We start from the raw sequence: 288,358 nt of genomic DNA on the forward strand, positions 1-288,358 counted from the left end.
ATAAATGCTTCTTTTATCATAAAAGAAAGAATTTGACTGGAAAATCATTTATTGCTACTATTGAATGTTTTTTGAGTTATGAGCCTGTGTTCACCCCAGTGCTTAATTTGAGCCGGTGCTTTCCGGTGCTCAGCACCGGCACTTAATTGGTTTCCAGTGCTCGGCACCCACACCTAACTATTCTAAGTATGGTGTTCACAGTCTACCACATGGTGGCGCTGCTCATCTAATTTAGAGATGAGCAGAACAACGGTTGTATAGGAATACAAAATACATTAAAATAGTGCTAATACCTGCCTCCCCAGCCATTCCTTTAGCTTTGGGGACCTGGAATAATCTGAACTGTCGCATTTACATGCGAGAGAGGTGGTTAGTAGTTGTTTTGGCAGCGATGACAAGGGTAATGTGTGGTGCAAGCTGCAGTGGCCTCCGGGTCAGAGCCCTGGCACTTAATATTTTACAAACTAAGCACTGGTTCACCCCCTTGTATTTATCCCCTCACCCACGAGAAGCCTTGGACTCCTTGTCCACCGCTACCAATGAGTCAAGTGCAGAAGGGGTACTTGGCCCAGTTGCCCAGGACCCATAGTAGACCGGGCCCCAGGACATGAGGAGAGAAAGACCTCAACCCCCATTGTTGGGCCCAGTAGCTCCTGCTTCCATAGTAGCCCTCTGAAAGGGGTTATGGCACACCCTATCAGCGACAGCTAAAGAGCCTTTTCACAGAAGCATTACGTTATCAACTTCCCCCACTGCGTAATGCTGAGCAGGATTTTAGGTGAAAGCAAAAGCTTTGAGAAAGGGACACAGGAACAAATTCCCAGGTAAAGCTGGAGGCTATTTGAAACGTCATTTATAGTTAGGTATTGATGTAGCTGCAAGGTATTTATTTGCCTTTGCTGATTGTTAATCTGTTATCCTATCCACTGTTCATCTTAGTTTACCGTAATGTGATGCCCATAATCTCAGCATCATTTCATACCAACCACAGCCAGGACCATCGTCATTTTGAAATCACCAGCGAGCACAGCGGCCACAAACTGATATCAAGTTCTGCTCCGCCTTTTAGCTAAATGCCTCACTTCCGTATTATTTTCCCCAACACCATCAATACTGTCACACCAGGTGGGCCATCACTAGCCCACCCTGGCCGATTTCAGCTCCGTTCAAGTATTGGGAAATGCATTACACAATTTTGAGACATAATAAAGCATGGCTTTTTAACAGCACTTTTGTCATTAAGGTTTATTATTTATAACTGAAAACAAAGAAAATGTATAGCACACTGAAACTTATGATGTTGGAGCTAAATTGGACTATAGCTAGAACTCTGGGCTAGGATTGGCTGTGCTCCAGGTCAGGTGTCCTGTCTCCTGTCCCTCCCCTCCACATCCCACACCAGGGGGCACATTTACAAGAAAGTGACGTATCTGTATGGATGCGTCACTTTCCCTGCGCCACCCTTAGAAACCCTTGCGCCACCATAGATGCGCCGTATTTACAATATGGCGCACTATTGAGCAAGGATTGACAGATGCGTCAGAAATTCTGATGCATCTGTTGGCGGAAAAGTCGCAAGCACGACGCAACTCCAGCAATGCTTGTTGAGGCCTATTCCCACTACACTGCATCACTACTTACGCCTGCTTGAAGCAGGCGTAAGGTTTTGATGCAGTGGCGTCCTAAAAGTGGCGCAGTGAAATCTTGTACATTTCACTGAGTCACTTTTATGAGGCCTTTCTGCCTGGGAACGCCCACCCTGCCTACATTATACCTGACGCAGGTATAATGTGACGCAGAGCTTTACAACGTGACGCATCTCCCTAGATGCGTCACGTTGTAAATAGGCCACGTTGTTTGCGCCGCTGTTACGTCAAAAAAGTGACGCAACTGCAGCGCAAAAGTCACGCAAGGGGCTTGTAAATCTGCCCCCTGGTGTTTTGCCCAAGCTCTAAAGCACGCTCCATACCTTGATCCACATCTGATGGAATCTGGCTGACGTCACCCGCGTGTTGAGAATTCCATCCGGTCACTCTCCTGCAGTCCCATGGAAAACAACCCGTTGAAACACAGGAAACACCTTAAAAAAACAATCACACGATATTGGTGTAAGCATCATCGTCCTCAAGACTGGATGGACCATGACATCCTGTTGCCTAAATAAAAAAAGGCCATCATATATCCAAATGAAAAATTCTGGAAGCTACAAATCATCAAACCTAAAATCAGACAAGTTCTTGTTTAATTTGGCCTCCTTCACTCCAGGTCGTCATTATACAACACAAGCTGTCGTGATCGCAAACAGCAGTGGTTGTCAAATGCGCTTCTAATTCATGTTCGACCATTGATCAAGGTACAAGGTCACTTTTCCCCAGGCCCTTTAAGCTACACTGTTCCCTTCGAGGATGATCTGGCGCTGAGCTCTTTAGTCCAGGCTTTCGAAGCCTTATTTAAAAATAGTTTTCGGATCACTGGTGCCTGAAAGATGGGTCAGTCATCCCGCTCAATCGAAGACATGGTCTGGATCCCTCAATCCTGTTTAGGTTTTTGTTTTATTTCAACCCTCCCCTGGACATCAATAATAGGATATACATTTTAATCCCTATCTCAGCAGTTTCTTTAGGCCTGTTTCGGCACTGAGACATCTTGTCTCGGATTTTGATATGAATCAAACAGATGGGCTGATGAAGGCCGTGGTGTTGTTAGTTTTGAATGAACTGATTGCCACTTCCGACACCATACATTCCTGGATCCTTCTGGACTGATTGTTCACAGCATTAATTGCAACACTCAACAGTTGATGGTTTTTTCCAATAGGGCAACTGGGTCTTTTATTTTCTCACAGAATTTCTCTGTACATTTGGGTCCAGCACGGATCACCTTTACTGCCAGTATTATTTAATGTTTACTTGGTTCTGCTGCTTACCTTACTGGATTCTGAAGCTGGCATGCATCTGTTTACAAATGACACTAGAGATCGGTAAATATTGTCTTCCCACCTGCCAAGGCATGGATCTTGCCCCCTAGAGATCTTCAGAAGTCCTCTTCAGTCTCACCCTTCAATCTGGATTTCAAGGCCATTCTCTTCTAAACCAGAGGTTACACATGACCAGTGCTTAGAAACCAACTATTAACATAAAGCGCTTTACAAATCTAGAAGTGATAGAACTGTATCTTTGTTGCCACTATTTGTAGCTACTGCAAACAGAATTTTGCTCTTACCAGTTTTCCTACTTAGGAGTGTAATTGATCATTATCCTTCGTTCGTTGCTGCCACCTTTTTAGTACGTGAGAGTGATTTCTACACACTTGTAATACACTAATACAAATTAGTTGTGACATCAAAGTGTCAACCTGTGGTTGCCTTCCGATGTTGGGATAGAGCTGGCATGGATCGCCTCTCCCCTCACACTCAACCCCTCCCCCTTCCCCCCCAGCCCCTGACCCCCCAGATGAGAGCTGCACAGGCAAGAATCAGACTGACCGCCAACAACAATCTAAAGGCTTGGCATGCTTTTCGCCTGCTGAGGTGAGATTGGTACAGGCAGGGATAAGAGCTCAAGTTGACAGGGGGAGTGTGAACAGCATGATGTAGGGGTACACTGGTCCATCAGCATACCTGAAAATGTAAATGTTGTATACTTGTAAAGCGCACAGCTGCACCAGCAACGGGGCGTCCCGGCGCTGTATACCGCTGGGGAACCCATCATGGCTTTCCCTGTGAGATGGTCCCTACTGGGCATCTCCAAGGTGAAGACAAGCATCCCCGGCGCTAATGGGGCCGTAAGTGGAGATTAAGCAAGCTATTGCCCAGAGTTGCTGAGTGGGATCCATGGTTAGAGTAGGCACCGAGGCGAGAATTATCGAGTCCGCTGACCTTGGCCCAAGACCCTGCCGCGTTGGGAATTGAACCCTGGTCCCGGGCCGACCTCTGCTTCCGGGTCTGCCGCCTCTAACCAGTGAGCCACACTACCTCCACTCTCTGACTTATCCCAAACCTCTCATACTACCATGGATCACCAAATAACCCTTTCCAAACTCTTCCCCCTTATTCCTTTTCATCCAACAGGCACACATGCCCATCACTTTCATTACCGAGTTACATTTTCCCTCGACTAACCCACCCTAATCTACATTGGGTTCCGGAGTACCATGCTACTGGCAGAAAAGAGCTTCAACGCCTGGTCAGGGGTAGTAAGCGCTATAAAAGTACAATTACAATTAAAGCTGGAAGGCAGGCAGAGTAGGGCCTATCAATAGTCCTCAGCACACCTCTCCTGGCATGTATGAGTGAATATATCAACTGCAGTTTTTTCCAAAGGTAAGCTTGCAGGAGAAACCCCCTTCCCTCTTTTTTACCCATGCAGGATTTTAATAAAGAACGAGTTGCAAAAGGTGTGACATCTGGTGACACCAGTAAAGAGTCCAGACTTTTAGTTCAACGCCCTTTGCATACTGGGACTTACAGTTTGGGGTTATCCATTAATGTTCTGGGTCTAGAATTCCAAGAATGCAAAGTCCCGTTCTCTGAAGAGTCGAGACTGATTAAACGTCACACGAAACATGAGATAATGTGTCCGCTTTACACGCCATGAACAAGAAAGGACAAAATAAGGCAGTGTACTTTTAATATTTCAAGTCACTTGAGAGTACTGTGCACTTTAATAATATTTCATGTCGCCTCAGTGGAGAGGACAGTATAACGGCACGTGGCCTGCAGGCTCATGCCTATATATGGTCATGACTAACATTCGGAGGACTTAAACTCAAACAAATACATTTGGCTGGGTTTAAAAGAATACGCAACTTTTGTGTTATTTATCACTGCATATCACTGTGAAAAATCTAAATTAGTCAGAAAACTAAGAGATATTTTAAGAACAAAGCAGGTTCGGTGCCGCATTATAAATTCAGTATAAGCCAGCAGGCGCAGTGCGTCCATTGGGGCGTTGGGGCGTTGCCCCCTCACCCCCGCACCCGCCCGCACCCGCAACTCCCTCCTCGGTGTCTCTGAACTTAGTTTACTTAAGTTCAGAGACGCCGAGGGTGGGGAGAACTGACAATGCATGTCAGTCAGCATGACGTCGGACCGTGGGCGGTCCGACGTCATGTTGACTGACATGCATTGTCAGACAAGCCATGGAAAGGCAGCACAAGTGCGCATGAGTGGGCATGGAGAGTGATTTTTAGCCCGTGCCCAGTCATGCGTACTTGTGTTTTTACTGCCTTGCGCATGCCCATTAGGAGCCCCTCAGTCTCCTAATGGGCAGGCGGCGGGCGTAGCGTAAGCTGTGCGCTCAGCCAATCCTGGCGCTGCAGCAGCGCCAGGATTGGCTGAGGGGTTGCCACACCAGTGCTGACGTCGTGACGTGGTGTTCCAGTTTGAAGGTGGCAGAGGCGCCAACGCGGACAGCGGACCAGGAGCAGAGGCGGTCAGGTAAGTTTTTCTTTTCATTTTAGTCACTTCTCCCGCTGCTGGTGGTAGGTTTGGGGTGGTGTTTAGGGTTAGGTGGTAGGGTTGGGGTGGTGTTTAGGGTTGAAATTTTCTAGGGTTCCCGGAGTCTAGGGCTCAGGGCCCGATTCAAGTTCGTGCATAATGGTGGTGTTTTTGTGGGTTTGCGGGGGGCTTGTGTTTGGGTGAAAAGTCGTACCCCTTCCAGTGGATGGATTTGTGTAATTCTTGCTGAGATTCTTTGGAATGGCTGGAACTAGTGTCCCAGTGAGTTTGAAGATGATCGAAGTAGTGGAAGTGCGATGTTATCCAATGGGCGGTGTTGGGGTGGTGGAGAAGTGGTTTTTAGGGGGTTCCAGTTGATCGACAGGAACGGGGCTGCTGTGAGTGGTGGGGAGGGGGGAATTCATGGGTGTGCAGGAAGTTTGGGAGGAATCGATCGATGGGAAGGGTGTTTTTTGGCAAAGTCGAGGAAGGGAAAGAGCTGCCATAGGAGCCCATGTTAAACATGAGTTTTGCATGTTTTTGGGGTTCGATTGTAGGGTGTTGCAGGTGGTTCCGAGTGGATTTGCTTAGCTGGAATCAGAGTTGGGAAGGTCTAATTTTGATTGCAAGTGTTTTGAAGAAAATCCATGGAGGGGAAGGTGTGTTTTGGGCCTAGTTTCAGAGTGCGTTTTGACGCGACTTTAGGCCTTTGGGAGCTGGCAGGAATGCACATGTTTGGGATGTTAATTTAGGGTGTTCTAGCTCGGCAGCTTTATCTCCCACCTTTGCGCCGAAGTGGTAAGCTAGCGTCCAGGTTATGTTACGGGGCACTCCTCCAGCACTTTTACGCTTCGCCATTTTCAAATGTCACCAGCCGCCCTGTAAGCCAGGTTTCTCTCTCTCGAATCCGGTAACCACTCTACCTGACCGCCCCAAAGGCAGCACCGCAACCACTGACATAACTTACTCTCAAATTATAAGTTTGGGTAAAATGAACAAATGCGTTCTCAAATCCTTCACACCATGATTACTACCTGGCAAAACTAAAGGATGGATTGTGGTTCTGACCTTGCAAAAGCGACCAGGTGTTAGGGTGTAATTATAGTCACTACATATCCGTAAGGAACCACATTATTGCAAAGAAAGCCACGTATGGAAGGCACAATTGTTTGCTTCTTAAGAATATATTGTAATGACAGACACATGTACATGACTAACACATTTATATATGTTTATATTTTAATGCACTTTACATACATTTCCACACTAATCCAGGGGACCCACGGGAGTCCTGGACTGTTGTACAGCATTCATCTTACTTCTGTTTGCATAATCGCTCCATCGTGAGTGGGAGTGGCAGGTGCATCCTTCAAGGAGCTCTGTGTTGGGGGTCTCCCTATAGTGTTTAGTGTTTACTTAATAATAAAGTCAGTAGCCTGGGATTGCTCAAGCATGTTATTTTATTGATTGATAGAGGCGTCTTTGGCAGAATGCTCCTTCCATTCCCAGCATACATGATATTTAACAAATCAGGTCAGTTCTAGGCTATTTGTGAAATCTTACTTTCAGACAAAACTCTTTCATGGACCCATAGTCATCTCAGCTACATTCTAGGTCTGCATTGTACACATATGGGTATGTTACCTTTACCCTGCAATCTGAAATGCTATATATATAATAAATACATAAATGAATACATTAAAAAAAAAAAATATATATATATATATATATATATACATATATATATATATATATATATATATATATATATATATATATATATATATACTTTTTTTCAAAAAATTCACTCCTGCAGACTCGGCCATACGGGGGTAAAGCGGCTGACTGATGGAGCAGATCGGTATAATAATATTTGAAAACAAAAAAGTATACCACTCACTCAGCTCACAATGAAAGCCGCAGTTTATTGCGACATAAACACACAACGCATTTCAGCCTCAGGGGGCCTTGATCACGTGAGCACCATGGTGAAGACATCGTTCTTAACAAGGAAGTGATAACATAGGGAAAAGACTCAATATTATGTGACAGCAACATACAAATACAGCGCCATATTGTAATGTGTTAGCAACATGACATATGAATAGAATGATATCAACGGGGCATTGCAGTGTGCTGTAAACCAATGCCCCTTTTAACAAACACAACAAAAAATCCTCATAATTATAATGGGTAACATTATGGGGTACTTATAAAACAACCAATGTTATCGCAAATTGCATGTTATCTCAACTTGTTGAGTACATCTTAGTTAAACAGTCTAAATTTTCATAGTGGAAAATTTACATAATTATCCTCAAACAAGCAAACATGGTAGCACAATGACACAAGAACATCCAAAAGTCGCATATATAGTGGAAAATATATTAATAATAATGGATCTGGTCTCTAGGAGGCTAATTGTTCAGGCGTTGATTCTTTCTCACCTGGACTACTCAAACTCCATCTACTTAGGAGCTCCCAAAGCAGTGATGGCACACTTTAGGTGGTACAGAAAGCGGTTGGCAAGGACGCTGCTAAATATCTCCAGACATCATTCGGCACATTTGGCCTTGGCCGACCTTCATTGGCTTCCGGCCAACCAAGCAATCAATTTCAAGGCATTGTGCATGGCACATAGAGCCTTTCAAGATCTAGGTTCCTCTATTACCCGACAGTTAATTACACCTTACAAACCTGGAAGATCTCTTATATCCTGTCATACCATGTGGACTCACCATAGCACCAATCTAAAAGTCAATAAATCCCTAGTGGGAAAGTCCATATTAATACCAATAATGCAATATAGAGGACGTTGTCAAAATACAAACAAATACATATGGATATATATAGATAGATCGATAGTTAGATTGATAGATTTATGTGAAATAACTTATTGTTTTACATTACTTTTAAAAAAAGGGGGTTAGGTGGAGGTAGACATAAAGAAGGGTAAGGGCGATTTTAGAGCTAAAGGGTGGGCAGAGGTAAATGGGCATGGATGACCAAGACCCTGAGATCTGTAATGCCTTTTGCAACATTTCTGTTCATGTTGCGGCTAGCCAAACAGAGTGCTTGGTCCAAAAAAGCCCCCTCAGCAATCAGAAAGCTTGATTTTTTTAAGTTCAGCTGAATTCTCAATTTACCTATACATTTTGATCAATAATTTCTCCACTCTACTTAATGGACTCACACCAAATCACAAAAAGCACACTTTCTGAGTAACAAACTAGCTTTCTGCCAAATCTGGTGCAATTCAGTTCAGTCATTTTGGCTGTTGCACTGTCCAAAAGTCCCTATGTGTACTGCATAAGGCCATTGCATTTTAGCAACCCCCAGTCACCCACTTTCCAGCAAGGAGTTGACGTTGATGAACTTTCTTAAACACGTTTTGTGATGAACAAAACAAAAATGCTCTTCTTATGTAAAGTCTTACCTAACTATAACTACACAGCGGTGACTGCCACTGAATCAATCTATCTATCTATCTATCTATCTATCTATCTATCTATCTATCTATCTATCTATCTATCTATCTATCTATCTATCTATCTATCTATCTATCTATCTATCTATCTATCTATCTATCTATCTATCTATCTATCTATCTATCTATCTATCTATCTATCTATCTATCTATCTATCTAGCTATCTATCTATCTAGCTATCTATCTCACTTGAAAAACAAAGGTTAAAGTGGTAATATAGCTTTGTCTTGTAATAATTTAAAAACTAGTGTTTTAAAACAAAAAACACTGAAATTTACCAGTTAGAGTTTACTGAGCTAACTCAGCAGAATGTTGTGTACAATGTGGGGTTGGGCTCAAGGCCAAGTTTCTTTTTCATGTTTTTTCCAGTCCAGCAAGGCTCTTGAGATACTCCTGCAGTACTCCCACAAGGGTACACTGGAGGGTGGGGATGGTACTTGGTCCCACAGAACTCTCGCTGGTATGCCCTGCAAGACTATCGCAGGACAGGTGGGCTGAAGAACAACATTATTGTGGGTCTCTCTGGCACCTCCCTAAACGGCCAGTGGGTCTGGGGACCCTTACTCTGTTCTTTACCTCCTATTTTTTACTCAAATTCAGGACAGGGAGACCGAGTCCCTGTGTCCAGTAATGGTGGCAGCAACATTTCTCTCAATGTTGCGGCCAGCCAATCAGATCACTCAGTACCATGGGACTGACATGGTCTTGTGGTACCAAGACACACAACGGTAAAACAACCCTCTCTGCCAATCAGAATTCAATTTTTTTTATTTAGGGCGCCATTGGACTCACTGAACCAACCATCCAGTTATCTTTTCTTTTGAGCCTTCATTTCTGGAAAACGGGTAAACAGATTTATACCAAATTATCAAGAGCACATGTTCTGGTTAAAGATCTAGCTTTCTGCTAAATTTGGTTCAATTCTGTTCAGCCATTGTTTAGTGCTTTCTGAGACAGCGTGTGTGCGCTTTCAGCGAAATCTATTGTTAACAAAAAAAAACGTTAAAAATTTAGCATAGAACCCATCCATTACTTACCATTGGTTGGCTTCCAAGTCACTCTTGCCTCCTTCCTTCTTATTGGTCAGTGCCTTCTGCTCCTTCCTGCTTCCTCCGGCGCTTCTAGTGTAGGTCCCTGTCGTGGAGCATGGACCTAGTACAGCCTCCAGTTTGTGGTCAGTATCCTTCAACTGGCCGCACGCTCCAGCAGGTCCTTTTTTTGGACACAGTACTCTTGAAGAGTACATATCTACAGTCCATCTCCCGCCCCTCCCTCGTATTGCTTGTTCACCCCGCCGTCATCCAGCTGTACCTTTTGTTGCTGCTCCCTTCCTTCTCCCCCTCACCTCCTTCATTTCACTTTCTCCCCCTCCCGCTGTCCACTGATGCTGGGCCCACCCTCCTCCCCCATGCATCTCTCATGTTGCTTTGGTTTTGTTTTGTTTTTTGCAATTTTGTGTAGGGCAACCTGGACCCAAAGGTATTGGAGTGCTTACACGAGCACCAGTTACATTGCACAAGGACACTTTCATTTTTTTGGCATGGGGAGATAAAGTAAGCACCCCCCCTCCTGTTGTTGCTGCTCCCACCCTCATTCCCCTGCATCACCCTCATGTTGCTTCCCCCACTGTCAATTGTTGTTACTAACTCCCTCCTCCCACACACCACCCTTCTGTGGCTTGCCCCCCCAACCTTGGTTTAACAAAAAAGCTCTACGACGCAGTCAAAGTTGCCCCTGTCATAGCACTGTTTTTTCTTTACTATAAGCCAATCTGACTATTGAGTCAGACTAATTATTTTTTGGAAAGCTTTGTGAAAATTCATCAAATGGCGCCAAAGTTATTAGCAAAATAAGAAAATATCTTCCAGTGGAAGCTCTGGCATAACTATAACTACACATTGCCACTTTGTAAGATATATATATATATATTTATATGTTATGTGTTTTTGTAAAGTGCACTATCACACACAGGGTTATGGCAAGCATGTTAAAGATCCGTGTTGTAACGTCTGATATTCACATATAGGCCTCAATAATTCGTTTGTCATAGGTGCAATGTTATTACGTCCAATAAATACCCTTACCTTGTGGTCCAATATTTATCAATGCAATAAATATATTTATTAGGAGTTTTAAATGGGGCAGCATGTTGGATTATTTAGCGGGTCCTTTCACACAGTGAAATTTGGCGGCAGGTTTGACTTGCCGAAATTTATTGGCCAAAAAATCCAATTGTCAGATCTTTACGACATACTCATAATTCAGATAGCCGTGCTAACAGTGGTTTGCACAGGTGTGAGAATTTCAAAAAGCACACATAGTTGAGACCATGTTAGGTGCGTTGCCTGCAAACACCCATGGTTATTAAGGCCATGAAACATCCTGTAAGGCTTAAAGATTCTGCCTATGTCAGCCATCCCATCCCACCATGTTTCATTTGTCTCTGGGGTCCTCATGCATTTTTTCCATTTTGGCAGAGTTTGAGAAATGCCTAATCTAGAGCTGGCTCAACCTCAAGCTACAATTCCAATGCTTCCTGGACACACCATTGGAATTGGATAGACAATGGCCTCAACTGGCCTCCCCCTTCTTTAGACTTAGACTACTTGTCCCCTATACCGAGGTTGTGCTGGTAGCAGCATTTATGTAGTTTTGGGGTGCTATATCTGCACCCTGGGATGATGCTTAGTGACCTTCCTGCATAAGTTAAGTGCAACGACCTCTTAAAAAAACAAGCATTGGCATAGCCAATAGGTCTCGCTTTTTGGACCTTATAAGTATTTAGTTATGCAGAACAATATCCTTTGTGCACCAGGATGCGACTTAATTCAAATTATGCATTTGATAAGAGTAATATGCTGCCTGGAAAAAAAGTAAAAGCAATCACTCATACAGAGTGCAAGATTAAGTAAAGCATGTGAAATGTAAGCAGAAACAACATGGTTACCTTAATGATCTCTCACTCACTATTCAGAAATCAGCGAGTGGTTTCACCTGAAAAGTTAAGGACATGACTACAGGGCCCTGAAGGGAACCGTTTCAATGTCCATTGCTTATATCCTTAATAAACCTAAACAGTATGGTTTAAAAAGACCACATCCATAAACACAGAGGTACACATTTTGTTTTCCAATCCACCCATCAACCAGGTATTGCAATACATCCAGGAATGGTGCACTTCCCCACCTGCGGACAACAATGTTGTTCAAAGAAAGACGAGAAAAGAAAAGTAGCGCTTCACTGCAAAGTCTGTAAAGTGAGGCTGATGTGTTTGGATGTTAATAAAAACCAATCTGGCCACTTTGCAACCTCTGTCTTGCTTTATTTATTTATGTATTTATTTTTCATATTTAAAACCTTTTATTTCTCTCCATCCCGAGGCTGCACTTTGGAATAGAAAAATGTCAGAAAAAAGGCTTTTCCCGCAAGAGTGTTGTTCTTTTTTGGATCCATTTCACAGGGAAGCAACTAAATGAAAGAAGGAAAGAGAGGTTGTGAACCGTTTCTTCAAGTAACGGTTTTCAGTAAGTGAGGAGCAAGACAGAAAGAGAGGTTATAATAGGAAGAGGGGGGGTCTGCTGCCAGCACAGAAAAGAAGAGGACATTGTCCGTGTCTTCTCTGGGCAGTAAGGAAGAGACAGAGTCCTTTTCCTTCTCTGCCCGTCCCCGATCGTCCACAAAAGCAAACACACTCACACATGTTGCCCCCTGCCCCCCTCAGAAGTATTCTCGAGTCTCATTGTGTTGCAGCCTTAAGAAAAAAGGAAGAAGGAGAGGCATAGCGAGCATTGGAGAGGCGGAGCGAGGCGCGCCCGCTTGTGGCGTCCAGCAGGCAGAACTCGAGTCCAGCCTCACAGGTCTTATTCCTACACAGCAGCACCAAGGCAGGCCCCCCTTCACGCACACACAGCAGCGTTTATTTGAAACAACAAGCCGCAAATTAAACCAGCGGGAACAGGGAGCGTTAAACGTGACAGCAGGATAAACAGGTTGTATTGACACAATGTAGCATAAATGTTTTTGCTACGTGTGCACGTGTGCCAACAGTTAGCGAGACACAATTAATCCGGCTCCTAAATATTTATCACCAGAAAAAACACCCTTCGTGCCCGTGTTAATGCTCCACTGCACATCCCAGGTTGGAGTCTCCTGACATTCTCACATGTCATTGTTCGACGCGCAGCAAATCACAGGGACTCCGACAAACACAGACATCGCTGCCAGGCCAGGATGCGATTACACTGCTTGTTTGCAAGGAAGTTCAAGTCAGGAGAGAGACAGGCTGATTCCATGTCACTGCTTGCTTTAAGTCTCACGCCGTCCTTGTACCGGTTCCTTACACAGTTTACTTTACAGCCGACTGCTGGACCCGAGGAAGTTCTGGGAGATCTGTGGATGAGTGAGCTAGTATTCACACAACCTAACCAGTGCCTAAATTGTAAAAATTAACTAGTTCTGGGGCCAAACGTTTTTATACTGAAGCGGCCCAGTGCTTAAGTTGTAAAAAAAAAAGCCAAGCCTGGCTTCAAAAGTGGTGCGCGGGCGAGCGAAAGTGAAAGCAGCGCGTTTGCACATCGGCGGGGGAGAGGGGGAGGAGCGTTGAGAAAGCAATCAAGTGAGAGGAAAGCCAGATGGCCTGATCGGGCGCTAAAAGCTGGCGGTTGCGCGTGTGCACACGTGCGTGAACGCAAGCGCTAGGCTAGCCAAAGCTTGTGGTAGCACTATGAAAAGCCACTAACTAAATGTCTTGCAGAGCCATGCATTCGCTGGCTCAGGCGAGACATAAAAAGACCCCTTTTGTATTTTTTGGGGTGAATATTAATGTTTGCAAGCATTTTCTGGATCGCTTTTGCAATAATGATTGCAAACATCAGAAAAAATGCAAAATTTAATAAAGGAAAAGAATGATTATCTTTGGTGCACGTGTCAAAGTCAAAGTCAAAAATTACTTTATTCGATTCAAACACTGAAAATCATAAAAGTACATAAAACGTAAAACTCATCATAGAAATTGTCCTAAAATATCACAACACTTGTCTCCTCTCAGAATGAAAAACCCCAGCTTAAAACCTTGATACATAAAAGCAATCCTTGACATTAGATAAAAATTGCTAATATAACAAAGCTGGCCGAAATTGTTTAAAATCCTTTTTTATAAACAGAGGACGGATATACTTGTGCTATAGAGATACACACTTTTGGCATATAAAAATGACATGGAAAGTGTCAATTGTACTGGCCCTATCAGGAGTTTAGATTGGTAGTTCAGAGGGTCTATGCCATCCTACTAACAATTGGAGAAACATATTCAAGTGAAAGTAAGATAGCAGGCGTCTGTGCAAAATTGGCATATCTAAAGTCAGATACATTTCCATATTACTCATAGTATTGATCATAACATAGTGAGCCCCAGATTTTATAGCCATCATACTATTATATCTTGATTCCTGTGCTTTAATTCAACACCCCTCCCTAACCAGCCCCATATCTAGCCTAGAGATTTGCTCAGGGTTAGAGAACAATTGTGGAATACCCAGTTCATCCAGTGGATGTTTTACATAATTAATCTACAGAATATAAAGACCATATTGCAATGTCAAACAATCTTTCAGGATCAATCTGTTTAGATGTAGCTATTTTTTAGCCAAACATTCATCCATAATAGTATGGGGCCACCTTTAATAATAAGATCCGAAATCAAATCTGCCCCTAATTCTGCATAAGCTATCTTCATTGGTACATTCTGCAGCAGCCTCAGGAGCCCTCCCAAAATATATTTTCAGCTACCTGGATAGAGTGACACGTGTCATTAATGTTACCCTAGAAGAACGTCTTTTCATATGAAAGCTGAACTAATATGGAGGATGATTTGTGTCCTGAGAGAAACAACAGGAGCAGCACACACCTTAGCTTTCTTATGTCTCCCTCTAAAGTTTTCGTGTAATCAACCATAGGTATCTACTAAAAACCCCTCAAGAATCACTAGAAAATAAAACACAGGAACATACATCAAACTATAGACCCGCTCAGGTAAACACGGTACTGGATTGGATTGATGGGTTTTGGTGGCTAGCGATGTCGTTTTTTGCATTGTATAGTGCTTTGAGTTTGTACTGAAATCCAATACTGTCACCCGGTGGCACTCCAAATACCATAAAGCCTGTACATTGTACACTGAACCACACAATGTAAGTACTGGAAAAAGATAGAATCAGCAGTGCTACCGACTCATCTATAATTCTACTTTGAAACTGGCTACCTGACTACATATACAGTGTTTTACTGCACCAATAAGAATTCTGTGACTAAAGCTATAAAAAGAGAATGATTATTGCATAGGGCGTGATTGGAAACTGGCATAGCTTGCCGACTCCACTTGCTCCAACTGGAGAAGCTCTTTCCAAGAAGTGTTGGACAGCAAGCTGAAACAGAGAGCGAGTCCAGGCTTATCAAGTTAAGAAAGAGTTGAAGTGGAGGTGTGTGGCTCAATGGTTAGAGCGGCAGACCCTGAAGCAGAGTTCTGGCCAGGGACCAGGGTTCTATTCCCGCCTTGGCGGGTCTTGGGCTCAATTTCCTCGGACCTGTCTATTCTCGCCTCGGTGCCTATTCTAATCACGGGCTCCATGCTGCAACTCTGGGCAATAGCTTCCTTAGCCTCCACACCAGCCCCAACAGCGCTAAGGATGCCTGGCTTCACCCTGGGGGTGCCCAGGAGTGGACACTTCACAGGGAAAGCCAGGAGGGGTTCCACAGCGGTATGAGTATCAACGCCAGGAAACCGCAAAGGCGACACCGCAAGGTGGCCGTCTGGTGACAGTGCGCTCTATAAGTACCTTGACATTTGAAGTGAGTGCTATGAAGCAGGTTGTGAAGAGGCTTCAGTTGGGGGCCAAGAAATGGTGGCTAAGGTAGGTATATATGGGGAAGTATACTATTCATAACTCCACACCTATGTACATTGACAATATGGGTGGGGTAGTCGATATTGTGGGTTTGCTATTTTTGTAGGTCGATATACTGACCACTATGTAGTAAATTCTTACCTTTATAACACACGCAATAACGTAATAAAATACTAATGTATCATATACCAAAGCATTGAATGGAAAATTCTACTCAGACATTCTGCGACAAGTGCCCAAGAAATAGATCTGCTGAACTGCTTATGTGGGAAAGGCTGTGTTAGTCAAACAGCCAGAATACTGAGAATCTGAACAAATAAACATAAGCTGGGCTTTCATTAAGCACAAAACTATGCATATCTCATATAAATGAAACATAGGTGTACACGGACATTACATAACAGAGCAGTTCCTTACTGTCGTATTTTGTGCAGCATTTATATGAGTTTTCATAATGCCTGCTCTGGACATGAAAAGTTTGTGCCATGCCCTGGTGACTGTTTATCAAACTTAAGACCAAATTACAAAACGTTCGAGCGATCGAAAATGGAGTGTTTGAAACTGCAAAACATTTACAGTGGATATACTTAATCTATTTGAGCAATCTGTTAGGTTTTACTGACTCCCAAAGTGAGTTTACAAGTGGATTCCGAAATGTAGTTTGGAAGGAGTGTAATACGGGTGTCACCAGAATTCCAGTCCCAAACCAATGAAAGTCTACCGACTCCCTTCGAATTGTGGTGGCAGCTTCGGGGGAGTAGGCAGTAGTCCAACTTTGAATGAAGTTTTCCAAAATTGAACTTTTCATTGTAAAAGCAGGCCTGTTTTCTTTGAGGGAATTGGACTGCGTTAAAATAAATGTTTTTTTTTTTTTAAAGGAAATCACAGGGAGATCTGCCAACCCTTGCAGGCCGTCATTACGGTGATTTTAGCCAATAATAGTGAGTCGCAAATTGTGACCTGCTTAATATTCATTGGGCAGCTCAGTCTGTGACCCACCATGATTCAGTATTTTGCGAACTGACCTATTAGTACATAGGTTGGTTTGCAAAAAGATACTGGTCGCAAACAGAAGAGTTTGGTACTCCTTTCACAGTCGGCAGTACTAGTTTCTATAAAGGTACTTGAAGTATCACTCTGCTAGTCTTTACGTGCTGAAGGTACTCATTGTAGAATCAAGTTGCAGTTTGTTTCCTCTTATTGAACTCTACAGGCTCGATCATGTATTTTAATTTATTGTGGCCACAAAACACCACTCTGTAAGTACATCAACATCCTTGGGCAGGTGGAGAGGTTGTCATCATCTTTAGCTCTACTCAGACTTTCATGTATAATTGTCCTCACTATTTTTCTTCTTTTCTTCTTATGGTTTTCTTGATTACAGCACCTATCAAAGTGTTCACTTTCTCCTCAGAGTACCATTCTCTAGGTAATACCTGAGTGGTTCAATCACTGACCAGCACTTTCTTGGGACATTTCATCATTGATTTGTCCACACAGCCTGATTCTTGCCTCCTTTCATTAAGTTCTTTATCCACAAAGTCTATCTCAACTCTATCAAGTGCCCACCCGTTCAGAGGGTGCTAGATTTATTTCAATCAACCATAGCCGCGTATATTTTGGTTTACTCAAAACCATTGGCTTGGTCCGGCCAACACTAACTACTATTGTCAATCCTTTTTAAGGCAAACACTCAGGGTCAACCCAAACTGGCAAAATTAAATTTTTGTTCACTCAAGGACCTCTTCCTTGTTCTTTTCTGGATGCATTCCAAGCTCAGCTTCTAGGTGTAGCCCTAAGTGGATACAGCGTCTGATCGCCTTTAGTCCCAGAACTGCATTGAACAGGATACACAGTTTCTATGATGGGCTGTGAGCTCAGAGACACGCTGGGCACAAATTCGAACCCAAATAGAGAATCAGGTCTCTTTCTTGTGCTAATCTTGATCAGTTGCACAATCATTGCCATTCCTATTAGAAAAATGTGTACATATTAAAATTCAACAACATCCATTCACAGATAATCAAAGTAATTAGTCGGATAGAAAAATTATTCCAGGTGTTTCAGAACTGTATTTATCCACTGAATACTGCAGCTATTCCTTAGGTCCTCAAAAATGTCAAGCTATTGTCGATTATTTTTTCCTATGTAAAATTTTAGAAAATACAGCTGTAAAATGGTGCACACTGTCTTTCTAGTCCTCTCTTCAGCTTGTATCCTAAAAGTGATCAACCATAGCCGTTGCTAATTTTTTCAAGGAGGTTGCCCAAATTGTTTCCACCGTGAAGTTTAATCACTACTTCGCCAGCATACTTGCTGCCTTGGTAAAATCTCAGCTTCAGATTTCATTGGCCTAGGTTACTCATCTAATAAATGTATCTCTGTAAACATGTTTTTTTTCCAGGCTCTTTTTAAATTGCACATTCATCTCCATTCCAGTAAAAAAGGCATCTTTTGTCTCTTAGGTATTAGTCAACGTTTGTCGTAGAATGAAGATTCTTTACTGGGTAAGACGTTTTTACACTTCCACCAAAGAGCAAGATCTTTTGGGTTCACACCAGCCTGGCTTTTGGCAGCTGGCATCACTTAGACAACCAACTTAAAGTTGAAAATTATATTGCCTGCTTACCTGCGACCTTCAGTACCGTTGAATATAGCACTCTTTTTACCATCTTGCATATTTAATAGGGATTCAAGTGTAAAATACAGAGCTGAATTGCTTGTTTCAGTGCTTCTAGATCTCAATGAGTCAGGGTCAGTATTTCCACCTCTGCACCTTTTTTCTCCCTGTCGATGTCTCAGTGCTCCATTTTGTCTCCCTCACTTTTAAATTTTTATATGGAATTACTCTTTGGATGTCAGGGCCCCACACTGGATGCCAGGACTCCAAACTGCACTGGTGGAACACCTGGTTGTATCTTCAAACCTTATCTTTGGCCAATTTTTGTGGGTTGTGCGTCTGACTCAGGAATGTTAGAGACTGGTTAGGCAGAGATCCACCTTAGGTTTAACCCAAGTGAGACCACATTACATTATTTATTCCATGTCTCAGTTTCCAGCCTGCTTTGCATTCAGAGGTTGCTACAACCGTGCAGATTGTCTTTCAAGTCCAATCTCTTGAATTTGCCCATGATCCCAAGCTGAACATGCATCTCCTGAAGGCAGTAAATATTTATCCCCAGAAATTACTTAAGTTGTGTGGTCTTGACCCATGTCCTCTCAGGGATCAACATAGGGGAAACTCAGTCTACCTTTCTCCCTTCACAGATATTCTTTATTCGGTTGGCATCTTGTGACCATGTCATGAGTTGTCCTTGACGCTAGGATCCTTTATAAGACTGACTGTCTAGCTTTTACAGCAATTCTTATGAAGTTTTCCTCAACAGTTGGCTAAACGTTCCTGGGGTCCTCCCATTGGCAATCTAACCCTAGGGTTGAAGGACCCACATTTCAACCAATACAATTCTGACACATATTTTTCCAGTACAGCATCTTCCTTCTGGAATACTTTCCCACCTTTTTTGCTGACACTCCCTCAGTAGTAACATTTCAAGAAAATCTCAAAGTTAATTGCTTTGCATCATTTCTTAACCAAGTGTTACCTTGCTTTATTTAATGCATTTTTGCCATTATTGGTTGATTTTCTTTTCACCGCAGGCCATGTTTTTAAAGTATGTTTTCTTGTTTTTTCATTGTATGTGCCACAAACATTTTATAGAGCGTTGATACCTTTGCCTGGGTTAACAGGTAATAAATATGCTAAAATAAACAAAACTCATAGAAGTCTAAATAGCACTAATTAAATTACACTTTGTCCTAACACACTTTACTGTATGTCAGAATATTATAGCCACAAGTATTGTCTAACATAAATGTTGTGTCCCCAATATTTTTAAAAATCTCATCCCATTTGGTGTAGATTTTCTATTATTAACAACATTAGGGCTATTTTTATAATATTTAGGACAAAATAATGTATGTCCAGTGATATTCTGGTACCACACTCACTGGTTACTTTTCATGTAAAAGATTACCCCCACTAAGTCTGAATTTGTGTTTTGCCATAGGCCTTGAATCAATCAAAATGTAGTCCTGGGGGAAACACACTCCATGAACCTCTTGAAAAATTCCATCAATATTTGCTGGCAAGCTCATGCGGCCAACAGCAGGACACATTCCATCTCTTTAAATTAAAACAATGGGTAGACTTGTGGTAAATATTCTTTTACCTGGACTGAATTTCATACGGAGTCTTAAATAAAAATAGCTCAGAATAATAAGAGGCAGAATCCGTGGTATAAGAGGTTTCTAAATGGGCTTTATTCCAAAATGGCCGACTCGAGTCGCGGCCTTCAGGTTCCGTCACCACGAGGGTTCAGGAAGTGAAGTACGATATTTTATTGACAGGAAATTGCTTTTATAGATCATACATTACAATGAAACCAATGTAGAAGGCGTAACAATTGATAAGAGAAACGATACTGTAAGTGCGTAACCGAAAATGGGCGTAATAAGGAGTAAAAAGAAACATGATTGGTCATGATGTTGTGCATAGGTGGATCTATAAGATAATGCTTGGCATAGATGCGCGCGCAGCAGCATGACGTGTAATTGACGTGCAACTAGGGGGTGAAGGGGACTTGACATTTAGCTCTACATGTGGAGACAAAAAGTCTAGGGGGTCAAGTCAACCTAATCCCAAATCATATCTAACATCCTATGTTTAAAGAACTATGTTATCCACAAAGAAGGACTCTCGGACAGAATCTATTCTATACTGACTGTGTGTGCGTGCACAAGCGTCTAAGTGTCTATATGAGATGCGAGAGGCAGAAACTTTCCATGGCAACAGGGCTATGAATTACTTGCATGAGGACAGAAAGGCCGAGCCCTTTGCTTGGGAGCTAAAGGAAATGTTTACCCAAACTACTAGACAGGAATGCATCGGCTGAGGAGCAAAGTAGATAATTCGAAGGTGAAATACAGCTTCTTGGCAGGCAGGCGAAACTGGTCGAGGCAGGCACCGTTAGCTGCACAGGAAGTAGGACAAAGTTCATGGATACAGATGCGGGCTCAAACTGATGCTGTCAGAGGCAGAGAGCAGGGAAAGGCTTTGAGGACAGAATCGGGCCTACTCTGCCTGAACTGTAAAAATGGAGTAACTTAGCCATAAAAAGTCGGTGGCCTTTCATACTTAGGAATCGAATATCCAGCCCATTGATGGCGGATCTGACAGAGGACATGTTGATGGTGGACGCACATGTGTTTGCGTCTTCGAAACTGGAACTGGAGGGAACATACATGTGCTTGTAACATGCACATAGAACCGTTGGGGTCCAAGATAGGGGACATAACTGATCAGGAAAATCCACATTTCCACATTCCCTCCTTGTCCCCTACTTGCCCGTCAAGAAACATCAATCTTCATTAATCCATCGATTTGCTCATGGAGCATCATTTCTTCTTCTTTCTTCTTCCGGGATTTTGAACGAAAACCTTGATGCGGAATACACGATGTGGCACACAGACCACAAATCGCTGGTCCACATTGCAGGCATAAGCAGCAACTGAATAGTATAAGAAGGCCAATACCTAGGAAGGTTAGAACTCTCCAACCCCAGGCTGATATCACACTCCAAAACCACCCGGACCACGTCCAAGTGCCTGGATTCTCGTGTATCTGGCTCACAATCTTATGAAGGCGTGTTATAGCTTTATATACAGATGGCGAATTTTCTGGTATGAATACGCAGCAGCTGGATCCGATGACCCTACAAGCTCCGCCCCTATCGGCCAGGATGACGTCAAGGACAAGACGATTTTGAAGAACAACAATTCTCATCACTGATTGCTCCTCTGTCAGATTGCCTAGGGCGGCTATAGTCTCATTCACTACAGCTTCAAGAGTCTTGGTTAGTCTACGTATCAGCTTACTATTTGAAATTGTACCTATATAGGGAAAGATACCTTTATTGAAATCAACATACTTGTCCCATGCCGTCTCGGTATAATCGACAACTGGGAGATCTCTTCGCTCTCTATTGTGTACTAAATGAACATTTCGATAATAATCAGGAGGGGCTAGGAAAACAGGTGGCAAAAGGAATGCTATGTAACAGGTACCATCCCAATCTAGAGGCAGACGCATATATGCGGTCTGACCACATATAAAGTAGGAATGGCGAGAAGCTCTAAATGAAGATTTGCCCTGATCACTATATTCTACTGTAGTAACGCATTTGCTATGGCCTATATGTATGGAACCAACTTTTCTTACACATAAGTCACCCTTAACTGGAAATACTGACATAGTGGGCAGAATTAGTTCAACTTCGGATTCGACATTCAGAATCATAAGATTAGGTGTAAAATTACCTAATCCATACACTTCATTTTCTAGATCAGTTCCTATTCTACTGGGGTGACCCTCCTTATCAGGGTAACAGACTTTGAATAAAACTAGATTCAGATTTCCCCATATCCAATGGTGTTGATAAACTGCTGTGTCTGAGTCTATGGAATTTAGTAAACTAAACCATGCTCCACAGGAGCCATTATGTGTGAACGGATGGGGGAAGAAAGGCAGAACTCCTTTGTTATTCTGATAGGGAGGGAGTCGGCCACACACCCAACAATTAGTGGCATTACTAGTCTGATGGGAATGATGTAACATACTAATGAAAGTGTTATTACGCAGCGCAAGTCTATAGGATAATTCATGTGGGGGTAGGTCACTAAAAGAATGTTCATCAGTTATATTGAAAATATGTTTAGAAACAGGATAATACATATGCAACAATATACTTGCAGTAATTATTATAAAACTCAAGAAAAACAAAATTAATAATGTCACTATACAGTGGCTACGCAGTGCTTTACAGTATGTATGTCGTTTCAACATTGTTCTTGATTGTTCATGATTCAGACCTAAGGGATACATGTCGGGACAGATTCAACCGCTTCACCTAGGAGAGGACTTAAACAATCAAATCGTCCGACGGCCTGGGTCTAAGTTTCAGTTTGTAGAGGTCTGTGCTACTGGCCTCAGCCAGAGGTAGCTTTGAGTCAATGGGTGAAGACACACGAGGAGGACTGTTTATATCTGAAGGAAGTCCATGAAATTTCTTGATGTGGCTTGAATGGATCCAACCTTTTCTTCCTTCGATCTTCACGGCTGTCCTTGTGGTCAACAGGACTAGCTTAGGTGTCTTCCACCTGGGCTCCAGTTGAGTCTTTCTGTCAAAGTTCCTCACAAGGACATAATCGCCCGGGATTACGTCATGGGGTTTCACCTCAGTGTTGTCAGGAAAGGCTGCAGCTACCTGTGAACGACAAGATTGTAGTGCAGACATCAAGGAAGCCAGGTAATCTGTCAGCATATTACAATCAACATCAGTTATTTTACGGGGTATAGGCGTCCCCCACATATTCGGTGGTCTGCCGAAGATCACCTCATACGGGGATAGCCCTGTTCGAGAGTGCGCTACCATTCTTATGTAAAATAGTGCAACTGGTAAGGCTACTATCCAGTCAACACCTTTCTCCTTACATATTTTAGACAATCTGATTTTCAAAATTTGATTATGTCGTTCCACGAGACCTGCTGCCTCGGGGTGTCGGACACAATGAAACTTCCACTGATATCCCAACAAAAGTGAAACATGTTTCATTAATTCGGATGAGAAAGGCTGGCCGTTATCTGAATATACAACACGTGGTAAACCGTACCGTGGGAAGAATTCTCGAACTAGCTGCTTGGCAGTGGTCGGGGCAGTGTAATCTGATACTGGGTATGCCTCAGTCCATCGGGAAAGAGCGCAGACAACTACAAGAACATATTTGAATCCTCGACATCGTTCCATCTGGATATAATCCATCTGGAGAGCTTCGAAAGGATGATCAGGAGGCTGAAATCCACCCTGCTCTACGGGAACACTTTTTCCTGGGTTGAACTGACAACATATCATACAGGTACGGACTTTTTGTTTACCTGCTGTTCGTAAATGTTTATTAAACCAAATGTGTTGGATGCTGTCTAGCATAGCTTTCTCTCCTAAATGCGCCGGACTGTGAATTGTAGCTATAATGGCTTGGACCATAGAGTCAGGAAGAAACCATACAGATTTCTCCTTTGTCACCCATCCCTGATCTGTCTGGATCCCTCCTAGTTCAGTCCATTTCTTTATTTCTTCTGTTGTGGCATGTGACTGTATGTCAATTATGTCAAGTGCGGGATCCTTAATCGTCATACACTGTATGGGTGTCTGAACTATTGGCTTTGTCATGTCGGATGTGCGAGTCTGAGCAGTCTGTTTAGCTGTTCTGTCAGCTAAATCATTGCCTTGAGAAATGATATCAGTAACCTTCGTGTGTGCTTTACATTTCATAATCGATATAGCTGTGGGCAGATGGATTGCGTCTAACAAAGCATGAATGAGAGACCCATGCTGAATATGGGTCCCATGAGAAGTTAAATAACCCCTCTCTCGCCAAAGCACCCCGAAGTCATGTACGACTCCAAATGCATAACGTGAATCAGTGTATATGTTAACTTTCTTATTTGTGGCTTGAATACAGGCTTGTGTTAGAGCAATAAGTTCTGCTGCTTGGGCTGACAAAGTATCTATACAGTTTGTTTCAATAACTTCAGTGTCTGTTGTGACTGCATACGCGGCCACTAAATCTCCTGTACTTGTTCTCATGCACGATCCATCTACATACAACGTCAGATCTGGATCTAACAATGGAACGTCTGTTAAGTCTTGTCTGGGTTTCGTCTTTATTTCAATAACTTCAACACAATCTTGAGCTAGTGGGTCTGTTCCAATTACAGGTAAAAGTGTAGCAGGATTCAATGTATTACAACGTCGGATCTCTATGTGTGGCTGAAACAATGTCAGTTCATAACCGGTAAGTCTTGCTATGGTCAAGTGTTGTGTTTGCGTTCGGTTCACAAGAACTTCTACTGCATGTGGTACTTGTACTGTCAATGGATGTCCTAACACTATGGCATCGCTTTGTCTGATTGCTAAAGCTGTTGCTGCCACTGATTTCAGGCACGCAGGCAAAGCCTGAGCTACGGGATCTAATGTACTGGAAAAATAAGCACATGGCTTGCGTGATCCTGCTTGTTCCTGAGTGAGTACTGACAAGGCAGTACCTTTGCGTTCTGTAACAAAGAGTATAAAATGTTTGCTGTAACATGGTGTCGCTAAAACAGGTGCTTGACATAGAGCTTTCTTTAAGCTTTCAAAAGCTTGTGTGTGTTCCTGAGTCCAAGGGAGGACAGTCGATGTGGCTGCCTCCTGTGTTGTCAACTGAATGAGTGGTTTTGCTAGGAATGCATATTGAGGGATCCACTGCCTACAATATGAAGTGAGGCCTATGAAAGCCCGCACCTCCTTTTGTGTCTTGGGTATTGACATGTTAGCAATTAACTGAATGCGATCTGGTGTAAGCTGCCTTCCCTCCTTGGACAGCGAGTGACCAAGATAAATAACTCGCTGGACACAGAATTGCAGCTTAGAAGGAGACACCTTGTGCCCCTTGTCGGCTAGAAAATGTAAAACTGTCAGAGAAGCCTTTTCACATTCGGGTTCGCTTCGGGCGGTGATCAGCAGATCATCGACGTATTGAAGCAGTGCAGTATTAACTGGCATGTGTATACTGTCAAGTTCTCGTTTCAGTGCTTGGCTATAGATGCTGGGGCTTTCTGTGAATCCTTGAGGAGCGCGTGAGAATTTAAAACTGCGCCCATTTAAACTGAATCCGAACAAATATTGGCTTTCCGGATCTATGGGGACGCTGAAAAAGGCATTCTTGAGATCAATTACAGTAAAGAATGTTGCTTCGGAATCAATGGCTGTCAATAATGATGAGATATCGGGGACCACAGGAAATTGTGGCACAATGCATTTGTTTAATTCGCGTAAATCAATAACCAATCGATACACTGGCGAGGCTGTAGGATCTGTTCGTTTAAGAATCGGAATTATCGGTGAATTACATACATTGGAGTCTGTTTCTACAACTACTCCTTGGGCAATTAGCTCGTCAATGATTTTCAGTAAAGCCACTACGGCATCTTGCGGTAACTTGTATTGTCGCATTCGTGGTGGTACCACTCCTGCCTTTAATGTGACTCGGTACGGTGTAATGTTCATGCAACCAACATCAGTGGGGCCTTGTGCCCATAGATGTGCAGGTAAAGTCTGTAATCGGGGATCCATGTCTCTGGATACATAATGACCTTTAAAATCACGTAAAAACAATCTTACTCCTTCCGGAGAACAACAGATAATAGCCCCTAGGGCTTTCAATGTCTTTATACCTAACAAGTTTTCTGGACAAGATTTGGTAAGCAATAAATCAGTAGTTCGCGTCAAGGGACCAATCGTAAGTGGAAGTGGCTGTGATACCTCATTAACAATAGGCTTTCCTGAAAAACCAAGGGAAACATTTTGAGAGCCTGAGAGGGGTGCCCCTGGAACTTCACTACGCTTTATTGTTGTTCGACTTGCCCCTGTATCGAGTAAGAATTTTCTATCTTGACCTAATAATTCACTATGTACATAAGGTCCTTCTTGATCTACAGGAATCTCAATAAGGGGTAAGTCAACTTCCCTCTCTAGGCTAGTTCATGCGTAACGCTGATACTCAGGATATTCATACTGTGCAGTCTGATACATTTGTCGTGTTGTGGTTTGTGTGGCAGTAGCAGGCAACGGTGGTGCAGCTGGCACAAACTGTATGGGTTGTTGTGAGGCTGGCATAGACTGTTGCTGAGCTGGCATGGACTGTCCATGCTGCGTAGCTCCTTGTTCACTCTGATCCTGTCTGAGTGGTCGTGGTCTTTCTTTTGCAATACCTATAGCTATATTACGCTTCAGGACTTGACAATCGTGTACATAATGGCCTAGTTGTTTACAGTAATTGCACGTTCCTTTTACAGGAACTGCTGACTCTCCGGAATGCGTCACACCCTTTTTGTGACCATCCGCTGGTACTGTCTGAGAAACTAGCATTTTCATTTTAGTATCCTTCATGCGTCTTTGTTCGTGTTCTTGTTCATCCCTAATTCTATTGTGATGATACTGTAACATTTGTAGCATTTGTGACGGAGTGTTACTTTGCCAGGTACTCTCGAATTTCAATATTCTATTCTTCACTGGAGGCAATGCATTTTCCACTAATTTTGTCACAAATAAATGTGGATACGACTCACTACTTGCTTTTATACCACTATTTACACCAAAACATTTTTCAAATCGGGCATAATAATCACTTGTGTCTTCATCATGCTTTTGTTTACAGGCTGAGATTGCACCCCAATCTTCCTTTTTCGTAGTTAATAAACGTGGCAGTACTTGTACTAGTAAACCTGGTAATGCTTTAACTTTATCCCCGAGCCCTGAACCTGCAGTTCGGGCCCTTTCCTCTGCTTCTAATGCTGTCCAATCTATTTTTTGGTCTCCCACTTCCCACTCTTTTTCTTTCAGCTTTTCATAAATGCCAGCAGGCATTAGCACCTTTAATATCGTCATAATATCAGGATAGGTATACTCTCCCATCAGTAACATGTCTTTAATTTCTCGGTGAAAACCCGCTGGGTCTTTGTCATGACTGGGTACTACTTTCTTCATTTCTAACAATTCAATTTTTGTTATGGGTGTGTATACAAATACACGGTGAAACTGATTGTCTTCGCCTTTTATTGGGTGCACTTCTCGTAAGGGATTTTGTCTATCCATGTAATACGGCATTCTTTCCTTGCTGGGCAGCGAGAAAGGATCTGGGCTTACAAAAAGGACGTACTGTTTACGTGACACTAATATTTCTTTAATTAACTTGTTACTAGAACCTCTCCATCTATTCGTGAGTAGTTCAGTTAATATATCAGGTAAGGGACCAGGATCAGCATGTTGGCTCTTATATAATATAAGGAGTTGCTGAATCATATAGATTCCAGCTAAACGTTGTTCATCCGGACTGAGGTTAAAAAACGTGTGTGCTACGGTCTCATCACCGTATTTTCCAGGACTGTCAATCCAGTGGACGGCTGATCTGGCTAATTCTTGCTCATCCATGGAATCGAGGAGGTGGTAACCCCTTCGTTCTCGGAGTATTTTATCTGCGGCTTGAAACAAATGTTCAGGAGACTTCAGATTTATTATTGGCGTCGGATACGTTCTGCTATTATTTGGACATACAGAGTGTATTGGATCAGAAAAACATCTAGTATTATTACAGGATCTTCCTCTACCTACATAGGCTATGGTGTCTGACTGTCTTACGGAATCCCCTGATTCGGACACTTCATCTTGCTCGAACTCGTCTGTTTCCAATCTTTCTTCATGAATACGTTCTATTTCTTTACGGATCTTTCGGCACATGGCTATTATACAATTTTGCTTATCGTGTCTCCCTTCTGATATATTCTGGCTCCATCTTGTAAGAATAAGCATTGCATTCGGGTCTACCCCCGGTCGGTCTTGATTTCTGATCACACAGTTTATGAGGAAACGTAACAGTTCCCCCTGTATCTCTACTTTCTGGAATTCCATAGCTCTATTAATACATTCTGGATCTCGCCCTGTTTGAACAAAATGATATATTTTATCTAGATGCGCAGTCATTCCTGGTAACTTCGCTAAGTACCCTGCGGCTCGTCTGATACGTAATGATGCCAGGACCATTTCGTCCTCTTTACCGACCACCGGGTCATATCTACAATCTATAAGAAGTTCCTTAAGCGCACGTTCACTTACGAATTTGGGTGTACGTGAATGCGCTGACTCTTGGAAAACAAGTTTATTTATTCTAGGTGGCGTAAAAGTATTGCCAGCACCTCCCGTGGCCCCATCTGGGGCGTCGGGTGTGAATGGATTCGTCGAACGTGACACAGCAACTATAGGTGTGGACACCACTGTAGAATCGGTTGCGGAGACAGATGCGGAAACAGATGTGCTTGCCGAAGCTTGTGTCGGGACTTGCTGTTGCACAGGGACAGATACCTGATCCTGACGTTGAACCCCCCCGGCAGACGGTCTATGTGGTGCGGGGTTAGCATACTCGGGAGCTGCGTCATCTAGATATGAGGAAAGAAAAACATCTTCTGCGGTTCTGGGATGTCCTTTAGGATGTACCTTAATTGGAAATAATGGGGGTGGCAAGTCTTTCGGTATCTCTGGAGCAGCCTTAGGTAATCCTTCGGCTAGAAGGGGATACATACCATTCATAAGGGCATTTCTTTGTCTATCTACTTGTTCTGATTTCACTCGGATACCTTCCTCAATTAATAGATTTTCTTGAACTTTATTTGAACTTTCTTTACTCCTCTCTTCTTGTCTACGTGCTTTTTCTGTACGTCTATGAGATTCTTTACGCCATAACTCAACAGCGTCTTTCTGTGACTGTCTGACTTTTCTTTTCCATAATTCTTCCTCGACTTTCATGATGCACTCTGCATCCCAGGTTCCCGCTGCGGGCCACCTTTGACTTTCTGGCAATCCCTTGGTGTAATCTACCCATAAATCAAGAAATAATATGGCATCTAAGCCATGCTTGTGATACATAAAGTGCCCTGGAGTGTCCCTAGGAGGAATAGGAACTGCTTCTTCAAGCACCCCTTTTCTAGTAGTAATCTGTCTTAACTTCGAAAAGAGCGGCATATTGACAACTGATCTGATACCTGGTCTTGAACACACTTAATACGAAAAACACAATAATGAACAATCACTCATACCACAATATGCAGGACATTTTAACACATTAAATATTGAACATAAAACATTATTAAAAATGACCAACAATGATGACAGTCTGCATAACTAATCACCAAGCAGAATTCTTGACAATAACTAGATACCTCGGAATACTTGATATACTGCTAAACAGTACATATACACTGCTAAACAGTGCAGACCGGATTTGTGTACCCAAATCCGTCTTGACCGGCACAACCTATGTGCGCGTCAACACGCCTCCCCGACGATGGTACTCACCGGGTAGCTCCTTGAAACGGAAGGCCTCGGAGAATGGACTGGACTCGATGACTGCGGACATCGGACCCTCTGGGCATCGGGACTTCGAAAACCTGGTGGGCCTCTATATACCTCGGATCTTGCTCTCTCAGCTAGGCTCTGGTCGGGATACTTCGCACTTCTCACCGCCTCGTCTGGGTTGATCGCAGCCTCAGTCGCCCCCGCTTGACCGGAGGGAGCTACAGGAAATCCTGCTGGTACGCGTTATGGTCCGTCCAGCTGTGGCAGGAGACCGGGCCTGCAACGCACCGCCGGCGCGTGAGATGAGAAAGTGTCCCTATTCGGGCGCCATTATGTGGTAAATATTCTTTTACCTGGACTGAATTTCATACGGAGTCTTAAATAAAAATAGCTCAGAATAATAAGAGGCAGAATCCGTGGTATAAGAGGTTTCTAAATGGGCTTTATTCCAAAATGGCCGACTCGAGTCGCGGCCTTCAGGTTCCGTCACCACGAGGGTTCAGGAAGTGAAGTACGATATTTTATTGACAGGAAATTGCTTTTATAGATCATACATTACAATGAAACCAATGTAGAAGGCGTAACAATTGATAAGAGAAACGATACTGTAAGTGCGTAACCGAAAATGGGCGTAATAAGGAGTAAAAAGAAACATGATTGGTCATGATGTTGTGCATAGGTGGATCTATAAGATAATGCTTGGCATAGATGCGCGCGCAGCAGCATGACGTGTAATTGACGTGCAACTAGGGGGTGAAGGGGACTTGACATTTAGCTCTACATGTGGAGACAAAAAGTCTAGGGGGTCAAGTCAACCTAATCCCAAATCATATCTAACATCCTATGTTTAAAGAACTATGTTATCCACAAAGAAGGACTCTCGGACAGAATCTATTCTATACTGACTGTGTGTGCGTGCACAAGCGTCTAAGTGTCTATATGAGATGCGAGAGGCAGAAACTTTCCATGGCAACAGGGCTATGAATTACTTGCATGAGGACAGAAAGGCCGAGCCCTTTGCTTGGGAGCTAAAGGAAATGTTTACCCAAACTACTAGACAGGAATGCATCGGCTGAGGAGCAAAGTAGATAATTCGAAGGTGAAATACAGCTTCTTGGCAGGCAGGCGAAACTGGTCGAGGCAGGCACCGTTAGCTGCACAGGAAGTAGGACAAAGTTCATGGATACAGATGCGGGCTCAAACTGATGCTGTCAGAGGCAGAGAGCAGGGAAAGGCTTTGAGGACAGAATCGGGCCTACTCTGCCTGAACTGTAAAAATGGAGTAACTTAGCCATAAAAAGTCGGTGGCCTTTCATACTTAGGAATCGAATATCCAGCCCATTGATGGCGGATCTGACAGAGGACATGTTGATGGTGGACGCACATGTGTTTGCGTCTTCGAAACTGGAACTGGAGGGAACATACATGTGCTTGTAACATGCACATAGAACCGTTGGGGTCCAAGATAGGGGACATAACTGATCAGGAAAATCCACATTTCCACAGACTGATGACAGCCTCCAAACTGAATGATTTAAGATCCAGTATTAACTGATAATAAGCTACTGACCGATCCTAAACAAACAAACCAACTTGCAGCACCCAGTACTGTGGTTACGTTCCTGAGAAATGAAAGTGGAAACTGGTCAATCATAAACCCGTTGACGAATATGCTGTCGGCCTAAACGACCTTTTGCATTACAAATGGTGCCACCCACACCTCTTTCACACAGACTTTTAAAATCTGACAAAACTGCCATTTTTACATTAATGGGCGCCCTCTGCTATTTAAAAACTGTTGGTCTGGAGGTGCAGACTGGCCCGCCCTATGGCCGCTCTCGGCACCGACGCTTGGAGTGCCCTGCTGTCGCCACACCGGAGACCCCTGCAAACCTACGTACCCATTAATTATGGGGAGAAGCTCTGGAGACAAAGATGTATTCCATAGGGGCGGATCTCAACCTGCTGAAGGACGACCATCGTAAGCTCAAGGAACAAGTGAAACTTAACAAAAAAAGCCCTGGAGGAGGCCCCGGAGGCAGTTACCGTACTGCAACGTGCTTCCTTCCTGACTCTCAAGCGGAGGCTGCGCCAGTTGCAAATTCCCTATGCCATGTTGTTCGCGGCCCGCCTCCGGGTGATCGATGGCGCCAAAACTCACTTCTTTACTGCTCCGCAGGAAGCTTGGCACTGGCTGGAGGCACAGCAGACACAGGCAGCAGGTACCTCACCGACGAGCAGTGCAAGGCGGACATCGGTCACTCCCCCGCGATCTCCGAGGGCTCCTACACCAATGGGGTGCCAATTGGAAAGACACAGGGCTGTGCAGGCCGTGGCTGAGATTAGCCATGGAGAGGCTAATCCGAACTCGACTAACAGCGACCATGGCAAGGGCAGATCTGAAAGCTTGCGTCCCAGTAGCACGAACTGACACTCTGAGATTGAACTGCTCGATGTCACACCCCAAACAGCGGATGGCATAATCTGAAGATTGCACGCCAAGATACATGAGGAGTGGCTGTCGTAACGGTGGGAGCTGCTTGTTGAAGAGGCCGCCATGGGGTGTTAATAGACTGCTGCTGGCACCAGAGAAACTGATGGGACTACCCCCCATGTTATGGGGTGGGAAAGATGGCCGGGGGTTCTGGGTCCGAAAGGGCCAGTCTACGCCTCACCACTTTTCATGTCTTGTAGTTCACATTACTAGTTTGGATGAGGATTTGTTGGTTTGTACCTGTCCTGGGGAGAGGGAGCTGGGGGGTTTGGTTGTTGAGGGGTTTTTGTTTTGGGCCAGGCATGTCGCTGTGGGGAGACGGGAATGAGGACTGGCACGGTTCGTGCAATGGGACCCCCCATAGGAATCAAATGCATCTCATGGTATGTTATGGGATGCACACTATGATGTGTTGTCATAAAATACACGTGTATCTAGTGAAGAGAGGGGTACAGATTGCCCTATTACAGGAAACTCACTTAACGCAGAAGGAAGGGGTCGCACTGCAGAAACGCTGGAGGGGGCAGGTGTTTTGCACTACGTATTCGGCCTATGCCAGGGGTACATTGATCTGGGTGTGGGCGGGAGTCCCTTTTAAGAGTACCAGACAACAGATAGACCTGGATGGCCGGTATTACGTGGTCTCAGGGCGGTTAGACGGCAGGGACACAGTGATAGGGACCCTTTATGCCCCAAACATCGATCTGCCTGCATTCTTCGCACACCTCTCCAGGACGCTGGTGACCATGTTAACGGGGTCGGTGCTGCTGGGGGGGACTTTAACTGTATTACTGACATAGGCCTGGACCGTTCTCACCCTCCACTCCCGGATGCTCCCATGCACAGACTGGCAACGATCAGACGTGGCTGGCAACAACACTGGGGGTTGACGGACACTTGGAGGGCCCACCACCCGGATAAGAGGGATTATTCCTATTTCTCTGCGTTACACGAACTGCATGTTTGGTTGTACTCGATTCTTTGTTCCCCAGACGTGCATGGTGGGGTCACACTCAGCGAATATTTAGCTAGAACGATATCTGATCATAACCCGCTGCTGGTGCCCTTAGATTGGCTATGGGTTAGACCTACCATACCTAGCTGGTGCCTGCGACCAGAGGCACTGGAAGATCCAGTGTTTCGGGCCACAATAGGGTCCGTTATTGATGATTATTTTCTGGATAACACGGAGACAGTGACGAGTCCACCTATTGAATGGGACGCCTTTAAAACTGTTGTTAGGGAAAGCTGCATTGGAGAAAGGGTTGGAGTGCGGAGGGTGCTGCTGCGGGACGTGCAAACTGCGGAATGCAGGCTCCGGGAATTGGAGAAAGAGAGGCCAGAGCGAATAGATAGGGAGGCGGAACTCCTCGCGGCTCGAGAAATCCTAATGACTCATGTAGAAAAGCTGCGCTGCTTCGATTAAAAGGCATACATCACCCGGGCTCATGCGGAACGGGATAAATCTGGGGCACTGTTGGCCTGACTGGCCAACCCAGTGCATACAGGGAGGACGATCCTGGAGTAGAGGGGGCAGGGGGATGAAGTATACTATGGCCAAAAAGAAATCAACGGTTAGTTTTTGGAGTACTACGCTTCTCTCTTCCAGAGCAGGCTTGACCCTGGGGCTGAAGATGAGGGGGGTTTTCTGGCCGACATGGAGCTTCCCACGGTTGATGCTGGGGTGGCGGAGGACTTAGGTAGAGACTTTGAGGTTGGGGAAGTTCGTAGCGCAATCCAGCATATGGCTAGGAATAAACCCCGGGGACCGATGGGCTCCCGGTGAAGTTTTACTCTACATACATCGATGTCTTGGCCCCACAGCTAGTGGCACTGTATAACAGGGAGAAGCAGGAGGGCTGTCTTCCTGCTTCCATGAGGGAAGAGGTAATCGTCCCACTCTTAAAACCTGGGAAACCGGCTGGGGACCGGACAGCGTATCGGCCCCTCGCCATGCTTAATTTAGACTACAAAATATTAAGCCGTATATTGGCCAGTCGGCTGTTAGCCCATATGCCAACACTTATTCATGTGGATCAGGCAGGATTTATCTCAGCCAGGAACACGGAGATGAATGTCCATAGGCTCCTGTGCATATTAGGGGCGGACACTTACTGCAAGGAAGAAGCATGCATTTTTATGGTCGACATTGACAGCCTAGAATGGCTATATCTATTTAGGGTACTCAGAGCATTTGGCTTGGGGGACCGCTTTGTGGAATGGACGGCGATACTGTATAAGAATTCCACTGCCAGAGTTCGAACGGGGGGTTGATTTCTGAGGCCTGCATGGTGGGCATTGGTACGAGACAGGGCTGCTCGCTGTCACCCTTGTTGTTCGCACTGGCGAAGGAATACTTGGCTGTGCATGCCAGGTTGGTTCACTATTATCAGGGGCTGGTGGTGGAGGGACAGCTACAGCACATAGCATTATATGCGGATGACCTCCTACTGTTCCTGGCCAACTCAGAGGGGGCCTTACGGGGAGCCAAGAAACTGCTGGGTCTCCTGGGGAGAGTTATGGGGCTTAGAGTAAATTGGGCAAAATCGTGTCTTTTTCCTGCATGCTCGGGTAGAGGGCGTGCCTTGGGAAACCAGATGCTTTCCCTACCTGGACACTCAGACATACCATGACCCTGTAGATCTTCTAGAGGGTAACATAGGAAGCGCCGTGCGCAGCACCAAAAGCAACTTTGAATTCTGGGGGACCCTTCCATTATCTGTGGTGGGAAGGATGGCATTGGTGAAAATGGTTACGTTATTCAGATTTCTCTATTTCTTTGGGATGCTCCCAATCTGGATCCCACCTAAGATCTTTGCTCAACTCAATACCATGCTCAAGGGGTTCCTGTGGGGTACCGGGAGGCGGAGAGTAGCTCTTACCACTATGATGAGACCCAGGGCAGAGGGGGGTTTTGAAGTGCCAAATTTCGAGGCCTACTATCATGCTGCACAGCTACAGTGGTACACGAAATGGATGGCAGGAAGACTCAAAAATACAGAAGACCTTGGTGGTTCGGACCCGAGCCTAAGACTCCTATCCCGGGTGCTACTGCGTCTGCCCATGAGGGAGGGAATGGTTCACTTGGACTTACAAATGGTCCGCCACTGTTGGAATCGATTAGCTAGACAAGCGCAGTTACGGACCCCATATGCGCCCGAGATCCCGTTGGTCGTTTGTGAGGCACTACTGCATGGTGGGGATTGGAGCAAGTTGCGGTTATGGAGTGAGGCTGGGATCTCTATAGGGGATTTACTTGAAGACAATACCTTGCTCCCTTTTAATGATCTTCTGGAGCGCCATGACCTCCCAAGAGGTGATTTCCTGCTACATGCCGCTCTGACGGCAGCCATCCGAAAGCATTGGTGGGAGGGGATGGTGGAATCCCAGACCTTCCTGGCCGTTCAATATGTGGTCATGGTGGCTGCTACTTTCAAAGCAGTCACTTGCCTCTACAGGCGTATCACTCAGGGAATGCGACAACCCCTAACAACATTACGTCTCAAATGGGAGGAGGACCTGGGTGAGGTTATTGATGAGAAACCCTGGGGGAAACATGTGGAAAGGGCCTGGAGGATCTCTAGGAATGCGCGCTTCCAGTTAATTTACTTCTATGTTTTGCACAGAGCGTACCTTACCCCTGGCAAGATTAATGAGTACTTCGAAGACTGGACTGTGTGCCCGAGATGTAATTTGGAGGGTGCAGGGTTTCTCCACATGTTCTGGGATTGTCCACATCTGGGAGAGTTCTGGAGGGGTGTGAAAACTGGATTGGCGGCCACGACGGAGAGGGAAATAGCGTTGATCCCAGGTTGTTGTTTGCTGCACTGGTTTCCCCACAATGCCAGTAATAAAGTCACTAGTAAGTTAATAGAGCTGGGGTTAGTGTTGGCTAAAAGGGAACTCACTAGTCATTGGAAAACGAAAAACGGTCCAAGTGTGACACGATGGACAAGGGAGCTAGTGAAGTGGGCGGATTGCGAGGGGGCCTTCCAATTGCAGAAGGCCCACTGCACGGGGAACAAAAAAAAGTTGGAGATGGCAAGGGTATGGGTGGCGCTGGTGGACCTGTTGAAACACCCGACTGATGACGCTGTTGACAACCATGAGGGGGTGGACCCTCTAGCGGGAGAATGATCTTGGGGTTACCTTGTTGCCCTGCGGGAGTTCACTTGCTGGGAAAGGCTGACGCGGTAAACATTTCCTCAAATTGCACTACTAACCGGAGATCAGGGGCATGGAGCCCCAATACACTGTTGGACCGACCAATGCCCAACTACAGATGCTTTGACGAATCAGCGGCATGCCTGGGGGGTAGGGAGGGGGTTTGGAGGGGGTTGGCAGGGGGTTGGGCGGGCGGGAGGGGGTTTGTTGGGTGTTCTTTGCACAGGGACATCAGGTGGGATTTAGGGCTGGCAGAGTGCACTGGCGCACACTGCAGTATACAGAGATGAGGGTGGGCACTGGGTTCGGGAGTGCAGTCCCTTATTTCCTCAACAGGTGGACTGACAATAGATACTAAAGGATCACCCTGTATTTATTGTGTTCAAATGCGTTGAATATTGAAATGGACATTATATCTTGCCACAACGCCCTATGGGCTGTTTTCTCTGTCCTATTGTGATTTAATAAAATGTGTTTACAGAACAAAATGGTGGAAGCGGACCATGTGAGCGGGAGCTTGTATTTTAAAAATGTTGTCAACGCAATAACGTTTGTTTGTGTGAACAAGCCTGCGGAAGCAGGCGGAACGCGTTACAGAGTGAATAAAAGTCTTAAAGTCTTTTAAAAAAAAATGAGTGATGAAATATGTGAGGTCATAAGCAGTGCATTGCGGGGACACGAGTTATAGTTAGCTCAACTTTCTCTGATTTTGTACGAGCAAAATTTGAGCTTAACTATAACGTCTCTGCAACCTTTGGTTTTTTCAGTGCATTTCTCAGATTTTTTTATTCCATTTCCTAACTATAAGGTCCCTGTAACCTTTGGTTTTTTCAGTGAATATATATATATATATATTTCCAACCATGGAAAATAACCAATTGTCAGTAATCAATCTAACTGACATGAAATTGAATGACAATGAACGGAATATCCTACCATTAGGTCTGTCTCATAGCCCTGCCAGCGATTTTAACTATGTGCAGACGCGCATTGACATCTATAAATTTACAAGGAAATTAAAATTACGCAAATTTCATCTTTTGCAAAAGAAGGGTCAACCAAATAAACAAACTACGATGGCCTTTGAAGCAATTAGCCCATCAATGCTCACAGTCAAGGATATGGAGCTCTTACGAGACTTGCACGAACTACGTGAAGAAGGCAGCAGATCACAGTGTTCCCAAGCCAGTGGCAACCCCATGACATCAAATACTGGTATTGCAGGTTTAACACACTTTAAGGCCAAGTCGACATTCAATCCAATTATGTTACATGATAATTTAGATGTCTTTAATGAATTATTGACCAATCAATTAAAAAAACTGCATATCTCTACGCTGAAATCACGACACACAATATCAAGAGGCAATAATTGCTATGGTCAATTGGTAAGAAAATTACAATCTAAAGACAACATAATTGTCAGACAGGCTGATAAAGGAGGCAATGTGGTCCTATGGCCACGCGAGATGTACATGGAGGAAGCCTATTGCCAACTAAGAGACAGAGACTGCTACAGAATCAGTGACATGAAAACAGTTAAGCTGGCTTGGAGTGAATTTTATATCAAACTGGTAGGATGGAAAAGTGCTGGTCTACTCAGTGGGGATGAATTTAAGTTCTTAAAAAATGATTATCCAGTGATCCCGGTCATCTACTTCATCCCCAAGATACACAAGGATGCCAACAAACCACCTGGGCGGCCGATAATTTCAGCCCGTAACAGCATCCTAGAGAACACATCCAGATATGTCGATTTTTTCCTGCAAGAGCATGTCAAACATTTGGCATCATATGTACAAGATACAAGTGATTTCTTGCGTAAGGTTCATGACATTGTATGGCAGGACAACTATCTTCTTATCACTCTGGATGTCAGCTCGTTGTATACCAGTATCCACCACCGTGATGGCATTAAGGCAGTTGACTTTTTCCTAAGCAAGAGACCATTATGCATTCTTAATCACAACAAGATGTTATTGAACATGATTTTATTTTGTCTGACTAACAATTATTTCTTATTCAATAATCAGCTTTACCAACAAATGAGAGGAGTTGCGATGGGGGCTTGCTTCTCCCCAAGCTATGCCTGCTTGCATATGGGCCTCTGGGAGGAGCAAGTCCTCGGCAACAAATTTGCAAATGTTATGGCCAACAATGTAATTAGATGGTTCCGTTACATTGATGATTTGTTCCTTGTTTGGAATGGCAACACACAAGATGCCTTGACCTTTATAGATGGTATCAATGACAACGAGCTTAATCTGCATTTTGTTGCACATGTGAGCAAGGAAAGAGTCAACTTCCTTGACGTAGAGGTATATATCAAACATGGTAATTTGGAGACTACTCTACATCGCAAGCCAACAGCAGGCAACACAATACTACATGCATCCAGTCATCACCCTGAACATTTGATTCGCAGCATTCCATATGGGGAAATGCTGCGAATCAGAAGGATTTGTAGTGTTGAATCAGAATGTACACTGGCTCAAATAGAGAGCAGGAAAAGATTCCTGATCAGGGGATATTCTAGAAATATTCTTGATAGGGCAATGAACAAGACAAAAGCAATTTCCAGAACAGAAGCCCTTGCGCCCAAAATACCTAATCAACCCAATGACAGTTGCAAGACCAACAATGATTCACCTAGGTTGATTTTGACCTACAATAGGCAACATTTGGCCTTGCGTAGGTTAATCAACAAGAACTGGGGTGTTGTACGCAATGACCCAATTATAGGTGAATTATGTCCTAAAAAACCGGCCATCACATTTAGCAAGGCACGCTCTATGAGCAACATGTTGGTTAAGAGTAGCCCTGAAATAATAACTTCTAAAACATGGCTACAGGATATAAAAGGCTTTCGTAAGTGTGCCTCATGCAAAGCTTGTAAATATGGCCAAAACAAGACTACTTTTTCTAACCCATTTAGTGAGACACTTACCACCATTTTGAAGAGATTAACCTGTAAAACAGAATATGCCGTCTATGTGCTGGAGTGTCCATGTGGCCTGCAATATGTGGGTAGTACCAAGTTGCAGGTTCACAAACGGATACTCCAGCACATAAGGGCTATTAACAACAATGACGCGGCATATCCTGTTGCGCGCCATTTCAAAGAATGCCACAATAACTGTCTTGATCACCTCAGTTATTATGTGATTGATACGGTGCCACCACTCAGACGAGGGGGCAACCGAGAAGCATTACTTAGAAAACTGGAGACCAAATACATCCTGGAGTTGGATTCTAAAGTGCCCAATGGGCTCAATTCCAGTGATGATCTCTACACTTGCTTATAAAGGAAACACACATGCTTTCTGTGTAATTTGGTTGTTGGATTGAACAATAATAATTTTCTAGCTGAGTTTCAACCACCTCCTCTGCAATTCAAATTTTTAACAGTATGTTTTCCATGTAGAAAATGAGCTATCGCATAAAAAATTCTCTTTTTAAAAAAATCTGCATTATTAGACATTTTGCACATTTTTTCTTTTTTGAAATTATGGGTCCATCGACAACGAGCTATTAAATGAAGAACTTAATTTTAAATCACAATTTCTGAATAATATGAAAACACATATTCTATTCAGTAGCACTGTATAGAGTATACGGGTACCACATATATGTTGCATTAGAATAGGGACGTCCAGGTGAAAGGCATTTCCGAATACATGGATATTGGGCACGTGCGATTTGTATGACAGCCCACATGGGCCAAATGTAGTAATATCAAATTCAGGCATCTTCACAAATTTGGAGGTGTCCAGTTCACCGGATTGTCCACAAAGATTAACGTACCTATCAGCCATGGTGATACAATACAGTATGAATCGACATGATTGATATATTTTTTGTATGGTATTATGCATTTAAGGTTTTATGTGCATCCCATGGATGATTGATTTAGCAATGTGGACGTAATCTTAACTTTCAATGACGACAAAGAACTGAGTTTAACGTGTTTATGAATTTTAATAGACATTGTTTTAATTAATTTTTTGCAACTTTGCACATTACTCGCAGTCATTTTGCACGTATATCTAGCTTATTCAGGACAAATAACAGCAATATGTATAAGATTAGGCTTCTGAAGTTCTGGTTTTAACGTGTTTATGATGTTAATAGACATGTATTTTTAACCATTGCGAATTTGCACATAAAAAAGAGCAGCATTTTGCACATTTACAAAACAATATATGCACTAGCAATTTATATTGTTTATGTCTATAGACGTATAATTTAGATCTGTAGGCATCCTATGACAATGTATGCAATTTTGCACAAAGAACATTAGTATTTTGCACATGTGTTAAACTGTGAAGTACTTTGTCGATTTCCATGGACCCATAATCACATGGTTGTTGCACTGGCACTTTAAATTCTATGGTCACTCCTCTGGGCGTCATGTGATCAAGGCTTCTTTGAAGCCGAAACGCGTCATGGCGTCAGTGCCGGTTTACAGAAAATAAAATAACGAGCACTTAAATCTGGGTCCGTACCGTCTTTTATGCAGCGCCTGGGAAGTGAAGTGCTGCGACGGATTGCCTGCGCATATATATATAAATATATATATATATATCCACATACAGACCTGTTTGTAGAGAAGTAAGAGGCCACTCAGGGGAGTCCTTTGAAAGCCTTTATTGTGGACATCGGGCATAATGCATTTCGGCACTCCCTCGCCTTCATCAGATGCCTCAGTAATCACGGCACAATTCCACCCACACCTTTAGATGTCCTGCCTCGCTCTCATTGGTTAAGAACACTCCACCCCGTGGTCGTCGATTTGCATGCCCCCTGTGGTTTGTGATTCAAACCACAGGGCAGTGCTTGGGGGAGGCAAAGGAATGTCTAGCCCGAATGGGCATATACTAGCCAGGGCAAAGGTGTGATCGACTTTGATGGATGACCCTGAATTTGGATTGATGTCCGTTGGCTTCCTCGGGTCCCCCTTTATGTTCAATCCCCTCATGCAGATGTCGGGCAGGCTGTGAGACGGAGTACATGATCCCCGGCTCCTCATAGAATCCCGCGCTGCTCCTGGCAGCAGCCCTTTCCTTTCATCTGCACTCCGAGGCGGGCCGGAGCTACCAATCACTTGGTGAACAGAAATAGCAGCAGCTAACCAGCAATGTTCCGGCCACTAAAGAAAATGGGGCCTCTTCAACACGCCGCTGGCAGGCGTGTAAAACATCCACATACAGACCCCTCCATTGTAGAGAAGTAAGAGGCCACTCAGGGAGTCCTTTGAAAGCCTTTATTGTGGACATCGGGCATAATGCATTTCAGCACTTCCTTGCCTTCATCAGATGCCTCAGTAATCATGGCACAATTCCACCCGCACCTTTAGATGTCCTGCCTCGCTCTCATTGGTTAAGAACACTCCACCCCGTGGTCGTCGATTTGCATGCCCTCTGTAGTTTGCGATTCAAACCACAGTTCCCAGAGTTCACCAGTCGGGATGGGCAGTGCTTGGGGAAGGCAAAGGAATGTCTAGCCCGAATGGGCATATACTAACCAGGGCAAAGGTGTGATCGACTCTGATGGATGGCCCTGAATTTGGATTGATGTCGTTGGCTTCCTCGGGTCCCCCTTTACGTTCAAGCCCCTCATGCAGATGTCGGGCAGACTGTGAGAGGGAGTACATGATCCCCGGCTCCATGTAGAATCCCCAGCTGCTCCTGGCAGCAGCCCTTTCCTTTCGTCTGCATTCTGAGGCGGGCCGGAGCTACCAATCACTTGGTGAACAGAAATAGCAGTAAATATATATATATATATATATGTATTACCTACTGGCGGTCGCCAGTAGGTAGTTATAGTTAGGACCACGTTTCCATAGGAAATCCGCAACATTCTATTTTGAATAACTTTGGCGCCGGTCGACGAATCCTCGCGAATTTTTCAAAATAGGTGGGGCGCTAGGCTCCGCTCCTACCCTGAAAGTCTCGGGGGGATTCGTCAAGCGGGGGCTGAGATAAATGGGGGGTCCCAAAACGCGTTTTTCCCATGCATTTTTCCATAGGACCTTTAGACAGGGCTACAGCCCGAACGGCTGAACAGAATTACTAGAAATTTGGCAGAGAGGTAGTCCTCAGGTCAAGGAAGTGCCTTTTGTAGGTTTGGTGTAAATCTGTTCAGTAGATTCTGAGAAAATAGCCTTTAAATCAATATATATATCTGAGCCAGCTTACGGTGCGCTTACGGTACGCTTACCGTACGCGTACGTTGGCGTGCGCGAGCGCGATTCTGATTGGCTCTTAGATCTTAGTAAACATTCGAATCGGCCGAAACCAGGAAGCGGCGGCCACCATTTTCTCTCTCGCACTGAGAGTGATGTTTAAAATATAAAGCACAAAAACATGTAAAGGGGCTGTTTAGACATCTCCCACACACATAGCAATGTTGAGGGAGTCCCCAAAGATCCCCCAAGGCCAAAAACGGAATTTTAATTTTTTCGCTAATTTCGCCGATTACGCTTACCGTACGCGTACGGTAAAAAATTATAAAAAAAAAAAATTATCCACACTCTCCCCACCCCGTGTGCAATTGGTGCCCAACGTGCATCAATTGTGCATGGCTTATTAAAGATGAGTTAAACTAAAATATTAAAAAAAATACTAATAAAAAAAAAAATTATCCACACTCTCTCCACCCCGTGTGCAAATGGTGCCCGAAGGGCACCATTTGTGCATGGCTTATAACATATACGAAAAATTAAAATATTACCTTTCAAAACGAAGTGCATCATATGTCCTCCATGTGCGCACGGTGCGCGAAGCGCATCGTGCGTACATGGCCCATCTAGCGTAACGTGGGCACGCGGTGCGCATAGCGCACCGCGTGCCCACCGTGCGTGCACGGCACTAACTGCGCAACTATAACTCACGCGACCGCAATCTTCTGCTGATGACATATGTGTCTTTATGAAAAAAAAAATTTGTAATATATGTATAGCTAAAAATGTATGGAAGAAGACATGGGCAAATAAGTGTCTAAATACAGTATTAGCATCAGCAGAGGATTGCGGTCGCGTGAGTTATAGTTGCCTGCACTAACTATAACGGGGGAATTTCATTGGTTTTTTATCAGTAAAATTTCCGCTAACTATAACATGTGTGAAACCTATGGTTTTTTCAGTGAATATATATATATATATTCAAACCACTTCCAATTTCACTTCCGAAATCAGACTCCGACACTTGGGTGAGTTTTACCAATCAGCTTCAGTTTATTTTCTCTGCTTGACGCGTTTCGCCACACTTGCCTTTTTCACACTGGTATATATATAAATAAATATATATATATATATATTATCTACTGGCGGTCGCCAGTAGATAGTTATAGTTAGGACCGTGTTTCCATACGAAATCCGCAACATTCTATTTGGAATAACTTTGGCGCCGATTGATGAATCCTCGCGAAATTTTCAAAATAGGTGGGGCGCTCCGCTCCGCTCCTACCGTGAAAGTCTCGGGGGATTCGTCAAGCGGGGGCTGAGAAAAAAGGAGGGTCCCAAAACGCGTTTTTCCCATGCAATTTTCCATAGGGACCTTTAGTCCAAGGTACAGCCCAAACGGCTGAACAGAATTACTTTAAATTTGGCAAAGAGGTAGTCCTCAGGTCAGGGATGTGCCTTTTGCATATCTGGAGTCAATCTGTTCAGTAGTTCCTGAGAAAATTGCAGTTAAAAGCACATACATATCTATAGGCGCGCGCACCGCATCGTAAAAAAACAATGAAATTCCCCCGTTATAGTTAGTGCAGGCAACTATAACTCACGCGACCGCAATCCTCTGCTGATGACGTCAGATATTACATCACTGATTACATATGTGTCTTTCTGAAAAATAAATATTTGTAATATATGTATAGCTAAAGATTAATGGAAGAAGACATGGGTAAATAGGTGTCTAAATACAGTGATGTAATATCTGACGTCATCAGCAGAGGATTGCGGTCGCGTGAGTTATAGTTGCCTGCACTAACTATAATGGGGGAATTTCATTGGTTTTTTACCAGGGAAATGTCCAGCTAACTATAACATGTGTGAAACCTATGGTTTTTTAAGTGAATGTGCAAGGTTTTTTAAATGCTAATTCCTAACTATAATGTGTGTGAAACCTATGGTTTTTTAAGTGAATATATATATATATATATACATATATGTTGTGTAATTCGTCACCATCTTCCACGTCGCTCAGGAAAAGACGAACACAGACCCAGGTATCAGTGCAAGAATTTTATTTTTATTTTTCACCCAGCACTGCCGCCATTACGCGTTTCGGCCTCACAGAGGCCTTGATCACATGACATGTGAGGAAAACAGCCACATTCTTAAAGTGCCAGTGCATAATCACGTGATGAATACTAAATGAAGAATCATAGAGATAGAAACACATTCTCAATATTCACTCATTGTCGGTGTATTTTTTGAGCATTGAATTATTTTTTTTTTTTTAAATCTTCAATAGTAAATAAACATAATGAACAATCTTTAAAAAAAAAAAAAATTTGTGCCTGACTGTAGAAGTAATGTTGCAAATACAGGGCGATGACGTTACTCGGTTGTTAAAAGAACTACATTTAAATATACAAATAAATATAAGTATATAAATAAATATTCCTATTGGTGTCATAAAAATGATAAAAGAATAAAACCCCAGTGGGTGTATTCAAAAATGTCATTCCCATAGATATTATTCAAATTTAAAGTCTAAAGAGAATAATAAATAGTTCACAAACCTTATTTACATAACTCCCTGCCTTCTTATAATGCTTTTAAACACACTTAAGACTTTATATGTTGAATCATCAGTAACAATGGTAAAATACCAAAACAACCTCATATGATGTTATTTCTAAAGTGCTGGTGCTTTCAACCTATATGCCTTAATAGATTATGATTGAGCTGCTTCTAAAAAAAGGTGCTTGTGCAAATTTAAAGTGCTACCCAATGTTGCAATAATCATAAGAAAAATAGTATTCATTAAAAGGAGGAGGCTGAAAATGACACTACTTAGTACCGTCTGTCATTTTTCTTCTTAAATTTTAATTTTATCAATAGCAGTTCCCAGCATCAATTTCATAAACAATTATAGAAATCCTCATTAGCGTTCAGACCATTTGGTGACTTGATATCTAATTCAAGGATATATCGGGTTTCAAGTTTGCGCAGCAAGGCTTCACAATTGCCACCTCTTCTGAGTGGCAATACACAGTCTATCGCAAAATATTTCAAATGTTCAATAGCATTGCCATGACTCTCTTTGAAATGTCTGGCGACTGGATATGCGGGATCGCTGTTGGAAATCGCTCTAATGTGCGGGAGTATCCTCTTGTGAACCTGCAACTTGGTGCTGCCAACGTATTGCAGGCCACAGGGACACTTCAGCACATAGACAGCGAACTCCGTTTTGCACGTTAGTAATTTTGTGATACTCCTCTCTTTCATATGGAAGGGAGTCCTGTATGATGTTGTGCTAACACCTTGTTTGCATGCTTTGCAGTCAGTACAACGAATGAAACCCTTCCTAGAATTTAGCCATGTTTTAGTAGAAATTATCTCTGGGCTGCTTTTGACCAAGTCGCTCGACATGGATCTTGCTTTTCTGAATGTGATATTGGGGACCAATGTAGTTTGCTCTCGAATAACAGGGTCATTACGAATGAGATTCCAATTATGTCTGATCATTTTTCGGATTGTGCGATGTTGTCGATTATAAATTAATATCAATCTGGTTGGTTCTACAGATTGATTGATAACGATGGTTGAGGCAACCTGAGTATTTTTTAGGCCATCCATCATAGAAATATGATTGGCTCTCATGGTTGCCCGATCAATATCATTTGCTGCATAGCCTCTAGCTAGAAATCTTTTTCTGCTTTCATTTTGTGCCAACAGACATTCCTCATGCTGGCTACAGATCCGTCTGATGCGCAGCATTTCCCCATAGGGAATACAGCGAATCAGATGGCCTGGGTGATGGCTAGAAGCATGAAGTATAGAGTTCCCAGCAGGGGGCTTTCTGTGAAGCCTGGTTTGTAATTGACCCTCACAGATATATACCTCTACGTCAAGGAATGTAATGATTTCCTTACTTATGTTGGCTGTGAATTCCAAATTGAGGGTATTGACATTGATCTGATCTATAAAATGCATGGCCTGTACTTCAGTACCTTTCCAAATTATAAAAAGGTCATCAATGAATCGGTACCAACAAATTACATGAGTATCCAGTATTTCAGAGAAAGTTGATCTGAGGGCCTGCTCCTCCCACAGTCCCATATGCAAACACGCATAACTGGGAGAGAAGCAAGCCCCCATCGCAACACCTCTGACCTGCTGATATATTTGATTTTGAAACATAAAGAAGTTATTGTGCAAGCAGGTATGGATCATAGTTACCAGCATTTTGTTATGATTACTCATGTGGATGGATTTAGTGCCAAGGTAATGTTCCACTGCCTTTATACCATCTAGATGGTGAATACTGGTATAAAGGCTAGTGACATCAAGTGTGATCAATAGACATTCCAGGTCCCATTTGATGTCTTTGATTTTGTTCAGGAAATCACTAGTATCACGGATATATGATGGGAGCTGTTTGACATGCTCCTGTAGAAAAAACTCTACATATCTAGAAGTATTCTCAGTGATACTATTCCTAGCAGAGATAATGGGTCTGCCTAAAAGTCTTTCTAGACTCTTGTGCACTTTGGGGATGAAGTACATGGCCGGATGATCATTTTTAAGCAATTTAAGTTCGTCAATACTTATAAGACCCACACTTCTCCAAGCAGTCAATTTTAAATAGAAATCACACCACATTTGTTTGACTTTGCCAATCTTACTTCTCCTATAGCAGCTGTGATCATTAAGCTGACTCAATGCCTCTTCCAGATACAATTCTCTAGACCATAAAACAATGTTACCCCCCTTGTGTGCCTGGCGTACAATAATACTGCCATTGGATTGAAGCTTCTTAATAAGTTGGGAATAATACTTGTTCTGGTGTGTATATCTGCGTCTAGAGTAACCAATGGATTTATACAATCGCTTCAATTCAATTGTAATCAATTCAGAAAATGTATCAATATTGTCATGAAGCATGATGGGAGTAAAAGTAGATTTTGCCTTAAAATGCTGCCAGTCATATTCAATGTAATTCGTTCTTTATTGATATCACCATTACTTTCTTCTGCCAGATCATAAAGGCTTTGTAACGCTCCCAGATCATTGGCACTCAAATCAGATGTTACTTGTAAAGTCGTCTTAGGTTGCCTATCTCGCTGATATTTGTTGAGCGCATGATATTTGCATAATTTCATTTTTCGAGTGAATTTGTAAATATCAATCCGCGTCTGGGCATAATTGAAGTCGCTGGCTGCACTATAAGTCAAACCTAGTGATAAAATCTCAGTTTCAATGGTACTTAATGGTGTTGATGTAAGGTTAATGACTGTTTGGGGATCGTTCGATCCTATACCGTAATCCTTTATTTGCGGTTCCATCGTTAGTTCTTCTTGTATGCCATTTTTTTGTTGCTGCTTTGCTTGCCGCCATTTATTGCTGAGTCGTCGTTCACGGCGTTTCGCATTTGCTCGCTGGGCTTGTTTACATTTCCCATGCGTGGCCGTAGAGTTGACCGTTGATCCTGGCGTAAATAATCTACTTCTTGTGCCAGGGATGGTCGTGGAAAACCCAACCTCGATGCTAGACGTTGTTGTTCGTTATCCGACTCACTGTCTACTGCTGAACTGAGATCGGATACCGAAGATGTTGGTTCCAAAGCATCTCTTTCACAAGCTTGAGAAATTGTGACTGAATGTTGATTTGGGGTCCTTAAAGAGTCAAACTTTTTAGCAAAAGTGAAAATTTGCCCATTTTGATAGTCTAGTTTGTCCCTTTGAAATTTGAACGCTTTTAGTTTTTTAATTATTTCCTCCTCTTTCTTTAGGCGACTGAGCATTTCTTCACGATATCTTTTGGCATTGTCAGATGGTTCCATTTTGTCGATCTCAGCATTCGTTTCCTCAATTTTTATCTGTAACGCTGCCCAATCGCTCTCAGCATATTTGATTAAGATTCTCACAAGTCGACCAGATGAATCCAGGCTGCTTTCCGCCCATTCGCTGAGCATATTAGGGTCAGGATGTTCGTAACTCGGTACTAACATTATACGCAGTCCTCTAGGTATCCGTCCTACTTCTAAATACCTACATAATGATCGGTGCTCCCACCACTTTGCCTGCTCTGTACGCATAAGTTTCTCCAATTTTTTAAATAGCACCTTTAGTGGGGGGGTGCCAGTTGCTGTTACTGTTGCCAGCGATGTTTGCGGAAGTTCACCAGCCGGTGAATCTTCAAACATTACATTCGCCGCCTCCTCACGGCTTCTCAACATGTCAGCGGCCATTGTGCTTAATTTAGGGTGTAATATCGAATTGCGAGCAATCACCTCCGATAAAATATCACGGGCTTCGCTCATGCACACTCCTTCACCAGACCATACGTTTATCCCTCTTTTACCTCAGCGAGTTCCTATGAAGCACTAAATTGGCCGTCGACAAGCGAATCCTGCAGGACATTCGGGCTATAACTAACAATGATCAAAATTACCCGGTGGCCAGGCATTTTTAAACCACGCATAACAGCAATCCAAGACATTTTTAAAATATTATCTCATTGAAGCTATCGCCATCACGAAAAGAAGTGGTGATAGGGAAGCAAAGTTGGGACGCCTGGAAACCAGTTTCATACTGGAGTTCGATTCTAAGCATACAGGTGGCCTCAACACCACAGAAGACCTTCATACCTTTCTATAATATGGATAATATTTTTTATCTTTGTTGGATAGGGTCACTTGTAATCTGCAGTAGTCAATGAATTGGTCACTCTGGTCTTTTTGTATGTTAGGATAGCACATTTTATGGGGCATTTATTAATATTTATGTGCATGTTTATTTATTGACGTTGTCTTAAGGATTGGCCTAGGACATATGGTTTTATCTTGTGTCATTTTTCTAATCATTGAAACAAGGTTTTATGGTCAAATCAAATTATGAATATATTTATCGAGGATTTTTCTGAATCACACTGTTACATATTATGAAATCTGTTGCTTAGAAATGTTGGCAGTAGAACAACGGACACATGATATTTGAATATATGGTCTCTAAATATTTGCACATCCAAAGCCCTTAGATCCCCAGCATTTATGCACTTTATGATATTTAGGCACTCTTGTAAATATGTACTGTAGCACTATAGCACTGATTCACTTTATATAAAAGGAAATCAGTGGGCTTTATGTACTGTAGGGTCAGCAAATAATGAAACCCGCAGAATATATCAGGAAGTTCCTATCGAATGGAATTAGGCATTATATATAATTTTTTGTAATACTGTATATATCCTTGACTTTATGGAAATCCGGCGACTCTTTGGTGCTCCCCCCCCTGTCAGGACGCTACGCTGTTGAACGGGGGCAGGCTGCAGACACCTATTTCCACGGGACTGCGAGGACCACGGAGCACTGCGCTCCCTTGATTGTGCTCACCTGGCTCCTCTTCCCACCCTGGACTCCACCTCAAACGCTGCGCCTCGTGGCCCCCGCTGCGCGGGAGCCGCTCGCTGGCTTGAACCTTTAAAACCCGGCTGGAGCTCATCGTGTGTGCGACTCTTTGGTGCTCCCCCCCCTGTCAGGACGCCACGCTGTTGAACGGGGGCAGGCTGCAGACACCTATTTCCACGGGACTGCGAGGACCACGGAGCACTGCGCTCCCTTGATTGTGCTCACCTGGCTCCTCTTCCCACCCTGGACTCCACCTCAAACGCTGCGCCTCGCTGCCCCCGCTGCGCGGGAGCCGCTCGCTGGCTTGAACCTTTAAAACCCGGCTGGAGCTCATCGTGTGTGCGACTCTTTGGTGCTCCCCCCCCTGTCAGGACGCTACGCTGTTGAACGGGGGCAGGCTGCAGACACCTATTTCCACGGGACTGCGAGGACCACGGAGCACTGCGCTCCCTTGATTGTGCTCACCTGGCTCCTCTTCCCGCTCACGCCCCAGTCTCCGCCCCTAGCTTATAACCACACTGGGTCCAGCGCGCGGTACGAGGCCCGGGGCGAAGACCGGGCTAAGAGCGGGCCGTTTGTGGCCGTTCGTGGACGGAAGTAGACGGGACGGGCCAGTACCCTTTATTGTGGCTCCTGTTTATATTCTTTACCATTTTGTCTATAATTCTAGCTTACCTGTTTTAGATCCTATACCCACTTTCCACCTGTTGTATACAGTGATGTCGTCCCTGAGGTCAGGTAGGAAGTTAGCACAGAGTAGTGCTGGGGGTTGTGTCTCGGGGACCTTAGATAATTTTATCACTAGAGCTGCCCGGATTCTTGAACGTGAAATAGATCTAACAGAAAAAAGACTGTCCCTTGATTTGTCTTCTAAAAGATCATCTCTGGGCAGCCTTATGACAGTTTCTTCTCCTGTCTCTAGGCCCCCACAACCCATTTCTGACCTTTCCGATCATATTGAGCTTGGTTCAGATACCTGCCCAGTAACAGGTCTATTGGTTAATCCCCTAGTTACAACATCTGGCTCTTCCCCCCCTGGTTCGCTCTCTACTGCTTTAGATATTCATTTACAGCCCCCTACTGATTTGCCTGGTTCCACAATCTCGACTGTGGGTGTCCTGCCACAGTCAACCCAGGGGACGAATACACGCAGGGAAGTGCATTCTAAGGGCAATCCTGTCAGCAATATTAAAGTGCCTACAATCCCTAATCCCTGTCCCGCCTCCAACTCCCTGGCGCAACACGTCACTTTTGCCGCTGACGTGAGTCCCGTGCCTATTTCTCGTCCTGTATCCTCGTCCACTATACCTTTATCGTCAGTTGACAATGCTGAGCTCCTGGAGCAGTTGTTTAAGTCTTTCTTCACACCATTATATGAGAAAGTTATTCGACTCTCTCATTCTGTTGAAAAACTAGAGACTATGATGTATGCCAACCTGGTAATAACTGAGAAGCTCTCAGCTTCTCTACCGTCATCTGGGCCCGTAATACCTCCTGATTTAACCGCTGTGGTCGAGGTCGCCCCCAATGATGCCACCCCATTGATTGGAGCTCCCTCTGACCCCTCAGTCCCCAACGTTCCTCCCATAATCACTTCTCATCAGCCAGTTTGTATCACTTCCCATCACGCTTCAGATAGTAATACAAACACTAATCGAAACCATCTTACCATTAGGCACTCTCTAGTCGAGGGTGCTTGTTCATTACCCGAACTTCCTCGTATCAACCTCCCGCCTGAGTCTCATCCTTATACTGCCATTCTGGTGGGCGTTCCAAGTCTTTCGCAGGATAAGGCTGAGTCCCACAGCGAGTTAAAAAATAAGGTTATCCACTGGTTAAATCGTAACAGGCCACTGCCCGCTCCATCTTGCGCAGAAATTTTGATTGTTCGCAGGGTGTGTTGGCTGGGCAGTGGGGCCAAGAGAGTAGAGGGGGATTGTGTGCTTGTTAATTTCCGAGACCCTAGGGTGGTGAGTTATCTATGTTCCCATCCTAACATCTCGGGTGCCTCTGGAATCTTTGTTACAGATCTGTCATATTTTTATCCCCCGCACTTTTTCCACAGCCCAATGCTGGGTCACTCGGTTGGGAGAGGGTTACCAGGGGTCCTCGTAGAGTGCAGGGCTTGGACTTCCATCTCCCCCTATCTAACCCATATGCCCCGCTGAGTGATTTGGAGGGGGTTGATTGACCATTTTGTAACCAACGCCCCGTGTCTCATAGGTCCAGTGGCCGGGGCATGCCTGGACGATCTTACACGGTTCAGAGACCCTCACTCCCTGGTTTTTCCCGTGTCCCCCAGCATGTTCATGTTTATAACCCCCGCGTTCCATCTGTAGATCTGGAGTGTCCCAATTCACCTCTCTCATGTGCTCCCAATACCACTACCCTTATATGCACAGATGTGGCCTCCGATGTTGGTGGGTTGCTCTTAGTTACTTCTCCTCCCGCACATACTGCTTCTTGTATCCCTGTGATCAAGACAACGGTCTCTGACAGTGCTGAATTCCCTCCCGTGTCCCCAATTCCGTCATGCACTCCAATTCCCTTGGCTTCCTTCAGTTCCCCTGACCTCACTTTGGCTTCATGGAACATTGCGGGACTTCGTAGCAAACTAATTAACGAGGATTGGTCCGCCTGGGTCTCTACCCATGACATCCTGGCTTTCCAGGAAACATGGGCTGTTGACCCTATTTGTTATCTTGGGTACGTGAACTTTTTCAAGGGGGCAATTAGTAACCCTACGGGCCGTCCCTCCGGTGGTCTCTGTTTCTGGGTTAGGCAAACCCTGAAGTACAGCCTAACCGAACTGACTATTGACAATCCTGACCTTTTGATCATCTCTCTACAGAGTACCGATGAACCCCTAACATTGTTAATAAATGTTTACAATCGGGGCCTTCCAGGAGGTCGTGGAACCAACACATTCCTACAACTGGATGAGTTCCTGGAGACAGTTGACCCTAGTACCAACATTATAATTTTAGGTGATCTCAACTGCTGTTTCGAGCCACTGTACTCCGAATGCGACTCTTTGACCACGGAAGTTGATATTATCTGGAATATACCTCTCCTCGCCCTCACTCCTATCAAGCGATGGAGTGAATTCGCTGTTCAGTGGACGAGTTTATGCTTGGAACGCGGTTTCAGGGCAGCCAATGGACGAACCCCCTCGGATTCGTCTGGCAAAGTGACCTTCTCCGATGGTCGAGGCCGTAGTAGCCGAATTGACTATGCCCTAATAAAAGTGGAGTACTGGCACACCCTGGGTGACATGATGATCTGTGAGCGAATTGAGAGTGACCATAACCCCTTGGTTCTGACACTCTTGCTCAGTCCCCAGTTTAGAAACACCCAAACTGAGATATCGACTGCTAATGCCCTTTTAACTAACAATCAACGTACAGTGCGATGGGAAAAGGTTGCTCTTGATAGTGCTATACTCTCTGAGATTGGCGATAAAGTCTCCTCAGCGACGGCAGCTTTACAGTCCCTCAGGCTCGACAATGGTGACATTGTCGATGCTACAAATATACACATCAATCTGTTCTTGGACCTAAAATCCATCTTTTCAAAACCCTGCAAGGCCATGTCTTCTAAGATCCCCAAACAGAGCTCCTGGTATAATAAGAACTGCCGAGATTCATATAATGCTTTGAAAGCAGCTATTGCTACTATGGACCAGGCCACTATTAGATCTGCGAGAAAATTCTACACCAGGGCCAAAGTTCAGGCGAAGCGTGACTGGGATAACGATCACTGGAGTGACCTACTGGCAGCCAGTAAACTAAGGAACCTAACTCTGTTCTGGCATACCTTGAAGTGGGGCAACACATCAAACTCACAGGTTCCCTCTAATAATGTCTCTCCGGACAACTGGGTATCCCATTATGAATCCCAGTTTTCTGATGTTGATATGGCTGTTATACCCTCCGATCTAACAAGCCGGGACTCGATTACACCTTCTAACCTTGAGTTTGATGTCGAAGAGGTCTAGATGGCATTATCGAGGGTTCCTAGTGGTAAGGCTCCAGGTATCGATTGTGTCCCTGCGGACCTTTTTAAATCCGATCCTGCTAACTGGGCCCCTTACATCGCCCTTCTGGCCAACGCACTAGTTAAGGGGGCCCCCATTCCCGACTCATGGAAGGGTGCAGAGATCTTGCCCATCTTTAAAAAAGGTGACCGCTCATGCCCGAGCAACTATCGCCCCGTTTGTCTTATTGACTCTGTCCAAAAAATTGTAGCAAGAATGATTTTGGTAAGGATCCAGCTCTGGGCTGAGCAGTACGACATCATCTCGCCCTTACAGGCAGGTTTCAGATCGTGCATTAGTACCATTGACCAGGCTTTTAAATTCCAACTAATTGTCTGGAAAACGGTTTATCTTTGCAATGGTACAATCTATGCAGCCTTTGTAGACCTTCGGTCCGCTTTTGATTTGGTCAATAGGACTAAACTTTGGGGTGAATTAACGGAGCTTGGGCTCTCCCCGGACCTTTTAAACATCATAATCCGGTTACATGATAACAACTTCGCCCAAGTTCGCTGGGGTAACCAAGGGCAGGTCACTGACAAATTCAATGTCAACAGAGGCGTCCGACAAGGGTGTGTCCTTGCACCTACATTATTTTTACTATTCATCAATAGAGTTGTCCAATATTTTTCCAACAAATCCACGGATGCCCCCATGTTAGGAGGGTCCAAGGTACCGCTGCTCATGTTTGCGGACGACACCCTACTCCTCTCGCAAACCTTGTCCGGGCTGCAGTCGGCTCTGAATTTATTTTCTTCTTTCTGCTCCGACTGCGACCTGTCAGTTAACATCTCAAAAACCAAATATATGGTTTTTAACAAAGGGAAACCTGTGAGGGGTCAGGTGTCCATGGATAGCGGTGTTCTGGAACGTACAAATGTTATGACCTACTTGGGCGTAATGTTTGAAAATAAGTTGAACTGGGGACCTCAAATCGACGTTCTTTCTCTTAAATTTGCCCAACTATCGGGCTGTCTGATCAAGGAACAAAAACAATCCCAGTCAAAAATGATAGGTCCTCCTATCAAAATATTCGAAGCTAGGATCAATTCAGCAATTTTATATGGTGCTGAATTATGGGGTTATACTGATCTTTCTTCCCTGGTTAGAGCCCAAAGCAAATTTTTTAGAAAGTTAACGGGACTCCTGAGCTCAACTCCAGTGAAACCACTTTTATTGGACCTTGGATGTTACTCGTTTGATGATATTGCCAGGTTTAAACCCCTGGCTTACTGGAGGAGGCTATGGACAGTCCCCGAATTGGGCCCCTTTGCTAAAGCTTTTTTGGATGTTCGCTGTATTTTGGGGGCGGGCGACCTCCCCTGGTGTAAGCATGTTAGTTCCTTATTGAACTCCATGGGTTTAGGTACTCTGTGGTCTGACCCAGCCAACTACTCCTTCCCCCCGAAAAAAAGCTTTAAGACCCTTTATTGGTCTATGATTTCCCAAAAGCACATTTTATCTGCTTCCCCAGAGTCCCTGACTGGCAAGTTCTTTGTATTCAAACAAACCCCTGTCCCTGAAGAATATTGGGATACCATCACCAGGCCTAGAGATAGGAAACTATATCACCAATTCAAGGTAGGTTCCTTACCCACCAATTCATTCACTAAAAAATGGAAGGGTGGCTTACGTGATACCTGTAGGTGGTGCTCGGATTGTGTCGATTCTGTCGGTCACATATTTTTTGCCTGCCCGGCATACCCTGCGCCTCGGGCTAAATGGCTTAAACCTCTATGCCAAAATATGGGCACCCGGCAGGATTTTGTAGCCCTTAACATTCTGCGTTTCGACACGAGTGAATGTGTTGTAATCGCTGTGGCTAAATTCCTTGGCTGGGTATGGATTATCCGTAACAGGTCTCAATAGTCGACTGGTGTGATGTTGTGTTTTCCCTCTCCCTTTCTAGTGTTTTAAGGTATATGTCCTTTTCCTGTTTTTTATGATACTGTATTTTTAAATTTTATGATTGTAAATGTCTTTCCTGATGAAATTTTATCGAAATAAAGACTATATGAAATGAAATGAAATGGAAATCCTGAAGATTGTGATTCCGAAGTTCTAAGTGAGAGAGCAAAACATGTACCTATGGTTGTATTTTAAAAATCTATTTCTTTATTCGTTTTCATTTCCACATTTATGAGGGGGCACCTTTTAAGTTCACTTTTATTCAGAATTTAGGACTAGGAATTGATTCATCTGAATGGGCATTCAAGCATTGATAACAAATACGTGGGACAGCAGGGAATGATATTTATGTCTGGTATATTGCTTTGAAATGCCATGGTATTTGATGCATATTTTGTACGGTATCTGCAATGTCATGTCTTTCCTAACTTAAAAGCATTTAAGCATGAAATGTACCTAAGTGACAAAATCTACTTTCTATATCCATGATTTATGTTAAGCACTGGCACTTTAAAAAGTGGTGATAAAACCTAAGTATTGTTATGTGATCAAGGCCGCTTTTTTGGCGGACACTCGTTATGAGAGACAATGGCAAAATAAAATAATTGCAGCACTTACCTGGGTCCATGCTCGTTCTTCCGAGGAGTTGGAATTGGTGAAGAGGTGTTAGGATATATATATGTATATATTACCTACTGGCGGTCGCCAGTAGGTAGTTGTAGTTAGGACCTAGTTACCATAGGAAAATCGCAACATTCTATTCCCAATAACTTTGGTGCATATTGATGAATCTTCGCAAAATTTTCAAAACTCGTGGGACACCCCGGGCCGCTCCTATCTTAAAAGGTTTGGGGTGATTCAGCAAGCGGGGACTGAGAAAAAAGGGGGGTCCCAAAACGTGTTTTCCCCACGCAATTTTCCATAGGAACCTTTAGTCGCAGCTACAGCCCGAACTGCTGAACGGAATTACACCAAATTTGGCAAAAAGGTAGCCTTGGTTCAGAGTCGTGCCTTTTAGTTAAATGGTGTAAATCCGTTCAGTAGTTTTTCAAATATTAATGGAAAAAGAAATATACATATTTGGGCAGAGCCGAACCACACACCTCATCGTTAGATCTGATTGTCTGTCAGCACTTCATCCAAGAAGTGTTGGCAGCCATCTTGGGACCAATATACATGATAGCACCTCATTAAAAAGAATTGCAGTTAATAGAAGGTTTTAAGACTTTAGTTACATTATAAATCATTTGTTGATGGTACCATACTCCTTTTAGGAATTTTGGTGTGTTCTAAGGTGATTTTACCATGTGAAACAGCCTTCTGCTGGGATATCATGAATCATGTTTGAGAAAAAAATATTTTCTCAAGCTTTTGCCACAGAGGTTTGGAAGGTGATCTATAAGCTAAACTGAGAGCCTATTTTCTGTAAATTCACATTATCTTTCTCAGTCATGTGAGAATGAAGTTTGACATTCTCAGTAAAAAATGTACATCCAACAAGGGCAGAGACTGTCAGTTGATTCCTTTGTGTTCTACTGCAGCTTCCCATAGTGTTCTAAAGAACAACTAGAGTGCTAACAGTCTTACTTATGACAAACGTATTGCACACCTGAAGCCATCTTGATTGGAATAAAGTGGTAACTCTTAAAACATTTAATTTAAAAAGGAACAAAATGAGGGGGTTCATTTTGCCATAGAAAGTATGATTAGTGCTGCAGAAAGAAACATTAGGGCACATTTTGAGTGACTTCTCAAATCCTCAATTCCCTGGTGAGCAGTAGCTTTACTACAGTGATCTAATGAGCAACTAGAGTGCTAACATTCAGAATTTATGGCAAATGTGTGACACATCTGAATGCCTTCTTGATGGAACCAAAGTAAAAAACTGAAAGTATTTCCTACTAAGGAGACTGCAGTAAATGAGGAAATTAGGAAACTTCATAACAAATAAGTCTTCCAAGATGGCCACCAGAGACAAAAGAGCCCAAATGTAGCACAAATATCATCCAGATGTAGCCCACGTATAGCTCAATGACAGGATGTCTCAGAGTGTTCTTAAGAACAACTAGAGCGCTTACTGTCTTACATATGACAAAAGTATGGCACACCTGAAGCCATCTTGATTGGAATAAACTGGTAACACTTTAAACATTTAATTTAAAAAGGAACACAATGAGGGGGTTTATTTTGCCATAGAAATTATGATTAGTGCTGAAGAAAGAAAAATTAGGGCATATTTTGAGTGACTTCTCAAATCCTCTTCTATTTCATGAAAAAATTCTGACATGCAGACTGAAACATGCACTTTTAATACCAGCAGCAGACGTCTGTGGTGAGCAGTAGCTTTACTGCAGTGATCTAATGAGCAAATAGAGTGCTAACATTCTGAATTTATGGCAAATGTGTGACATATCTGAATACCTCCTTGATGGAATCCAAGTAAACAACTGAAAGCATTTCCTACTGAGGAGACTGCAGTAAATGAGGAAATTAGGAAACTTCATAACAAATAAATCTCCCAAGATGGCCACCAGAGACAAAAGAGCCCAAATGTAGCACAAATATCACCCAGATGTAGCCCACATGTAGCCCAATGACAGAAGTGTGCAAAACACTTTTTATTTTTTGTGTTTTTGCAGTTTTATATAGTGCAGACTTGTCAGGTATTGGAGTGCTTTACATGAGCATTGGTTACATCACACAAAAACAAATTCATTTTGGTAGTAGACATGGGGAGATTAAGTGATTTGACCAGAATCACAGAATGTCGAGCTGAAGCAGAAACTCCAACCTGGTTCCCCAGTTGCAAAGTCTGCAGCTTTGGAAGTAACACCACATCCTCTCCCCTAAGTGCAACATTTAATCAAGTGGTCAACTGGATAAAAAAACATAAAGATAACAAATAATTTAAAAGTGCTTTGTCGCTATTTAAAAACTCAGAAAATATGTCCTCATTTTAGTTTTTTAGAGCACTAACCATAATGTTGATGCAAATAAGACCCTCTCATACATGTAGTTTCTAAAGGAAATGCTCTAGGTATTACAGTTTTGATTACATCAAGATGACGTCAGGCGTTCCACACTTTTGTAATAAGTATAGAATGTTAGCAATCTAGTTGTTCATTAGGATACTGTTGAGAGGCAGAGGCCAGCGGCACGGACTCTGAAAATTGAAGGCAGGTAGGAGGGTCAGAGGCAACAATTTGACCACACTGGGCAGGCAGGAAGGGCAGTGGCAGCACAACAGACTATGGAGGGCAGTGGAAAGGGGGGCAGGGGCAACAAACCAACAATACAGGACTGGCAAGAGAGGCTGTGGCAATATAATAGACCTCCTGTCTACAATCTCCTCTTTTTCAATGTAAGTCAAAAGGGAAAATCAATACCCCAGTTCTTTTTCAAAATCTCCCTCTTACCAAGTTCAAAATGTTAGCAAGTATGGTACATTGGATCATGGAAGGCAGGAGGAATTGGGGTAGGGACATGGACTCGGATAACAGAGGACAGGACAGGACAGGACAGGAGGGACATGGAGAGGTGCACCAAACTCACCTAACAGGGCAGGCATCAGGGTTTGCAGCAGCACAACACACCACACAGGGCATGCGGGACGGGAGTGCAGCACAACAATCCACAGAAAGCAATAGGGAGGGGACAGGACCATGCACATGGACAACAGAGAACAGAGGGGAAAGAGGCAATGGTAGCTAGCTGACCATAATGGACAAACAGGAGAGAAAGCTGCAGCATAACAGACCATAAAGGGCAGGAGGGACAGATCAGGGGCATTACAATGGAACAGACAAGCCAGGAGGGAGGGAATAGGGGTCTGCACATGGAAACAGAGGGCTGGGGGCAAGGGGGCAGGGCAGGGCAGGAGCAGCAAGATGACCATGGAGGTCAGGCAGGATGGGCACTAGAAGCAAGACACACCATGGAGAGCAACAGTGAGACTATGATGGCATACACACAGACCATGGAGGGAAGGTGGGAGGGGGTCAGGGGCTTCTAGCTGACCACACAGGGAAGGTGGGAGGGGCCATGGCAGCACAGAAGACCATGCATGGCAAGCGGGAAGGTTAGTGGCAGCACAATGGCTATGGTGGGCAAGAAGGAAGGTGCAGGACCATGCACAGAGGACCATGGAGGATAAAAGGGAGGGTCAGGACCTGGGCACAGACAAGAGAGTTCAGGGGAAGGGGCTTCACAACAGACCATGCGGGGCAGGCAGGAGGAGCAGTTGCAGCACAACAGACCAGGGAGGGCAGAAGGGTGTGGCAGTAAAATGGACCATGGAGGACAGGGGGAAGGAGATAGGGGCATAGAATGTGGACAGGCAGGGTGGAGGTGGCAGGGACAGGTTACAGTCATCTGACAATGCTAGGCAGGTGGGAGGGGAGTGGCAGCTCAACAGACCACTCAGAGTAGATAGGAGTGGCAGGTCCATGGAACATGGTGGGCAAAAAGGATGGAGCAGGGGCATGCACAAAGACATCAGAGGGCAGGGGGAAGGAGAATAGGGGCAGCAAGCTAAGCACAGAGGCTAAGCAGGAGGTCGATGATGGGGAATAGAATTGGGCAATGGAGGGCAGGAGGAGTGGAGTGGTACATCATGCTCATTTGCGGGCAGTGGCAGCACATCAGACCATGCATAGCAGGAGGGAGGAGGCTAGTCCATGGATTCAGACAACAGAGGATAGGGAGGAGGTGGATGGGGCAGCAAGCTAACTGTTCAGAGAAGGCGGGAAGGCCAGTGGCAGAACAACGGACACACAGGGCTGTAATAATGGAGCAGGGACATGGACTTGGACAATGGATGGCTAGGAGGAGGGAAGGCAGGAGCAGCAACCTTGGGTGGGGGCAGCACAATGCCAGGCCCTGCTTCCAACCCCCCATCATCCATTGTGATATGCATCTTACTTTACATTAAAAAAAACTAGAAATGTGCTGAAAAAAACAAAGATTACAGGGACGGTATAGTTAGACTCAGATTTCACTCATACACAACCAGTGAAATTCAGTAGTTATAGTTACCTGAGCTAACTATAACTTACGCCCACGCAATGTACTGCTAATGACCTCAGACATTACATAATTCATGACATGGTCAGTTACATCACTCATGACATCACTCATGACATCTCAAATGAGCTGTGAATAGAATGGAACTATAATCGCTAGAACTTTATTTAGGGATAGTGTGTGTATATTAATACCCCTTTTTTCCCTTTTCTTACGTGTAAGAACCATTAATACGCAACGTGTCCAGATTAATATGGCCGATAGCCTTTTACTTTAAAGTAATGTGTAGTCCATTGTTTATGTTGATGTTTGCAATTCTAAGTATGTTTATTATGAATAAGTCACGTTGACGAACATACAGGTATGGGGGTCACGGGGCAAGATATGCCGAAATGACATTGTGTGCATATTAACACTTGTTTTCTTTTCTTTATTGTATCAATTCCTGAATTTTCACATCGTGACCAGGCCAATATGGCCACCAGCTTTTTCGATTAAAGTAATATGTAGTCCTTTGTTCATGTTGGCAACTGGAGGCTTTTGTACATTTAAATAAGGATGCTACAATGACGTCTTGTATCGTTATCAAGGTTCGGACGAGCCAAAACGCGTGGATCACGTCCTTTGCAGAATAAATACTTCCAAACTACAACCTGAGTGCTGATTCCTTCCTTGTAAGAGTGAGAGGAGATTAAATACATATATATAAAATTCACTGAAAAAAACACAAGTTTCAGGGACATTATAGTTAGAAATTAGCATTTAAAAAACCTCAGAAATTCACTGACAAAAACACCGGTTTCATGGACGTCATAGTTAGTTGGACATTTCACTCGTACAAAACAAGAGAAATTCGGCCGTTATAGTTAGTTGTGCTAACTATAACTCGCGCCCCCGCAATGCACTGCTGATGACGTCACATATTACATCACTCATGATATGGTCAGTGACATCACTCATGACATCACTGATGACATCATCTACATGATCATCTGATGCACCTCCTCATACCCTAAAATACAGACTACCATTCTCGAAACCATAGACACACCAATACTAGTACAGCTACAATATTCTGTGCACTATGCATGCAGACCTCTAATCAGCTATATAGCATTGATACAGTCTTTTAAATACTCAGTTAGTACCTATGCAGTCGAGGAATCCTTCTGTCTGTCCCATGCACTTGCCCATTCACCCATCCAGCACTATGTATGTATCCTAGCACTCTGCCAATACCTAAGCACTCATAAATTTAGCATGCACTCTCTTTGCATCACTGAAATTACTCCAGTTATTAGTCCTATACTTAAGGAATGGCCTAGCCACTAACCCAAGTGCAGGCACAATGTTTTGTACACTATGCATGCAGATCTCTAACAAGCTACATACTACTAATACGCTCTTCTAAATACCCAGTTAATACCTATGCATTGTTGGAATCCTTCTTTCTGTGCCATGTATTTCTCCAATCACCCATCTAGCACTATCTACGTATCCTATCACTCCGCCAATACCTACGCACTTATAAATTCAACATGTACTCTGTTTGCAGCACTGAAATTATTCTAGTTACTAGTCATGTACCTAAGGAATGGCCTAGCCAGAAAAACTAGTACAGCTACAACATTCTGTGCACTGTGCATGCAGACCTCTAATCAGCTACATAGCATTGATACAATCTTTTAAATACTCAGTTAGTACCTATACAGTCTAGGAATCCTTCTGTCTGTCCCATGCAGTTCTCCCTTCATCCATACAGCACTATCTACGTATCCTATCACTTCACCAATACCTAAGCACTTATAAATTGAGCATGCACTCTCTTTGCAGCACTGAAATTGCTCCAGTTATATATACTTAAAGAATGGCCTAGCCACTAATACAAGTGCAGGTACAATATTTTGTACACGATGCATGCACACCTTTAACCAGCTACATACTATTGATACGCTCTTCTAAATATCCAGTTAGTACCTCTGCAGTGTAGGAATCCTCCTGTCTGTCCCATACATTTCTCCAATCACCCATCCAGCACTAGCTACTTATCCTATTACTCCACCAATACCTAAGCACTTATAATAACTGAATTTTTTTTAAATCATTTTTTGATATGTACTACTGTCAAGGTAAGATGAAGTAATCCAAACACTATCAATGCACAACTACATTCAGCTGTGCACTATATATATAAACCTCTAACCAGCTACTTAGTAAAGTCCTACCCATGCAACCTAGGAATCCTCCTGTCTGTCCCATGCACTTCTCCAATCACCCATCCAGCACTATCTACGTATCCTATCACTCCGCCAATACCTAAGTACTTATAAATTCAAAATGTACTCTCTTTGCAGCACTGACATTATTCTAGTTACTAGTCATGTACCTAAGGAATGGCCTAGCCAGAAAAACTAGTACAGCTACAACAATTCTGTGCACTATGCATGCAGACCTCTAATCAGCTACATAGCATTGATACAATCTTTTAAATACTCAGTTAGTACCTATACAGTCTAGGAATCCTTCTGTCTGTCCCATGCAGTTCTCCATTCATCCATCCAGCACTATCTATGTATCCTATCACTTCACCAATACCTAAGCACTTATAAATTGAGCATGCACTCTCTTTGCAGCACTTACTCCAGTTATTAGTCATATAGTTAAAGAATGGCCTAGCCACTAATACAAGTGCAGGTACAATATTTTGTACACGATGCATGCAGACCTTTAACCAGCTACATACTATTGATCCGCTCTTCTAAATATCCAGTTAGTACCTCTGCAGTGTAGGAATCCTCCTGTCTGTCCCATACATTTCTCCAATCACCCATCCAGCACTAGCTACTTATCCTATTACTCCACCCATACCTAAGCACTTATAATAACTGAAAAAAATGTTTATCATTTTTTGATATGTACTACTGTCAAGGTAAGATTAAGTAATCCAAACACTATCAATGCACAACTACATTCAGCTGTGCACTATATATATAAACCTCTAACCAGCTACTTAGTAAAGTCCTACCCATGCAACCTAGGAATCCTCCTGTCTGTCCCATGCACTTCTCCAATCACCCATCCAGCACTATCTACGTATCCTATCACTCCACAATACCTAAGCACTTATAAATTCAACATGTACTCTCTGTGCAGCACTGAAATTATTCTAGTTACTAGTCATGTACCTAAGGAATGGCCTAACCAGTAAAACTAGTACAGCTACAATATTCTGTGCACTATGCATGCAGACCTCTAATCTACACCCCTTTTTTTCCTTTTCTTTCGTGTAAGAACCATTATAATACGCAACGTGCCCAGATTAATATGGCCGATAGCCTTTCACTTTAAAGTAATGTGTTGTCCATTGTTATGTAGATGTTTGCAATTCTAAGTATGTTTATTATGAATAAGTCACGTTGATGAACATACAGGTATGGGGGTCACAGGGCAAGATATGCTGAAATGACATTGTGTGTATATTAACACTTGTTTTCTTTTCTTTATTGTATCAATTCCTGAATTTTCACATCGTGACCAGGCCAATATGGCCGCCAGCTTTTTGGATTAAAGTAATAGGTAGTCCTTTGTTAATGTTGGCAACTGGAGGCATTTGTACATTTAAATAAGGATGCTACAATGACGTCTTGTATCGTTATCAAGGTTCGGACGAGCCAAAACGCGTGGATCAAGGCCATTGCAGATTAAATACTTCCAAACTACAACCTGAGTGCTTATTCCTTCCTTGTAAGAGTGAGAGGAGATTAAATACATATATATAAAATTCACTGAAAAAAACACAAGTTTCAGGGACATTATAGTTAGAAATCACTCCGCCAATACCTAAGAACTTAAAAATTCAACATAAACTCTCTTTGCAGCACTGAAATTATTCTAGTTACTAGTCATGTACCTGAGGAATGGCCTAGCCAGAAAAACTAGTACAACTACAATATTCTGTGCACTATACATGCAGACCTCTAATCAGCTACATAGCATTGATAAAGTCTTTTAAATACTCAGTTAGTACCTATACAGTCTAGGAATCCTTCTGTCTGTCCCATGCAGATCTCCATTCATCCATCCAGCACTATCGATGTATCCTATCACTTCACAAATACCTCAGCACTTATAAATTGAGCATGCACTCTTTTTGCAGCACTGAAATTACTCCAGTTAATAGTCATATAATTAAAGAATGGCCTAGCCACTAATACAAGTGCAATATTTTGTACACTATGCATGCAGACCTTTAACCAGCTACATACTATTGATACGCTCTTCTAAATATCCAGTTAGTACCTCTGCAGTGTAGGAATCCTCCTGTCTGTCCCATACATTTCTCCAATCACCCGTCCAGCACTAGCTGCTTATCCTATTACTCCACCAATACCTAAGCACTTATAATAACTGAAAAAAATGTTTATCATTTTTTGATATGTACTACTGTCAAGGTAAGATTAAGTAATCCAAACACTATCAATGCACAACTACATTCAGCTGTGCACTATATATATAAACCTCTAACCAGCTACTTAGTAAAGTCCTACCCATGCAACCTACTAATCCTCCTGTCTGTCCCATGCACTTCTCCAATCACCCATCCAGCACTATCTACGCATCCTATCACTCCGCAATACCTAAGCACTTATAAACTCAACATGTGCTCTCTTTGCAGCACTGAAATTATTCTAGTTACTAGTCATGTACCTGAGGAATGGCCTAGCCAGTAAAACTAGTACAGCTACAATATTCTGTGCACTATGCATGCAGACCTCTAATCAGCTATGTAGCTTTGATACAGTCTTTTAAATACTCCGTACCTATGCAGTCTAGGAATCCTTCTGTCTGTCCCATGCACTTCTCCATTCAACCATCCAGCACTATCTACTTATCCTATCACTCTTCCAATACCTAAGCTCTAATAAATTTAGCATACACTCTCTTTCCAGCACTGAAATTACTCCAGTTATTAGTCATATACTTAAGGAATGGCCTAGCCACTAACACAAGTGCAGGTACAATATTTTGTACACTATGCATGCAGACCTCTACCCAGCTACATACTATTGATACGCTCTTCTAAATACCCAGTTAGTACCTATGCAGTCTAGGAATCCTTCTGTCTGTCCCATGCACTTCTCCATTCACCCATCCAGCACTATCTACGTATCCTATCACTCCACCAATACCTAAGCACTTATAAATTCAGCACGCACTTTCTTTGCAACTCTGAAATTATTCCAGTTATTAGTCGTATACTTAAGGAATGGCGTAGTCAAAAACACAAGTGCAGGTACAATATTTTGTACACTATGCATGCACACCTCTAACCAGCTACAAACTATTGATACGCTCTTCTAAATACCCAGTTAGTACCTATGCAGTGCAGGAATCCTCCTGTCTGTCCCATGCATTTCTACAATCACCTATCCAGCACTATCTACTTATCCTATTACTCCACCAATACCTAAGCACTTATATTCACTATACACTCTGTTTGTAATACTGTAATTATTCTAGTTACTAGTCATGAACTTATGGAATGGCCTAGCTACTAACACAAGTACATCTATAATATTTTGTGCACTATCCAAGCAGACCTCTAACTAGCTACATACTATTGATACACGCTTCTAAATACCCAGTTAGTACTCATGCAGTGTAGGAATTGTCCAGTCTGTCCCTATGGTTTTTTCAGTGAATTTCAAAGGTTTTTTAAATGCTAATTTTTAAGTGTAATAGTAGTTATACCTATTTTTTTGTATTGATTTTCTACACTATTTTAGCTGTTTATTTATAAATATTGTATTCATTAAATAACATTATATATTTTTCTGAAAATTGCAACAATTTTTTTAAAAAAAATGTAAACTGAAATATTGTTTAATTTTTTTTTCTTTTAATATATTTATATTATTTTCTTTTGTAATTTTTTTTTTCCAATTTTTTTTCGGAGTCGCGCACCCAAAGCTTACAGATCACGGTGGGTGCGCGGATTCTAGCCGCCATTTTAGAAACATCGTGAAGGATCCACGTACGGTGTGCGATGGCTGCATGTTTTTCAGTTACATCATATACATTTAATATTACGTGATGTGCGCGATTGGTATGCGACCAGTCCGCGACTCCTGCTCCCGCGCATTCGTGACACACATGCATTACGGTATGCGACGCTTGCACAGTGGTGGGTCCCGCGTGACATCATATACGTGCTCGGGCGCGCTGGGTGCGCGACTCCCGTGAATTTTTTTTCTGTTCTAAAATGATATGTATGTGTGTTTAATATACATATTAGGGCAAGAGACTATCTAAGATATTCATAAAAATAATATATTTGTACTTATAATAAATTTATATTATTTTTAAATATATTTTCACGAAGTCGCGTTGGGTGCGTGCTTCGTAAGCGCAGAGTGCGCGGATCCCATGTGACCTCAAAAAAAAGATTTCATTGGTTCATAACATTTCCCATTGTAACTATTGAAGGACCCCACCCATTTTAATCATTCTTGTTGGAGCATCTTTAGAGAGACATCTCTTTTCCTACAAGAACCCTTTTTGCTTGTTTTCTTCGGTGTTTTTCAAAAAATATCAAACAAAATGGCATCTGGAGAGCAGCAGCAGCAGGAGGAAGTATGTTCTGAAGAAGAATTCTTGCAGGAGGCATGGATGCTGCATGGATGAATGGAGATCTGCATGGGACAGACAGAAGGATTCCTAGACTGTATAGGTACTAACTGAGTATTTAAAAGATTGTATCAATGCTATGTAGCTGATTAGAGGTCTACATGCATAGTGCACAGAATATTGTAGCTGTACTAGTTTTTCTGGCTAGGCCATTCCTTAGGTACATGACTAGTAACTAGAATAATTTCAGTGCTGCAAAGAGAGTACATGTTGAATTTATAAGTGCTTAGGTATTGGCGGAGTGATTTCTAACTATAATGTCCCTGAAACTTGTGTTTATTTCTGTGAATTATATAAATATGTATTTAATCTCCTCTCATTCTTACAAGGAAGGAATCAGCACTCAGGTTGTAGTTTGGAAGTATTTCATCTGCAATGGACGTGATCCACGCATTTTGGCTCGTCCGAACCTTGATAACGATACAAGACGTCATTGTAGCATCCTTATTTAAATGTACAAATGCCTCAAGTTGCCAACATTAACAAAGGACTACCTATTACTTTAATCCAAAAAGCTGGCGGCCATATTGGCCTGGTCACGACGTGAAAATTCAGGAATTGATACAATAAAGAAAAGAAAACAAGTGTTAATATGCACACAATGTCATTTCAGCATATCTTGCCCCGTGACCCCCATACCTGTATGTTCATCAACGTGACTTATTCATAATAAACATACTTAGAATTGTAAACATCAACATTAACAACGGACTACACATTACTTTAACGTGAAAGGCTATTGGCTATATTAATCTGGGCACGTTGCGTATTATAATGCTTCTTACACGAAAGAAAAGGAAAAAAGGGATGTTAATATGCACACACTATCCCTAAATAAAGTTCTAGCGATTATAGTTCCATTCCATTCACAGCTCATTTGAGATGTCATGAGTGATGTCATGAGTGATGTCATGAGTGATGTAACTGAGCATGTCATGAATGATGTAATGTCTGAGGTCTTAGCAGTACATTGCGGGGGCGTAAGTTATAGTTAGCTCAGGTAACTATAACTGCTGAATTTCACTGGTTGTGTATGAGTGAAATCTGAGTCTAAGTATACCGTCCCTGTAATCTTTGCTTTTTTCAGCAAATTTCTAGTTATTTTTTAACCTTAAGTAAGATGCATATCACAATGGATGGCGTGGGGTTGGAAGCAGGGCCTGGCATTGTGCTGCTGCCACCCAAGCTTGCTGCTCCTGCCTTCCCTCCTCCTAGCCATCCATTGTCCAAGTCCATGTCCCTGCTCCCTTATTACAGCCCTGTGTGGCCGTTGTTCTGCCACTGGCCTTCCCGCCTTCTCTGAACAGTTAGCTTGCTGCCCCATCCACCTCCTCCCTATCCTCTGTTGTCTAAATCCATGGACTAGCCTCCTCCCTCCTGCCATGCATTGTCTGATGTGCTGCTACTGCCCTCCATTTAGCATGATGTACCACTCCACTCCTCCTGCCCTCAATTGCCCAGTTCTGTGCCCCATCATTGACCTCCTGCTTAGCCTCTGTGCTTAGCTTGCTGCCCCTATTCTGCCTCCCCCTGCCCTCCGATGTCTTGCATGCCCCTGCTCAGGCCCGGACTGGCCGTAGCGGGCACCGGGCAATCCCCCGGTGCGCCGCATGGGTGGGGGCTGGTTTTGGGCCCCTGGGGGCCGTTTTTGTTACAGCATAGCTGCAAAATCGGCCCTGTAACAAAATCGGCCAAAAACCGGACCTGGCAAAGAGCTCGGCGGCACCCCCAAGCCCCGGGGGGCCGGCCGAGCACTTTGCCAGGGCAGGTTTTGGTTCCCAGTCCGGCCCTGCCCCTGCTCCATCCTTTTTGCCCACCATGTTCCATGGACCTGCCACTCCTATCTACTCTGAGTGCTCTGTTGGGCTGCCACTCCCCTCCCACCTGCCTAGCATTGTCAGATGACTGTAACCTGTCCCTGCCACCTCCACCCTGCCTGTCCACATTCCATGCTCCTATCCCCTTCCTCCTGTCCTCCATGGTCCATTTTACTGCCACACCCTTCTGCCTTCCCTGGTCTGTTGTGCTGCAACTGCTCCTCCTGCCTACCCCTCGTGGTCTGTTGTGAGAGCCCCTTCCCCTGAACCCTCTTGTCTGTGCCCAGGTCCTGACCCTCCCTTCTATCCTCCATGGTCCTTTGTGCATGCCCCTGCACCCTCCTTCTTGCCCATCCTAGCCATTGTGCTGCCACTAACCCTCCCGCTTGCCATGCATGGTCTTTTGTGCTGCCACGGCCCCTCCCACCTTCCCTGTGTGGTCAGCTAGCTGCCCCTGACCCCCTCCCACCTTCCCTCCATGGTCTGTGTGTATGCCATCATAGTCTCACTGTTGCTCTTCATGGTGTGTCTTGCTTCTAGTGTCCATCCTGCCTGACCCACATGGTCATCTTGCTGCTCCTGCCCTGCCCCCTTGCCCCCAGCCCTCTGTTTCCATGTGCAGACCCATATTCCCTCCCTCCTGGCTTGTCTGTTCCATTTTAATGTTCCTGATCTGTCCCTCCTGCCCTTTATGGTCTGTTATGCTGCAGCTTTCTCTCCTGTTTGTCCATTATGGTCAGCTAGCTACCATTGCCTCTTTCCCCTCTGTTCTCTGTTGTCCATGTGCATGGTCCTGTCCCCTCCCTATTGCTTTCTGTGGATTGTTGTGCTGCACTCCCGTCCCGCATGCCCTGTGTGGTGTATTGTGCTGCTGCAAACCCTGATGCCTGCCCTGTTAGGTGAGTTTGGTGCACCTCTCCATGTCCCTCCTGTCCTGTCCTGTCCTGTCCTCTGTTATCCGAGTCCATGTCCCTACCCCAATTCCTCCTGCCTTCCATGATCCAATGTACCACACTTGCTAACATTTTGAACTTGGTAAGAGGGAGATTTTGAAAAAGAACTGGGGTATTGATTTTCCCTTTTGACTTACATTGAAAAAGAGGAGATTGTAGACAGGAGACAGATCAAATAATGCCCATTTGGGCTTAAAAACATTGGACGTTTCCCGGGTCTGTTGGCATGTATGGTTGTACTACCACTGCCTCTTCCTTCTGCCCACAATGGTCTATTATAATGCCACAGCCTCTCTTGCCAGTCCTGTATTGTTGGTTTGTTGCCCCTGCCCCCCATTCCACTGCCCTCCATAGTCTGTTGAGCTGCCACTGCCCTTCCTGCCTGCCCAGTGTGGTCAAATTGTAGCCTCTGCACCCTCCTACCTGCCTTCAATTTTCAGAGTCCGTGCCCCTGGCCTCTGCCTCTCAACAGTATCCTAATGAACAACTAGATTGCTAACATTCTAGATTTATTACAAAAGTGTGGCACGCCTGACGTCATCTTGATGTAATCAAGACTGTAATACCTAGAGCATTTCCTTTAGAAATTACATATATGAGACGGTCTTATTTGCATCAAAATTATGGTTAGTGCTCTACAAAACTAAAATGAGGACATATTTTCTGAGTTTTCAAATAGCGACAAAGCACTTTTAAATTATTTGTTATCTTTATGTTTTTTTATCTAGTTGACCACTTGATTAAATGTTGCACTTAGGGGAGAGGATGTGGTGGTACTTCCAGAGCTGCAGACTTTGCAACTGGGGAACCAGGTTGGAGTTTCTGCTTCAGCTTGACATTCTGTGATTCTGGTCAAATCACTTAATCTCCCCATGTCTACAACCAAAATGAATTTGTGTGTGATGTAACCAATGCTCATGTAAAGCACTCCAATACCTGACAAGTCTGCACTATATAAAACTGCAAAAACACAAAAAATAAAACGTGTTTTGCACACTTCTGTCATTGGGCTACATGTGGGCTACATGTGGGTGATATTTGTGCTACATTTGGGCTCTTTTGTCTCTGGTGGCCATCTTGGGAGATTTATTTATTATGAAGTTTCCTAATTTCCTCATTTACTGCAGTCTCCTCAGTAGGAAATGCTTTCAGTTTTTTACTTTGATTCCATCAAGAAGGTATTCAGATATGTCACACATTTGCCATAAATTCTGAATGTTAGCACTCTAGTTGCTCATTAGATCACTGTAGTAAAGCTACTGCTCACCACGGAAGTCTGCTGCTTGTATTAAAAGTGCATGTTTCAGTCTGCATGTCAACATTTTTTAATGAAATAGAAGAGGATTTGAGAAGTCAAAATGTGCCCTAATTATTCTTTCTTCAGCACTAATCATACTTTCTATGGAAAAATGAACCCCCTCATTTTGTTCCTTTTTAAATTAAATTTTTCAAGAGTTACCACTTTATTCCAATTAAGATGGCTTCAGGTGTGCAATACGTTTGTCATAAGTAGGACTGTTAGCGCTCTAGTTGTTCTTTAGAACACTCTGGGAAGCTGCAGTAGAACACAAAGGAATCAACTGACAGTCTCTGCTCTTGTTGGATGTACATGCTTTACTGAGAATGTCAGACGTCATTCTCACATGACTGAGAAAGATAATGTGAATTTACAGAAAATATGCTCTCAGTTTAGCTTATAGATCACCTTCCAAACCTCTGTGGGAAAAGCATGAGAAAATAGTTTTCTTTCAAACATGATTCATGATATCCCAGCAGAATGCTTTTTCACATGGTAAAATCACCTTAGAACACACCACAATTCCTAAAATGAGTATGGTACCATCAACAAATGATTTATAATGTAACTAAAGTCTTAAAACCTTCTATTAACTGCAATGCTTTTTAATGAGGTGCTATCATGTATATTGGTCCCAAGATGGCTGCCAACACTTCTTGGATGAAGTGCTGACAGACAATCAGATCTCATGATGAGATGTGTGGTTAGGCTCCGCCCAGATATATATATTTCTTTTTCCATTAATATTGTAAAAACTACTGAATGGATTTACACCATTTAACTAAAAGGCATGACTCTGAAACAAGGGCTACCTTTTTGCCAAATTTGGTGTAATTCCGTTCAGCTGTTCGGGCTGTAGCTGCGACTAAAGGTTCCTATGGAAAATTGCATGGAGAAAACATGTCTTGGGACCCCCCTTTTTTCTCAGTCCCTGCTTGCCGAATCACCCCAAAACTTTCAAGCTAGGAGCGGACCAGAGCGCCCCACGAGTTATGAAAATTTCGCAAAGATTCGTCAATCGGCGCCAAAGTTATTGGGAATAGAATGTTGTGATTTTTCTATGGTAACTAGATCCTAACTATAACTACCTACTGGCAACCGCCAGTAGGTAATATTTAGATATATATTATATATTGGTTAGCTAGGTCATGTGACCACATGGCTGCGATACATTGATGACCTGTTCATCGTTTGGAACGGCAGTGAATATGAAGCAACTAAATTCATCGATGATTTGAATAAGAACAATTACAACATTGTCTTATCGGGTAACATTAGTAAAAACATGGCAGAATACCTAGATGTCAGACTTGACATCAAGGACAATCTAGTAAATACCACCCTCTTCAGAAAGACCACGGCGGGCAACAGCATCCTACATGCCCTCAGCAGCCATCCTGAAACTCTCAAGTGGAGTATTCCTTACGGAGAACTGCTGAGGGCAAAAAGGAACTGCAACACAGAGGCTGCTTATCAACTATAATGTAAAGAGATACTAGGCCATTTTAAGATCAGGGGATATCCCGACTGGGTACTTCGGAGAGCCAAAGAAAGAGCTGATGGTGTGTTAAGATCATTCACCATCTCTGACAAACGGGTTGAATCCACGGATGACAGTGAAAACAACACTAGAATGATTATGACTTTTAACTCAGATTTTAAGGATGTCAAAAAGATGATTGCCAAAAATTGGGATATTCTCAGGTGTGATAACATCATAGGTGACAAAATCCCTACGAGACCTAGCATAACATATAGGAAAGGCAGGAGTATAAGGGATATGATAGTACATAGCGACATCACCACGTACCCTACCAAACATGACCTTGGCCTCAGTGGATTTTTCCCCTGCGGACACTGCAAAGCATGTAGAAGTAGTGTTTTTCGCAGCAAGATTACATACAATGCTGTCGACAGGGAAATCAAACAATTCCTTACCTGCAGTTCGACCTTCATCATTTATGTTATGGAATGCCCGTGCAAACTCTGGTACATCGGGAGCACCACTCACATGGCTAAAAAGCGGGTACTACAGCATTGTAGAGCAATCGCACACAATGATGTGAAATATCCAGTAGCTCGTCACTTCAGGGACAAGCATTACTCAAATCCTGCTCTTTTGACATTTTTTGTATTGGAACAAGTGTGGCAAAATCCTAGGGGTGGGAAAAGAGTTTTGAAATTGAGGCAGAAAGAGTCAAGAAGTATTGTGGTCTTTCACACAAAACAACCTGGAGGCCTCAACCAGGACGAAGAACTGGCAATACATCTTAGGGAGTAATAGAGACCTAATCCTGAAATTACTATCTTCAGCCCTCCATGAGACTAGAGTATGGTCCTCTTTTCACCTCGCAATCTCCATTTGTTTACTTCTGTGCATTAGAAAAAGAAATACTGCATTGGTTTTAAATCTTATATATTTGTATTTTAAAATTAATACTTTCGTTTTCTTTCTTTGTCTACAGGAAGAAAGGACGGGGCCCAGACACCTGCACTCACTTTCACAGGCAACCTACCCTTTTCCCCCTTTTCATCACTTATCACGATTGACTGGTGGGCAGGGTATGTATGAGACCTGTGACGTGCATTTGGATTTTAGCCAAGTTATTTTCCATTGATTACAATATCTTAATCATGAGACTTGTAATTTATGACAGAACGTGGTGATAATAGCCTTTACTATTTCTAATTTTCTGCAAATCTGTTAATATGTTTTTATATGAAAAAATATACATAGAATTGAATGTATCAGGGCCACACAAACCGTGTTACACCATACTTTGAACCATTACAAGATGCCTGCTACATTTAAAGTATGTCCCACAACAACACAAGTCAGCGCGTCAGTCCTATGTTTATGTCTATTTTTGTTACTCAAATGCTTTATCAGTCGCTTTTGAATGCACATACTTTCACGTGAACAAGGCTTCGCAGTAAGCCGAAATGCGTTGTGAATAAACACCCTTGGAACTTATATTGTCGTTGAATCTGTACATGCTGAGAGCGCACTACATTGGAACGTTTTATGGATATATATATATATATTCACTGAAAAAACCATAGGTTTCACACATGTTATAGTTAGCTGTACATTTCACTCGTAAAAAACCAATGAAATTCCCCCGTTATAGTTAGTGCAGGCAACTATAACTCACGCGACCGCAATCCTCTGCTGATGCTAATACTGTATTTAGACACTTATTTGCCCATGTCTTCTTCCATTAAATTTTAGCTATACATATATTACAAATATTTTTTTTTCATAAAGACACATATGTCATCAGCAGAAGATTGCGGTCGCGTGAGTTATAGTTGCCTGCACTAACTATAACGGGGGAATTTCATTGGTTTTTTATGAGTGAAATGTACAGCTAACTATAACGTGTGAAACCTATGGTTTTTTCAGTGAATTTGCAAGGTTTTTTAAATGCTAATTCCTAACTATAACGTGTGTGAAACCTATGGTTTTTTCAGTGAATTTGTACGTTTTTTTAAATGCTAACTTACTTTACGCCATTCGTGGCGTGCACGCCCAGTTAACGCAGTTCGTTCCGTGCGTGCACGGTGCGCTTCGCGCACCGTGCGCGCACAGTGAGCACGCGGTGCGCTTCGCGCACCGCGCGCCCACTTTACGCAGTTAGTGCCGTGCACGCACGGTAGTCACGCGGTGCGCTGCGCGCACCGCGTGCCCACGTTATGCGGGATGGGCCATGTACGCACAATGCGCTTCGCGCACCGTGCGCACATGGGGGACATATTATGCGCATCGTTGTGAAATGTATTCTTTATTATTTTCAGATCTTACTTATGCCATGCACAAATGGTGTACTTCGGGCACCATTTGCACACGGGGTGGGGAGAGTGTGGATAATTTTTTTTTTTTTTTAAATTTTTACCGTACGCGTACGGTAAGCGTAATCGGCGGTTTTTCGAAAAAAAATTAAAAAAAAATGTTGGCCTTGGGGGTTGTTTGGGGACCCGTATATCACTGCTGGGTGATTATGATCTCAATATACTGCCCCTTTAGACATTTTTTGGCCTCATTTATGCTGCCCCACTCAGAGTGCGAGAGAGAAAATGGCGGCCGCCGCTTCCTGGTTTCGGCCGATTCGAATGTTTACTAAGATCTAAGAGCCAATCAGAATCGCGCTCGCGCACGTCACCGTACGCGTACGGTAAGCGCACCGTAAGCGCACCGTAAGCTGGCTCAGATATATATATTGATTTAAAGGCTATTTTCTCAGAATCTACTGAACAGATTTACACCAAACCTACAAAAGGCACTTCCTTGACCTGAGGACTACCTCTCTGCCAAATTTCAAGTAACTCTGTTCAGCCGTTCGGGCTGTAGCTGTGTCTAAAGGTCCTATGGAAAAATGCATGGGAAAAAGGCGTTTTGGGACCCCCCTTTTATCTCAGCCCCCGCTTGACAAATCCCCCCGAGACTTTCAGGGTAGGAGCGGAGCGTAGCGCCCCACCTATTTTGAAAATTTCGCGAGGATTCGTCGACCGGCGCCAAAGTTATTCAAAATAGAATGTTGCGGTTTTCCTATGGAAACAGGGTCCTAACTATAACTACCTACTGGCGACCGCCAGTAGGTAATATATTCACTGAAAAAACCATAGGTTTCACACAAGTTATAGTTAGCGGACATTTTACTGATAAAAAACCATTGAAATTCCCCCGTTATAGTTAGTGCAGGCAACTATAACTCACGCGACCGCAATCCTCTGCTGATGCTAATACTGTATTTAGACACTTATTTACCCATGTCTTCTTCCATAAATTTTTAGCTAACATATATTACAAATATTTTTTTTTCATAAAGACACATATGTCATCAGCAGAGGATTGCGGTCGCGTGAGTTATAGTTGCCTGCACTAACTATAACGGGGGAATTTCAATGGTTTTTTATCAGAAAAATGTACGCTAACTATAACTTGTGTGAAACCTATGGTTTTTTCAGTGAATTTGCAAGGTTTTTTAAATGCTAATTCCTAACTATAACGTGTGTGAAACCTATGGTTTTTTCAGTGAATTTGTATGTTTTTTTAAATGCTAAGTTACTTTACGCCGTTCGTGGCGTGCGCGCCCACTTTACGCAGTTTGTTCCGTGCGCGCACTGTGAGCACACTATGCGCTTCGCGCACCGCGCGCCCACTTTACGCAGTTAGTGCCGTGCACGCACGGTGGGCACGCGGTGCACTACGCACACCGCGTGCCCACGTTACGCTACATGGGCCATGTACGCAGGATGCGCTTCGCGCATCGTGCGCACACGTAGGCCATATTGGGCGCATCGTTGTTAAATGTTAATTATTGAATATTATGTATATAAGTAGATATGCCATGCACAAAAGGTGGCCTACGGACACCTTTGGCACACGGGGTGTGGAAAACGTGGACATTGGTTTTTTTTGTATTTTTTTTTTACCGTACGCGTACGGTAAGCGTAATGGCGATTTTTCGAAAATTCTAAAAATTTAATTTTTGGCCTTGTGGGTTCTTTGGGGACTCCATAATCATGACTGGGTGGTTGGGAGCTCTCTAGGAAGCCTCTTTTGTTGTTTTCCGACTTTGAATTTCCTCCACTCCCCTCAGAGTGCGATAGAGAAAATGGCGGCCGACACTTCCTGGTTTCGACGGATTCAAATGTTTACTAAGATCTAACAGCCAATCAGAATCGCGCTCGCGCACGGCACCGTACGCGTACGGTAAGCTTACCGTAAGCGCACGGTAAGCTTACCGTAAGCGCACGGTAAGCGCACCGTAAGCTGCCACAGATATATATATTGATTTAAAGGCTATTTTCTCAGGAACTACTGAACAGATTTACACCAGACCTACAAAAGGCACTTCCTTGACCTGAGGACTACCTCTCTGCCAAATTTCAAGTAACTCTGTTCAGCCGTTCGGGCTGTAGCTGTGTCTAAAGGTCCTATGGAAAAATGCATGGGAAAAACGTGTTTTGGGATCCCCCTTCTTTCTCAGCCCCCGCTTGACGAATCCCCCCGAGACTTTCAGGGTAGGAGCGGAGCGTAGCGCCCCATTAGTTTTGAAAATTTCGCGAGGATTCGTCGACCGGCGCCAAAGTTATTCCAAATAGAATGTTGCGGATTTCCTATGGTAAGAGGGTCCTAACTATAACTACCTACTGGCGACCGCCAGTAGGTAATATATATATATATATATATATATATATATATATATATATATATATATATATATATATATATATATATATATATATATATATAACTCCAAAACAGCGCTCCTTCTGAATTGCTGGGACCCAAGGGAGCTGGCGCACACGCCGGCGGAGCACGCCGGAAATAAGATATGTCCAAATGTCAGATATCGTGCGCTCTCAGGAACAAAGTAGATCGACACAGATAGCGGAGAAACGGGTGTTTATTCACAACGCGTTTCGACTATACAAGCCTTGATCACGTGAATAACAGTGCTGCGGTGGCAATGAACTTAAAAGAGTGAAGGGCTGTCAAAACAAACAAAGGACCAAGTACATGGTAATCAGTATCCTACTGTGGCGGCCATCTTAGAGTGGTCAAATACCAACAAAACATGGAAATGTTCATTCCCAAGTTGTCCTGCTGTTGCATTGTCAACAAATAAACAACATTAATGATAAACACATAAATAATATCCAAACTGCATTATATTATGGAACCTGGCAAGTGCCTAATGTTAAGTTCACCCTATGTGACTCCAAGTGGAGAGATAAATTTGCAAGGCACAGAATGTAGCCAGTGTATGCGGGATGTCAGGACGAGCATAGCAGTATATAAAACATAGCGACAGAGGGAGAATAGTATGTGTTCCCCAAGTGGGGCTAACCGTGTTGACCAAGAGATGGACCAAAGTCTTTTCACACGCCCATGTGTCCAGAACTGGTGATGACCTCAGTGAGATGGAGGGGAGAGAGGGTAGGCTGCCCGTGCAGAGTGAGTGTCAGTGTTGGGGCCCCTTCCTCTCCTCCTGAAAAGAAAATAAGAATACATAATTAAAAACAGATGCAAATGGGTCTGCATCAAACACAATTCTAGTGCAAGTTCTAACGTAGGAAGAAGGGAAGAAAGTGCACACTAGTTGCAGCGACAAGACATAATCCAACCATATGTACATCATACATAAACATATTGACACATAGTCCAAATACATCATTCTCTAAGATGTATGGCCAATTCTTCGTCCTGATTGAGACCACCAGGGTTTTTGCTTTGAAAGTCAACAATGTATTTGGATTCCCTTTGTCTCAACCTCAGTACCCTGTCGCCTCCCCTGGGAATGCTGGGGATTTGTTCAAGAATAAAGTATCTGAGTAATGTGGCATCAGAGAAATGATGGTCCCTGTAGTGCCGTGCAACAGGATATTTTTCGTCCATATGCGTTATGGCCCTGCTGTGTTCCAGTACCCGTTTTTTGGCCTGGAGGGTGGTGCTCCCTATGTACCATTTGTTGCAAGGACATGCAATCACATAGATGGCAAATGTGGTGCTGCAAGTGAGAAATTGTTCTATCTTTTTGTACACTCCATCGTATGTAATCGTATTGAGGAATGTACTTTGTTTGCATGCCTTGCAATGGCCGCAGGGAAAAAATCCCTGCAACCCGTGTGTGTGTCTGTCAGGGTACATGGTAATATCGCTGCGTACCAGCATGTCCCTGATGTTCTTCCCCTTCCTGTATGTGATACTGGGTCTCTTGGGAATGCTGGTGCCAATGATGTTATCGGTAGTAAGAACATCCCAATTTTTGGTCAGGATACGTTTGATGTTGTCTGAATTGGTGTTATATGTCATGATGATGCGCGTGGTATCGTCATCATCCTGAGATGTCAGTGTCTGTTCGTTGGTCAGTGTTGAAGTTCTAGAAATCCCGCTGGCCCTGTCTCTAGCTCTGTTAAGTACCCAATTGGGATAGCCTCTCTCTCTGAAACGTTCAAACATCCCCTCACTCACTTGTACATAGGCTTCCTCTGAGTTGCAGTTTCTTTTGGCCCTCATGAGCTCGCCAAAAGGGATGCTCCATTTAAGTGTCTCTGGGTGGCTGCTCAACGCATGCAAGATGCTGTTGCCAGCTGTTGCCTTTCTAAAGAGAGTGGTGTGTAATTGGTTGTCAAGGATGTCAATTCTGACATCCAGATATTCTGCCCTTGTACTGCTGACATTCCCCGTAAGAACAATATTGCTGGAGTTTTGATTCAGGCACTCGATGAAAGCCAGAGCTGCCTCCTCGTCACCATCCCAGACAATAAAAAGGTCATCGATGTAACGCAGCCATTTAATGACATGCGCGAAATGATGGGCAAGGTCTTGCTTTGCCCGTATGGTCTCCTCCCAGTGACCCATAAAAAGGTTGGCAAAACTGGGGGCAAAGCAAGATCCCATCGCGGTACCTGTTGTTTGCCTGTAAAGTGTACCATCAAACAGAAAAATGTTGTTGGCGAGACAGAATTCCATCATCCCCAACAACATCCTGCTGTGTTCCCTGAGTCTGAGAGGTCTTGCGTTGAGAAAATGTTCACAGGCCCTCAAACCTTGTCTATGTTCAATGATCGTATAGAGGGATTGTACATCCAGTGTGATGAGAAAGAATTTCTCATCCCACTGGATGTCTTGGATCTTGGTGAGGAAATCTTTCGTGTCCCTCACATAGCTGGGAAGTTCCATGACAAACTCTCTAAGGAAATGGTCCACGTATTTGGAGACATGTTCCGTGACACTCCCTCTCGATGACACAATGGGGCGTCCTGGGGGATCTATGGGGTTTTTGTGTAGCTTGGGCAAAAGGTATAGTACAGGGAGCACCGGATGATCGTTTTTGAGGTATCTGTACTCCTCCCATTCTAATATCCCTTTATCTTTCCAAACAAGAAGTTTGTCCCAAAGATCTATAATGCTGAGATTATATATCTCCATAGAGACAGAGATGTAGCTCTGGGAATCACCAAGCTGTCTGAGAGCTTCTGCTACATACTTATCACGACTGAGAATAACAACATTGCCGCCCTTGTCAGCAGGGCGTACTACCACATTGGAGTCATTGGCAAGCTCAAGAAGAGCCTGCCTCTGATCAAAGGATAGATTGTTATATTTGGAGTTGTTTTTCTTTTTGTTTGTTCTGTAAGTACATAGGGCTTTGGCCACACAGTCATGGAACGTGTCTATGTTGTCATGTGGAAGGGAAGGGAGAAATGTGGATTTTGGTTTAAAACCTGATGATGCACTGTCATCCATGACGACCCCACAATCAATAAGGGTCTGAGTATTGCTGGTCGACACAGAAATGTCATCCCCATTGGTCACATTGTGGATGTTCACATCAGTGGCACTCGTTGCTTCTCGTTCTAGTTCAATGAGATTGATCAAAGCATCCATATCTCCTGTGGACATCTCATTCTGGCGTTTTGGGATGAATGGTTTCGTACCAACAGTATTGCCCAATCTTTTGAGGGCATGCCATTTTTTCAGTTTTAATTTGCGAGTGAACTTAAACAGATCAATCCTGGTCTCAGTGAAGTTAAAAGATCTGGAAGGGCAGAAGGACAGACCCAGGCAGAGAGTTTTTTTCTCTAAATCACTCATGACCCTGTTAGACAGATTGATTACAGTTTTGTTTACCATAGTCATGTCCATTATCGCATCCTTCTGGAGCGGGTTCTGTAGCTTCCCATGCCGCCCCTTCCTCTGCCTCTCCTCCCATCGTTGGTGGATTCTCTTTCTTCTATTCCTTCGTTTCCTCGTCCCCTTCCACGTCCTCGACCTCGTCCCCTCCATCCTGGTGTTGTCTTCGCCGGAGCTTCCTTTGTCGTCCGTCTGCTCCGGCGCAGGTGACGATACTCCTCTAAAAAATTCACTTGCCGTGTTGATGTCTCCAGGCTGTTAGTTTCTTCCGTAGAGATGTCAGATTCAATGTCACTGGCTGTGGACGTAGATGGTGTTGGTTCCGTGTCTCTGTCCTCACTCGTGGATGGTGGTTTATCTTTATGCTCGTACAGATGGTCATACTTGCGGCTAAAAGTGAGAATTCTGCCAGACTCATAATCATTGTAGTCCCTGTTCATCTTTCTCTCCTTCCGTGCTTTAATCTCCTCTTCATGTTTTTTCAGCCGTTCTTTCATGCTCTGTAGAGATTTCTCTATGGTCTCTTTGTCTACGATATTTCTCAATTCTGCAGTGATTTCCTGTATTTGTTTCAGAATTGTCTCTCTGTCAATCCAAGCGTATTTTACTAAAATCTCAAGCATGCGCCTGGAGCTTGTGGCTGAGTTCTCAGACCATTCTTTGAGCATGGCTGGATTGGGTGCTTCATAGGTCGGTGTTGTAAAAATTCTTAGACCCCTGGGCACCATTTCCTGGTCAATGTAGTTCTGGAGTGAAATGGCCTCCCACCATTTTGAGATTTCTGTTCTTTTGAGTTTCTCAAGTTTATTCATTTTGTCGTCTGTGGATACCATCGTGGTTGTTCCTGGTTTGTTGATTGTCAAGCTTTTGGGTTTCTTGGCAAATATCGCCAGGGCAGCCGCCCTGCGTTCCTCCTCTTCTTCCATGTGCACTACACCCGAGTGCAATATCCGCTAAATGCGTGAGTACTGTTCCCCTTGTGAAATACAAGTTGCTCCTGCCAGTCCAAGGTTTGATTAATGTAAAAGGGTGCCTGGGAAAGCTCCACCTCGATGTGATCACTGCTACAATGACCCCCTTAATGGCTGTAGATGACAATATGCCACATGATGTAAACAGTCCTTATAACGAAATTGATCGCGCCACAGCACGGAAGTGTGTGCTACGGACGGGGTCTGTATTGCAAGTGCCGCGCTATCATAGATCCTCCGATAGTCGCGTGTGGCTGCAAATGCAAGTTATAGTCAAATGGTGCTAATACATTGTCCGGGTACCCTGCGCAGAGAGATAGTGCTAATCCGCCGCAAACCCAGAGGACACAAGCCGTGATGGCAGCTACGTGTAGATGTGAGAGATTAAAGCGCGACCCCCCCGCCGCTTCCCCGGGAGAGGAGAGACGAGCGCCACCAAAGACCCCCACCCTCGCCTCCCCAGGGGCGGACAGACAGGGTCAAGCACTTACCCTCGATACTACGAGCTCCTCGAAGTGTCGGGTTGCCGGAAATCACGGTTTCTCTGTACGCTTGGTGGACGGCCGGTCCGGTGCAATCCTCAATAATACAACTCCAAAACAGCGCTCCTTCTGAATTGCTGGGACCCAAGGGAGCTGGCGCACACGCCGGCGGAGCACGCCGGAAATAAGATATGGGAATGAACATTTCCATGTTTTGTTGGTATTTGACCACTCTAAGATGGCCGCCACAGTAGGATACTGATTACCATGTACTTGGTCCTTTGTTTGTTTTGACAGCCCTTCACTCTTTTAAGTTCATTGCCACCGCAGCACTGTTATTCACGTGATCAAGGCTTGTATAGTCGAAACGCGTTGTGAATAAACACCCGTTTCTCCGCTATCTGTGTCGATCTACTTTGTTCCTGAGAGCGCACGATATCTGACATTTGGACATATATATATATATATATATATATATATATATATATATATATATATATATATGGCCCACATGGACGTCCTTGTGGGTCAACTACCCTCATGTTACCTTCAGTAAGTTCCACACTGCGAGAATGCTGAGAGGTCTTCGTGGCCCACCCCCACCCCCTTTCTCTACCACCCTGCAAACATGCCTCCTGGTGCACTATTAGTTGGGGGGTGAAGTCTCCTTGGCTGCTGAGGGTCCTTGGGGGCGAACAATCCCTCCTATTACCTCCAGTAAGTCCCAAACAGCAGGACTGCTAACAGGGCCTTTGGAGGCTACGCCTCCCTCTCTTCACCACTATGCAAACACGTCTCCTGGTGCACTACTGGTTGGGGAATGAGGTCTGAGGGACCTTGGAGGACAAGAAGCCCTCCTGGTTCTTTCTGTAAGTCCTACACAGCGGGATTCCTGTGGTCCTGACCCCTTTCTCCACCACTCTGCAAACACCATTACTACTTAAAAAACCATAGAAATTCACTGAAAAAAACAAAGGTTACAGGGACGTCATAGCTAGGAAAGACGTACGTTAGTGATTTTGTGGATGATATCATCAGTGATGTCATTTGAGATGTCATCAGTGATGTCACTGAATATGTAATGAGTGATGTAATATGTGAGGTTATAACCAGTGCATTGCATGGGACACGAGTTGTAGTTAGCTCAGCTATACTATAACTGCTGAATTTCACTGATTTTGTAAGAATGAAACCTGAGTCTAGCTATAAGGTCCCTGTAACCTTTGCTTTTTTCAGTGAAGTTTTAAGTATTTTTGTAATACCATTCTCTAACTATAACGTCCCTGTAAGCTTTGTTTTTTTCAGTGAAAATATACATATCTATGTATGTAGATAATTATATAGATATATATATACTCGTGTGAACAAGGGAACTTTGTTTCCGAAATGCGTTGAGTCGTGCATTTGCTGAATAAAAGTCTGCTTACAGCATCTGGGTGCCGTGGATCATTGTTTTTGGTATGGAAATGATGGAATGTGGATGTTATGGGTTTCGCTAACCCACTACGGCTCACCGCCGCTTGAGGCTTGAGTTGAAGCGAAGAAATGGTGTGGATATATATATATATATATATATATATATATATATATATATATATATATATATATATATATTATCTACTGGCGGTCGCCAGTAGATAGTTATAGTTAGGACCGTGTTTCCATAGGAAATCTGCAACATTCTATTTGGAATAACGTTGGCGCCGATTGACGAATCCTCGCGAAATTTTCAAAATAGGTGGGGCGCTCCGCCCCGCTCCTTCCCTGAAAGTCTCGGGGGGATTCGTCAAGCGGGGGCTGAGAAAAAAGGGGGGTCCCAAAACGCGTTTTCCCCATGCCTTTTTCCATAGGACCTTTAGTCCAAGCTACAGCTCGAACGGCGGAACAGAATTACTTGAAATTTGGCAGAGAGGTAGTCCTCAGGTCCATGAAGTGCCTTTTGCAGGTTTGGTGTAAATCTGTTCAGTATTTCCTGAGAAAATAGCATTTAAATCAATATATATATCTGTACGCGCGCAGGGTGTGCGCACCGTGCGAGCACACTAACGTGCGCGAGCGTAATTCTGATTGGTGGTTACATGTTAGTCAACGTTCGAATCGGTCGAAATCAGGAAGTGTCGGCCGCCATTTTGTTTGTTTTCAGTGCGAGAGTGAAAAAGGAAGGTGGCGAACGTGAAAAGGGGGCAGGGTAGAGAGTTCCTGACCCCCTAGCCTTTGTCAGGGGGTCTCTGAAGGACCCCGAAGGCAAAAAAAAAATGTTTTTTTTTTTAAAAATCGCGGGGGTGCGCGTACAGTGCGCGCACCCTGAATAACCCAACAAAAAAAAATTTTAAAAAAAAAAAATCGCAGGGTGAAAACCCCAAAAAAATAATAATAATTTTTAATACGTAGTTTATTGTAAAATAAATATATAAAAAAATAATAATAAATAAATAAATTAGCATTTAAAAAACCGTACAAATTCACTGAAAAAACCATAGGTTTCACACACGTTATAGTTAGGAATTAGCATTTAAAAAACCTTGCAAATTCACTTAAAAAACCATAGGTTTCACACATGTTATAGTTAGGTGGATATTTCACTCGTAAAAAAACAATGAAATTCCCCCGTTATAGTTAGTTCAGATAACTATAACTCGCGCGACCGCCACTCTATCACAAGGATGATGTAATCAGTGATGTCATGAGTGATGTCACTGACCATGTCATGAGTGATGTAATATGTGACGTCATCAGCAGTGCATTGCGGGCGCGCGAGTTATAGTTATCTGAACTAACTATAACGGGGGAATTTCATTGTTTTTTTACGAGTGAAATATCCACCTAACTATAACATGTGTGAAACCTATGGTTTTTTAAGTGAATATATATATATATATATATACTGAAATGCACCAATGAAAGAGTGACTATACTTTTAAAGATCAAGCGTATTGATGTGTCCATTACATTTTGAATAAGGAAGCACTGAGAAAGGCACATGAGCTGAAACGCATCTGCTTGGATTAAAATTAAGCATCAACTTACCTCGAGAGTGCTCTGTAACCTTTGGAGCTGCATATATATATATATATATATATACCACAAAACCCTCCTTGTGAAAAGAGGCACACCGACTCTGGCTGGGTTACTGCATTTCATTTATTCGTGGAAAAGCACGAAGGCAATAGGCATCCTTTTCCCAACGTTTCAGCTTCTGCAAGCCTTGATCACGGGAGGAGTCTCTGACTTTTGAATGACCCACGTGGTTCCTTTTAAACACTGCAGGCCGTATTCTTTTGCAGAGCGCGCAGGGGGATGATTATTTCCAATTTTAAACGGAGCGCTTTGATATGCGTGTTCCTCATTGCTTGTCAATCCCCAGCGCTAAAATACAGTCAGCCAAAATGCACAGTTCGTTTTTTCAAGTTTCCACTTACTAGAAAACAGCATCAGCTCGCAGCCTCAGGTAATTATTCCTTAAGCTCCCAACTCGCCACACACTGGAAACATTTCCACCGAGGGCAAGCAGGTCCGGTTCCAACAATAATTGTCCCACAAAAGATTGCCTCGCAAATGAACCAAGACCTTGAAGGGCGGCCAGTGTTGCTGGTACGAGGCTTCCAGTCATAAATACCACAAAACCCTCGTTGTGAAAAGAGGCACACCGACTCTGGCTGGGTTACTGCATTTCATTTATTCGTGGAAAAGCACGAAGGCAATAGGCATCCTTTTCCCAACGTTTCAGCTTCTGCAAGCCTTGATCACGGGAGGAGTCTCTGACTTTTGAATGACCCACGTGGTTCCTTTTAAACACAGCGCTTTGATATGCGTGTTCCTCATTGAGGAACACGCATATCAAAGCGCTCCGTTTAAAATTGGAAATAATCATCCCCCTGCGCGCTCTGCAAAAGAATACGGCCTGCAGTGTTTAAAAGGAACCACGTGGGTCATTCAAAAGTCAGAGACTCCTCCCGTGATCAAGGCTTGCAGAAGCTGAAACGTTGGGAAAAGGATGCCTATTGCCTTCGTGCTTTTCCACGAATAAATGAAATGCAGTAACCCAGCCAGAGTCGGTGTGCCTCTTTTCACAAGGAGCGTTTTGTGGTATTTATGACTGGAAGCCTCGTACCAGCAACACTGGCCGCCCTTCAAGGTCTTGGTTCATTTGCGAGGCAATCTTTTGTGGGATATATATATATATATATATATATATATATATATATATATATATATATATATATATATATATATATATATATATATATATATATATATATATATATATAAGTCCAACAAAGGCCCTAAAGCATTGAGAGGTCTCTCGACGCTGTTCTGCCACTCTTTGGGTTTTGTTCTTATTATTTGGAACACCATTGTGACATAAGTGACATTTTTCATCGCTCGAATTGATTTTGAATGCAACTCAATGAATTACTTTATTTTCACTTGCTTTGTTGGTGGTTTAATAAAAACAGGTGTTTTTTTAAATTCACAACACTGCGTTGACCATAATGTAAATCGGCACAGCACAGGAAGTGTTGCAAAAATGTCGTGGGTGTTATTTAAACAATGAAATGCCGCTTTATGCCTTACCTGTGAACAAGGCCTTGGATAGACTGAAACGCGTTGAGTGTTGCTGGCTTGTTTCCAGCAGAACTGTTAACTGCAAATAAACAACAGGATTTTCATGATATCCATGAGTGCGAGTGAAATTTTTCGCTTTGGAAAGAAGTGTGTAATTTGAATCGGCTTGGCTCCGCCGATCCACTATCGCACCGCCCAAGAGCGCCCGAAGTGTCAGGAAGTTGAGCTACGATGAAGGATATATATATAATTTAAAAGTTAAAATAATGTAATTATTTTAATATTAATTTTCTGTGAGAGTGTACTGCAGTACCTGTGCGTTGCTTTGAGTGTACTAGACTTCCTCCAAGGCTGGGATGGAGTACATTTACTTTTGTTTTGTCATCTTTGGCGCAGTAGTAACCTTAGAAGTGTAGTTTGTGGAAAACAATGATCTTACTCTTTTTGGGTGGGTGTTTGTATTAGAATGCCTCTCCCTAAACTCCTCCTTACCTCTCCCTTCGTAAAGCCCTCTCATTTAGGAGTAGATATCCCAAATTCTCCATTTCCCCACCAGTCCCAGAGTTTTCCTTTATTTACTGAGTAGTAAATGACATGTGAAAACAAGGTAGTTACCTTCGTTTGTGAAAGATGTGTAGATTGCCCAGTAGAGATATAAGAGGTGGAGATGGGGATTTCCACCCATAGGTTTGATAATTGCATTTTAAAGTAAGTTGTAGTAGTGCAGTATTACTTTACATACTACAAAGTGCAGATTGTGGGTCAGGCCCAAGGTTGGCAATGGGAAAATGTTGGTTGGATGTAGGCACTCAGGGCCACACAGTTCTACCAAGTTAACATTTACTGAGAGGGAATCAAAAGACCCCAGAGTGGCTCCACAGCGATCCTTCATGTTGACACTAGAGCTGCACCTCTGAGGTTTTAGGGCAGTGCGGCCGGTGCCACCGCACCGGGTGTTGGCTTCCTGGGGGCGCCCTGTTTGAAAGTTTATTATGCTTTTGAAGCACCTGCTGCAGCGTTTCTTTCCGCCGGCAATTACCAGGCCTCACAAAAATGTCAAGAATAATTATCTTCCTGGAGTGAGATCAGCATTTTGTATAGTTGAGGTTTTGACTTAGGTGAAGTTAGTGCAGAGGGTTAATATGCCTGCTGCAAAGAACGTGTACCAAGTAGATTACAGAGTGCGTATGATGTAAACAGATCAGCAGGTTACTGCTTTTAGTTTAAGAGAATTTTATTAAAACAAATACAGGTGTCGATACAGCAGAAAATCAAAAACATATCAGTAGCAAGAAATATGAAATAAAATATGACTGTGAAAATAAACATGAGACATAAGAAATAACAAATGATTGAGGCTATATAACAGAAAACAGTATTGGGTAAATATGCAATAAAATGAAACACAATAAATGCAAAGGAACATAAAGGTCAATCAAGGAGGTTTAGAGACTTCTTGTTGAGAGGGGAGCAAATGAAACGAAGGAGACGGGCGTTTAGCACACTTATCAAGGTATAAGGTTACAGGTAGCCAGAGATCATGTCGTTTTTTAGCCAAATTGAGGGGGTAAATAAAAACAGTATCTAGTCTGTGATTATGACATACATTGTACCACCATGCTCTGAAAGATATATTAGCAAAGTTTTTCCAATTAACCGTAATTTGCTGAAATGCGACAGCCAGCAATAAATCAACAATTTGCACATTAAAATCAGTATCAGTCCAACAAGGGGATAGACTTCCTAAAAAAATATTAACAAGGGAGAAAGGAATTGTAGTGTGAAATATGGCATTTATTTGGATCCAGACTTGTTTCCAAAAATTATGTGTGGCGGTGCAGGAAAAAAGCATATGAAAAAGAGTAGCCTTAGAGGCCGGGCAAGACCAGCAAAGGTCAGGGATTAGAGGAAATCTCTTATTTAACATGTGAGGTGAAAAGAGAAGTCTATTATAAATAAAAAAGAGGGTTTGTGTGAGGGAAGCAGCCCTGGACGATTTGCGAAGCTTGGTCCACAATTTATCCCACAAAGAGGTGGGCCAAGAAATGCCAAAATCAGATTCCCATTGTTCCTCTACTTTGGATTTTGGCCTAGGTATGAGAGTCACGCGAAGTGAGTGATAAATGGAGGAAGCTGTGGGCTGGGTGCGTAACAAAGAGTGAAGGTGCGAAGAAGGACTGGGGGGATTAGGCTGGATGGGGGAGTTAGAGATTTTGGCATATGTGGACATGATTGCATTCTTAAGTATAGTGTACTTACAAGTGAAGGAGTGAGGGAGATTAAACTTTTGGCTGAGAACAGGAAAAGGTAAGAAATCGGAACCAGAGAAGAGATGGAACACCCAGATCAAACCCTTTTGTCTCCAAGATTTCCAATAATGAGAATACTATTATTATGCCAAATGGTGGTATTGAGAAATTCAGCTACAGAAGAAGGGGGACTGGGGGAAGTGGAAAGGAGAAGCTTGGTGGTGAATTTATGTATGGGGGTGGAAAGGACCTGAGGTTTACAAGAAAACGAGAGATACTCCACGAAGGAAAAGGGGGATAAAGAAAGACGTTCAAGAACAAGCCATAAGGGGTAAGATTCAGCAGGATCACTCAACCAAAGGGAGGCTGCTTGTTGCAAAAGAAAGGCTTTGTGATAAGCGGGAAAATCTGGAAAGTTGACTCCGCCCTCCGTTTTAGGAAGACGTAGTCTGCATAAGGACATACGCGCTTTTTTGCCGGACCAGAGGAAAGAAGAAAAAACATTATTTATTTTCTTGAAAAACTTAGCTGGAATAGGTACTGGAATGTTGGATATAGTGTATAGAACTATTGGAGAAAGCATCAGTTTAATCGTGTCAAGGCGGCCCCACCAGGAAAGGTAAAGTGGATGCCACCTAGAGGTGAGGTCGGACAATTTCTGGGTGCATTTAGTAAGGCACAATGAGATAGTATCAGGGAGAGAAGGGGCAATATACAAACCCAGGTATTTAATATGTGAGGGACTCCAAGTAAAATTGGACGCGTCAAAATCAGGTTTAAAGGTAAATTTAGTAAGGGGTAAGATTTCACATTTGTCATTGTTTAACTTATAACCAGAAATTTGGGAGTACTCGCGCACTTCGTTGAGAAATGTAGGAATAGAAATGATAGGGTTGGACATAAAGAGTAGGATATCGTCGGCGTAAGCAGCAAGTTTAATGTTTGTTTGGGAGGTCTGGAAACCATGTAGATTAGGATTTTGGCGAAGCTTTGAAAGAAAGGGTTCTAATGCTAGATTAAAAAGAAAAGGGGAAAGGGGACAACCCTGACGAACTCCTCTTCCTAAGCTGAAAAAAGAAGAGACTAGACCATTAGCACAGACCGCTGCTCTGGGACTGGAATAAAGAAAAGAAACAAAAGAAATAAAATTAGGACCAAACCCAAACCATCCAAGGGCGGAGAAAAGGAAAGTCCACTCTACTCTGTCAAACGCTTTCTCTGCGTCCAAGGCAATTGCCGCTAGCGAGTCTTGGAACTTTGAGGATTTGGACAGGACATTAAACAGGAGTCTAGTATTGTCTGTAATAAAATGACCCTTAACAAATCCAGATTGTTCCGGGCCTAACAATTCAGGGAGAAAAAGATCTAATCTTAAAGCAAGAGATTTAGCATACAATTTATAGTCAATGTTAACCAAAGAGATTGGTCTGTAATTCTTGCAGTGTTGGGTGTCTTTACCTTCTTTAGGTATGATACAAATATGGGCGTCTGAGAAAGTGCCAGAGGAAGTGCCACTAAGTATGAAAGAATCAATAAGAGAATGCAATCTAGGTAATAGTGATTTAGAGAAGTGCAAATAAAATTCAACTGTAAATCCGTCCGTACCTGGAGCTTTATCTTTCTTAAGTGACTGAAGTGCAGCGTGTAATTCAGATTCAGAGATGGGCAGTTCAAGGATGGATAAGTCAAAAGGAAAGTGAGGAGGAGCCTTAATGCTGGAAAAAAAGGTAGCTAAGGATTGAGTTTCAGAAGAGTAAAGCGTGGAGTAAAAACGGGAAAATTCCTCTAAAATGTCCACATCTGTGTGCTTTAAAACTGAGTTAACATCGAAAACAGATTCAATATTCAATTTGTTTTGCTTGACTTTTAAATAATTGGCTAAAACCTTACCCGCCTTGTTCTTTCCCCCATAAAATTTTGAGCTAGATTTCAACAAATAAAGTGAAGCATCATCAGTGGATTGTTTGTTAAATTGCATCTTAGCTTCAATAAGAGTAGTCAAACTTTCCTGCGAATGGGAAGTATAAAAAGAGTGCTCCAGGTTTTTAATCTTGAGGAGGAGATCATTCGCTACTTTGCGAGCGGTCTTACGCTTTCTGGACACATAATCAATGATGAAACCTCTGGCTGCAGCCTTATAAGCATCCCAGATAACATGTTTGGGCAAAGTGGGCGCATCATTAATGACAAAAAATTCTGTGGTGAATTCAATAAAGGAAGCGGTAAACTTGGGATCAAGAAGTAAAGTGTTATTAAAGCGCCAACGTTTCGGTCCATTGGACTTGGGTAGGACATCAATGTTGACCAGCACTGGGGCATGATCGGAGAACAAGATGGGGCCAATGTCAGCGTGAGTGAGGGACTGAGAGATATGATGGGAGAGGAAGATGTAATCAATACGGGACTGTGAATGATGGGAAGGGGAGTAGAAGGTGAACTCTTTAGTAGTAGGGTTACAAAGACGCCAGGCAGCAATGAGTTTGTGCTGGGATATTGCTTGGACAAACAATTTGTGAGACTTATTAGGGATATAAGGTGCTTTAGAATGTCTGGCCAAAAAGGGGTCAAGGGGCAAATTACAGTCTCCCGCCATAATGAAATTGTCATCAATGTATTCAGAAAGACGGGAAGCCATTGTGCGCCAAAAGGCGGGGTCACCGCCAGTAGGTGCGTAAATGCTGAGAAGAGAAATGGGAATACCCTTCGAGGAAAGTTTGACGTACAACCATCTACCTTCGGGATCTGATTCAGAAATCAAGAGCGAGTGAGAAAGAGATTTGCGAATTAACACAACTACACCATTTCTTTTACCATCACCAGGAGCAGAAAATACATCACCCACCCAACCTCTTTTAAGCTTGGCAGCTTCAATGTCAGACAAATGAGTTTCTTGCAAAAAGGCAATATCGACATTCAACTTGGCTAAATGTGAAAGAATTTTCTGTCTTTTAATAGGAGAATGGAGACCTTTGACGTTCCAGGAAACGATACGTACTGCCATTAAAGAATATTAAAGAAGTAATGCAAAGAAAAGATAAAACACCAAGAAAAAGCCTCATGAGAAATAAAAACGTAAGGAAAGGAGGAAAGAAAAAAAGAGATAGAAATGGAGAAGGGATGAAGCATACGAAAGAAGGAAGAAGAAAAGAGGGTGAAGAGTTGTCATGAAGATAGAAAAAAGCCAAGGTGATGCTAAGATCCAAGAAAAGAAAAAATGAATTCCAGAGAAATCGGTAAGTAAGGATAAATGAGAGAGAAAAAAGAAAAATCGCAACAAGATCAGTAAACCAACAAAACAAGAAAAAAGAAGATCAAGAGAAGAAAAATATACAAAGAAGTCAAAGGAAAGATGAGGTAGCAGGGTAAAAAGATAATGAAACCGAAGGGAATAAGACCAAGGGGGGCAATAAGCGGTAAAGATAAAGAAGAAGAGAATGAGGAGAGAAGAAAAAGAGCGCGTAAAAAGTACTGACACCAATAAACCTGGAGGTGTGAAGAAAGGAATCAAGGTAAGGGAAAACAAAACAAGTACAAACATGACATAAAAAGAATGAGGAATACTCACAAGGGGTAATTCAGGAAAGGTACGATCAGGAACAGGAACAAACAAGGGCGTACGGGATGCAGGGAGAGGGAGGTAGGGCCAACTGGAGAAGGCAGGGCACTCGGGGTCAGGGGGACGTCCAACCAGAGAAACAGGACGGAGCGCATAACATTGGTCTGTGGAGGAAGAAAGGGAACAAGGTTAAATATCAACACATAATAAGAGCATAAGACAGGTAACGAATAGGACAAACCAAAGAATCATAACATCAATAATAAATACTACCATGGAGAACAAGCACTCATCAAGAGAATAAACATGTTGAAACAACGGAATTAGAAAAAATAAAACAACAAATATAAGAAACTGGAGCATCAATATAAGACTTCAGAAAAAAGTCACGTTGGAGGGGAAGAGGAAGGACCAGAAAGCTCCATATCAGCTTGACCGCAGGAATTCAGGAAACTTCGAAGTCGCGCAGGCTCTTCATAGGTCGTAGTCTTATTATTATGGGTCACTTTGAATAAGCAAGGATGGAAAAGGCCATATCTAGCACCGATGGAACGAAGGTCAGGTCTCATGTCCAAGAAGGCCTTACGACGATTTGCAGTTGCTCTGGCGGAATCCTGCGCAAAGAACAAGTTGGAACCCGACCAAGTGATACGAGGAGAGGCTCTGGCCGTAGAGAGAACTTTAAGCAGATCAGTGTATTCCAAAAAATACATTATTACACCTCTGGGCTTCACTGACGTGGAAAGAGAGGAGGGAGCTCGTCCAAGCCTGTGAGCCCGCTGGATATTGAGTGGGGTATCCTCAGGTAAATGCAAAAGCTTCGGAAGAAAAGACTTGAAAAAAGTAATGGGATCACTTCCCTCGCAGCCCTCCACAAGGCCATAAAGGCGAAGATTATTGCGCCTATTTCGGTTTTCCAAGTCCTCCACCTGCTTCTGAAGAGAAGAAATTTGCGCATACATATGTGTGACCTTGGCTGCAGAATCTTGAAGAGAGGAGACGTCACGCTCCACCGATGACACTCGTTCATTCATCCGGGTCCAATTGTCAGTGGGAACCTGCAACTTAGCGTTGGTTTCTTCCATGAAAAGGCGTAAGGCCCGTATCTCTTCAAGAAGTAACTCCATCGAAATGGTCGCATAGGACTTGGGAGGCGAAGGTGGATCTTTTTTTAAGCGCTTAGGCGTCATCTTTACTGAAGGCTGTGAGGAGGGTTCCATGTTCAGCGACATCTCGTTGCTAGGGGAAGGCTGAGAAGCTTCCAGATGAGCCAATTCCGTGAAAAGCTTATAGTTTTTTATGTAATTGCGCTTTTGGGTCTTGCTGGAACCTTCGGCCATAGATGCGACTACAAAATGTAGGTACAACCTGCCAAACTGAGTATAGAAGCAAATAAAGTACAAGGTCCAAAGCACATGAGATTTAAACAAGAGCAAGCAGGGAAATTTGATATGGAAAAGTGCCAATCCAGAGAAGCAATAATATCAGAAAGCCAGGAAACGCAGATTAAGAGCACAAAATGGCCGCCAGATATGAGGAAAGCAAAAAAGAAAAATTGAGTCCAAGAGACAGTTGTGTCAAATATTGATTAAAATAGTCACCCAACAGCATAAAATCACGGCATCCGATTTACTCGAGGTGCTGAAGGCATGCTAAATTGAATGCATCAACCAGGAGTGGAATGCGTGGTAAACGCGCTGCTGAAGAGAGAAACTCGCATAGGAAACAAAATGGCGGTCACGGCCGATGCAAAGCCGCGACCGGGAGTAAAATGCGGATAAAACACGGTGCAGGTATACCCCAACGTTGAAGAGGGTCTCAAAGCACTCCGGGGACCTTCCGAAAGAGTAGGCTTCCCTCCATGGCTCACAATATGCGTGCGGACTGCCCGTAATCTCCGGCTCGGACGGAGCCCTCACGCCGCCGCCGCCATCTACTCGGGCGCCTAGCCACGCCCCAGGTTACTGCTTTCAAAAGAGGCATCCTTTTGTTACTTGCAATTTATAACAAAGTCCTAATATAGAATAGTGAGCTATTAACTTTCATCCTAGAACGTCATACACACTGCAAAGTATACATTATTAGAACATTGATTAATGTTGCAAAAAGGGTTCATTTGACTAGAAATCGATTCTTATTATTAAAACTCCCAACTATGCTGTTTCTTTTTCGACTCTGAGTTTGTGCTTCTCCACACCAAGCACTCTTAAACTATACTGCCTACCAGTATGGATGACATGTGACTCCTAAACTTTTAGTCCTTTGGCTTCTGTAACAATTCCTATACACTGATTCACACACGTATGATTGATTGTCTCTGTGTAATGTGTGTGTGATGCAAAGTGCTCGGACACCCTACACTGGTATGAGTGGCGCTATATAACTAATTCAATGCATCTGAGAGAGTGTGGTTATGGAGACTTGGTCACTGTTAAAGGGTGCTAGTGAGAGAATCCGTGGTAGAGGTGGTCATTGGGGGGGGCGCCAACAAACTTTGTCGCACAGGGCGCCACCAGCACTAAAGCCGGCCCTGATGGACAGAGATAAACAAGTCAGGCCGCTCTCATTCAGGAACCAAGAACCCTGGAATGCCGTGCCAGGACACGTTTTACAACTACACAAGGAATAGGAAATATACTCCTGAAATGTGTAAAGACCCCCAGCCCTAACCCTGGAAGGGAAATTACGACTTAAGCGGTTTGAAGTTAACCCTTCCCTTAAATGAAGTGAAGGTTGGGGGTCACTCAAAGGTGCCCTTAAGGTCACAGCGAAAGGTGCTGAGGGGTAATGGGACATAGGTGCAGGCTGCACTCTGTCAGTATGGAGGCAGAATGGTGACTCTAGCGCGCGCCATTGGTCGAAGGAACAGGAACAGGAAGTACCAGGAAATTAAAATGGCAAAATGCAGTTGCCAAGGGCTGCACCTAAGAGCCAGGTCATGCCAGGACACTGACACGAGAGCCAAATGTATTGCTAATGATAGGATTCTCGTTTAATAAAGAGGGCATTCCCCTGTGATTACTTTCCGCATTAGGGAAGGATGCATGCAAGTAGGTCAGGAGCAGGGATGGGTGAAACAACGCTATTGGTTTCTCCCGCCCAAACTTGCAAAGCATATTTATAACATGGCACAATATTGAATGCAAAACACAAGTCATCGTAGGACAAAGTGGATGGTCTCTGAAGCAACGAATCTTTGATGACTTGCCAGGACATCACAGAAGGTTTTGATGTGTAGAGGTATCTTGGCTGAGGCTAAAATGTGACATTATGAAGCTTACGGCAAGTAGCTACAGGTCCCTGAGCCTAGAGGATGTGGGGCCACATGTAATAAACTATTTATAGTCAAATATACTTTGGTTTGCAAAACCTAGAGTGTTTGCGGCCGCAAAGCAGGCACTTCTCACCTATGAAAGCCATTTTGGGAGTTAGTAAACTTCTACTGACTCCAGAAATGGATTTGCCGCATGGTTACCAATTCGCAATTTGGAAGGTGTGTATTGTGCACATACCTTCCAAATCGAGACTCGGTACCATGTGTATCAATGATTTAAAAAAATACAGACTGCCAAGGTGCCGTGATAAAACTTTCATAAAAAAGAGGGGTCCCCTGGGTTCCCTTCTTTGCAAGTTAGGGAAAAGAATGAGGGGGTGTAGGCAGTGGTCCAGGGGAACATTGCCAACACTGACAAAAACATTTTTGGATTGATGATGCAAAGAATCTGGTAAGAGAGGCAAGTATGGACTGACATCTTCTGGCATGATCGAGATGAAACAAAGGCATTTTCTTTATCGTGCCTGCTGGCTTCTTGTATGTGAGACTGATTTTTATAAACGAAGGTAATTAGCTTATTTTCACATTGACACTATCTACTCCCTATTGAGACGAGTTGGCGTCACAATTTGTGCAAAAGAGAAGTACAGCGATCCCCTGTTATTCGTCAATCCTCTACTGGCTGCCCAGGGGATATGAGCACATCTGTAATTAGCTCATTCATATAGTACTTGTGCAGAATGACTAATGGAGCTTTGAGTAGCACAACATTAAATATGGGTGGCTCCTGTATGGAATTGAGGTTAACACTGTGGTTGCCATACTTAAGGTGTGTGCAAAAGTACTTAAGAGTGGGGTCAGATTAGGAACTTCTCATGTGCCTTTGTGACATGTTTCATCTCTGGAATAGAACATTTCCGTCATAACAATGAATAACAAGCAAATACGCAAAGTGCAATGTGTCAAAATACACTCTCATGGCTGTAATCATATTACATATTAAAAACATCTATAGGTAGGATTGAAACATGCAAACAACGTTACCAAGCACACACCCATTTCACACATTTTTCCAGTGCCTGCTGAGGATGAAAGCCCCCTGCTCGGTGGACCAGCTGACATGCCCCATCAATTTTGCCTTTATCTCCCCTGTCACTTTGGCTTTTTAAATGAGGCTGAGGTGCTCCTACTCCAAGGAAGACCCTTGTCTAAAGGACCCCTCAAACCTTAAATCTAGTTCTCCCGAGAGCCAACATTGGTGGTGCTGGGGACAGCGGAGACGCCCAACTGGTCTTCGTGCCCTCCAGTCTCGAGTATGCACCTTACACAAATCTTTCCCTAAGGGAGTGGCTGGTAGCTGCATAATCATATTGTATGATATAACTAAACCAAGGGGCAATTCCTATCAGCCTATCGGAAATTAAGTTCACTGACCCCTGGGAACAGGGATACATTTGTTGTTTATTTATATATTTTAAGTAAATAACAATTTTTGCAATCATATTATGTCTGTTAATGGTCACAAACTGTGCAAAATTCATGTGAATATCTGTAGTGCCCCTGTGGCTAAGGGTAGCTACAGCTGATTATAAATATAGAATGCACGTTGAGATGGAGGATGGACCTGGCCCTCAGACACAACCAACCCATCTCACCACCCATGTCTTCTTCCCCAGCAAGTGTCTGCTGGTAAAATAAAGTGCTTAATGCCAAAGTAGGACGCCTGGACCATTCCTAAGCTTGGAGGCACACAGCGGTGCTAACAGTGTGAAAACCAGGTTCAAACTGAATGGTTGGGTCTCAAAGTGCAAGGATGAATTGCTGGTTCATAGTGGCTGTTGCACAACTGCTCAGAACTGGGCAGAAAACCCCGACCTGCCTACTAGCTCTTTGAAGACGCTCACCTTGATTAGACTAAAGTATGCCTTGCCCTGGTGCCTTCATGAATGTGGAGCTGACACTGTCCATGATCCATACGGGAACGGTCTGCCCTGCTGCTGACTTCACATGTGCGTGAGCTTCTCGCGAGACACTGACCCGGAGCACCAAGGTGCCCTCTCGCCCCTTCACCAGAGAGTGAAGCAAGGATGCCTAAGATCAACCCTTCGAGTGCAGTTATGCTGCCTAATAATTCAGCACTTCAAGCGCACTTTGTCTTTGCTAACTTATGTGTGTTTATATTGAAGGGACCCTCTGTACTATCCACTACCACATGGGCCTTGGCTCTGGAAGTGTGTCCAAGCGAAACTTGAAGGTCCCCGGGCCCTTCAGGGCCATACCGTGGTCCAGCATCCAGCGCCTTTCTGGCTTGCATTCACCTAGATCCATCTCGCAGAGGAGGTCCAGAGCGGTCCTTGTGTGCGCGTTGTCTCTGTGGGCTCATACTCCCAGTTTCCCCCAACATTCAGAACCTTTTTCTGATCCCCATCTTTGGCAAGGACAGCCCTCCCTAGACACAGAGCAATTCACCCTAGCAACCTTTGGGCCAAGAAATATTCAAATATTTAAGAATGTACTGTGAATCCCAAACCCTAAACCAGAAGACAGAACCAGATTTCCAGGGCAAAACACTTGACAGTAAACAATATAAATGTTGATGTCAATGTCTTAATGTGGCATTGAATTTCTGCACTGAGCGCATTGAATGCATTGATTGCATTGATTGCATTGCGTTTTATAGTAATTTCAATACTAACTGCGATCAGTTAGTGCTCACGAACCTCATAGTAAGAGTCAGAGGAGTTTCAGATCCCCTTGCATAAGATAAGGCTAAATCTGTTTCCCCGGAGAGAAGACAGAGGTCCATGCATCATGAGTGGTGTTTCTCAATCATGATGCACTGCGGAGATCACAAATAGTACAGTGGGAGCCTCACCTATTGGTGGACAATCAGTCGTCTGGCCACATGCCATAGGGTCACATTAGTCTTTGGGCCTCATTACGAGTTTTCCAGACGGATGTCGCTGGGAAAAATACTAGAAACACACCAGAGCTGTTTCCCCCAGTTGTGGATCCACATTTGCAGGTGCGGTGGAGCAGCAGGGCCAGTGGGGGCCGTGGGCACCGGCACGGCCCGGCTCCCACTTGCCTCCTCCAGCACCATGGGGAATCAGGCAACGCTTCCCAACAGGGCGCAGCCTCCCCTCACCCAGGCGCCCTCCTACCTTCCCTTGGACCAACACCCCCTCACCTGCACAGGTACCCCTCTGATATGTATCACCTACTCAGAGCTGGTGGTAAACAGATTAAAATAAGAAGATTTAGATGCGGGGAGACTGTCCAGAATCAGAGAGTCTGGCCCCCAATATCCAGCAGCTGAATAGGATGAAACCAGAATGAGGGCTTTTGTGTCCTGTGACCCCTCCTGTTCTGAAAATCCACTGGTTTGGTTGCAAACAGTATATTTATGGAAATTAGGGTAAACTTTGTTGTTATTTCGTATTTAATGTTGCTACCTTGTATGCTAATGCTTTGAGTGATTGCTGCTGTTTGACTGTAATGTTCCCTGTGTAGACACCTAGCTAAGATGTTATTAAAGTGTTGTCCTTTTAACTAACAGTTCTGGTTGGACATGTTTTCTATATTGAGATTGTAATACTTGTGTCACCTTGTACCTCACCCCACCTCCAGTCAGCTACACCTTGACTGCTCGACCAGGCTACCCTTGATAATATGCTACACTCTCAGAAAATCATTTGTATTTTAACAATTTTTAATTCTCTTTGTGTGACTGTGATCCCATGTGTTTGGCTGTGGGCTTCGTCTTCAGATGTGTGTATGGCCATTGAAATGCGTCGTTGCCCAGTCTATTTGGTGATCAGTTGCTTATCAACTACTAATCGCATACATTGTTTGCTTTTCTCAGTGTTCCATTTAGTAATTCCATAGTTCTTTTTCTCACTTGTCCCTTAGCTTAGCCAGGCCCCATTTGTTTGCTGTCCTGGTCATATTTTCTTATTTCAGGCAACAGTGTGGCCCGATTCACAATTTTTCGCCAAAAGTAAATTTGACATGCTTCTGAAAAGCAAGCATTAAACTACTTCTAAATCTGGAGTAAGACACAACTACTCACAGAAGGGTTTTGTGAACCATAAGCTGAGTGACCTTGTTGTAACAATGTTCACACACACCTCGCTCCATTTCAACACACCCTCGTACCTACTATCAATCATTGGCAAAAAAAATACCCATTTTATCCAGCTCATATTCCAAACTGAAATTTCACACTAAAATAAACTAACAAACAACTGGACCACATTGAGCATTCTTTGTAGTCCTTCCTTAGTTTCTACTCCGTAGACCCATGAAGGGTTAACCAGATTGTCGTATGGAATCCATGCCCAGGGACATGCAAATTATAATGAATACAAAACTCAGTTTTTCTCAGTTATATTTTCCATCGAAATGTTCATGTAAAAAACATATCACACACATGAAGTTATCACGTCACAGAACATAAATAAAATACATTACTTTCAAGATTCGTTCACTCCTCTGATAGTAAAACGAGATACAGATTGAGAGCCTGTGATAGCAAACTAATGCAGATAGAATCATGGGGGCAGATTTACAAGAAAGTGACGCATCTGTACAGATGCGTCACTGTCCCTGCCCCACCCTTAGAAACCCTTGCGCCACCATAGATGCGCCGTATTTACAATACGGCGCACTATGGCACAAGGATTGACAGATGCGTCAGAAATTCTGACGCATCTGCGGAAAAGTCACACATTGCTGGAGTCCTGTCGCAAGCACGATGCAACTCCAGCAATGCGTGTTGAGGCCTATTCCCACTACACTGCGTCACTACTTACGCCTGCTTCAAGCAGGCGTAAGGTTTTGGCGCAGTAGCGTCATAAAAGTGGCGCAGTGAAATCTTGTAGATTTCGCTGCGTCACTTTTACGAGGCCTTCCTGCGTGGGAACGCCCACCCTGCATACATTATTTCTGACACAGGTATAATGTGACGCAGGGCTTTACAACGTGACGCATCTCCCTAGATGCGTCACGTTGTAAATAGGATGCATTTTTTGCGCCGCCGTTGCGTCAAAAAAAGTGACACAATGGTGGCGCAGGAAGGCGCAAGGGGCTTGTAAATCTGCCCCATGGAGTTCATCACAACCACATGCTCTAATGGTTCTTAGTAGCATGATGCCAGAGCTCCCCTAAGTTAACCGCACATATTTACCGCATATGTTACGATAGTGAATAAGAGAGTCTCCTTTCTCGTCACAGAGACTGCTGTCGCCTATGATATCTCTCGGTCATACAAATTTCCGTTGACTTGACATGCCCAAGATACCTTGATTGGGCCCGTTGGCTTGCTTGAGATTGGACGGGTCTGGTCCTAAGCATTTCAAAACAGAACCCTAAACTTCTCTTGATACACTACCATCCCACACACATCACCACAGATGGGCGACAAACAGGGCACACCACCAAGGACAAAGGAAGTCGCTCACACCATTTAGGCATTCAAAGGGTATGCCGACAATAACAAGGAGGGATGCCTCTAGAATTCTTCAGCCAAAGTCCATTCTTTTTGGGAATCAGACAAGCAGAGGTGAGTCTTCAAGGGACCTGCAAGGATGTGGCTTTAGCTGAGACATTCTGGAGGCTTCCTTCTTACCTTAGGTTGCCTGAGAGGTTGGAAATATTACCTAACCGGTGCTGGATTATTCATTGTACAGTCCCTATTGAAATCAAAGGCAGCATTTATAGTACATGTCCAGGAGACTGTCACTCTTAATACCATTACTGGGAGGTTTCTGTCTAAACTCGCTTTTGGAGAAGATAGATTCAAACCCACAAATTTGTGTTGACGGAAGTCGTGTGCTCGATTGGGGTAGAAAAGACCAAACATGTTTTCTATATTGAGGTTGTTACACTTGTGTCACCTTGTATCTAGTCTCAACCTCACACCGGTGGTCCATGTGTATTTTGGTGTAGATGTAAGAGTTGCTAATACGTATAACCGAGCGCTTCAAGGTATCTTCTCTTGGTATGGAGTATTGTATCCTTCGTGGGTTTTAGACGTTATAGTGTCGCCACAAACCATCTTATACTGTGGCTTAGTGCTCTAAATGACTAATTAGACTAATTTCAAAATACCTGAATTACAATCTGGGGTAACGAGTATGAAAAAGAGTGACCAAGAGTGGATTAATTATTATATTAAGAGCAAATTGCTATGGGAGCCGCGTTGTTCGTTGTAATTTTATTGGTTTGCACCTTGAAGATCAGCACTTTGAAACTATCATTGTTTGTCTTGGTATTCCGCTATTTTGTAGATATCTTGCCATGTTTTATCTCAGTTTTCACAGATAGCAGCGTTTTCATCATTCGTCATGCCATTAACACTCAAATAATATGAAGCTTATATTTGGATCTAAATAGCTCATTCCCTTGAAGACATCATCCGAGAAACTTATCCTATGATAATAGTTGTATTTTATTTCAATTAACCTCTTGCTATCAAACAATAATAAAGGATAATCCGAATATGTTAGCTGCAGTGGCGAGTAGTTAAAGATAAAAAAACAACAGTTGATGGACAGAATGCATAACAATGTCATACATTCACCCCAGTACAGAGATCTGGGCCTAAATCCATCGTTTTTTTGCTCACCATGCTGTTCCAGTTTAAACCCAGCCATATGCAAATCAGTCTTGACCCTGTGCCTCATGGGAACAGTCCAGCCCGAACTGCAAAGCCAGGTCCTCCCTGGACTGGAAACAAGCATCCTAGGACCGGTTTCGGGGTTTCAACCCTCTTCAGCCAGGATAGCTTGATTCCAGTGGCATGGAGAGCACGGGACCCACTTATGGGCATACCCTTCCCACTCGGGTGACAAATGCAAAAACAACAGTTGATGGACAGAATGTAGAACAATGTCATACATTCACCCCAGTACAGAGATCTGGGCCTAAATCCATCGTTTTTTTGCTCACCATGCTGTTCCAGTTTGAACCCAGCCATATGCAAATCAGTTTTGACCCTGTGCCTCATGGGAACAGTCCAGCCCGTACTGCCAAGCCAGGTCCTCCCTGGACTGGAAACAAGCATCCTAGGACCGGTTTCGGAGTTTCAACCCTCTTCAGCCAGGATAGCTTGATTCCAGTGGCATGGAGAGCACGGGACCCACATCTGGGCATACCCTTCCCACTCGGGTGACAAATGCAAAAACAACAGTTGATGGACAGAATGCAGAACAATGTCATACATTCACCCCAGTACAGAGATCTGGGCCTAAATCCATCGTTTTTTGCTCACCATGCCGTTCCAGTTTGAACCCAGCGATATGCAAATCTGTCTTGACCCTGTGCCTCATGGGAACAGTCCAGCCCGAACTGCCAAGCCAGGTCCTCCCTGGACTGGAAACAAGCATCCTAGGACCGGTTTCGGGGTCTCACTCCTCTTCAGCCAGGATAGTTTGATTCCAGTGGCATGGAGAGCACGGGACCCACGTCTGGGCATACCCTTCCCACTCGGGGTGACACATGCAAAAAAACAGTTGATGGACAGAATGCAGAACAATGTCATACATTCACCCCAGTACAGAGATCTGGGCCCAAATTCATTGTTTTTTTACTCACCATGCCGTTCCAGTTTGAACCCAGCCATATGTAAATCAGTCTTGACCCTGTGCCTCATGGGAACAGTCCAGCCCGAACTGCCAAGCCAGGTCCTCCCTGGACTGGAAACAAGCATCCTAAGACCGGGTTCGGGGTTTCACCCCTCTTCAGCCAGGATAGCTTGATTCCAGTGGCATGGAGAGCACGGGACCCACATATGGGCATACCCTTCCCACTCGGGGTGACAAATGCAAAAACAACAGTTGATGGACAGAATGCAGAACAATGTCATACATTCACCCCAGTACAGAGATCTGGGCCTAAATCCATCGTTTTTTTGCTCACCATGCCGTTCCAGTTTGAACCCAGCCATATGCAAATCAGTCTTGACCCTGTGCCTAAGAGTAGTTAAAGATGGCGGATGTATTTTCACAGAGAGGGACAATAGCTGTTTGTCTGCTGGAAAAGTTTGACCAGGTTGGCAGACGGAAACTATTGCTGGGAGTGGCTCAAGAAAGAAGTACGCTTCCATACCGTGGATGACTAGGTGTTTTCCCTAATTGCAGCTGCATTGCAAAATCAACAAAACACATAGCAAGGTTGCGAAACATGAGAGCCAAATTCCGGAAATTGCTTGCACACGTTCATGAGAATCCACTAATCATTATGTTTTTCAGGTCATGAATCACTTTTCTGCCTTGGCACATCAGGTCAGCCTGTCAGCACGTCAATGGCGCTGATGAAAGGCATCTAAGAGAAAGAGCTGGGTGTCTGCCAGGATTACACAAGTAAAAAATGATTTAGGCAATATATATGTGCACAATGGCAGCGAATTTGTAAAGGACTCCGTACTGTCAGAGGACAGAAAGAAATCTCTACACAGTTGAATCAATACTGTATTTTATACACAGCAATAAATGGTATATACATTTCTTTTGAATCATAAACATACAAAATGTTTTAACCGTAAAAAGGTTTTTTGGTGCTCAGTGTCCCCAAGTGAAAATTGGAACCCAAAAGTGACTGTACAAGATAATAATGTTTTTTAGAAAAATAGGTTTCCATAAATAAGAAAAAGAAACAGAACGACCATATCAATACAAATTCTTGAACAGTTTATGTATGCAATGATACAGGCTGAATTGTGTGCTGGAACCATTGTTCTTCCATATCTAATCATTACCCTGGTTCCGTTGTGAGTAGGGTTCCCCTGTTGTTACAAGTGAGGATTACACAAGTGGCATGAATAAGGTTACTGGCAGAGAAGGATACACTGGTGAATACTGAATATGAATAAAGGGTTCTGGAAGCGTCATGCCACTCAAAGCCTTCCTCAGCAACTCACTAGCGGAAGGAGTGGTGCTGGTGTTGGGTTGAGAGTATCGCTGTACACATTCAACATAAATGAGAAAGAAATCAAGCATCCACCCGAACCCAGTAGTAGAAAAAATGAGCGTTAACTTAGTGGAAAGCCTGCAAACCAATGAGTTCCATTGATCAGTTCCATTGGCTCTATTGATCCAGGACTCTGGTTAAAATGAATGTATGACGTTACAACGCAAACATTTACAACGCATGCCTTTACAACACCGTTTTTACATCGCAACATCCTTTACAACGCATGTTTTTACAACACATTTTTAGAATCTACATTTACAACGCATTCCATTACAACGTATACCATTACAACGTATACCATTACAACGCATATTACTTTAAGGGCCACAATAGGGTAAATGTTAGATAGTGTAGGGGTAAAAATTACTATTCCCACTCCAGTGAGTGCAACAGTAGGGTAACTGTTGGAGAATGTAGAGGTCAAAATTACTATTCCCCATTACTTACCTTATAATGCTTATAATGCTTTGTAACGACATGCGTTGTAGTGACATGCGATGTAATGGCTGCATTGTAATGGCATGCGATGTAAAGGATGTTGCGTTGTACTGACTGCGTTGTAAAGGTAGTGCGTTGTAATGACTGTGTTGTAAAGGTTGTGTCCCGGCTAAAATATATACATAAAGCCTATCTTTAGCTTTTTATCACTGCTTTTTATTACATTTTCTCCTCTTTCTGTCCCAGCCTATGAGAATAAAGAGTTGCAAATGAAGCACAATCTGAACAAATATATTAACCCCAAGAATAACTACAGTTTCCACACCACAGTAAGCCTTGAGAATATAATCTATCTAACCAAAGAATGAAAGAAATTCTGATGTAGCAGATGGACTGCAAAACCCATAACTAAAAGTAAATGGGAGACCATTGATAGAGGAGCGACTAATAATGAACCTGACATAGAGTTCAGCACACCGGGTTATTCCATCACAAACGTGACGTATATCCCGTCCACAATATTACAAGTCCATTATATCCTATGGTACTTGTAATTCGGCTGACAGGATATCCGTCATGTTTGTGACACAGTAACCCGTCCGCCAAACTCTAAATCAGGCCCTAACAGCCATTAATGCTGGTTTGCTGGAGTGCACTCTTACTATTGATATTAAACTTGAATTGCAGCATCATGGGGGTTGCTGGCTTTGTTCAATATAAGAGGTTCCCTTCACGAAAGGGTGCTAGAGGATAGGTACTAAGGCATGTTGCTCTGAAAATGTATTTGCTTTTCAAGTGGCCTTGCTACACTTCTCAGATATGCTCCAAATGCAGTAACATCTGTATTAGGAGTTGATCTGAATTAACATATGAGGAGACATTAACAGACGAATACCCACAAAAACCATGGTGCACTAGGACTTGATAATGTGTGCTCTAACGCCTATGGCTAGATGCAGTTGTGATGTACAATGAATGGTATAGCAGAGATAGATATGCATAGGTGTACTTACTCGTCGCATACCAGTCTCATGTGCAGATGCGCTATATTAGCAACGTGTGGTAATGGCCACATTGTAATGGCTGTTTACTGTCACGAACCCCAGACTGGCTAGTAGCCTGGTCTAAATTCTAGACCAGCAGCCACTTCAGCAATGCCACATAACCATAGCCTTCAGAGAGGAGGCCAAGAATTATTAAGGGGGGAAATGAAGCCAAGAGCAAAAGAGTAATAAAAGCTCTAACCTCGGGGAATCAGATAGGGAAAACAAAAAAAGGTGAGCCACTGCAAAGCCCTGTGCAAGGTTCAGTTTATAGGAAAGCCAAAACAACTCACAACTCATTGCCAGGCATTTGCTCCAAACCCTCTTGCTCATAAACCACTGTTCTGCCTAAGTTAACCTGGAAGTGATTCAGCTAACCTGGAAGTGAATGTCTAAGGCAAGAACTGCATGTGATCTAGTCATTTGTGGATCCCTACTCTCCTCTGTCCTGACTTCCACAGTTTCCACTAACTTCCACACTTGTGAGAATTCCTGCAAGCTCTGTCTAATGTACTATTTAATGAGAAATGTGAATTGAATTAGCCTCTGACTGTAGTGCTGATCATAACAGTTCTTAAACTGATTGTTAGACCTGTCAGCCCTTTGGGTGGTCCCTCCTCATCATTATTTATTTTGTCCCACTTTTGCCTCAAACCCTGTTTGAATTTTTCCTTTTTGGGAACCACCAGACTTTTTAGTGTTGCTGCAGATTCAGGGAGCCATTTTAGCTACCCCTGAAACTTCTGTCTGAGGGCCTGGAGCACAAAATGGTGGCCACCTGTGACATCACCAGCATCCACTGGAACCTACTAGCACCTTCCAGAACATTCCAGAACCCTGTGACCGTTGGAGGCGGTTTAGAATGTTGGGAAGCTAAGACAGAGAGTTGGCAGTTGGAGCTGGCAGTTGGCACCTGACTGGTGAAGAGAGAGCATCACAACAGTGAAGGAGGAAGGAGTGAAGCAGCAGGGGTGGAAACTTGTGCCTGGAGTGGGGTCCATAAACCCACCCTTGATACTAGTCCCTACTGATGGATCCCAGCCTGTAGCCCTGTGTGGGAAGAAGCCAGAAAAACTCATCCTAAGGACCTGGACAGCAGGAACAGGCCTTAGAAGCAGAAAGCAGCAAGATCCTGACCTGGAAACTGGTTTCCCTGGAGTCCGGCGTCGAGTAGCCTAAGACCTGGAGCCCGAGGTGGAGAAGCGGCGCTGACTGAAGAAGCAGACGTCGTACCCGGAGCCGCCTGAGGTCGTGAGAGGGCGCCGACGGAGGTCGTGAGGAATACCAAAGGTCGAGGAGGAAGTTAACCGAGGTCGAGTGAGCGGCGTCATCGGAGGAGTGAAGTCCGCCCTCCGGAGTCGTCGGAGACCGAGGTGAAGTGTACCGGAGGTCGGGAGTGAGGATCGCACTCCGGAGTCGCCCGGAACCTGAGAGGAGGAGCACCGGAGGTCGGGGGTGAGGATCGCACCCCGGAGTCGCCATCGAGGCCAGGCCGGCCGACGTCATCGAAGCCGAGAGCGCCATCGGACCGGAGCCGCCCGAGGTCGACATCGAGTAGAGACTGCCCGACGCCGTCGAATCGGAGGTCGAGATCGAACCGAGGCCGCCGACATCGGACCGGAACCGCCTACCGGCGTCGTCTAGAACTGACATTGTGCCAAGGCCGCCGAGACCGAACCGGAACCGCCTCACGGCATCGACACGACTCCAGCGGCGTCGGAACATCAGAAAAAGGGCAGTAAGTGGAGTAGAGGGCGCCTAAGGCCCTGTGGAGACCTGAGAGACTGCTCTAAGGGGCTAGGGAGGTGCTGGAACCAACCTGACTGTGCCAGGGGTGAATTGGGACTAACCTAGAGAGGTTGTGTGGAGAGAGAAAGCCAGGGCACTGGTATTCCCCCCTTGATCTACCTCAGTTTAGGCCTCAGCCTTGTCCCAGTCAGGGAGTAGAACCCCTCAAGCCTTCCACAACCCTACAAGCTGTGCCTGGGCCAAATCAGCCCTTAGGAATTGAAAAGTGATCTGATTACATGAGTGCTGCTGTATACTTTTAATTATTTATTGGGGGCACTGTATTTATTGTGTTAACCTATTTATTGCTTCACTATTTTTATTGGTCTACCGGACTTGTTGGTGTACAATATTTATTGGTTCAGTATTTATTGCCTCAGAATATTTAATTGCCTGTATTACCTGCACTTATATTTATGTCCCTTGTATTTATGATCATCCCTATTTATTGAATCTCCAGACAGTATTTATTTGACCTGCACTATTTAAATTTGTATATTGTGATTGTCTTATTTATTTTTCCAATCAGCAACTAAGAGAAAAAGATAAAGAAAGATATTTTCATAATTTTTACGGTGTAGAGTCGTTTTTGGAACGGATGCACGCATGGTTATTGTATGGGTATATTGTATGCTTAGCACGGTGCCTGTTTCCTGACCACTCGAGCCAAGCTACCACAGTGTGTTCGGGGAGTCCACCACCACCCTGCGGAGTGGGAGTGGGCTGTTTCCAACATAAATTGGTGTTCAGTGGTGGGATCGAGCTGTGCCTACGTATACTCAACAATAACTGTGGGTAGTCCATAGGCCTACACCGGGAGTTTTCTCAAAGCGGCCTTCCTAATTGTGGGTTTTTGTTTTTTCCAAATTTACTCTGGTGGTGGGAGGAGGTATTATTAAAGGTACCCCCCTGCATTGTTACTGCACAAAACCTGTCCTCTAACCTGAGTGGGCAAGATGGAGTTTGTACTAGAAAATCTAGAAACGTACACTGTGGCCCAACTCAGGGAGTTTTGCCAGCGGGAGGGGGTGTACTGTCCCCCAGGAGCAAAGAAGGGTGCACTCCAAACCAGCTTAAGGGCTTGGGGGGAGGCACGCAGGGAAAGCAAGGCTGAGGAGGAAGACAGGGATGGAGAGCCTGACCCCGAGGGGGCTGAGATGTACCAACCTGAGGTGGGGAACCTGTCAGCAGGGCCCAGAACCATTTCTAGGAAGGGCAGCAGTGCCTCTAGCGGTGGCTTGTCTGAAGTGGAGCTAACGGACCGGAGGGAGAAAAGACAGCTCACATGGGACTTAGCAAGGCTGGAGAAGGAGAAGGAGGAGCAGAGGATGGCCCATGAATTGCGACTGAAAGAAATAGATCTTCAGATCTTGAGAATCGGGGCACAACCTGTTCCTAATGGTGGCAGCCAAACCCAAGAGATCACCAGGGAACCTAAACCATACCTGCCAAAGGACATAGTAGCTAGCTATGGAGTGGGCGACGATATCGCCAAGTGGCTAGCGGCCTATGAGGTCTCATTGAGGGCCCATGGGGTTCCAGAGAAGTACTGGGGAGGGGGATTGTACAAGTACATGCCTCCAGCGGGTAGGGATGCTTTATTGGCCCTCGAGGAGGATGAGCAGACCCACTACCCCACCATGAAACTGGCGCTCATCAGAAAGTTTGGACTAACACCTGAAAAGTACAGACAGAAGTTCAGGGGTAGTCACAAACTGGGCACGCAGAATTGGGTGGACTTCCTGGACTATGCAAAGAAGGCAATGGAAGGTTGGATTCAGGGCAGTGAAGTGAGGAACTACGAGGGGTTGTTTGACCTGGTACTGAAGGAACACCTGCTCGAGAAATGTTTCCCTGAACTGCGGCAACACCTGGTGGATAGCAAGCTGACCAGTCCCCGGAAGCTTGCTGAGGAGGCGGACATTTGGGCTAGTACCCGGGTGTCCACAAGGGGGACTGGAAGGGATACTCAAAAGGCCGGACAGGGCGCCCCCCAGAAGAAAGAGGGAGGGGAAAAGAAAAAGGAGTTCTCCAAAGGCCCCCAAAATAACTTCCAAGGGAAGGGAACAGGATTCACCCCTAAGGCTAACCCACCCAGAAACCCTAATCCTGGCCAGAGTCAGCAGCCAAGGGTTGTCCATTGCTACGAGTGCGGTGGCGTTGGACACTATAAAGGAGATCCGAAGTGCCAGAAACGACCACCCCCTCCCACTGGAGGAAAGACCCCCGGAGTAGCTAGTGCAGTGCTCGGGGAGGAGATGCCCTTAACTAAGGGAAGGGAGTGGGCGGGTGTCACTTTAGTGTCCCTGGGAGAACGGGAGATGGTTCCTAAGATCCAGGTGCCCGCAAATACCGCAAAGTATGGGCAGTGGGTCACCATCAACGGCCAAAGAGGGGAGGCTCTGAGAGACACAGGAGCCAGTATGACTATGGTGCGTAGTCAACTGGTGTCTCCAGAGCAGGTAATTCCCGATGTACTCCACCCAGCCGCGATGGCTGACGGCAGAACAGGTCACTATCCCGTGGCCGAGGTTCCCTTTGAATGGGGGGGGGTTGCAGGTTCACTTCGAGTTGCCGTAAGCCCTGCCGTGCCCGTCGATTGTCTGCTGGGGAATGACATGGAGCACAACGCTTGGAAGGAGGTGGAATACCGGACTCACACCGAGATGCTGGGTACACCTGACTGGGCCTGTGTTAGCACAAGGTCCGCGACTACCCGAAGAGGGAGTTCATTTCGGCTGGAGCCTGGAACAAAGGCCCAGCCAGCTGCCAGTCAAGGGAAGAACCGAGGACAGGAGGAGCCTGCCTCGGCGTCTCCACCCCGTAGGACGGATAGGCCACCGGAGGTGGTGGACCAGGAGTCTGCGGAGGGGGACGTTACCAACCTGGAGGACCTACCCATCCCGGCCGAGTGGCACGTGGAGGGAGGCCCGTCCAGGGAGGAATTCTGCCAGGGCCAGAGGGAGTGCCCTACCCTTGAGGGGCTGAGGCGACAGGCCGAAGCCCAGGCAGCAGGGAACGTTGAAGGGAACTACAGTGTTTACTGGGAGGATGGCCTCCTCTACAGTGAACCCAAGGCACCCCTACATGGATCGTCACGAGCCTTGGTAGTTCCTCAACGTTATCGAGCCTTCCTTCTGGAGTTGGCTCACGAGATACCATTGGCAGGACACCTGGGGCAAGACAAGACCTTCGCCCGTCTTGTCCCACACTTTTATTGGCCTCAGATGAAAGTGTCGTCCGATACCTACTGCCGGACATGTGTGTCTTGCCAAGCCAGTGGGAAAACAGGGGTGAAGCTGAAAGCTCCCCTGGAACCACTTCCTGTCGTTAGCACCCCCTTTGAAAGGGTGGGCATCGACATTGTGGGTCCGTTAGATCCGCCAACATCAGCTGGTCACAGGTTTATCCTGGTCCTGGTGGATCATGCCACACGGTACCCAGAGGCAATACCTCTGAGGACCATAACAGCACCTGTTGTGGCTAGGGCCCTGATGGGAATCTTTACCCGAGTGGGTTTTCCCAAGGAAGTTGTGTCCGACAGGGGGACCAACTTCATGTCAGCGTATATGCGGGCGATGTGGAAGGAGTGTGGAGTGACCTACCGGTTCACAACTCCTTACCACCCCCAGACCAATGGTCTGGTGGAGAGGTTTAACAAAACCTTGAAAGGCATGATCAGAAGTCTGCCTGAAAGCCTGCGGAGGAAATGGGACGTCCTCCTACCCTGTTTACTTTTTTCTTACAGGGAAGTGCCACAGAAGGGAGTGGGCTTCAGCCCCTTCGAGCTTCTGTATGGGCACCCTGTACGTGGACCTCTCAACCTGGTGAGAGACGGATGGGAAAGAACTCCCAGAAAGCTTCCCCAGGATGTGGTGAGCTACATGCTGGCCTTCCGGAGCCAAATGGCTAAGTTGTGGAAGCAAGCTTCTGACAACTTGGAAGCCAGCCAAGCAGTAATGAAGGCGTGGTATGACCACAATGCTCACCCGGTGGAGTTGGAGCCTGGCCAGAAGGTGTGGGTGATCGAACCGGGAGAGCTTAGTGCCCTCCAGGATCGCTGGTCAGGACCCTTTGAGGTGTTGGAGAAGAAGGGTAAGGCTACCTACTTGGTGGACCTGAAGACCCCTCGTCAGCCCCTGCGGGTGCTGCATGCCAACCGCCTCAAACCCCACCACGAGAGGCCCGAAGTCATCTTGATGATGGTGCCTGACGGAGGAGAGGACGTGGAAAGCGAGCCTCTCCCTGATCTGTTTGCGTCTCAAGAGAAGGATGGGTCGGTGGAGGGAGTGATTCTCTCCCCATCTCTAACTCCTGAACAGCAGGAGGACTGTCGCCAGGTCCTGGGGCAGTACTCTTCGTTGTTCTCCCTTGTCCCGGGTAGGACTCACCTGTGCGCCCATGACGTGGACACAGGAGACAGCCCACCTGTGAAGTCCAAGATCTACCGGATGTCAGACAAGGTGAAGGCCAGCATTCATAGTGAAGTCACTAAGATGCTGGAGCTAGGAGTGATTGAACCTTCTAGCAGCCCCTGGTCTAGTCCGGTGGTGTTAGTACCGAAAGCTGCACCACCGGGTGCCCAACCAGAACTGAGGTTCTGTGTGGACTACCGGGGACTGAATTCAGTGACAAAAACTGATGCTCATCCGATCCCTAGGGCGGATGAATTGATTGACCGGCTGGGAGCTGCCCAATATCTAAGTACCTTTGACCTTACTTCTGGGTACTGGCAGATCTCTTTGACTGATGGAGCAAGGGAAAGGTCAGCCTTCTCCACGCCCAATGGCCACTACCAGTTCTGTGTGATGCCCTTTGGGCTCAAGAACGCACCTGCCACGTTTCAGCGCCTGGTAAACCAGATCCTCACCGGAATGGAGAGTTTCTCTGCTGCTTATCTGGATGACATAGCCGTCTTCAGTAACAGCTGGGAGGATCACTTGCGTCACCTGCAAGCTGTTCTCCAGGCCCTGAGACAAGCTGGATTGACGATCAAGGCCAGCAAATGCCAGATCGGGCAGGGGTCGGTAGTGTACCTTGGACACTTGGTGGGTAGGGGAGCGGTGCAACCCCTCCAGGCGAAGATCGAGGCCATCATGGCCTGGGAACCCCCCAAGACACAGACTGAGGTCCGAGCATTTTTGGGCCTCACGGGATACTACCGCCGCTTCGTGAAGGGGTACGGTACCATCGTAGCCCCCCTCACGGAGCTCACGTCCAAGAAACAACCTCGACGGGTAGTCTGGACGGAGGCTTGTCAGCAAGCCTTTGAGAGATTGAAGAAAGCCATGTGCGAGGCCCCGGTCTTAAGGGCCCCAGACTTTTCCAAGGAGTTCATTGTCCAGACAGATGCATCAGAACATGGCATTGGGGCAGTGTTATCGCAACTCAACGAAGAGGGTCTGGATCAACCCGTGGTCTTCCTATCCCGGAGACTACTTCCCAGGGAACAGAAGTGGAGTGCAATAGAGCGTGAAGCCTTTGCAGTGGTATGGGCTCTGAAGAAGTTGCGGCCATACCTGTTTGGCTCGCACTTCCTAGTTCAGACCGACCACAGACCCCTTCGTTGGCTGATGCAAATGAAGGGGGAGAATCCCAAGTTGTTGAGGTGGTCTATTTCCCTACAGGGGATGGACTTTCAGGTGGAACATCGGCCTGGAGTGGACCACGCCAATGCAGACGGTCTCTCAAGGTATTTCCGCCTTAGTGATGAGAACTCCCAAGGGGTTGGGTAGCTCTCCCCACTTTCAGCTGGGGGGGACGCGTGTTAGACCTGTCAGCCCTTTGGGTGGTCCCTCCTCATCATTATTTATTTTGTCCCACTTTTGCCTCAAACCCTGTTTGAATTTTTCCTTTTTGGGAACCACCAGACTTTTTAGTGTTGCTGCAGATTCAGGGAGCCATTTTAGCTACCCCTGAAACTTCTGTCTGAGGGCCTGGAGCACAAAATGGTGGCCACCTGTGACATCACCAGCATCCACTGGAACCTACTAGCACCTTCCAGAACATTCCAGAACCCTGTGACCGTTGGAGGCGGTTTAGAATGTTGGGAAGCTAAGACAGAGAGTTGGCAGTTGGAGCTGGCAGTTGGCACCTGACTGGTGAAGAGAGAGCATCACAACAGTGAAGGAGGAAGGAGTGAAGCAGCAGGGGTGGAAACTTGTGCCTGGAGTGGGGTCCATAAACCCACCCTTGATACTAGTCCCTACTGATGGATCCCAGCCTGTAGCCCTGTGTGGGAAGAAGCCAGAAAAACTCATCCTAAGGACCTGGACAGCAGGAACAGGCCTTAGAAGCAGAAAGCAGCAAGATCCTGACCTGGAAACTGGTTTCCCTGGAGTCCGGCGTCGAGTAGCCTAAGACCTGGAGCCCGAGGTGGAGAAGCGGCGCTGACTGAAGAAGCAGACGTCGTACCCGGAGCCGCCTGAGGTCGTGAGAGGGCGCCGACGGAGGTCGTGAGGAATACCAAAGGTCGAGGAGGAAGTTAACCGAGGTCGAGTGAGCGGCGTCATCGGAGGAGTGAAGTCCGCCCTCCGGAGTCGTCGGAGACCGAGGTGAAGTGTACCGGAGGTGGGGAGTGAGGATCGCACTCCGGAGTCGCCCGGAACCTGAGAGGAGGAGCACCGGAGGTCGGGGGTGAGGATCGCACCCCGGAGTCGCCGGAAGTCGACATCGAGGCCAGGCCGGCCGACGTCATCGAAGCCGAGAGCGCCATCGGACCGGAGCCGCCCGAGGTCGACATCGAGTAGAGACTGCCCGACGCCGTCGAATCGGAGGTCGAGATCGAACCGAGGCCGCCGACATCGGACCGGAACCGCCTACCGGCGTCGTCTAGAACTGACATTGTGCCGAGGCCGCCGAGACCGAACCGGAACCGCCTCACGGCATCGACACGACTCCAGCGGCGTCGGAACATCAGAAAAAGGGCAGTAAGTGGAGTAGAGGGCGCCTAAGGCCCTGTGGAGACCTGAGAGACTGCTCTAAGGGGCTAGGGAGGTGCTGGAACCAACCTGACTGTGCCAGGGGTGAATTGGGACTAACCTAGAGAGGTTGTGTGGAGAGAGAAAGCCAGGGCACTGGTATTCCCCCCTTGATCTACCTCAGTTTAGGCCTCAGCCTTGTCCCAGTCAGGGAGTAGAACCCCTCAAGCCTTCCACAACCCTACAAGCTGTGCCTGGGCCAAATCAGCCCTTAGGAATTGAAAAGTGATCTGATTACATGAGTGCTGCTGTATAATTTTAATTATTTATTGGGGGCACTGTATTTATTGTGTTAACCTATTTATTGCTTCACTATATTTATTGGTCTACCGGACTTGTTGGTGTACAATATTTATTGGTTCAGTATTTATTGCCTCAGAATATTTAATTGCCTGTATTACCTGCACTTATATTTATGTCCCTTGTATTTATGATCATCCCTATTTATTGAATCTCCAGACAGTATTTATTTGACCTGCACTATTTAAATTTGTATATTGTGATTGTCTTATTTATTTTTCCAATCAGCAACTAAGAGAAAAAGATAAAGAAAGATATTTTCATAATTTTTACAGTGTAGAGTCGTTTTTGGAACGGATGCACGCATGGTTATTGTATGGGTATATTGTATGCTTAGCACGGTGCCTGTTTCCTGACCACTCGAGCCAAGCTACCACAGTGTGTTCGGGGAGTCCACCACCACCCTGCGGAGTGGGAGTGGGCTGTTTCCAACACTGATTAACAAGTGCAAACTCAGGTTCAAAATGTGAATTTGCACTGATAAGTCTATTAGAACTTAAACTTGCAAATGGCCTTGTAAATTGGCCCCTCTGTGCTTTTGACAATAACGTGAAAGCAGGGAAACGTAAAAAGTCATTCTAACGAAAAATATATGGAAATGAAGAATGAACTGCTACATATGTGAAGTAAGTTTGATGGAGAATACCATAGCAGCAACTTTATTGCACACCCCTGAGTGAGCAGCTGTGTTTAGCAATGAACCTGTGTTTTTCTTTCGTTATAAAATGTTCTCTCTCTTTCATCAACTCTTACCGTCTGGAATGCAACCTACCAGTTACACATTTTAAAGCCGCCAAGCACTAAATGCTCCTTTCCCATTGGTCACTCTGATGTGATATATGATATACTAAAGCACTTGATATGTACATGTAATTAATGTAAGAAAGAACCACATGTGGCAAACATATTACATGCCAAAGGTAGATCAGGGGTTTTTCCTGTACATCTGCACTTAATTCCTTTGTTGTCTTCAAGATGAAAGCCATGTTATGCCAGAAATACTTCTGTGCATTTTTTAGGTCTTGTCTAAAACAGGCTATGCACTACCTGTTGCGAGACCTTTTGTTAGATTACACTGGGCCTAGACCCGTCCATTGCTTACCATTGGTTGGCTTCACAGTCACTCTCAAAAAGGCTTTAATGTGATAAATAGCATTTGTGTATGCAACACATTTAAACAACATTGGTGAAATATGGTATAATGAACATGTCTGATAAGCAAGATCAATCATAAACACATTCAGTGATAAATTAATGACTAGTTTCGAAATTATTCCAGGAATGTCATAAATCTTACGACTATCTTCCTCCATCATTCTATTCTTTTATCTATTTAATCAATTGATTTTAGGCTTCTTTATTTTAGTTGTAAGAACAGGCATTTCACCAATGTTGTTTAAATATGTTGCATACACAAATGCTATTCATCACATTAAATCTTTTTGTCGTCCATTGCAGAGACAGCTTTTTCATTTCACTTTAAAGACGTCTTATTGAACATGTAAGAAGTGATGAATTGCTATTCCATCAAATGCACAATTCTGGCATGTGCTTTTATTCTGTATATGTATAAGGAACATGTCTGATAAGCAAAATCAATCATAAACACATTCAGTGATAATTTAATGACTATTTAGTTTCGAAATTATTCCAGGAATGTCATAAATCTTACGACTATTTTCCTCCATCATTCTATTCTTTTATCTATTTTATCAATTGCTTTTAGGCTTCTTTATTTTGGTTTTAGGTTCTTGAACACATAAATACAGACTCAATTTGTGCAGGAAGAGACTCCATGTTTTCATAGGCCTGTCTAGCAAATGCAGTTTTAAATTCCTAGGTCTAAAACATGGTGGTCTTTATCTTCCCGAGGAACTGTAAATATGTCACATCCTTTTGACCTTTAAATGTGCAATATCCTCCCACCAATGACATAGACAAAAAACCCCAGTGCGACATCAGCCTGGGACAGGTTCAAAGTCAATACCAACCATAAGCCAAACAGTGTAGTTTACATTGACGTATTTTTACCTTATTTGTACATCCACTGATGTATATGATTATGTCAAAACATTCCAAAGGTGACATTGCAAATTCCATCTCAGATAAGATAGAGTGTATAAGGATTGCCACTCGACCACCTGTAGGAGAGAAACTTCACCCATGTCACAGACGCAGATCCAGATGAGCACAGCACTAGATTCCATCGCGATCGAAGAAACCTCCAGCAAGACTCCACAAGGCTCTGTGAAGCGTCCATTCTGCCTTCACGAACTGGTGCCAGGATAGTGTTATTGCACAGACACAATCTCCTAGCTCTTTCCTTGTGCTCGAAATAGCTAACAAGCTATTCCAAACAGACAATAAACCCTACTGTCCACGTATGTGCATCAATTCTGAAATGTAATTTTTTATTTATTCGTCAGCAAAAACTAGTATAGTGCTTAGAGGTATCACACTGAGGTTGTTATGGGCTATAAATTGCGATGCTACAATTTTTCCCTATTTTCACTGTTACTGAAAAGCTTAGCTGCTATCGGTGATGTTGCCAACATTATGTGCACTACATCCCAGCATTTTAAAACAACTATTTTAAAAGAAATATTTTCAAATACGTATTCCGTTCGTAGTGAACATGAGAGTGTAAATCATTAAAGAATGATTTTTTGGATTACCACTGCTCCCTGTTAGTAACCCAAAATCATTGACACCACCTGAATTATGCACTGGGTGGGGTTCTGAAGGGCTACAATAACCAGTCTTTCACATTCATTGCTGGTGCATTGAACTAAGTTCACTCGTGTCACCCATGAGTGCAAAAACAAACCTTGTAGAGCTGAGCCAAAGACTCAGGGCCTGATTCACAAAGGCCATCCGCACGAGTGGCGGAGGCACTGCAGTCGTGGGGGAGTTTATGCACTTAGGACGGAATCTCTTTAATGAGAATTATCATTGCGGAGATTCCGTCCCGAGTATGGAGACTCCCCCTCGACTGTGGGGGCTCTGCCACAAGAGCGGAGGCCATTTGTAAATCAGCCCCTCACTTTCCGCAACAGCCTGTCCTATTGGCTTTTCCAGTGCTGAAGATAAAATAGCAAAAAATTATTGCTTTCTGTACAGACTGCATTTAAGGGACAAAATACTGAATGTGACAAACTGTTACAATTGAGTGCTCTTTTAAAATTCAAAATAGTCCCTCACACTTTCACTAGAAGCACTTCATAGTAGGCTGAATGATGCAATAAAATCCAATAGCACGAGGTGAGAGAGTGATGCTACTATTGTGTGTAAAGCCAAATCCCAGTGTATGTAATTTTTCAAGAATTCCTAATTTTGGACCTTATGTAGTAAGAGTTAGGTCACACAAAATGGCTGCAATCTGCGCTTTTACTTTTTGTGACCTGTCTGATTAAGTACTGTGGTCTATATGCTAATGGGTCGCCTTGCAAAATCTCCAACTGCATGGGGTGGCAGAGCGTTCTGCCTAACCAATTGTAACTAGGCAGGGGGCTATTTGTGAACCTTTGTGATGAACTACAAGCAGAGAGATGGTGGCGGGCAAATTACACCAGACTGCCATCCCTATGTTTGTATTCCCAAATGGGAAACTTTTCTTTTAAGCAGTCTGTATTACTTAAAGAAACTTGTGCCGCTTTTAGAAAAAAAATTCAAATTGGGAAAACTTCAGAGGGAGCAGCCAGTCATCCCCTGGACCACTGCCTACTACCCTGAGATCATCGTATACATTCACAAAGGGGATGATGTCCGAAAGGGACACCTTCCCAATTGCAAATCAGCTATGACCTCCTGTGAGATGTCAGTAACTGATCAATGGTTTACAACCACCGTTGCTTTCTGTCAAATTAATTTAGTATGACCAGCACCCTTGCATTATTGCACATTGACATGCATTTTAAATGCACTGCCACGTTGTTTTTCGATGTTTGAGCTGTGCATTTAGCCTGGCTGTTCAAGTAAGAATAAGCTCAGTTTGAAGTTGGCATAGATAAGCAAGAACTACAATCAACTTTTTACAATATCTACCATACCCCCTGTATCTCCTCCCCAGGGACTTCTCGCATTCTTCCCACAAGAAGAGCTAATCAACCTGCTTGTAAGTGTCTATATGGAGTTTTGGTTTATTCATATGTTTTTTCCTCCACTTCCTACATTATAGAAAATGTATAAAAGAGTAAGTAAAAATGAACTGAATTATGCATTATGTGCTCCAACGGTTTAGCCAGCGTAGCATTTGTCCATTGACATTGTGAATAGCTCTTTGAATATTTTTGTTGCCTGCTATATTTTTGCATTACCCATATGTTAGACTTCTATGGACTTTCCTGAGTGTTTTTTTTTATTTGACAGAATTTGGTGTATTGGACCAGACACCACATGACCACCCCAAGCGTCAAGGTAAGGGAGAGATTTTTCCATGGACTGATGTGGCGCATGACCCAGCGCTGGACCCGGTGAGTTGGCTGGACAGTGTAAGCACGCTGAACAAAATTAGGTGAAGTTTCATCATGTTTATAATTTGTTGATTTGCTTTACTCTAGTATGTGACCTGTCAAGGTGCACCAAAGGGTGGTATGGGTAGGAGACAAGATAATAGACTGGTTTGGTAGGAAAGAATGGGAGGTACCCTACAGAGAAGACAGTGTATGTGTAATTTGTGGCACAGAGCGAGCAGGATTCCACTCTCTTCAACCAGGTGATTGGGGGTAAGAAAGTGGGTTATTAGATCAGAGGAGGGGATGCCCCACTCAAATAATAAAGACAGTCCTGTCAGGATGAACCAAAATAGTGACTCAATAAACCTATTCTTAACCCTCTGATAGCACAGCACAAAGGCAGTCAGGCTTAGCTTAGAGGCAATGTGTAAAATATGTATTCAGCTCCCAAACAGTAATAACGTCAAAATACAACACAAGAAAAATCACAAACCAATTTAGAAAAATAGAATACAATTTAATAAATAAAAAGGCACCAAAAGGAAAAAAGTCCAATCAGTAGAACCAGAGTAATGAATTCTTAAAGTTCTTGGTGAATATAGCACCACAAAGCACAAAGTGCCACTCGAAGGTATCTGGTCACGTAAGACCGGGTCAAAGTCACAGGTTCAGGCAGACCGTAATGGAGTACAGGTCTGATACAGGGACCAGGTTTGCCCCAGTGACCAGTTTAACTTCTCAAAGTCCAAATCCATCCTCAGCTGAAGCTTCGCGTTGGCAGCGGCCGCTAGGAGGTCGTTGTTGGTGCAAGGAGCAGGTCACTGCTGGAAGTTTGCGTTGGCTGTCTTCACGATGCGTGCACTGTTTGGCTCAAAGAGCAGGTCATTGCTGGAGCTTTGTGTTAATATTGATGTTAATGTACGCAATGATACACGTATGTACCAAAACGAAATCTAATTGCTGTTGTCGAAATCCCTTGAAATGACCTCCCCATCAACCTATGTCAAAAATACATGATCAGACAGGCCCTGCGCCCTGTGCCTGAGGCTACTGATTGACAGCTCACAGGTGGGGTGGCACATAACAAGCAAGACAACCACACAAACAGGAAAAACCCAGATTAGTCCCACAATGGTCCTGGGAGATTGGCCCCAATAAAAAGTATATGAAAGGAGAGGTGTACTTTCCCAAAACACCATAAAGTTAGATGCCACATGAAGTTATTAACATTCAGCCAATCAGAACACAGCACACCCTACACACACAGTGATCACGCGTTTCCCATGCCGGACATCTAGACACTTTACCTACTAGTCCTCACTGTGTCCACGCAAGGTGGAGACCCACCTGCATTTGTCATAAGGTGGGAGTAAATTATGGCCTCATAACAAGACCTGCATTCCAATCCTGAAACAAGATCTAGGAATTGTTTAATGATGCTTAAAGAAATGTATAAAAACACATTCAAAACAATTGTACTTTGAGTCAGTCCTCAGACCTGTTTCTGTATGCTACACTCCCAGCCCCAGTGTTTGATTAAACCAACTGTTCCTGTTTTGCCAAATGCCTCTTGTCTTTGTGTTTTTCAAGGTAAATGTATATTCGAGCAACATTTGCATTGGTGGGTGACACTGTCATCGCTGACATGAAGAGCAGTTCATCGCTGAAGCTTCACGTTGGTGGGTATCACAACCCCTTTCAGAGGCCACGGGGCAGGCAGGGGCTACAGGGCCCAACATGGTGGGTGATGCCTTTTACTCCTGATGTCCTGACTATGGATCCCAAGCAACTGAGCCAAGTACTCCTTCTGCACTTGACTCTCAGTGGTGGCTGTGTAAGAGCCGACAGAGGCACCCTCAGGTGGGTGGGGAAGTGTAGATACAGGTAAGTGAACATGACTTGACTCAAAGCTGCACACAGTATGAACTATAAATCAATATTCAGTCTAATACTTACTTTTGTAAGAAAAAGAGGTATTTTATTTCTAACTCTACACATTCAAAGGAATAATGATATTCAGAAGCAATAATCCACTCCCCTTGAGGTTGTGGCTCTTGTAGTTCTCAGGCAAATCCCAGTACCACCGTCTTCCTTAAAATGTGGTCAGGGTTATTCTCATTCACTGGTGGCCTCATCTAGTGAATGCTCACTAATAGGCCGTTCTCAAGAGTTCCCCTTTGACTCATAGGAATTGGTCAAAGTTTTACATGGTATTGCAACACCTTCAATCTTAACCGCTCCTGCAGCACAGGATCGTTTGCCGTTGCTGCGGGAGCCCTGAGCATAGGCACTCACAAGTTCTGATCCTCCTCTGAGAAATCGGGCTGCTTGTGGTACACATGGCAGCACCTGGCACACACAGGCTCCCTCGCCTGAGGGGCGCTGCCTGCTCTCCTCAGCAATCAGAGCAGCTTCCAGCTAGTGAATATGCAGTAAGTCAATTTCTCCCTAGCAGGGGTGGAATTTAATCCTACAGCTTCTGACCTAAGCCCAGCAAGGCTGCAACATCCTCCTTGGAATCCTCCTGGTTCTCAGGGGTCAGTCAGAGCACATCTCATTGTGTGGGCTTGTACCGCTGGCCGCAGCCTCACTCTAGTCCCAGGAGCGGCTCAAAATCTTTGACAACTTAGTACTGGCAGCCCCTCCTGGCATACAGGCTTGCTGCCGTATCTCTGGACACAGAGTAGACTCATCCGCTGCAATCGCTAACACAACAGCGGCCCTTCCTGACATACGGGCTTGGCGCTAAGGCATTCATGAGTCCTGGCATGCAGGACACACAATTGCTTCAACTGTGGCCCCCTCTGGAATACAGGGTTACTGCAACGAGGCAGTATGGGTGCCTTAGAGAACCATAAGACAAAGATTTGTCAAGAGGTGTACAAGAGTTGAGTGTGTGTGCAGGGGTACTTTAGTGAGGAGAAAGTAACGATTGGCTAAATGTTACAAAGGAGGGGTAGGAAACAGACTTTTCCCAAGCTGGGGGTGTAGGTAGTTCGAGACCCATGTCAGGGAAATTTGGGGAAGTGGGAACAGTTAGGGTTGTTATTCCATGTTAACTTACAGTTGGGCACAGCAGGATCAGTGGCGGCCGCTCCATTAGGGCGTTTGAGTGCTGCCCCACTGCTTTCTCGCAGTTCGAGAAGCAGAAAATAAAATGGTATTTTAAATACCATTTTATTTTCTGCTTCTCGCACCGCGACAAAGCAGACGGCAGGGGTATGCCTAGTTGGAGGCGGGCGGGTGGGCGGGTCGGGGAGGTGTGGCTTGCACCACTTTAAGTGCCCTGACTGCTTGGTCGGCCCTGGGGCCGACCAAAGCAGCCATGCGTGCTTTACATTTTCTATATGTAGGCTGCATGCAACCTACATAGAGAAAATGGTGTCCCTACTGGACTCAGTGCCAATCACAACGCTGCCATTGTAGCATTGTGATCGGCTTACAGGAGGGGAGGGACTAGGAGCATGCCTGTTTAGAAGTTGAATGCGGCGGGACCCCGGCCCAGTGGCAGCGCGGACCAGGTAAGCTTTGACTTATTTTAATTTTAATTTAATCACACCCTCAAACCTCCCCCCCCCCCCCCCCCAGTATTGCGAGCCATGACTGTTCTTAAGCGGTGCCTTAGAAATGGCTTTGCGGCTCGGTTCACGGCGCTCCTTGCACCCGGGGGCAGGGGCTGTGCAGGGGGCTTCGGGTTAGGGCTAATCTCCATGCAGCTGCCTAGTGTGGAAAATACATTCTAGTTGAGAAAGCAGCACTGCGAGAGATAGTGGGGGCGGGGGAAAGGAGAAGAGGGGCCAAGGGATACTGAAGGTCGCTTCAGTGAGAACGGAAGTACGGGGTAAAAGAAAGACGCGGCATAGGAGAAAATGCTAGGTGTAGGCATTTGCGTTAACTCCAAAATGTGGACTCCTTAAAGTAATTGCGGTTATTGTAACACCAAGGCTGGTTCCACGGCATATTTGGTGTGTATGGCTGCTTATTAAGAGTCAGGAGGCATGATTGTATTTTATTTAGTATTGGCCCGCTCACTGCTACCATTTACAACATTATAGCGCTGTGGTGCCCTTTTAGTTTCACTGGTATTGTAATTGCTGATTTTGTTTTGTTGCTTGAGAGGCCTTTTTGTATTTGTGTTTTTTAATATTTGTGTTTTTTGTAATGTTTTAATTCTGTAGGGTATACTGTTGAAACAGTACACCCCACAGGACAGTAACCCACCGAACAGGATGGTAATGGAAGCATACTAAACGTATGTTTTAGTAGTCAGGGCTGGCGCGGAATAGAACAAGTTGCCTTTGATGGAGTCTGTGGTGACTGCTCAGGAGAGACAGCAGGTAATAGTGGGGGGGAGTGAGTGTCACAGATATATTTTATCTAACTTCCTGAGCCAGTAGCCTGCCATATAAGTACAGTTACAGCACCTGAGTTGACCTCAGCATTGTAGTCACTGTCTGCAATCTGCACAATGTTGAGTTCATAGTCAGTGAGGCTGGCTCAGGCTCCACGCTGTAGCCTCTCTTACATTCTAGTGCACTTCCATTTCTGGTGCTTTGCAGCAGTTATAAGATGTTTCATACAGTTTCTTGTTGCAGAAATGGGTAAAATTTCCGATTTCTATGTTTCCCTCATCTTCATTGCTTGATTTTGCTTGCAAGAAAGTGTCACTCATAGTCGTTGAATGTCACTTTTCAAAATTGTTGTTCAGGCTTGCTCGCCATAGCGCAGTGCGGCAATAATTTTACGCCCCACCACCTTCAAATGTCACCAGCCACCACTGAGCAGGATACATGGTCCCACATTCCCACCAGAGCACGCACAGGAAGGAAGGACACCCCAGATGACCACACAGTGACTCATTGGTGGTCCTCTAGTGGAATGTCAGGAAACTCAGTTGCTAAATAAGAGAGGGGTGGTCACTCAATATATCTGTCGGCATTCCCCTAACCTGGTATTCCTGCAAGAAACACATCTACTGGACATAACCTGCCATTGCCTACAATAGGGTAAATATAACGTATTGGCCCACGTGGGGTACTCGAGGGAGTACCGGGGGTGGCAATCCTTACCAAGAAGGCACCCCTTTCAGTTTGAAACGTGCTGGGTGGACCTAGAGGGTAGCTATGCAGGAGTGAGGGGACAGTGGAACTAAAACAATGGCCTTATTATCAATGTCTAAACCCCCCTCGACTCCAGAAGCGTGTCCTGGATGCTCTGAGTCCCATCCTTTTCGACTCATCTAGTGACCTCCACGTCGTGGGAGGGGATTTCAATGGGGCTATGAACTGGGACTTGAATAGGCATTCACCCCACCAGCCCCAAGCCAGAGCTCCAATGGAGCTGGCATTAGGCACCTCCACTCTGGGTCTGGGAGATATCTGGAGACACCTGCACCCTGGAGACAGGCAATATTTTTTGCTTTCCAGGACACACAGGACTTTGACAAGACTGGATTACATGTTCATCTCGCTGACAGAAATGACTGCAGAGAGGAATGCACAATATCTAGCCAGGGGGATATCAGACCACTCACCGTTGCTGATACATTTGGGTCCCCTACGAAACAACAGATCCCATACCTGGAGACCTGACGCTTGGGCCCTTAAAGACTTTGACATACCGAAAGCACACGGGTGGATATCCAAATATACTATGAGGAGGACAAGGGCTTGATGGATTCCTGCTTACCCTGAGGGAGGCATACAAAACAGTGGTTAGAGACATAGCCCAAAATATAATTGCCTTGAATAAGAAACATAGGGAGAAAAGAACGCTACACGTGGAGCGTCAAATCCATTATTTGGTGCAGATGTGGGTGGCAACAGGAAACCAGGCAAATCATCTACTGGTGACGAGGGAACAATAGTGTAACCTAGCAACAGAGATGGCCAGACAACACTACCTGGGGTGCAGAGGAGATTATATGACATGGGGACAAGGCAGGACACCTCCCACCATGGTTGGGGAAAAGAGAGAAAGAGGTGAGATGGGTAGCTGAGGTGCAGACGGTTATTGGAGAAGTTGCCCACACAGACAGGTCTATAGCCCGTGCATTCACGGAGTACTATTGAACTCTATCCCGCAGACCGGTAAATAGAGGTCCTCCTGGACGAGGTTCCAGTCCAGGTCCTCAGCACATCTGGCAGAGAAAAACTAAAGGTAGACTTGATGATGGAAGATAAGAAAGGCAGTGCCGGCTATGCAATCAGGGAAAACACTGGGAAACAAAAGCTCCTGACTCTATAAGCGACTTATCTCTCTCCCTCACCTCCACCTGCTAAACTTGTTCACTGTGTCGAGAGATGATGGAAACCTGCCACCAGACCTTTATCACACTCTCTTCGTGGTTATCCGAAAAATGGGGAACTGCCTAACCTCTTCTAATCATGCCGGCCTATCTCATTGCTCAACACTGTCAACAAGATCCTAGCCAAGGCTTTGGCGACACGTCTGGTGGGTGTGATCTCAGACTTTCTTCAGCCCGATCAGACAGTCTTTAAGGCTAGAAGGGGGCACGTTTAAACCTGAGACTGGACAGGATCAGGGCTGATAGAGAACCCAAAGCAATAATGTCTGGAGCCACTGATGTGTTTAGTGCGCTGCTGGGCTAACATAGCAGGGTTCCCCTGGATAACAGATGCCCCAGAAAAAATATCTCTATACGCTGACGGCATTCTGGTATATATAGAAAATCCCACATGGTTGATACCAGCAGCCCAATAGGTGTTCTGTCAATTTCGCACATACTCAGGATATGGCATAAGTTGGGAGAAAGCCATCATTTACCAACTCGAAGACTACGAGTACCTGGACGGGGCAAAGGGTACCTGCCGAATGACAACCTCTGGCCTGAAATACCTAGGTAAAGAAGTCGGTTGACTAAAGAGCATTTCCTAGAACTTACCTTGGATTGCGTTCTACAAGACCATGAAGATGTATACCACTGGCGCAAACACCTTTTAACAATAAGGGGCAGACAAAATGACTACCTTGGCCACACTGCTCTATGTGCTGCAAAACACTGCATTCCACGTACCTGACAAGTACTTTGATAACTAGAAAAATTCTTCACACAATCCTCTGGGACGGGAAAACCCCAAGAAGTAAAGGCAGTGATGAGTGTGTACCTACCCAAGACACCCCAGCTGATTATACTGGGTACAGCCAACGACGTCGAAATTCCCCGAAGGAAATTGCTGTTTTGTGCACTGGATTTTACAGTGGCAAAAAGAGATTTGACTAGGACGTGGGGACGGGTGCAGGTACAATCGAGAGAAATGTGGTGGGAGGGAATGAATAGGTGTATGGAGGCAGAAAGAGTGGTGTATGCGGGCTGAGGTTTCGCCTAAAAATTTGACAAAGTATCGGGACCATCAGAGGCAGTTCACTGAGAGTGCTGCGGGGCAGTGGGGTGAGACAGGGCGGGGGGGCAGGGTGGGGTGGTAGTGGAGTCGGACATACGACGGAATGGAGTAAAGTAAGTAAATAAATAAATAAAACTATTTACCTTGCGTTGGCTGCATCACCGAGTTGGCGATGCAGAGAGCGCATGGTACATTTATTTACGTACTTTACGTATGTTCGAGTCCACTAACCCCCACCCTGCCTCTACCCTGCCTCACCGCCCCGCAGCACTCCCTCGGCGAGCCGCCACTGGGGACAACAGAAAGCGTATTACAGACTACAAGCAGAGATAGGTGAAGCCTCGACAAGAAACACTTCACAATGACTTTCCCTCCAACCAGTGCAGGCTGTCAAGGTGAGAGATCTGAGACCTGGTGTTACAAGTGAATACAACCTCCACCTTGACCGTCCTGGGGACCGAGGGGAAGGTGGAGATAACCAGGGCGGGACTGGATGGGTACTGGAGGGTGGGCTGCATGTTCATTGTTCGGTATGTATGTTAGGGTTTGAAGAAAACCAATAAAAGATATATTTTTAAAAAGTGTGCTTAGATCTTCCAGACTTGGCATTTACTTAACATTCTGGTACTCGTAGTTTTTCCCTATTACAATCAAATGACTGCAATTGCCAGAGTGCAAAGTTGAAAACCAAGAATGGAGTAACTACCCACGCCTGACAGTTCTGCACTGATGCAAATACATGGCCTATAACTTTTGGGCAAGCCAACATTTAATGCCAATAATTAATTTTAAAAATATTTATTTTTGTAGAGGAACTCAGGCACTCCTGTAAATCTTATCAGGCTTGACCATTGAGCTTAAAAATGCATAATTTTCCCCACTTTACTCCAAAACCACAGGCAAAACTGAAAAGGGACCCTAGAAGAATCCAGGCCCCAAATCCTTCTGACACGCCTGTTTAAAGACATTAAGAGAGGGTTTCTACAAGATAATTTCATCAAAGCCCTCTATTCACCTGCCTTTCTCTTGCCTATAAGTGTCTTGCATGTGATGTCAAGATTACATTTCCCAAAAATAACCAAATATTAATACTCCTCAGTTTTGAGAAAAGTGAGAGAGAGAGAGAGAGAGAGAGAGAGAGAGAGAGAGAGTGTGCGTGCGTGTGTGCATGTGTGTCAGGTTGATCAGCAGGAGGAGTGGAGTTGGCCTAACGGCTAGGGCGGCCGACCTCGAATCTGGGGGACTGGGCAAATCACTTAATTTCCCGTGCCTAACAAATGAATAGTACCTCATGTAATGCAACTAGTGCTATGTAAGCGCTCTGATACCTGACTCGGGTCAAGGTCGCGCTATATAAAAACTCTGTGAAAAAAAAAACGACATTTATTTCTTCAAAAGTGTATCCTTAGAAATAACAGAAAGTTGGGTGAGTTTTTGAAGTGTTATAGTCTGCATGCAGAAGCCAGGGTTAGCACCTGCTATTTCTAAGGCATGCCTAATTCTTAGTGTTCACAAAGGCAGGCGCTGGAGAAGTAAACAGATCTCTTGCATCGCCCCTTTTTAAGTCTCGCCTTGCTATCGCGTAAGCGATCGCAAAGCGAGACTATTGTAAGGGGGTTTTAAAAGTGCTCCCAAAAAGCGGATTGCATGGCTAGCACGCGCACAATCACGCGCATCATGCCGCCTGCAATCCGTTTGGCATCGCACTTCAAAGGGTCCGCTCCCCCACCTGGAATGCGCTCCCCCGCCCCCAAGCGCGCGCGCCACGCTCCGCCGGGCTTGTCTTGTTTACCATCTCCTGTTCTACTTTCTCTTTCGTCTTTCTTGTCTATTCTGGCTCATGAGTTTTTTTTCTGATTTTTTTTTTCAGTTGCTGATTTTGTTGTTTATTTCACAAACAAACAGTCGGCATGGAAAGAATCGGCCAATACATTTCGGTCAACAAGACCTTGATTACGGGCTACATTGTATAGTCCATCGTTTGTGTTTATATACACATCGGGTATATCTGCTATTTACAATTCAAAGTGAATGCAATGCCATGAAACCGTAAAATCAATAACAATTGAAACAAGTGATACACAATGGTTACAAGTAATCAACGCCATGATACAATGCCAACCGCACGACCTACGCAATCTCGACAAGGGCCGCCCCAAACGATTCCGCCACTGCAGTGCATGATGGTACATGCAGCCCGAAACAAATCCATCTCCTACACAAGGACCAAAATGAACCACTTGCAATTAGGGGCACCGGAGCCCACAGTCACATGGATACTTTTTTCCACCGTGAATGCTTGAATTGATAATACAATAATATCAATCACGGGTGGTAACAACACACCAAGAATCCAGGTAGCCATGGGCACCCGTGCCAAGTGCAATCAGCCAATTCCAGCCCTCATAGCGGATGTGAGTCTGCTCCAAAAAACATGGATCATCATGCACCGCAACGGCAGAATCACCCGAAACAGCGCCCGTCGGGACCGCGCAGGTCAAACGGTCAACACTGCACCGTGGCGCCAGGTTGACCTCCAATGGCCGGAGGCAATTTATAGGTACAATAAAACATGCATGTTATCCTTGTAGCAGATGCGAGCTAAGGGAACTGTGCAATTAGCACCAATTGCTGAATTTCTTGAAACAGAAACAGTTTCAAAGAAAGCTCTAAATAATTTGCTACTGAAAATGAATTTAAACAATGCTGCGTAATTTCAACTGCATTTTACATGCAATGGTGGAAGCTGAAATTAACCATTTAAAGCGAACGAAATCAACTTTAATAAGTGAGTAAGTAAAACTTTTGTAGAGCGTGCAATTGTTTAGGCGTCTTGGCGCGATCAGTTACTGAAAGACAAGACAGAATACCTATTTCCATTATTGACTAGTCAAGCTGTTGGTAAACAGCCATCTCTTCAGAGACTTTCTAAAAAAAGAGTGGGTTGATTCCGATCTCAGTTCCAACGGCGTCAAGTTCCAGAGTTTGCAGGCAATGAAGAACAAGCATTTGCAATGCAATAGGTCTCGCATTAACGCGGGTTTGAGCTATTGACATTGTAAATAACAATGCCTTTTATTTATGTTTTTAAAAAGAAAACAAAAATAAAAGGCATTGTTATTTGCAATGTCAATAGCTCAAACTCGCGTTAATGCGAGACCTATTGCATTGCAAATGCTTGTTATTATCTGTTACTAGTTGTTTCTCTCTCATCTCATTTGCGGTCTTTTTATCTTACAGCCCCTCCAATCAAATGTCTCAACAATTCCTACTCTTTTCTATCAAAGGGAGTTTCTTCACAATCAAACCCCCTCCCCGCTCCCCCCACACACACACATCCACAGTTTATAAGCATATTAGGCAAATGGCATTTGTGAAAACTTGCGGGATTTAAAGATTAATTGTTTCAGCAGCAGCTGATTGACTTTTTCATCCTTCTTCTGAGGTTTTATTTAAATCTTAAGAAGCTTTGACCAATGCCACTGGCCTAATATGCTTATAAATGTGCCATTTGCATCTTTCAAGGCAGAGAGAGAGAGAGAGTGTGTAGATGTGTGTGCTGTATGTCTACAGTACCCTACACTAAACACGTGTTTTGTTAATGCATGAAATGTCCTTGCTCAGCAGTTCTTAATCCTTAGATTTATGTGGACTCCCAGCGTATTGCTATTGGACGTTGGGGGCCATGAATTAAGCAATTTCTAAGACTTGAACCCCACAACAAAATGCAAAACACCCGAAACAGGTATAAATCAAACAAATATATGAATTATGAATTATGAAATATTTAATACAAAAATAGATTGTCTTTATTTTTTTAGGGAAGGTTGGAGCTTTTAAAAATGTTGGTGGCAGCTCCTCCGCTAAGGCGGAGGAGCATTGCCCCACTACTTTTCTGCAGTGACACAAAGGGGAAATAAAATGATAACTTGCGTTATCATTTTATTTTCTCCTTCTCCCGCCCGATTTGCGTTAGGGGATGGGGGCAGGGGAGGAGTAGTAGCACCCTCCTAAAGTGCTCTCCATGCAGGCTGCATTACAGCCTACATGGAGAACATGCCCAGGCCCCCAGTCAACGTCTGAGCGCCGAAACACGGTGCTCAAACCAATTGCAATGCTGCTAAGGCAGCATTGTGATTGGCTGACTTGTCGCCTGGGTGTGCTTCAGGTAAAGCCAAGCGAGGGAGGACTAAGGAGGCGAGGAAGCGGCGAGAATGTAAGTTTTTATTTAATTTGTTATTCCCGCTTACCCCGCATCCTCCCTACCCCTCCCGCTCCCACCACCTATCTCCCGGGTCCTTACCCCTTCCCACCAGGCCCGGCTCCAAGAATTTTTATTTGGGTGGGCCATGGGTGCATTTGGGTGGGCCACAGCGGGCTCGATTTGTCGCATATATGTCTGGGCAGGCCTGCTTCAGGGCCCTCCTTTATCTCTTCTTAGTCTTACAAGGCCCAGTAAAACGCACCCTTTTCCAAATCTCTTTCTAAATGTTATCACTCTCAAAAAGTGTTTTTTCCATGTAATGTTCATTTGATGGGAAGAGGAGGTTTCTGAGGTGGGAGTATCGGGCATGTGACACTTCTCGGGCTCCCTCTGTGCCAGCCTTCAGGGAGAATCCCTCTTCATTACTACCTCCACCTGACCCCGGACTCTGCAACACACTCCCTTACAGGCTTGATTATCCACTACTCCTCTCCAGTGCACCTTATCTCACAGTTGACCTTGGACCCCAGCCCCATATCAGGCACCATCGGGCTCCACTTTCATTTTTCCCGGTAAAAATATTAGTAAAATCACCTTCAAACTTAAAACATTGAATATAGCAGTAAATATAATTAGCACACACTTTAAAGTATGTTCCACAGTAGCCCTTATGACCCGACTGCTAATTAAATAAATAAAAACAGAAAGGCCATGACAGGGCCGGCTTTAGCGCTGATGCAAAAGTTTTTTGGGGCGCCACATCAATAACCTCTTTCTCTGTAAATACCTTTACTATCACCTTCCTACAGTGCCCCTCATCCCTCCATGCCCCCCCCTATTGACCTTCTCCTCGGATTCCCTCACTGCCACACGCCATAAGTGCCCATCATCTCCCCATAGCCCTTCCCCCTCATGACCTCCTCCTCAGATTCCCTCACTGCCACGCTTCAACAGTGCCCCTCATCTTTACGTAGCCCCTCTCTCATATGCATTTCATTTGTTGTATAGTGCTACTCATATCAGTGTAGTGTGTTTCAGTACTTTACACCACGCACACATTATACAGAGACAATAAATCATAGAAGTATGTAAATCAATCTGCAGGGAATGTCACATAAGCCAATGAGGATTACAAGGTGTAGGAATCACATGTCATCCATACTGTTGAGCAGTATATTTTAAGAGGGTTTCGTCTGGGGAAACACAACCTTAGGATTTAAAGAGTATTCCATGGGGGTCAGCTTTACTGATAAAAATGTATATCTGCCCAAACATACTCATTTTAGCAACATTAGAATAATGAAAGACTGAGGAAGTTTTAACTGTATCAAAAAACAAAAAAAGCGAAGTTCTAACTATACCATTCATGTTTGTTTGCAGCTCTTTGGTGCCAGTTCATTGGTCACTGTCCTATGTTAGGATTGAAACTTCTGAACTGCAAGTAACACAAGGATCTCTGTGACAAAGGCAGTAACCCACTGAGCTATCCACATAAAATACAGTTCATCTGCATTTAAAAACTACTAACAGACAAATGATTGCTCTCCAGCAGGATCATTAATTACCAGCGTTATCTGGGCATTTTGTATTGTCTTTTTGTTGTCCTGCATGATAATGATAAAAACTGTTTAAATGAAGCACACACGAAGTATGTGCCCTGCTGGGCCTGCGCAGATTTGAAAAAGAAAAACAACTAGTAACACATTCTCTTACCTACTAAATTAGTCAAACTTTGCGTCACAGCCTGATGTGATAAACCGCTGCAGGGGTCAGGAAAGGTGAATAGGAGTAAACAAACTTATTTCCTCCTGCGCTGCATAGAAAAAGAAATATCCACGCAGCAGGACAGTAGGCAAAGGTTACCAGGGCCAAACAAAGGATTTGTCGCCTTTCGCCATGTGGAGATGAAGGAGTGAAAAAATAAACAAAGCCTCGGTAACATGTATATGGTCTTTTAAAGACCTGTGAAGTACTGGGTTGCGGCTGCGATAATCTCAAAAACTGTGTGTGTGTGTGTGTGTGTGTGTGCGCCCGGGAAGCTGTCCCAGCCCTGGCGCACAGACACACACAGACAGCCCTTTGAGCCCAATGCCGTTGCGCGCCTGCCTTCAAGCCCTCACTTCGAGGGCCAAGGCTCCTGTTTGGGTGGGCCAGGCTCATGTTTGTGTGGCCCACCCGGCCCACCCGCTAGAACCGGGCCTGCTTCCCACCCCTGCCCCCAACCTCCGATCAGTCCCGGCCCACCACTGAAAAATGTGCTTTTATTTCTAAAAGGAAAAGCAACATGCAAGACTCTAGAATATCTTTTTGCTCCTAATGCATGATCTCTTTTTGTCTGTTCGTACCCGTGCTTCATTTGAGGCCACCAATCGTCCATACTACGGTCTGCTGAACTTACGCTGCTCCCACAAATCAACCTAAGGATGCCAACTTAACTTTTAGCCTCCAATTTTAAAATGTTCATGTTTACGTTTTACTTTTTATGCATATATCGTTTATTGCTTTGCTAATATTGATATATGAATTGATTTTCTAAACAGTCGCAGACTCCCCCTGGGTAGACATCGCAGACCCCTGGGAGTACGCGGACCATAGGTTAGTCTCTTGCTTCCGGAAAAGTAGGCAGCTCGTGTGTCATAAAGGTCCCTTTCTCTTTATTCTCCATCCTTACCACCCTGAATTCACCTTAAGAAAACTTCAGAGCAGGCTAGTGTTGCCTCTTACCCGGTGCAGAGGTGATTAAAGCAAACTGCTGAAAGCTGCTCTACGGAAGCCGGGACAGAAGCTAGGAGTGGAGGGAAGGTGTATGGACTTGAAGGGGAAGGACAGGTGGCCCTCCCGGCACGTGCCACAATTCTACAGGTGCTTCACCTAAATCACACCAAGGGCGGGCTCAGGAAGAAGGGTTCTGAGACATACTCATGCCTTTAGCACGTCAGTTTCTTTTTTTAGGGAGTGGTAATGTTAGGCCATTGGCAGTGAGATGCTTGCTTTTGTATTTTAAAGGCTATTTCTGCCCTCTAACTAATTGGGCTGTTTAACCCTTGATTACCTACAAGGAAAGAAGGAGAAAGTCAGGAACTAAGTTTTATTTTACATTTCACAAGTCTGCCAAGTGGTAATATGCTATACAATATCATTAGACATTCAGGCAACAGAATGTTGTATTGTGGCATTTGTAGTTTTCTTTTAACACAGTCATAATGGTCTCATAACCCCAACAACTAAAGTGCAGATGGCTAAAGTGACGGGATTGGCTGAAGGCGCTCTTCATGACATGAAGACATTTGTAAGCTATGTTTTAAAAAATTTGAAAGTCATATAGTCCATTTTAAAAAGTGCCTGCTTCACACATAAATTAACACACACACACACACACTCTCACTCTCTCTCTCTCTCTTTCTCTCTCTCACTTTTCTCAAAACTGAGGAGTATTAACTCTGATCCCATATTTTGTGAAGCTTCACTATTTTATTCACATCATGCATTCAAACAAGCATTGGCAATGTAAATTGGTTTGCCTTTTGTATAGTGCCAAGCTTTATACAGAGCTTCACCACAAAAGTACAATACAGGCAGCAGAAGCACAAACATCCATAACACAAAGAATAATGAAAAGACAGGTAGCGGTAACAGGAAGAATATCATAAGGGCCTCTCACACATAGAGCAGGTAACTAACACACGAAAGAGAGAGTGGAGGAGTTTTATGGTTGTTATGCACACTCTGTAAAGAGACATACACATACCAGAAGTATAACACTCCTGGAAGAAGCAGCCAAACCTCTAATGAAGTTACCATACTTTCCTATAGGATGACGAAGCCTCGCCTACCCAGTGTGGTTTGCTTCATCAATTGGTCCCACATCCAGCACTGGGAACTATCCAAGAGTACCACTGTACACTAGTTGTAAAGTCTCCTAGTTTAGAGTTCCCTAGTTTCAGTGAGGTTTGGTCACTTTTCTCAACCCTTATTTTATTCCATTGTTAAACTGTCAGACCTGTATTAAAATTGTGTATAGGTGAGATAAAAAAAAAAGGTTTTTAGTGGTGTCTCCCTACCACAAGGTTATGAACAACAGATTCTGCTTCTCTTTTTCATCAACTTGTTTCAGCACTCAAATGTTGCCGCTAAGAGGTTAAGAGAAACAGTTTCTAGTTCATAGGCATGTACATTCAATACAGCAAAACAACTGATGTATTGAATATATAGAGCAACAGCAGTAGAAACACCCTTCTTCATAGAACAGGTACATCTTGGGCAAAAAACTGTGGAAATGTGCTTCATTCAGAGGCAGGTACAGCTAGAGCAATATCGGTGCACAACCATAATAGTGTTGCAAAAATATCATAGGGCACAAATATTGTGTCAAAAATATTGAAATGGCAAGAATATAGTGGGACAGAATATCCCACGTAAGATTATCATGTTGGAAGTGTTTAGCATTGTTTTTTAATACAGTTGCACATAATACATATATTTTTAAATATTTTGTCTCGTTTTGTTATGTTTGATTACTTTTTGTGTTATACAGTATTATTATTTTAATGCTAATTAAGACAATTTTTTTATCATATTTTATTTTTTGATTTGGTAATATATTTAAAGAGTTCTTTTGTTTTATTTGAATTTGTTTATTGGACAATTTGCAGGGGAGTAGGGTGTGCGTTTACTTAATATTTTTTATAATTGTTAATAAATTATCTATTTCTTTTTTAAAATAAGGTCTGTTAACCTGATTATTAATTATGTACAGATGTAAGCACACTCAGCGCAGTCCACTGGGGGCCATCAGCGAATCAAAGCACGCCCAACAATTGATTCAAAGAGAGCTGTCATTGCGCCATACGTGAAAGAAGCCAAGCCTTTGAGGAAGAGGCGCCATGCCTTGAAACGCGTCAGGCTATTGAATTCTTACCGGAAGGGAGAGGCAACCTGATTGGGAACACTGGATGGTGGGCAAGCTGTCGAGTGCCTCCTCGGAGCTCACAGGCATTTGTTTTAAAAAATATGGACACTGCTCTGCCGTGGAGCAGTGCACCATCTCTAAATCAAGAGAGGCTGCGGTTGGAATTGTATCCGAGCCGCTATTCAGCACAGTGAGCCGTACATGAAGATTGTGTTGCCCTGACAGTCTGGTTCCTACTAAGGACATTTAAATTGCTTTTAATAAAATTATGGCGCATCGAACCCACTAAGGGGAATTATTTATGATTTCTCTGCAGGACCACATGTCCCAGCGTGCACCACTGATGTTTTTTTGCTCACCTCAAATGTCTGCTTTTCTATCAAAGTCTTTAACCGAAGGATTAGCACAGTGCCATCCACACCGAGATAGAAAGGGACAAAGTATTTTACCATTTCCACAGCAAAGTCTTTAAGCATAGGATTAGCACAGTGCTATCCCTGCCGAGCTGTAAAATGGCCAAAGCCTTTTACCACTCAAGGCACAGTATTACAGCTTTGCGTTAGTTAAATACCATCCAAGCCAACCTGAAATGAATAAAAGCAACCCCTAGAGTTATATGCTTAGTTATTTGACCCCTGTGCGCGCCGTTACAACTAACACGCTCATCATGTTTTAATTCATTGCCGTATCAGTCTTTCCACCATTTCCTTCTTGGGTGACCTCCCTGCGCATCAGATTGCACTCGCAGCTGACTTGGGGGAATGTCGCAACTGTATGAGATTGTAATGCAGTAAAATTGCAGTGAAGCAAGATGCTATGTCATAGCAGTAAAATCGTAACCATAAAGCAATTACCTGTGTGCCACAATCGTAATGTAATCTACCTGCCTTTTATATTGCTGCTACTTGCACATAGCATGTTGTGTGATCAAGGCCGCAGGATGGCGGCCGAAACGCGTTATGTGGACTTGGTAAAAAGCGAATAAATTCCTCTTATTGCATCTGTGGTCTGTGCCAGTGTGTTCTCTGCTGCCTGCAACCACTTTGGGATTTTCTGGTGATATATATATATATATATATATTCACTGAAAAAACCATAGGTTTCACACATGTTATAGTTAGCTGGACATTTTACTGATAAAAAACCAATGAAATTCCCCCGTTATAGTTACTGTAGGCAACTATAACTCACGCGACCGCAATCCTCTGCTGATGCTAATACTGTATTTAGACACTTATTTGCCCATATCTTCTTCCATTAAATTTTAGCTATACATATATTACAAATTTTTTTTTTTCATAAAGACACATATGTCATCAGCAGAGGATTACGGTCGCGTGAGTTATAGTTGCCTACAGTAACTATAACGGGGGAATTTCATTGGTTTTTTATCAGTAAAATGTCCAGCTAACTATAACATGTGTGAAACCTATGGTTTTTTCAGTGAATTAGCAAGGTTTTTTAAATGCTATTTCCTAACTATAACGTGTGTGAAACCTATGGTTTTTTCAGTGAATTTGTACGGTTTTTTAAATGCTAAGTTACTTTACGCCATTTGTGGCGTGCGCGCCCACTTAACGCAGTTCGTTCCGTGCACGGTTTTTATCAACTTTAATAAGCCCTGTACATTTGGTGGCCTTCGGCCACCAAAAGCACAGGGGGTGAGGTCAATGTGGATAGTGTTTTTTTTATTTCGATTTTATAATTTCATGTTGCCAAAATTACGTTTTTTTTCTCTATTAATAAGCCCTGCACATTTGGTGGCCTGCGGCCACCAAAAGCACAGGGGGTGGGGTAAGTGTGGATAGTGTTTTTTTATTTTTATTTTTTTACCGTAAGCGTACGGTAAGCTTACGGTAAGCGTACGGTAAGCGTACGGTAAGCGTACCCCGCGAAATTGCCGAAAAAAAAATAAAACCGTTTTTGCTCTTGGGGGATGTTTGGGGACTCCCTCAACATGACTATGTGGGAGGGAGTTGTCAAAACAGCCCCGTAACATGTTTTTGGCCATCATGTTTGATAAACAACACTCAGTGCGAGAGACAAAATGGCGGACGCCGCTTCCTGGTTTCGGCCGATTCGAATGTTTACTAAGATCTAAGAGCCAATCAGAATCGCGCTCGCGCACGCCACCGTAAGCTTACGGTAAGCGTACGGTAAGCGTACCGTAAGCGGGCTCAGATATATATATTGATTTAAAGGCTATTTTCTCAGAATCTACTGAACAGATTTACACCAAACCTACAAAAGGCACTTCCTTGACCTAGGGACTACCTCTCTGCCAAATTTCTAGTAATTCTGTTCAGCCGTTCGGGCTGTAGCTCGTTCTAAAGGTCCTATGGAAAAATGCATGGGAAAAACGCATTTTGGGACCCCCCTTTTATCTCAGCCCCCGCTTGACGAATCCCCCCGAGACTTTCAGGGTAGGAGCGGAGCGTAGCGCCCCACCTATTTTGAGAAATTCGCGAGGATTCGTCGACCGGCGCCAAAGTTATTCAAAATAGAATGTTGAGGTTTTCCTATGGAAACGTGGTCCTAACTATAACTACCTACTGGCGACCGCCAGTAGGTAATATACCAGAGTTCCAGTAGACGCGCTGTCAGGGTACATTACACGAAACCCAGATTCGTTGCTTGAAACAGTTTAATTACACAATGAGTTTCAGCTGACAAACAGCCTTGATCACATGTAATGGAACCACCACTCGTGTGTATTTAAAATAGCAAGGTGACAGAGAAAGAAGACTCATGGGGAACATAACATGTCGGCCATATTGGAATGTGTACTTTGTCTGACACAGTAGATGCAAAACACATACTGCTGTTCAAAAAACAATTGTTCAAAAACAATAAATCAGGTAAAGTAAAATACAATAAAGTAAAATACATTGATTCATGTAACCAAACCAAAATACCAGCTCAAAGGTCATGGATGAATGTTCAGCCTTAATATAACTGAGTAAATTTATGGTAACGTGGTAACGTGCCAATTCGCACACCAATGACCAGCCTAAACGGATAGATAAACAGGTAGATAAGTGAGATAATATGAGTAAAGGCAATAGTGCCTAGTAATGTCTCTCTATGAACTCTCACGGGGTACCCAAAGGTCTGTCCACAAAGTGTACTGATGTGTGCAGGGATACAGAAGAAGATATTGCTCTCACGCGGAGGGAGCAGTTTAAATAGCTGCTCCCTCCAGGCGGGAGCAATGCCAGCACACACAACATGCGGGAGACTGGCTGAGGCCACGGGGTCCTGGGGCTCCCTCTGCGGCCCCTAATGTGTTGTTTGTGGCTGTCCCAGGGGGCACCGGAGAACCCAACAAATTTAAAGGTAGGCCCCAGGGGATGGGATCCCCAGGGCCATAAAAGGCTCGGGGAGGGGACCCAGGACCCTCCCTCCACTTTGAAATAAAAACAGTGTTCCCACCATTTTCCAAGCTGATGGACAGCTCAACTTACCAAAGGGACCTGAGCACACTTCCCACTGATTTGGATGACACATTCCTGATGCAAAGGAATATGAGGACATCGCCACCAAACAAAGAAGCGCTTACTTTTTCTAACTAATAGGAAGTACCCTTGTTTGGAAGAGATTCAACTATTTGTCTGTAGACTTATCCTCTTCACTATACAAGGATGCATTTTGTCACTGATTTCTTTATGAAGATTCTCGAGGGACGATCACATTGCCAAAATTACACATACACAAGGTCGCTAGAGACATTACCACCGAAACTAGGTGGGCTAGCATTCACGCATCTCTCGTATGCTGACGATGTGGTGTTAATGAGTCAAACAAAAATCGGCCTTCAAAGAGTCTTAAATGAAATGTCAGACTATATCTCAGAGAACAAACTAGAGATAAACACATCAAAAACAAAAACAATGGTGATTGGAAGTCGGCAGAGAAGTAAACAGATCATCTGGCTCAATGGCAGTCAATTAGAGGAAGTAAAGAACTACAAATATCTGGGATTTTATATAGACAACCATCAAAACCACACAGAGCAAAAAAAGTACATGACTCAGAGAACTAGCGCACTTATATTCGCCTTCAGTCAATTAGCAAAAAAGTTGAAAGGCCCATCACATAAACCACTACTAGCGGTGATGACGGCGAAAATTCTCCCTACGATAACATATGCTAGTGCCACTTTTCACGGCAAGGATGCAGAGCTTCTAAACCAACTAATAGTTTCCACGTATAAAAAAGTTTTTCAGGTAGAACGTTCAGCCTCCACGGCACAGGCTCGTCTTGAATTTGGCCTAACAAATGAAACAATAGGGAGAACGTATGCCACTGTAAAGCTTTGGTACAGATTGAAACTGAATGCGGCCACATCACCAATCAATAAAGCCCTCTGGACCGAAGTAGAACACAACAGAAAATCACCTTACAATCAATATCTAAACAAATCCTTGTCTACAACATGTACAAACGATTTATGGAACAAAAACCTGCCATACCTGTCCTTTAAACAAGCACTAATTAAAGTAGCAAAAACTCACTCACTACTAATTAACAAAAACATCTTCAGGACAAGGTTGCATGCCTGGATGGTGATTAACAAATATAAGACACTTGCACCAGCCCATTATTTGAATACAACATTTTCTATTTACCTGACAAAGCAATTAATGGCTATACGCTTTGGAAAATTACCCTCAATAGCGGATCAGCCTATTTGGGTATACAAAGGGACAAAATCATGTCGACTCTGCGGTTACCACAAAGAAGATTTCATTCATGTAATTTGCATATGTAACCAACTCCACAATGCTCGAGCCACCCTTCTTAGACAAACTTTTAAAGACAGAGGTATCAGGTCCTGTAGAGCTGCAATAATTGCAAGCTTAAATCCATTGGTCACCCAACTAAACTGTAAATTGATCAAATTTCTCAAAGTTTTTGCACAGGCTCACAAAAATTCGTTATTAGGACTGACCTCAGATAAAGGACAATAATGTGGTAAAATACTTGTTAAACAATGATATTCTACAATTTTCTTATTTTTTAATTGATGTAAAGCGACTTTCCTCTTTTTAATGTTTTAACTTCTATTTTTACACGTGTTTATATTGTTAAGGTTTTAATTGACCCAAACAATAAAAAATCTACTTACTTACTTGTGATTCTTTACACAGGTGTAGTGTAAAATATGCACTACACATTCACCCAATGAGGTAGCACTTACTAATTAACCTGTAGAAAGTACTCCAGTTGGGTAGACATTTTGTGGAAAACTGTGGACTCTTCTTGGATAAATACACAGGTGAGGTTCCATTCTGGTCCTGATGCTCATTTCACAGAGATTAAACCTCAAAGGGAAGCACCTACAAATATAAACATAGCAGGTGCTCTAGGTGAAGTGCCACTTCTGTAAAGGATAGATCATTCTAACTTCTTGTGATTAGCCAAGACAAAGCAAGTGTGTTTTCTCTACAATTCCAGGTTGAACAACGATCTGAAATCCTTGATGGAGGTGAATGCATGGTTGATTTATTGGAGCTCAATCTCTTCTGTAGTGGCTATCCAGGACGAGTGGGTTTTATATTGTTGTTTCCTGGTCTGAGAGCAGAGTTCATGGTTCTTCCTTTTAATTCCTGCTGAGTATGCAAATGCACAGAATTACCTACATGCTCCGTCCATTTGACCCTGCCCCTTCCACGTTATTAGTATGCAATGGTGTTCTTGCCATGTTCCAGGCTTATGGACAGCTCAGCCTACCAAAGTGACCTGAGTGCGATTCCTGCTCATTTTTATGGCGTGTTCTTGAGGCAGAGGAATATGAGGACATCTCCGCCAAACAAAGAAGTACTTACTTCATATAATTATGAGGTAGAACCCTTGTTTGGTGGAGATTCAACTCTTTGACTGTAGTCTCATCATCTTCTCTATATGAGGATTCGTTTTGTCATTGATTTCTGTCTCAAGACACTCGAGGAGCAATCACATTGCCAAAATTACACTAACACAAGGTCACAGAGACATTACCATGTGGTCCTTTCAGCACCTGTAGTGTAGAGTATGCACTAGACAAATCCATAGATTAAACTAACGTTATAGTCAAGTGTGATAAAAAGATATGTGGTTGTCTAAAAAAACAAAGTCTTAGAAATTCACTGAAAGAAACACACGTTAAAGTAACATTATATTTTGGTGTGATAAAAATATCTTTTTTTTTAACTTAGAAATTCATTGAAAAAAACAAGGGTTACAGTGATGTTATGACTAGGTGAATGAGTGAGTGAATATGCAAGTTCTGGCAAAATTCTCACTTAGGGATGTTACACATCAGCATCCTGAAAGCCCTCCTACTGTGACTCAGATATCAGCTCTCCCTGCAGTAACTCCTGTTGCCATATCCTGCGGTCTTGTTGCTGTCACTTCCTACAGATCCAAGAGTTGCCATTCACACACACATTTGTTAGTAAAGCTTAGATCCGACAGGCTGGCCCCTCACTATACCAATATAAAGACCTTCCCTACTCAGCCATTTACATTTAAAGACAAAATGGCAAAAAGCAAACCTCTATGCTGCTCTTTTTTTCTTTCCTCCATTTTCCCTCGAGTTTCTTTATTCCTCCTGTCCCCCTTTCTCTCTCTCACTCTCTTTCTCTATTCAGTCTCTACATCTATCCATTCTCTCCCTTTTCTTTCTCCTTTCCTTCCTCCCACTCATGTTCCCCTCTCTGACTTACATTTCTCTCTCTTCTCAGCCCCTTCTCATTTTCCTCTTGTTTCATCCTCATTTGTCTTTTCACCATTTTCTCTTAACCTCAAATCCCTCACACTCCTTATTCACTCCTGCCTCTCGCTCACCCTCTCCTATCCTAACTTAATCTATTATACATACCTTCTTTCACACTACCCTAATTTGTCTGCTCTCTCAGCCATTTCTCTCACCTACCCTCCTCCTACTATGCTTATCTCTCGCACATCAAATGGCCCAATATAAGGATTTTTTTTTATCCTAACTGAAAGTACATTTTTTGTAATATCTCCACTAGCAATGTTGCCAAATTTGCTGTTTGTGCTGGTAATATGAATCCACCTGCTGGTGGCAGCCTAAACATCTGCCTAGTATTCTGTTCCCAAAAACCTGTCCCTGCTCTCAGCTGTGTCTCACAACACCCTCTCATCTTGCAGCTACTCTCTTGAGCTCTTTTTATCCTGCATCATCCTTCCTCTTCCTAAACATGGTTGTCGTGCTTTCCCTCCTGATTCCTCCATTTTTTTCTCCCTATCTCACATACTATTTTCTTTCACACTTCTCACACTTTTCATTCACCCACCTATTTCTGTACGTCTGCTGATATGCGGATCTCTCTATCCTTCTCACTTACCTAACGTTCACCATACACACACAATACTCTTCCTGGCAGCCATCCCACTATTGCATCCCATGTGGTCTTTTATCACATCTTCCTTTTACATATCGTTTAGTCTCACCTTCTTCTCACAAAGATCATCTTCTCTGTACCACTTATTCCTCCAACCATCCCATTCTCGCTCACAATCACTCTTACACCTTCACCTCCCAATGAAATGCTCCTCTCACAAACACACTTGCATAATTTTCACTCTTTCAACACAAACCCACCTAGATGCCCTTCTCACACCCTTAACAACCCTCACAATGGGCCCTCTCTTGCTCATATACCTCCCTTTCTCACATTAAGGCACTTTGGGGCATATTTACAAGCCCCTATCGCCACCACAACGTCACTCTCAGTGACGTTGTGATGGCGATAGGGGCCTCACCTTATTTACAAGGCAGTGTTAAGCCACTTAATGTGGCTTAACGCTGCCTTGTAAATAAGACAACCTTTCACGCTGTGTTTAGACAATTTGGGGTGTTAACGTGTCTGTCGCAAAGGTATGTTTGTATCTTGCAGGACACAGGTAAGAAGGTTGGTGAGATACACATCCAGGTTAAAGCATGTGCTATAGGGATCTCAGTGTCATTTGCAGGTCACCTGTTTCAATTTGAGTACGATATGGTATGGCTGGCATTGCATAAGTGCCAATATCTCTGTTGTGTCCCCTAATTTCTGGATCTGACTCCAGACATATAGAGGACATGGCATAGAAAAGTCCAATTAAATTATGCTAAAATGGAGGACCAAATTATGTGGCAGACTTGGCTAAATTATGCCATAAGAAAAGGCAAACTATGCAGTGTAAAGAGACGCATTTCTTGACAGTAAAATATCACTGTCTTGTCGTTTTAACATTTCAATACTGGTGGAAGAGGTGTGGAGCCACGGTCAGGGTAACTGACTCCGGAATCTGGGGATCATGGTTCGATCCCCGGCGCCAGGGCCCCCCAGCGCCTAGAGACCCTTACGGGAATTGTTCGCGCTTTACAAATGTGGATTATTATTATAATACTGTCTGAGCAAACGTTTCACCTCATTAGCATCAGTTTAACATCTGACTACGGCGATCATCGACTAAACGGTGACCAGTTAACCTTTGCAAAAAGGGCTGCCCCTGTGTGGGACCACGTTAGGTATTTTGTTTAGTAATTTTTGGTCCGTTTGAGCTAGAACCAACATATTTTTGTGAACACTACAAATTATGCAGCAGATGGTGGAGTACTTGGCAACTGCAGTAAATCCATAATTATGCAGAAGGCAGCAGAATTCCAGAGAATTTACTGAGCCAAAAGTTGAACATTTGGATAGGAATTCTAGTACAATTGAGGGAACAACAGCGGGTGAGTGCAGCTTCTGAGCCAGAAATACAGAATAATATTCTTGCAGTGTTATAAATATATGCAGAAGAGTTCGCCAGGATTTTAGCAAGTGTTCCTCGAAGTGACATGTTTCTTTAGAGTATTGTGTTCTGTTTTCTTCTCAATGGTGGTGCTGTTTTCAGAAACTATCTCTGCTGATGTCACAATAGGCACGTCTGTGTCCGTAATGCAGCTGTGCTCTGATCACGTGGGATGGGATTTGCTATACGGCCCTATTTTCACATAGTTCCTCTTCTTTGGAAAGGAACTAGGTACTTTTGCGGTTCCTTGCTCTGGCACAGAAAGAGACAGATGCAGTACCGAGGAATTTCCATGAAGCTAAATGATTGTTCATTCTGCAACGTGTCATAAGATGGAAATCATATTTAGTTTCCATATTGCCTGTTTGTTCCACAGAGAATGATCAGGTCTGATTCTAATGTTAATTGAAATGTTTACTGCCTATAGGAAACTGGACCTCAAATTAGAAACGCAGGAGCAAATCAAAGATCACATGTCATTCCTGAAATAGCAAAGCAGAAATGCTTGCACGAATAGAGATTGGCACAGTCCTAGAAGCTGCTGTGCCCGGTGTAGTTCAGAAACAAAATCTGGCTTGAAAGATGCTTTGAATCATCTTTGTTGCCACCATAAACCAATCTTGCATTTACAGGTCATAGTTTTTATTCAGAACATTTGGTAAAGAAAGATTCCTTTGTACTCTATTGTAATTGTATTTATATAGCGCTTACTACCCCTAACGAGGCTTTGAAGCGCTTTCCCGCAACCCATAATGGATTAGAGGTGAATTAGTATAGTGAAATATGAAAGTAATTTGAGTGGTGGATATTTTAATCAGTTGTTTGGATTGAAAAGGATAGTGGAGGGATAGAAGAGGGGAAAAGGTTTGCATTTATATAGCGCTTGTTACCCCTGATAGGGTTTTGAAGCGCTTTTTCGACGAGTAGCACGTGACTCCGAAACCCGTAAAGGATTAGTGGTGAATTAGTATAGTGAAATATGAAATAAATTGGAGTAGGGGATATGTTAGTCTGTTATTTGGATTGAAAAGGATAGTGGAGGGATAGAAGAGGGAAGGATTTAGATTTTTTTTGGAGCTCATAGCAGTAGGAGGAGGCTTGGGGTGAGTAGGTGGGGGGGACGAGGAGTGGAGGGGGACGAGTCAGAGGGAAGAGTTTAGAAAGGCTTGTTTTGGGGGATTGGAATAGTAAAAGAGGTATGACATGATGCAAGGAGGGGAAGAGCAGGGAAGAGTCTAGAAAGGGTTATTTTAGGGATCACAGTATTGGTGTGGGGTTTGGGATGAATGAGAGAGTGGAGGAAGATGATATATTGATAGAGGTTAGGGTGAGAAATAGGGTAGTACATTGGAAAGAGTAGTAGAAAGAGGTTTGAGATGATGCAAGGAGGGGAAGAGCAGGGAAGAGTCTAGAAAGGGTTATTTTAGGGATCACAGTATTGGTGTGGGGTTTGGGATGAATGAGAGAGTGGAGGAAGATGATACATTGATAGAGGTTAGGGTGGGAAATAGGGTAGTACATTGGAAAGAGTAGTAGAAAGAGGTTTGAGATGAGTCAGAGAGTTGAGGTACAGGATATATTGAGAGTGGTACAGGGTGACAAATTGCATATGCTGAATTAGAAGAAAAGTTATAAATATATAGATCCATAAGTACATGGAAGGTATATAGATGCATAAAGGAAGGTAGTATATGCAGATTAAAGATGCATTAAAAAAACACCGGCTTTCAAGTGTCAATGTACTTTAAATAAAAAAAAGTATTTATGTATTTTTTGTAAATCAATAGTGAAGCAATTGTAGATAAATAGTTATCATAAAAGATTTACTTATTTATGCAGTCACTTATGTACATTAAAACATAGAATAATGTAACAACCAGTAATATGTACATTTGTTAAGCAGAACTAATGGATATCTATATTTTCCTAAAACAATTATTCTTCACGTTCATACAAAGCAATACACATATATAGTTACATATCTATAGTACAAATAAATGCTTATATACAGAAGGATATGCTGTATATATATATTGGGTCTTTACCAAAGCCCAGTGCATTATTATTACACACACATTACCCTATGAAAAAGCTTGGGAAAAAAAACCTGATGAGGACAAGAAAAGCATATTTTATTAGGCCAGGGTGAAATTTTTGTTATGCAGGATAATCTCCCATAACTTTGGCAATTTTGCGCTACTCTAATTCTTGAAACTTCTGCATTAAAACAAGTCATTGTAGTAAGACGTTAGGGTGCATATGGGAAAAACTCAAATGACAGAACACGGGAGACTGTTGTCTGTCATGATTGTGTTTTTTCAAGTTTTTTAGTGTGAAATGGTTGTTTTGAATTTCACGTTAACATGCAGAATTTTGTGAAAATTTCATAACATTTGGCACAATTAGGCTAAAGTAAACTATGCGAATACCATAAGTGCTTCTCGTCCTGGTGAAAACAATGAAAATGGTGTACTAGGAATCAAACATGCTTTTGCTAACTGTGCATTTCGAAAGAACATGGTTTAGTGCAGTTGGGCCCAGTATACTCAATAGGCATGGATTAAATTTAAATTACACCGGCATAATTTACATTATTTCTGGAATTTCATGTTATGCTTGTTATGTGAAACCCCCTAAATTATGGCATTATGCCATGGTTCATAACTACATGGCATTTCCTGTAAACATTTACCACCAATGCGCAGTTCCAAGTAAATTTACCATGAACGTGTGCGAACAATAGAACGCAAACCGCCGTTTGTGGTGCTTTTGTTTTGTTTTGTTTTGTTTCATATTTTTAAGAGACAAGGGAACCCAATGGGTCTGAGAGGGACACCGGGTACAGGTAATTATAAAGAAACAGTGGTCCCTTTCAACAATTATGAATGGAGCAAGTCAACACAGAAATATAACAACAACTGTGTCATATACTTTTATAGGAAATAAACATCTTAATATACATCATGAAAAACATGGAAATAATCACAAAGGAAGTGAGTTAGTGTCAAAAAGACATAGGGAAAAGAGAAACTCAGGCATAAACAAAAAAGCGTGGCCAGGACAATTTTGTTTCAAGGTGCTAAAGTCGACAGCGTTTCGATCCCTAAGAGAATAGTGGGATCATCATCAGGACTAAAAGGGTGTGTAGCCTAAGAAAGTTTGAGGCATTTTGCCTGCTGTAAAGATAGGAGAAGTGGGTAGGGGGAAAAGAGGGGAGAAAAATAAAGACATTAAAATTGGGTTATATGCACGAACGATGGAGGTGAGCCAAGGGGTGTAAACAAGCTGGAGAGTGTCTAGAGTGAAACTATTCAATTGGGAAATAAATCCCAAGTGCTGTGATCAATTCCAATTAGGCGTACCAGGTAGTAAACAAACACCTCCATCGTTCGTGCATATGACCCAATTTTAATGTCTTTATATTTCTCCCCTCCCCCTTCTCCATTCTTTACAGCAGGCAAAATTTCTCAGGCTACAAACGCTCGAAACGCTGTCAACTTTAGCACCTTGACACAAAAGTTTTGTATATAAATTACTCTATATTGGTGCAATGGTGCTATGTTGTTTGGCCTAACTATTTGATTATGTCCTGGCCACGCTTTTTTTGCTTATGCCTGAGTTCCTCTTTTCCCTAAGTCTTTTTGACACTACCCCACTTCTTTTGTGAATATTTCCATGTTTTTCCTATAAAAGTATATGACACAGTCGGTATTATATTTCTGTGTTGATTTGCTCCATTCATAATTGTTGAAAGGGACCACTTTTTCTTTATAATTGTTTTGTTTCATGCCATAAATGCATGTAAGGGCTCATTTCATGCTAAAATATAGCACAAGATCACTGATTTGCATTTTGTATAATTTTGCATATGTTTACTGTAATTTATCATAACTACATAAAAGCAAATTGTGTGAATTTTGCACACCCCTTCAAAAATCAGAGTGCACTTCTGCCCAAGTCTAATGGGTATGGGTACAGATGATGGCATCCTCGTTGTCTCCTAGAAGCTGAGTAACACTGCTGTGTTACGGCCTTCCTCAGAGGTAAAAAACCAGAAAGGAAAAGCTGCCCAGTGGTTGCTGGCACTAGCCAAGGTGCTGGCTTGGGGCCCATCCTAGTGGTGAATTGGAACCAAAGGCTGGGAAGGAAGGAAGAGATGTAAATTATGGGCAGGCTAGCAAGCAGATGAGGAATGGCTGCATAAGGGATTGATAGAGGAGGTCGGAGTCTGATAACGAAATGTAGCACAGTCTCAAAGGAGACAAGCCTCTGAGGAGTGCAAAGAGTACAACAGTCTTTGGTGGACTGGGATGTTGCCCAGAATGCCTGTCCCCTGCTTTGTGGTTGAATCTGCTCACTTTGTGACGACTAGAGGTAAAAACCAGAATACTTTTAAAGTCGCTGGAGATCTGGACTAGATGAAGGCTGGTTTGCAGATCTGCAGGGAAGGGAGACGGCACTGTAGGTGAGTGCTGGGGCTTAGGATGAACCCACAGAATCTACCTGCACCAATTCAGTAGTGGCTACCACTTAAAAAATATGGTGAGGCATGATCACACCAAACTCACCATATATGCTGCACTTCTCCCCAGCGTTCCATGAGCAGGAAGTAAGGACTTTCTTCCTGTTCAGTGGATCGTGAATCCAACCAATCCTAGAGCTGCTCTCATCAGCTTGAAAGCAGCTCCAGGATTAGTGGGAGCAGGATAACCCAGCGCTCATTTTGAGACTAGGGGCCTGTGCCATAAATCCCCCTGCTGTTTCTCAGCCGGGGGATTGCTGGGTCTACAGTGCACATGTTAGGCTGGCCGTAGGTAGACAGCCTACCAACCTGAAATGCGCACTGAAACAGGCAGCAGTAATCCTGCAAGAGCAAGATTCAGCCCTGCCTCCGCCTCACACTTGCGCTGTACACAGAGCGAGCTGCTGGCAAAATAAAATGACAGTATTATGCCATTTTATTTTTGGGTGTTTGCCTGCTGCACTCATAGCAGGCGGTGCAACGCTTCTCCGCTCTCATGGAGGAGTCACCGCTGCACCAATTATTTTCATAATCCATCCATACCAAAATGGTTTTATTCCTCGCCGCTAGACCCACAGCTGCATTGCTCTCACAATGGTCATTATTTTTGACTAGATTTTGCCAGAGCAATTAATTCAGTGGCCTCGAACTCTATTTTAGGGTGTACTTGAGAGCTATGGATTTCGTCGTATCTTTATCCGATTGGTGCAATATCGGTACTTTTTACGAGTTTAGGAATAAATGCCTGGTACATATACAGAAAATTATTAATGTGCTCCCCCCATTAATAATTTATTTACAACACATCATGCCTTTAGAGTTCAACTTGGCATATGTGAATAGTCTTTGAAAAAAATATCTCCCTGATGAGATGAGATTCGGAATGACCGATCCGTACAGAGCAGACTCATACGTCTCTACAGGCCGTGTTTCTGAACTACCGATGACGATGCTGGATTGGACAGCCTTTCCAAATCGTTCCATCTGACTCGAATCGGCAGTCGGAATCAGACTTTGGGGGCCCCCTGCACCCGCAGCCTTCCCAATCGGGGAAGTGGGGGTACCGATGGGTCCCCCCCTTACCAGCCATGCACAGTGTGGCAGGCACCAGGGGGTGCCCACCACAGGGTGCCCGATTTTCCCCACCCACCCCTTTCTTCAATGAGAGCCTATGCATTTGGTCGGAACATAGGCTCCCATTAAAGCCAATGGGAGTCTGACTGGATCGTATCTAGAAGCATCCGGATGCATCGTACTCGGTCGGTCGGACTCTCCCAATCTGAGTCGGTCGGAAACAATTCCCAACTGATTCAGTTGGAATGATTTCCCAACTGCATCGGAATCAGGCCCTAAATTGATGTAACAATGGGCAGTTTAATTGGTGAAGAATCCTCGCTCTATACTTTGATTCTGCCACTAATACATATGTCTGAAGACTTTAGAGGTGAACAAAGAACTGTTGGTGTGATGTAAAGTACCAGTGAATTCATTCCAGAAGTAAGTCAGGAGAACTCCATGAGTAAGTCACAATAAAATATTCGTGAATCAGGCCCCAAGTATTTTTGGAAGGTTTAGGCAAACTGAACAACACTATGAGCAAGAAGTACTAACTAATTTTCTCCTCGCAAGCCCAGCAACTCAGTAGATTTTGTGACAAGAAAATTTGGCTTTTGAATGTACTAAACAATTCAGTAACATGTTACCCAATCTCTAAATGGGTGTAGTAAATCATAAGGAATAGCTAGTTGCAAGAGGTGTGTTTAGGTCGTCTCTTCCAAAAAGCAATTCCTTATGGTATGTATTAAGCTTTCGCAACTGCAATGTGGTTGCAAAACATTAATATTATACCGATATCTCAAAGGCGATGGTAACCCATTCGCAAATGGGAAGGAATCCACAGGAAGGAGTCCCTAAGGAACTCCTTCCCCTTCGTGAATGATCGAAAAAATCATTTTCAAGTAGTAGGCAGTAGTCCATAGGTCCACTGTTTACTCTTAAAAATTGGTTTTACATACTTTCCTTTTTTTAAAAAAAATGCTTTATTTTTATTTTTAAATCACACACATGGCAGTCTGCTGACCCCAGCAGGCCGCCACCCCGTGATAGCAGCCAATTGTAGTGAGTTACAATTTGCGATCTACCTCATTAATAGTCAAATTGCGACCCACTGGGATTCGGTATTTTGTGAACCGACCTATTAGAACATAGGTGTGTTGTGCAAATTGTCACAACTTTTAGTAAATTCAGTGTACATACATCTTGCCCTATACCTTCTAGTTATACACTGTTCATCTCGAAATTATAATAAAGAGCCCCAAAAATAACTTTTACACAAATTACTTACTCTAAAAATCCCTTCTATGGCCACTAAAAGCCATTTTTCAAATTGTAAAACATATTACCATATAAGATTCTACATCGATATTATTTTTCACAGGTTAAACTTAGGAGGAACTATACAATTCAAGCATACTCCAGATGCCAGCAGGACTCTGGAGATTTAGCGCAAATGCTTTGTGATCCCCCAGGTCACAGCCATACTGGAAAGAGATTCATGATATATTAAAAAGAAATGATTAGATTTCCAGTACTATTCCCTATTTAATTTTATATTACGCTTTGTTTTGCGTTACCTCACCTGTAAATGTTATCATTAGATTAGTATATGTGCTAAGTCATTGATTATTAGAAACAGGATGGAAAAAATGTCTACTTATAATTAGGAAATCATTGAGATGTTTATCTGTGATGGCCATGTTTAAAAAGATGAATCCTCCAAAAACAGGTGAAGAACAGCTCTTATGCTCTAAGTGGTAATTTATACAAAGTATGCCGCAAGTTGACAAAGACATGGGCACCCCAGGTGTGCTTTGACCCAGTCCAATCTGAATCTACATAAATGCAGGTATGATAGTGAGTGAGTGTCACTTCACATTTGAATTCCACATGGCTAGTAGAATCTGCAGTGGAGATTATTTTATATAGCCTTATAGCCCGCCGTAGCGGGCTATACCGGCTGTTAAAGGCCCGCTGCAGCGTTAAAGGCCCGAGCCGAAGGCGAGGGACTTTAACAAAGCAGAGGGTCTTTAAAAGCCGGTATAGCCCTGCTACGAAGGGCTATAAGGCTATTAAAACATTCTGCCACTAGAGGGCAGAATGTTCTAACAAAACAAAGCCTTCAGGGAGCGCGAGGGGATTGAAATCCCCTCAGGCTCCCTGAAGTCTTTGTTCACAGCCAGAGCTGTGAACAAAGACACATTGGAATGTTGGTGCTCCGGGCTTATACCAACCATTATAATCCCGGAGCACTCCATTGTTTTCAATGGAGCTCCCAACATTCCAATGTTCTAATTAGCAATTTAGCCCTAGAGTTATTATTCTGTTCTGGACCTGGAGGATGGGCAAATGACAAGATTGATGCATGCAGGTGATTTACCAATGTAGTTTGTAGGCTACAAATGAAATACATTGCGGATTGTTTTATGATTACCTGAGAAAAACTAAACTTGGTGGATGGATCCTCCTGTCTAGGAATGAACGTATCTTTAATGTTCAATAAATATAAAACTACCCAATAAAACAAGTTAAAAACAATCATATCAGTGTAAAAAAACGCTAGAAAGTAATAGATTTATGCGGGCAGTAGCTAGCAGGCTGCAAACATTTTTTTCCTTTAACGAGCTTTGCCAACCCCGTTGAATTATCCGCCATATACCTCGCATTTGATTTGACAGATTGGTGCCTAAAATAAAGGATTGTACTGCTGAATATCAACACCAAAAATATTGTGGAATACTAATTTTGAGGTCAGAATATTGAGGGATAAAATATTGAAAGGTAATTTACTATTCCTAACTCCAGATCTATAAACCTTTGAAGATATATGTCCCACATGGGTACACATATATGGTTGGAGTTGGGTACAGAAAATCTAGAATTATATACCTGTAGATATTTTCTTTTCGATATTCTGTCATCGAAATTCTGCCTCCTTGATATTGTTGATTAAATATTCAGGGAGCACACCAATATAACAACCTCAATGGCTAAATGAATTGAAATATGAACTAAGATCTTTTCCTAGCTGGTTAGAAACCTGATATGACAATGTGTTTTTCGGTGTCCTAATTCCACTGAAATCTGGCAGGGACAAAGGTTGTTGGGGAGCCTGAAAGGAAGCAGGTGCCTACTCAGCTGAGTCACCAAGATTACTGACTTGATTACCTCCTGATTCTCTAAAAAGGTTGCACTGTCATCTGATTGAGAAATTAAAATGACAGTAAGGCTTTCTGGACGAGGGTACCCCTAATAAATGCCACTAAGAGAAGAAGTGGAACCTAACCAAGGAGGTGGAGGTATGGCTGCTTGGTGCTCAGTAGCTCCACTGAGTCTTTTTGGATGCCAGGCATTGGATTAGGAAGCAGAGCCTATTGGAGGGATGGCTGGGCCTGATTGGTTCAGTGACATATTATCGAGAACACAAATATCGTGATACATAGATATTGTGCCAAAAGAATTGATCACAAAAATATCATTTTCCTATACATAAAAAGGTATGTACAAAAATATCGAAAGAAAATATTGTTTCGCACCAATATCATTAAAAAAGACAAAAATATTACTTTTTAATAGAAATGTATAGGTTAAAATAATACATTTTAAATATTTTAATATATAACATAACTAATGTAAAATACATAACTGTAGGTAACATGTTATTACCTTCTGGCAGTCGCCAGTAGGTATCTATAGTTAAGACCATGTTTCCACAGAAAAAGCATTTTTCTTTTACTTGCTTATATCTTTGGCGCCACTTGACAAATCACAACATTTTCTCAAAATAGTGTCATAGTAAATCTTGTTTGCATAGAACGTTTTGGGGTGATCCGTCAAGCAGGGCCCAAGAAGAAGGGGGTTCAAAAAAGGGTGCGCTTCCCATGTTTATTCTCATAGGACTTGTCAACACACCTCCAGACAGAACTGCTCATGGGAATTACACCAAATTTGGCAGAAAGATAGATTTGTTTACGCAGATTCTGCTTTTTGGTGTAAATCTGTTTGGTAGTAGTTGAGAAATTTAAGAAAATACAGTTAGTGATATCAGTGGCTGCAACGACTTTGCAGAACATAACAAACATATGCAGGGAAATTCAGAGCTCTGATTGACCACACTTCAACCAGGAAGTGTTGGTAGCCATCTTGAGACTCAGCTTCAGCCAAGTCCAAAACAAAAATGTAAAACAAAAGAAAAAAGGGCAGGGTAGGTATACCCTGATCCCGTAACGTACAAAAAGCATTAAAAACAATACAGCTAAATCCTGTGCTTGTTTTTCATAAAACCCCAGGTGGGCCAGCTCCCAGGGGCATACCTTAAAAATAGGAGGGGGCGTACAGGGCCCCCCTTTTAGGGCTTACCGAAGCCCCGTGGACCGCCACCTCTCCGGGGTAAATGTTTATAACTAATACGGGGGCCAACACGGCCCTCCCACAGCCCCCAAGACTGCTACCGCCTCGGGGAAAGGTTTATTTAGAAGTGCGGGGGCCGTGTGCCCCCTGTAGGAAGCTTGCTCTGTATATACTATACCAAAGTGAGGTATAGTGTCCAGTGGAACCCAAAAGGTAGGCAGAGTTAAAGTAGATAGCATCTCACTCTCTATTTGTGGTAGTACGGTCGAGCAGTAAGGCTTTATCAGAGGACAGTGTCAAGCATTTGTTGTACACACTCATTCAGCAAATGAATTCAAACACTCAAAGACAACTCCAGACTAATTGTTTTTGTATGAAAGTATTCTTTTAGTTATTTTATTTCCTAGAACAAAGCAAGCCTGGCACAGGTAAGTCATAAATACTTTGCAGTAAATATACAGTTGTGATACAGTTTTGATTGTAATTGTAAATGCACTTTGTTTTGACTTACAGTATTGTTTCTGAGGAATGCAATGCTTTGTAAATACAGTACATATACTTTGTATAGGATTTTCAATAAAATTACAGATAAGTTACTTTTGAGATTACTTTTCTTACACCGTGTAGTATACCTGGATAGTACACTGGGACATTTCCTGTAAACAGGTAAGTGAAATCATTTTTGTTAGTTAGTGCAATTTGTAAGAATTTCTTTAGGTTTTCAAATTCCACACTTAGAAACTTTTCCAAGAAAAACAGTCAATGTTATCCTATGGTGGAAAATAGTGTTATCGGTTTTAGGGTAAGTATTCGGTAGTGAGAGTTGAGGTTCTGGGGGTAAACTCAGGGGTCCCACAGGGTCAGGGATGCACTCCAGTTACACTCTCAGCGGCACTAGGGCAGCCGGGTGCAGAGTGCTGAGGCCAATTGTTATCCAATGGGGGCTAGGGGGACTTCGGTTGGTGTCTGCTGACGAGCAGGCCACTTGGTTGTGGGAGCAAAGGTCCTGGACTTTAGCTCAGGGCAAATGGGGAAACAAAGTATCACCAAAGGGGCACCGTCAGCGGCCCTAGGGTGGCCGGGTGCAGGGTGCTGTTTCAACCTCGGGCGCTCTGTTGTTTTCAATGGGGAACCGCCGGTTTGCAAAGGCACTGCAGGCTCAGGGACGAAGGTCTTCTGGGTGCAACCACCACTTCGAGAGGTAAGTTGGGATGTTGGGGGTTGGTTAGGCACCATCGGTTGGGCCACCCAAGGCCTTGGGGCATTGGGTGCAGGGGTGCCTTTTAGGGTCGGATCTTCTTACCAGCTCCTGGTTGCGGTTGAGGGGACCTTCCGGATTTAGGCTGCAGGTGTCGGCTGGAGGTTTGAGGCAGGTCAGGGGTCGCTAGATCTCAGGTCAGGCTCGCCGGGGAGACCTCCTTGTGGTCTTTGCCCACTCGAGCTCGGGCCGTGGACAGCGGGTGCAGAGTGGTGCGGATTTGCTGTGTCTGGCCGGAGCCAAAAGTTGCATATGAACAAATCCGGTGTTCACGGGAGACACAGTCTTTGTGGATGAAGTCGGGCAGGTCCTCCGGGGTTTTTGTGGTTGCTGGCTGCAGGACACACCGGGATTTTGCAGGAGCAGGTTCGAGGTGGAGAGAGGCCGGTAAGGCTGGGACCAAGTCAGTGTGCGTCTGTCTCTTGTTAGCTTCGGCACAGCTGTTCGATTCTTCTTCTTCTTCACCTCACCTCCCCCACCTGAGGGGTGGAGTTGGCAGAGGTAGGCACACCCCTCTTCCTCACTTGTTTTTCCCGCAGGTTCTCCCTCCCAAAGTGGGGGTCAGAACCAGTTGGGACCAGTTGCTGAAAGCAGCAAGTGGCCTGGGGAAGCTCACAAAGGCGGCAAACCTTTGAAGCTCCCCCTTCGTGGACCCTGCCCATCCTGGGGGAGGAGGCTTGGCACCTAGTCCCAGGATGTGCATTGTTTCAAGCCCCCGAGAGCAGCAGGCTCTCAACCCAGGGGTACAGAAACATGTCTGGTGGTGATAGCTGAAAGCAGCCACTCAGCCTGCACACTAGTGGTAGGTTAGTTTTCAGGGGGCATCTCTAAGATGCCCTCTGTGTGCAAAAAATCCCACACTGGCATCAGTGTGGGATTAATGTGCTGAGAAGTTTGAAACCAAACTTCTCAATTTTCAGTGTGGCCATTATGGTGCTGTGGAGTTCGTAATGACAAACTTCCAGCACCATATACTATTAATGGCAGCACTGCACTTACAATGTCTAAGAATGGACTTAGACACTGTAGGGGTACAGGGTTTGTGCACTTTTACCCTCATCACTGGTATAGTGCACCCAGCTAGGGTGGTGACTGATCTATGCCAGGGCAGTGGGTTGTAGGCATGGCACACAGGGATGTGTGCCATGTCGACTCTTCACTTTGTTCTGCACCAAAACACGCAGCCTGAGAAGGCAGTGTGTGAGTGTGAAGGTACAGGACCTCTAAGGGTGGCACAATAAGTGCTGCAGCCCTTAGATGCATTCTTCGGTCACAGTGACCTGGGTACCATTTACCAGGGGCTGACCTGTGGCCAGAGCCACAATGACCCATATCCCTTCACAAACCTCCTGTAGTACCCAGCCAAGCCAAGGAATGCCCTGACTTGGGTCTGGGTTGTTGGAGCTGCCCAGTTCAGGATGGCCTTGCTCTTGGAATCTAAGGGTTGTACCTGGCCTCCACCAGGCCTCCACAAGGTGGCCCAAGTACATCATAGTTCCCTGCCCTATCTGGCATATGGATGCCTTGATAGTTAGGCCTGCAGTTTGCAGGGCTTTTAAAACCTTCCTATGGTGGATCAAGTGACCCTGCCAGGTGGAGCTAAGACAGCAATATCATCTAGATAAGCTGCACTAAAGGGCTCCAATCCAGCAAGGACTTGATTCACCAACCTCTGGAAGGTGGCAGGGGCATTCTTTAATCCAAAGGGTATAACAGTAAACTGGTAATGCTCATCAGGTGTGAAGAATGCTGTCTTTTCTTTTGCTCCTGGGGCCATGCCAATTTGCCAGTACCCTGTAGTTAAGTCAAAGGTACTTAGAAATGTGGCTGCACCCACTTTATCTATCTCTTCATCTGCTCTTGGGATAGGGTGAGCATCTGTCTTGGTGACAGGGTTAAGCCCTCTATAGTCCACACATAGCCTCATTTCTCTCTTTCCACCGTGTGGATGAGGTTTGGGGATTAGAACCACTGGGCTGTTCAGGGGCTCTCAGAGGGTTCAATAACCCCTAACTCCAGCATCTTGCTGACTTCAGCTCTGATGCTTTCCTTGACTTGATCAGACTGTCGATAGATTTTGATTTTGACAGGTGAACTGTCACCAGTGCCCACATCATGGATACACCAGTTTGTCTGACCAGGAGTGAAGGAAAAGAGCTTTGCATACTGCTGCAAGACGTGATGGCAATCAGTCTGCTGTTGGGCAGAGAGGGTGTCTGAAAAGAGAACTCCATCCACTGACCCATCTTTTGGGCTATATGAGAGGATGTCAGGGAGAGGTTCACTTTCTGTCTCCTGATCCTCATCAGTCACCATCTGCAAGGTGATGTCAGCACTAGCATGGAAAAGCTTAAGGCAGTTCACATGGATCACACTTGTGTCTGTCCTGCTTGTGCCCAGGTCAACCAAGTAGGTGACCTCACTTTTCTTTTCTAGGATAGTATAAGGGCCACTCCATCTGTCCTGGAGAGCCCTTGGTGGCACTGGCTCCAAATCCCACACCTTCTGCCCAGGTTGAAATTCAACCAGTGCAGCTTTTTGGTCATACCAGTGCTTCTGAAGCTCCTGGCTGGCCTCAAGATTCTTGGATGATTTTTGCATGTACTCAGCCATTCTGGCCCTTGGGCCAAGTGCATAGTCCACAATATATTGTTTGGTTTCTTGGAGAGGCTTCGCCCAACCCTCTTATACAAGACAGATTGGTCCCCTCACAGGTTGGCCAAACAGAAGTTCAAAGGGAGAAAACCCTATTCCCTTCTGTGGCACCTCTCTGTAAGCGAAAATCAAGCATGGTAAGAGGACATCCCATCTCAATTTGAGTTTCTCAGGGAGCCCAATAATCATGCCTTTCAATGTCTTGTTGAATCTCTCAACAAGGCCATTGGTTTGCGGGTGATAGGGTGTAGTAAACTTGTCCTGCACTCCACACTCTTTCCACATGTGTTTGAGGTAAGCAAAAATGAAGTTGGAACCTCTGTCTGAAACCACCTACTTAGGAAACCCTACCATGGTGAAGACACCAATGAGGGCCTTGGCTACTGCAGGAGCTGTTGTAGTCCTAAGGGGAATTGCCTCAGGATACCTAGTGGCATGATCCACTACCACTAGTATGAATTTGTTTGCTGATGCTGTGGGAGGTTCAAGTGGACCCACTATGCCCACACCTACCCTTTCAAAGGGAACCCCAACCACTGGTCGTGGTATGAAGGGGACCTTTGGGTGGCCCCTGTCTTGCTACTGGCTTCACAGGTAACACAGGAGCTGACAAACCCCTTCACCTTCTGAGACATCTGGGGCCAGTAAAAGTGACTAACTAGCCTTTCCCAGGTTTTGGTTTGGCCCAGATGCCCAGCTAGGGGGTTGTCATGAGCTAAAGTTAGGAGGAACTCCATGTACTTCTGAGGCACTACCACACTCCTAGTGGCTCCAGGGTTGGGGTCTGTGGTCTCCGTGTACAGTAATCCCTCTTCCCAATAATCTCTGTGGGTACCACTGATATCTCCCTTTTCCTGGGTAGCAGCTTGCTGCCTCAGGCTTTCAAAAGTTGGACAGTCCTGCTGTCCAAGGCACAGCTCTTTCCTAGAGGGTTCCCCTGGGCCTAAGAGTTCAACCTGGTAAGGGTCAAGCTCCATAGGCTCAGTTCCCTCTGGGGTGTCTAAGTCCTTTCCCTGAGTAGAGGGGTCCTGATCCTTTTGCTGTTCAGAAGCTGGTTTCCCAGTCTTCTTACCTTTTCTCTTGGAAGGTTGGGCCATACTTTCAGGCTCCAACATTTCTTTTTCACCCTATTTTCTGCTCTGTGCTCTTGTTTTTACATACACCATCTCAGGGATATACAGTATTGCTTCAGGGGTTTTCAATTCAACCTCAGCCCATGCTGAGGTTTCCAGGTCATTGCCAAGCAGACATGCAGCTGGTAGCTTTGGAGAGACTACTACCTGTTTCCGGCTAGTAACCCCTCCACTCCCAATCTAATGTCACCATAGCCATTGCATGGTTAGTGGTAACACTGTCAGCATTGGTGACTGGGTAAGTTCTCCTAATCAAGTATTGCTCAGGGGTAACCAGTGTATCTCTCACCATAGTGACACTGGCACCTGGCTCCCTCAGAGCTTCTATCCTAGTTCCATTAATCCAAGGGTATTGTAAATACTTCTTTAAGTTGGGGTGGCCACACAGCTACAATGGCAAACTCAACTTCCCCTTCTGAAACTAGAACTGCTTCATCATGCAATCCAATGTGCTCTTGGCACACTGTTGATCCCATCTGGAGACTTGCTACACCAGGAGTAGCTGTACTAGGACTAGGGGCCTTCTTGTTGGGACAAGCAGCATCTCCAGTTAAGTGTCCCAACTTTGTACAATTGTTACACCAGGCCTTTAAGGGGTCAAAGTTATTTCCCCTTTACCTATTATTGGACTGGGAAGAGTTTTGGGACCCACCCACATACAGGTTATTTGGGCTCTTTTGTAGACTCATGCTTTTTATCTTGGGGATTCCCACCACCTTTCCCTTGGGGAGGTTTTGTAACCCCTTTCTTTTGGTCACCCCAGTGGTTGTTTTTGTCACCCCTGTCTTGACCCAGTGGTCTGCCTTCTTTCCCAATTCTTGGGGAGAAATTAGACATAGGTCTACCAAATGCTGATGTAACTTTTCATTAGTGCAATTACTTAAAATATGTTCTTCCATAAACAGATTGTAAAGTCCATTAAAATCTTGCACATTGTGTCCAGTTAACAAACCATCTAGTGTTTTAACTGAGCAGTCTACAAAGTCAATCCAGGATTGGTTGTGGGTTTTGTGAGCCCCCCTGAATCTAATTCTATATTCCTCAGTTGTGAGTCCAAATCCCTCAATCAGAGTTCTCTTCATGAGGTCATAAGACCCAGTATCTACCCCCAAAAAGGGTCAGAAGTCTGTCTCTGCAGTTACCAGAGAACAGTTCCCAAAGGAGTGCCCCCCAGTGAGACTTCTTCACTTTTCTCATTTCACAAGCCCTCTCAAATGCTGTGAACCTTTTTGTGATATCATCACTCTCTTTGAATTTAGGGACAATCCCCTGGGGGAGTTTAGGATCATAAGATTGCTCTTTATACTTATTAAGAAAATTGCTGCCACCATTGATGGGTGCAAGGCCCATCTCTGCTCTCTCTCTCTAGAGCCAGCAACCTGGTCTCTAGATCCAGTCCTTTGGTCAACCTTGAGGCTTTCCTCAGTGTCCTCGGTAGTGCCTGACCCACCTGTGTGGGATCTAGGTACTGAGAGGTTGATTCTTTGAGTCAGGGCCACTGGGGCCCTTTTCTCCCTAAGAAGTGGGAGAGGTTGATCTATCTGGTCATCCTCTCCCTCTTCTTCCTCATCTGATTGGTCTTCACCATTTTTAGATGGGTGTTCCTTAGTATACCCAGCCAACAGCTCCTGGAGCTTTTGTTTGGTGGGATGGGACCCCATGGCTATGCTTTTAGCTTTGCATAGGGGCCTTACCTCCTTGAAAGACAAGTGAAGGTAAGGGGTGAGGTCAAGCTCCTCACATAGGTCGTCTATGCCATTGTGGTTGTCTTTACTAATAGCTGGGTTCTTGTTTTGAGACATTCTTAAAAAAAGATTAGGTGGTAACCAAGTAGTCAAACAAATGCAAGTTTGTATATCCCACCGCTGATCCTCCAATGTAGGCGACTGGCTCTGTATGTACTATACCAAAGTGAGGTATAGTGTGCACAGAGTCCAGTGGAACCCAAAAGGTAGGCAGAGGTAAAGTAGATGGCACCTCACTCTCTATTTGTGGTAGTGTGGTCGAGCAGTAAGGCTTTATCAGAGGACAGTGTTAAGCATTTGTCAGCAAATGAATTCACACACTCAAACACTGAACTTCAGACCAATTGTCTTTGTATGAAAATATTCTTTTAGTTATTTTATTTCCTGGCACCAAGCAAGCCTGGCACAGGTAAGTGATAAATACTTTGCAGTAAATATACAGTTGTGATACAGTTTGGATTGTAATTGTAAATTAACTTTGTTTTGACTTGCAGTATTGTTTCTGAGAAATGCAATGCTTTGTAAATACAGTACATATACTTTGCATCGGATTTTCAATACAATTACAGGTAAGTTCCTTTTGAAATTCCTTTTCTTACACAGTGTAGTATATTGGGATACTACACTGGGACATTTCCTGTAAACATGTAAGTAAAATAGTTTTTGTTAGTTAGTGCAATTTTAAAGAATTTCTTTAGGTTTTCAAACTCCGCACTTAAAAACGTTTTCCAAGAAAAACAGTCAATGTTATCGTATGGATGAAAATAGTGTTATCGGTTTTAGGGTAAGTATTCGGTAGTGGGAGTTGAGGTTCTGGGGGTAGACTCAGGGGTCCCCCAGAGTCAGGGATGCACTCCAGTTACTCCCTCAGCTGCACTAGGATGGCCGGTGCAGAATGCTGAGGCCCAATGTTATCCAATGTGGGATAGGAGACCTCCAGTTGGTGGCTGCTGACGAGCAGGCCACTTGGTTGTGGGAGCAAAGTTCCTGGACTTTAGCTCAGGGCAAAGGGGGAAACAAAGTAGCACCAAAGGGGAACCCTCAGCGGTACTAGAGTGGCTGGGTGAAGGATGCTGTTTCAACCTTGGGAGCCCTGTTGTTTGCAATGGGGAACCTCCAGTTTACAAAGGCACTGCAGGCTCAGAGACGAAGGTCTTCTGGGTGCGACCACCACTTTGAAAGGTAAGTTGGGATGTTGAGGATTGGTTAGGCACCGTCGATTGGGCCACCCAAGGCCGTGGGGCATCGGGTGCAGGGGTGCCTTTTAGGGTCAGATCTTTTTACCAGCTCCTGGTCGAGGTTGGGGGGACTTTCCGGATTTAGGCTGTAGGCGTCAGCTGGAGGTTTGCGGCAGGTCAGGGGTCGCCGGATCTCTGGTCAGGATCGCCGGGGAGACCTCCTCGTGGTGTTTGCCCACTTGAACTCGGGTCATGAATTGCAGGTGCAGAGTGGTGCGGATTTGCGGTGTCCAGCAAGAGACATAGGTTGCAGATGACCAAATCCGGTGGTTCACGGGAGACACAGTGTTTGTGGTTGAAGGCAGGCAGGTCCTCCAGGGTTTTTGAGGTTGCTGGCTGCAGGACACACCGGGATTTTGCAGGAGCAGGTTCGAGGTGGAGACAGGCCGGTAGGGCTGGGGTCAAGTCAGTGGGCATCTTCCTCTTGTTAGCTTCGGCACGGCTGTTCGGTCCTTCTTCTTCTTTTCTTGTAGTTTCTTCTGTTCTGAGGAAGCAAGGTTCAGGGGTGCACCTAAATACTAGATTTATGGGTGTTACAGGTAGGTAAAAGGTTGGGACCAATAGGTCCCTTCCCTCAGGTGGGTACACCCCCTATCAAGCCATCCTCCAGTGGTAGGGGGGCATAAGCCTTTTCCTGGTTGGCGGAGTCCCTCCATCTGCAAGATGGCTGGGGACTGAGAGTTGTGCTTCACCTCGCCTCCCCCACCTGAGGGGTGGAGTTGGCAGAGGTGGGCACACCTCTCTTCCTCACTTGTTTTACCCACGGTTCTCCCACCCAAAGTTGGGGTCAGAACCAGTGAGGACCAGTTGCTGAAAGCAGCAAGTGGCCTGGGGAAGCACACAAAGGCAGCAAGCCTTTGACGCTTCCCTTTCGTGCACTGTGCCCATCGTGGGGGAGGAGGCTTGGCACCTCGCCCCAGGATGTGCATTGGTTCATGGCCCCCACGATGAGCAGCAGGCTCTCGACCCAGGGGTCCAGAAACATGTCTGGTGGGGGCAGATGAAAGCAGAACCTCAGCCTGGACACTCGTGGTAGGTTAGTTTTCAGGGGGTATCTCTAAGATGCCCTCTGTGTGCATTTTTCAAAACATCCCACACTGGCATCAGTGTGGGTTTAATGTGCTGAGAAGTTTGATACCAAACTTCTCAGTTTTCAGTGTAGCCATTATGGTGCTGTGGAGTTCGTAATGACAAACTCCCAGCACCATATACTCTGAATGGCAGCTCTGTCTAAGAATGGACTTAGACACTAAGGGCCCGATTCACAGAACTAACTTAAGACAAAATCCTAAACTTACTACCATTTTGGTATTCACAGAAGGCCCTTACTCATTTTGGTATTCACAGAAGGCACTTACTCATTTCAGTATTCACAGAAGTTAGGAGTCCTAACTTTAGGACTCCTAAATGCCTTCTGTGAATACCGAAAGTCTTAAAATTTGGATTTTTCTCAGTTTAGTAGTAGTATAGTTAGGAGGACTCCTAACTTTAGGACTCCTAAATGCCTTCTGTGAATACCGAAAGTCTTAAAATTAGGATTATTCTCAATTTAGTAGTAGTAAAGTTAGGACTCCAGACAGCCTTAGCGTTATGGAGGTAGATGTACAAGAGGGGGATGATGATGATGACGAGCCAATCATCACGGACATCACTCCCGGAGACCAACATTATTACCCTATCCAAAATGGCTGCAAGAGATGTAGCACGGATACCACCAACACAGGTAACACCACCACGGCCTCCAGCTTCCATATTTTCATTTGCAAAGGAAAGGCAGGGACCTACATCCAGCTCAACCACCACCTCAGTGGGTAGTGGTAGAAGTCGCAGTGTAGCTGCTCAGAGTCACATTCCAAGCACACCCTCCAGTTCATCTGGTATTGAAAGTGGCACATCCAGCAGCACCAGAAAGTTCTCCTCCCAGGTTTGGGGCTTCTTTTCGGTTAGCAGTAAGGAGGAGAACATTGCTATATGCTCAATTTGTCGACATGCTTTTAGGCGGGGTAAGCTTGGTACAAACTATGGTACCGGAGGCCAAACAAGTCATCTCAAAATACACCACATTATCGTGTGGGAGGCTCACCTACTTCACTTAGAACAAAGTAAAACTCAACCCATTGTTATTGGGCATGAAGAATCAGGGGCCGATATTATCGCGGTGGAAGATGAACAAGAGGGAGACATTTCTAGCCCTGTTCCCAGTAGTGTAGTAGTACCGCCCACATCCTCTTCAGCAACATCTCAGTGGCACCGCAGTAAGAGTCTGAGTCAGGCTGAGACACCAAGGCGACCGAGTAGTACTGCAATGATTATGAAACAAAGTGCGTCGTTGAGCCTAACTGGGTTAAAGAAAACTGCACCACAAAGGAAAACAATCCAGCCTACCATTGATAGCATGCTTAGGTTGAAGGGGTAGTACCAACGCAACCACCCAACGGCACGGTTGTACAATGCGAAGCATGCTAAAATGTTAGCGCTGGACCTTCTCCCTTTTTCATTTGTGGAAGGGGTGGGTTTCCTTGAATTTGTGTCAACCATCTTCCCTAAATGGAAGGTTCCCAGCCGGTCCTATTTCGCAAGAGTTGCTGTTCCAGCACTACATCATGATGTGCTGGAATTGGTTGGACAAGCTTTGCAGCAGAGTGCTGTTCACAATATCCACCTAATAACAGACATGTGGACCAGTTGCCAAGCCGCGGATTACATGTGCATCACTGCACACTGGGTCTCATTTGTGGGGGTTAGAGATAAGCTATCTGAAGTAGGTGCTGTTTACACAGCTGAGATTTTTAAAGCTACTCGGAAACATGCAACTGTGTCCATGTTCGCCATGGAGAAATCTCATACTGCTGTAAACATATTGGAAGAGTTTCAAAGCAAGGTTTTTGAATGGCTGCGCCCAAGAGGGTTTAAGATTGGTTTTGTTTCCACAGATAATGGCAGTAATGTACTTAAGGCCATGGAGCTTGGCTCCTATTTCAGGGTTCCATGTTTGGCGCACTGCATGAACATTATTGTTCAAGACTTTCTGAAAAACGAAGCCATAGTCAGAAACTTACTGACCACCTGCAGAAGAATATGCACTCATTTCAGCCATTCTTTTAAAGCTCTGAAGCAGCTGAGGATCATTCAACGTGACTATAGAATGCCAGTCAAAGCACTCGTCCAGGAGGTGGCAACACGTTGGAACTCAACTTATTACATTCTTGACCGTCTGTTTGAGCAGTACAGGCCAATCAGTGAATATGTCATGCGAAGAGGGGATGCTACTGTGAAAGGCATGAGCCTTCAGATGGACCAATGGTGCCTAGTTAAATGCCTGACTGAGATGCTTCTTCCTTTCGAGGTCTTCACACGTGAAGTCAGCAAGGAGGACTGTACTATGGGCCAAGGTATCCCATTGTTGCAAATTCTAGAGCATCAGCTGAAGGAGGAGTCTGAAGCATACAAAGATGTAGAGGAAAAAAAAAGAAGAAGGTGGAGAGCTTAGCCGGTCGCTTAGCTGACAATACGGATGCAAAATAATATTTTGTCACAAAAACATTACATTTGTGCCACTATTCTGGATCCACAGACAAAATGGGCACTGAAGACATTAATTCCTTTTTCAGAAATGGATGTTGCCCGGTACAAAACTTGGATAACTGAGTCAGCGAGTAAGTTGGAAAATGAACGGCTGCTAATTGAAAGCCCGCTAGATAAACCCACAACTAGGCCTGGGCAAAAATTTCGTTCCGTTCGCGGAAATTGCGATAATTTGACATTCGTTGCGGAGAGCGCGAAAATGTCAAAAATTCCGGTTTCCGCAGCTTGGCGATAATTTGTTTCTTGCTCGCGCTGTAAAATGATACATTCTCGCGCGCGCGCGATCGCCTTACCTGAATCCCTGCGTTCGCCGACAAGTTTTCTTGATCCGGTCGCGTTCTCCATGAGATGTTGTATTGTTTTTAGCCATTTGCGCTGTCTCGCGACAGTTCGCGCCCGCAGTGACGTCATGCGTCGCGCGATCACGTCTTTCTTCTCGCGATCATGCACCGCGAGAACAACTCAAAACAAGATGGCCGCGCCCGCAAGCAACCACATGGGTAAGTTGGCGACCCGCAACCATGCAGAAAATCTCGCGAACATGCCGGAAAAAAACTTCCGCATCTTCGCGATATTTCTGCTTGTTTGCGATAATTTTAAACATTCTCGCGATAATTTGCGAAGGTTAATTCCGCAAATTCCGCCCACCCCTACCCACAACAAGTACTGCAGCAGGGCATCTGGCATCAAGTTCAACTTCGGAGCCTGAGGGCAGTGCGTTTGGCTCAGAACACTCACCAACACTATCTACAACAGCAAGAACTGGATCTTCAGGCCCAGTAAAATCGTTACAGGATTGGTATTTACAGCAAGGCATTGGTAAGTCCAGTGCTGATGCAACAAGAAAAGAGCCCGAAAAAAGTTTTGCACACCTCAACATTGAGTGGATGGTCCAGGCCTATCTGGACGATCCAACAGAGGTGTACGTTGATCAAAACCCATTGAGGTATTGATATGGGAAAAGGGCCCAATGGCCAGTGCTCAGCAGGCTGGCGATAAACTATCTGGCTTGGCCTGTTGCAAGTGTCTCTTTGGAACGTATTTTCAGTGCTGCTGGTTCCATTGTAACAGTAAGAAGGACCAGTCTCTCGCCCAAAAACGTGGAGAGGTTAACAATGATCAAAATGAATCAGCACTTTATACCACCGAATAACACAATATATGAATCAAGGGAGGAAGATGAGGACAGCGGCTCAGGTGACGGAACTAGTGTGTTAGATGATGATTACCTACTTCTGGTTGAACCCCCAGAGTTTGAGGACGAGCTATACTTCCCTGACAATTAGGCTTGCACTTCCAGTTCTTACTGTCTTCCTCCCTTATTTTCTTTTATTGGTGTATCTGTCTTTCTGGTTAGAAACTTTGAATCACAACAAATCCATCAACACCGTCTTCTAATTGTTTTATTGCCATATACAAGTTTCGGCTGGCTGCATATCACAGTACACGCCTCTGAATCCGGCTCCTCCATCCTCCTGAATCTCCCAAAATCCATTGCCCTCAAGAAGTCAGATGATGATTGGATGATGCAAAATAGAAGAAAAAAGAAAAAATATTTCCTAGTTCCTCCAAAATAAGTGGAACATGATTGATGATGACTACTATAGCTATCCTCCTTTGTGATCTGAGAGAGACTGCCCATTAACTGAAGATGAGAAGGAACAGGTACTGAATGATGCCATGCATTGGACGCCGACTGAGTGATTTTGTTGTTTTTTGTTGTGCATGAAGTTGCTTCATTGTGCACTTTATGTAATAATCTACACACTAAAAGTAACTCAAGTCCCTTTTCCCTTCTTGTATTTTTAATAACAAATTTGTACTTCTATTGCAGGCCGATACATTGCATTTTGAATATAGGAAGGGGACTCACTCGGTACACGCAGACTGAGTTGAACAACACCATCATGATGACCACAGTGACATAGTATCTTCACAGTCACTCAGTACATGGATCAGAGATGATTGATGGAATAAGTCAGGCCGTATCATGAGTGGCATAAAAGGTAAACAAGTACACAACAACCACAGCAGACCTAAATGTCTGTGTAGCGGTGGAGTCAAGTGTAGCGGTGGTATGACTGCGGTAAATTGTAAAATGCTATGTTGCTAGATATGTGCTTTGTCCAACTCTTTCAAATAATGTACGCTAAATGGAGGATGTGCAAATGGTGCCGTCACCGTGGGCCTGCTCTGTCAGGTTGGTGTTGTAGGTTAATGCTGGAAACAGACTAGAGTAGAGATGATGCATCCATGCCGCCTTGGAAAGTGTTCTTGTTGCACTACACCATTAACTTGTCCAGGCAGGCAGTGGCGTCACCCAAGATTGATGGACGGAGCATCCATGGAAGGGAGGACCAAGAGGAATGCCGAGATTCAACTCACCATTTGACCAGGATAACACAGTAACAGTATCAACTTTCATCATCTTTTAAATAATTCGATTCATTTTTTTGTCTACAATCATTACAACAGTGTGTTCTTGTTGTTATTACTATTATCATTAGGTTTGCTCTCTGTCTATAATTCATCCCTACAGATATTTTAAAATTTTCTTTGCTATCTGTAAAAGTAAGCCCGGTAACACTGAACACAAACTGTATGTAATCCGGGTCTCTCCTTATCATCACCATGCATGCATTTCCTTTTTCTCCCTTAACATATTGATATGGATATGGTAGTCTACAAAGATTCTGTCGTTTGATGTTTGTCCATGCGTACTGTTTTTTTTTCTCAAATCTTTCCCCAAACCCCCCTTCCCAACCATTCAACAAACCCTAACCCTCTTCCCCCAGGCTGCGTGACTTATTGAGGTATGACTACATTAAGGTGCCGATTCCGATCCGTTAAAAATAATTTGCGTACGACCCGTATCCGTATTTTTTTACGTACGAGTCGTACAAGTACCGTACAAACGGCCAAGTACGATTCGTACGTGAAAAATATCTACGTATAGCGTTGGGAAAAGTCTACGAGAGTGCGTCGGAAAGTTTTTACGTCCGAATATCGTCGGGAAAAGTGTACGAGAGTGAGCCGGACATTTTTACGTGCAAATCGTAAAACACAAGTCCGAGCGCGCAAGTACGATCCCGACCGTCCGTCCGAATACACAATCGCACGTAAAATGGCCCGTACGGAGCCAACGCAGTAGCACACATGTACACGGGTAAACTTATGACCGTGTTCGAGCCGTACAGCCCCCCCACCCCCAAATATGTCAGCACCGTACACCACCCTGTCCGCACTGTACCCCAGCCCCGCAACTGCACACGCCGTACCCCCATGTACGTGCCGTACCCCCCATGTACGCACCTTCCCCCCATGTACGCGCATCACCCCCGCATGTACGCACCGTACCTCAGCATGAACGCACCGTACCCCAGGGCCGCACGTGTACGCACCGTACCCCCACCGCATGTACGCGCCTTACCCCCCCATGTACGCGCCGTACCTCCGCATGTACGTGCCGTACCCCAGGGCTGTACGTGTACGCACTGTACCCCCACCACATGTACGCGCCTTACCCCCCCATGTACGCGCCGTAGCTCCGCATGTACGCGCCATATCCCAGGGCCGAACGTGTACGCACCGTACCCCCACCGCATGTACGCGCCGCACTCCAACACCGTACCCCAGCACCCTCACCCAGCATCGCGTATGTACGGCTCGTACCTACGCAAAAAAGACTCATACAGAACCAGGACACTGTAAAACAGCACAAGGAGGGTCAATTCGACTCGCACAACACCACAAAACACGTCTACAAGACAAAATACATCTCAATGACTGACCTGGCACATCCAAACAGGCAAACAGAGGCCCCAAATCACAACCACCTCTTATAACACACCCACCAAAATTCAAACACAGCCACACCCAAAAATTGACCAATAAAAAGGGCCCACACACACAACCCATGAGCCTTTGCAACAGACCCACTGCTGCCAGACCCCACACACAAACAACTCCACATTACTCATACCTTCACTACACCTTCACTCACACACCTTCACACAACCTCCTCCACAAACATCCCCCTCTTCACATTCACACACACACCATCACATTCACACCCACACACCCACAACCATCCACACCCACACCCACACCCACACCCCACACCATGCCCACAGACAAGAATCCAAAGTTCACAACGGCGGAGCTAGACCTCCTTGTCAACGAAGTCATCAGAGTCGAGCCACAGCTGTTTGGAACATTGGTCAGACAGACCAGCATAGCTGAAAAATCTGCCATGTGGCAGAGGATTGTCGATAAGGTGAATGCTGTTGCGCCCATCCGAAGGACCAGGCATGAATGCCAAGCCAGGTGGTACGATCTGCGCAGGGCGGTCAAGAGGAAAATGAATGAAGAATATGCCCAGACTAACATCACTAGAGGTGGGCCGCCCCGCAGACCCGTACACTACCATCCCTGGGAGGAGAAGGTGATGGCCCTGCTACCGCCGGTGGGAGTACACGGAGTCGAAGGAGTCGCAGAGCCTGGTGAGTACACAAACAACTTAAGTAACATGGGGGCAATGGGGTCCATACCACAGATACACCAAATGCACGCAACTACCCCCAAGCACTCACCGCACACAACCACACTAAAAAACCACGCTCATGCCACTAACGTCTCCATGCACCCTTCACAAAACAAGGCATAGCCATGTTCAAGGCTACAACAACCACAAACACAAGACTGGAAGTCCGGGAGGCTGGGAGGGTGGGCCCCACACAACACATTGTGAAAATGAGACGCAGACACCAATGCCCTCAGCCCATATGGCATAGGTACATACCCATGCACAATGCACAGGGACTCGCAAAGTACTGACAAGGTAGCTGACACTTGGCCCTGCTGTATGCAGCACAAGGCCCTCCTGGGACCACTGTACACTCAAACACCAACTCCACAAGCACAGGTATCTAGCACAGGAACTCACACTCACTGTCATGCCAGCATGCACCATGAGGGGACAGACACATCACCGGGAGACCCAATGACAACTCACACTACACACAACAGCAGGCCCGGTCACAACCCCCCCCCTAACACAAGCACACACCCCCGGGGCAGGCAACGGATTTACACACTCCCACAATGGACATGTGACACAACAAGACCAATCCAGAGCCAAATAAGCATCAGAGCCAACAATCTACACGTCAAACACTCAGGAGAACATCCCAATATGTCCCCCGCAACATACCCATCCCCAAGTGGACATTGAGAGGAATGCTAGGCACATCCAACTACCTGGAGGAACTGTGTCAACTTGAATATGTATGAAACATAGATGTCGCATGAAACACCATTAACATTGTCTCTCTCTCACACACAGGGCAATGTCGTCGATCTCCCCCCAACACTGGGGGGGAAGAAACACAGTCCCAGGCTCCGCGTGAAGACGATCCCACCGGCAGCGACGACTCTCACCACTCCGTGGATGACCCCGACCAACCTGGACCCTCTGGTGCCCAAGCCCCTGCAGCACCTGCGTCAGGTACATCTGTGCCAACCACCCCCCCATTCCTGCCACATCCCAGGACACACCCAGGAGCCCTGCTCACACTGAACAACCGAGCCAGTCTGACCAGGAGAGACAAGGTTCTCCGGGCACCCAGGAGGAGGCAGGCAACCCTGCAAATGCCATCCCTCAGGGGTCCCGTGGACCCGATGTGCCCACAAGGGCAGGCCAGGCTCAAGAGGGCAGGGGTGGTGGGAGTGGAGGCAGGCGGAGGCGCAAACCTGACCAGCCAGCTCAGGACACCGGTATGTCACACATACGCAACATCCTGGACTCATACCGGCGTGACACCAGAGGCATCAACCAGGTCGTGTCAAACCTCTCCCAGATGCAGGGGACTCTCGATGAGATTAAGAACCTGCAGGTCGAGCATCATGCCAGTCATCAACAACACCAAGGACGGATGGAGGCAAGACTGGCTGAGCTCCTGGCGGGGCACAGGGACATGACCCAATCACTCCATCAGATCGCCCAAAGCATGGGCAACCCTCCCTGTGCCACCAGGCGTAGACCAGCACCAGACACAGGGAGGGAGGAGGAGGAGGATTCATCTGACGGAGCGTCCCCAGCATCGTCAAGGCCTGAATCTGAGGGTCCCCGGAGGAAGGTGGGTCGTCCACGGAAAAGACAGTGAGAGTCAGCGGACCATCCACATCTCCCAGGTCACCTGGCCTGGCCCCTGGCCCTCTGGCGCAACAGCAGCACCTCATCCAATGACATTCTCTGCCACATGGACTTGCTGGTCACAGTCTGACCAATGATGACCAACACTGTGCCCTGGACTCTGATGACTTCCAATGGCAAGGATACCATCTCCCCCTGTGAACTTTGGATTCTATTCCCCAGGTAGATCACCTAATTTCATCTACCAAAACACGTACCCCACCGCAAATAAATATATCACTTTGGTAATGAGACGTTCCTGTCATTTTGCATTATTCAACGACATATGTGTGTGGAAATGTCTAACTATGCCTGAGTGTTGAACTAACTCCAGCCATCCATACCCTGGAATCAGAGTCTGGTACAGGACACACATGGGTCACAAGGTATCATTCAATGTAGGCATGGAGCACAACACTCACCTGTGATGGCCTCTGGCTGCTGAGGGGGTGCTTGTTAAACTGTGCGGAGAGACCTATTTGGGAGATTATCATCAAGGCGTAGAGGTCATGGCTCATGTGGAGGTTCCCGGGGAGGGGGTCCCAGGTATGTGTGGCCAGGTGGGAGAACAATATCCTGTATGCTGGAGTACGGTGGATGTGAAGAACGGTGGCCAGGGCAAGGTTGGATGCACGGAGATGGCCCAACGGGATCTAGGATGACAGACGTACAAGGTTGGTTTGGAGTCGGGGTTGTGGACTGCCTCCTGAGTGTGGGTGGGGAGTGTGGAGGTCATCCTGCAGCAGAAAGTGATCCATTGCAGCTAACTATGGTGGACGGTGAGGTGGCTGGGGCGCAGGGTGTTGAAGTTGAGGTGTGCAGATGCCCCCTGGAAGTGGACCAGTTTCCTGGGAGTTTGGATGTACGTGCTCCGTAGAGGGCAGGGCAGTATTTGACACGGATTTTGTCATGGACCTGGGGGATGGTCTGTCTTTTCTTGGAGTGGATCTATCTGTGGATCATGCGCATAATGCAGAGGGCGTTGCAGCATGAGGTACAGATGCTGTGGACTAGCATGGCATATGTGAGCGAGCCAAACATGATGCACACCATCTTGTGTGTGTGGCCACTGGGTGCTTGTGCAGGGCTCTTGCGGGTGGGACACAGGCACTTGACCCAGCTGGAAGGGGACAATCCTCAGATGATCACCTCAGTTCTGTACAAGTCCAGCCTCAGGTGGCTCGTGTACAGCCATTCATCAATGGATCTCATGCATACTTGAATGATGGAACTGCCAATGTCTGTGTCTTTGTTGAGGGTGAGGAGCACCTGGCTGTCAATGGCATACGAGCTGATGTTGAGGTGCTCTGCGCATGTGATGGTGGAGAGGGGGGTCCTGGACACTCTGTAGATTGACATGCTGAGAGATGATACCTGTGCCATGTCCCAGACGATGACACCATACTACATGCTGAAGCCTTGAGTCCCACTCCCATGCCCTTGCTGGGCTACAGAGCCTGTGGGGAGTATTAGGGACGTGACCTGGTTGGTGTGACAGGGCCTGGAAGGTGGGGCAGCGCAGTGTAGGCAGTTGGAGTTGCACACTCAGCATGCAAAGGTGTCGTGTGTGTGCCCAGGGTATGTCTGACAGCAGGCGTTAGATGTGCGGATGGACATAGCTCGGAGTGTGGCTGATACATCAGACTGTAGTGTGATGTGGGTTATGCAAGGACAGGATGGTGGTGCAATGTGCACCTTGCATGTGCTGATGGTCCAGCCTTTGGCACCGCAAGGCGGCAACAGTGGCATAGATAAGCTGAGGACAGCCAAATGAATAGGTGGAGGGAGGAAGTGAGGAGCATCTTGGAGGCATGTGTGTAGCCAAATCTGGATACTCTGTGGGCCCTTGCTGCAGGGGCCGCAGCAGCAGGCGGCATCTCCTTGCAAAATGACAGAATTTGCACACAAAGACTAGGATGTCAGAAGGACAACTGCAACAGGCGCGTGTGTAAAGTAAGGAGTGTCCAGTGTCACATGGCACACCCAGAGACGATGCATGCACAATCACCAAAGAAGCATGACACTGGATCAGGAAACTGAAGGCTGACCTGCGCACAGGAGACACACCCTCAGTAGCTGTTGATGGCCCATTGTGTGGACCAACATGCCAAAATACATACACGGCCATGTACTTCATGCTCAATAGGGAGCCTAATCCATGAGCAACTGCATGCATGTTGCTAAACTACACATGGACTCCTATGCATAATCTTCCACAACTATGCCAGATATGCCGCATGCAAAGTGGCAAGAGATGAGGCACCTTGGAGTGTGACGAACACCTTTATTACTCAGCCTCACACTAAGGGAAATGCATCAATTGGAACAGACTCACAGGTCATTTGGCTGACCATGTGTGACCTACACTGGACACCCCCTTCAACACACAGATGTGGTAAATCCTACTGAGCTGGCACACAAGTGAAGGGGTTGAGCCTAACACCCCTTGCTGCACACGGAGAGTCTACAATTCCCCATTGAGCCTCATATGGGGATGTCCCACACTATGTCCACCATTAGCATCCCGTATGTTGCTGAGGGACGTTATACACACATTGATGCCTTCATCAGAATCCACAAACCATTACAGATGACTGTCAGGAAGGGTGACTATCAATTCATGGGAGCCATGCAACACGTCATGTGGCCCATGGTGAGTCGACATGTATGCAGGGTAACACAACATGCACAGGAGCAGTCTCCACATATCACAAACACGTACCACCCACAAAATGCCTTGCTGCACTCCTTACCCCAAATGACTTTTCACCATGTCTGTGCATGTAACTCTGATCCAGCACACGTTGCAATACTCATGAGGAATAGCAGGAGGGCAATGATGACATGAGCAGACGACAACCGCAAGAACCTGGGGAGGCCAGACACACAACAAGTCAGCGAAGAGCTAGTAATCCTCAGACATGTACATGTACTCTACAGGAATGATGTTGTCACCATGCCCTTAATAAATTTAGTGTCCCAGCTAATATGTGTGGAATGACATCATCACTTGAATGACACATCAGAACACACCTCCAAGTCACTTAGCACACAGTCAGCTCGACACACACATTGCAACACATGCCACACAAGGCTCAAAGTGTGCACACTCAGACACAGGGACTCACCATCATGAGAAGAAGTTGCGGATAAGCTGACTCAGGATGTCCTCATCCTCATCCTCATCCTCACTTGCCCCGTGCCCGAGCCCTTCATCCTCCACGGGTGGATGATCCTGCTCATTCGGACATTTCCAGGGGTACATGTCAAAATCAGATGACACAGACATTGAGAGAACGCAGATATTGCCTCATGTCAGGAAGTCATCTTCGAACCATCATGACACATGTAACGTGTGAGTCCACATGTGGCATGGTGTGCGTATATGTGTGTCATGCACATATGCACACAGACACATGTTGGATGCTGCAACAGCAGATGGAGTTGACGGAACACCAACGGAAAGCTCATGGGAACACATGACACACACATGACATAGTCACATCGTGGCACGCTGGGAGTCACATGTCAGGTGTAATTATCCGTGTACCTGGCATCAGGGGACAGTTGCGGGTGTTGCTGACTGTGCCATACCAGTGATGCAGTGCTTGACACGTGTGTCGTACATGCACACATGTGCAAAGTGTGAAGGGGAAGTGTGCCACGTAGTGCCCCATCACACATAACATGTGTAAACAGCTCATCACACATCAATTGTGCCACAACATGAGGAGACATGTGCCACATCACTGCCTGACACACCTAGGCCCTGCACATGAAGGACTGCACTGACAATGACTTGATGTACAGCCTTGTGCGAGTCTGACACCTCCATTCCTTTTGTGTGCAACTCCTATCACCAGTGTAAGCTGTGAAAGGCAGTACACACGCTCTGAGGGCGTGTGTAAGGCCCGTACTCACGCGTGAGTACCTGCCGTACACGCGTGAGTACGTGCCTATCACTATAGTTGTGTTACTGTAGGTCCGAGTGATACGGCATGTACTCACAGGTGTACGGGCCGTACACGCGTGAGTACGTGCCTATCACTATAGTTGGGGTTACCGTAGGGCCTAGTGATATGGCACGTACTCACACGTGTATGGCCCGTACATGCATGAGTACGTGCCGTATCACTAGGCCCTATGGTACCCCCAACTATAGTGATAGGCACGTACTCACGCATGTACGGCCCGTACACCCGTGAGTACGTGCCGTATCACTCGGACCTACAGTAACACAACTGTAGTGATAGGCACGTACTCATGCGTGTACGACACGTACACACGTGAGTACGTGCCATATCACTAGGCCCTATGGTACCCCCAACTATAGTGATAGGCACGTACTCCCACGTGTACGGCCCGTACACGCGTGAGTCCGTGCCGTATCACTTGGCCCTACGGAACCCCCAACTATAGTGATAGGCACGTACTCACGCGTGTACGGCCCGTACACGCGTGAGTACGTGCCGTATCACTAGGCCCTACGGTACCCCCAACTAAAGTGATAGGCACGTACTCACGCGTGTACGGCCCGTACACGCGTGAGTACGTGCCGTATCACTCGGACCTACAGTAACACAACTATAGTGATAGGCACGTACTCACGCGTGTACGGCACGTACACGCATGAGTACGGCCCGTATCACTGTAGTGATGGTGCCCTAGGGGTACGTGTGAAATGCGCCGTACATGTGTGGGGATTTAAGAATTACAATGGGGACACATAAGGGACAAGTATTAGGGCCTAAATGCATGCTGGTTGTCATGGATACCGAGTTCAAGTTCAAAATTTAACATCATGTGGTCTGGAAAAAGCAGTTGGCCACATTATACATTGTTGCAAAGTGGTTGTTGACTTGACATGATGCTGCAAAATCGAAAGATGCAAAGGCTTTCACTGGTGTATGTTTAAAGGGATTAGAGGAAACGTAGGATGCAAATGAGTCTGACCAATCACTCTGTACTCCTGTAAATGAAATAGGCCAGCAAGGCAGATATAAGGCAGGCAGAACCCATGAGAGGGCACTTGCCTGCACAACATGTCAGTCGATACCACTGCTGCTGTATTGTCTCCCTCTGGCACCATGTCAAGGATTGTGGAGAGGGCCCAGCCTTTCACCCAGGAGGAGAACGAGGCCCTGCTGGATGTGATCCTCCCACGGTACCCCATGCTGTATGGTCGACCAGGGGAGCAGGTGAGTGCTGACTCCACTACCTTTGCCTGTGCACCTTTATTGTGTCTGTCACTTCTGGCATTGTGGCCAGGTGTGACAGACATGCAATGTTGGTTGGAGTGGGTCCCGGGGGGGGGGGGATGGGTTATGTCTCTCATGCAGGGCTTGATGTAGTTCATGTGTGCACTCCTCACTTGCATTGTGCTTACTGTGACATTCACTGCATAGTGCATGGCACATTCCGCCAGCCTAATCCTCTTGGGCATTCTTGTTCTATTGTCCTGCGGTGATTCTGTGGTCACCCCGGTGTGACAGGTGACTGCACACACAGATGTGTGTGAGAGTTGAGTGGAGCTGTGGTGAGAGTGGTGAGAGTGTCCAAATAATGTGTACGCCCCCTGGACATTGATGTGTGTGAATGTTTCTTGTCATGTGGGTGAGTGTCTATGTGGAGTGTTGCACCACAGCTGCATGGAGGCAACTGCTCAATCCATCTGATGTGTGAAGTGAGCCGTGCTGTGTGTCTGACTTGCTGAGCTAGCCCCACACCTGTGACCCCCCCCTGGCAAGTGGCACATGTGCAGAGTGAGGTTTGCATACGCTGTTGCCAATGGCAGGTGATTGATGTGTGCCTGTGTGTGTCTGTGTACTCTGCTGAGGTTTCTTCAGTGGCCTGGGGCATGTGACTGCTTTGCGGTGCTGTCCATCAGCCTTGTGTTGCTTGGGATGCACAGTGTGTGCCATGATCAGGGATTGTTTCGCACCCCTCATGCCACCTGTGTACTTACTATGCCATGTAGTGCATTGGTGCGTCCACAGTGGAAAAAGTCCCTATGACTAAGGTGCTATTACTTGCCAGCATACTATGCCCTGTTCAACAAATCTAAGATGTTCAAATGTGTGTCTCTGTGACATGGTGCAGGTCTAGTGATGTTGTCCCACTTTGTCATCCACACAGGTATCCCCCTACCACAAGGGGAAGATCTGGAAGGAGGCCGTCAAGGCCGTGCAATCGGTGGAGGGTCGCAGTTGGCGCCTGCCACAAGTGAGGAAGAGATGGCAGGACATCCGGTGCTGGACCCGGAGGATCGCCCGGGTCATGCTGAAGGACTCACCTCCTCGCAAGCATGGCGGGCGCCGGCGCCTGACCCACCAGATGCGGCGTGTCCTGGCGGTGGTCTTCCCTGACCTGGATAGGCGGATACAGGAGTTACAGCAGCAGGAAGGGGGTAGGTACATGTGTTTTTGTTGTGTGTCGTCAGCTTTTGTAGCTGCTCAGTCGCCTGGATACACTGCCAGGCTATATATGTGCAGTGCATATCCTGTTCCCCAAAGTCAACCTGTGCTGTTCTTCCTCCCTTCCCCTCCTTGACATGTGTTACCTGGTCTGTGTGTTATCACTATTGTACATGGTCATCTAGGCTGCCAGTTTATCAAGGTGCACACTGCTTTCAGCATCATGTGTGGAGGTGGTCTGCCTGTGCCCTGTCCTGTTCAGTCATTTGGGGGTGCATAATTGTTGGCACTGATGCTGAGTCTCAACATAGGAGTGTGAGGGTTCAAATGAACAGACTTGCAGCATCCATTGCCAATGTTGTGGCCTCAGACATGATGTGCATGAGTGGGATATATGCATAGTGCAGGGACGGTTGCTCCTGTAACAGTCAGCTCATTCCAGGACCATGGAGCAGTGTGCACACTACAGTCCCCTACACAGCCTGCCCTCCTACTCATGTGTGTCATCCAACACTGTGCACATTCACTGTGGGTTCATCATGGCTCTGCCTCTGTGGCATTGCTCCCTGGCCTAGGTAGTAGTTTTCACATGTGTGATACATTTGCCCACTGGACAGGGATACACCAGTTTGCTTGTGCATACTCACACTGGGCAGTGCCTGTGTGGCTATTCACAACAATCTGTTGATGTTTGTTTGTGACCAATATGTTTTGGCAGCCCTACAAGGTGATGTCGTGTTAATGAAGCTAGTTTTCAAGCACAGTTATTGTAACCCTGAATAAGAGGTGTCACTTCTTGATCGGTATCAGTCACATTGACTCAGGTATGGGTGGGTGTGTGCGGGAGGGGCATACATGTTCAACCCTGATGTTTCATTGCCAGTTCTGACTTGTGTGTGATGATTCGCAGTACAGAAAGTCATCGTGCAGTGCCCTCGTGATGTTGGCCGAGTGATAGGCACGTACTCACGCATGTACGGCCCGTACACGCGTGAGTACGTGCCGTATCACTCGGACCTACAGTAACACAACTATAGTGATAGGCACGTACTCACGCGTGTACGGCACGTACATGCATGAGTACGGCCCGTATCACTGTAGTGATGGTGCCCTAGGGGTACGTGTGAAATGCGCCGTACATGTGTGGGGATTTAAGAATTACAATGGGGACACATGAGGGACAAGTATTAGGGCCTAAATGCATGCTGGTTGTCATGGATACCGAGTTCAAGTTCAAAATTTAACATCATGTGGTCTGGAAAAAGCAGTTGGCCACATTATACATTGTTGCAAAGTGGTTGTTGACTTGACATGATGCTGCAAAATCGAAAGATGCAAAGGCTTTCACTGGTGTATGTTTAAAGGGATTGGAGGGAACGTAGGATGCAAATGAGTCTGACCAATCACTCTGTACTCCTGTAAATGAAATAGGCCAGCAAGGCAGATATAAGGCAGGCAGAGCCCATGAGAGGGCACTTGCCTGCACAACATGTCAGTCGATACCACTGCTGCTGTATTGTCTCCCTCTGGCACCATGTCAAGGACTGTGGAGAGGGCCCAGCCTTTCACCCAGGAGGAGAACGAGGCCCTGCTGGATGTGATCCTCCCACGGTACCCCATGCTGTATGGTCGACCAGGGGAGCAGGTGAGTGCTGACTCCACTACCTTTGCCTGTGCACCTTTATTGTGTCTGTCACTTCTGGCATTGTGGCCAGGTGTGACAGACATGCAATGTTGGTTGGAGTGGGTCCCAGGGGGGGGATGGGTGTATGTCTCTCATGCAGGGCTTGATGTAGTTCATGTGTGCACTCCTCACTTGCATTGTGCTTACTGTGACATTCACTGCATAGTGCATGGCACATTCCGCCAGCCTAATCCTCTTGGGCATTCTTGTTCTATTGTCCTGCGGTGATTCTGTGGTCACCCCGGTGTGACAGGTGACTGCACCCACAGATGTGTGTGAGAGTATAGTGGAGCTGTGGTGAGAGTGGTGAGAGTGTCCAAATGATGTGTACGCCCCCTGGACATTGATGTGTGTGAATGTTTCTTGTCATGTGGGTGAGTGTCTATGTGGAGTGTTGCACCACAGCTGCATGGAGGCAACTGCTCAATCCATCTGATGTGTGAAGTGAGCCGTGCTGTGTGTCTGACTTGCTGAGCTAGCCCCACACCTGTGACCCCCCCCCTGGCAAGTGGCACATGTGCAGAGTGAGGTTTGCATACGCTGTTGCCAATGGCAGGTGATTGATGTGTGCCTGTGTGTGTCTGTGTACTCTGCTGAGGTTTCTTCAGTGGCCTGGGGCATGTGACTGCTTTGCAGTGCTGTCCATCAGCCTTGTGTTGCTTGGGATGCACAGTGTGTGCCATGATCAGGGATTGTTTTGCACCCCTCATGCCACCTGTGTACTTACTATGCCATGTAGTGCATTGGTGCGTCCACAGTGGAAAAAGTCCCTATGACTAAGGTGCTATTACTTGCCAGCATACTATGCCCTGTTCAACAAATCTAAGATGTTCAAATGTGTGTCTCTGTGACATGGTGCAGGTGTAGTGATGTTGTCCCACTTTGTCATCCACACAGGTATCCCCCTACCACAAGGGGAAGATCTGGAAGGAGGCCGTCAAGGCCGTGCAATCGGTGGAGGGTCGCAGTCGGCGCCTGCCACAAGTGAGGAAGAGATGGCAGGACATCCGGTGCTGGACCCGGAGGATCGCCCGGGTCATGCTGAAGGACTCACCTCCTCGCAAGCATGGCGGGCGCCGGCGCCTGACCCACCAGATGCGGCGTGTCCTGGCGGTGGTCTTCCCTGACCTGGATAGGCGGATACAGGAGTTACAGCAGCAGGAAGGGGGTAGGTACATGTGTGTTTGTTGTGTGTCATCAGCTTTTGTAGCTGCTCAGTCGCCTGGATACACTGCCAGGCTATATATGTGCAGTGCATATCCTGTTCCCCAAAGTCAACCTGTGCTGTTCTTCCTCCCTTCCCCTCCTTGACATGTGTTACCTGGTCTGTGTGTTATCACTATTGCACATGGTCATCTAGGCTGCCAGTTTATCAAGGTGCACACTGCTTTCAGCATCATGTGTGGGGGTGGTCTGCCTGTGCCCTGTCCTGTTCAGTCATTTGGGGGTGCATAATTGTTGGCACTGATGCTGAGTCTCAACATAGGAGTGTGAGGGTTCAAATGAACAGACTTGCAGCATGCATTACCAATGTTGTGGCCTCAGACATGATGTGCATGAGTGGGATATATGCATAGTGCAGGGACGGTTGCTCCTGTAACAGTCAGCTCATTCCAGGACCATGGAGCAGTGTGCACACTACAGTCCCCTGACACAGCCTGCCCTCCTTCTCATGTGTGTCATCCAACACTGTGCACATTCACTGTGGGTTCATCATGGCTCTGCCTCTGTGGCATTGCTCCCTGGCCTAGGTAGTAGTTTTCACATGTGTGATACATTTGCCCACTGGACAGGGATACACCAGTTTGCTTGTGCATACTCACACTGGGCAGTGCCTGTGTGGCTATTCACAACAATCTGTTGATGTTTGTTTGTGACCAATATGTTTTGGCAGCCTTACAAGGTGATGTCGTGTTAATGAAGCTAGTTTTCAAGCACAGTTATTGTAACCCTGAATAAGAGGTATCACTTCTTGATCAGTATCAGTCACATTGACTCAGGTATGGGTGGGTGTGTGCGGGAGGGGCATACATGTTCAACCCTGATGTTTCATTGCCAGTTCTGACTTGTGTGTGATGATTCGCAGTACAGAAAGTCATCGTGCAGTGCCCTCGTGATGTTGGCCAGTGCTTAATGTTCGTGCTTCATTGCCTGTGTCAGTTTTTGACAATCATGTATCCTGCTTGTACATTTTTGCCACCTGTGTGTGGTTCAGATGCTACACAGTTGTGACTTTGTGTGCTGACATCTGTGGATACATTTTGGCTTGCCATGAGGGGGAACCCACACGTCTTGGCATACCCTAGAAAAGTATCCCGTAACTGTCGATTAAAAACTATACAACTCTTTGTCCTTCACAGGGCCTACCTTACTCCTCATAAGCTGGGTAAGATGTACAATACGGCGGATGCAAACTGCCCCCGCTGCGTGGCGCCGGATGCGGACCTGGTACACATGCTACGGGTTTGCCCGAGGTTGCGGGGGTATTGGGGTGGGATAGCGCACGTCTTGAGCACGGTTGCTGAACGTCCCTCCTGGGACACGGCAGAAGCTTGCTTACTGGGGCTTTTACCGCTCCCCTTGAAGGCGAGGCAGCTACGCCGCTTCGCTAACCTGGCATTAATGCTGGCAAAGCGCCTGATAACACAACGGTGGAAATCCCGCACGCCGCCACGTGTTGAGACTTGGGGAGAAGAAGTGTTACGTTGGGCGGTGGCGGAACGCGAGGCGCTGTATCGTGAGGAGAGTCGGGGGCTGCGTAAGCGGCCTATCTCACTGGAGTGGGCGCAACTGACTGAATCATTCAAGAGTGAGATGGAGGAGGCGGAGGGAGGAGCTATGGTACCCACCCCCCCGGATTCCCCCCGCATCAGTGGTGGTGCTCGTTGATAGAGGTGGATCGGTGGGAGTGAGAGGGGGTGCCTGACTCCGGGTGTTGTGCGGTGGGGTGTATGGTGTAATCGGGGCCCCTCTGTCGGGATACATGGATTGGCCTCTGTTCGCCCTCATACAGGTGCTTGGGATGGGGTTGCCCTCTGCCCCGGCTGGTGGTCCCTTCCTGTCCCCCCCCCCCCCCCCAAGTGAATGCTTCGAGGCCCCCAGACTGTGACTGTTTACTTTGTGGTGTGGGTGGGTATGGAGGGTGGGTTTTGGGTGGGTTTGGGGTTTGTGAATAGTTGAGCGGTTCCCGCTCCTCCTGACCACATTCGTTCAAAAGCTGGGTATGGAGAGCATAATACTGAGACGTACAGGCGACCCTCCTAGCGGGATTGGGACGTTGTCGTGTTCTATTGTGGACAACAGCGCAACTTGAAAGGATAATATACAAAACCTGAATTGTATCCGGTGTTTCCGGAAAACAAATTACCTGTGCACTGTGAGGTGTAATTTGTAATACCTGCATATGAAAATCACAATAAAGTTTGTTTTAAAAAAAAAAATGAGGGGGAACCCACAGTATAGCTAGGCTTTTTTGCTAAACAATTGCAGGCCCATTAGCTTATGCATTGTCCTGGGTGTGGACATGTGTGCCACTCCAGATGACAGTCAGTTGGTCATATGTGTAGCCAACTGTGTGATGAGGTGACGGATAGCCATGTGACAAATGACATTATTCAAGTTGTTACTCAGAGAAAATGTCCATTGCCACTCACTACACCTGTCAACATGTCTCAATGTTTCATATGCTTGACCTTGTTGTTTTGTTGTGAAGGACAATGATGTGCCTGCATGACAGATGTCTCCCAAGGAAGTGCACAAGACACCACCTTTACACTTTCCAGGGACACGCTGGCACATTTTAAAGTTAGGCACAGTTTGAACAAAACTTGTTTGGAGTTCATACATATACATGTTCCCACAGTGTGCTAGCTTTTGGGTTAGTCCTTGGTTGTTGCTGATACCAACTTACGAGTGTCAAGTCATCCAGACCACCCTGGTGCCATGTATATGTACTTACTGATACGCCATTTCTGCCTAACAGTGGCTGATTTGAATGAGTCTGGCAGATCAGACAATGACTGTGTACATGTAGTTTGGTGTGCACCTCCTTGTGTGACTTCTGCTATAAAGACACATGTGTGCTGTGTTCACAGAGTGCCACATTCACACATGCTAGACATGTCCATTGTGTAAAGGGTTGTGATTCTCCAGGAGTCACAATGTATTTCTTTGGGGTGTCAAAAGTACTCACAGGTCTCTGAGTGTGGGGACACCTTCTGCATTGGCATGTGGTATTTGGCCTTTGGTGCGACAATACTGTTTGGTTCACAGTGAACAAGAGGTGGCATGCCTTCATAGTCTTGCTGTGCTCAACTGATCTCAGGCACTAGCTTCTCATGATCTTGTGATTTCAAGTTATTTGCTGTTGTGACCTAATTTTCATTGTTTCCAAGTGGCATGGTGGGTCAACCAACTGGGGAGTGCAGGGCTTACATATGTGGGGAGTATCCTAGATGTTACTCATGATGCCTTTCCTGATATGCACTGTTGCCTATTTTGTTTGGACTCATGTGTCTGATGTATACAGGTGACTGATTTTTTCCTGTCTCTTCAACTTGCCCACAGCATCATCGGAGGACACCGAGGGAGACACCGGCACGGACGTGGAGGAGGGATCGAGCAGTGGTGCCGCCACTGCCGAGGAGTCGGTGGAATCTAGTGGCACGGAGGGTGAGGGGAGTGAGGCGGAGGACCTGCCCAGTACCAACACTGACTACGAGGCAGGCGGGTCCGAGGCTGAGCTCCCAGAGGGGGCGGAGGCTGCTCCCACAGCTGAAAGCAGCAGTACATCTCTCGCCGCCCCCTCCATTCCCATCACCGCCCTCCCACTTGCTCGGGTCCCTTCTGTCCGTGCTAGGCCACACCGTGTCTCCTTCGTGCCAGGCACCGCACCCCCTGCCCCTGTCCCCCCTGCTGCCCTCACTGCCCAGTCTGTGGACATTCAGCGGCAGTTAGAAGTTGGGCAGACATCGATCCTGACTGTCCTCCATGGCCACACCAGACTGCTGACCCAGATGGTGTCGTACATGGAGGGCATGTCATCAGCGATGTCTGACCAACGGATGTTGCTGAGGTCCCTGGACTCGTCACTGACGGCAGTAGTGAGTCACCTGCAGCGCTGCCTCCCCTCCTACCCCTGCCCCATCCACAAGTCCCACACCCATGCCTGTCCCAAGCACACCAAGACATCCACACACACGCACCCCACCAGACAGAAGCAGCACACCACCAAGTAAGGGCAAGCGCACATCTCCTGACACGCACACTCAGGGGGAAGCAGGCACACCCACTGGGTCTGGGGCACACAGGCAGGCACGCAGCCACAGTCCTCGTCCACATGACTCACTCCCCAGTCCCTCCGATGTCACTCCCCTTGGCTCCCCTGCCCCAGATTCGGAGAAGGAGGCCTACTTTGCTCGGCTGGGCCTCAGCCCCACTAGTTCACCTGGACGCAAACGGTCAAGGCACTCCACGGGTAGGGGAGTTAAGCCCCCCAGCCCATCCACCACCTCCCCCAGTAGCGCTGCAACCCATCCCTCCGACCCCCCCCCCTCCTTGGGGCCTGTTGTTTCTCCCGGTGCAGGGGAGACGCTTGAAGAACTGGCAGAAGTGTGCAGCGCCGAGCTCGCCTCCACCTTTGGCGCTGCCTCACCCCCTGTGGTGGAGTCGTCCGTCCCTGCACCCACCACACCTACCCTTCCCCCTCCTGTCCCTGCGGTGCCTGGTCCTTCCCCACATGATGCCCCCCCCCCCAATCGACGACATAGTCTTGTGATGTGCAGGCAAGCTAGGGGAGACGCATGGCCATGTGTCCCCCCCCAAGGATTGATGATATGGACTGCCCATTGGCCTTTGGGAATAGTCTCGTTTACACATTATTATTTTCATGCTGAATAAAGCATTTTCTTTTTCGTTTGAAAAGTCTTGCATTTCAGGCATTGATGTTGATGCTGATGCTATAGGAGTTGGGGTTGTGGGCATGTGTTATGTTTCAGGGAAATGTTGTAGTCTGCTGCTCATGGGGTGGAACCTGGTATCTGCGTGCCATCACAAGGTCTCTGCAAAGATTCTTTGTCGTGTATGCTCTTTGTGTTTGGAGACATTGTCCCAAGGAGTGTTCCTTCCTCTGTGGCACCTGACATCTCCCCTGCAGAGAGTTGCACAATTGTTGTGTTGCCCTGTGTCTACATTTCCTTTGTTGGTGATGGATCCCTTCAACTCTGGCCATGCCTGCTCAGCAATGTCTCCGGCTGCATCGTCTGTGCCATCCTTGGTACTCACGGTACTTGTGTATAGAGTATTTTGCCATGCCTTCATGGAGAAATTGTCCCTTTTCCGCACAATGCATGTGTGTAATCCCAGCCTAGTACACATATGGTACTTGTTCTGCTGGGTATATGAACACCTGACTCACAATTGTGGCCATTGTATCTGTGGGAACTCCACCCTATTCCTTCCATGACAGACAACATCTTGGTGGCTGGCCCAGCACCTGAACATTCCTATCAGTCCTGGGATGTGCGTGACAGTGTGTGTTCTCTTTGGCTCTCTTAGTTTATTAGGCAGTGACATGACTATACAGTCTTGTGGCATGATCTCAGTGTGTGTATTGTGCTGCATCTGCCAGGGGTGGGTATGCATGTGTTATTTGTCCTCACATCCACATGTGGTGTGTCATGCAGTGGGGGAAAGACATCCATCCTCCTGGGAGTTGGACACTGCTGTCAGTGATGTGTTGTTATGGCACTATCATCATTGTCCAAAGTTAGGGATACGTACATTCACCCATGGAGTTGTGGTCATCTGATAATGATGTACACCCCCCCATGTCTCTGTCCACTGCTGGGAGTCCTCCGCACCCACCCCATGTCTCTGTCCACTGCTGGCAGTCCTCTGCACCCACCCCCATGTCTCTGTCAACTGCTGGGGGTGATGGGCACCCACCCCTCACATGTCCCTGTCCACTGGTGGTATTCCTCTGCACCCACCCCCATGTCTCTGTCCACTGGTGGTATTCCTCTGCACCCACCCCCATGTCTCTGTCCACTGCTGGGAGTCCTCTGCACCCACCCCATGTCTCTGTCCACTGCTGGGAGTCCTCTGCACCCACCCCATGTCTCTGTCCACTGCTGGGAGTCCTCTGCACCCACCCCCATGTCTCTGTCCACTGCTGGGAGTCCTCTGCACCCACCCCCATGACTCTGTCCACTGCTGGGAGTGATGGGCACCCACCCCTCACATGTCCCTGTCCACTGGTGGTATTCCTCTGCACCCACCCCCATGTCTCTGTCCACTGCTGGGAGTCCTCTGCACCCACCCCCATATGTCTGTCCACTGCTGGGAGTGATATGCACCCACCCCTCACATGTCCCTGTCCACTGCTGGTATCCTCTGCAAAACTTGCGCCCTTGGGGTACGGGCCGTACACGCGTACCCCTACATCACCACTGGAATGGTGGTACAGACCGTACCCAAGCTCTGGGGAGCGTGGGTACGGGCCATACCACCATTGTGGCGGTGACGTAGGGGTACACGTGGTACGGCCCATACCCACGCTCTGGGGAGCGTGGGTACGGGCCGTACCACCATTGTGGCGCTGACGTAGGGCGACGCGTGGTACGGCCCGTACCCACGCTCTGGGGGGCGTGGGTACGGTCTGTACCACCATTGTAGTGGTGATGTAGGGGTTCGCGTGTACGGACCGTACCCACGCTCTGGGGGCGTGGGTACGGGCCGTACACGCGTACCCCTACATCACCACTGCAATGGTGGTACGGACCGTACCCACGCTCTGAGGGGCGTGGGTACGTCCCGTACCACCATTGTGGTGGTGACGGGTACGTGTCCACATCCACTTCCGTTGTGGCGGGACGTGGGATTGGGGACACGCCCCCCGAAGTGACCAGACCATGGAGGTAATTAATGTGCAGGATATATTAGTATTTTGTGGGGTGTGGGTTATGTTTCATGCCCCTTGCACCCCCACCCCCCCCCCCTTTGCCCCTGGGGGTTGTTCTGACCTTCTGCGCCGTCTGCGTCGGTTTCTGAACACGAGGTCGTAGGCTATGAGGGCCGGGATGATGCGTAGGTTGGGGTACATCGCTGTCCGTCGAGTACCAGTGCTCTTTGTTCACGTCGTCCTCAATTTCCCGGCAGTTTTTGGCACCCATAAAAAATGCTACGTGCGGAGTGACGTAGGCAGGAATCGTACTTGCTGGTCCGTAAAACGCTGCCTGACTCCGTCCGGACGTCGCGTATGCGCCGTCCAGAATCAGATTTGTATGTATTTTTTTGCCGGTCGGTGTTTTTTACGACTCGTACGGAAATGGTATTTCTGTGCGAATCGTACTTGCGAGTTTGTAAGGTGTTTTTCCCGGGTACGAGTCCGACGGAGAAAACGCTCCATACGACCATTTGTACCCGGGTTTTACAGGATTGGAATCGGCACCTAAATGTACACCAATAATTTATCAAACGCTTGCTGGGGCGGATGTGGCAAAAGCAACAGTACTTCAATTTCAAGGCAGGGCGGGGATCTTCTTCTGCTTGTCCACCCATGAGCAGTATATTTGTGAGGTAATTTTTTTACCAAAGGAACCGGCTAATACATCAGCATTAATTCCCGGCATTGATTGGATTAATGGATTTAGTTTGTTGTCATCCTCCTACACAGCACTAACAGTTACGCTTGTGTCCAGTGTACTGTAGGCCTAGTCAAGTGACTCAACACGACTAGAGTTTATAACTCTGTGTACTACTAGGCTATCCCCACCACCATTATGTTTTATTGTATTTGGGCATATTATTGTTTGGCAGTAAGTTCTGTACTGTACTTCATTCTACTACTCCTCGAAGAGTCTCTCTCAGGCTCCTGACTGTCTCATTTTCTTTTTTTGCAAATGCTGCTGCCAGTGTCTACTACTACTACCACCACCACCACCACAACCATGGCATGTTAGGAAAGAAAACCATCATCTCCATGCAGCCATCGCTGTGCCTAAGTTAAACATCAAGCAAAGGTAAGAGAAGTTTGGGGGAGGCATAATTAATAATGGACATGTTTTCATTAATTCAATTTTTACACACCCCTTTGAGTCTGGTTGCAGAGTGCCTAGAGTAGAAGAGACTGACAGTACTAGTAGGACAAGTCACTCAGTGAGGGGTGCTGCATCTATATGTTTCTATCTTACAAAGTCATCCAATTATTAAAATCAAACACTGGCTGTGGGCGGCCCTGCACCAGCAAGGAAAGAAGGATACAGTGTGATGTAAAACAGTAACCCCACCCATAAAACATTAACAACATCGTATGTAAACTTAAGAAGAAATATATTATTTAATACCCCAACAAAAATAAACTATGTAAAAAAAATCCCACCCCTCTCCCTAACCCCAACCAATGTCTGTAAAGAAAATGTCCAATTGTCCAAAAGAGAAAACTCAACGCCTGATTCCCACCCACCCCAAGAATAATTTAAAAAGGGGCAATAATAACAGGGTCTGATGAACTATATGCGCTAACAAGTGGGGGGAGACGAGGCGACGCTTCGGACGGGCCAGGCTGGATGGCCCAATTACCCTACCTTAGGCTCATCTTAGCATACAAAGCTGTTAGCGGCTTTTTGGTTGTCTTGTTTCTTGAGTTGAGTTACGGTTCAACTGATTTAATGTACATACTGATAGGCATACCCATGAATATGCTATTATATGTTTCGTCTGATAATCCCACCAACGCGGCCGGCCCGAATGGGTTGTAGGCGGCCTGCTGTGTAACTCCGCTTCCCCACCACTGATGCAGTAAGATACATTTTGTTGAAATGGAGCATTGCCGGCCCGATGGCGGATGTTGGCGATATGCGAAATTGTATGTTTCTCCTGAAATGCAAATAAAGGCTGGTTTAAAACCCCCCCCAAAAAAATAATAATAATAATAATAACAGGGTCTAAGTTCGGCGGGCTTTTTTCAGGAGGACACGAACTTGCTCCTCCAGGCGGGCAACACGGCGCTTCAATGCGCGGCAGTTGTATCCACATGGGGGGGCAGCACTGATGGAGGGGCGGCGGCGGGCGGCTGCCAGACGATGGCACTGACCACTGGAGGGCGGTGGCTGGGGCCCGGGGCATTGGAGGAGGCTGCAGCTGCTGCCGCCTCCTCCTCCTCCTCTTCCAGGACCACCAGCCGACAATATTCGGTCTGTATGGCCTCCAGTTTCCGGCGCCGGGCCTTGACTGCCAACTCCTTCCGGTCAGGTTTCCCCTTGGAAGGAGTAGCTATATATGAAGAAGAAAAAACAAGACTATTGTAAAATATACCCTTAGCAAAGCAGTAAGACAAATATTTCTACACATAGTGCCACGGTAGCACTAGCAAGCACAGTAAATAACATTTGTGGTATGTACTATCTATCCTCCAACTTTCTTGGACTTTAACATTTGTGGGAGTTTCAGGCATTCAACCAACCATGCATCAGCCACCTATGCATGCTGCATGCATCCCACGAATCCTTCTCTGCCAGTCAGAAATCTTAAATCTCGCCCGTCCTTTTTCCTTCCACTCTTCTTTCCCTTTTCGTTCAACCCATCCATCAAGGTCATCTGATCTGACTTTTAGTCTTCTCCATAAAACTTTCACAGCTGAGTTGAAATCAGATAGAAGAGGCCAATGGTTTCTCAACACTCCCGCCACTAATGCTTTTACTAATGCTAAGTAAAGGGTGTCTTCAACCGTTCACAACAACTTCTTACTTAGTAAGTCAACTGTACAGTATTATACAGTACACTCTTGCAGTGAGTGTAATGTCAAGAAGTAAGGAATCTAACTTACCACCGCCCTCCACTGCTGCTGGCTCACCCCCTGCAGCTCCTCCTGCAACTGCCGCCTCCTCCTCTCCTCCGTCAGCAGCCGCGTCGCCTTTGCCGCTGGCCCCGGCACTGGTGGTTGGTAGTGCACCTTGAAAAAACATTACACATTTTTTAGGTGTCATATCCACCTCCCCCTATTATTCACTAGCAAGATTGAAAAATGAGTTAATAGAAATGCATACATATACAACATACATCACTAGTACAAATCAGGTAGTAGTAGAGTAGACACAAGTAGTTATATGGTCCCTAGGGTCATTCTAGTCTTTGCTTAGTTAGCCCGAGCCATGCTACCGTTTTACCTTTGTGTCTTTTATTTTAGCGCACGCACCGTTACCTCGCAGCTTGTTGTATAAAGAGTGACGCCTTTGAGCCCACATGAGCTCATACTGCTATTGTCTGAAGCGCTGCGTACAAGGTCAATCAAAACAAGCCACTTTGTTATGGAGTTCTGGTGTTAGTCCATATTGCTTATCAAAAATGCTACACTTTTTGCCACGACTGAGAAATGCTTGCAATATACTAACGCGCACCATTTTTCTCCTGACAGGCGGAAGATTCCCTTCTACAAAGCAGAGCTTTGCAGAGCTTATGATGTAACCAGTGCTAGCTTTTTCTAAGGTGAGGGGTCCACAGAATTCGCTCAGAGATCTTCATTTATAATTTTATATAAACTATATTCCTATTTCTACAAAGGGGATGGTGGTGCTTCCACCACTGTTCACTTATTATCAATCATGATTTCGCATTTTTTTGTCAGTTGCAAATCAACATTTTGAACTTACATAGACTCTGTGGTATTTGGTGTGGACGGACTTACACAGGTGAGCGAGCGAAAGGAAGGGTGTGCAAACTGTGCATGTGCATTGCTTCCACGACTGAGAGGTCGGGAGTGTTATGTTCTGGGTTGTCTACTCATTGGGTATCTTGGGGGGGTTCGGAGAGCTAATAGTAATGAAACACTATTATAACTAGTCGGGCAGGGGATTGTGGTGGGTTTTGTTCTGATTGAGGTGTGAGTGTGAGGAAGGTCCAACCTCCCATCACCAACATCCTATTTACTTGTGCAATGTTCTGTATGTGGAAAATCCCTACAACAGTAGTATATTGTCCTATCCTATCAAAATAGTAAAATATGGTTGGGCATTTTGTTGGTGGGAATTGTCAAAAAACATCAAGATTAATAAAGCCTCAAAGATTAAGAAGAATCCAAGGAGTACAAGAGAGCAACCCAAAGGACTGGACTCATCAATGGCTAGAGCTACTGGTGAATCTGAGTTTTATTTAAAACCTTTTAAATAAAGAGTGGCCAACTGGGCATGCTTAGCTACAGACAGACTAATAGTAGTAGTACAGAGAGTCATAGCAGAGGCAGTTAGAGGCAAGGATAACAAGAATCTAGAAACAGATAGTCTAGATCGAAGGGTGATTGTTGGTAAGAATAGCATTAGGAAACGGAAACAATAGTTCGGGGAAAAAAAATACGGTGCAGTAAAACTTAGTGAATAAGAATTAATATTAAAAACAGGAAGACTTACTGGAGCCAGCAGAAGAGCCCTCGTTCTGGTCCTCCTGTCCGACTGGAACTGCTCCCGCCGAATCTGCTCCCGTCTTCTTGCCCCTGGGTGCTGATCATTAAAGATATGAGAAAGAAAGAGACAAACATTGATGATCGGTGTGAAACAAATAAAATATTTTTATAAGACTGTCAAAACAACAATTGCAATAAAATTGACCTATCTAATCTGGTCGACAAGTAGTATCTGGGGATTCGCGGACCGACTAGTTATTATTTATCTACACTAATCCAGTGCTCCATTCTGATTCCAGAATACTAACTAAGCCTAAGTAGTACGTACCACCTGACCTAGCCCACCTATTCCAGGCGTGCCAATTGTACATTAAGTAAGCATTTCCACTTCTTTTAGTCCTCAAAAATGCATAAATGGAGGACATATGCCTGTATTTTTGCATACACAAAATTGTTGGTTGGTTGATACAGATGTTCTGCTAGTGCTAAGCCTATGACCACTCACTGAACAAACTACAAAAGTTTCTACTAAGGACTGGGGTAAGCACTAGCAGCACTCAGCAGCATGTGACGTAATAGAGGGGGCGTCGCAGACCACAAAAAAATTACAAACTTATAATAAGTAACTAAACCTAAGTATCAATCCACCCCTATCTCTTAGTGACAGGACAAAGGAAGGACTAGAGTCACTCTACTATTACCTAACTTAAGTTTTCTAAAATAATCTCTTACATAATTACGCAAAACGAGCGCAAACGCAAAGTTGCAAATAACAAGATTTGCGCAGAGCACCTGTGTCATAACAATCACAGAAGACTTTTAAACATAAATGACCTGTAATGTATGCAAGCAGCAGCATTCTAGCTGGTCGGAGAAAAAATATATTCGCAATATATAACACAGAGCAGAAGAACAGACGCAAAGTAGTAATAATTAAATAGCTACTCACCAAGACCCGATACCTCCACTCCTAGCAGGTCCAGCAGGTCCTGCTCCCGATCCAGGATATCGGACCACCGGTGCGTCAGCTGGTTCTGGCTGCGCCAGATACCGAGCAGCGAAACACAGCCAGGCGCACCTTTCCTCACCGCTGCCGACACTCCCGGAGCCTGTACCCGGACCCAGGCCTGCCGCCTGCTGCCAGGGTTCAGGGGAGGTGGTTCTGCCCCCAAAAAAACAGTGCGGCCAACTCCACCTCCCCAAATAAGGCCCGTGCCTGCACCCCTTGTGGGCGCCGCCTTCTGCAAGGAAGGTGGTCGTGCTCAGGCTGCAATTCCCCCTGTGGCCCTTTGCCATGGTTCTGGGGTAGGCGGGGGGCGGAAAAGAAAGAAAAGGTAAAAATAAAAAAAGTAAGTAAAAGAAATGAAAAAAGCAGGTAATAGAAAAAGAGTGAAAAAGTAGTTGAAAAACACACAAAAAGTAGACAAAAACAAAAAATATAGAATCAGGAAAATAGAGAGAGAGATAATAAATAAAAAAGATCAAAAAAAAGTTTTCAGAAACAAAGGATTGAAAAGATAGATGGAGGATTGAAAAGCAAGTCCCAGAACCATAGCATAGAGTGAAAAACAAGATGGCCGTGCCCATTGCGACCGCATGGGCAAGTTCGCGAGATATTTTCCCCAGAGCACGCAAAAAGCGTCGCGAACACGCAATACGCATTCCCGAACAGGAAATACCTATCGCGAGCATGCATTGCTCGACCCGGAAGAGCAAATAGCATCTCGAGCGGGCGGGACAACTGAAAACAAGATGGCTGCGCCCATTAGCGACCGCATGGGCAAGTTGGCGACACATTTCCAACACGATCACGCAAAAAACATCGCAAAAAGGCGGGACAAAAACTTCTGCATCTTCGCGATATTTCCGCGTGATCGCAGAGATTTTTAGCGTTTACGCGAAGATTTGCGTAACGCGATTACGCAATTTCCACCCACCCTTATTAGACACTGTAGGGGTACAGGGCTCATGCACCTGTACCCTCACCACTGGTATAGCGCACCCAGCTAGAGGGGTGACTGATGTATGCCAGGGCAGTGGGTTGTAGGCATGGCACACAGGGATGTGTGCCATGCCGACTCTTCACTTTGTTCTGCACCAAAACACGCAGCCTGCAAAGGCAGTGTGTGCGTGTGAAGGTACAGGACCTCTAAGGGTGGCATAATAGGTGCTGCAGCCCTTAGAGGCCTTCTCTGGTCACAGTGCCCTGGGTACCTCTGGAACCATTTACCAGGGGCTGACCTGTGGCCAGAGATGCCAATTGAGTTTAGGCTTCAATGCAGTTTTTAGGGAAAGAACATAGGCCCTGGGTACCTGGTTAGCAGGAGCCCTGGGCGCACTCAGTCAAAGCACATCAGCAATTCAGCAAAAACTGGGGGCAACCATGCATAAAGAGGGTACTTTCTCACACCTCCTCCCCCGGCAACCCCAGGGACCAGCACCTCTCTGGAGCTGACCTTAAAATGAATGCAGGGGAGGGCATAGGGCCTCCCCCACAGTCTCAGGGACCACCCCAGGGCAATTTTTCAAACGTACAGAGGCCATGCGGCCCCCCTCAGTCCTGGGAACCATCACCTCCCCAGGGCTAAAATACATTAATTTAGGGGGTCCGTTGTGGACCCCTACCCTGGGGACCACCACCTCCCCAGGGTTAAGTTGTATGTTGGAGGGGGACCTGGTGGAGACACAGATGGGTCTGGGGACCACCACTCCCCAGGGCTGGCTCCTGGTATGTCCCAGGTGCCTACCCGCAGGACATAGTTGTTTGCTGTGGCTTGCCGGGAGGTATACTGCTCCCGCCAAGTCAAAGCAAACGCTATGCTTCCAGCAAGTGAGAGCATAAAAAATGCTCTCGCTTGCTGGAAGCGGAGCAGAATTGTGTTCACAGAGAGGCAGCTGACTTTCCAGCACCTCCCTGTATGTGAAAACAATGACGTCTCCCACAGGAGGCGGGGAGCCGGCAGGGGCCGTGGGGGCCTTCAGGCTCCCCCGGCAGTCCCCAACGAAAGTTACTGGGTGCCCTGGGTGGAACTAGGACACAAAGAATGGAGGCAGGGTCCCGGGGGATGAGGCCCCTAGGGCCAATATGACCTGGAGAGGGGGCCGCACAGTCCCCAGCCCCATCACTAAATGACAGGGCCCTGGGGAATGAAGGCCTACATTAATTAGAAGATATTAAGGACCGAGGGATGGTGCTTAATGTTGGGTGTTTAAGTAGATGTGGTATCTGAAGTGGACAGGAGTTAATTGATTTGTTGTAGATGGGACAACATATTTCAACATATTCCTGATTAGCCAATCAAAAGCCATATAAAAGGGCTACTAGCATAATACACTCCACAAGTTTGGACATTAGCTAGATACATAATCCAAAAAAGACAAGGGATACATTGGCACATCGGTATAGACTGAAGGTAAACTTAGTCCTGTTGAAAGAGACTCATTTGTCTTCTAGTAGGCAAATTAAATTGTCCACTAAGTGCTGTGGCAAAAATGTTTTTGTTGCTTTAACACTTGCTCGAAGGGAGTACCTATACATATACACAAGTTCCTTAACTTTAGGGTAGGCTCCACAAACTCATACCCTGTTGGGAAATGCTTAATGATCCTTCCAGTGATGCTGATAAATTCTTAAGACCTGGCCGAATTTTCCAATTCAATCATGCTCAAATGTCAAGAAATGAATCTTGACCAGACCATCTGGGGGCACCTTTAATACCATTATAGACAGTTCTTTGGATGTATCCTGGCAGCCGAGTTGAGCACCCTCAGTGGCATCAATGGCTGTCATTCAGAAGGTAGGGAGAGACACCCAAGAGACAGGCATTTTCCCAAGGATGCGCTCAACCACTCTCCTGTGGCTTTGGAAATGAGCATACTACTACTGGCATCCAGACAATTGTTTTGGCACTTTCAAGTGGACTGTCTGATGGACTCAGTCTTTAGATTCGAACAGCGGCGTGCCAGTCTCAATTGTTTATAATTCAGTGCAGACTCGGGTCCACTGAAGTATGTGGCATTGGAGCCATTAATAAGCTATATCAGGGAGGTGTGCATCATGAAACAGACCAGGTTACAGAAGGACTTACGACATAATCAAGACAGAACAGAATTCCAAATAGCGAAACTAGAGAAACTATATCAGTTGACAGGTGACAAAACAGTTTTGGTAAGGATCAATGACGAACTAAAGTTATTTGGTGAGCAGGTGGACATAGAATTTAACTTCCATTTGAATAACATTTGTGCCAAACAAGATTTGGGGGGGGGGGGGGGGTGGATGGCGAGGACCCTGGCCTGACTTCCAAGGCAATCGACAATAATGCCACTATAATGGCCCTTGAGGACGGGACGTGGCAATTGATATGCAGTAATCAATGCATCATTTTTGGAACTTTCAGTTGTTTTCAGTTTGTTAAGAACTACACGACCTTGGACTCCATCAGATCATACACGACTACTGAAGCCCTTACCCAGTACTTGGCTAATAAAATCGCATGGATTGACAATAATTGTAGACAACATTTGCTAAGTCCAATCTCTTTGCCAAGGTATAGGATGAAAGGCATCAGGGTCAGACAGTCTTACGGCCAAATTTTACAGGACATATGGTAACACTGTTGGACCTACTTGCTATGTCTGAGGAGGCCCCTGGGAAAGTTGTGCTTACCCTCCACCCCTAGAGAGCCTGTCATTGTAATCCTCCTCGTACCAGGCAAGAGAAGTATCCAATTGATTTGCTAAAGGTCCATTTACCTTATAAAACTGGAAAGAAAAACTTGGAAAGAATCCTAGGAAAATAGACTGATTCCACTGATGTTGGGGCTTGTCCTTACAGACTTTATTTCTGGTAGGGCCACATCGCACAAATTGCCTTCTTTATTTTCTAAAAGCAAAGAGCAAACCCCTGAGCGACATTCACAGAACAAATTGGAAAAGTCCAATTAACAGTCTTCTTAGTCCTTTTTCGTGATGATTTATTCAAGTTTCATGTATAAGTTCAGTGTACTTCTCTCCATCAGTGTAACAAGTAGCCACAAGTTGAGCCAACACGTGTTTCGTCTCGGCACATCACCTCAGACTTCATCAGGGCAAAGATTCAAAAATCCAAAGAAGGGCCAATAATGCACGAAAACCCTATATCCAGTCAGGCATCGAAAGTAGCTGGTATCCCATAGGTTAATAAGGTCCTAAAAATCCCTAGTTGTCCAAGCGCGCACACATTTTTCTTTACAACCTTCGTATTACTTGTGAGCAGTCAGGACAGCGACAAAGAAAATAATCTGTCGGTAAGCGGAGAGACCGGCACGGAGAGTACTCCTATCCAAAATGAAATACCAACTACTTTCGATGCCTGAGTGGATATAGGGTTTTCGTACAATATTGGCCCTTCTTTGGATTTTTGAATCTTTGTATAAGACAGTATATACAGTTAAAGAAGCAAAATAGAATTCTTGAAAACTTTTTCCATATTTGATTTTAAATTAGACAAAATATTTTAAGATTTGAGAATGTGTTTGGTGTATACTTGTTTGTTTGTTTTTTTGTATTATTTTGATGTCCACATCAAAGAAATTCCCTGGTTTCAAGTAATGATTCAGTTGGGGGAGGGGTGGGTTACAGAAGTCAAAAGATTAAGAACTGATGGCATAGAGTTTAAAACAGCTCACAAGTATGTATCTTCCAAGAACAACTCTTGGCTTAATAAACATTACTTAGTCGACTAGTAAACATTCTGTCACGGTTTTTGTAAGGCACCAATGACATATACATATGTAATTAAGCTCACATAAGCACATAAACACCCTTTAATTCCCCCCTCAGCTGCAAACCTTCTCCAACCAATTTACGTGGGCAACCTCTCCCTCATAAACAAACCGCTCAGGTCCCATGCACCAATCCATATCTTTACTCCATTGCTCATGATGTTGCATTCCAGGCAACCCCCACAGTGTGCAATATTGCATCTGTCTACAGCTATACCCAAATTCCAAAATAACTATTGACATCTGTTGCCTGTTTGGCCCCCTCATATACTCAGGATACATAGTTTCTTACTTGTGAGAAGCGCAATTCCCATAAACTCTGCTAGGACCCCATTATCCCCAACCAGCACAGCTGTACTACAGGGAATTCCCACAGGATATGTAGGAAAGTGACCCTCTGTCCATATCCCCGGAGACAGTCATCAGTATCTGCTCAACCAATCTTCAATATCAACACCCTAGTGTAATACACTCTATGGAAGATGTTTTATTGAATTAGGCGGAACCCAGCTCTGATCGCCACCTCCCTGAGTCCCTGGAGAAGTTCAGTCCACTCCTCATCCAATAGCTCCCTGAGTTCCTGATCCCAAAGCCCCTTGAAGGTCTTTAAGGTATCAGGCAGATTATTCACAGTTTTCCAAAATTGAAAGGAAATTGCCTTATGCATCAATGGTTCATCTAACACTCTATCTTTGAATGGATTAATGCCCTCTCCTCTTTGTGAATAATGACAAAATTGTTTTTTTAAGAGTAGGCATTGGTCCCATGAACTATTGCCCAGTCTTAAAAAAGAATTTCATTTTTTTTAAAAGACATTCTTTAGGGATAACAGGATGTTTGTTTTTTTTTTGTTTTTTTTAACAAAATATGTCTTTATTTAAAAACAATCACATACATGTGGTCTGCAGACCACCATTCATGTGACGTCATAACTTGTAGAGAAGGTCAGAAATGTACTCCTGGCAAGAGCAGGAGTAAATCATTTCCAGGACACTACAGGAAAGGGAGTAGACATTTTAAAAGCTGTCTCTGGGGGGGAGCGCTAGGTGGCGCTGGCCAAGATGGCCGCAACAGAGTGAGGCTCTCGGCTGCCGGACCCCTCAGCGCTGATCCTTGCCCGTGGATGCCGTCCTAGGTCCCATCTGCAGACCGGCACGGGTGGGGAAACCGCAGCCCTACCCTCAGCCCGAGTTTCACCGGATCCGGCGCCCCAGCGGTGGAGTTAGACGGCCCGTGAGCCGCGCCGGACACTGACTGAATCCCTCCGCTTCTGTGCGCGGCGCTGTCCGCTACGCGAGGCCCCGGCGCGCCACGAGGGGCGCGGGCGCCACGCTTGTCGCTGGCTGCCCTACCCCGGCTGAAGATCACCGGCGCTCGCCTGGCGGAGGAGGGGCGCAATTCGGCGGGGGGGTCGACCCGCATTCGCCTCAGCGGGCCGTCTGGGGGTCAGTGCCTGCTTGTCCCCGTTCTCTCCGGCCGCTTGACCCTGCTGTCGCCTCCTGGGATGTGGATCGCCCTGATCGCCCCGCTGTGCCCCCCTGCTGAGTCCTTGACTGCCGGAGCCCGGGGGTGACACGGGGGAGAGGAGCTGTCGTTGAAGGCCCCACGCCCGGGGGAGCTGTGATCCGGGCCCCAGATGGCGGCGATTTCGAGGTGAGCTGGGACGGGTGCAGCTGGAGGGGCGCTTCCTGGGGGTGGCGAGGCCCCCGTCGGCGGGCAGGCCGGCCCGCGCGGAGAGACCCAGGCTGGTGGGACGAAGCTGTCGTGTTGTGGCTGCCTGCGTGGGAACCCCCCCTGTTGGCCCCCCCTGTTGCTCTCTTCTGGCGGACTCCCGGTGGGGGGATCGGGGGGTGCAGCGCCTGGAATACTCATCTCTCTACAGCGCCTACCTGTGCGGACTGCTGGGGTGACCCCCTGAGGCCCTGAATCACTGCCTTGGGGCCGCTGCCGGCGAGGGGAGGGGCCCCCCTGTCGCGCCCACTCTCCGGTGCCACATCGTGCCCCCGGATCTGGGAGGGGGCTGGGCTGTCGGCCCTGGAGTTGCCTGCTGTCCTGGTCGGACGACGCCTCGGTGGCCCCCCCCGCGGCTGACCGTTGAATGCTGGGTGGACGTTCTAGCTTGGGGCTCCCGCCGTTGTGACGACGCCCTGGTCCGGTCCCGACGAAGCAGTTGGGTGGTGCCCGTGCCCTTATCCTCTACCTCATCCCTTGTTGAACTGGTGCGGGGAAGTGCGCAGTTCGCAAAGCGGGAGTCACCGGCTGCCCTCCGAGGTCCCCTCACGGATCGGGCCCATCTTCCCCCGGTCTGCCATGGGCAAGGAAAAAGGCCCCAAGCTGCCGGGCACGTCCCGTCAGACGAGGATCGACCAGTTTGCCAGCTCGGACCCTCCGGGTGGGGGAGGGGCTCCGGCCCCGAACAAAGACTTGGCCGTCATCCTGCAGGCCATAGATGCCTCCCGTACCTCCCTGGAGGGGATGGTCGGCGAGGTGAAGGTCGATGTCGCGCTCCTGCGGCAGGATCTCCGCAACGCCACGGCCCGCATTACAGAGGCAGAGTCCCGGATATCCACGGCGGAGGACGATATCCACCTGCTGCAAGACCAGGTCAGAGAACTCACAACCCATTCTAAAGAACTGCACAGGCGGGCAGAGGATGCTGAAAATCGTGCCCGTCGCAACAACCTTCGCCTGGTGGGCTTTCCGGAGGGAGTGGAATCTGGCCGCGCCGACGACTTCCTCGAGCGATGGTTCAAGTCCTGGATGCCGGAGACCGGGTTGTCGACCTGGTTTGTGGTGGAGAGGGCGCATCGGTCTCCGGCGGCCAAGCCTCCGGTCGGGGCTCCCCCGCGCCCATTTATCCTACGGGTCCTCAACTTTAGGGACAGAGACGCTATCCTGCGTGAGGCACGTCTGCGTGGCCCCCTGACTTTTAACAACCACACCGTTATGATCTTTCCAGACTACACCCGGGAGGTCCAGGAGCAGCGCCGCTCCTACACAGAGGTGAAGCAAAAGCTGCGCTCCCTGGGTCTTCAGTACCAGCTCCAGTTCCCGGCCCGCCTTCGTGTTGTCTTTCAGGACAAGACTCTGTTCTTTGATACCCCCCGGGCAGCCTGGACCTGGCTCACGGAGGAAAAGCCTCTGCGCCAAACCGCGGCGGTGTCGTCCACTGCGGGGGCCCGGGGTGGGGAGGCACTTGGCGCCCGACGACCACGGCGCAGGAAACGCACGCAATCCCGGCTGCGCCGCGGAGGGGCGACGACCCGGACCCGGTCTGCCAATGCTCCTGAGAGACGTGTGAGAGACTCCTCGGCCTCCTCTGGGGCGTCGTCTCATGTGGCTGGGGGACCCCGGCGCTGCGTGTCACCTAGGCCGGGGGGATCTCCCGCCCCCCTCACCATACAGTCTGACTTGTCTGACCTCTCTCGTAGTCCAGCCATATAACTTGTTGTCGGATCCAAGTTTCAACAGGGAGAGGTGACAACCTTTTTTAAGGGAAGGGAGGAAGGGGCTCTACACTCCTACGCTTTCCCGCAAATACCTAGGACGCATCACTGAAATCCGTACTTCTGGAGGGGTCCACTACGCTCCTTACACCTGAGCATCTAGGCTTGGGGTCTTGTGACTGTTGGGTTGTTCGGGCGACAGATGCTTCCGTTCTGAAGTGTAGGGTGGGGGGTGGGGGTTTGGGGTTGGGGGCCTGTTGGCCGTTTTCTCTTGGGGAATTGTTTTGTTTGGGTTGGATTTGGTTTTATTTGGGCGTCTGTTACTGCACCACACTCGATACACTGCTGTGCCCCTCCCTGCGCTCACCCGTGCTGGCCCCGCCGCCGCTTGCCCTCATGCGTGCTCCACTGGCCCTCCCCGGTGCAGGACCCGTGGCCCTGGCCTCTTCTGGCCGTTTCTTCTCTGGCGTGCTCTGCTCCCACCGCTCCCATGGCTGATCTCCCCCCCAAGGCCCATATGCGCATTTTGTCCTGGAATGTGAATGGTCTGCTGGATAGACTCAAGCGCACTGCAGTCCTTAAGTATGCTCAACGCAACGAGATCGACGTACTTCTTCTTCAAGAGACCCACCTGCTGGGCGAGAGGTGTCCCTTCCTGGCCAGATACGGGTACGACCGGGTGTGGCACTCGGGATTCTCTCGCGGATCTCGGGGGGTCGCCGTCCTGTTGCGCCGCTCTGTTCCCTTTGTCTTTACCCGGGTGGCCCGTGACCCCCAGGGGATGGGGATCGCTGTCAGTGGCACGCTGGAAAGTCGGCCGCTTACTTTTCTGTCGCTATACGCGCCGCCCACAGGGCTGGCCCAAGCATTGTCTCATGCTGCGTCCCTGCTGGCCGCTCTCCCGCCGGGTGCTGTTGTTCTGGGTGGGGACTTCAACGCTGTCTCTGCCCCGCTGCTCGACTCTTCGGGCCCGGTCTCGACGCCCCGCGCCGCACGGGCTAAACAGCTGGTGGGGTGGGCGGAAGCCCAGGGCTTGTGCGACGCCTGGCGTGTCTGGCATCCGCGTGTGCGGCAATACACCCACACTTCGGCCGCCCACCATACTCACGCGCGGATTGATGCAATCTTTGTCCCATCCACCGAATGTGCGGGCATCCAGGACGTTCGCATTCTCCCCAGAGGGATCTCCGATCACTCCCCTGTCCTCCTGGGTCTGGGGCCCCTGCCCCACGGGGCCCGTCAGATGTGGCGCTTCAACGCCTGGTTTCTCCGGGATAAAAGACTCTGCAAGGAAGTAGGATCCGCGCTGGCGCAGTACTTTGGTGATAACGATGGGTCAGTCTCCTCGGCGGGCACCCTCTGGGAGGCGGGTAAGGCCACCATCAGGGGGGCCGCCAAGGCGTTGGTGGTGCGGCACCGCCAGGCGCAGCTTCAGCAACTCACTGCCTGCGAGGCCCGGGCGTTACGTCTGGAACAATCTCTATCCGCGGATGGGGGCCCGGCCGAGGATCGTCAGCTGCGGCTTCTGCGGGAAGAGATTCGCCAGCGGTCACTGGATGCGGCGAAACTTCTTTGGCAGTCCTCGGTGGCGAGGGTCTACGGGTGGGGTGACAAAAATGGGGCTCTGCTGCACCGGTTGGTCACCTACCCCGGGGCATCGCGCATTATCCCGGCGATCACCGACTCGAACGGCCAGCTTCAGTCCACCTCCGTGGCCATGGCCAATGCCTTCGCTCAATACTATGCTCGGCTGTACCGGGCCCGGGCGTCGGACCTATCCCTAGCTTCGCTGCTTGCAGCTCACAATTTAAAACTTCCTTGTCTTCGGTCCAGTGACTGGGAGAGTCTGGAGGCGCCCATCTCGCTGGAGGAGATCGGGGAGGCGATCGGGCGCACGTCGGCGGGGAAAACCCCGGGACCGGACGGATTTCCGCAAGAGTTTTACGCCACCTATAAGGACCTTTTGACCCCTCGGCTGAGCGCCCTTTATGCTGAGGCGGTTGAACGCGGCTCCTTCCGCTCTGAGGCCGATGTGGCCACGATCGTGGTTCTGCCCAAGTCTGCGCCGCCCTCTTGTGACAGATCAGCTTACCGGCCGATCTCCCTCATTAATACAGATATCAAACTCTACGCGGCGGTCCTGGCGCAGAGGCTTCGGCCCTTTCTGTCCACCCTGGTCCATCCGGACCAATGTGGCTTCATGCCGGATCGTGGTACCCGCCACTGCCTCCGTCGACTTCACGTGGCCCTGGCCCATCGTCACCGCATATCCCCGTATCTCACGCTCCTACTCGCCGACTTCGAGAAGGCGTTTGATTCGGTTGGGTGGCCCTATCTCTTTGAGGTCCTGGCTCATATGGGTTTCGGCCCCAAATTTGTCGGAATGGTGCGGGTCCTCTACGCGCGTCCTCGTGCCCGAGTGCTAGTTAACGGGGCGTTGTCGAAGCCGTTTCGGATCGGCCGGGGGACGCGGCAGGGGTGCCCACTGTCGCCTCTCCTCTTTGCCCTTGCCATGGAACCCCTCGCGGCCCTCGTCCGCGCGGACCCTCTTCTTCGGGGCTGGGAGTGGCCGGGCCTTGCACCCGACAAGATAGCCCTTTATGCAGACGACGTGTTGTTGTACCTTAGCGACCCGGCGCGATCTGGCCCCCGTGCCCTCCATCTTTTGGGCCTTTTTGGCCGTGCGTCGGGCCTCTATGTAAACCCGCATAAATCGGTCCTTGTGCCTCTGCACCCCTCTCGGGAATGCTTTGACTGGCAGGATAGGATTCCCCTCCGCCGGCTGTCGTTTAAATACTTGGGTATCTGGGTCTCCCTGCTCCCGGAATTGAGCTGGGCCCTTAACGTGGCTCCCCTGGTCAAGAGGGCCAAGGCTGACCTGGTGCGCTGGCAACCGCTCCCACTCAACCCGCTGGGGAGGGTGGAACTCTACAAAATGATGATCCTCCCCCGGTTCCTCTACGTATTACAAAATACCCCTGTGTCCTTTCCGAGGCCTTGGTTCCGCGAGATGGACGGGTTGGCGACTCGATTCCTCTGAGGCGGTGGGAGGCCGCGGCTGGCTTTGTCGACGTGTCGTCTACCCACCTTTGACGGAGGGTTCGGTATGACCAACCTCTACCTCTACTATTTGGCCACTCGCCTTCTCGTCATTCACGATTGGTTCGGCGGGGGATGGTCCGACCCGGCCTACAGGGTGGAACTAACAGATTTGGGTTTCCCCAGCATTTTGGATCGCCTGTACGGTGCTCCCATCCCCGCTTCTTGCCCCGGAATCACCAGGGCGGTCTTCTTGGCCTGGCGGGCGGCGCTTCGCCATACCCGGTGGACAGGACGGCTGACTCGCGCCACTCCCCTTTGGCACGGGGCGCTGTTGCGGGATGTTGCTGCCTTGGAGGGCTTTCGGTCATGGGACCTGCTCGGCATCTCCCAGCTGGGAGATGTCTGGCGAGGGGGGCGCATGTGCTCATACGCAGAGCTGCAGGACCGCTTCTCCCTTCACTCGTCACAATTTTATAAGTATCTCCAGCTGCGCCATGCCATACGCACCTATACTCCTTTAGACGTTCGATTGCCAGACCACAGTCCCCCGGAAGCACAGGTCTTGCTGGGTAACCTGGGGAGGGGGGTATTTCCCGTATACACCGCTCTCTTATTAACAATACCCCCGCGGTTCGGGACGGCCTGAGGGAGAAATGGGAGGGTTGGGTGGGACCCTTGGATGAGGTGGATTGGAGGGATGCCCTTATGGCCCCCCGGCTGGTGACGGCCTCCGCCAAGTTGCGGCTGATTCAAATATACTATCTCCACACTGCATACCTCACACCGGAGCGTCTACACCGTGCGGGTCTCTCTGCTGACGCATCTTGCCCCCGCTGTGGCTCTGACCCGGCCGACTTTATCCATATGGTGTGGTCCTGCCCGGACCTAGGAGATTACTGGAGGGGCATAGAGGCTGACCTCACGGAGGTGTTGGGCTGGGAGGTACCACACAACCCTAGACACGCCCTGCTGGGCATCACGGATGGTCTACATGGCACCCGCGCAGAGAAGCTGTTTCTCATGACAGGGTTAATGGTGGCAAAAAGAGACATTGCAGCGGCATGGAAACACCCGCGACCGCCTACTTTGGCTAAATGGAGTGCTGGCGTGGACTGGTGCGCGGCCCAGGAACGAACTCTCTATCAGGCGAGGGGCTGCCCCAAGAAATATCGTAGGGTATGGGGGAAATGGTTGGGCAATATACTTTGATCGGGCGCTTTGGGGGGGCGGGGGTGGGGGACGGGGCTTCGTGGGGGGAGGAGAGGGGGGGGGATCTCATTCTGTGTGATTGTACAGTGGTGGTTTGTCAGGTGCAATGTTTTTCTCCTGCTGTGTTTTCAAAATCTCCAATAAAAATTGTTTATCAAAAAAAAAAGCTGTCTCTGAATCATTCTTGTAGACTTTTAAGAATACAAAGCAATATGAACTAGGAGGAGTCTTAATAAAGCATGGTAAATGTGCATGTCTGATAGTAAATGTGCATTTTCCTACATTACATGATTCTACCACTAAAGATAACATGGTGTGGGAACTGACACTTTTCTCACAGATTCTCCACCTGCATTGGGAAACATATATTTATTTGGTGAAGTCTACCATGGGTTCAGGCAGCTGAGCAGAAAACATTTTTAATTTAATCAGAAGTATCTGCAAATTTTCTAAGAAGGTTTGATTATTGTGCTTTTGGGAGGTTTCAGGACGGTCATGTTAATGTAAAATGTTTATAGAAAATAAGTGGTTCTTATGTCAACTCTACCAGACAGAACATGCTCGTTGTCAGCTTACCAAGAACTTACAGTGTCATTGGTTGGATTTATTGTCATCCTGATTTGCCTGCTGCTTATTCAATGTCTTGCCTTGTCCATCTTGCATTTGACCCTGTCCTGGAACATATCTCCTCTTTACTTGTGTCCTTCCACTGCTCTCTTTTATTTATCTACTATTTCCTTTGTGCTTAATCATTCTGTGAGAGTGCATGTGTTTTACGGCTGTCTCTCTCATGTGCTTCTCCCCCCATGCTCTGTGTAACTCTCTCTACCCCATGCGATCACACCACCTCTCCTGCAGGTTACATACTACCGGCATTTTAAACTACTGTGCTTTTAATGTCTCCCATAAAAAAGCAGACTAAATAATATCCACTATTGGAAAAAGGCCCTCTCTGTGGGATCAAACCTTTTGCCATCCTCCTACTTTTTGGTGGATTCATTTTTGTTGGACTTAGGACTCTGTGCCCTTTACCACTGCTAACTAGTGCGAAAGTGCTTGTACTTTCTCCCTAAAACATGGTTTAATTGGCATGTACAGGGTTGGCATGTTTAATTTACTTGCAAGTCCCTTGTAGAGTGGTAAACCATATACCCAGGGCTGGTAAATTGAATGCTACCAATGGGCCTGCAGCACGTATTGTGCCACACACTTAAGTAGCACCTAAAAACTTGTCCCATGCCTGCCGTTGCAGCCTCACACTACCATGTCAGCTTGGCATTTAAATCTCCAAACTAAGCATGAAACCCCCATTTTATTACATATAAATCACCCATAAGATAGGCCCTAAGTAGGCCATAGGTTAGGGTGCTATGTAGTTGAAAGGTAGGACAATTGCTTTTAAGTTTTACGTGCCCTGGTAGTGGAAAAACTCCGAAATTCGTGTTTTACTACTGTGAGGACTACCCCTCACATAGGATAACATTGGGGATTCCTTTTTACATTTATTAAGCTGTAATTTCTTAATGAGAGGAGGTGGATAAGTCTTGTTTGGTCCCTGCGAAACTGGAAGGATAAAACCTTTTTAATTATAAAGCCGAATTTATCATTACAATTTTGAAAATGCCACTTTTAGAAAGTTGTTTTTTTCCTGCCCTTTGGCCTGCAGCCTTCCTTAGGTCACATGACTAGGTGTAGCTGACTGTTAGACTTTGTGAATTCCCTCCAGAGAGTAACACAATAGTGAGATTAGCTGAGCCTTAATGGGCCATCAACTAGCAGGATGAGGGGTAGAACTGAGTACAGCTCCACTTGCACTTGAATAGGCTGTGTCCTGTCTCACCACAATAGTCCTAACAACCCTGTGTTGGCAGTGCAGCCAGCTTAGAGCAAGGAAATGGAAACAGGAAACTCCCAGAACTTCAGAGGACCTTTCCAGAAACTTCTCCCACCTTCTGGGAGCGGGGCACCAGGGTATAAAAACAGGGTTCTCAAACCCACTCTTCATTACACTTCTGGACCCGTGAAGCCTTTGAAGGACGAAGGACGGCCACTCTGCTGGACTGCTGCTCTGGAAAAATTGCTTTCTTGCTGTGCTGGCCTGTTGCCCTTCTGGTCTGACTGAGAAAGACTGGACCTACACCACTTGAACCCAGAGTGACTCCAAGGGCTTGCTGGCTTGCCTCCTGATCTGGAGTCTCAAAGACTTAAAAGACTTCCAACTATCCTGCTTCTGCACCTGGACTCTGCCATCTGTGAATCTGCTCTGCCAAGGGGTGCCATCCCAATCCTGAACTCTTGGAAGTGAGCCTAAGGCACTTGCTCAACCCATCATGGCTGCGGGGATGGAGCAAGCACATTGCCGTTTTTGTTTGGTCATCACCGACACATCTTCGATACTGCGCGGATAGGAACTAGCGCATTGCCCCTGTTGCAGGGACTGGACCAACACATTACAACTTCTGCATGGATAAGAGCCTCCGCTCTGTCTTTGGAACCACCACTGCACGATACTCTTCAGGTGAAGTCCTCGAGTCTCCCTTGACGACAGCATCGACATCAAAGCTGAAACTCCACTTCGCATTGGAGCTAATGCATAGTTGCTGTTGCGCCGCCAGGACCAGCGCATCACCACTGAATGTGTGGATGGACATCGATGCATCGCCCTCTGCGCACTGCAGCCTCCCTATTGACAGTGTCTTTAACGTCGACGCAGCCCGAACTAAGATAATTGTGATCAGCAGGCCCAAACTGGCTCCTGTATCCAGCCAGCGCTCCATTGTGGTTAGCCTAAACTTTTGACTTTGGCTCGGTCCAGCGCAACCTGATATCGCTTGTTGGCGCTTAGTGTTTTTTGTCGCTGTTTTCACCTATTATTTTAAAAAATCAATACCACTGGTTCTACTTATTGGATTTATGTAGTTTTGGTCTTGTTTTATTTATTAAATTGCGCTATATTTTTCAAACCACATGTGGTATCTTTTTGTGTGGTGTTTTCACAGTTTATCTGTTTAAAGTGTTGCACAAATACTTTACACATTGTTTCTTATGTTAAGTCTGAATGCTCTGAGCCAAGCTAACAGGGAGTGAGAGCAGGTTAATTTAGGGTGTGTTTGTGACTTACCCTGACTAGGATTGTGGTTCCTGCTTGGACAGGGTACACACCTCTGCCAACCAGAAACCCCATTTCTAAAACCCCTCCTTACACTGTACCTCAAATCTCTACTACTCAACAACTACATCAATACATACACAAACTGATCTACGGTTCAGCTAGATCCTCTGAGATGGTCCTCTAACCCATTCAGGGGCATATTCTCAAGGAGCTATCGCCGAGTTATCAACACTTTAGCGCAGCCAAAGTTGCGATAAAAATACTGCCCCTTTCACAAGCTGCTGCTAACTGCCAGTTTTCCGCAGATGACCCCAGAAACTATCACTAATGAGATGCAGAGTAGGCGTTCCCGAGCAAAAACCCGTGAATACACCACACCGAAGCATTCTCAAAGACCAGCCAGATCGGCAATAAGAACACAAAACATGCGATAAGGCGCGTTAGCAGCAGGAAATTAACACCCGCTCTGACCTGGTGCAAAGTCGAACAACAACCTGCACCAGAAAAGGGACCTCAGCCCACAGCCACGCCTGAAGAACAACAGATGCCATGGAGCCAACGATTATGCAGCTCGGACACCCAAGAAAGCCACAACACCCACTGCCACCCACCCCCGTATAACCCCCCCCCCCCCCCCCGGGCCCCACCCCAGGAACCCCCCACCTCCCCCGGACCAAGAGATTGCACATCAACGTCACGAAATCATGAACAAAATCATTTGCCTGATACCGCAGAATCACAACAACTAACAGTCATGTGAGTACAGAAAAAGCAGAATCAACCATTCACCATTGAGAGTCCAAACAAAATATCACAATCAAATTTCTCAGCAAACAACTATTTGGAAGAGTCATCGCGGGTCATCCCTGGACAATCCGTAAGTGACAGTCTGTAAGACAATATCCCAGATAAGAAGGTGTGGCAGGCACTCATCAAAGGACAGAGAGAGAGAGAGAAAGAGAGAGAGAGACTGAATAGGGAGCGCAAGAACAATCAGGCCCTTGGCACATACATTCCAACTGGTGCGTGTGTCTCGCAATTGGTGCACCCAAAATCTAAGGCCTGGCAACAATTTCAGCGCGAAGGCCACATCACATTTCAGAAATGCAAGCAGTAGTCAGACTAAAATTAGGCATGAAAGCTCCTTTGTCTCAATACACAAGGCGGAAGGACATCCGAACCTCCGACCTTGGTCTCCAATGCGCCCGGCACCCCCTGAGTGAGATACCATACCAGACTCTGGCGACTCCCACACCACAAACTGCGCTAATGATAGAGCAACGTGTCCACACTCCACACACACTTGTCTCTGCTCGAGCTACACCTGCATGGCATGCCCCCAACACATCTGTAAAAAAGATAACCCATACGTCCAAATGTCGAACACGCATACGACTCATTGCTCGGAGCTGTGGCATATCGTCCACAGAACTGCCGCCGGTCTGAGGAGTGCCGGTGGTACGTGACAAACAATGGCAGGCAATCCCGAGCACCTGCACAACCCCAGTCACGTGGAACTGTACCGTGCACGAATGCTGCTTCTGTTGGGAGCTCTGCCAATGGCAGTTTTGCGAATCAGTTACCGTCTGATGTTCCAGCTTGCGTACGTCACATGCGTCCAGCCATGGTTCCACTGCGATCATGCACAGTCAAGTAGCCCATGGAGGTCTGCCTATCCAACACAACGGTAGCTGAACTGGATTATGACTTGTCTATGCACCCCCTGTTGGCCCACGAACAGGAGTGCAACAGGGATACCCGGACATGGGATGCCTTGATATGTGGTGTCTGTGCCGGCAGCAGTGGATAGGAGATTGCACAAGTCATCGTGTGCAGTGACCACATCGAGGCGCTCCCCTATTGGGCTGTGTTGCGGATTGGTGAAACAGCGTGGTCGGAACACATCTGTCCGGACCAGTTAATGGATTGGCTCTCCCTCGTGTTCCTTGAATTCGAGAACGACGTACTTCTGGAACTGATTGCCTATGAAGCAGCGCTTGCATTCATGGATGAGTAACTACCTTCCTGCAGCCACAACTGACTGACACTCAGAGCACAGGTCCCAACACCATGTTGCATCCTGGAGGAATGGTCATATAAGCCAGAACAACAGTGGACATGTCTGCATTCGCTCGGACTCAGAATGCATGTGCGTGCACCTACGCGTGTTGTCACACACCTGTGCAAGGTGATGCAGCCCCATGGGCAGAGCAGCATAGGGTCGCTTGGCAACGTACCTAAATCTGACATACTGCTGGAGGGAGACTACACACATGGCAATGTAGCACGACATGTGACCTTGTTGGTCCCCTCCACCTGCTCACTGTCAGCATAGCACACAGTCGGCGCAGTCCGGTGGTACAGCTCCATGCAGATCCCATGGGCTGTGAGTCGTGTACCCTGACACGGGGCAATGAGCAGACGCCAAACATCACATCACACTGAGACTGTTGCCAACCGTAAGGATATGTGTTCATTTTTGCCACCCCATTCCTTGCACCTCGACACGTTCCCATTCTGCCTGTAAGTGTCTTAAGCATCTGTCTGCCTGTTGTGTCCCATCACTTGCCCATACTGACACGCACATGCTAATAAAGTCTACGCAACTTCACCAGTGTACCACTGTGATGAGTGTTGATTAGCATTGTCCGTACACAGGGAGGGACAGACTGCCTCTGGTACATAGGTGGTGAATCCCTATTGGCAGCTCCGCCACTGTGAGCCACACATTATATTTGGGATAGTTGCTGGTAGCCCTGTGCTCTTACGTGTCCTCAGCAATGTGAGCATGGTGTCCAACTTCTTCCCATGTGGATCAATATGATCCATTCAAACAGGCTGTGTCCACACTGATGTGTGTGAGTACGTCATGCAAAGAGATGTACTGTAGCCACATGCAATGGGGGACACTACTTCAGGCGGGCTCCCTAGTCTGACATTTACACACACAGCCCTAAATGATACATGGACGTGGGGCTACGTTGGGGGATGCGAGATTTTTGTTCATGTGCAATGAGGCCACAGCTAGTTCACACCATCTAATAGGCCATGTGGGTCAGGCTCAAACATGCGCATTGATGACATTTACCAGGGTGTACCTTTTAGTGCAATCAACGTCCCTACATTCAGCCATACTTGTACACGTGGGTGAACATAGACATGACACATCTGTGTGATTTGGAATGTTTTATTCACATTCTGGGGAGTCTCGGAGCCGGAGGGGTACATGGCCAGTTCCAGCCCACATGACATGGTTGCCCAGTGGTGGGCCAACCAGAGTCCTTGGGGGAATGCAAAGTTAATCAGAAGAGGAGGAGTTCAGTCCACAGCCGGATTTCTGTGTGATTGGTACAAGAGCAGATATGGCAGTCCATGTCGGGGTCCAGGTGAATGTTGCAGAGTGTTCTGGGGACAGTGGGAGATGTTGTTCCAGTGCATGATGCATAGGTCTGAACCAGGCAGGGACAGGCCATGTGGTGGCTACGGATGCTACGGCCTCCTTCCTCACACAGTCATTACCCTCCACATCTTACTCCTCTGAGACGTCTTCTGTGTCCGGTGTGTCAGGTATGTGTGGTGGTGTTATGGCAGCATCACTGGGGGCCACTGACACATCAGGGTGCGTAGGTGATAGGGGCGCATCACTGTGTGCCAATGACACATCAGGGGGTGGAGATGTGTGTGTCGAAGTTCCAGCAGCAGTTACCTGGGAGAGGCTCTGTGGCAGCAATGGCAAGATGAGGATCTGCAAGGCCTGGAAGATCCCAGCTACATGTCGCTGGTGTTCAACCGTGGCAGCCCTACTTCCAGCCTGCATCTGCTCCATGGTCTCCATTGTCCTCCGCATCTGTGCCAACTCCGTGCTGTCATCGCTGGAGCCTGTCTGACCAGACAGTTCTTGTATTCGAGTAATGGCCCCAGGGAGGTCAGCCAAGGATTGTCAGTGAGCATGGTGCGGACAGGGGGTGCCCGTTAGGGATTGTACGTGGTTCCTGATGGGACTCAGACACCCACGTATGGCATCAAGTTTGGCTTCCACGAGGTCTAAACCCATCCGCAGCTGATCTGCCAACTACACCTGGCACTCTAACACACGGCGTTGGAATTCCATGTGTTGGTCGTGGGGATCCTGTGGGCCAGCCGTGGTGGTGTGTGCTTCCTGCTGTGTGGTCTGTGCAGGGGGTGGTGTCACCGCGATGCAGCTGGGCTGCCCGGCTCCTGGGGATGCGGTGCAGATGCTGTCCACGAGCCGTTGGAGGGTGTCTGAGCAAATGTGCAGGGTGTCCTCCTCATCATCACTGTTGAGATGTGTGATCTGCTCTGCGGGAGGTGTTGATTGTCCCTCAGCAATGTAAAGGGGAGATGCAGGTTAACAGTGTGTTCCATGTATGTTGACGCATTGTACATGTTTACATACAGACTGCATGACAATGTACATTGTGACTGTTTTGGAGGAGCTGGCTATTTGATGGGAGGCAGTGGCCTTTTTGACTACATGACGGATGTAAGGTTGTACTTGTACATTATCATGTCACGGTGTCATACAATGCCAGATGTGATTGACCAGTTTCTATGCACAAGCGGCATCAGTTGTGTCCTCTGTCCTGTGATGTGTGTTGCACTTTGTACCACATTGTCGTCAATGTTGATGTGCTGTGATTGCTATGTGTGTGTGCTGCATTGTTGGCGGGTCTGCCCTGCAGCTCTGATTTGGCGTCCTCTTATCCCTTTGAGTCGGTGTTCCTTTGACTTGTGTCCCTGGACCGGAAACAAGCATCCTAGGACAGGTTTCGGGGTTTCACCCCTCTTCAGCCAGGATAGCTTGATTCCAGTGGCACAGTGAGCCAAATGATGGCTTTAACCCAGATCTCTTGACTGGGGGTGAATGTTTTGATTTGTTCTGCATTCCGTCCATCAATTGTATGTATTTTGCTTTCTTGCCCTAAGTGTGCCAGGTATGCTCAGACGTGAGCCATAGGCTCACTGTGCCACTGGAATCAAGCTATCCTGGCTGAAGAGGGGTGAAACCCCGAAACCGGTCCTAGGATGCTTGTTTCCGGTCCAGGGAGGACCTGGCTTGGCAGTTCGGGCTGGACTGTTCCCATGAGGCACAGGGTCAAGACTGATTTGCATATAGCCAGGTCTAAACTGGGGTGGCATGGTGAGCAAAAGAATGATGGATTTAACCCAGATCTCTTGACTGGGGGCAAATTTTTTGATTTGTTCTGCATTCCATCCATCATTTGTGTGTCTTTTGCTTTTCTGGATTCAGCACATGTGCATGGGTAGGTTGTGGCATTGGCGATATGGTGGGGGGCCCATTTGTGCACATTGTGGACGGGGGCCTACTTGGTGTTTCTATGTGTGCTGCAGTGTGCCAAGGGTGTCAGGGACATGTTCCACACTCATTGTGGGTGTGCAGTGTGCTGCACATGATTGTGCATGTGTGCCATTGTGCCCATCTCCCCCCGTCCCCTCAGGCCCTGGTCGGTACTCACCCTGTTGCTGTTGGGTCAGGTCAAAGCGAGCTGTGTCCAGACCCCCAACTCCTTGCACCGTCTCCGCACTGATGACTGTGGCCATCATTTGCTCATGCTCATCCAGCTCCTCCTGTGGTACAGGACTCCCACCTCCAGTCGCCTTTGCTGCCTTCCTGTTGGCAGCAAGTTTCTCCTTGGTTTGGCTGTGCACTTCATGCCAGTGCCTCTTGACCTCCTCCATTGACCTCCTCGACACTCCGACTGCATTCACGTTGGTGACGATGGACTGCCATATTACCGTTTGTGTTGCCAATGCAGCAGGGGAGGTGACGAACAGTTGTTGGAAGTTTGACGATGATCTGGTCTTCCTGCGGACTGAACCCTGTCTTCCTTTTCCTCTTCCCCTTGCCCGTTCCGAAGCACGGGGTTCCTGGCTGGGCACCTCCACCCCTCTTCAGCACTGCCACTCCCAATCAATATCCCCCACCTCCTGCTGGTTACACACCAGAGGCACTCAACCCACCATGCTGTTAATGTCTGCCATAAAAAGGAGCTATGTGAATATTCCAGTACAAATGAAACGGAGTAAAGGATATCCTAAGAAATCTATACTCCATGGAGCCACCTTCACCTCTCGCAAGCACTGACACAGCCTTGGAACCTACTCCTCTCTCTAACATCTCCCCTCACTCAACCCGCCATGCTATGTTAATACTTACCTGCACATGGAAGGGACTAGAGGGCCTCAAGTCTTCTGTCATTTTCCATTGGGCCCCTATGCCCCTTGGCGGCTCAGACACAGCCCTGGAACCAGGCCCCCCTCTCTTCCCCGACACTCATCCCTCACACAGACACCTGCAAGTATCACATTCACCAATTGAACTTCCATTACATCAAAAAAATGCTTTTTACTTAATTTTTTATTTTATTTAATGTAATTTTATATAGCACGAACATTACCCGAAGGTGTCAGAGCGCTTTACAAAAGAACCAGTTGCGTTATATAAGGATTTTGGATTACATGAGTTACATAAGTGATACAAACAGAAAAAATTGCAAATGTACAAGTTGTAAAGTCACTCAGGGAAGAGAACTTGCATTAATTTTTATGTCTCGCCTAGTGACACAGCGCATGCGCTGATCGTCTTGGCGAGATCTATTGTTGTCGGTTTTTTGGCCGAAGGGGGACAGGACATGTGCACGCGTCGGACAGGACAGGCCATGTGCACGCGTATGGCTCGCGCATTCAGCACAACGCTTCGGCCAGGACAGGCGATGTGCATGCGTACGGCTCGCGTGCTCAGCACAGCCTATTCATGTTGCTGGAAGGTGCCGCCAGAGAGAGACCATTAATGCATATTAGCGCTGTGTGACATCTATATATATTCCGCAAATGCATTCATCTAGATACACAAAACAGACAAAAGTCTAATATGCAGCACACGTAATATTTGCTCCAGACCCTATTGTTGTAAATTAAGGCAGAATGTGATTAAGCATTTACTGAAGACATTAATGCTTTCCCTTGCGATCATGTTTTCTTCGTTATGTTGACCGAAGTCCGGACTCCATTTTGTATTGGCATGCTGCCATGTGTTCACCACGAGGAGAGTCCGACCTCTGTGTTAGTTGCTCTTGTAATCTGCCTAGCAACAGTTTATAAATAGCTCCCTCTTGTCCGTCTGGCGCATGCCCAGACTTGACCACATCTGTTATAATTAGCCTTGCTTGACCATATCCTTTCACGGGCTCAAAGAGTGTGTTGGCTCCGCCCATGTATTGATTCAGTATCGAGAATGACCATAAATGGTAATGTTCTTCGGCCTCATGTTGTATCCACCCACTTATGAGCCCCTCTGTTGTGTATAAAAGGGGACTGTGTACGAATGTTCTTTGTGCTACTCCATGCAATACTGAAGAGTGTTGTGTGGATTGTAGGACCACCCTTAAGGGTTAATAAACGTTGTTTTTGTACTTTGCAGTTTCCGTGCCAACTTCCTTATAGATTCCGTTACAGGAGAGCGAACCCTTGTGTCTTGCGGGCCTAGCTGGGGCCTGTATTCATCAATTGGCGCCCGTCACGTGGGGCTCATCGGCGACTCGGATGCTCGAAGGACTGGTCGCGACGAAGGTGAGGAGTTTGGCCGGGGACGTGATCACTGCCAGCGGCGTCTTAGCCCTGGCATCCCGAGGTTTTTCTTCCTTCCCTTCCGAGCTGACCGTCTGGGTGGCGCCGGTCATCGACTGAGACCTCTTCTGTCGGTCCTGCCGTGAGAGCCGTTTGGGCGATTGTGGAGCTTGGCAGTTGGAACCTGGACTCTTGATTGGTAAGAACCGTTGTACGGTACTTGCTCCGAGTTTTTGAAGCCTGGGTTGGCTATTTGAGTTTGATTGATGATGACTAGTCATATTTTGAATTTGTCTTTGTGAAAATATATGCGTTGCAACACATATAGGCAGGTAATGTGGAGAGATTTCTCCGGAGCTGTGTAAACTTTGAACGGCACAACGATTAAGTGCCATTTTTCCTTATAATATTGCATATTTTGCATTATTCCTAGCATGCCTGCTTTTAGCGCACTCCGTAAGTGGTGCTGCTGTTTGGGTAACCGGTTGAACCTCGAGGAATCTGCTCCAGCTCCCCCAGAGGGGACTCCTAGTAGGGATATGTATGTGAAGCATGGTCTTTCTTCCATAATGTACAGCACGCTATGGAGGAAATACACGAGGAAGGATCCTGAGTTGCGATGGCCTTTGTATGGATCGTTTGATATACGTAAGATTGAGTATGTGGAACAGTGTATGTGTAAGCGACGTGCTCGTCAGGATATGTTTGAGTGTGTGCGATTATGGGTGAAGGAAGTGCGTGAGCGAGAGAAACGTGAGAAAGCGCTGTTTGATAAAGAGCAACGGAAGAATGATCATGTGCGAGCGCAGGAAGCGAAGCGTCGGGAGGACAAAGAGCACACGGACAGACAAGAGAAAGAGCGTAGGCTACAGGTCTCGGGTCAATATGTTGTTCGCCAGCCACTTTATCCTGTCCTTAATAATCCTGATGATGATTTTTATTTACTAGATCGTTCTCCGCCCCCTTATGTTGGCGCATCTGCTCCGCGGCCGCAAGATTCTGGCCCGGCTCCGGGTAAGGTCGACACACGGTCCATGTTATCGGCCGAGCATATGGCTGAGCTTCGGAAACTTTCCCTCCGTGCACTTAAGGGCAAGATGTCTAAGGAGGAGTTGTTCCATACTTGGGGGTCGTGGCAAGATAGAGAGAGGGTGTATTTTCTGTCTCATTTCGCAGATGAAGTAATTGCTGCTTTCCGAAAATATTCTAGTGTCCTTGAGCCTGACGAAGTGTCTTCGGATGCCGGAGCATTACGTAATGGTGTTTTTTCTCCCCCTAAGGCTCCTGAGGCGGCTCGGCGGTTGTTCGCTTTGCGGGACGAGGTGCTGGCCCTTAGAGAGAAAGCACGCCAACAAACGGAGGAGGAGAAGCAGTCGGATTCGTCTGCAGCAGGGGGCCACCCATCCGCCTCCCAGTCAGATAAGGATGACATAGTGCATGCTAAACCAATGCGAGAGGCGGCGCCTTTGTATGTTCCTCCTAAGGGAGCAGGGACTAGCTCGGATATTAACTCCGCCGATGCAAGGGGAAGAGTTCTGACAGACTTTTTAGTTTCAGGAAGATACCAGGGTATTGTTTCTTTTGACATGGAGAAGAAGAAAATCCTTTATGCGTTGGGGTTCATGCTAACAGTAGCTGTTGTTGGGATAACCACATGGTTTGTGGAGGAGGTAACTCCTGCTCGGAAAACACTTGTGTTGACAACTCCGGTGCCCGAGGAGCACTACTTTTATACATTACCGTATCAAGAGTTGAAGCATCGACAGTCCTATTTGAATAACACTTTCATTCAGATGCTGCATCATACCCACGTTGCTACGAATGCTACGAACTGTTGGATATGTGGGATGATGCCAGCCCATCAGAAGAAAGGAGGAACGCCATTCATACCACTTCCTTTCTCTCATAATGGCTCTTGTAGAGCATGGTACACTTTGCTTTTTGCCACTCGGAAACCGACAGTGGGACGATTGCTTTTTAGACTTAATAAAGAATGCCATCAGGACAAGAATGGGTATCCACAAGCGAATGGGACAATTTGGGAATGGGAAGAGTACCGACCGGACAATGAATCCATTCCCTATATCTTCACGAACACCAGAGACACTGTGGGGAAGGACAAATTCGTAATCCAAGTAGCACAAGCTCAAGCGGACTTGTGTGTCCAGAGTGTGGGTTTTATCCCTGTTGGTGTCAGTGATTGCATAACCGTATTGAACATTGACGGGTTGAATAACAGTACCTTCCTAGCGTCCCATAATACCTACTTTGTGTGTGGAAATAAAGGTTATTACCGTTTGCCGGCTGGGTGGTCTGGGGTATGCTATGTATCATTCCTATTACCTCCTGTATTCCTAGCACCCGCGTCATATCATAAGGATTTGAAACTTTTGAATAATGTGACTGTAAATAGATACAAACGTACTCTATCAATTGATGATGTGGATCAGACCGATACCAGCTTGCAACAGTATATTGATTTTAACTTAGGACTGTTTTTCTTTGTTGGAGCCGCTTTGAATAGTAGGAAGATCCGAAGATTAACAAGAGTGGTAGAAGCTGTGACCAATCAGACTGCCGCTGCTCTTGGGAATCTTACGGAAGAGTTACAAATAACTAGGATTGTTGCGTTGCAGAATCGTATGGTATTAGATGTAATGCTAGCTGATCGAGGAGGAGCCTGTAAAATTATTGGAAGTAGCTGCTGTGTGTTCATCCCTGATCATACGCCATCCGTTTATAATGCCATTAACAAGCTGCATAAAATAGCAGCTGAAATCCACACAGAAAACGGCACTTGGTCCTTTTCTGGATGGTTTTGGGCGTTGGTTACTGCCTGGGGATGGAAGGTTTTAACTGGTCTCTGTATTATTATAGCAATTCTGTTCCTTTTCTGTATGTGTATTCAATGTGGACCATTGTGCTGTTCTGTATGCATTTCATTCTGCATTCCAGATAAGAAAGCTGTTGCCGATGTTGCTCACCAAAAGGGTCTAGCTAAAGAGGTTAAAGGAATGATGATAATTGACATATATGATGATTATTCTTGGAAGCCGGATGTCTTCAGTAAATGCTGAAAGGGTCGTCTGTTGTAAATTAAGGCAGAATGTGATTAAGCATTTACTGAAGACATTAATGCTTTCCCTTGCGATCATGTTTTCTTCGTTATGTTGACCGAAGTCCGGACTCCATTTTGTATTGGCATGCTGCCATGTGTTCACCACGAGGAGAGTCCGACTTCTGTGTTAGTTGCTCTTGTAATCTGCCTAGCAACAGTTTATAAATAGCTCCCTCTTGTCCGTCTGGCGCATGCCCAGACTTGACCACATCTGTTATAATTAGCCTTGCTTGACCATGTCCTTTCACGGGCTCAAAGAGTGTGTTGGCTCCGCCCATGTATTGATTCAGTATCGAGAATGACCATAAATGGTAATGTTCTTCGGCCTCATGTTGTATCCACCCACTTATGAGCCCCTCTGTTGTGTATAAAAGGGGACTGTGTACGAATGTTCTTTGTGCTACTCCATGCAATACTGAAGAGTGTTGTGTGGATTGTAGGACCACCCTTAAGGGTTAATAAACGTTGTTTTTGTACTTTGCAGTTTCCGTGCCAACTTCCTTATAGATTCCGTTACAGGAGAGCGAACCCTTGTGTCTTGCGGGCCTAGCTGGGGCCTGTATTCATCACTATGATATCTGGGGGTGAACAGAACACACCAGCTCTTGCCGGAGCCACTCCAGCGCCAGGCCAGGGTGGTGAAGCCCTGGGTGTTCCTCAGTGGCACATCCTCAGCCTCTGTGGGTGCTCGGCGGGTGCGCAGTGGGGTCGCTCCCTCCCCCTCAGGCACTCTTTCCACCAGCTCATACACCGGCGCCCTCTTGGGGCCTCTGGGCGGCTAACAGGCGCCACCTTCCTCGTGTACCGGCACCTTTCTTGGACCGCTCCGGGGCAGGCTCCTGGCCTCCTCGCCGCGCCCTCGGGCCATGGCCTTGAATGCCGGCGTCCTCTCGGGGGCCCTCCAGGGCTGGCGCTGCACCTGGGCCTTCCACTCCAGGTAGGAGGGCCGGCGTGTCTGCAGCTTCAGCTTCGCCGTCAGGGCCTTCACCGAGTCCAAGTCGTCATCACAGGTAGAGGCCTCCTCGCCCAGCTCCTTGAACTTCCACCCGTCAAAGGACATCTTCAGTGAGCGTTCACAAAGGTCGCACGTGCAAGTGTTCACAAGAGCTCTGTGAATGAGTGGATCTGCCGCACGTCTGTGAGAGAGTGCTAGTGCAACTCTGAGAAAAGTTAGCCTGCCAGAGAAACTCTGGGAAGGACTGTGCACAAGGATGTGTGCACTTCGAGTGAGTGTGCAAAAGGGTCTGTGTGCAAGTGAATGTGCACCCGGAACTCTACAATAATGGCTGAAAAATATCTGTGCACGAACAAATGGACAAGAGAAACCCAGAAAGAATTCCTGTGCAAATATAATCGCTACACACTAAGCGTGCAAATGGGTCAGTACATGAGTGACCATGCCAGAAGGTCCGTGCAAAGTGAATGCAGAGGGTTTGTGTTAGATGGGTTTTGAGTGTGTGGGTGCAACAATTACCATGCAAAAGTGACAGTGTACAGGGTCAACACGAGTGGACGTGCGAGAGGGTTCCTTCAAGAGTGAAATTGAAGAAGCATTTGTACAGGCGTGAGCAGTAAGGCGATAGGCATGCGCTAAAGTGATAAAATGTTTGTGCAAGAGCGAGCATGTACGAGGTTCTTTGCTAATGCGAGCTAGACCAGTCCCCGCAGAGTGCGCAGGGAGGTCACCGGAACGAGTCAGCGTGTGCAAGGGCCAGTGCGTCGGTGTGAGTGGGCAGTGCATGTTTTACTGAAGCGTGTATGGCCTAAACAGAGGTTTCTACCACCAAATATCGACTCAAAAAGGCGTGCGTTGTAGTTAAGGGGTTGGGGTGACTCGTGCAAGAAAGATCTACACACGCGAAAGGAGCAAGAAAATGTAAACGAGGTTGCATGCAATAAAATGAGTGCACTGCAAGTATGCGGGGAATTCTGAACGCTCAGCACAACGCGCGCTCAGCACAGCCTATTCATGTTGCTAGAAGGTGCTGCCAGAGAGAGACCATTAATGCATATTAGTGCTGTGTGACATCGCCACATGCTTTAAGCACCCTATGTTCGTTTTTACCACTGGAAATTGTGCTGCGTCAAAATTAGTATCCATCTAGTATCATTATTTCACTGAGAAGCCTGGGACTAGAGATTGTATGAAGCAGGCAAACCCGAGAGTCGTCCAGGGAAATGTTTGCTTTTAGTAAAGAGTATAACAAATGAAGCAAATAAAACCAGCTGTAACCCCGTCTTTATTTTTTTTATTGATTTGTAACCCGTCACCTAAAACCGGAAGTCGAGTAAAATTCCAGAGTAGCTTTTTAAGAGTTCCTTATTAATTACTGCCCTTACAGAGCCCATTTTCCCATGCTTGGTCTCGAAGCATCTAAACTACAGTATTGACACGTGCAGGTACACCATGTCACTCATGAACAGTGCCAACTGAACTTGTCCCCCTGAATAGACAAGCATTTGCAATGCAATAGGCCTCACATTTGCGCGAGTCTGAGCTATTGACATTGCAAATAACAATGCCTTTTATTTTTGTTTTCGTTTTTAAAACATAAATAAAAGGCTTTGTCATTTACAATGCCAATAGCTTAAACTTGCGTAAATGCGAGACGTATTGCATTGCAAATGCTTGTTCATCCAAGGTGTGTTCCGTTTATTTAGTTATATGAAGGTGAAGGCCAGCAAAATGGTTGTAGAATATTTTGTTCTTTTTAAGCCACATCTCTGGCCTGGTCCTATTTATACTCAGGATCACAAGTCGAGTACTTTCCGGGGGGGGGGGGGGGGCACAGGGGAGAAGAGTAGTATGATCTATAAGAAAGGAGAGTAAGGAGGAAAAGAGCAGTGTGAGGTATAAGGAAGGGGAGTGAGGAGAAGAGTAGTGTGAGGTACAAGGATGTAGAGGGATGAGAAGAGTAGTGTGAGGATTAATGAAGGAGAGTGAGGAGGAGAATAGTAGTATGATCTATAAGAAAGGAGAGTAAGGAGGAAAAGAGCAGTGTGAGGTATAAAGAAGGGGAGTGAGGAGAAGAGTAGTGTGAGGTACAAGGATGTAGAGTGATGAGAAGAGTAGTGTGAGGTATAAGGAAGGAGAGTGATGAGGAGATGAGTAGTGTGAGGTATAAGGGTGTAGAGTGATGAGAAGAGTAGTGTGAAGAATAAAGAAGGAGAGTGGGGAGGAGAAGAGTAGTGTGAGGTATAAAAAAGGAGAGTGATGAGTAGAAGAGTTGTATGAGGTATAAGGACGGGGAGTGAGAAGAATAGTGTGAGGTATAAGGAAGGAGAGTGAGGAGGAGAAGAGTAGTGTGAGGTAAAAGGATGTAGAGTGAACAGAAAAGTAGTGTGAGGTGTAAGGAAAGAGTGAGGAGAAGAGTAGGGTGAGATGAGGAAGGAGAGTGAGGAGTTGAAGATCAGTATGAGCATTGGAAATGCAATAGGTTTCGCAATTGGTTATTTTTGAGTATTTCGTGTTGTAAATGGTATTGTTTTTTATCTATGTGTTATGGATGGATTATGTGTTGTGTATTTGAATGATGCGGTTTGAATTAGAATTGTTAGATATGGAGGAGTATGTAGTATATGGAAGGAGACTGAGTATGCGAAGAGCAGTGTGAGTGAAATGGAAGAGTAATGAGAGCAGTGTGAGTGAAATGGAAGGAGAGTCATAAGAGCAGCGTGAGTGAAATGGAAGAGTAATGAGAGCAGTGTGAATGAAATGGAAGAGTAATGAGAGCAGTGTGAGTGAAATGGAAGGAGAGTAATAAGAGCAGTGTGAGTGAAATGGAAGGAAAGTAATAAGAGCAGTGTGAGTGAAATGGAAGAGTAATGAAAGCAGTATGAGTGAAATGGAAGGAGAGTAATAAGAGCAGTATGAGTCAAAAGGAAGGAGAGTCATAAGAGCAGTGTGAGTGAAATTGAAGAGTAATGAGAGCAGTGTGAGTGAAATGGAACAGTAATGAGTAGGGGTGGGCGGAATTTGCGGAATTAACCTTCGCAAATTATCGCGAGAATGTTTAAAATTATCGCAAACAAGCAGAAATATCGCGAAGATGCGGAAGTTTTTTTCCGGCATGTTCGCGAGATTTTCTGCATGGTTGCGGGTCGCCAACTTACCCATGTGGTTGCTTGCGGGCGCGGCCATCTTGTTTTGAGTTGTTCTCGCGGTGCATGATCGCGAGAAGAAAGACGTGATCGCGCGACGCATGACGTCACTGCGGGCGCGAACTGTCGCGAGACAGCGCAAATGGCTAAAAACAATACAACATCTCATGGAGAACGCGACCGGATCAAGAAAACTTGTCGGCGAACGCAGGGATTCAGGTAAGGCGATCGCGCGCGCGCGAGAATGTATTATTTTACAGCGCGAGCAAGAAACAAATTATCGCCAAGCTGCGGAAACCGGAATTTTTGACATTTTCGCGCTCTCCGCGGAACGCAAAAATGTCAAATTATCGCAATTTCCGCGAACGGAACGAAATTTTTGCCCAGGCCTAGTAATGAGAGCAGTGTGAGTGAAATGAAAGGAGAGTAATAAGAGCAGTATGAGTCAAAAGGAAGGAGAGTCATAAGAGCAGTGTTAGTGAAATGGAAGAGTAATGAGAGCAGTGTGAGTGAAATGGAAGGAGAGTAATAAGAGCAGTGTGAGTGAAATGGAAGAGTAATGAGAGCAGTGTGAGTGAAATGGAAGGAGAGTAATAGGAGCAGTGTGAGTGAAATGGAAGAGTAATGAGAGCAGCATGAGTCAAAAGGAAGGAGAGTAATAAGAGCAGTGTGAGTGAAAAGGAAGGAGAGTAATAAGAGCAGTATGAGTGAAATGGAAGAAGAGTAATAAGAGCAGCGTGAGTGAAATGGAAGAGTAATGAGAGCAGTGTGAGTGAAAAGGAATGAGAGTAATAAGAGCAGTGTGAGTGAAAAGGAAGGAGAGTAATAAGAGCAGCATGAGTGAAATGGAAGAGTAAAGAGAGCAGTGTGAGTGAAATGGAAGGAGAGTAATAAGAGCAGTATGAGTCAAAAGGAAGGAGAGTCATAAGAGCAGCGTGAGTGAAATGGAAGAGTAATGAGAGCAGTGTGAGTGAAATGGAAGAGTAATGAGAGCAGTGTGAGTGAAATGGAAGGAGAGTAATAAGAGCAGTGTGAGTGAAATGGAAGGAAAGTAATAAGAGCAGTGTGAGTGAAATGGAAGAGTAATGAAAGCAGTGTGAGTGAAATGGAAGGAGAGTAATAAGAGCAGCGTGAGTGAAATGGAAGAGTAATGAAAGCAGTGTGAGTGAAATGGAACAGTAATGAGAGCAGTGTGAGTGAAATGAAAGGAGAGTAATAAGAGCAGTATGAGTCAAAAGGAAGGAGAGTCATAAGAGCAGCGTGAGTGAAATGGAAGAGTAATGAGAGCAGTGTGAGTGAAATGGAAGGAGAGTAATAAGAGCAGTGTGAGTAAAATGGAAGAGTAATGAGAGCAGTGTGAGTGAAATGGAAGGAGAGTAATAGGAGCAGTGTGAGTGAAATGGAAGAGTAATGAGAGCAGCGTGAGTCAAAAGGAAGGAGAGTGATAAGAGCAGTGTGAGTGAAAAGGAAGGAGAGTAGTAAGAGCAGTATGAGTGAAATGGAAGGAGAGTAATAAGAGCAGCGTGAGTGAAATGGAAGAGTAATGAGAGCAGTGTGAGTGAAAAGGAATGAGAGTAATAAGAGCAGCGTGAGTGAAAAGGAAGGAGAGTAATAAGAGCAGTATGAGTGAAATGGAAGAGTAAGGAGAGCAGTGTGATTGAAATGGAAGGAGAGTAATAAGAGCAGTGTGAGTGAAATGGAAGAGTAACAAGAGCAGTGTGAGTGAAATGGAAGGAGAGTAATAAGAGCAGTGTGAGTGAAATGGAAGAGTAATGAGAGCAGCGTGAGTCAAAAGGAAGGAGAGTCATAAGAGCAGAGTGAGTGAAATGGAAGAGTAATGAGAGCAGTGTGAGTGAAATGGAAGAGTAATAAGAGCAGTGTGAGTGAAATGAAAGGAGAGTAATAAGAGCAGTTTGAGTCAAAAGAAAGGAGAGTCATAAGAGCAGCGTGAGTGAAATGGAAGAGTAATGAGATCAGTGTGAGTGAAATGGAAGAGTAATGAGAGCAGTGTGAGTGAAATGGAAGGAGAGTAATAAGAGTAGTATGAGTCAAAAGGAAGGAGAGTCATAAGAGCAGCATGAGTGAAATGGAAGAGTAATGAGAGCAGTGTGAGTGAAATGGAAGAGTAACAAGAGCAGTGTGAGTGAAATGGAAGGAGAGTAATAAGAGCAGTGTGAGTGAAATGGAAGAGTAATTAGAGCAGTGTGAGTGAAATGGAAGGAGAGTAATAAGAGCAGTATGAGTCAAAAGGCAGAAGAGTTATAAGAGCAGCGTGAGTGAAATGGAAGAGTAATGAGAGCAGTGTGAGTGAAATGGAAGGAGAGTAATAAGAGCAGTATGAGTAAAAAGGAAGGAGAGTCATAAGAGCAGCGTGAGTGAAATGAAGGAGTACTGAGAGCAGTGTGAGTGAAATAGAAGGAGAGTAATAAGAGCAGTGTGAGTGAAATGGAAGAGTAATGAGAGCAGTATGAGTGAAATGGAAGGAGAGTAATAACAGCAGTATGAGTCAAAAGGAAGGAGAGTCATATGAGCAGCGTGAGTGAAATGGAAGAGTAATGTGGGAAGTGTGAGTGAAATGGAAGAGTAATGAGTGCAGTGTGAGTGAAATGGAAGGAGAGTAATAAGAGCAGTGTGAGTGAAATGGAAGGAGAGTAATAAGAGCAGTATGAGTCAAAAGGAAGGAGAGTCATAAGAGCAGCGTGAGTGAAATGGAAGAGTAATGAGAGCAGTAGGAGTGAAATGGGAGGAGAGTAATAGGAGCAGTCTGAGTCAAAAGGAAGGAGAGTCATATGAGCAGCGTGAGTGAAATGGAAGAGTAATGAGAGCAGTGTGAGTGAAATGGGAGTAGAGTAATAAGAGCAGTATGAGTCAAAAGGAAGGAGAGTCATAAGAGCAGTGTGAGTGAAATGGAAGAGTAATGAGAGCAGTGTGAGTGAAATGGAAGGAGAGTAATAAGAGCAGTGTGAGTGAAATGGAAGGAGAGTAATAAGAGCAGTATGAGGCAAAAGGAAGGAGAGTCATAAGAGCAGCGTGAGTGAAATGGAAGAGTAATGAGAGCAGTGTGAGTGAAATGGAAGGAGAGTAATAAGAGCAGTATGAGTCAAAAGGAAGGAGAGTCATAAGAGCAGCGTGAGTGAAATGGAAGAGTAATGAGAGCAGTGTGAGTGAAATGGAAGGAGAGTATTAAGAGCAGTATGAGTCAAAAGGAAGGAGAGTTATAAGAGCAGCGTGAGTGAAATGGAAGAGTAATGAGAGCAGTGTGAGTGAAATGGAAGGAGAGTAATAGGAGCAGTATGAGTCAAAAGGAAGGGGAGTCATAAGAGCAGCGTGAGTGAAATGGAAGAGTACTGAGAGCAGTGTGAGTGAAATGGAAGGAGAGTAATGAGAGCAGTGTGAGTGAAATGGAAGAGTAATGAGAGTAGTATGAGTGAAATTGAAGGAGAGTAATAACAGCAGTATGAGTCAAAAGGAAGGAGAGTCATATGAGCAGCGTGAGTGAAATGGAAGACTAATGAGAGCAGTGTGAGTGAAATGGAAGAGTAGTGAGTGCAGTGTGAGTGAAATGGAAGGAGAGTAATAAGAGCAGTGTGGGTGAAATGGAAGGAGAGTAATAAGAGCAGTATGATTCAAAAGGAAGGAGACTCATAAGAGCAGCGTGAGTGAAATGGAAGAGTAATGAGAGGTGTGTGAGTGAAATGGGAGGAGAGTAATAAGAGCAGTCTGAGTCAAAAGGAAGGAGAGACATATGAGCAGTGTGAGTGAAATGGAAGAGTAATGAGAGCAGTGTGAGTGAAATGGGAGGAGAGTAATAAGAGCAGTATGAGTCAAAAGGAAGGAGAGTCATAAGAGCAGCGTGAGTGAAATGGAAGAGTAATGAGAGCAGTGTGAGTGAAATGGAAGAGTAATGAGAGCAGTGTGAGTGAAATGGAAGGAGAGTAATAAGAGCAGTATGAGTCAAAAGGAAGGAGAGTCATAAGAGCAGCGTGAGTGAAATGGAAGAGTAATGAGAGCAGTGTGAGTGAAATGGAAGGAGAGTAATAAGAGAAGTTTGAGTGAAATGGAAGAGTAATGAAAGCAGTATGAGTGAAATGGAAGGAGAGTAATAAGAGCAGCGTGAGTGAAATGGAACATTAATGAGAGCAGTGTGAGTGAAATGGAACAGTAATGAGAGCAGTGTGAGTGAAATGAAAGGAGAGTAATAAGAGCAGTATGAGTCAAAAGGAAGGAGAGTCATAAGAGCAGCGTGAGTGAAATGGAGGAGTAATGAGAGCAGTGTGAGTGAAATGGAAGGAAAGTTATAAAAGCAGTGTGAGTGAAATGGAAGAGTAATGAGAGCAGTGTGAGTGAAATGGAAGGAGAGTAATACGAGCAGTGTAAGTGAAATGGAAGAGTAATGAGAGCAGTGTGAGTCAAAAGGAAGAAGAGTAATAAGAGCAGTGTGAGTGAAAAGGAAGTAGAGTAATAAGAGCAGTATGAGTGAAATGGAAGGAGAGTAATAAGAGCAGCGTGAGTGAAATGGAAGAGAAATGAGAGCAGTGTGAGTGAAAAGGAATGAGAGTAGTAAGAGCAGTGTAAGTGAAAAGGAAGGAGAGTAATAAGAGCAGTATGAGTGAAATGGAAGAGTAACGAGAGCAGTGTGAGTGAAATGGAAGGAGAGTAATAAGAGCAGTGTGAGTGAAATGGAAGGAGAGTAATAAGAGCAGTATGAGTCAAAAGAAAGGAGAGTCATAAGAGCAGCGTGAGTGAAATGGAAGAGTAATGAGAGCAGTGTGAGTGAAATGGAAGAGCAATGAGAGCAGTGTGAGTGAAATGGAAGGAGAGTAATAAGAGTAGTATGAGTCAAAAGGAAGGAGAGTCATAAGAGCAGCGTGAGTAAAATGGAAGAGTAATGAGAGCAGTGTGAGTGAAATGGAAGGAGAGTAATACGAGCAGTGTAAGTGAAATGGAAGAGTAATGAGAGCAGTGTGAGTCAAAAGGAAGAAGAGTAATAAGAGCAGTGTGAGTGAAAAGGAAGTAGAGTAATAAGAGCAGTATGAGTGAAATGGAAGGAGAGTAATAAGAGCAGCGTGAGTGAAATGGAAGAGAAATGAGAGCAGTGTGAGTGAAAAGGAATGAGAGTAGTAAGAGCAGTGTGAGTGAAAAGGAAGGAGAGTAATAAGAGCAGTATGAGTGAAATGGAAGAGTAACGAGAGCAGTGTGAGTGAAATGGTAGGAGAGTAATAAGAGCAGTGTGAGTGAAATGGAAGGAGAGTAATAAGAGCAGTATGAGTCAAAAGAAAGGAGAGTCATAAGAGCAGCGTGAGTGAAATGGAAGAGGAATGAGAGCAGTGTGAGTGAAATGGAAGAGCAATGAGAGCAGTGTGAGTGAAATGGAAGGAGAGTAATAAGAGTAGTATGAGTCAAAAGGAAGGAGAGTCATAAGAGCAGCGTGAGTAAAATGGAAGAGTAATGAGAGCAGTGTGAGTGAAATGGAAGAGTAATGAGAGCAATGTGAGTGAAATGGAAGGAGAGTAATAAGAGCAGTGTGAGTGAAATGGAAGAGTAATGAGAGCAGCGTGAGTGAAATGGAAGGAGAGTAATAAGAGCAGTACGAGTCAAAAGGAAGGAGAGTCATAAGAGTAATGAGAGTAGTGTGAGTGAAATGGAAGAGTAATGTGAGCAGTGTGAGTGAAATGGAAGGAGAGTAATAAGAGCAGTATGAGTCAAAAGGAAGGAGAGTCATAAGAGCAGCGTGAGTGAAATGGAAGAGTAATGAGAGCAGTGTGAGTGAAATGGAAGGAGAGTAATAGGAGAAGTGTGAGTGAAATGTGAAATGGAAGAGTAATGAGAGCAGTGTGAGTGAAATGGAAGGAGAGTAATAAGAGCAGTGTGAGTGAAATGGAAGAGTAATGAGAGCAGTGTGAGTGAAATGGAAGGAGAGTAATAAGAGCAGTGTGAGTGAAAAGGAAGGAGAGTAATAAGAGCAGTGTGAGTGAAATGGAAAAGTAATGAGAGCAGTATGAGTCAAAAGGAAGGAGAGTCATAAGAGCAGTGTGAGTGAACTGGAAGAGTAATGAGATCAGTGTGAGTGAAATGGAAGAGTAATGAGAGCAGTGTGAGTCAAAAGGAAGGAGAGTCATAAGAGCAGCGTGAGTGAAATGGAAGAGTAATGAGAGCAGCGTGAGTGAAATGGAAGAGTAATGAGAGTAGTGTGAGTGAAAAGGAATGAGAGTAGTAAGAGCAGTGTGAGTGAAAAGGAAGGAGAGTAATAAGAGCAGTATGAGTGAAATGGAAGGAGAGTAATAAGAGCAGCGTGAGTGAAATGGAAGAGAAATGAGAGCAGTGTGAGTGAAAAGGAATGAGAGTAGTAAGAGCAGTGTGAGTGAAAAGGAAGGAGAGTAATAAGAGCAGTATGAGTGAAATGGAAGAGTAACGAGAGCAGTGTGAGTGAAATGGAAGGAGAGTAATAAGAGCAGTGTGAGTGAAATGGAAGGAGAGTAATAAGAGCAGTATGAGTCAAAAGAAAGGAGAGTCATAAGAGCAGCGTGAGTGAAATGGAAGAGTAATGAGAGCAGTGTGAGTGAAATGGAAGAGCAATGAGAGCAGTGTGAGTGAAATGGAAGGAGAGTAATAAGAGTAGTATGAGTCAAAAGGAAGGAGAGTCATAAGAGCAGCGTGAGTAAAATGGAAGAGTAATGAGAGCAGTGTGAGTGAAATGGAAGAGTAATGAGAGCAATGTGAGTGAAATGGAAGGAGAGTAATAAGAGCAGTGTGAGTGAAATGGAAGAGTAATGAGAGCAGCGTGAGGGAAATGGAAGGAGAGTAATAAGAGCAGTATGAGTCAAAAGGAAGGAGAGTCATAAGAGCAGCGTGAGTGAAATGGAAGAGTAATGAGAGCAGTGTGAGTGAAATGAAAGGAGAGTAATAAGAGCAGTATGAGTCAAAAGGAAGGAGAGTCATAAGAGCAGCGTGAGTGAAATGAAAGAGTAATGAGAGCAGTGTGAGTGAAATGGAAGGAGAGTAATAAGAGCAGTATGAGTCAAAAGGAAGGAGAGTCATAAGAGCAGCGTGAGTGAAATGGAAGAGTAATGAGAGCAGTGTGAGTGAAATGGAAGGAGAGTAATAAGAGCAGTGTGAGTAAAATGGAAGAGTAATGAGAGCAGTATGAGTGTAATGGAAGGAGAGTAATAACAGCAGCATGAGCCAAAAGGAAGGAGAGTCATATGAGCAGCGTGAGTGAAATGGAAGAGTAATGAGAGCAGTGTGAGTGAAATGGAAGGAGAGTTATAAGAGCAGTATGAGTCAAAAGGAAGGAGAGTCATAAGAGCAGCGTGAGTGAAATGGAAGAGTAATGAGAGCAGTGTGAGTGAAATGGAAGGAGAGTTATAAGAGCAGTGTGAGTGAAATGGAAGGAGAGTAATAAGAGCAGTGTGAGTGAAATGGAAGAATAATGAGAGCAGTGTGAGTGAAATGGAAGAGTAATGAGAACAGTATGAGTCAAAAGGAAGGAGAGTCACAAGAGCAGTGTGAGTCAAATGGAAGGAGAGTAATAAGAGCAGTGTGAGTTAAATGGAAGAGTAATGAGAGCAGTGTGAGTGAAATGGAAGAGTAATGAGAGCAGTCTGAGTCAAAAGGAAGGACAGTAATAAGAGCAGTGTGAGTGAAATGGAAGGAGAGTAATAAGAGCAGCGTGAGTGAAATGGAAGAGTAATGAGAGCAGTGTGAGTGAAAAGGAAGGAGAGTAATAAGAGCAGTATTTGTGAAATGGAAGAGTAATGAGAGCAGTGTGAGTGAAATGGAAGGAGAGTAATAAGAGCAGTGTGAGTGAAATGGAAGGAGAGTAATAAGAGCGGTATGAATCAAAAGGAAGGAGAGTCATAAGAGCAGCGGGAGTGAAATGGAAGAGTAATGAGAGCAGTGTGAGTGAAATGGCAGAGTAATGGGAGCAGTGTGAGTGAAATGGAAGGAGAGTAATAAGAGCAGTGTGAGTGAAATGGAAGGAGAGTAATAAGAGCAGTATGAGTTAAAAGGAAGGAGAATCAGAAGAGCAGCGTGAGTGAAATGGAAGTGTAATGAGAGTAGTGTGAGTGAAATGGAAGAGTAATGAGAGCAGTGTGAGTGAAATGGAAGGAGAGTAATAAGAGCAGTATGAGTCAAAAGGAAGGAGAGTCATAAGAGCAGCGTGAGTGAAATGGAAGAGTAATGAGAGCAGTGTGAGTGAAATGGAAGGAGAGTAATAGGAGAAGTGTGAGTGAAATGTGAAATGGAAGAGTAATGAGAGCAGTGTGAGTGAAATGGAAGGAGAGTAATAAGAGCAGTGTGAGTGAAATGGAAGAGTAATGAGAGCAGTGTGAGTGAAATGGAAGGAGAGTAATAAGAGCAGTGTGAGTGAAAAGGAAGGAGAGTAATAAGAGCAGTGTGAGTGAAATGGAAGAGTAATGAGAGCAGTATGAGTCAAAAGGAAGGAGAGTCATAAGAGCAGTGTGAGTGAACTGGAAGAGTAATGAGATCAGTGTGAGTGAAATGGAAGAGTAATGAGAGCAGTGTGAGTCAAAAGGAAGGAGAATCATAAGAGCAGCGTGAGTGAAATGGAAGAGTAATGAGAGCAGCGTGAGTGAAATGGAAGAGTAATGAGAGTAGTGTGAGTGAAATGGAAGGAGAGTAATAAGAGCAGTGTGAGTGAAATGGAAGGAGAGTAATAAGAGCAGTGTGAGTGAAATGGAAGAATAATGAGAGCAGTGTGAGTGAAATGGAAGAGTAATGAGAACAGTATGAGTCAAAAGGAAGGAGAGTCACAAGAGCAGTGTGAGTCAAATGGAAGGAGAGTAATAAGAGCAGTGTGAGTTAAATGGAAGAGTAATGAGAGCAGTGTGAGTGAAATGGAAGAGTAATGAGAGCAGTCTGAGTCAAAAGGAAGGACAGTAATAAGAGCAGTATTTGTGAGAAGGAAGAGTAATGAGAGCAGTGTGAGTGAAATGGAAGGAGAGTAATAAGAGCAGTGTGAGTGAAATGGAAGGAGAGTAATAAGAGCAGCGTGAGTGAAATGGAAGAGAAATGAGAGCAGTGTGAGTGAAAAGGAATGAGAGTAGTAAGAGCAGTGTGAGTGAAAAGGAAGGAGAGTAATAAGAGCAGTATGAGTGAAATGGAAGAGTAACGAGAGCAGTGTGAGTGAAATGGAAGGAGAGTAATAAGAGCAGTGTGAGTGAAATGGAAGGAGAGTAATAAGAGCAGTATGAGTCAAAAGAAAGGAGAGTCATAAGAGCAGCGTGAGTGAAATGGAAGAGTAATGAGAGCAGTGTGAGTGAAATGGAAGAGCAATGAGAGCAGTGTGAGTGAAATGGAAGGAGAGTAATAAGAGTAGTATGAGTCAAAAGGAAGGAGAGTCATAAGAGCAGCGTGAGTAAAATGGAAGAGTAATGAGAGCAGTGTGAGTGAAATGGAAGAGTAATGAGAGCAATGTGAGTGAAATGGAAGGAGAGTAATAAGAGCAGTGTGAGTGAAATGGAAGAGTAATGAGAGCAGCGTGAGGGAAATGGAAGGAGAGTAATAAGAGCAGTATGAGTCAAAAGGAAGGAGAGTCATAAGAGCAGCGTGAGTGAAATGGAAGAGTAATGAGAGCAGTGTGAGTGAAATGAAAGGAGAGTAATAAGAGCAGTATGAGTCAAAAGGAAGGAGAGTCATAAGAGCAGCGTGAGTGAAATGAAAGAGTAATGAGAGCAGTGTGAGTGAAATGGAAGGAGAGTAATAAGAGCAGTATGAGTCAAAAGGAAGGAGAGTCATAAGAGCAGCGTGAGTGAAATGGAAGAGTAATGAGAGCAGTGTGAGTGAAATGGAAGGAGAGTAATAAGAGCAGTGTGAGTGAAATGGAAGAGTAATGAGAGCAGTATGAGTGTAATGGAAGGAGAGTAATAACAGCAGCATGAGCCAAAAGGAAGGAGAGTCATATGAGCAGCGTGAGTGAAATGGAAGAGTAATGAGAGCAGTGTGAGTGAAATGGAAGGAGAGTTATAAGAGCAGTATGAGTCAAAAGGAAGGAGAGTCATAAGAGCAGCGTGAGTGAAATGGAAGAGTAATGAGAGCAGTGTGAGTGAAATGGAAGGAGAGTTATAAGAGCAGTGTGAGTGAAATGGAAGGAGAGTAATAAGAGCAGTGTGAGTGAAATGGAAGAATAATGAGAGCAGTGTGAGTGAAATGGAAGAGTAATGAGAACAGTATGAGTCAAAAGGAAGGAGAGTCACAAGAGCAGTGTGAGTCAAATGGAAGGAGAGTAATAAGAGCAGTGTGAGTTAAATGGAAGAGTAATGAGAGCAGTGTGAGTGAAATGGAAGAGTAATGAGAGCAGTCTGAGTCAAAAGGAAGGACAGTAATAAGAGCAGTGTGAGTGAAATGGAAGGAGAGTAATAAGAGCAGCGTGAGTGAAATGGAAGAGTAATGAGAGCAGTGTGAGTGAAAAGGAAGGAGAGTAATAAGAGCAGTATTTGTGAAATGGAAGAGTAATGAGAGCAGTGTGAGTGAAATGGAAGGAGAGTAGTGTGAGTGAAAAGGAATGAGAGTAGTAAGAGCAGTGTGAGTGAAAAGGAAGGAGAGTAATAAGAGCAGTATGAGTGAAATGGAAGGAGAGTAATAAGAGCAGCGTGAGTGAAATGGAAGAGAAATGAGAGCAGTGTGAGTGAAAAGGAATGAGAGTAGTAAGAGCAGTGTGAGTGAAAAGGAAGGAGAGTAATAAGAGCAGTATGAGTGAAATGGAAGAGTAACGAGAGCAGTGTGAGTGAAATGGAAGGAGAGTAATAAGAGCAGTGTGAGTGAAATGGAAGGAGAGTAATAAGAGCAGTATGAGTCAAAAGAAAGGAGAGTCATAAGAGCAGCGTGAGTGAAATGGAAGAGTAATGAGAGCAGTGTGAGTGAAATGGAAGAGCAATGAGAGCAGTGTGAGTGAAATGGAAGGAGAGTAATAAGAGTAGTATGAGTCAAAAGGAAGGAGAGTCATAAGAGCAGCGTGAGTAAAATGGAAGAGTAATGAGAGCAGTGTGAGTGAAATGGAAGAGTAATGAGAGCAATGTGAGTGAAATGGAAGGAGAGTAATAAGAGCAGTGTGAGTGAAATGGAAGAGTAATGAGAGCAGCGTGAGGGAAATGGAAGGAGAGTAATAAGAGCAGTATGAGTCAAAAGGAAGGAGAGTCATAAGAGCAGCGTGAGTGAAATGGAAGAGTAATGAGAGCAGTGTGAGTGAAATGAAAGGAGAGTAATAAGAGCAGTATGAGTCAAAAGGAAGGAGAGTCATAAGAGCAGCGTGAGTGAAATGAAAGAGTAATGAGAGCAGTGTGAGTGAAATGGAAGGAGAGTAATAAGAGCAGTATGAGTCAAAAGGAAGGAGAGTCATAAGAGCAGCGTGAGTGAAATGGAAGAGTAATGAGAGCAGTGTGAGTGAAATGGAAGGAGAGTAATAAGAGCAGTGTGAGTGAAATGGAAGAGTAATGAGAGCAGTATGAGTGTAATGGAAGGAGATTAATAACAGCAGCATGAGCCAAAAGGAAGGAGAGTCATATGAGCAGCGTGAGTGAAATGGAAGAGTAATGAGAGCAGTGTGAGTGAAATGGAAGGAGAGTTATAAGAGCAGTATGAGTCAAAAGGAAGGAGAGTCATAAGAGCAGCGTGAGTGAAATGGAAGAGTAATGAGAGCAGTGTGAGTGAAATGGAAGGAGAGTTATAAGAGCAGTGTGAGTGAAATGGAAGGAGAGTAATAAGAGCAGTGTGAGTGAAATGGAAGAATAATGAGAGCAGTGTGAGTGAAATGGAAGAGTAATGAGAACAGTATGAGTCAAAAGGAAGGAGAGTCACAAGAGCAGTGTGAGTCAAATGGAAGGAGAGTAATAAGAGCAGTGTGAGTTAAATGGAAGAGTAATGAGAGCAGTGTGAGTGAAATGGAAGAGTAATGAGAGCAGTCTGAGTCAAAAGGAAGGACAGTAATAAGAGCAGTGTGAGTGAAATGGAAGGAGAGTAATAAGAGCAGCGTGAGTGAAATGGAAGAGTAATGAGAGCAGTGTGAGTGAAAAGGAAGGAGAGTAATAAGAGCAGTGTGAGTGAAATGGAAGGAGAGTAATAAGAGCGGTATGAATCAAAAGGAAGGAGAGTCATAAGAGCAGCGGGAGTGAAATGGAAGAGTAATGAGAGCAGTGTGAGTGAAATGGCAGAGTAATGAGAGCAGTGTGAGTGAAATGGAAGGAGAGTAATAAGAGCAGTGTGAGTGAAATGGAAGGAGAGTAATAAGAGCAGTATGAGTTAAAAGGAAGGAGAATCAGAAGAGCAGCGTGAGTGAAATGGAAGTGTAATGAGAGTAGTGTGAGTGAAATGGAAGAGTAATGAGAGCAGTGTGAGTGAAATGGAAGGAGAGTAATAAGAGCAGTATGAGTCAAAAGGAAGGAGAGTCATAAGAGCAGCGTGAGTGAAATGGAAGAGTAATGAGAGCAGTGTGAGTGAAATGGAAGGAGAGTAATAGGAGAAGTGTGAGTGAAATGTGAAATGGAAGAGTAATGAGAGCAGTGTGAGTGAAGTGGAAGGAGAGTAATAAGAGCAGTGTGAGTGAAATGGAAGAGTAATGAGAGCAGTGTGAGTGAAATGGAAGGAGAGTAATAAGAGCAGTGTGAGTGAAAAGGAAGGAGAGTAATAAGAGCAGTGTGAGTGAAATGGAAGAGTAATGAGAGCAGTATGAGTCAAAAGGAAGGAGAGTCATAAGAGCAGTGTGAGTGAACTGGAAGAGTAATGAGATCAGTGTGAGTGAAATGGAAGAGTAATGAGAGCAGTGTGAGTCAAAAGGAAGGAGAATCATAAGAGCAGCGTGAGTGAAATGGAAGAGTAATGAGAGCAGCGTGAGTGAAATGGAAGAGTAATGAGAGTAGTGTGAGTGAAATGGAAGGAGAGTAATAAGAGCAGTGTGAGTGAAATGGAAGGAGAGTAATAAGAGCAGTGTGAGTGAAATGGAAGAATAATGAGAGCAGTGTGAGTGAAATGGAAGAGTAATGAGAACAGTATGAGTCAAAAGGAAGGAGAGTCACAAGAGCAGTGTGAGTCAAATGGAAGGAGAGTAATAAGAGCAGTGTGAGTTAAATGGAAGAGTAATGAGAGCAGTGTGAGTGAAATGGAAGAGTAATGAGAGCAGTCTGAGTCAAAAGGAAGGACAGTAATAAGAGCAGTATTTGTGAGAAGGAAGAGTAATGAGAGCAGTGTGAGTGAAATGGAAGGAGAGTAATAAGAGCAGTGTGAGTGAAATGGAAGGAGAGTAATAAGAGCAGTATGAATCAAAAGGAAGGAGAGTCATAAGAGCAGCGGGAGTGAAATGGAAGAGTAATGAGAGCAGTGTGAGTGAAATGGCAGAGTAATGAGAGCAGTGTGAGTGAAATGGAAGGAGAGTAATAAGAGCAGTGTGAGTGAAATGGAAGGAGAGTAATAAGAGCAGTATGAGTTAAAAGGAAGGAGAGTCAGAAGAGCAGCGTGAGTGAAATGGAAGAGTAATGTGAGCAGTGTGAGTGAAATGGAACAGTAATGAGAGCAGTGTGAGTGAAATGGAAGAGTAATGACAGCAGTGTGAGTCAATAGGAAGGAGAGTAATAAGAGCAGTGCGAGTGAAAATGAAGGAGAGTAATAAGAGCAGTATGAGTGAAATGGAAAGAGAGTAATAAGAGCAGCGTGAGTGAAATGGAAGAGTAATGAGACCAGTGTGAGTGAAAAGGAAGGAGAGAAATAAGAGCAGTGTGTGTGAAAAGGAAGGAGAGTAATAAGAGCAGTATGAGTGAAATGGAAGAGTAATGAGAGCAGTGTGAGTGAAATGGAAGGAGAGTAATAAGAGCAGTGTGAGTGAAATGGAAGGAGAGTAATAAGAGAAGTATGAGTCAAAAGGATGGAGAGTCATAAGAGCAGCGTGAGTGAAATGGAAGAGTAATGAGAAAGGTGTGAGTGAACTGGAAGAGTAATGAGAGCAGTGTGAGGGAAATGAAAGGAGAGTAATAAGAGGAGTATGAGTCAAAAGGAAGGAGAGTCATAAGAGCAGCGTGAGTGAAATGGAAGAGTTATGAGAGCAGTGTGAGTGAAATGGAAGAGTAACGAGAACAGTGTGTGTGAAAAGGAAGGAGAGTCATAAGAGCAGTGTGAGTGAAATGGAAGAGTAATGAGAGCAGTGTGAGTGAAATGGAAGGAGAGTAATAAGAGCAGTGTGAGTGAACTGGAAGAGTAATGAGATCAGTGTGAGTGAAATGGAAGAGTAATGAGAGCAGTGTGAGTCAAAAGGAAGGAGAGTCATAAGAGCAGCGTGAGTGAAATGGAAGAGTAATGAGAGCAGCGTGAGTGAAATGGAAGAGTAATGAGAGTAGTGTGAGTGAAATGGAAGGAGAGTAATAAGAGCAGTGTGAGTGAAATGGAAGAGTAATGAGAGCAGTGTGATTGAAATGGAAGGAGAGTAATAAGAGCAGTGTGAGTGAAACAAAATGCCTTTCAGAATTGTACGGTTTCTAGGCAGTTTCTTATTCAGGCTAACACCAAAAAATTCCTTTAAAATCTTCCACCTAATAAGAGCCCCAGCACTTATCCTGCCACAAATTATGCTCTATAAAAGCAGACGTAACCAGCACTGTAAAAGCGACTGTAGCTATTCCCAAAACAACAAGGAACTGCAGCTGGCTAAGTACATGTACATTAAGAAAGAAGTTGCTTTTCAAATTTAGTAAACCACAAGTGCTGAATTTCTCATTTTTTGCATTTAAACAACATGCCCTCCCCAAAAATACGGTTTCTTTTTTTGTTTCTTAGGCAGACTAACACCCAAAATTGTATTTTGAAATCAGCCACCTAATAAAAACCCTGTGCAACAAAATGTACAATAGGGTACGTATAAAAAGTAAATAACGCACTCAGTACAAAAGAATAAAATAATTCTGTTAATTATAGGCGGGAGATGTGTCGAACAGAACGACTGTAGGCACATGTTTGCAACTACACACAACCAAAATTAGTAGCATTAAATATTAGCAAAACTAATTTGTAAAAATACGCTCCAATTTTTTTAAAAAATAGCTTGAACGTTGCATTTGTAACGTGGTTAATATAATGTAATAGATCGACGTATGTTTTGTAAAAAAAGCCGCCTGAAATTCTGATGAAGTGTGAGTTGCTGTGAATTGTCTCATCATGTTTTATGTACTTCAACTCATAGACAGCAACCAACAATAAACGGCAGACAGCTGAACACATATGCATTATGTGTGAAGTACAATGCTTTAAATGACAGTACATTGTAAACAAATATACAAAGCAAATATGGCCATTTCTGTTACATATAGGTGGGCGTAAAAGCAACGACTGTAAGACGATACATGTGAGAGTTATAAGGCACACACGAGTGGTGAGGCACATATAGAGAACAATATATACAAATATGTTGTACAAGGCATACAAATGTATAAAAAGTTTACTTATGAAAAGTACATTTTGCGCACAGAAGGGAAATACGAGTACAGTGTACTTTAAGGATAGCTAACGCCATAAGAGGCCCAGCACATTTTTTATCACAAATTAAGCCCTGGGAAAGGGGCTGTAAGCAGCACCGTGAAAACGGCTGAAGCTAAGCCACTAACAAGCATTGGCCGCGCAGCCGTAAAAGTAACGCTGCACGGCCGCAAAATGAAATAAAAAATAAATAAAACCACGAGTGATGACGCGAGTTGTGCGCATGTGCGCGTGTGACGGGAAAAAGTGCTGTGCACGTCGCGCGCGCTTGTGTGCATAATAGCAAGCTGGTGGCCAGCCTGGGTAGCACTTTTAAACCACCTACTAAATTTCTCGCAAGACAGCGCATGCGCTGACTCTAGCGAGACCTAAAAAGGAAGGGGGCCGTCTTACAATTAACAAAGTTCCTAAAATGCACACAGACGAAGAACCACATTCATTTGCTGTACATTAAAGGCATGCATATTTTTCCAGAGTGTGAGAGACAAGTCTTACATTAAAACGTACAAACAAGGAACTGCACGAAATAATATTTTTGTGTAAAGCTAAATTGAGAGTGTGACCCATAACTCCACTGATGCGAGGTAACATATGCTAGACGTCTACACACCCTGAGAAAAATAAGTAAGTCCCTTACAAAAGTAATAATAAAACAGTCTGTAAAATTACAGGCAAACATTGATGTATGAAACATGTCACCTTTTTAGTCAGAATATCAGGTAGAGAGTGGATCACTGGTCCTGAAAGAACCAGGGTATGCAAAAACGGTAGAGAGTGGATCACTGGTCCTGAAAGAAGCAGGGTATGCAAAAACGGTAGAGAGTGGATCACTGGTCCTGAAAGAAGCAGGGTATGCAAAAACGGTAGAGAGTGGATCACTGGTCCTGAAAGAAGCAGGGTATGCAAAAACATTTCAAGCCCCAGCTTCTATTATTGTTACAAAGTTTCCCCACAAAGAGGAACGCAAGTGAGAAGTTACAGAATTACACAAATAATACCGAAAAAAGTCAAATGGGAAGATGGAACAAGTCAAAAGTGCAGAGGCAATGCGTTAAAGTTTCGTCCGGTCCCCTAGTGGGAGGGGAGACCGGGGTCCATACTGGTATATTATTTTAATTCATACATTGGGAAACAAATGCAGACACGAGAAATGTCGCTGCTCCTCAAAAGCCCAATGTGTGTACGTAATCTGCGATGTGTGCAGTGCCTCACGCCCGCATGCGAGACCCACCCTCGCCGCCTGGGTCTGGTCGATAAGGGGCACGCGCTGCACAATGACAGGTGGAACCAGAACCACAATCTGAGCCCACAGACAATGCGGAAATAAACTAGTTGCGCCTTCATTTTTACACTAAATTCAGTAAAAAAGTAAATGTACACAAAATGTGCTAATAATAAATATAGATAAATAAAGATGGAAAAGTAAAAAAAAAAAAAATTGCCATGCCAGCGGGAACTCAAATATAAGCCACAGGACACAGACCCCAGCTCCAAGCACCAACCACAGTGTGGGGCGAGGGGGTTGGGCGCTCCAGGTGTACCAGGCAGAAGGCAGCAACCACCAACCAACCGCTGAGTACAGAGGAGTCCTCTACTTTTAACTCAACCAGGTTTGTATTTTGCAACTATTTTCTCTCTCGAAAATAGTTTGCCTCCCTACTCACCTAAATTGTTGCATTGAATTTCCTCTTCGCACCCTAAAAGTCGTCCTCCTGAAAGCGCTACAGTACGATTTAGTGTTACCAGATACTGGCATGTGTGCGGGAGACCGCAACATCACCTTTTTACTTTACGTTTAAGCTCTTCATGAGTGCATGTGTTTTCCAGCTGTCTCGCCCGTGTACTTTAGCTTCTCTCCCGTGTTGTTCTCTTTCATCATTACTGCCGATGCCGTGATGCAAGGACCAAAGGCATTAGCAGAGTCAATGTTTCTCAAAGGCGAGACCTGTTGACTTTGCCAATCCTTGTCCGAGCTAGGCCACTTCCCGTTTTTCCCAAACTGACACGGAGAAAAGAAAACCAATCTACATAGCCACAAATATCTCTACCAAAAGTCAAAGCAGTAATATTCAAAATACAAAAGCAGGTTTCATGGTTACCAGCTTGTAAACGTTTATACGTGATGTGTTCTTATCGTTTCCGTGCAGCGTTCGGGAAGGGAACACAAATATGCAGCGTTACTCAGCTTTGCCGCAGGAATGGAACTTTTCGTATTTCTATTATTAGCAGAACAAATGAAGAAAGAAAGACGTGGGTGGGAATGAAAACGTGCGCTATGATACCATATTGTTTTATTTCTGAAACTCTTTGTAGAAGTGTTCATTGCCACTGGAAAGGTCATCTTTTAATAGTCACCGTCTGCAGGCCAGCAGCGGGCGCGAGGCGGACGAGCCCACGCATTCCTCCGTTACTGCGTCTAAGCGCATGTAGTTATTAGACGGTTAACATATAGACAGCGAGACAAGGCGCGAGAGGGCGGGAGAGAGAGCGGGAGACAGCAAGAGCGCTGGAGGCCTCGTGCGCGAGGCAGTGAGAACGAGTGAGAGGAGAAGACGTGAGAGAGTGAGAAGGAGGAGTGAGGAAGGATGAGAAAGAGAGAGAGACTTCTAAGAGAGGGAGCGAGCGAAAACCTGTGAGAGTGAGGAAGGACAGGAAAGTGCAAGAGGACGTCTATGAGAAGGAGCGAGAGAAGGATGTGTATGTGAGAGAACCAAGGAGTCGATGCGAGAGAGGTCTTGCGAGAGAGTGGGTGAGAGGATGAGAGGGTAAGAGTGCGAGATGATATATGAGAGAGAGACGACAAGCGAAACAGGGTAGTTGTTAGTGAGTGATATACAGTGCAATAGAATGAGCGAGATTGAGAGAATGAGTGAGATAGAGTGAGAGAGAAAGAGTTAGTGAGTCAGAAAGAGTGAGAGAGAATGAGGGCATGACAGAAAATTACTACAGTGAAAGAGGCCCGGAGAGTGAGAGCGTAAGAGGACCTGTGAGAGGGAGCGAATGTTAAAGTAACAGCACGGGAGGATGTCAGACATGAGAGCCTTAGGGTGGTCTTTCCCCAAACGCTTTGCCTCCTTGCCTCATATTTTGCTGATTCATTGTTGTTGGCTTTTGGACTCTGAGCACTTTAGCACTGCCAACCAGCGCTGAAGTGCATTTGCTCTCCCCACTAAACATTGTTTGATTGAGATAACCACAATTGCCATATTTAATTTATTTCTAAGCCCCTAGTAAAGTTTACTACATGTGACCAGGGCCTGTAAATTAAATGCAACTAGTGGGACAGCAACACCGATTGTGCCAACCACTAATGGAGGCCCTAAACCTGTCTATGGTCTGCCATTGCAGAGCCTATGTGTGCAGTTTATACTGCCATGTCGACTTGGCATTTAAAACTCAATTCCAAAACCCTAAACTCCCCTATAATATAAATAGGTCACTAAAAAAGGTAGTCTCTAGGTAGCCCATAGGGCATGGTGCTATGTAACTAAAAGGTAGGACGTACTTTTAAGTTTTACATGTCATGGTAGTGAAAAATTCCTAAAGTAATTTTTCACTACTGTCAGGCCTACCCCGCTGATAGGATAACATCTGGGATTCCTTATTATACTACAACATGGTCCTGCGCACACATACAAAATACAATACATAGATGTAATGTTAGCAACAAATGATACGTTCAGATTGCTTCTGTAACACTGGAAATTCTTTATTCTTTATGAGAAACGCAACCAGCCGACACGTGTATCGTCGGGGAAAAGTAATCCCACGACTCTTCAGGACTGGGAATGATACAAACATATAATGTAAGCATATAGCACGGGGTGACTATTGGTAATGGGCGTTTTACATCTCTGTTGTTAAAAAGGAGGGTCGCCCAAACATTACTGGAAACCCAACATTGGTGGAAACCCAAATGAACAAAACATAAAACAGGTGTACAGGGTTGACAATACTATGTAATGCGTAATCCTGGATAAATACATCAAGTGACCATACAATTAAACGAAGTGTAACCGCTGGGTGAGACAGATGAGAAACAACATGGCAAGTGCAATACGAAAAAGAAGTGGTTTAATATGGGTGAAACAAGAGAGAGAAAAAGGAAGACCTATGACAGATACTGTAAAGCGTTTACCTCGGATAGGGAATAAAAAGGGAGAAAAGCAGAACAAGATAAGAAATGGGAGGGAAGTGAAAAAGAGCAAAAAAGAAAAGAATAACAAAAGAGTCAGGGGAAGGCAAAACGCGGAAATAAATGGAAAAACTAAAAACCAAGATACCTGTATATGATTGCTTGAGCGAAGTGTTTTCTAAAGGGAATTACAGACAAGAAAAGTAAAAATGAAGTAAGTAACAGGAGAAAACCTAGAACAAGATCCTAAGAAAATCATGAAAAATGCCAAAAGTTCTTACACCAAAACCGGTGATAATTCCAACCCGGCTGGGTACAAGGTGAAAAATGGAAGGAATAAGGGGCAGCAAGTGAATCTAAGAAGGCAAAGTGAAAAGAAAAGGGAAGTATCCATCAATGAATCGTCAATTAATAATAAGTAATATAGGACGAAAAGTAAAAACTACCCCAAACATTTTTTACTGAAAAAGCCACAATGCTCACCTAAAATAAAATTTGCTAAATGATAATGCCGCAAGTAAGACGAGAAGTAATTCACAGGTAGTACCTAAACAGAAATAGAGAAACGCATTGTGAAGACCGAGGTGCTGAAAGAACCTCTGATAAGTGCATCAATCTGACACTTAGGTGCCGATCACGATCCGGTAAAAAAATAGCCCGTCCGACTCGTATCCGGTCTTTTTACCGGACGAATCGTACAAGTGCCGTACAAACTGCCAATTACGATTCGCATGGGAAAAAGTCCATACGAATCGGATTGGGAAGTATTCCCCACACGTCCTCGGGTCGGAAAAAGTGTCTGACACGTCCACGGACGATTTACCTTACAAATGTGAAATGTGAAGTCCGACCGGGGAATCACGATCCATCCCGTGCGTCCGATGTTACAACCGCATGGAAAAAACACCGTCCGCACCGAACTCCCATAGCAACCATGGAGACATGTGCCCGCATACGCGCCCAACACTCCCCCCAGCCCCCGTACGTTCGAGTCATACCCCCCGTGTATGTACACCCCCGTGTATGTACACCCCCCCTGTATGTACACCCCTGTACGTGTCGTACCCCCGTGTATGTACACCCGTGTACGTGTCGTACCCCCGTGTATGTACACCCCTGTACGTGTCGAACCCCCGTGTATGTACACCCCTGTACGTGTCGTACCCCCGTGTATCTACACCCGTGTACGTGTCGTACCCCCCGTGTATGTACACCCGTGTACATGTCGTACCCCCCGTGTATGTACACCCCTGTACGTGTCGAACCCCCGTGTATGTACACCCCTGTACGTGTCGAACCCCCCGTGTATGTACACCCGTGTACGTGTCGCACCCCCGTGTACGTGTCGTACCCCCGTGTATCTACACCCGTGTACGTGTCGTACCCCCCGTGTATGTACACCCGTGTACGTGTCGTACCCCCGTGTATGTACACCCCTGTACGTGTCGTACCCCCCGTGTATGTACACCCCTGTACGTGTCGAACCCCCCGTGTATGTACACCCCTGTACGTGTCGAACCCCCATGTATGTACACCCGTGTACGTGTCATACCCCCCGTGTATGTACACCCGTGTACGTGTCGTACCCCCCGTGTATGTACACCTGTGTACGTGTCGTACCCCCCTGTGTATGTACACCCCTGTACGTGTCGTACCCCCATGTATCTACACCCGTGTACGTGTCGTACCCCCCGTGTATCTACACCCGTGTACGTGTCGTACCCCCCTCTACGTTCGTGTCGTACCCCCGTGTATCTACACCCGTGTACGTTAGAGTCATACCCCCACCTACGTATGCATGGAGCATACCCCCACCACAACATCCTAAGTACGGAGCGCACCCCAGGCCCCAACATCACAACCGCATGTACGAGTCGTACCAAGCCACACACAAGGACAGCACTGTACAACAAAATGGGCCATGTACACACCGTACACACGCTAAAAACGCATGTACACAACCAGGACAAACCAAAACGACACAAGAATACACCATTCGAATGGCACAAAGCCACAAAACATGTCCAACAACCACTAAAACAACACATTCACTGACCTGCAACTGCCAAAAACAAACAGAGGCCCAAAACACCACCACTCCTTATAACACACCCACCCAAAGTTCAAACACAGCCACACCCACCAATGGACCAATAAAAAGGTCCCACACACACAAACCATGAGCCTTTGCAACAGACTCACTGCTGCCAGACCCCACAGACAACCTACAGCACCATACTAGAAGCTTCACCACACCTTACACTTGCACACCTTCACACACACACCTTCACAAACACCCCCTCATCACATTCACACACACACCTGCACAACCACACCCACACACCCACAACCATCCACATACACACCCCCACCATCCACACCCACACCCTTCACCATGCCCACCAACAAGAATCCAAAGTTCACTAGCCGAGAGTTGGAGGTCCTTGTCGATGAAATCCTCAGAGTCGAGCCACACCTCTTTGGAACATTGGTCAGACAGACCAGCATTTCAGCAAAAACAGCCATGTGGCAGACCATCGTCGATGCTGTGAATGCTGTTGCGGACACCAGAAGGAACAAGCAGGAATGCCAAGCCAGGTGGTACGATCTGCGGAGGAGGGTCCGAGCCAAGATGACGGATGAACACAACCAGGCCAACGTCACTGGAGGAGGGCCGTCCCGCAGACCCGTACACTACCATCCCTGGGAGGAGAGGGTGATGGCCATACTGCCGGTGGAGGCAGTGGAGGGATTAGGAGGACTCAGAGACCCGGGTGAGTACACAAACAACGCACCTCACATGGGGGGAACGTCATCCACAACCAAACTCACAAACAGGCACGCAACCACCCCAAGCTATCGCATGACTCAACCACACTCCATGAACACGCACATGCCACTGGCGCCACCATGCCCCATGCACCCAGCTGGACAATGTCAAGTCACAGGCCACAGAAGACACCAACACATGACACGGTAAGCCGGATGGCAGGAGGGTGGGCCCAAAAAATCACATAGTGCAACTCAGAAGCAGACAACAATGCCCCCTGCCCATATGGCCTAGGTCACAGCCAGACAAACAGTGTGTCCCCACACAGGAAAGACTTGCCAACAAATGGCGGACGCCTTGCATTAACACATGGGGGTGACGGCACGTTCTTGCACATGACAGCAGCTAATGAACAGCCAACACTGTGAAAGAGTGGCAGCACACACCACCACAGCAGCAGTGCAGACACAACACCCAATGGGTGCCTGGAGATCAGAAACAAACTCACATCAACAATCCAAGGCCCATTCAAAGATCTGCAAAAAGTGTGTGCACAGTAAGCTGGGCTGAGGTGACAGAGGGTGACACACAGAGGGAGGGAGAGGGGGACAGAGAGGGAGGGAGACACAGGGAGACGGACACAGGGAGGAGGCTGACACACAGAGGGATGGAGAGGGGGACAGAGAGGGAGGGAGACACAGGGAGACGGACAGAGGGAGGAGGCTGACACACAGAGGGAGGGAGAGGGGGACAGAGAGGGAGGGAGACACAGGGAGAGTAAATCAGCCTTGTGGTGTGTGGGAATGTGTGCCAGTCAGCAGGTGGACTGCGTGCATGTAGACAAGGGTGGCCAGTGCAAGCACCCCCCCTCTCCTCCATGGCAAAACACAGGGCCATGTCACAACCTGTGCACGAGCACAACGACAGCTACCTGCATCATATAAGTGTGTGGAACAACTGCATGTGCCCACGTACAGTGCCACACGGAAGGCGCCAATGCACGGCTTGCCACACCTGCCCACTCCACTGCTGACTGCAGTCACACTTGACGCAGCAAGTAAGACTGTGCCACACATAGGTAAAGTCGCCAAAGCTGTGCCCAAGGGGCATACCCATGCACAAGTGCACTGTGAGTGGAATGCAAGACATATCCAAATTCCCAGAGGAAATGTGCCAACTTTGAAACTAATGAAACATGGATGTTGCATGGAACAAAATTAACATTGTCTCTCTCTCACACAGGTCAACGTCGTGGATCACCCCCCAACACTGGGGGGGAAGACTCACAGGACCCGGGTCGGCGGGATGAAGGAGCCACCGGCAGCGACGACTCTCACCACTCTGTGGACGAACCCGACCCCGACTAACCTGGCCGCTCTGGTGTCCAACGACCTGCAGCACCTGCGTCCGGTACAACGGGGCCAACCACCACCCCCACTCCTGCCACATCCCAGGAGACACCCAGGATCCCTGCCCCACCACCACAAAGCAGCCAGGCTGGCCAGGAGGGACACGGTGTCCCGGGCACCCAGGAGGAGGCAGGCGGCAACGCAAATGCCGCCCCTCAGGGGTCCCGGAGACCCGATGTGCCCACAAGGGCAGGCCAGGTGCAAGTGGGCAGGGGTGGTGGGAGTGGAGGACGGCGGAGGCGCCAGCCTGACCAGTTGGCTGGGGAACCGGTATATTCCCATGTCCGAAACATCCTGGACACATATCGGCAGGACACCACGGGCATGGCCCAGGTTGTGTCCATCCTCGAGGGGATCAAGACCCAGCAGGCCCAGCAACATGCGGAGCAACATGCCTGTCTACTGCAACACCAACGGAGGATGGAGGACAGACAGGCTGAGCTCGTGACGGTGTTCACGGGAATTCACAGTACACTCCGTCGGATGGCCGACAACATGGGCAACCCTCCCTGTGCCAGAAGGCGTAGAACATCACCACCCACAGGGAGGGATCAGGAGGAGGAGGAGGAAACATCCGATGGAGCATCCCAAACATCGTCACGGCCTGCTTCTGAGGGTCCCCGCAGGAGGGCGGGTCGTCCACGGAAAAGACTGTGAGGGTCGGCGCTACAGCACCATCTCCCAGGACACCTGGCCTGGCACCTGGCCCACTGGAGCAACAGCAGCACAGCATCAAAAGACATTCTCTGCCACATGGCCTTGCTGGTCACTGTCTGACCAATGTTGCCAAAGACTGTGGCATGGACTCTGAGGATTTCTAATGGCAAGGACACCAACTCCCCTAGTGAACTTTGGATTCCACACACCCGGAAAGCCCCTCATGTCAAACCCCCCCCGCCCCCCCCTAAAATAAAAAGTCACACCCTGAAGAGAAGATGCCTGCTGGTTGCATTATTACCTTACATGTGTCTTGTAAAGTCTAAACATGCCTGAGTTCTCTTTTGACTTCAACCATCCACACCCTGTGGCCTGAGTCTGGCACAGGACATACGGGTCACAGTGTATTAGGTAAGACAGACATGGAGCACCATACACACCCGTGATGGGCCCAACCAGCTGAGGGGGTGGCCGCACAACCGTGCCGACAGACATATTGAGTACAGCAACAGTCATGCGCAGAGGTCAGGGATCATGTTGAGTGTCCTGGGGGGCACCCAGGTATGTGTAGACAGGTGGCAGAACCATGTCCTGCAAGCTTGAGTCAGGTGGATGCAGAGAATGGTGGCCTGGCCAACGTTGGATGCATGGGGATGGCACATGTCACAATACCCACACAGTCATGGACATCATGCACAATACACAGTCTAATCCCACACAAACAGCTTGCATCTTGCTACTCGACACATAGACACATAGCCACTATCACGGAAAACCATGCCAGACATGCCGGATGCACCGTGGCAACACACCAGCATTGACTGAGAAGAGGCACCTTGGAGGCATAGGGACACCTTTATTAGTCATGTATTCGGGATTGCAGAGGCAACTCGAAGTACACATGAACAGTTCATGTGGAGTAACATGTGGGTCCAACACTGGCACCCCCCTTCTGCAGCACAAATACGTGATAGCCATGGAACTGGCACACAAGTGTCGGCTAACAGCTAAACACCCCCTGCTGCTCACGGAGAGCCTGCCATACACCATTGATCCGCTGATGTGGAAGTCCCACAGCATGTCTAGCCAATGCAAACCGGATGTGTCCGAGGGCAGTGTTACACACATTGATGCCATCATCACATTCCACAATCCCATCACTGATGACTGTCAACAAGTCCGACCATCTATTCAGGTGTACCCAGCTGCATGTAATGTGTACCATGGTGATGCAACATGTCTGCCGAGGAACCAAACATCGACAGGGGCAGTGTGCATACATCGTGAACAACTGCCACACCCAATACACCCCTGATGCATCCCTTACCCTAAGGAGACTTCCAAACGTGTCCGTGCCTGTAACGCTGAGTCAGCACACGATGACGTGTCCATGAGGAATAGCAGTGCCACAACAATGCAAGCAGCCGACGGCATGCGCAAGTACCTGGGGAAGAGAGACACACAAGAAGTCAGCCACAAAAAGCACAGCCACTTGCATGTGCATGTACTCGACACATGTAAGGATGACAACATGCTAGGTCACAATTATGACTGGGGAAATACCCCCATCACTGGCACCATCACTCCAGTGACACATCCACACACACCTCTGACTCACGTGCCATACATGCAGGTGGAGACACACATCGCAACACATGCCACACGGGGACCAATGCGTGCACACTCAGACACTGGTACTCACCACTGAGCAAAGAAGTCGCGTATGAGCCGAGTCCGGATGTCCTCTTGCGGCTCCACATCCTCCACATCACTAGCCCCATTGCCAAGCCCTTCATCCTCTATGGGTGGATGGTCCTGGTCATCTTGATCCAGGATGAGTGGCACAGCTTTCTCAACTGCCATGTTGTGCAGCATGCAGCAGACCATGAAGATTTTGCAGACCTTCGCTGGGGCATATGGGAGGGCGCCGCAGGTCTTGTGGAGGCATCGGAATCGGCTCTTCAGGAGGCCAAACGTCCTCTCTATCACTCGCCTTGTCCGGCCATGGGCGGTGTTGTAGCGGAGCTGGGCCGGCGTGATGGGGTTGCGGAGAGGTGTGATCAGCCATGGCATGTTGTGATAGCCAGCGTCCCCTACATGGAAAGCACATGGACATAAGTAGGACAGGAGAAGCGGTCGTGCTGGAAGTCTACGCAAAATACAGGACAGACAGAGTGTACCCACCAACAACACATGCTCGTTCGTTGCGCAGCTGCGTCATCATTTCAGGCATCCTGCTACGCCTCATGATGTAGGCATCGTGTGCTGATCCTGGAAAACGAGCACAGACATGTGAAATCACCATGTTGGACAGACACACCACAAGGGCATTGATGGAGTGGTAGTGCTTGTGATTCCTGTACGCTACCTCCTGTGCGTGTGGTGGTACCAAAGCCACATGTGTCCCATCTATGGACCCAATGACATGGGGCATCCCTCCCAGGGCATAGAATCCACGCTTGACCCCAGTCAACATTTCTGGGGTAGGAAAATGGATGAAGTCATCCAGGTGAATCAACATGGCCTCTAAGAAATCATGCAGCACACGGCAGAACATGCTCTGGGACATGCCACCAACATGAGCTATGGTATTTTGAAAGGTACCCGTGGCTAGAAAATGTAGGGCTGCCATTACCTTCAGCTTGGGTGTCAGTGCCGTAGGATACCTGTGCTGCGGTTGCAGGTGTGGTGCCAGTCTCGCCGTCAACTCCAGAATCAACGGTTGGGGGAAGCGGTAGCACCGGATACAGTCATTCTCCCGCATGGCAGCCAAGTCCGGAATTGGTCGGTGAAGAGGCGGCGCTCTGCAGTAATTTGGAAGTGACAAGGAAGAGTGAGTGCACCACAACAACAATTTATTTGTACTGAGCACATGTTAATCTGTCAATACACATATGCTACATACGGAGTCAGGTATGTGCTACATGCCCTGGACACGTATGGCTGCCAGGTGACACTCCTACCAAGACCCAGCTACACACGGAGATTGTGAACCTCCACATGCCATGGCATGGGATTAGCTGTGTCCCAGTGCAAGTGAACAGCCAGACGCAACACAGGAGTGACATACATCCACACATCAGCAGAAGTAGGATGTCGATTGCAGAGACTGGTAGGGGAACACTAGAGCCACAGGTCACATGACATTACACTAGGACAGCCCACACACCTTGCCGTGAAGGTGTACATGTCATGACTCACCACACATTCATAGAGAGGATGCAGACATGTCCTTATTACGCTACTCCGTGTCCCATGCATACATACGCACCTCACATCAGATACCACATGTGGCATGGTGTGCTGAACAGTGTGCCATGTCAATCTACACACAGACACATGTTGGTTGCTGCAACGGCTGCAACTTTTGAGGGAGCTCCAACATCAACCTAATGGGAACCACCCACACATACATGACATAGTCACATCGTGCACCGTGTGTAGTGACATGTCAGGTGTGGTAACCCCTGTACCGGGCCTCAGGGGACACTTCCGTGTGTTGGTGTCCGTGCCATGCCAGTGACGCTCATTCCAAGTGTGCAGTACGACATGCACACATGTCAAAGGAGTCAAGGGCATGCCTGGCACACATTGCACCGTCACACATTACATATGTACACATCTCATCATACATCTGGTGCCTTCTCCACTCAGGAGTAATGTGCCACATCACAGCCTTTCACACCTGTGCCCCACACATGTAGTACTGCCCAGACAATGCCTTGATGTCCATCCATGGACAAGTATGTCAGCCCTATTCCTTCCTGTGTGCTGCCTGTCACAACTGTGATGTGTGAAAACCACCGTACTTCTGCTAAGAGGGCCTGTGTACGTTCCCGTATCACTATGGGAGTGCTGCCGTATGTGTACCCATAGTGATGGTGAGCATACAGGCATGTGTACGGTCCGTACCACTACGAGTACGCATACGCAAGAACACCCATAGTGGTACGGCCCGTACACGCGTGCGTACGTTCACTATCACTATGGGTGTCCTTGCGTATGCGTACTCGTAGTGGTATGGCCCGTACACACACCTGTACGCTCCCTATCACTATGGGTGTCCTCGCGTATGCGTACTCGTAGTGGTACGGCCCGTACACACGCCTGTACGCTCCCTATCACTATGGGTGTCCTCGCGTATGCGTGCTCGTAGTGGTACGGCCCGTACACACGCCTGTATGCTCACTATCACTACGAGTACGCATACGCGAGGACACCCATAGTGATAGGGAGCGTACAGGCGTGTGTACGGGCCGTACCACTACGAGTACGCATATGCGAGGACACCCATAGTGATAGGGAGCGTACAGGCGTGTGTACGGGCCGTACCACTACGAGTACGCATACGCGAGGACACCCATAGTGATAGGGAGCGTACAGGCGTGTGTACGGGCCGTACCACTACGAGTACGCATACGCGAGGATACCCATAGTGATAGGGAGCGTACAGGCGTGTGTACGGGCCGTACCACTACGAGTACGCATACGCGAGGACACCCATAGTGATAGTGAACGTACGCACGCGTGTACGGGCCGTTGCTATGCGTTTGGGGTGGCCTAGGGCCCCGGAACGCACCTTACCTGTGTGTGAAGCTCCAAATTACATAGGGGACACATGAGGGACAAGTATTAAGGCCTACATGCATGCTGGTTGTCATGGAGACCAAGTTTAAAGTTTGAATTTGTTCTGGAAGGTGCACAGCAGAAGTCAGTTGGAATGAATCTACTTTGTTGCAATGTGTTTGTGGGGTTGACATCATGCTGAAGAAAAAAACAGAATAAGAACCCACTGACTGTGCTAGGTTTGAAGGGATTGGAGGAAACATAGGATGCAAATGTGAGTGACCAATCACTCTGTACTCCTGTGCATGAAATAGGCCAGCAAGGCAGATATAAGGCAGCCAGGTCCCATGAGGGAGCACTTGCCTGCACATCTTTGGATTCCACGACCCAGCTGCTGCTACTGATTCCCTGCAACCATGTCAAGGGCTGTGGAGAGGTCACAGCCATTCACCCCGGAGGAGAACCTGGCTTTGCTGGATGTGATCCTCCCACAGTACCCCATGCTGTATGGGCGAGCAGGTTATCAGGTGAGTGCAGAATCCACTAGCACAGACTGTGTCCCTTTTTTGTGACTGTGACTTCTGCCATTGTGTCCAGGTGTAACACACATGCTATGTACTGTAGGGGGGGTCCCAGGGGGGGAATGCCTGATGTCTCCCAGCAGTGCCCAGACACAGGAGGGGTGTGTGCAGAGTCCTCCCAACAGTGCCCAGAGACAGGAGCAGTGCCCAGACACAGGAGGGGTGTGTGCAGAGTCCTCCCAGCAGTGCCCAGAGACAGGAGGGGTGTGTGCAGAGTCCTCCCAGCAGTGCCCAGAGACAGGAGGGGTGTGTGCAGAGTCCTCCCAGCAGTGCCCAGACACAGGAGGGGTGTGTGCAGAGTCCTCCCAGCAGTGCCCAGAGACAGGAGGGGTGTGTGCCTATCACTCCCAGCAGTGCCCAGAGACAGGAGGGGTGTGTGCCTATCACTCCCAGCAGTGCCCAGAGACAGGAGGGGTGGGTGCAGAGTCCTCCCAGCAGTGCCCAGAGACAGGAGGGGTGTGTGCCTATCACTCCCAGCAGTGCCCAGAGACAGGAGGGGTGTGTGCCTATCACTCCCAGCAGTGCCCAGACACAGGAGGGGTGGGTGCAGAGTCCTCCCAGCAGTGCCCAGACACAGGAGGGGTGGGTGCAGAGTTCTCCCAGCAGTGCCCAGACACAGGAGGGGTGGGTGCAGAGTCCTCCCAGCAGTGCCCAGACACAGGAGGGGTGTGTGCAGAGTCCTCCCAGCAGTGCCCAGATGCAGGAGGGGTGTGTGCAGAGTCCTCCCAGCAGTGCCCAGACGCAGGAGGGGTGGGTGTGATGCACAGTGTGAGCCTTGATCATTGATTGTGTCTTTGCCCTCATTCCACCTGTGAACTTTCACTGGCACGTACTGCTTTTGCCCTTCCCCAGAGGAGAATGTCCCTATGGCAAAGGTGCAATGCGTTGGCTGCATGACATGCCTTGTTGTAACCAGCTAATTTCTTCTCATATGTGTCTCTGTGACATGTTGCAGGTGTATTGATGTGGTGTCACTTGTTCATCCTCACAGGTAGGCGCCTCTGCCAAGGAGCAGATATGGCTGACCGCCGTCAGCGCCGTGAGGAGTGCGGATGGTCGGAAGCGGCACCTGTCCCAGGTGAGGAAACGCTGGCAGGATATCCGGTGCTGGACGCGGAGGATCGCACGGGTCCTGCTGGGGGACTCACCTGAGAGCCATAAGAACCGCGGGCGCCGCCGTCTCTCCCACATTCACAAGCGTGTGCTGGCGGTGGTCTTTCCAGACTTGGACAGGCGCTTACAGGAGATGCAGCAGCAGGAAGGGGGTAGGTACATGTGTGTTTGTTGTGTTTCACCAGCATTTGTAAGTGCACTGTTCCATGGATACACTGCCAGGGTTTAATGGTGCTGTGCAGATCCTGTTACCCACAGCATTGCAGTGCTCTCCTGCCTCCCTTCACCTCCTTGCAATGTGTTCCCTGGTCTGTGTGTAGTCACTCCATCACAAGGTTATGTAGCCTGGCACCTTCTCCACGTGTACTATGCCTGCAGCATCATGTGTGGGGGTGGTGTGTAACAGGTTTTGGGACCTTGCCTGTGCCCTGTCCAGTTCTGGACTTGTGGGTTCCATGTCAGTTGGCACTAATGCTGAGTCCAGACATGGGAGTTAGTCTCTCAAGTGTGAGGCCTTACAGCACGCATGTCCTATGTGGTGGCCTGTGATATGATGTGCATGAGGGATGGTAGCGTGTGTTGCTGTCATTCCCATTCAGGAGCATGGAGTTGTGTGGCCACTACTGTCCCCAGGGGCATATTTTCCTACGTATCATGTGTGTAATCCGAAAATGTCGACAATCTCTGTGTCTACAGCATAGGTTGTGCTCAGTGCCATTGTCCCCTGGCCCAATGTATATTGACGTGAAATGTAGTACAAGTGTCCACTGTACAGCCTGACCTGATTTTCCTTGTTCATACTCACGGTGGCCATTGCCTGTGTGTCTTGTTACAATCATCTGATGATGCCCATTTGTACATGATTATTTGGACAGGCGCACCTTGGGTATTTTGTGTGCAATATTGAATTTTTGCATCCCATGTGTATTTCACCCAGACTAAGAGATGTAAGTGCTTCCTTTGTCTCCAAGAATTGTCTCATGTAGGGGGTGGGTGGTGCGGGCATGGCCTACATGTCAAAACCAGAAATCTCCTTGCTAGGACTGGCCAGTGTGTGATGTTTGTCTGGACATACACTCAAGGTGCAGTGAGCCAGTCAGGGTGGGCATGTTTTCAGTATTACCTATGCTGCATGTGCCTCTAGTTCCTGGCTATGGTCCCTGCTCATCCCTATTTCCTGCCACGCTGTGTGGTGCAGATGCAGTGCTGGATTGTCCCCAGGGCCTTGCTCCTCAGTCAAAATTCCATTTCATCTCATTTGCTATTGTGTCATGCTCTCCATAGTTTTTCAGTGGCATGGTGGGTCAAACAACTGTGTCTTGCATGCCCTACATATGTACCTTGTTTTGTAGATGTAACTCTTCTTTTGTTTCAGGCTATGCACTGTAACCTATGTAGATTGGACTCATGTGACATATGTATACAGGTGTATGATTAATTTCTGTCTCTTCACCCTGCCCACAGCATCGTCGGGGGACACGGAGGGAGACATGGGCACAGACGGAGCAGAGGGACCGAGCACCAGTGCCAGCGGTGACATCGTGGCTGGCACATCGAGTGGGACTGAGGCGGAGGAGAGTGAAGCCGGGGACCTGTCGACTTGCACAACAGAGTATGAAGCTGACGGGTCCGAGGATGATCTCTCCGAGTGGGCGGAGGCTGCACCACCATCTGACAGCAGCACTACATCTCGCCCCGCCCCCTCCATTGCCATCAGCCGCCTCCCACTCGCTCGTGTCCCTTCCCAGCGTGCCCAGTCACCGCATGTCTCCTTCATGCCAGGCACCGCACCCCCTGCCCCTGTCTCCACTGCTGCCGCCAATGCCGAGTCTGTGGACATCCAGCGGCAGTTGCAGATTGGTCAGGCTGCGATCCTTAATGTCCTCCATGGCCACAGCCAGGTCCTCAACAACATGGAGGCATACTTGGAGGGCATTCACTCATCGCAGGCTGACCAACGCAGCTTGCTGAGGTCGATAGACTCGACACTGACTGCAGCAGTGGGTCTCCAGCAGCCCTACGTCCCACCCCCTACCCCTGCCCCATCCACACTTCCCACTCCCATGCCTGTCCCACGTACACCCAGACATCAGCATGCACCCACCACAACACACACAGGCACCACACCAGCAGGGAAGGTCCACCGCACACCTCCTGACACGCACACACAGGGTGAAGTAGGCACACCCACTGGGTCGGGGGGCAAACGTGTGACATGCAGCCAGAGTGGGAGTCCGCATTCCACCAAATACACTCCCTCCAAATCCCCTCCCCTCAGCTCTCCTGGCCACATCTCCCCCAAAGACTCCTTCATGGCCGCTCTGTCCCTGAGCCCCACAGTGACACCACCACGCAAGCGGTCAAGGAAGTCCCCGGTCAGGGTGGTTGATTCCCCCCCCCGTCCACACCCTCCCCCAGTGGTGCTGCGACCCATCCCTCTGACCCCTCCCCCTCCTTGGGGCCTGTGGTTCCTTCGGGTGCAGGGGATTCCCTGGAGGACCTTGCTAAGGTGTGCAGCGGGATCCTGGCCTCCGCCTTTGGCCCTGCCCCACCCCCTGTGGTGGAGTCCTCCATTCCTGCACCCACGACGCCTACCCTTCACCCTCCTGTCCCTGCGGTGCCTGGTTCTTCCGCCCCACATGATGGCCTCACCCCTGTGGAAGACGACGGAATGTAACTGTGCAGGCAAGCTAGGGGACACGCATCCCACTGTGTCCCCCATCCAGCTGTGACTTCTGGACTGCCCTATGGGCTTTGTAAATATTGAACTTCCTACAAACAATATTTTTTGGATCATGCTGAATTAAGCAATTTATTTTGTTCCCTTGGAACACTACTGCTTTGCTGGTATTGCTGTTGGTGGGGCTGCTACATGGTTGTGGGTGGTGTTCATGTGTTGGGTGTGTGGGAAATGTAGTAGTGTGCTGGTCATAGGGGGGACCCTGGTATCTGTGTGCCATCACACGGTGTTAGCTATGTTTCTCTGTTCATGTAAGCAGTTGCTGCATGGTGAAATTGTCCCAAGGTGTATTCCTTCCTCTGTGTACCCTGCCATCTTCCCTGCAGGGTGTTCCCAATATTTAGCGCTGAGCTGTGTGTACATTAGCTGGGTGTGTGACGGACTCCTTCAACTTTGCACATGCATGCTGAGCGATATCTCCACCTGCATCATTCGTGGCATCCTTGGTAGTCATTGTACATGTGTATGTGGACTATTGACATGACTTCATGTGGGCATGTTTTCTTTTTGGCGCTATGCATGCGTATACTCCCAGCCTCGCACACATGTGGTACATGTACTGCTGGGTCTTTGTGCACCTGACTGACATTTGTGGGCATGGTATCTGTGGCTACTCCACCCTTTGCGTTCCATGGGCACTGCTGGGAGGACTCTGCACACACCCCTCCTGTCTCTGGGCACTGCTGGGAGGACTCTGCACACACCCCTCCTGTCTCTGGGCACTGCTGGGAGTGATAGGCACACACCCCTCCTGTCTCTGGGCACTGCTGGGAGTGATAGGCACACACCCCTCCTGTCTCTGGGCACTGCTGGGAGGACTCTGCACACACCCCTCCTGTCTCTGGGCACTGCTGGGAGGACTCTGTACACACCCCTCCTGTGTCTGGGCACTGCTGGGAGGACTCTGCACACACCCCTCCTGTCTCTGGGCACTGCTGGGAGTGATAGGCACCCACCCCTCCTGTCTCTGGGCACTGCTGGGGGGCCTCTGCACACACCCCTCTTATGTCTGGGCACTGCTGGGAGTGATAGGCACCCACCCCTCCTGTCTCTGGGCACTGCTGGGAGGACTCTGCACCCACCACTCTTGTGACTGGGCACTGCTGGGAGGACTCTGCACACACCCCTCCTGTGTCTGAGCACTGCTGGGAGGACTCTGCACCCACCCCTCCTGTCTCTGGGCACTGCTGGGAGGACTCTGCACACACCCCTCCTGTGTCTGGGCACTGCTGGGAGGACTCTGCACACACCCCTCCTGTCTCTGGGCACTGCTGGGAGTGATAGGCACCCACCCCTCCTGTCTCTGGGCACTGCTGGGGGGACTCTGCACACACCCCTCTTATGTCTCGGCACTGCTGGGAGTGATAGGCACCCACCCCTCCTGTCTCTGGGCACTGCTGGGAGGACTCTGCACCCACCACTCTTGTGACTGGGCACTGCTGGGAGGACTTTGCACACACCCCTCCTGTCTATGGGCACTGCTGGGAGGACTCTGCACACACCCCTCCTGTCTCTGGGCACTGCTGGGAGTGATAGGCACACACCCCTCCTGTCCCTGGGCACTGCTGGGAGTGATAGGCACACACCCCTCCTGTCTCTGGGCACTGCTGGGAGGACTCTGCACACACCCCTCCTGTTTCACAATATGTACGCTTAGAACATACACGTGTGTGGGTTCGCTCCATGCATACGAGGTGGGGGTACGTGTCGTACTTACACTGTTGGGGTGGGGGTATGCTCCATGCATACGCGGGTGAGGGTAGAGGTCGTACTTACACTGTTGGGGGGTGGGTGCGCTCCATACATACGCGGGTGTGGGTACGTGTCGTACGTACACTGTTGGCATGGGGGGTACGCTCCTTGCATACGCGGGTGGGGGTACGTGTCGTACTTACACTGTTGGGGTGGGGGGTACGCTCCATACGTACGCGGGTGGGGGTACATGTCGTACTTACACTGTTGGGGTGGGGGTACGCTCCATGCATACGTGGTTGTGGGTACGTGTCGTACTTACACTGTTGGCATGGGGGGTACGCTCCTTGCATACGCGGGTGGGGGTACGTGTCGTACTTACACTGTTGGGGTGGGGGGTACGCTCCATACGTATGCGGGTGGGGGTACGTGTCGTACTTACACTGTTGGGGTGGGGGTACGCTCCATGCATACGCGGGTGTGGGTACGTGTCGTACTTACACTGTTGGCATGGGGGTATGCTCCTTGCATACGCGGGTGGGGGTACGTGTCGTACTTACACTGTTGGGGTGGGGGGTATGTTCCATGCATATGCGGGTGGGGGTATGTGTCGTACTTACACTGTTAGGGTGGGGGGTACGCTCCATGCATATGCGGGTGGGGGTACGTGTCGTACGTACACTGTTGGCATGGGGGTACGCTCCTTGCATGAGCGGGTGGGGGTACGTGTCATACTTACACTGTTGGGGTGGGGGGTACGCTCCATACATTCGTGGGTGGGGGTACGTGTCGTACTTACACTGTTGGCATGGGGGGTACGCTCCTTGCATACGCGGGTGGGGGTACGTGTCGTACTTACACTGTTGGGGTGGGGGGTACGCTCCATGCATACGCGGGTGGGGGTAAGTGTCGTACTTACACTGTTGGCATGGGGGTACGCTCCTTGCATACGCGGGTGGGGGTACGTGTCGTACTTACACTGTTGGGGTGGGGGGTACTCTCCATGCATACGCAGGTGGGGGTACGTGTCGTACTTACACTGTTGGCATGGGGGGTACGCTCCTTGCATACGCGGGTGGGGGTACGGGTCGTACTTACACTGTTGGGGTGGGGGGTACGCTCCATGCGTACGCGGGTGGGTGTACGGTCCGTACATATCCGTACCCACGCTGTGGAATGCTTGTGCGGGCCGTCCCCAGGCCTTTGCCACGTGGGTACGAGCCGTCCCGCCATTGTTGGGGTGACGTAGGTGTGGGCGTGGTACGACTCGTACCCACGCTCTTAAGGTGTGGGTACGGGACGTACCTGTCTGGTTGTGTTGCCGGTTCGCGTCGTCAAGAACTTCCGTTGTGGCGGTCGCTGGCTTAGCTGGACACGCCCCCACCCCCTCGTAGTGACCAGGGCCTGAGGGTCAGGTATGTCCAGGGCATGTGTGCTGTGTGACTTTGGTGGGGGTTTTGTGGCCTGCCCTGGTCCTGCCACCCCCCCTTTCCCCCCTCCCTTTGTTGTTCTGACCTTCTGCGGCGTCTGCGTCGTAACCTGTAGAGGAGGTCGACTGCTATGAGGGCCGGGATGACACGTAGGTTCGGGTCCATGTCTGTCCGTCGCGTACAGGTACTCCTTGTTCGCGTCGTCCTGTCTGTCCGTCGCGTACCGGTACACCTTGTTCGCGTCGTCCTGATTTCCCGGCAGTTTTTGGCAGCCGGAAAATATTCACCGTGCGGGATGACGTCGGTGCGAATCGTAATTCCTGGTTCGTGAATGGCAGGCTGCGTGCGTCCCGACGTCACGTCGGCGCTTTCCCAGATCGCATTTGTACGTTTATTTTCGTCGGTCGGGGTTTTGTACGATTCGTACGGAAATGGTGTTTCCGTGCGAATCGTAATTCCATGTTTGTATATTTTGACGACCGGGTACGCGTCGGACGGAGAATATGCTCCGTCCGACGGTTCGTACCCGGTTTTTACCGGATCGTGATCGGCACCCATGAATGCAAAGTAGTATGTCACTTACTAGAAATACAAGTGGACGAAAATCCACCGAAATGCGGTGAAGGTCAATTCAGAGTATTGTTGGCAATTGGGTGGAACACGGGTATGTGTTCAACATATTTATCTAAAATAGGAAACAAAATAACGGACCCTTGTAAGGGAAAATGGCCATAGTTGAAAATCCCGGTAATAGAACGTAAAGTAAGAGCAAGGGGCTAGGGGACATGCTGAAAAATTGTGGCATAATGGTACTTACTTCAAAACAGAAGCAATAGCACGTCCTGGCGGCAAAGATTCAATCGCGTGTGTGGCAAATTTCAAAAACCCGGAAGTGAATAAATACTCACTGAACCGGCAACGACTAGACCGCGTATCTAGTAGTGATACGACAACCGGAAGTAGGAATAAAAAGCGAGTAGCTACCTGTGTGACAGATTCATCCATGTGGAATAAAGAGAATAATGCAAAAAGGGGATCGATTGTGAGTATGAGTCACATCAAAGGGCAAAAGTAAAAAAAGTAAAAAATTGGTGTGAAAAGTGAAGCGAGACAGCGACAGGAGACCAAGAATAAAGAATAAAATAAAATGAAAAGAAAGTACCATGAGTAACGGATGGAAACAGTTCCAAGAAATGACACACAATGTGCCCCCACGAGGTGCAGGAGAGACCGAGTGTTGTTGAGATAATAGAAGCAATATACATGAACATAATATAGAATTAGCAATATCTATCGCAAAGTTAAGTGACAACGCAATAAAATGCAAGCAGTGAACATACCAAACTAAATCAAATAAAGAACAATTATTGAGATAAAAGAACAAAACCATCATTAAACTGCATTGATGCCTGAACAAGTTCTATGATTTGAATACAAGATGCATATACTAAAGATCCTGGTATTGTAAATACAATTTGATACACCCCAAATTGGGTATATGGAAGATGCTAAACATAATATCATAGTATTCGAGGAAATGTAGTGAGAAATATCATTAATAAGATGTTGACAGTCATTTGTAAAATTAGAAATTGCACACATTATTAATTACGTAATGAAAAAAGTTACTGTAAGTAAAAAGAAAATTCAATGAAGGATTGATGTCCCCTGTAAAGTCCTCCACTACAATTATATAGACAAGGAAGAGGTCAAGCGTCTATATGAAGTAGATATCAGAAACAACCTTATCCTAGGAAATATTGCATCTCTGAATCAAAATTAAGACCATGTTCCACTGTCTGGAGACGGATGATCCATGTGGCCTCGGTTCTTCTTAGTCGTAGTTCTCTGTTGCCACCCTGTGGACTGGGATCAATAGTTTCTATTCCAAAAATTTGGAAAGCTTTGCGTGCACCCTGTGTAGGGCATGTGGCTGCATGGATAGCTACCGGATATCTCACATCTTGTTGGTGTAGAGCCCTAACATGTTCACCAATTCTTTCTTTCAGTGCCCTAATGCTACTCCCAATGTATTGTTTGCCACAAGTACACTCAATGATGTAGATGGCAAATCTTGTGGTACAATTAATATTGGATTTGATCTCTCTCATATATGTAATTGTTGTAGCCACAGAAAGTTTTAGTTTTGTGTTTGGCCCATTTACAAATACCACAACAACCACATTTGTGGAAGCCAATGGTGTGTGGGGTTAACCATGTTTGTGTGCTCGGAGATTTTGGTACCGTGGGACTTAATCTGGTGCGTAGTGTGTAACCCCGTCTGAAAGTGATTTGGGGGCGATTAGTTATGACACTTGTGAGTGAATTGTCACTCTGTAAGATACCCCAATGTTTATTGAGACTTCTCCTGAGGATATGGCTGAGATCATTGAAATCTGAAATCATGCGAACCTTCTGGTTCTCTATGGGTATTTTAATCCTAGGTAATAAGGTGTTGTCTCGTTTCACTTGAGAGATTCTATTTTCAGATCTTTTGAGAGTTCGTGATGAGTAACCTCTCCTTTCGAATCTCTGTTTCATGTCTCTGATGCAATTTTTAAATTCAACTTCCTCACTGCAATTTCTCCTGGCCCTTATAAACTCACCATAGGGGATTGCATTGATTTGGTGTGTAGGGTGGTGACTGTCTGCATGTAATATGGAGTTGCAAGCAGTGCTCTTGCGAAAAAGTAGACTATTCAGTTTTTCATCTTTTATATGCAATTCTAGGTCCAAGAAGGTAATGTTAGTGCGACTATGTTCCATGGTGAATTGCATTCCAAAGTTTTTTGTGTTTAGATAAGCACTAAACTGTTCCAATTCTGATTGTGTACCTGACCATAATAAAAGACAATCATCGATGTAACGACCCCAAAAGATAATAGAGTCTATCCACGGTGCACCACTGGTGCCCCAGATCCAATCATTCTCTAGACAACCCATAAAAAGATTAGCAAAAGAGGGTGAAAATTTAGACCCCATTGCCACGCCTCTGATCTGTTTATACCATTTGCTGTCAAAGATGAAAAAGTTATTATGCAAGATGAGGTGCATCATGGTGGTCAGCATTTCATTGTGTAACCAATGTTTTGCCGGTCTTTTATTGAGTAGTCTCGTTACTGCTTCTAGACCTAGTTCGGGTTGGATACTGGTATAAAGAGAAACCACATCTAAGGTGACTAGAATCATATCTGGTTGCCATTGTACATCTGAGAGTATGCTGAGAATGTGTTTAGTGTCCTGAATGTATGAGGCTAAATACCGAACCAAAGGACCCAAAAAAAGGTCCATGTATTCCGCAAGTTTCTCTGTGGGGTAACCAATCCCTGATACAATAGGTCTGCCAGGGGGAAAAGGATGATGTTTGTGGATCTTAGGTACAGTGTAAAGACAGGGGAAGGTGGGTCTGAATACCTTCATGTAAGTATACTCATCATCATCAAGGAGGCCCTGGGTATGCCACTCTGAGAGATGTCTATTAATCAGAATAGACAAAGGCCCCATCGGGTTGTGAGTCATGGGTTCATAGCATGTGTTATCGTTGAGTTGGGACATAATCTCATTATTGTAATCAGTGCGGTTCATAATCACAACGTTACCACCCTTGTCTGCTTCTCTGATAAGGATGTCATGATCGCTAGCTAGTGTTCTAAGTGCCAGTCGTTCACCCTGATTGAGGTTGTCCCGATATTTAAGTCTAGTCCTTGTTTTTTTGGCTTCATAGCTGTTTAAATCTTCCAACAGACGTTTGTGAAAAGTATCAATGACATTGCCACTAGGGAGAGTAGGAATCCATTTCGATTTATTCTTAAGACCACTGGAAATGGAGGTGTCAGTGTCTATGTTGAGTTCTTCCAATAGTTGTACCATAGTATAGGGTGATTCTTCAATGTCAGTTATGGAAAGTAAAAGTTTAGTAGCCTGTATGTCTTGAATGGTTGGAACACCAAACACGTCACCACTGGGAATATTTGAAACTCTTTTATTTTCAACAGAGTTAGATGCAAAGAATTTTTTTAACTTGAGACTTCTGATAAATTTGAAAAGGTCTATCTTTAGTTTGCAGATGTCACCTGATTCACGTGGATTAAAACTTAAACCTTTGCTCAATAAAGAAATCATATCATGAGTAAGATCTTTGGAGGAGAGGTTAACCACTTGTACATTCATCCCTGACTCTTCTACTTGTTCCGCTCGTTTCCGGACCGTAATTTCTTTTTGTATTCCTCTTTGTCTGCCTCTCTTGCCTCTGCGGGTTTTGTGTCTTGTACTATGCGTGTGCCCTGGGTTCTGTTCCCTCTTCGAATGGTTCTGACCTCCCTTAAAAAAGAGGACTCAATACGTCTGGTTTCTGAGTTGTTTTATACATCACTTTCACTAGAAATTGGGGCATTGAGTGAAGAGGTGCTAGAGAACATGGATGCTACATCTACTCTAGCTAATCTCTCTTGTTGTGCACCAGGAGGGACCAGGGAGTCATATTTTCGAGCATAAGTAAAAACCCTGCCCACCTTGTAGTCAATCTCGTTCCGTTTCAGTTGTCTGGCTTTTCTGTCCTTAATTTCATTCTGATGACTGAGTAAAATATCTTTAAGAATAGAGTAGTTCTTGTCAGTGGCCTCCTTGACATTAAGGTCTCTAATCTCCTGTTCTAGAGTGTCGATCTCTACTTGTAATTTCTTCATCTTCCTTTCTGCACTCTCAATTAATATCTGCATAAGTGTATTGGAGTTAATGTTAAGTGCCTCTTCCCTTTTCGCTAGAAGATCTTCATCAAGATCGTCGTAAGTGGGGAAGATTTGAGGGCGTAGGCCTCTCGGACCTCTATTAAGCCTTAAGTATTGTTTAAGGGTGGCTGCAAAGTGAGGTATAAAACAACTCAGAAACCAGACGTATTGAGTCCTCTTTTTTACGGGAGGTCAGAACCATTCGAAGAGGGAACAGAACCCAGGGCACACGCATAGTACAAGACACAAAACCCGCAGAGGCAAGAGAGGCAGACAAAGAGGAATACAAAAAGAAATTACGGTCCGGAAACGAGCGGAACAAGTAGAAGAGTCAGGGATGACTGTACAAGTGGTTAACCTCTCCTCCAAAGATCTTACTCATGATATGATTTCTTTATTGAGCAAAGGTTTAAGTTTTAATCCACGTGAATCAGGTGACATCTGCAAACTAAAGATAGACCTTTTCAAATTTATCAGAAGTCTCAAGTTAAAAAAATTATTTGTATCTAACTCTGTTGAAAATAAAAGAGTTTCAAATATTCCCAGTGGTGACGTGTTTGGTGTTCCAACCATTCAAGACATACAGGCTACTAAACTTTTACTTTCCATAACTGACATTGAAGAATCACCCTATACTATGGTACAACTATTGGAAGAACTCAACATAGACACTGACACCTCCATTTCCAGTGGTCTTAAGAATAAATCGAAATGGATTCCTACTCTCCCTAGTGGCAATGTCATTGATACTTTTCACAAACGTGTGTTGGAAGATTTAAACAGCTATGAAGCCAAAAAAACAAGGACTAGACTTAAATATCGGGACAACCTCAATCAGGGTGAACGACTGGCACTTAGAACACTAGCTAGCGATCATGACATCCTTATCAGAGAAGCAGACAAGGGTGGTAACGTTGTGATTATGAACCGCACTGATTACAATAATGAGATTATGTCCCAACTCAACGATAACACATGCTATGAACCCATGACTCACAACCCGATGGGGCCTTTGTCTATTCTGATTAATAGACATCTCTCAGAGTGGCATACCCAGGGCCTCCTTGATGATGATGAGTATACTTACATGAAGGTATTCAGACCCACCTTTCCCTGTCTTTACACGGTACCTAAGAACCACAAACATCATCCTTTTCCCCCTGGCAGACCCATTGTATCAGGGATTGGTTACCCCACAGAGAAACTTGCGGAATACGTGGACATTTTTTTGGGTCCTTTGGTTCGGAATTTAGCCTCATACATTCAGGACACTAAACACATTCTCAGCATACTCTCAGATGTACAATGGCAACCAGATATGATTCTAGTCACCTTAGATGTGGTTTCTCTTTATACCAGTATCCAACCCGAACTAGGTCTAGAAGCAGTAACGAGACTGCTCAATAAAAGACCGGCAAAACATTGGTTACACAATGAAATGCTGACCACCATGATGCACCTCATCTTGTATAATAACTTTTTCATCTTTGACAGCAAATGGTATAAACAGATCAGAGGCGTGGCAATGGGGTCGAAATTTTCACCCTCTTTTGCTAATCTTTTTATGGGTTGTCTAGAGAATGATTGGATCTGGGGCACCAGTGGTGCACCGTGGATAGACTCTATTATCTTTTGGGGCCGTTACATCGATGATTGTCTTTTATTATGGTCAGGTACACAATCAGAATAGGAACAGTTTAGTGCTTATCTAAACACAAATAACTTTGGAATGCAATTCACCATGGACATAGTCGCACTAACATTACCTTCTTGGACCTAGAATTGTATATAAAATATGAAAAACTGAATAGTCGACATTTTCGCAAGAGCACTGCTTGCAACTCCATATTACATGCAGACAGTCACCACCCTACACACCAAATCAATGCAATCCCCTATGGTGAGTTTATAAGGGCCAGGAGAAATTGCAGTGAGGAAGTTGAATTTAAAAATTGCATCAGAGACATGAAACAGAGATTCGAAAGGAGAGGTTACTCATCACGAACTCTCAAAAGATCTGAAAATAGAATCTCTCAAGTGAAACGAGACAACACCTTATTACCTAGGATTAAAATACCCATAGAGAACCAGAAGGTTCGCATGATTTCAGATTTTAATGATCTCAGCCATATCCTCAGGAGAAGTCTCAATAAACATTGGGGTATCTTACAGAGTGACAATTCACTCACAAGTGTCATAACTAATCGCCCCCAAATCACTTTCAGACGGGGTTACTACGCACCAGATTAAGTCCCACGGTACCAAATCTCCGAGCACACAAACATAGTTAACCCCACACACCATTGGCTTCCACAAATGTGGTTGCTGTGGTATTTGTAAATGGGCCAAACACAAAACTAAAACTTTCTGTGGCTACAACAATTACACATATGAGATCAGATCCAATATTAATTGTACCACCAGATTTGTCATCTACATCATTGAGTGTACTTGTGGCAAACAATACATTGGGAGTACCATTAGGGCACTGAAAGAAAGAATTGGTGAACATGTTACGGCTCTACACCAACAAGATGTGAGATATCCGGTAGCTATCCATGCAGCCACATGCCCTACACAGGGTGCACGCAAAGCTTTCCAATTTTTGGGAATAGAAACTATTGATCCTGTAGTAAGGACTCCCTTAATACGTACATACATTGTTAAGTTAGCATAACCACGTTAGAAGTTAGAAAGCCATCTTGCTGCTTTTGCACACGACACTGCGTTCACATGTTATTGCTTAAACAAACTGCTGACTCGAGTTTTGCCTCACACGAGAGCAATCTGTTGTTACCATCCCGAGCTCTGCGAAGCGACCTTGGTCTGCACACGATGTGACAAACAGTCTGAGTTGTTAGACAATGCATGTTTTCCACTCTAGGTTGATCGACCCACTATTTAGTCATAACACACGAGCAGCTGCACATACCTGAAAGTTGGTGCTTTTAATATCACGGACATCAGGTTTATTATTCAGACCGAAGACGAGCCTTCCTGCGAGAAGACTCCTGATGCTCCTGTGATGTGATTTCACTAAGCTGATCTTTGAGGTATGGGGTCCCCTAGTCAAGCCTAAGAGACCTTCTGTTAGTCTAATAATAATATTAGCTTCTTAGTAAAGGGAAGGTGGTACTATCCACTGTCATTATAACATGATCACCCCTTTTATATTCTAGGGAATTGTAACTATGCTGATGGTTTTGATTTTAATCATTTGTCTGCTTGTATTAGCCAAAGTACTGCATATTAGGACACGTGGTCTATAAAAATAAACTCTTTTTATTTTCACCGTGTCTCTGTTGATTCTTGTTGTGGACTGATGTGAGAATAATATACGAACAGGTATTTCCGATTCCCACCATTCCTGAGTATGTACTGAGTCGCTTGTTCTGGGTTGTCTTTTCATTGGGACCGCCGAGCTAAATCTCGGATAACGAATGGGACACTTATGCTAGCCGGATACTGGGTTCTGGGTTCTGAGGTGAGTTTCTGGTACACCACAACTCACTGAGGTCCTGGGGTTCTACGCATAGTTCTGTGTATAAGCAGAATCCCTGCAACATGGCGCCCAACGTGGGGCATGTAGTAAGGACTCCCTTAATACGTACATACATTGTTAAGTTAGCATAACCACGTTAGAAGTTAGAAAGCCATCTTGCTGCTTTTGCACACGACACTGCGTTCACATGTTATTGCTTAAACAAACTGCTGACTCGAGTTTTGCCTCACACGAGAGCAATCTGTTGTTACCATCCCGAGCTCTGCGAAGCGACCTTGGTCTGCACACGATGTGACAAACAGTCTGAGTTGTTAGACAATGCATGTTTTCCACTCTAGGTTGATCGACCCACTATTTAGTCATAACACACGAGCAGCTGCACATACCTGAAAGTTGGTGCTTTTAATATCACGGACATCAGGTTTATTATTCAGACCGAAGACGAGCCTTCCTGCGAGAAGACTCCTGATGCTCCTGTGATGTGATTTCACTAAGCTGATCTTTGAGGTATGGGGTCCCCTAGTCAAGCCTAAGAGACCTTCTGTTAGTCTAATAATAATATTAGCTTCTTAGTAAAGGGAAGGTGGTAGTATCCACTGTCATTATAACATGATCACCCCTTTTATATTCTATGGAATTGTAACTATGCTGATGGTTTTGATTTTAATCATTTGTCTGCTTGTATTAGCCAAAGTACTGCATATTAGGACACGTGGTCTATAAAAATAAACTCTTTTTATTTTCACCGTGTCTCAGTTGATTCTTGTTGTGGACTGATGTGAGAATAATATACGAACAGGTATTTCCGATTCCCACCATTCCTGAGTATGTACTGAGTCGCTTGTTCTGGGTTGTCTTTTCATTGGGACCGCCGAGCTAAATCTCGGATAACGAATGGGACACTTATGCTAGCCGGATACTGGGTTCTGGGTTCTGAGGTGAGTTTCTGGTACACCACAACTCACTGAGGTCCTGGGGTTCTACGCATAGTTCTGTGTATAAGCAGAATCCCTGCAACAATCCCAGTCCACGGGGTGGCAACAGAGAACTACGACTAAGAAGAACCGAGGCCACATGGATCATGCGTCTCCAGACAGTGGAACATGGTCCTGATTTTGATTCAGAGATGCAATATTTCCTAGGATAAGGTTGTTTCTGATATCTACTTCATATAGACGCTTGACCTCTTCCTTGTCTATATAATAGTAGTGGATGACTTTACAGGGGACATCAATCCTTCATTGAATTTTCTTTTTACTTACAGTAACTTTTTTCATTACGTAATTAATAATGTGTGCAATTTCTAATTTTGCAAATGACTGTCAACATCTTAATAAAGATATTTCTCACTACATGTCCTCGAATATATGATATTATGTTTAGCATCTTCCATATACCCAATTTGGGGTGTATCAAATTGTATTTACAATACTAGGATCTTTAGCATATGCATCTTGTATTCAAATCATAGAACTTGTTCAGGCATCAATGCAGTTTAATGATGGTTTTGTTCTTTTATCTCAATAATTGTTCTTTATTTGATTTAGTTCGGTATGTTCACTGCTTGCATTTTATTGCGTTGTCACTTAACTTTGCAATAGATATTGCTAATTCTATATTATGTTCATGTATATTGCTTGTATTATCTCAACAACACTCGGTCTCTCCTGCACCTCGTGGGCGCACATCGTGTGTCATTTCTTGGAACTGTTTCCATCCGTTACTCATGGTACTTTCTTTTCATTTTATTTTATTCTTTATTCTTGTTCTCCTGTCGCTGTCTCGCTTCACTTTTCACACCAATTTTTTACTTTTTTTACTTTTGCCCTTTGATGTGACTCATACTCACAATCGATCCCCTTTTTGCATTATTCTCTTTATTCCGCATGGATGAATCTGTCACACAGGTAGCTACTCGCTTTTTATTCCTACTTCCGGTTGTCGTATCACTACTATATACGCGGTCTAGTCGTTGCCGGTTCAGTGAGTATTTATTCACTTCCGGGTTTTTGAAATTTGCCACACACGCGATTGAATCTTTGCCGCCAGGACGTGCTATTGCTTCTGTTTTGAAGTAAGTACCATTATGCCACAATTTTTCAGCATGTCCTCTAGCCCCTTACTCTTACCTTACGTTCTATTACCGGGATTTTCGACTATGGCCATTTTCCCTTACAAGGGTCCGTTATTTTGTTTCCTTTTTTAGATATATATGTTGAACACATACCCGTGTGCCACCCAATTGCCAACAATACTCTGAAATGACCTTCACCGCATTTCGGTGGATTTTCGTCCACTCGTATTTCTAGTAAGTGACATACTACTTTGCATTCTAAGTGTCAGATTGATGCACTTATCAGAGGTTTTTTCAGCACCTCGGTCTTCACAATACGTTTCTCTATTTCTGTTTAGGTACTACCTGTGAATTACTTCTCGTCTTACTTGCGGCATTATCATTTAGCAAATGTTATTTTAGGTGAGCATTGTGGCTTTTTCAGTAAAAAAATTTTTGGGGAGTTTTTACTTTTCGTCCTATATTACTTTGTTAGACGATTCATTGATGGATACTTCCCTTTTCTTTTCACTTTGCCTTCTTAGATTCACTTGCTGCCCCTTATTCCTTCCATTTTTCACCTTGTACCCAGCCGGGTTGGAATTATCACCGGTTTTGGGGTAAGAACTTTTGGCATTTTTCATGATTTTCTTAGGATCTTGTTCTAGGTTTTCTCCTGTTACTTACTTCATTTTTACTTTTCTTGTCTGTAATTCCCTTTAGAATACACTTCGCTCAAGCAATCATATACAGGTATCTTGGTTTTTAGTTTTTCCATTTATTTCCGCGTTTTGCCTGCCCCTGACTCTTTTGTTATTCTTTTCTTTTTTGCTCTTTTTCACTTCCCTCCCATTTCTTATCTTGTTCTGCTTTTCTCCCTTTTTATTCCCTATCCGAGGTAAACGCTTTACAGTATCTGTCATAGGTCTTCCTTTTTTTCTCTCTTGTTTCACCCATATTAAACCACTTCTTTTTCGTATTGCACTTGCCATGTTGTTTCTCATCTGTCTCACCCAGCGGTTACACTTCGTTTAATTGTATGGTCACTTGATATATTTATCCAGGATTACGCATTACATAGTATTGTCAACCCTGTACACCTGTTTTATGTTTTGTTCATTTGGGTTTCCACCAATGTTGGGTTTCTAGTAATGTTTGGGCGACCCTCCTTTTTAACAACAGAGATGTAAAACGCCCATTACCAATAGTCACCCGTGCTATATGCTTACATTATATGTTTGTATCATTCCCAGCCCTGAAGAGTCGTGGGACTACTTTTCCCCGACGAAACACGTGTCGGCTGGTTGCGTTTCTCATAAAGAATAAAGAATTTCCAGTGTCACAGAAGCAATCTGAACGTATCATTTGTTTCTAACATTACATCTATGTATTGTATTTTGTATGTGTGCGCAGGACCATGTTGTACTATTTTGTTGTAGGGTTTTCCCTATACACATTGAGGGGTTATTCAGGGTCTCCCCTTCCTGTTTAGCACCATACTTACTTACTCACCTAGACTCACTATACGCATATTTGCTGAGCGCCATTACTTCCTACCCACGAAAACCCTCAACTCATTTCTTTGTTCCTTATTATACTTAATAAGCTGTAATTCCTGATAGAGAGGGAGTGGATCTGCAATGTTTTACACCTATGGATTTGTAATGATAAATCCTCTTTAATTATAGAGTCAAATTTATCATTAGAACTTTGAAAATGGCACTTTTAGAAAGTTGGCACTTTCTTGCTCTTAGCCCTTTTGTGCCTGCAGTCTGTCACTAATCAGTCTGTGGTGGACGACAGCTGGACTTTGTATATTCCCTCTAGACAGCCACACACAAAGGGAACTTAGGTGTGACTTGATGGATCTTCCTGGGAGAATGGGAGGGAGGAGCTAGGCACAGCCTCACACTTACATATGAATAAGCTGTGTCCTGTCACACACAAAGGTCTGCGTACCCTCCTGTAGTGAGTCTGGAGCCAGGGAAGGAAGGGAAGACCTCTGTGCACTTCAAAGACCCTTCTTTGAAGCTTCCCCCACTTCAACGGCACAACTAGGTATAAGTACTAGACCTCTGACTCTACCAACTCAGTACACTTCTGGATCTGAAACCACTCTGCCAAGAAGAAGAACTGCTGTGCTCAAGGACTGCCACTCTGCTGGACTGCTGCTCTGGAAGACTGCTGCCTTGCTAAATATATTAGAATAAGGAAAACCCAAATTAAGCAATTATTTTTGAAATACAGAAGTGTGGTGGAAACAAATATTTTAATACGATCAAAACAAACCAATACTCTAGGTGATGACATTTTCACACATTATCATTTGTGCACTGTATACTTTGATCAGTAAAACTATATCTCTGAAAATGTAATGGTAATTTCAACTGAAAATGTGTTGTCTGTAATGGCAGAGAGCTACCACACCAACAGTGGGGGCTCCTCCTCAATGGCGGAGGAGCGTCGCACCACTGTCTGGCTCAGAGCCAGCAAATGTAAAATAGAACAATGCTCTTGCATCGTTTTATTTTACATTTGCCGGCTCTACCAGCTGTGTTGGGAGGGGTAGGGCTTAGGCATGGGAGGAGGGAGGAGGAGTGCTATGTGCACTCCACTCCCTAAGTGCGCCTATGTGTTTTGGCAGGCTGTCTCAGGCTGACCAAAACACACACGCGCACTTAGGGTTTCTCCAGCCCAGCTGCATAGAGCAGCCGGGCTGAAGAAACCCCACAGACTCCCTGGTCTGAGCAAGGCGTCTTCCCTGCCTGCTCAGACTAATCCCTGCGCTGCTCTGCAGCACGGGGATTGGATGGGAGTCTGGATCCCAGGGGCTGCTGTGACCCAGGAAGAGGAGAGGAAGCGACGCGACGCCGGAGGCCATTGCGACAGCAAAAGGTAGGTTTTATATTTTATTACATATTGTATTCCCCCCTCCTGCGCGACCACACCCACCTCACCACTCTTTGTTTATGGTGGCCGCCGCTGCACACCATGCATACTCCACACTATACCACTCCACTCTACAAAACTCCACTCTCCAACATTCTACTCCAATCTATGCCCTCCCACTCTATGACATGCCACTCCATTCTATGACACTCCACACTACGACATTCCACGTCACTCTACACCACTCTACTCTACTCCATTCTACTCCACTCTATGCCACACCACTCCATTCTGTTCTACAATACACCACTCCACTCTACAACACATCACTTCTACTCTATGACATGCCACTCCCCTCCACTCTACAGCACTCCATCTGACACCCCTCCACTCTTAAGCCACGCCACTTTATGACACGCCACTTCTCTCTGCAGCATGGCACTCCACTCTACTCTACTCAATGACACACCACTCGACTCTTCACCACTGCACTCTATGCCACTCCACTTTATGCCCTTTCACTCAATGCCTCTCCTCTATACTCCAGTCCATTCTGCTCTACAACACTCTACAGCACTCCACTCTACGGCACTCAATGCCACTCTACTCCACTCTATTCTCCTCCACTGTACAACACTCTACTCCCTCCACAACACTCTATGCCACGCCGCTCCACTCTGCTCCACTCTATTGCACTCTACTCCACTCCACTCCACTGTGTGACACTCTACTGAACTTTACGCCCCTCCACTCTATGCCCTTCCACTGTACTCCAGGACACTCCACACCATGCTACTAAACGACACTCTATGACACTCCACTCTACTCCACGCCACTCCACATCACTCTATGACTCTCTATGCCACTCCATTCTATGGCACTCTACATCATTCCACTCTACGACAAACTACTATGCTACATGCAAGTGATACTCAAAGTACGGCCCTCGGCCGCATGCGGCCCTCCTGACCTTTACATGAGGCCCCCTGATCAACAGCAGCACTGGGCTGCTGTTCACTGAACTCCGCACTAACATTAAAAAGACGTTCAATATACAGGCAAGCCTTTATTTGAAGGTTAAATGAAGTTTTTTTTTTTTAAACCATCTTTTTATTGTTGAAAACAAGCAAATCAATCACAAGACTGTACCATTTATACATTCTTCTTCCTTACTTTGTTACACAGCATGATCAGTTTTCATCTTTTACATATGATTTATGATAGCATGCTCTTTCCCTTTTCTTATCACTAGTTCTCATCTCTGTTGGTGAAGCTGAGACCTTGCCGGGCTGTCTCCTCTAGTGGGGGCGTGCAGGGGTACCCTCTGTACTTATTCCATTTGTCCCAAATTTTTCCCCATTTCTTCGGACAACCCCTACTGATATAGACTGCTTTCTCAGCTACTATACACCAATCCATATCTCGTGCCCATTCACCTCGGGTTGGTATTTCACCCGATCCCCATTTACGGATTATATTGCGTTTTGTTACCATCAGTCCCAGTGTGACCCAGGCTCGATCTGCCTGTCCTAGGTCAGAGTCTCCCCATACATTTAAAATACACCATTTTGAGTCTAGAGTTAATGTCACTCCTACCACTCTTGTCATACAGGTAAGTATCACTTCCCAGTATTGTTTGGTTCTTTGGCACTCCCACAGGATGCGGAAAAATGTCCCCTCATCTCCGCATTCTCTATAACAATGGGTATCTTGTTTTCTACCCATTTTATTCAGTGTATTACAAGAAATGTATGCTCTGTGAAGCAGTTTAAGTTGGATCAATCTGAAGCTGGCCCGAATGGCCACTTTCTTGGGAATGCCAGAGCATCCGGCCAATCCTTCTCTTTTAGGTCTGCTATATCTAGTCCCCATCGGTCCCTCAGGCTCCCCAATGTGTCTGGCATGTTGTTTATCAGTTTCTGATATGTAATGGATATTGCTTTTCGTGTGAGGTGCTCATCTAGGAGACAACACTCCAGTGGCGAGGATTCGGGTATTGATTCTCCCCAGGGCACCACCACTCTTATGGCGTGCCTGATCTGCAAGTATCAAAAAACACTCCTTGGGGTTTAAGTCATTCGATTTTTGGAGTTGCTCAAATGATTTCATGCGTCTGCCAGTGTGTAGGTCTCCCACCGTTGAGATTCCAATCAGGTCCCACCTGTCAAATCCCACTTTTTTCCCCATTGTGCCTAATTGTTGTGAATCCCACAATGGGGTTGCTTTGGTGATTTTATTTTTCCACCCCAGCTTAGCCGTGGTTGTATGCCAGACTTTAACTGTCAATGCTGTTCGGCCCTCCAGGGGATGAGTCCTAGGGTTCGTATATAGTGCTATGAGATATCCTCTCGGTTGGAGGTTCAAACGGTCCATTCTATAGGCTGGTTCCGTGTGCGGCTGGCGTTCCCACTGGTTTACGGTCACCAACTGGGCCGCCCGATAATAGGATTCTATGTGAGGCAGGGCGATTACTCCCTCGTACCAACTTCGAGTGAGTTTTACCAGTGCGATTCTGGGGGCTCCCCCATTCCACAGGAGCGTTCTGACCGCCCCATCTATTAACTTAAAGTATGATTCTGGGACCCAATATGGGGTGTTTTGTAGCATATACAAAAATCTAGGCAGTGCCATCATTTTGAATAGTGCTGCTCTTCCTAGTAGCGACAGCGGGAAAGCCCGTCAGTGATGGACATCATTTTGAAGCCCAGTCAGAGGGCCTATCAGATTCTCCTTGTAGAATCGATTAGGGTGTAGTGTTACAAATATCCCAAAGTATCTGAATCCATCCGACACGCCCTGGGCCGCACATTCCGTTGGGAGGGCAACAAATACTACCGATTTTGTCCGGTTAATTGTGCAACCCGAGTATTTACCGAAGGAGTTAAAAATATTGAGATTTCTGGTGACCGATGCCCTGGGAGAAGCCACATATAACAATATATCGTCTGCATAGAGCGATATTCTGTCTTCCCAGTCCTCCATCCAGCGGAGCCCTTTTACCATGGGGTCCCTCCTTACCCATGTTGCTACCAGCTCTAACATCAATGCAAATATTAGTGGGGCAGCCCTGTCTCGTTCCCCTGCACAGTGGGAATCATCGCGAGGTTCTCCCATTGACAACCACTTGAGCCCTAGGCTTTTCATAAAGTAGCCTTATCCAGGATAAGAACCGCGGGCCGAGCCCCATTCGGCTCAAAACCGCGAACATATATGGCCATTCAATGGTGTCAAAAGCCATCCTTGCATCGAGGGAGAGGATTGCTGCTTCTTCTTGGATTCTATGGGCCCGCCCCAGAACTCCATGCAGGCGTCTGAGATTTAATGCAGTGGAGCGGCCTGGCATAAAGCCCGACTGGTCTGGGTGGACCATGGTTGACGACACTGGCAACAGCCTCATGGCTAATAGCTTGACCAAGATCTTAACCTCCACATTGAGGAGAGAAATTGGTTGAGATGAGGAGCAATTCTCTCTGGGTTTTCCAGCTTTTTGGATTACCACCACTGTTCCGAACCTCTGATCCTTGGGAAGGCAGCCCTTTGTTCAACTCTCCTCAAACATAGCTAGGAGGTGTGGCATCGTTTTGGAAGCCGTGAGCTGGTAGAGTTCTATTGGGATTCCATTTGGACCCCCGCCTTACCCAAGTTGAGGGCTCTATGTGCTTGTGTCACCTCTTCCTCTGTAATGTCAGCCTCTAGGAGTTGTTTTTCCTCTGCCGAAACTACCGGGAGGGGAATATCTACTAAGAATTCTAGAGCATCCTGGGTCGTTGCCTTCAAGCCTGAAGTATAGATCTTTGAGTAGTAGTCTGCGAAAGGCCTCTGCAATCTCCTGCGGGTCTTGCAGAACCTCCCTGTGTCTAATGTAATTTGCGGCACCCATCGGTTTGCTCGCTCCTTCTGGTCAAGTCACGCCAGTAATTTTCCAGTCTTGTCTCCCACTTCATAGACGTGGTGCTGCGTCGCTGTGATTTGTTTCTAGACTCCTCCATTACCCAGTCTGAGTAATCTTGCTGTTTTATTGCCAGTCTGTGTTGTAAACTATCTTCTCCAACATTCACTATTTGACATTCGAGGTCTAGGATCTCTTGTTCGATTTCTACCACTTTCGCTCTCTTCTCTCGACTGTCCCGCTATCAACGATAAAGCCTGCCCACGAACCACTGTCTTGTACGCCTTCCAAAGTACCTGAGCTGTGTCAACTGAGTGTAGGTTCTCTTGGAAGTAGCATCTGGTGGCTGTCATAATCCCTTTTTTAATTGCAGGTATTTTCAGATACCATGGGTTAACTGGAATTGCGCCCCTGTCACGTGTGTTGCCCACTCTATATTTCATCCAAAGAGGGGAGTGATCTGAAATTCCCTGCGCCATGTGTGCTACGTCAGTAAAGTGTGCGAGATGTGATGCTGTGGTGATCAAATATTCAATACGAGATCGGCTCCCATGAGTCCCCAAGTAGAAGGTATATTCCTGCTTGTTCGGGGTTCAACATTCTCCAAACATCAAGGAGGCCCAGGGCCTCGAAAAACCTTGCTAGCCGCGTTGGTCTGTGTGTTGAGGCCTTTGCAGGCCAACGGTCCAGGCCTTCACATCCCGTCATATTAAAATTCCCCCCCATGAAAAGTCTACCTGTGGGAAGCGTCAACATCAAGGCCCCCAGTTCTTCCAATGTTGAGTTCTTCAGTGTGGGGGGGACATACACTGAGAGTATATTAACCACCTCCCCTGCCCATGATCCGGATAACCCAGCATATCTCCCTAGTATGTCGGTCCTAGTCTTGTCAATTGTCAAAGGAAAGTTCTTTTTCAAAAGGATCCCTGTACCCTTGGATCATGATGTATATCCTGCGTGTACCTTCATTTCATTTCCCCCACGATTGAGTGCTCGACAGTTGTTCCCCATTAGATGAGTCTCTTGCAATAACATCACTTCAGGGGAGTGCCTCTTAATGTATTGCCAGACTATCCCATGTTTTATCTTGTTGCCCAATCCGTTCACATTCCACGCCATCACTTTCAATTCCACTGGTGTCTGCCCTGCCATCTCTTTGTTTGTAGTACTATTATGTTAAAGCTGCTTTGTGTCCCCATTGGGATCATGCCCTCACCGATCTCCATAAATATATGTGTTAATAGTGCTGCCTTTAAATTTCCCACTTCTGTGTGCTCTGCTTGCCCTACCCACTGTGTGAAAGTCAATAGCCAACATGCTATAACATTTGAAATATTTCCCCCCTCCTCCCTTCCCTTTTGATCCCTCCACCCTGCATCGATGGAACCCCAACTGCCCGTACCCCCAACTCAGCAGAGAGCCTGTCGACCCCCACTTTAACTAACATCAGGAATGCGGACTTGCCCACGACCCTTCCCCCTCCCACCTCCCCTCATTTGTTGTCCAATTATTCCACCTGGGCTAATGCATATGTCCTGCAACCAGAGCGGTTAGTCTTACCCCCCGTTGGACTCGTCTGCTCTCAAGCTGGTTTTCAGTTCTGTCACATTGCACTGACTTTCAAAAGTCTCCTGGGCTCGATGTCTACTTTATCTTTGGTTCAGTTTGATCTTGAGTTCGTTCATCCTTCCACTCCTTACAATTGTCTGTATGTCTAGTCTCATTCTGTTCCAGAACTTTTTTCCACTTGTGGGATCTCCTTGTGTTGTTCTTCTGGCCCCTTCGCTGTTCTCCCCTGGCTTCCTCGCTGCAACTTTGCACCAGGAACTCCTGCTGTTCTCCAGCCCTCCAACCATTCCCAAACTGCCTTCGACGTGTCGAAAAAACAATCCCGTCCTTCCGCCTCCACTCTCAGCTTCGCCGGGAAGAGCATGGAATATTTTATTCCTTTTTCTCTGAGTGCCTTTTTTGCGGCCATAAAGTTTCGCCTGAGCGCTTGAGTTTTGAGAGTGAAGTCTGGGAAGAAGCTAATCTGGGTGTTTTCTTTTACCACTGGTGGGCAATGCGAGCCTGCTGGAGGACAACATCCCGGTCTCTATAATTAAAGAGATGTGCTATGATGGGATGGGGTGGTGCCCCAGGCGTGGGACGCCCACCCGGCACTCGATGGGCCCGCTACACTGAGAAGAATTTTGAGAGTCCTCTTGGTTGGAGCCTGTGTGTTATCAAGTTCTCTATAAACAGACCCGGTTCCTGCCCTTCTGCTCATTCCAGTATCCCAAGAATACGGACATTGTTGTGCCTTGACCTTCCTTTCTGGGCAATTCGGGCTTCAAAGGCTGTTTGGAGCGCCTGCATTTGTTTCATTTGGGCTGTTAGAGTTTTTGTGTCATGGACCAAGGTTTTGGTGGTAGTTTCTACCTCTTGGACTCTCACCCCCATGTTGCGTAGATCTGCGTGGATCAACGACACTTCAGTCGAGACTGTATCGAGCCTGGTCTCCAATACAGTTTGTACTCCTTGTATGGCTATCAGGTCATTTTGGGCGCATGAAGATCCTCCGGATAACTCCTCTGACTCCAAGGCCGATCGTTCCTGCGTGGGCCCCTGGGCTTCCGCGCCTTTCTGGAGCGCAAATTTATCAAGCTTGGTTTGGTGTGAGGCCTTCATGTTTCTTCCCCCAGTCTTAGTTTCAGGTAACCACTTTTGCGTGGACTGTTCCGTTACTGCGACTGATGAGGGAACCGCTGCCGCCAGCCAGAGGTCTTCAGTCTTCCCTGCGGCCTGTCAGTTTATCCCTGTCATTTTCAATCCTGTCATCCACCCTCAATGTGGCTCCAATACAGTTCTGTCTGTCCCCCTTTATCGCCTTTCTGTTCTCCAGTACGAGGGTTTACTTTATGCCTCAATCTGCCGCTGTGCTCCCACACCCTCACTCATACATTATATGGTGCTCGGGTTGCTCTTAATCTTTACCCTTAGGGAAGCCTATCCCCGGGACGCCGCCCAACAGGGTTCCCTCAAGGGGGGACCTCCGCTCCATTACCTCTGCGCCAGCTCTGAGTTTGTGTATCTTTCTGGCAGGAGCCTGCAGCTTTATGACTCCTTTCTTGCCATTTTTACTTATGCGCCTCGCCTCTGTTTTCTTCTCCTGCATCAGAATGACTCTTTCTTCTTGTTTTGTTGACCTCCGGTGGCCTACCGGGACACCTCCAGCTCCGCAGTGGCTCCGGGATGGCTCGCACATCGTCACGTGGTGCCTGACTACCTGCGCTGCTGCAGGTCCCCTTCTGTTCTTGTTCCAACTCCAGACCAGGGCTTCACTAGGCCGCCTAGGCCGCGTCCTCAATGTTCCGTCCGGCTCTCTCCATTAATACCTTTGCAGATCCCTTTTACGGGAAGTTTAAAAAAAGTAACTAAGTTGTCCTGCTCCACTTAACTTTAGGAACACCTTTATTTTCAAAGCTATCTTGCAGCAAAAGTGTAAAAATATTATAACGTCTCTTCAAAATTCAAAAGTGTATTTCATTCCACACAATTTGGTAAAGTGGGAAAACTGGGATTAATCTCAGACTTTCTGGTTTCTCATTGTGCAATTCAGCCACTAGATATATATGTTTCACTTCCCCTGTACCCACCTTACCTCACCCTGCCCCCCAAATCACCACCCTGCTGGAATCGATGTGGCCCTTGTCACATCACAGACCAAACTTTGTGGCCTTTGAGAAAATGTTTGCGAGTACCTTTGCTCTACGCCATGGCACTCTACTCCACCCTATTCAAATCCCTCTATGCCACTCCACTCTACTCTACAAAAGTCTACTCCACTTTACAACACTCTATGCCACTCCACTCTACTCCACTCTATGACACTCCAGTGTCCGTAACTCCACTCCACTCTACACCCCTCCACTCTACTACACTCTACGACACTCTATGCACTCTATGCCACTTCACTCTACGCCATTCCACAATGCTCCATGACAATCTTCTCCACTCTACTCCATGACACTTGATGCCACTCCATGACACTCTATGCCACTCTAAGCCACTCCACGACACTCAACACCACTCCACTTTACACCACGCCACTCCAAAACACTCCACGCAACTCTCCTCTATACCACTAATCTTTAGCCATACCGAACAGCTGCCACACTGATGTGCAACATGGCTAAAACACATTGGCAAAGCCAATGGCTCTTGCAAAGGTGAGACCTATTAGCTTTGCCAATGCTTGTCGATTTTTCTACTCTTAACAGGCGACCAGCGGTCATTCCCTTTCTGGTAGAAGGGAAGGGTTCTCCTGTGAGGCTTGTTAACATCATTTGAGGGGAGCAGAGGTGTTCTTTGGGTCATTTTAATCACAGCAAGATGAAGGCATTTTGAAAATCATTGTGAGGTTTTTCTCAGAAATATCTTAGGAGGGACACTGTCACATTTAAGAAAAGGATATCTTTAAACAAACACCGAGGACATGGCCGCTCCTCTATGGAAGAAACCAGGAATTCACCCACCACCTTTTACAAAGAAAGCACCACATCCCATTGATTAGGGATTTGTACATCTATTTTTGGCTAGTCACTGAACCATTGCTACTCTGTCTATGCAAGTTTTTCTCAGGAAAATGTAGGCCTACAGTTGGAATTTGGTGCTTTCTATGTCAAATTCACATGTATAAGCATATATTGCATGTTTATCATCTAGTAAATTCCGGCAGGTAGGGCCAGCTGAAATTCAGCAGGGGAAAAATACAAGATGCGGATATTACAGTAGGTTTTGGATTAACAATCCCTGCACAAACAGTACTTTTGCAGGAATTGGAAATGGTGGCCCACATGTGATCAGTCACTTAGGATCTGACCAAGAGCTGTGTGAAACTCAAAAACTCACTTCACCTGGTTAATACCATTTTCCGAGGAAGTGTTATTTACTTACTGCAGTAAATACCAGGTATTAAGAGTTTCTGTCCTGGAAATGAGGCATGATATGTGGAAGCAATATGTATTGTACCAAAGTCTGCATGTTTTTACTCTTTTTCTCATTTCCCCAGAGATATTTCATGAGGTTTTTCCTCTTTAAATGTGTCAGGGCAAAACTGTAAGGGTGTGATAACTATTGCTCATTATTCCCATCCTAATCAAGACTCCTATTTGCAGAGCATCTCAAATGTACAGCCCGACTCGTAACCAGGTCCTTAGTAGTCTGATGGTGCTTCATCTGATAGCTGTGCGTCTGTATCAAATGTGATTTATAACTGCGTGTTGGGCTATTGTCATTTTCAATAGCAAGAACCAGTCCCCTAGTCAGTGCTTCCCAAACCTTTCTATTACAGCCCACTTTTTAGAACAGACACATTTTCATGAGCCACCTAGCTTTAAGGGACATGAGGCAGGCAATTTTTTAATGTAACCAAAGCATTGTGTGGTAGCGCACTATCACTTACAGACAACACATTTTCCATTGTAATGGCCACTGACATACAGTTTTACTGATAAAACTCTATTGCACAAAAATTAAAATGTGTGAAATCAGGTTTCAGTGAACATATATTATCTGTCTATCAGCAAGTAAAGTGTATTGATTTGTTTTGATCCTATTAAATTATTGTTATCACACTTCAGAAATATGAGAAAATGTGCTTATTTTATGCTTTCCTTACTGCTGAATGTGTACAGTTCATTTATAGGTATTCACATTTTGGGGCCCATTACGATGTCCACCCGCCACCGTCACGGTAAACGGGACCGACCGCCAGAGGTGCGGCGGTCCCGCTGTGCCCATTAGGATGCGACCGCCACCCTGGCGGTCGCATCCCGCATATTTAACATTGTGGCGGGCAGTGCTGTAAGCAGCACCCGCCACAATGTTGAAAATGCATGTTGTCTATGGCATGCACAACGTGACAGGCACCGCGCGGTGCCTGCCACCTTGTGAATGCCAATGTAGGGGGGCACCATGGGTACCCCCCAAGTGCAGCCCCCCACTCCCTCAGGGGCCCAGAACGGGCCCCCAAAGTAAACTCTGCATGCCTTTCCATGGCAGAGTCTCCGCCATGGAAAGGCATTCCACCGCACATATCATAATATGGATGCACCACCATATTATGGGCCTTTTTCCGCCCGGCAGGCAATAGTGACGATTGCCTGCTGGCAGAAAAGCGGCGGACGTTCTTTACATCCGCCACGGTACCCCCCGTCATGCTAATGTGGCGGGAGTAAATGGCCGTCCGGCGGGTGGATCGTCACCGCCGGTCGGGTGGTGGCGATCCGCCCACCATGATAACATGCCCCTTTGTTGTGTGTTACAAAAATGTTAACCAACAGCCATTCCTTTTACAGTCTTTGTGCCCCAGCAAGATTTCCACATAATTCACTTTACTTCTATTTCTCTGACTGTAAAGTTATAGGAATTTGTAAATGTTAATCCCCATGTTAAAGGAATAATCAGCAATTTGTCAGATGACATTGCCTGACATTAAACCTTTGTCTTTGAAGCGTAGCAAATGTGACAAGACACATTCAGAATATAAAGGCATCTTTATTTATTGCTTGGCCACCAGTGGGTCGTAACACACAGTTTGGGAAACTCTGCCATAGATGGATGTCAGTGGACTCACAGTATATGAGAATACATACAACAAAAAACATTTATAGAAAAATATAGTGATGCACCATTTTCAAAGACAATAAAAGTAGAACAAAGTATTACCCTATGTCGGCTAGGCGTTAGATTGGTGGATCATGGGTGTTCCCAAGCATCCACCAATGTTTTTTGACACAAACCCAGATCTACTAAAGTTAGTAAATCTGGTTTTGCACAAAAAATGGTGCTCCAGTGCAATGAGGGAGCAGATGTGTACCATATCTTAGTAGATATGGTGCATTAAGATATGGTGCATTTTTGTTTTCTCCCTTTCACATAATGCAACACAGCAATTTATTTGCCTTGTTGCTTTACATGAAAGAATAGTAAATTTGGACCTATATGTGTGTGGCCAGAAAAAACATTCATGTTGAGGATTTATGGTGTTGCTGTTGGAGACCTTTTTTTAAACAACACAAAGAGAGCAAACCTCATGTGGGAACTGCTTTTCAGACTGAGCAGCTGAGAATGGTTTTCTTCCTCAAATTAGCAACAAGGGGGCAAAGAAATTTGTATTCTTCTCAGCTTTCTTGTTTCCTCACTGACAGCTAGTTTAAGGGCCAGGTAATTAGGGACTTAAATGTAATATATTTGAGCAACTTGAGGGAAGCCAGTACTGGTGTGATGTGATGATGCTTCTTAGAGGGTGATTTATAGTTTGGCAGGTGAGATGTCACACTGCTCGGAGGCGGGAGCCCACCTCTGCCAGCTAGTGGCACCTGCCTACCATTCTATTTGAGTGTTTTTGCTAAAACTGCCTCTGTCAACACAGCGCATCGCTTTCAGCAAACACAGGGGCATATTTACAACTTAAGTGGTGGAGTATGGCATTAGCCCCCTTGGCTTAACTCCACGCTCCGTCACTTTAGAAATGCAGGGCTGCACCATATTCACAAGACTATGGTGCAGCTCTACGTTTCCCCCTGTGCTGGCACTAATTTCAGCTGCCTAGCGCCAACACAGGCACCCTTGCACCATAGTGCAAGGGTGCCTGTAGTGAGGGGATTTTTTTTTATGTGCAGGAAGTTTCCCCTTCCTGCATATAAACAATCTTTAAATGCCGTTTTGTAACTTTTACGTGTGCTGCTTAATGCAGCACACATAGAAATTGCAAAAATGCATTTTTTTAAAATGATTGTTTATGAGCAGGAAGGGGGACCTTCCTGTACATAAACAATCATTGGCGTTTTGCTGTTTCCATGTGTGCCGTACAATGCAGAACACATAAAATAACAGCAAAAACAAGGAGAAATGAAACATTTCTCCTCGTTGCGCCAGTGTAAGACCAGGATTTCCCTGGTCTTCATTATGGCACTGCCCCACATTTATGCAGCCCTTGTAAATATGGGGCAGCGTCAAAATCAATGGGTTTTGCGGTGGAATGCCCACAGCAACACCCATTGCCCTCCCCTTTCACGCTAAGTATAGCGTGAAAGGGGGCCTTATTTACAAGGCAGCGATAAGCCACGTTAAGTGGCTTAACGCTGCCTTGTAAATAAGGTGAAGCCTGTATCGCCACCACAACGTCACTGAAACTGCTGTTTGAATGATTGATCGATAAATGGCCGCCTTCTTGTTTGCAACAAGGTGGACAGCAGAATGAAGATCAGGTTTGGGAAGTGGTAAACATTTTAGGGGAATGCCATTTAGAAGGATATTTCCATATTCTATTTATGAGATAAATAAGGCTTGTACTTATAGTGTTTTGTTAAATGTAGAGAAATAGTGATAATAAGGGGTCGGTAGATAGGACATTCAACCATTACAGGGTCCTGGATATTCAGAGAATCTTGGGCTGTATTACATATGCAGCACATTTCTCTTGTTTGTGCCGAGTGCACCTTTGAAAAGGTGTGCCCTGTGCAAACAAGGAGAGTGTGCCATATTTGAAAGAATGTGCTGCCCCCAGGGCAGCTGCGAACATGCGCTACACTGGGGGCCGCACAGTCAAGTGAAATATGGAGCGATCTATAGCTCCCATATGTATATGAGTAATTTGTGAAAGTATGCATATCACACAACATAAAAGGAACAGTCCAAAATTTAAAGGCATGCAAAATATTGTTTGTTAGTATTGTCCATTAGAAAAAAACACAAATATAAGAGACAAAAATAATACATATAAAAGAAATATAAAATGACAAAGAAAGTTAGATTTATATTAAATGTCCTAAACTCGATGAAGCATAATTTGTGAGTCACTGCAAACTTGTGTTAAGGATCTTGCACAAAAGACTGTGATGCACATGTATGGATTCATAGTGAAGGTGAAGAAAAGGTGTTCAGGGTTCAGAAGTTTTTTGATTTCACACTAAGCCTATTTTTGGTAGAAGGCAGAGGTAAAAGAAATGCCTTAATAAAGTTACAGATGTGGAGGCAAACATATCAATGTCATGTGGCTGTATTGAAACATGGGGCTATTAAATATTTTAATGAGTAAAAGGAGAGAACTTAATATTATGAATTATCAGGGTAAAATACCGATTTGAAAATCTGAATTGATTCCGGAATGCACAATGACTTTGAGTTGGAGATATTAGCATGTCACGCCGTAGATAAAACAGAAAAAAAACGTGTTTTATGGTTTTAATAAAAATCAGAGACACATACGCTTAGTAAATAGATTAAGAAAAAAGGAAACACATTCATGGTAATATCTGGTTGGGCATGGGTCAGTCCCACAATGG

At 45.8% G+C, this 288,358-nt stretch overlaps 1 pseudogene; it reads right to left on the reverse strand.

The window, feature by feature from the left end:
- Positions 1 to 221,867: 221,867 nt before the first annotated feature.
- LOC146821804 (protein FAM167A-like) lies at positions 221,868 to 222,358 on the reverse strand (annotated as a pseudogene).
- Between the last annotated feature and the right edge of the window lie 66,000 nt (positions 222,359 to 288,358).

Source organism: Triturus cristatus, chromosome 6 (assembly GCF_964204655.1).
Source record: "Triturus cristatus chromosome 6, aTriCri1.1, whole genome shotgun sequence".
Taxonomy (NCBI): domain Eukaryota; kingdom Metazoa; phylum Chordata; class Amphibia; order Caudata; family Salamandridae; genus Triturus; species Triturus cristatus.